This window comes from Cygnus atratus, chromosome 12 (genome assembly GCF_013377495.2).
Source record: "Cygnus atratus isolate AKBS03 ecotype Queensland, Australia chromosome 12, CAtr_DNAZoo_HiC_assembly, whole genome shotgun sequence".
Lineage (NCBI taxonomy): Eukaryota > Metazoa > Chordata > Aves > Anseriformes > Anatidae > Cygnus > Cygnus atratus.
This window is the reverse complement of record NC_066373.1, coordinates 9,490,342-9,777,143: the sequence shown is the minus strand read 5'-3', so window position 1 is coordinate 9,777,143 and position 286,802 is coordinate 9,490,342. Positions and strand designations below refer to the sequence as shown.

General features: G+C 39.1%; 11 protein-coding genes across 15 annotated transcripts; 5 read left to right on the top strand and 6 right to left on the bottom strand.

Annotated features, from left to right (window-relative positions):
- Positions 1-27,477: 27,477 nt before the first annotated feature.
- On the bottom strand, positions 27,478-31,951 carry PDP2 (pyruvate dehydrogenase phosphatase catalytic subunit 2). Of its 2 annotated transcripts, none has more exons than XM_035543637.2 (2): positions 31,768-31,951; positions 27,478-29,598 (listed from the first exon to the last, which is right to left on the bottom strand). In XM_035543637.2, the coding sequence occupies exon 2, from the start codon at positions 29,541-29,543 to the stop codon at positions 27,939-27,941; it is 1,605 nt and encodes a 534-aa protein (XP_035399530.1). In that variant the 5' UTR covers positions 29,544-29,598; positions 31,768-31,951; the 3' UTR covers positions 27,478-27,938. The 2 variants fall into 2 exon arrangements, with proteins under 2 accessions (XP_035399530.1, XP_035399529.1); XM_035543636.2 differs by lacking the exon at positions 31,768-31,951 and adding an exon at positions 31,399-31,415.
- Positions 31,952-41,646: 9,695 nt separating this feature from the next.
- Positions 41,647-49,784, bottom strand: CA7 (carbonic anhydrase 7). Its single transcript, XM_035543479.1, has 7 exons — positions 49,745-49,784; positions 47,650-47,847; positions 45,078-45,196; positions 44,079-44,174; positions 43,765-43,827; positions 42,054-42,209; positions 41,647-41,769 (listed from the first exon to the last, which is right to left on the bottom strand). The coding sequence occupies exons 1-7, from the start codon at positions 49,782-49,784 to the stop codon at positions 41,647-41,649; spliced, it is 795 nt and encodes a 264-aa protein (XP_035399372.1).
- A 3,492-nt stretch (positions 49,785-53,276) lies between these two features.
- On the top strand, positions 53,277-67,402 carry NAE1 (NEDD8 activating enzyme E1 subunit 1). The gene is made up of 20 exons (XM_035543508.2): positions 53,277-53,585; positions 54,616-54,719; positions 54,814-54,874; positions 55,793-55,823; positions 56,411-56,482; positions 56,772-56,851; positions 57,992-58,101; positions 58,442-58,551; positions 59,121-59,183; positions 59,434-59,497; positions 60,515-60,606; positions 61,888-61,947; positions 62,033-62,166; positions 63,158-63,233; positions 63,575-63,614; positions 64,672-64,758; positions 65,803-65,895; positions 66,280-66,394; positions 66,466-66,515; positions 67,165-67,402. The coding sequence occupies exons 1-20, from the start codon at positions 53,530-53,532 to the stop codon at positions 67,272-67,274; spliced, it is 1,608 nt and encodes a 535-aa protein (XP_035399401.1). The 5' UTR covers positions 53,277-53,529; the 3' UTR covers positions 67,275-67,402.
- Positions 67,403-70,434: 3,032 nt separating this feature from the next.
- TERB1 (telomere repeat binding bouquet formation protein 1) lies at positions 70,435-85,877 on the top strand. The gene is made up of 20 exons (XM_035543643.2): positions 70,435-70,512; positions 71,404-71,514; positions 71,711-71,839; positions 72,089-72,220; positions 72,730-72,790; positions 72,866-72,981; positions 73,132-73,254; positions 73,729-73,881; positions 74,791-74,922; positions 75,514-75,639; positions 76,576-76,739; positions 77,481-77,842; positions 79,354-79,415; positions 80,412-80,504; positions 81,759-81,929; positions 82,390-82,470; positions 83,900-84,013; positions 84,415-84,527; positions 85,095-85,301; positions 85,660-85,877. The coding sequence occupies exons 1-20, from the start codon at positions 70,479-70,481 to the stop codon at positions 85,687-85,689; spliced, it is 2,514 nt and encodes an 837-aa protein (XP_035399536.1). The 5' UTR covers positions 70,435-70,478; the 3' UTR covers positions 85,690-85,877.
- A 2,480-nt stretch (positions 85,878-88,357) lies between these two features.
- On the top strand, positions 88,358-115,879 carry DYNC1LI2 (dynein cytoplasmic 1 light intermediate chain 2). Its single transcript, XM_035543491.2, has 13 exons — positions 88,358-88,576; positions 89,285-89,358; positions 89,778-89,894; positions 96,086-96,316; positions 102,000-102,163; positions 102,468-102,561; positions 103,111-103,246; positions 103,964-104,075; positions 105,142-105,201; positions 105,975-106,016; positions 106,440-106,557; positions 107,591-107,707; positions 112,858-115,879. Exons 1-13 carry the CDS (start codon positions 88,482-88,484, stop codon positions 112,962-112,964), a joined length of 1,467 nt encoding a protein of 488 aa, XP_035399384.1. The 5' UTR covers positions 88,358-88,481; the 3' UTR covers positions 112,965-115,879.
- Positions 115,880-126,434: 10,555 nt separating this feature from the next.
- On the top strand, positions 126,435-165,810 carry CMTM4 (CKLF like MARVEL transmembrane domain containing 4). The gene is made up of 4 exons (XM_035543492.2): positions 126,435-127,014; positions 145,772-145,948; positions 155,603-155,701; positions 156,624-165,810. The coding sequence occupies exons 1-4, from the start codon at positions 126,829-126,831 to the stop codon at positions 156,795-156,797; spliced, it is 636 nt and encodes a 211-aa protein (XP_035399385.1). The 5' UTR covers positions 126,435-126,828; the 3' UTR covers positions 156,798-165,810.
- Positions 165,811-167,464: 1,654 nt separating this feature from the next.
- CMTM3 (CKLF like MARVEL transmembrane domain containing 3) lies at positions 167,465-182,439 on the bottom strand. Its single transcript, XM_035543498.1, has 5 exons — positions 182,247-182,439; positions 173,827-173,982; positions 171,985-172,080; positions 170,626-170,743; positions 167,465-169,369 (listed from the first exon to the last, which is right to left on the bottom strand). The coding sequence occupies exons 1-5, from the start codon at positions 182,358-182,360 to the stop codon at positions 169,341-169,343; spliced, it is 513 nt and encodes a 170-aa protein (XP_035399391.1). The 5' UTR covers positions 182,361-182,439; the 3' UTR covers positions 167,465-169,340.
- Positions 182,440-183,229: 790 nt separating this feature from the next.
- On the bottom strand, positions 183,230-186,453 carry LOC118246424 (chemokine-like factor). Its single transcript, XM_035543499.2, has 4 exons — positions 186,289-186,453; positions 185,996-186,154; positions 185,241-185,336; positions 183,230-183,616 (listed from the first exon to the last, which is right to left on the bottom strand). The coding sequence occupies exons 1-4, from the start codon at positions 186,349-186,351 to the stop codon at positions 183,512-183,514; spliced, it is 423 nt and encodes a 140-aa protein (XP_035399392.1). The 5' UTR covers positions 186,352-186,453; the 3' UTR covers positions 183,230-183,511.
- Position 186,454: 1 nt separating this feature from the next.
- Positions 186,455-201,508, top strand: TK2 (thymidine kinase 2). Of its 4 annotated transcripts, XM_035543496.2 has the most exons (12): positions 186,557-186,687; positions 187,400-187,437; positions 188,363-188,437; positions 188,530-188,588; positions 189,353-189,408; positions 189,886-189,939; positions 191,468-191,557; positions 192,832-192,905; positions 198,124-198,212; positions 198,622-198,701; positions 200,063-200,143; positions 200,536-201,508. In XM_035543496.2, the coding sequence occupies exons 2-12, from the start codon at positions 187,421-187,423 to the stop codon at positions 200,632-200,634; spliced, it is 774 nt and encodes a 257-aa protein (XP_035399389.1). In that variant the 5' UTR covers positions 186,557-186,687; positions 187,400-187,420; the 3' UTR covers positions 200,635-201,508. The 4 variants fall into 4 exon arrangements, with proteins under 4 accessions (XP_050569223.1, XP_035399388.1, XP_035399389.1 ...); XM_035543495.2 differs by lacking the exons at positions 188,530-188,588; positions 189,353-189,408 and having other exon boundaries at positions 186,459-186,687; XM_050713266.1 differs by lacking the exons at positions 188,530-188,588; positions 189,353-189,408; positions 200,063-200,143 and having other exon boundaries at positions 186,455-186,687.
- A 5,385-nt stretch (positions 201,509-206,893) lies between these two features.
- LOC118246425 (spermatogenesis-associated protein 2-like) lies at positions 206,894-211,398 on the bottom strand. The gene is made up of 2 exons (XM_035543500.2): positions 211,005-211,398; positions 206,894-209,150 (listed from the first exon to the last, which is right to left on the bottom strand). The coding sequence occupies exons 1-2, from the start codon at positions 211,323-211,325 to the stop codon at positions 207,645-207,647; spliced, it is 1,827 nt and encodes a 608-aa protein (XP_035399393.1). The 5' UTR covers positions 211,326-211,398; the 3' UTR covers positions 206,894-207,644.
- Positions 211,399-214,308: 2,910 nt separating this feature from the next.
- On the bottom strand, positions 214,309-267,856 carry BEAN1 (brain expressed associated with NEDD4 1). The gene is made up of 6 exons (XM_035543705.1): positions 267,741-267,856; positions 266,944-267,018; positions 256,488-256,622; positions 231,878-232,087; positions 229,153-229,294; positions 214,309-217,805 (listed from the first exon to the last, which is right to left on the bottom strand). Exons 1-6 carry the CDS (start codon positions 267,769-267,771, stop codon positions 217,457-217,459), a joined length of 942 nt encoding a protein of 313 aa, XP_035399598.1. The 5' UTR covers positions 267,772-267,856; the 3' UTR covers positions 214,309-217,456.
- Between the last annotated feature and the right edge of the window lie 18,946 nt (positions 267,857-286,802).

Sequence of the window (286,802 nt, the reverse complement as noted above, 5' to 3'; positions counted from 1 at the left end):
CTAAGGGTCAAAGCATAACACTTTGGAAGAATTCCAGCATCTTTGCATATCTCCAAGCTGCTTAAGACTGTTCTGCTGGAAGACAAGTTCTTCTGTGAGCGCTTGAAAAAATGAGAGGCCTGCCTTTGTCAATTTGTATACTTTATCTCAACAAATGCTCACCTACACCATCAAATTAGCACGGTTTTTCTCTGCATGTGTTCTGAAACATCCTCAGACGGCCCTTGTGTATAGATTGGCAAGTTGGCCTCTGCTAAACAGTGTGTGGCAGTCTAATTGTACATCTGCTTCTCTCAGTGATGGCACTAATGCAGATTTTCTCCTCTGAACAGCCTTCAGTTTTATTGAAACTTAATTATGAATGAGACTTCCACATTTCTGTAAAATTTGGCTAAAATTGTCCGTGGGTATAAAACATCTTCAGGGAGATAGGACTCTGTTATTACTAACAATATGATACTGTAAGTTTCATTTTCTTAAGAAACTAAGCTATAAAGAAAATGACTGTCAGCCTTAAAGAAATGCATTTTCAAGAGAGAGAAAGTCCTTTCGCAGAATAAGTCTGGGACTGCATTTTAGAAGCTAGCAATATTTCTACCAGTAGCCTGTAAGCGTAAGTCCCCTGTGGATGTAAGAAAGAAAGAATCTGCTTTAGCGTGGAGCTCTGAGTAAACTGAAAACAAGTAACAAAAAACAAGTAACAAGTAAGGTTTTGGTGAAGGAAAAAGGATGGGTGTGGGCAGAGAGCACAGGAAGCAGGCAAGGTGAGTACTACTCACCATTTATATTTATTTATTTATTGGGTATTTGATTATGGAGAATATATTCTCAATGGACTAGACCTACTGTGATAATAATTCCTCTGAGTTCAGTAGAGTTCTTCTAGGAATACCACTGATTCCTCCTTCTCTCATAAATCAAATCAGGAACAGGATCGATAGGCTCATTTCTTTCCTTGGCTGAGAATATCCAGATTGAAGCCACTGTCCTCAAAGAGAGCATTTTTACCATCTTGTCTAACAAATTCCAGAGACAGTGATCTCCAGAGTGTAAGATGTTTCTGCTGTCTGTAGGTTTTCCAGAGGCACTGACATAAGACAGATGGAAGGGAAAAATTAAGTGTGCACTGTGGAAAGGACTGGTGAATAGCTTCTGGATCCAACTTAGGTTCTGTTTTTCACCTTCTTTCCTTTCCTGGACATTGGTGGGAAATAGATGAAAAAGTCCCTAAAAATGTGTGTTTAGATACAAAAACTGAATTTCTTTGAGGGAGTGCCTGACACTAGTGAGTCTTGTTGAAGGTCTCAAAAAGCAAGTGCCTGTTGATTACCATTTTTACTGAACTCCTCAAAAATTATTCTTACATTTAGCATGTGTCCTACCCAGTAACTTATTTTCATAAACTACAACAGATTTAATTGTTAGTGCTTAACAGCCTTATGGTATGTTTTTACTAATCCCTGGATGACCCAAACCACACATTAATGTCGCATATCTTCCTCTTCAGCCTCACAGGAAATCATTTTTTCCTTATGTGGTTCAATGCATTATGCCAAGGGCTCTCACGAGCCTTCTCAATCATTTCAAGTTTATCTTGTGGGTAGAATGGAAGTCAAAGCAGCTGAGGTTTACTGTTAGATATATTCAGCAAACAACCAGTGAATTTCCTTCCTTAGTTCCTCAGCCTGCTGGTTTCGTACCATGAAGAATATTTTCCTACCTCACAAAAAAGCTGTGGGACACCTCAAGGTGCATGAGCTCATCCAAGAAAATACACTGGAGAGGTCCAGCTGTGTGAAGTGCTGTGCACCATAGATAAGGTTTCACAAAAGGCAAGGGAACTGAAAATGTTAGACCTTCAGCAGTTTGGATACTTCTTCTGTTCTAAGCTCAGCTGGATCCCCAAATTCTGTTTTAATACACCTCACATTTTCTTACTTGTTACTTTGGTTCAGATTCAAAGCATTTTACCAATGTGTAGTAACCAAAGTAATCCTTCTGCTCACCTACTAAAAGCAAAAATAAGAAAAGTTTCTGAGACTAAAGAGTAGCCATCTGATTTTATTTCATGCAAATGCCAGAAATTAACTAGAATTATTAAGAAAGAAATAACAAAAGGTTCCAATAACATATTTTGTGGGACGATATGTTCTGTGGTAACTTCATGTCTACACAAATAGAGATAACACAACATAAGTAGGATTTTCTGATTTGAACAGACTGGGTGTGAAGAAGAAGGCTGCCAGTTCAGTCTGAAGGTCTCAGTACATTTGGTCAGTGCTAATAATGGCTCTACAAATGTTTCCTGGGGCTTCCAAACCTTCACGTTATTGAAGTATTTCTGTGATTTATTTATAAACATCGTAAATTATAATCACTTAGGACACAAATTTTTACATCTCCTTTACTTGAATGATTCTTTCCTAGTTGCTTAGAACTGTGCTTTACGTACAAGCTCTCCTTTCCAGAGGCCAGATTTTTACAGAACTCATTGGTAATTGGCAGCTGATTCTCTTTGCATGTGATCAAAACAACAGCGAGCTGTTAAAAAATAACAAATTTCCTCCCAGTTGCAGCCATGTGTCTGGAAACTGTTTCCGAATAAACCAAGTATATTTTTGGAGTTTACACATATCTTGTGACATTGTTCCAGAATGTCATTGTAGTCTAACTCACACCTGAACAGTTTTGCAGAGGTCTTATATTCCGGTTTGACTTGGACTGGTGCCCAGATGCACCCAAGGGTAGGGTGCAGTAGGATGAGGTCTGCTTTCAGTAATACCAACTGCCAGTAAACTCAAGAGGCCTATTCAAAATAGAAACAGTTAAGCAGTGCAGCCGCACAAAATTTTCCTGGCAGAAAAGAAAAGGGGTACACAGGACTGCTACATAAATTTCAAACTAAAAAAGATTCCCTCTGCTGTGGTAATCACACCATAACTTCTTAAGCCATCAAGGGGGGCTGCTCTGCAGTAATGTTTCAGTTGCAAAGTAACACTGTACCTCATTGAGCGAGGATGACAGAAACTCCAAAAGACCTTCTACTTTTTCCTCAGTTTCAAAGCTGAGTCATTTCAGTGACACCTTCAGAAAGCCAGGATATGCTAATGAGTTTGTGTTTGTCCATCTTACTGTAGTCCTCCAATCTGATTTATGCTATAGCAATGTTTAAGATTAGTTTTTTTTTGATACATTGGACATTTGGGGATGTTAGAAAAGAGAGATTGATTTATTTATTTTTCATTTCAGCTTATTAGGAATGAAGATGTTGCAGTTATTTGATGACCTGGCTAAGGAGCATTCACAGAAGAGGCTGAGTAGAAGGAGCCGGTTTTCACAGACAGTGTGAGTAAAAAGACATAAAACAAACTTGTATTTCAGAGTTTTCCCTACTGACAATAAAAGCAGGTTTTTCATAGGGAATCTAGAAGATTCAGAAGAACAGACCTATGGAAGATGTAAAGATGTGAAGATGAGATCACAGATCTGAGAAAGTAAAAAAGAGCCACCTTTCTCCTCCAAGATGCCCTTCAGACAATAGCATGTAAAAATAAAAGGCTTGTATAAACAGGCAACCAGTCAGACAGAAATCTAGACCCAGATACAGGTTTTGTATTGCTGTTGCTTCCTCTCCCTGCTCTTGCCAGCACATCTGGCAAGACTGGTATGAGGAGACGAGAGAGGAAAGGAGCTCTCTTTGGTGGGAGTTGCACTCACTTCTGTTGAGAACTGGTGGCTAAGAGGTATATAGCGTTCTCCACGTGGCTCCATCCTGTGGTAGACCTCTCCTGTCAAATCAATGACTGAATGGCACACAGAAATAGAACGAAGGTACAGTTGCTCATTGATTTTGTCCTCGTTACCTGATGGCAAAGGTTCAGCTCTTTTCAGTGCTAGAGCTGCTGATACCAGTAGGAATTCAACAGCAACCATAACTCAGAACACTGTCTCACAGGTCTTCTTGAACAATCAGTCTGATCTCACTGTGGGAGAGTACCTCAAACTGAAAATATAAACAACCCAGTAAAAGGACTGAAACCAGTTACTCAGCAGAAGGGAAACCCCATTCCTCCTTCACTTCTTTTAGTGTGAAAAGTCACCTTGCATATTACAAGAGCTTTTTCTGCCTAACTGACTTCTTGGCAACCCTGACAAGAACAATTTGACTTTGGGTGGATGTTGGATCTGTGGCAAGCATATAGTTACAAAATAAGTCACGCTTTCCTTCCATCGAGTGCATGTTCTATTTATGGCACATTCCAGATTATGCAAGGATTCCCAGAACACTGCAGACTCTAGTTCAAAATTACATCTGCATAGCATGGAGCATATCAAACAATATTAAAAAATCCCATTGGTAGCAGAAAAAACATCATGCACTTATATCTACAGAACAGATTAAATTAATACAAAGATATGCCGTAAGGTAATGAAGAGTAGTTACAGTTCATTTTAATTTATTTGCTAAATCATTTTAATAAATTGCATATATATATAAATACTAATTGCATAAAAAAGACAAGATAAATAGTTTACTATATTAAAAGTAGGATTTTTCTGATGTTTGAGAGAGTACATATTTTAGAAGGTACATTTTAGAATGTGAATGATTTAGGACAAGTATATTGCAATCCTAGCATTTTCATTCATGTCAATTTCCTTTCAAAATAAGGTTGTGACAAAGTACAGTATCTTGCTATCCATTCAGCCATGGGATAGGAACTTTCAGTGAAAGTTTACTTGTTTTGTGATACAAACATAAGGAGTTTTTTAAATGTTTGCATTGAGAATACTAAATAATAGAGCTCTTTCAGCTGGGACTTAAACAATTGCAGTGACACATAAGAATTTCCAAACCCTTAAGAAAAGCAATACAACAGAAGAATTGTGCAAATACAAAAACAAAAACAAGCATATCACTGAACATACCTCTTGTTTTTCTGGGCAAATACACTGCAAACACCTACATCTATAAAGTGTTTCCTGCCATTTCTTTTCCCTAACTCTTTTGTCATGTAAACTTGTACTTGTTTACATGTACTCAAGTAGGCCAAATGACAAAGCTTATTCTGAATTTTCAAATGATGTACCTCTCCTAAAATGTGAGGCAGAAATTCCTGAGAATCAGACTCAGTAACAGACATTATGAAAATTTGGCTGAGTTTTGTCGAAAACAAAGAAGATTCCTACTTGTATTACAAAGTTTATTATGTGAGTCATAACAGGTTTTCATTGAAAAATCAGTACAGACACAGCTTTCAGTCAAGACTATTCAAAGATAAACTACAACAACCATTTTCTTGCCATTGCAATCTGTCAGCCTTCACAATCTTGACTAATTTTTAAAAATGGATGTATTGTTTGGATGTCCTAGTCTACCTCAGAGGGCAGATTCATTCTGAACTCTGCTAGCCAGATTAGATTTGTCGGCTATCTAATCAAGCCAAGAACAAATTTTACTCTTTCAATATTTTTATAGTTTACCACACAATTGCCAGGCCTTGTTATGAAGTAAACCCTGTAGTCTAACACTAAAAAACACCTAAAGAGATAGTCTGCAAAGTTATCTTCAATAAGTTAAATTACCAAAATACCTGGGCTTAACTCTAAGCTTTTATGAGGTGTCTTAGATTTGCTACGAAGTAGAGTTTATACAACTAGAATTACAGATTTTACCCTCGGAGCCACCTTTTGTGCTTGAATTAGAAACTGGGGGATTAACAATGTTTCTTAACAAAATAACACTTGCCATTGTTAACAAAGCACTGACACCTCCCCACCTGTCTATAAGATTATGCAGTGTTTCAGGCTATTAAAAATATAAAATAAGCAGAGTGAGTGGAGGGAAGAAAGGGAGGTATTTCCAGGCTCCATTGTAATGTGGCTTTTTTGTAAAGGGCAATTTTTTTGTAAAGGGCATTTTAATGGAATTTTTGCGTAGTAGTATCACCTATACTTTTCTTGTCACTCAAATTTTAATCTCTGAAGCACTATTTCTCCATCAACGAACCATGGAAGGAAGGTGACGTGAGCTTCTTTGTTACCTATCCAATTATTCATCATTAATGGGCTGAGTTGCAATGTAAACCTGAATGCGTAACTTTAGAGTCAGAAAGGAGCCAGATTAGACAGTTTTAATTACCCAAGAGTCATCATTTGAGCTCTCTCTTTTCATACCCTTTCATTTTAGAATCAAACCTCCAGTCTCACATGTTGGTTTTCTCACATCATCCATGAGATACTGGAATAATTTACGCAAGGTGTGAAGTAGTCTGTTTTTAGCTATCTGTTATAAAGTTAGCAATGTTACTATTCTTACTGGGCACAGCGTGTAAGATATATTCCCACACTAGGAGAGTATTTAGTAAGGTCACAAGGATGCCCAGTCCTTATCAAACACATTCCCTGGAAACTTGGCAGGGATTTCATTTTACAAGAATTCAGGGGCAAATCATTGGTATTGTCTCTAGATTTATTTCAGTTTTTCAGTGTTTGTGCAGAAAGAAATTCATAGCATCAACCTGGAAAAGATGATTTGTTGTCAGCTGCATTAAAACTCCGGTTTTGCTTTAAATAATCTGATTTTGAATTTATTTAATTCACTAGCTTCAGTGGAGTTGCTTCACGTTTACACTACTACAAATGAAAAAGAAGCAGGCTGTATTCACACCACTGAGATTTATTTTAGTCTGATTAATCATTCCTTAAAGAAGAAAACTGAAGTTTTTGTGTAATTTTAAAGAAGATAACTTCAAGGCTAGAGACAAACACAGAGTAATATATGCAAGGATTAGATGCAAATATTTTCCATTTTGGAAAAGAATTTTCTGTAACCGAAAGAAGCATAAGCCATAGAATCGCAACTCTAAATGGAAATAGAATCCTACAGAAAGAAAGGAGGACTTAGTCAGAGTGCTGTGCCTACCTCTAATAATCTGTGGGAAAGAGGGAAGCCCCTCCCTACTTTGTTTCTTTTAATTTTTCTGACTTTTTTTTCAAAGTCTCTGTCCTGTAGAAAGTGTTCGTGCACAGTGAGAATGTTGCCAGAAACAGTGAGGTAGAACTCTTGCAACCATTGGCTGTTGTTGCAGATCTCCCAGACAGTCTGTATGGTAGCAGACTCTCCAAATTCTGCTGCCAAGGTGGACTGAACTATATATCCTGAACAGATGTATTAAATAAGACATGCTGCAGTGGAAAAAGACGTGGTCTGCTGTACTCTTGAGGATCATAAAAGAAGGGTGAGCAAGGAAAGTCTTATTTTAGGGAAGAATCTTTTTTAAATAACTTACAAAGTGGAAAAAAAACAGAAGAGCAGGAACAGAGTTAGTTATTACCATCTGCAAAAGCTGAATATAGCCTCAGGGTATGATCTTAAATGAATGAGGGAACTCCAGTCCCTCTGAGAATATGAGAATGTACGTAAAACTAAGTTATGAAACTTAGCAAATATATTGATTTACATATCCTGAAAGCAAAATTTATACAGGTAATACACAATACAGAATACTTGCCATGATATCATCAGTCCTTTCTTTGCCTATTTGCTGCACATGGAGACCTACCCAACTCAGCCTCAGCAAAAAGTTGGAATTTGAAACTGGATAATTCATTAGTTTGAATTAACAGGAAAAAGGAGTAATGCTTAGCTTCCACCTTGTACTACACCTGTCCAAATTAGTGACTAAGAGTTACCAGCAGTCTTTTTCTGCCCAGACACGTACCGTTAGGCAGCATGCACTTTACAGCGTGCAGCAGTGCTCAGGAAGAACAGCTGGATAAGCTGCCAGCTTGTACTCTGCTCTCAGTGTTTTGTCTTCTCCCCAAGCACTCTGGTATGGCATCTTGCCATTTGCAGCGAGTTCTGGCCAGAAGATGGCATTTGGATACAGCCCCACTCCAGAAGTCCAGCGAAATAAATTGACTCAGCCTATTTGTCAGAATAAACATCTTCTACCAGAGGATACCCTTTGTCAGAAGATGACAGTACTGCAGAGGCCAGCTGCACTCAGGAAACCTGCATTCTGTTCCATCAGAGATTTTTTCTGTGACCTTGAACAAGTAATTAGCTTGTTTATGCCTTGCTTTGCTGCCTGAAAATACTTGCAGGGGTTCTTAAAGGTAAGATTGCAAACCCCTCAAATATAGTGGTACTGTATTTGAGGACTAGAGCACTAGAAAAGTGGACAGATACTAACTTTATTTTGAAGCACGGATTTCTACTTCAATTATCAAAACTCCCCAACTGTACCAGAGTTCGAGTATGGGGGTCAGAAAAGGCTGTGATAGCAGAGTGTCTTCAGACTCTGCCTTTGGATAATGAACATGTCTTCTGACACTTAAACAACCACTGCTGGCTGATAAGCAACGCAACGTCTTGCCCTTCTGGCCTACAGAAAGGGTCACCACATGAGTTGCCTTTGAGTTGTTCTGGGAAATGCAGAGCTTGGAAGACTTTAGCAAGAACGATACAGTTCTGTGTTATATAATTATCATTTCTCCTCCAAGACACAAATCTCCCAGATGGTAACGTACCCTGGCTTTCCTCACGTGAGAGTCACAGTGCTCTTTGTGCAACATTGCTCCTGGAGCTCACGGTTCAGTAACTTTCTATCTGCCTTGATTGTAAGTGGCATTGTCAACGCTCATGCCAAAAATAAACCCTCCTGACTAATGACATGGATATTCCACAGGCTTAGAGTTATCTTTTTATAGCAACTCTTTGATTTCAGATACAAACGTCTGCTATTTTTGGCACAGGGGCTCAGAGAAACTTTCATGATCTTTAGCCTACATGACCAGTTTTGCACACAGCTCAGGTTCTGTCAGCGTGCTCATGGCTTTTGTTAAAGATAGGGAAATATGTTTATTCTACTGCATATTTGTACTCACTAGAGAAACGGCTGCCCTAGAAAATGGAGACTGCTATTGCATGAGGTTTTCCACATTGCTGCTGGGATATTAAGGATTTGTCACTTCAAGAGGTTCTAAAAGTCTGATGGTTTGATGTTTAATGTAACTGAAGAGAATAATTTTGAATTGAATTAACTAGAAGTGAAAGATAACCATGGGATGACTTGGATGTATTTCTTCATTTAATGACCTGGAGATGTGTTATTTATTTATTTATTTTAATAAGAGAATGTGGTACTAATGGCAGATGCCAAATTCACCCACTGTCTGATAGAAAATCACTGTTTATTCAGTAGTGCAGATGGAAGATGTCCATATCCAACCCCCCTTTTTTTAAAGCGTATTTTCCTTCTAATACAACTCTACCAGCTATAAACAACAGTAGAAGCTACTGCGTAGGCAGAGCTCTTGTTTTTTTGCCCCATGTCAGTTCAATACAGCTGGATAACACACCAGTAAAATTGTGGCAGCACCACCTGATTCAGTCATTGCTATCAATGTTGTAGTGAATTATGTTTCTGACGTTTACTCTTGTAGTCAAAGCCAAATCTCAAGGAAATATGTATTACTACTAAATATTCTGTAGCTTAAAAAATGTTTACCAGATTGGAGCTAGTTTACCACAGTCAGTACAGAATCTGGAATGTAATTTAATGTTCTAATCCTTATATAGCTTAATATCATTGGTAAGATTTTTTTCAACAAGGTTGGCCATTTTCATGATGATAGTGTCATCTGTAGCCAGCTAAATAGTATCCCCAACTATCAAATCCACTTTTACCTAAGAAAACATACTACCAGGAGGTGGAACAAGTAGGCATTCAGGAAGCACAGCTTTAGAATAGAGAATGGGCCATGTGGGAGACCACATCTGGAATAGTGTGTCCAGTCTGGGGTTCTCCCAGCTCTCTCCAGTCTAAAGAATCCAGTGGAGAACTACAGAGATGGTAGGGAGTGTAAACATACAATATGTGAGAAGAGGCTGAGGGTTTAGGGTTTGCTTTGCCTGGAGAAAGGAAGGCCAACACAGAATGTATGTGTTGTCTTCTGCAACATTTAGGTGCTAATAGAAAGGACAGCAATGGACTGTTCTCAAAGGGACGCCACAAAAGCACAGAGTCATAGTCACGTGTTGCAACAAGGGAGAGGCATAGGAAAATATTCTTCATAATAAGTGGTTAAGCACAGTGACAGATTACCCAGAGAGGCTTGAAAATCTCCAAGGTCAGAGGCCATAAACCCAGCTGGCAAAGACCCACATCAGCAAATAGAGTTACAGTAGCTCCTTTCTGAGCTAAAGCTGATGATTGCCTAACTTGATGATTTCAACAAATACTTATTGAAATTGTGGCAGAAATTGTTGGTTTTATATGGTCTAATTTCAATGCTACTTCGGTTCTATGGGATTGCAGTTTTTTTTTTCAGTTTGCCTTCAAACTTGGTATCTGTAATGCTAGTTACTGGTATGGTTTATTTTTCATTAATGCCTGCAGTTCAGAAAGTCTGTAGTTCTTGAACTTGCCACTATACAGACATAGAACAAAGACACCAGTCCTTACACATTAATCATGACAGGCAGATGGTGGGAAAGTAAGAAAGTACAGGAAAAAGAAATCCATGACTGATCATTAGAAAAACTGGAACAGATCCTCAGCTCTCAGTTTAATATTTTTTTTCATAGAAGTTTCTGGCTCTTGTTCCCTTTCTGATCAATATGACTTAACAATCAATCAATGTAATAAAACTACAAGGGGGAAAAATAGTATTATGGACACTTCTACCAATATATGAAATAATTTTAAAGGGGAATTTCACATGTAGTCTGTGACAGGACCCTATTTATTCTGTAAATAAATATGGCCCTAAATACCAGTGCATTAAGGCTACTTAAGGCTGGAAGTAGGAAGATTCCATGTTGTCCTGCTTTAGTAGGGTACACTTAAGGTATATGTTTTAAGATTGTTGAATGCAATTAATTTCACAATTACTTTGAAAGTAATTGAAAGTAATTTGAAAGAAATTGAATATCTGACCATATTAGATTCAAAGCCTGGGCAACAATCACTACAGCTGAACACAGAGTTTCGTATACCTCTTTATTTTAGCTGTTCATTAATGTTAATATCCACTGGTTAAAGTTAAAATTCAGTCCTTTAGACTTTCCCCTTAAGGCATAATGTCTTATTAATTTATTCATGCATGTTAATCCAACTAGTAATTTGTTCCTCTCCCTCTGTGTATAATCGTCCTCTCCTTTTAGCATTTGACCATTTCAAACACTCAAAGAGAGACAATAAGCTCCTACAGAAAGCTGTTCCTCTCAGCAGTAAAAAAAAAAAAAAATTAAAAATTAAAAAACAGTAAAATAAAAGAAAACAAAAGTATCGAAAACTTACTACCATTATGGGATAACTTAGGTGAAAAAATGTTTTATTTCTAAAGCTGATATACGATATATATGTGTGTGTGTGTATAGCCGTATGCTTTAGGAGATTTCTTCTTTACCTTTTTCAGGCTTCTACAATCACATCTGATGACAGGAAACAACCCATGGAAAAGTATGTATCATCTTTCACTGTGTCTGTTGGGAGGTGCTTTATTTGGGTAAAAAACAGAAAACAGACTCAACTAAAATAAATAGAGAGTCATAACATACATTGTCAACCTGAATATGGGCAACAGAAAAATATGTAGTAAAACAATGAGCTCTTTTGTAGCAAAAGAGGATTTGGGAGAAAGTTCCCTTCTTTTACCTTAGAAACTCAGCAGTGATGTTCAGTGGTGACGCTAGTCAGCAAAAACATTGAAATACTGCTAAGTATTAAAGCTTAAGAGAGATACCACCATGATCAGAGAGGAGCTGCATTGTCATATGCCAGATTCCTCTAATTTTTATTAATTCTATAAAATATGAAAGTTAGAAAATTACAATGGAAGAAACTTCATTTGCTATACTCTTGCGGACAGAACAAATCTTTTCTGAGGAGTGACTAACAGGTTTGTCTCCCTGGGTAAGGAAATATGTATTATCTGTTTTCCACTACCTCCTGTGTGCAAACACTTCAAAAATATTAGTCTACATGCACAAAGACACTCCAAGATGAGGACGTGCCTTCCCCTTAAAGAGAGAGATGGTGCAGGTCTCCTTTGGGGAGCTGTGATCAGAATCAAAATGAAGCAGTCAAACACAGCACAACACTATAAAAAAGGACCCACCACCAGTTTTTCAGCTAAAGAACAGCATTGCACCCCAGTAACTGTCTGCTGTCTTTGGTTCACTCTGATTCTGTGCCATGCTGTAGCTGGCTATATGTATTGTTTAGCAAATGACATTGTGTTCCATAGTGCATCATTTCTCATTAAAGATCTGTTGTAAGAGAACACAGAGCTACTGCAAAATAGCTAGCAGACTTAAATTCATGCCTTTAATGTGCAGCAATTACTTTGTAAACAAACTCTGGTTCAGACTGCTGCTCATCTTACTATTGACTTATCAGTTTACATACTCACTTTAAAGAATGATAGTTATAACCTACTGTGGAGAACTTTCTGATATATTATAAATACCCAAGCTAAGTTTCTGACTACATTACGCTAGTGTGAATTCAGTGACCCCAATGAAATAAGAATTCCTCCAGATTAATCCTCAACAAGAGGTCAAAACCTTGATTCTTTTCTTTTTCTACTGGCTTGGTTGTCTGTTTTTAACTGGGAACGCTATTTATACAGAACGCTATTTAAATACAGAAGGTTTATGATTATGCTATGCAGACTGAGACAAAGAAAATGAGAATGCTTGGAACAACGTACAGCAGGTTGCTGGGTAGAGGTGGGTGATTCTGAATTCTCTTCATTTGGAACAGACCCCAGGAAACTCCAAAAAATGTGAATAGATTTATACAAGCTACAGACAACTCATAATTAATGTCTGAAATCCCCTTATAGTTTAGACTTTAAAGGGAAAGAATGAAAATAACTATCAATTGTAGAGTCCATAGGGCAATGTTAGACTGTTTTTTACAGATTTACCAGTTAGCTGTTGTCAGTTTATTTCCAAGAGTTTTTAAAATACTTGGTGTCAAAGGTGAGCATCATTGTTTGAGTACATCCCATGCAAACCGTCAAGCACATTATCTTTAGGGAGGCTTTTCCTATCCCCAGTTTGATGTGCTAGGTGGAAATGAGAACTCTGCTGACAGCAGGCCAGATGACTGATAAAGTACACATCTAACATTGAGTCAAATGCTCCACAGTCCCAACGTATACACTTGACAGAGAGACAGACATTTGTGTAATTAACATTTGGCAAGCAAGAGGCAGATAAGTATTCAGTAGGAGGTTTACTGAGAACTGAATAGTTCTAGTCATCTCTGTAATACGTGCACCAGGTGCCAGTCAGAGCTGGGGGATTTCTCTAGACTGACAGAGTCATGTGTATTCACCTTTTCTTAGCTCACAGAGGAAGAACTCTCCAGAAACCGACATAAACAGACTTCTCAGCAGATGTGAACACAATACAGATTAGCAAATTTCTAAATGCACAGGCTAAAGGTTAGAATCACAGTAAGCTTACCTGGTTTAAAGTATTTCCATAATCAGAACTATAAAAGTCTTAAGAATCTGTACTGAAAAAATAGATGCACCAGAAACAGTTTTGGTAGAAGTCCTCATTAAGGCTCCTTGCTTGTTTTCACTTGTTAAAAATCAAGAGAGGCCCTGCAGGTGAAGCCCTAACTACTCATGACAAAGGATGCAAAAACAGAACATTTCTACCTTTTCTTAAAAACAGGCATCCCTGAATACAGGGATGCTGCTCCTCTCACCTCCAGCTTTCAACAGTAAATTCATTGCCTCTTTTTGGGAAGAGCTGTGATATTTTTACCATAAAGCAGACAATGCTCAGCATCATATTTCAAACAGGTTCTCTTGCCCAAATGGTCTGAGTTGTGAGGCATCAGCAACGCAACCTGTTAGTTTCCTAAAACAGAAGTCTGGAAAGATGCCTATATTCCTAGACAGTGAAACTGTTTTCACTATTGTCTTTTCAGTCTTTGATTAACCAAAGAGCCTAGAAATTCTATGCACAATTGAAATGGCTCCTTTTTTATATTTATTCTAACTATTCTATTTCCCACCTATATTTGGAGAAAAAAATTAATCCAAACATGTCAGGTAATTGCTGATGATCTGTCTCATACACCGAGGGACCCACATCTCAGAGACCACAGGTACCACAGTCCTTGGCTTTGAGATAAGGCAGGGTACAGCAAGAAGAATAAAGAAGAATAAAGCTTACTGGGATTAAAACTTTAAACACTGGGAAAATAGATTCCTTGCCATTCACAGTCAACAAAGACAAAATGAAGGAGTCTGTAAACACCTGGCTTTAACTTGTAGAGAGGCAGAAAACCATATTCAAATGATAGAAAATTTTCCTATAGTTTTGCTGGTAGAAATGCATGAACGTCATTTAATATATCAAAATATGTAGCCCTTCATTCTTAAATCATACTCTATTTCATTTAAACTGTTCTTGGATAAGCCATTTAACTTTAAAAAGAGCTGATGGAAGTTCAGAATTGCCTTACATAGAAAATTACATAGAAAATTAAGTTTTTTCATCCCATCCCAGAGAAAGAAAATGAATTGCAGGGTTTATTTCCTTGTAGTATTTTGATGATTACCTCCAAATGTTCCAAATTTTACCCTAGAAAATTGAAATGTGACTGTAAGACTATGAAATGCGTGACTATGAAACATTTCTGTTTAGCCAAACCAACATAAAATTCTTTCATTTTTCATTTTTATGAAAATTAGAGTTTTATACTCTACTGAAAAGGTCGTAAATGCTTTGAAACTTTAAAAAAAAAAAAAGAACAACCTTTTCATAAATTAAAAATGACCACTTTAAATTACTTTCGGATAGAGATTGTTCTATGCTGTAGCGTGGCAGGTTATAGGTTTTACAGACAAGCTATAAATCCTCCAAATAGGCATCAATAATAGAAATAATTACCTAGTCTTTAAAAAGCAGTATGAACAATTATACTGCAATATAAAAATCTATTTCCACTATAACCAGCAATGAATCAGATGCCCATTAATGAATAAAGGTTGTGAATCATCCTCTTTGAAAGATTTAAGACTATGAAATGCCACAGCTTTTTAAAATCCGCTCCCTAGCTTGTATATATTAACAATGTCATGACCAGAGATGGTTAATAAAGAAGTGGAGTTTGGATTCACTGACCTGGCTTGGGTATGTCTGCTGTGCACCAAAATTGCTTTGGTATGGATTTGAAATCCAGTACAGCACGGTATCAGCTAACTGCTAAGGACACAGTCCTTTTTATGGTACATTGGGAAAGTACTGTGCTCTGACTTTGAATATACAAAGTCATACATTTTAAAAAGATATTTTCACAAAGCAAAGGAGCCTATTTAACACAATGACACTTGTAAGCATTTTCTTATTTTATCCGAAACAATTCACTCATCCATCAGTATCCAATTAAATGTGGTATGAGTCAGATTGTAATATTGGCTGCTGCTGACTAATACGGCAGGTCAACATCTATACATAGAACTATTCAATGATGATACAGTCATTGGCAACTTCAATTAGAGACAGTGACCGTGAGCAAAGTATATGTGTTTTAAGGATATGTGTTATTATATTTAGTCTGGTAACATAAGAAGCCAGGACACCAATATATACTATTAGAACTTTTCTATTGAATAAACCTGATTTAGTATTGCTTGCTAATATTTTGTAGGTTTTGATTGTTTTGTTCCTACTGTATCAAATACGTTCTTCCCTCACATACAGAGGAGTCTCAGCAAAATGACTATTTGGTGTGTATGCCTAAAAATAATGTAGATAATAAATTATTTTTAACTTCATGCTTTCATAAACATTTTATAAGATGTAAATTACCTCATCCTTTGCAAGAAGGAATATAAGGTTTACAAATCAGCAGAGACCAAAGGAAAAAGACTAGCATGCAAGAAATACTTCAGTAATTTTTAAATTAGTATGGCAAATTTATTTTTCAGGTCAGCACATGATTTTCTGTTGCTTTCTTTTCCTTAGTCCTAGCTTACACTACCCCTAGTGTAGTTAAGATCAATAATTTAATCTAAAATTGAAATGGATTTCAAAAATTCTGTTTGTGTTTTCAGTTTGAATACTCTATAGACAGCAAGTAAGCTGATTGTAAGCATGAGTGCATGCAGGTTTTTACAACAATCTGAGTCCTCTGATCTTCACAAACAATTAAAAAATGCTTACTTGAATGATTGTTAATATATGTGTCAAAAAATCCAGAGAAAAGATGGACATCACTTAGAAGTTACATGTATTACCAATTGAAATGACAAACACAAGAAAAAAAGACGGGATTAATGCAGTCATTCTTTTCATTTGGATTAAGTTAAACAGAGTAAGAACATGACTTCCCAGGTGTTTTTTTCCTTTTTCTTTATATTACCTGTTCTTGCATACTGGAAAATAAAAAGGCTTCTTACAATGATACATCAGTTATGTGGAATGACTCGCAGAGACTTTAGACACCATGAGTTAAGTGTTAGCCTTGCCTTTGTGTCTAAGAACTGGCTTCCATCCAGACCACTACTTCATGTTATAGTCCTATCCATGACAGCAATACTACCCTATAGGTAGTTGCTCCAAAGAAATAACACCTATCTACAACTTGGCAGAGAATGGGATGTACTTACTTACAGATTCTAGACATGGTCCAGCTGGAGTTGACTAGTCAAGCAGATGTTCCTCTCTCAGTAGGGCTAATTAGTACTGCAAAGTGCTGACTTGCTACTGTCTAGCTCTGGACTTAGCTCAGGTATCTCTACATTGTACTGCATGCTCTAAGATGAGATTGGTCATGTATTTAAATTGCTGATGAGAGAGAGCCCCATATGCCATTAAATCCTATCAGACATGCAGGCTGTGAGTACCAAGACTGACAGCACTGCACAATTCTCTAAAAATAAAATTTGCACTGCATAAGAAAAGGCAGTTTTTCTAAGTCACAAACACAAAACCTAACTGTAATTTTGGATACTTCTTATGTCCTTCTCCTTATATTTCTGCAAAGGAGGCTATAAAAACATTTACAGTTCTTTCTGTAAGTCCAGTGATCACCTGAATGACATGAAAAACCTGTTTCTGAAAATTTACCATCTCTTGCCATTATCATTGCTTCTTTTTTAAATGCAGTACTATAAACATAGCAAAGTCTCATTAATCTTTCAAATTCAAATGTTAGATGTCACTTTATTGCAAGAGTAGATTTGTAGTCAATAGAACGTTTCTAAGTTAAAAATATCTCTTTAAATGGTCTTCTCAAAAGATCACATTCTTGGTATAACTAGATTAATTTTGCATTTCTGGTTATGAACAAGAAAATAACTTATACTGAAGGCATTTCATTATTCTGCACTCAGAGGAAAGAGGACTTTAATAAGGCCTGTCTGTTCCATGCAACAGAGTTTAAGTTAATAGCTGTGAACTAGCAGCAATTGATGGCACATGTAACCCAGTGGCTTGCACGCTCCCAGGATTCCTAGGTTTTATCTGCTTTGAAGATTACCTGATCTCAGCAAATTTTCTCACTTCCTCACCAGTTTCCCTTTCTACCCTTTATTCCTTTTCAGGTATTGACAGTATATGTACTTTTTTTTCTGCATTGTGTGTACAGGAGAACAGCCATGACAAGGGACTCCAAGCTGCACACTTCTATGACAGACACAAATGTTTCCTACTAGCTGTTTTTCTCTGACTTTATTTACCAAAGCTATACCAAAGTTCCACTGCCACTCAAAGCCCCCATCCCATACCTGCATGTCTTACTTCTTTCATATTCACAGGCCCCTTATTTAAGCACAATCATTTAAAATGTATGTTGTAAAGAAAATAATGAAATGAGTTTCACATGTAAATTCTTAATTCCAGAGTCAATGGATGGACTCATCTGGTTTCAGTATGCAGTAAAACAGCTGAAGTGAATATGTCCTAAGTGAACAGTAGAAAACAGACAGATAATGTCATTGAGATAATGTCAAATAGCAAATATACATATCCTAGAAAAATAGTCAGAAGTTCCTCTTCAGTTACTTACAGTGTCTCAAGATTATAGGGTCTTCCCCCTGAACAGTATACTTTGTTCATCAGTAAGGAAGGAGGAAGTAAAGACATTAGTTAGTTTTATTATCATGAAATAATATCCTAACTGACTTAGTTTGGTATCCAGCCACGTTTGAAGCCATCCAGTACTGGGAAGTGTTAGGACAAAGTCTTCATGCATGCCCCAGCACCAGAGTTTCACCTTCTGGAAGGCATTGTGTGCCAGACATATTCAAACCAGAACTCGTGCATAGTTTTTCACATAGTTTTCCACATTGTTCCCAGAAGAAATATTTCTGGTCTGATGCAGTAAGCCTTTAGACTTCCATGAGACTAGATAGTTTAGAGGATTCATGTGTTTTCCATTACTGATCATACTTGAGATACTGAAATAGAATCACATCTTCATGAATTTGCTTCACTATTTCAGCACCAAGTGTTGATAGAGGAGACATCTTTGCCTCTTATATATGAGGAAGATAGGGCAGACCTATTTTGTAACAGGATTTTGATTTTATGCAAGCCTCACCTGAAGAAGATAGCTCAGAATACCAGAAGGTACCAGAAATCATTAGTTTATCCCATGATATACATATTTTTTCTATAATGTTAACCTAGTTTTTCCTCCTTTCTCTTCTTCTAACATATGCTGCCTTGAATCTTTTTGCCAGATAGTTTCTATTATCTTTAACAATAATGTAAAAATAGTGCATTCATAATATAACAGTTTAGAACCAATTTTGTCATTAGCTTTCATTTCATCAGCTCGAAACTTCTGTGCATCAGATGAGATTGTTCCAGCTGAGATACAAATGAGCTAGAATTTCTCATTTTGGTGGCCGCTAAATTCTATTTATAGAATCCTTTCCAACAATGAATTCATCTGTTCAGAAAACAAGGTCTGACTGTGCTCAAAAATAAGTTATAATGAGCGATGTCAGCAAATATTAGATAAAGGTGGTGCTGAAAGAGGGAAATGAATACTTCAAGTTCATTTATGATTTATGAGTTCAGAATTGAAATGGAAGTGGTGCATAATAATGAACAATAGAAATAGCTTGTTTGGAGAGTGAGGATGAATAGAAACTTTCGGCTTGAATAGGCTATTAATAGATTATTGATCTAAACCATTACTGCTAAAAAAAAAAGTTCAAAAACTGCCTAGTGATAAACAAAAACATACCCTATCGGCTAATAGCTAAAATACTCCTACATGGCCACAAGAATATAAATTTATAATCCCCAGAGTCATGGGTGTTGCACATCTAAAACTGCATCTCCTTTGCAAATAGGACGTATGCATCCAGGAGTTCACATTCTTGCCCCTTCCAGGTCTGTTTTTCAAGGAGAGGTCAATTGGCTCTGGGCTATATCCCAGAATGTTATGGCAGTGAATTTCCATGTGATCAAGGAAGAGCACAACATTGCATTTTTTACTCCACACCAGGGAATCAAAAAAAAATATATATATATATATATATTTAAGAGGTGGCCATTAGCTCATTCTCTACTCTACCAGTTTAATCCACTGGCACAGGTTAGAGGATAAAGATCCTATCGACCAGTGCCTCAAGATACCCAACTTCAGAGGCAATTCCCACACCACTGCCATGTTTTAATTCAACACCATCTTCAAAATCAGAATCAGACTTGGACATGTGTATAAGAAAATGTGTTAAAAACAGGCAGTGATGCCTCTGAGTTCATGGGAAAGCTCTTGAAGGAGTTAAGATTTTATCTAGTCAAGAAGCAGAGAAAACCTCTTAGGATAAACATAGAAGTTTAAATTAACACACATTCATACCTCACTTCTTTCTCTTCACGGAATATAAAAATCACAATTTCATATTACAAAAATATATTTAAAGAAGCAAGATCCTTGTACCCATTGTCTGTGGTACTGGGTCACAGGCAGTTTTTGCTTTTGATATGTAGACCAAATGATGGTCCACATATATAATAAATGAAATTGCATAAATCAGTTGGTCTAGCAAATAATACAACCTCTTTCTAGCGTATTTAGTCATTCTGTTACATTTTCATCTAAATAGGTAAATTCCTGCAACAGTTTACAGTTTTTCCTAGACTTAGTTACAACATACAACTTCAGGAAAGTATTTAGTTGCAGCTAAGTCATTTGCTAGTTTTTAATAAAGAGGTAGCAGCAATTAAGCTGAGATCATGCTATCAATAGTTTGCATAAAATAGCGATTTCCACTCAACTAGGAAAAAAGAAGTATCGTTTAGCTGGATGTCATTCAATGATATCTCTCCCAGTTCATACATAAGCACACTCTTACCCTCCATGGAAAGAACAGAGTTAGGGTTGTGGATGTTTCCTTTTTCCCCACCAACACACATTGCCAATTAGTTTATTTTCAGCTCCCAGTTTTCAAGATCCCAAATCAAAAAACCCTACAAGCAACCATTCTCCCAGGTGTGTGGTACCACTGCCAGATTGTAAGTGTACCACTGTTTGAGGACTAAGGACTTCAGGTACAGCTGTGTCAATCTACACCACTGAAGTTTTAACAAAATATAAGGGCAGCCATGTGACTTTCAGTACAACATTTGGCATCTTGAAATAAAGCAAATAAAAAGCAGGTTCACTTGCTGATACATGTAGGGGGTTGCTTTCTGTTGTTTTAATTAAAAATCAGAGCTTTACAATTCTTAACTTCTTTAAAAATATGTAACAAAATAATAGAAAATTCTTCCACTAAGCTGAAAAGGATCTACTACATCTGTAATGTGGAAGTTTTGGAACTCTTCAGCAACAGAAGTTTCACAGAAGATTGTTTTCATCAGCAGGATGAATAAAAGATGAGTTGGCAGGTGAATAATGTAGAAATATTTATTACTAGCATTCACTGAAAACAATGCTAGAATGCCTCTAAAAGCCTGAATGAAAAAAAAAGGCAACCACCACCATTTAAAAAATTAACTAGCACTCTAGCACTCCAGTAAAGGAAATGCAGATAATTGAAGACACCTACTTTTGTGTCAGGTGATTGGAAAAAGCACACAGGAGTTGAAGTCAAAATGTAATCGAACCCCCTTTTTCTTTTTGTAACACAGTTGGAAAAGGACAGTGATGTGGCATTGTTTGTGCAGTTTTTACAGAGGGTCTTCTGCTCTCTTTAGTGTAATGTCACCAAAGAAACTTCCAGAGTTGACTAGTACAATCTATTCTACTGTAGCCAAAGATTACAAAGACACAGGGCTTACTTTAAACATTCACAATAAAAATAAATAACTTTTTCAGCAGTACTTTTTTTAAAAAAACGGATCAGGGTCTTTAGGGAACTTACTCTCTACTAGTATCACAGTTATACAAAAATAGCAATTGTCACTTATTCATAAAAACAACTCTGCAAATGAAAGGTCCTATGTACGTGCCTTAGGAACTCACGTGTGATATAACACCAAAAAAAACCCCACTGTTGAACAGCATGTTTCCTTAATGCATGGCAACGTCAGAATTAGGAATGGATTTTATGAGCTTAACATATGCTTGCCAAACAGCAGAGTTAACTCCATTTTATTTTGTTTAAATTAAGAAGGTGCAACATGAGCCCCAACCCTGGCAGGTTTTAATCATGACCTAGTTTCTCTGGATATCTAGTCAAATGACTAATTTCACTTTTAATAGAGCATATCAAAGGTCTGATTAGCAAATATATCAAATGGCTTAGAGATCAGAACCTGACCCAGGTGTAGAGCCAGTCTGTGGAGTATCAACTCTAACCCAAACATAACAGCCTTATTCTGCCCCAATTCCGCCCATCAGTTTAATCTTCCAGTTGAGTTGCCAGTATTGTCTGAATTATTCTGCTTCCATGGTAAGCAGTTAGAGGCTCAAACATATCTCAGGATGACCTTTGGGATTAAACAGAAGGCAAAGCTGGCCTACAAGGACAGTATCTCCTTTTATCTTTGATGACACAGAGGACAAAGCAATTATCTGTATCACTTAGCATTTCAGATCTTTGATATTTGCTGTACTATTCTGTGTTACTGTAACAGCAGCCAAAAGCCATTTTTTGTAACTGCTTGCAGGATCACTTCAGCATGCACCAGGCTGAAAGCATGTCTTAGAATTCCCTCACCTGCTATCTGTTGAACAAAGCCACATCACCCGTATTATATTGGTCTAAGACAAAGCGGTGTTGCCCCTTTTTTCTTGAAGTATTTGCTCTGAACAAGAAACAGAAAACAAGCCACCATGGAGTAATGGGAAAAGAAAACAAGGGTTGGGGAGTGGAAAGAGCAACAGCAAGAATACATAAGAGATGCAAGCTTTGATAGTTACAGCAGCATCCAGCGCAGAAAGAATTCTTTCCAGAGGAAAGACTTGCAGATAATACTAAACAAAACAAACACATTTATTTCTCAAGCCCTCATTTTACTCCAGAATACCAGCTGACACTGAGTTTGAACCAAGAGCTCAAAACATCTCTGTGAACACCACGAGTGAACAGTAGATTTCCATCTCGTCACAGCAGCAAGTTCCTAATTTCACTATAATTTCCAGACTAGACATCCGTCTGAAACCTAACAACTTCACCTAAAGCATAGTGTAGCCATGGGGCAGCTGTGGCCATCTGCAGCTTCTGAGCTGCATGACAGTGGGAGCCAGACAGACGGATAATTGTTGAGCAAAGACTTCCTCATCTCAGGAAGCATCTTTTCTTTCTTGTGCAATTGAAGACTTTAGGAAAGAGACTTTGTTTTCATGTTCTTCTATCTACCAATGCCAGGACAAGGGAATTGTCTTCTACCAAGCTTAATCACCTAGGTTAGGCAGGCCATTAAAATGTAGTTTTGGCAAAGAACTGAAGTTAATCAAACTCTTGCTTAGATTCTCCAGTTTGGGGGGTGTTTGTTTTTTTTTTTTCTTTTTGTTTTTCAACAGCACCTGAAATTCATGCATTACGAATACATATCTAATATTGAACAGAGATTAAAGTGGTTATAACAACATAGCTCTCCTTCTACAAAACTCAGCTGACATCTTCTGGCCAACCTCGGTTCTACAGGTATGAAATCGAAGATTTATTCAGCAAAGCACTGAAATTGAAATCCTTTTAGTGAAGAAAAAACACCTCAGAACTGCAGAGCATGAAGTCGTGATGTGAGAACCACCCCACAGCGATAAAGGCCATTTCAGAGTGCATAAAGCAAAGCACACTGAAAAAAAAAAAATCCTATCAAAGGCTCCATTGTTGGAGCTTACACCTCCTCCTCAGCTGACAGTAAGTCACTGGTTCCTAACGTGCATTCAATAGCCTACAACCAGAAAAAACTATTTCAACAGCTAGCATCTTTTGGCTGGTGTGAGAGAAGTATGAAGTCAGAGTCTGAACTAAACAACTCACTTTAGAGCAAGCCCCTATACAATTGGCTCCACTTTCAGCGGGGGGGGGCATGTGAAATCCTACCTGATCACTGTTCATCTTGTCATACAAAGACTGTGTAATCTTTTTCAGAAGCACTGAATTAACCCAGGCAAGTTGTAAAAGTCTCACACTGAAGCTACATAAACATAAATGGGATTATCAGAGCGTGCTTTATGACCCACTTATCTGCTGCCTGTGGTTCCAGTACCTTTTTAATCATTGCTCATTTACATTTCTCTTCCTGTGTTGTTTCTAATTAAGAAAAGCTCACCAGAAGACAAAAAATGCTGTGTTTTTTTTTTACTCCTAAGAAATTAGAAGTGCCCAGTTAAGTTTGTTTCTTTAATCTGAATAGAAGGCATAATTCTGCATCCTTTCTACAATTGCTTTGGTCCCATACATCTTTTCCCTTCAAGTCATTGAAGAGCCTCAGCCAAAGCATTCTGAGTCTGCACCATCAACAGACCTGAGCAGATGCCCAGACACTTGTTAGCATGAAACTGTAGCATGGGCCAACAGGCCATAACATCGCTGAACAGCAATTAACTAATGCAGTAAGAAATAAAACTCTCTCACCTGACATACCTAGAGAGATCTGACAGTAGCAGTTTGAATTGGTTCTCCAGGATAGAGACAATGATTTAGTAAAATTTCAAGTGTTTTATGTGACACTTCTTTGGAGGTTGACTTCTCAGCAGCAGATAGAGGAAAAACATATTTCCTATTCATGTCAAACCATGATTTGTAACCTTTAGAGAAACACATGCCTTGGAGTCTTACTTTTCTGCTTTCTCTGCTGCAGCATTAGACCACAGTAATGAAGGGAACATAGAAAATGGTTTATGACAGCAGTGTGACCAACTGATAACTGAGAAAACCACAAGATGTGTCCAGTTCTACTTTCAGTTCTTCTCAGTACAATTAAAGCTCTAAACAGAGACTCTGTTTGACTAAAATACTCAAAAAATATTCTGCAAAGTTTACACATTTTTTTGGAGGTGGGGAGGGGACAGAAGGGGGAGGGAGGAAAAAATTGTCCCTATTATTTCTCTTCACCCTCAAGAAAGGCAAACCAATTGGAATTAATGGAAACAAAGTTAAACCTCAAAGACTGAGTACTTGAACACTTGCCATGCTACTGGTCTGTTGTAATTCAAGGATTTTATCAGTGTTTGTACTCCTTTTTGCATATGTTTAAGACAATTTACATCATACGCTGCAAATGTTCAAATGATTTTTAAACTGCAGGCAAATATCTATGCATGTGAGCTCACCAAATTTAACATTTTTATGTCTATTTCCAATTTTACTAAAGCACAAATTGGATATTTTGGCCAGTGAACACATGCTCCCTCTGCTGACCGCAGTTTAGCACGCCTCAGTAGTATCAAGGTGTCCTTATTTTTATATATTAATAATTATTTCCATTGGGGGAAAACTGCTGAGGTACAAGCTTCTAAGCAAACTAGCAAAGCCTACTCAAACTATTTTTATCTGAGCTTGAATATTTACCCTATCTGAACTGGAATCTAGCGTATTTTCTGATATGCTAGATTCTGATAAAGTAACTGAAACATTAAGTCTTCCATCCTTTTAATAAAAATCACTTTCTAAACTTGAAACATGATATATTTTTATTTAAAAAAAAAACAGTGATTTGGGTGAGTGTGTTTTTAACTATTGCTTCTTTAGACTGTTAAGAGAAAAAAAAACTCCAAACAGAACTGATATGACCTAAAGCAAATAAATTGCCTACGAAGATGTTTATCAGAACATACATTTTGGTCTTGTAGGACTTGCATCTAGATGTGCTATCGAGCCTTCACATCAGTGTGCTTGCATAAGCAGATTAACACATTAAGTTCACTCATTTAAACATTGTTGGTTAGGTGCGTGATCTAACTCAAACAGACAGAATCATTATTTTCTTTACAATAAGTGATGATAGGTTTTTGTCTTTGGCCTGCAACAAATTCCGGGGACCATTTTAAACTAACTAGTTTAATGTTATCCTTTTCCACTGCAGGATAATTATAGTGTTGCATGTTAAAGTGAGCAAAACTAGCATGAAATTAGAAGTAGTACCCTTCTTACTGTCAAATGGATTCCCTAAAACAATCATTATCAATTTGCAGTTGCAATTACAACAACCTACACGTAAGCGCATATCTAGGAGTAACACTTAGATAACAGTGGTACAATGACTCTTTCCAAAGACAACAAAGATTTTACCACTGGCTCTACTTGAATTAGAAAAGAAAACTATTTTTTAATGACTGTCTACTAGATGGTTTGCTGTACTTCTGCATTCACAGGTTTGCTCTACAGCACAAGTCATCTTAATTAAAATTGCATCATTTGATATCAGCTCTAGTGTGGTCTAGCCCCCTTGTTCCTCTAGTCACACTGTGAAATAACTTCTCTATTAAGAGGTAGTTTAAAAATGCATTCTTTTACTGCTTTATGTCTAAAATTAAAACAGTGAAGCATGTAAGGTATTTTAAGAGCAACTGGAAATAACCGACTTAAAGACAAAGGGGTTCAGGAATGCTGCATAAGAGCACTTTTCTCTTCAACCAGTTGCCTTCATTGTTTGCCTTTTTCTGGCATATGAAACTTTCTTTTATTCTGGCATGTGAAATTTTTCTCCACAGTACCTGCCTCAGGGAGGTGGGTATACTTTAAATTGCTGGACCAAGTGACAAGAATTTCAGCATCCTCTTTAACACCTCACGCATACCTAAAGCCTTTCTGCACAGAGATTTAAGTCTCAGATTTCTCAAATTAACCCTGGTTTGCTGATATCAAACGATACTCATTTCATCCAAAAAATAGAATTACCTGCCTCCAAGGTGAATTGCTACATATATTCCAATATGTACTCAAAGAAAAAAAAACTAAGTTGTCATTCTGGAGCAAAGGTTTTATATAAGAATGCATTTAGTAAGTGCCATTGTAATACTGAATTACAGATAAATTCTGTATAGTGAAAAGCACGAATATTTAATAGGAAACAAAAAACTATTTAAAGAGTCTTTAAAACAGATTAATTAGATGCCTGGAAAAGCACTGAGAATTTTTATGTGGAGGAAAAGTATATAAAAGGCCCAAATCCACAACTGCTACCAGTCTATGGCCAAGACCTCATTTGCTTAAAAGTTTAAGATGAAAATTGAAGTCCTTTTTCATCTGCTGAAGTGCAGAAGGATAATGCTTTTATTTTAAGTGAAACAGAGGGAAAAAAAAGTGATTTATATCTGCTGTGACACACCCACACAGGTTCTTTCTTAGTAGCAACAGCAGTAAACAGTCCTGTATTCCCAGAAAGCATTTTTGCTGGCAACAATTACTGCTTAGCATAAACAAGGAAAAGAGCCACCAGAGAACACCATATGTGAAATTTAAGAAAATACAGCTAATTTGCAAGCTTTAGATAATCACCCTTGAAAACAGTATAAAAGAAAATTGTTATAAAATACACAAAAGAATACATTCAGAGCTTAGAACATACATTCATTAGAGAAAATAACTGCAGCTGTATTTTAGTGAAACACCAGTACTTTTATTTCCACGTCAAATCTGAAGAGAAAGGTGCTGCGTGTTTTGCTGTATTTACCTTTAGATGTACTTCTGAACTTGTGGATCTGTCAAACTTCATTTAAATTACAGTTGGTGGATTTGATATACAACATTTCATACATCAGTACTTAAGAAAATGGTTTATTCTTTAAGCAAGTAGGTGCATAAATGCTCAAGTCTAGCACTGTTAATTCCCAGGCAGGGGACCATGAAGTCCCTGATGTGCTCTTGAGTTTGAAGTTGTCATACAAATCCACACACAATTAAGAGGATATGCATTCACACTTAAATAATTGCCAAAGAAAAGATGGCTTTGTTTCTTATCTTAAAAAGCTATACAGAAAACAATGTCCAATAGTTCCAGGGCTGTCTAAACCATTTTCTTTAGTGCAGTCTTTAAAATTAAGCTTCATGTACACAAGGCAAATATCGGACACTGCTACATCAAATAAAGATTTGTTTATTTAATTCAATTACAGTGCTTCAATAGGATGCTACTCATTTTCCACAACAGCAGAGCTTTCCTACACTCTATGCAGCTACAGGTATTATCCACCTCCCTATGAAATTTTACCAGTCTCATTGAAACGTGTCTCATTTGTTCATTGGGAAAGTTTTACCAGTGGTTCCCACGGAATCAGAACTTTGTCAGCAATCTTTAGTTCAGTTGCATTGCAGTGAACTTTCATCAAAACATTTTTCTTCAGTGCGTATACACTGGGAAAGCCAGGGAACTTTCACTAAATTCACTTCTAGAGAGGTTATTTTCAAGACTAGTCAGTAACAAAAAAGGTTTAGGAACTTCCAGACCATAACACTGATAACAGCTTGGCTATAAAAGACAGACAGTGATGGTTTCAGTATCAAAGTCAACTAGCAGTATAGAACAGCAGCAGTGCAAGTATCTATTCATTGTTTCTGTAATAATTTTCAATTGTTTCTGAATTAAAATACACCACAGTAACTGTGATATCGTCTCTGTACATTCTTGCAAGGTCTTCAGGCAGTGTCAACATTGCAGCAAGTTTCTCTTGGTCCACCTCGCCATATTCATTATCTCCAATTGCATGCCTTATTAAATGAGTAGCTATGTTCTGGTCAAGTGAGGCAATGCCTCGGTTTTTCCTCTGAAGTAACAAGTTGTGCATATAACCCAAATTAACTGGTTTCTCAAAAGCCAGTTGTGGTTTCTGCTCATTAAGCTCTGTAAGGTGTCCAGCAACTAGTTTTACAACTTGTTCATTACTGAGCATCTCCCATAATCCATCTGAAGCAATAACGAGAAACTTATCCTTGCCTCTTAATTTGTGGTATGTGACTTCAGGCTCCGCAGTTAGGTAAGGGGGTGTATGGTAGTTTGGAGGAACATACTGATAAATATTTAAAGCCTCAGCATCACAGCTATTCTCAAGAACACTGTGTTGCAGTTCTTTACTCCATTTTAATTGCACATCTCCAAAAGCTCTGGAGGGCATGAGAATCCCCAGTAGTCTGTCATTCACAAGTAGAGTTTTTTCCTCAGATCTAGGATGTTCTCTCTTTAGTCTTCTAATTTCAAATTCATCAAAGGCATTGTGGTCTCGCGTTAGAGGAAGAGTAGACCACGTTCCATCTTCTTCACGAACCCCTAAAATTGCTCTGCAATCACCAGCGTTTGCAACATGTAAGTGAACACCATCAACATGAGCTACACATGCTGTTGCACCAGAAAAAGCTACTTGAAGGGCAATATTTCTCATCAACTCATTTTCCTGGGGAGCCTGAACTTCCAGTGATATGTCCGAGTCTAACCTTTTGAATGCACTTATCATGGCTTCTTCTAAACTAAATCCTGGCTCAATGTCTAGGTCCAGTAAGTGTTGCCAGTAAACCCGGAGATTCTCAAAGTACTGTGAAGTTATCTCTCGGTACTCCACATCATTTGGATGCTTGTGCAACTGCAGAATAGGCATAACTGGTTTCATGCACTCCACAGCAAGCTCGATCTCTTCCAGTGCTTGCCGAGACATGAGAGAAACTGCTATATAATGAAGGAGTCTCTCACTTACTGCCTGAGCGCACGCAGAACCTGCATGACCATCAAAGACACCAAACATCATGCCTCTGGTCTGCAAGCAAGTGGCTGCACTTCTGCGGTCTTCAATAGGGGTATTGGATGCCAGCTGGTTACTTTCAAATCTCAACACAGAATTTGTATTTTTACAATTCAAATCCAATATTTTATGGGATAACTCACCTGCTCTGAGAATATCATTGATTTGTGATAGAGACAACTGGAAAGAGAATTGTTCTTCTTCGGTGGAGGTGTGTCTGAATGCTTTTTTTAAGGAGAAGATATTGCCTAAGCTGCAGCTTGCAGCAGGGTAGAGAAGTGTTTTGGAGAAAACAAGCTTCCATTTTATTTTCTGTCTATTTGGGATGCATATGGAGTACAAACGTCCTTTTCGTTGTAAAACAATGCTGTTTCTTGCTGAGCGTAAGATCCAGGATGATACAGTTCTTGACATCATATGTCACTCCACAAATTGAACAACTTCCTTCAGTCAAGCAGAATGTCCTTACAGTCTGGAATATAAAAATTGGAAAGGTGTAAGACAAGTTTCACAAGAACCTTTCCACACGGCAATACAAAGGAAGTCTAGAGGTCACAGAAACATTCAGAACTTTTTTGCAGAAAAGACTGCTATGGACAGAGGCATCTTAGAAGTGATACAATTTCCATTACTTAATGACAACCTTGGTGAATTTAGCTTAGGATATGACTCCTCTTACCAACTAACCCATCAGAAAAGCTCATTTTTATTTACCAAGCATGCTTTTTTGTTATTATGGCATGGTTAAGACGTAATTCCAACGTTACAAGAAACTTACACTGTTCAGTGGAAAGCCTTGTCTAACAAGACACAGAAGACAAGTATCTCAAACTTGTTGGATCTACGTGGCAATTAATGGACAACTTTTAAAGTGTCTGCTAGAGTACAGCTCTACTCCAAATTCATTCTAAATAGCAAAATGTTTCTTCTAAATATCAGAGCCAAGAGTGTAAGTACTCAAATCCCACAGAACTGAAAGATGTGGCAGACAGATTAACATTTATATAAATTGCCACGAGCTTCACGTCTAGAGCAAGCTAGCTTACCCTTCCAATTCTGTTCCAGCTTATAAGCTTGATTCTTTTTTTGTACCTTCCAGGTCTTAACACTGGTAGGATTTCTACACAGCTGAAGTCAGACTGGACTACTGGTCAATTAATGGATTTATCACAGCACTGTGCACTTGGACAAAGGGAAAGTTATGCCACAGCTGCATTGATGACTTTTACAGGTTTACAGTTAGGCATGTTCATTTGGAGTGCAGTTAAAATAAGCAGCTGTGAAGAGCTCTGCTGCCAACAGCACTGAAACCTTGGGCACCTGAACAGATGAGGTTCTTCAGCTGCCATGGGGAAGGTCCATCATATTGCTTCCTCCTTTAAATAAGATATTCAAGCTGTGAGAGGCAGTCTACTAAGTACAACTAGGTGCTTAATTCACAACAGAGCTTTGCCCCAAGGACTTAAAAGCTAACTGTATTGTAGCACCACAAGTACAATTACTCCCAGAAGATTACCCTGGCAGCCTGTTTGAACAATATAGTTTTCTCAGAGCTCTGAACCACTTGCACATCGCCTTCAGCACGAGGTACTCCAGGTCCCAGTCCAACGATGCTATCTATGTACTACTGCAATACTGTTTTTTGTTCGTTTGTTTTAAGCAGTGCACTTTGTGAAACAGCAAGAAGGCCATCCAGCCAGTTGCATAAATAAAAATGTTCCAAGAAATCAGCAGAAGCTAAAAACAAACTTGAGCTACTGTAATCAGAAGGCCTACTGCTCCAGCCCAAGGACTCGACTAAAATTCTATCTGGGAAACAAAAGCAAAGCGTACCACCCCTGCCCCACAAGAGAAGAGAGCAGACAGGCCGTTCCACCAAGGAACCCACCACTTTGACACCGGGAAACCTGCGAGGACAGGCAAGGACACCGCCTAATTTCACTGCTGCCATCGGGAGAGCAGATGGCAAAGCCAGTGCCAGTTCATGGCTCGGCGCTTGCCTGTGGTCTCCTGGGACAAGGACCCCTCCCATTACCACCTATTGTTGTGCTGCACAGAGAACGCAACCAGAAAAAACCCATGAGGAACCGAAGAACAGCAGCACCACCAGACAAACCTTATTTGTCAGCCTTGTCCATGCCGTTCCCCACTCTGCTGCTTCTCCCCCATCCCACCCTTCTGAGCCAGGTGGGACCCAAAACCTGACAACTTTCCTGTTCTTGATCGAAAAACCTTATAGGAATAGCATGTTAAACTGACTGACGCTACTCACAGCGGCTGGCTGCACACTGCTAGATTTTTCCTTCCCTTCCCCAGCAGCAGATCCCGCCCAGTGCCATGCAGACACCTCTCTGCCTGGGGCCGGGTAGCACCAACGGGGTCCTGAGCACACTGCTGGACCCCTGGACCTGCACCCACAGCGCCCGCTCCAGCCACCACCCGCGTCAGAAAGCGGTGGCGGTGCTAATTAGGGCGCCGGGCGGTGCTAATTAAGGCGCCGGGCTGCAGCCCATGAAGTAGGAGCCGCTCCCACCCGCCTCGAGCAGCGCAGTGCCAGAAGCAGCACTTCCTCCAGGCCCACCGGAACCCCCACGGCTCACCCGGAGGCGGCCGAAGCGGCGCCTCCGACCCCGTCCCTTACCGGTGCGGTCCTGTCCGGCCCGGTCCCGGCCACAGCCGCCGCCACGCGCCCCGCAGGTTCCGGGCTCTCCGGCGCCGCTCAAGTGCTCGGCGCTGAGCGACAGCCCCGCCGCCCAACCCGCGCCGCCCCCGCCGGAGCCGCCCCGAGGAACGGCCGCGGCGGGGCGGGGCCGCGGGTTCCTGTCAGGACATGGCGGGGCGGGCCGGGCGGTGGCTGTGTGGGGCTCCCGCCCCCCCGCCATGCTCCATCAGAGCCGCCTCCGCCGAGCGGTGCCAGCTCTGGTGTTGCTGGCGGGGAGGAGAAAGCCCCCCCAGTGCCCTGCGCGGCCTGACCCGACCCGTGGGGGCCGTGCCGTGTCCCGTCACCTCCCGTCACCTCCCGTCCCCTGAGCCGCCCGCGCGGTCGGCAGCGCCATGCCCTCGGCTGCAGTTGCCGCCCTCTTCCTGCTTTAGATTAGTAAACTAAATTCTCCATTTAAAAAGAATCCATTAGTAAACTTCAGCAAAGGTTACTCTTTGCAGGAACTCTCCTTTGTTCTTTTTAAAAATAAATAAAATTACACATGTTTTGGTGCTGGGGCTGCCAGATGATAAGGCTTCAAATCACAAAGCCCCTTTGAAAATGGTAGGCCCTGTAAGCTAAGAGCAACAACTAAGAGGTTCAGACAGCTGGATCCTCCTTTTGGCCGCCTGCTTTCTAGTTTCCAGTGTCTGTCTTAGTTAAAATTTCTGTTGAGTCATTTAGTAATGAGACAAGGAATGGGCCCAAAGTGCATGGTGGTTAATAAGTAGTTATTGGTTATTACATACTGGATAGCGAGTAGACCTTGCCTCAACCTGGAGTAGTGATTCTGCAGAAACAGAGGCTCACATGAGGCTTTGATAGGATGATAGTTCATTTTTGATTTTACTGGCTTCTTGTACTGAGGCATTTTTCGTTTACATAACGTGTTGCAGGTATCCTACATGAGATAAGTGTGTTCCCAGATTATCTGTAGTGGACAGATGTGTGATCATCTTTGTAAGTCTGAATGTTTATTTGTTTCTGTGGTTTTATTGTTGTTGTTCTAAATGTAAAAAGTGAAACATAGTTTCATGTCAACTGGAAGACCAAGCCAAGAAAAAAAAAAGGAAGGTCACCTTAGAGAAAAAAAAAAAGGAGCATTATTCTAGCATATGTGGAAACAATTATCCTAAATGGGTGCACCAGCAGAAGCTCCTTGGCAGTCTTCTGACCTACCAGTTTTTTCAGTTTTTATACCATTTACAACAGTGATAAAACCTCATCTGGCAGCCTGAAAACCAACTTGACTGCTCTTTCTTCTGCTCAAGGCATGTTTAAATGCTTCTCTTCAGCTGAAAGCTATTACTGCTCACATATTCATGCAGTCATTTCATAAACTCATATGCATAAGCTGAAGTGGTTTAGGAAACATGTAAATTAAAGTGAGACTATTAACAATCCTGCAGGTATTGCTTTTGTTCCACATAAGCCAAGTACAAGAAGGAATACTGTATGAAAGCATATAAGAAACTTAAAAGTTTCCAGTGTCATTACTTGACAGGACTAGATATTAAGTTCAGCTGAGATTCAGATTCTGCTTTGGTGTGTTTAGTTATGCTGATGAACAAGAGCGATACATAATTAAAGTTAAAAAGTAGAAATGCTACTCTCAGATATGATTTGGGGAAAGAAATGGTATTGCTCAGGCTTGCAGTATTTTTGCCCTCAGGAATATCTAATTACTATGGTGAATTCCTGTGGCAACAGTGGATGGTTGCCATGGTGCTCTACCTTGCTAATTCACATTGAAAAAAATTATAACTCAAGTTTCTTTAGATAAAATTAAGCTTTCATTTTGACTTCATTGTTTATAGGTGAGCAAAAGTTTAGTATCAAATGTCCTGTGCCAGGACAGAGTTCTTATAAGCGAATGAATGCAATTCCAGAAGCATTGTATTAAGGTGCAATGGTAGGTTAAATTGTAACAAATGCTATATTTAGTTTTTTTCAAGGTATAATTTTATCTTTTTACTTGTGTGGGCAGCAACTCTGTTTTCTCTTTGCAAATACATTTTTGTGATCATTTCCATGCTGCGTGTTTAGGCCTTGATCCAACTCCCATTAAAGTCAATCCCAGTTTCAGCAGGTTTCAGATAATGTGAAATGGTTATTTGAGCCTAAAAGGTCAGTCTCAGAAATCCCATTGCATGAAACAGGTTGCAGTCAGGCTACTCAGGCACGTGACATCTTTACTTCTGACCTAAAGTTACACACAGGAATTTCTAAGCAGATAAATCGTGCCAGGTATTTGAGACAGGAGTACATTGCTTAAGTTAGTTCAGTCAACGTGTATGTTTGTATGAACGAAGTGCAAGACTATGAGAGACACTGAATTTGATATAATTACTGGATGCTGCTTAGAGCTCTACTCCCAGTCTCTCCCAGAACCCACCTGTTGGGTCAGCTTTAGCTACCATGTGAGATTACGGGAAGTGAGGCTGTCATCAGATCTGACAACATCGTAATTTGTTGGGAGGGATGTTGTGATACAGGTTCCTCTGTGGTAATAGGATTATTAAATCAAACGTTGGGAAAGGGGAAAAATGCGGGCTGAAGAGGGGTACTGCTGCTTCTGGCATTGGCCCTCGCTTAATTTGGATGAGTGACACCTGAAAGTGTATTCTTAGGCTGTATGTTTCTGGATATGGGGTACAAAAGATGGGAAAGCCACAGCTTCCCTCTTCTTTCATGGTGCATCTTAGCAATTTTTTGGAGTTATCACTTTCTGGATGCCTACTGGAGAATTAGTGTTCTAAGACTGATGGAAGGGGTGATGTATTTTGGTAAGCTCTTCAGGAGATATCAAAATATTAATAAATTATGTTATCTCTACTTATATTGCATGCCTTCTATTGTATCTAAGGACTTCAAATAGGGTTTGGTTTACTGTTTTGTGATCTTTTATTCCTTAAGATCACCATATACTTAAAATGAAATTAACGTTAAGGCAAAAATTACTATTACTATTCATAATCCTAGCTATATCAAGTTTCTAAGCCAAGCATAATATAATTATAATATACTGGATGAAGATGCTGACACCATCACAGAAGCAGTTATATTTGTTCTACTTCATCGTTTCCCAAAATCTTTTAAAGTGACAAAAGTAAATGGTTTGGTGCAGCCTTTGCAAAGCAGATATATTTCAGCAGTCTTAACTTGTAAATATTTGCACTGAAAATTTGATGAAGTATAATGAAAGATGCACAGTCTTATATACCTGGAGTAACTCAAATAAAGCTACCTGAATTATTCAGCGGTAACAGAGACTATTTGCACAATGAGGATTTTCACGCACAGAACTAGAGGCAGATGTCTGCAAAACTGATACAAAAAACTGACATCTTGGGAGGGGGTGGGAGGTAGTTTTCAACCAATCTTAAACTTTGCTCGGGGGTTTTGGCACTCATTGTTCTGCTTTGAAAAGAGCAGCAACCATCTCAACTCTCAGAACATCTAAGTTGCTGAGAGAACTTCAGTTGGCTAGAGTTCAGGTAATGTTTCCACAACATACTATATCACCCTTTCTCTCTGAAAATCCAACACTGTGTAGAAGAACCAGAAATCTTAGGAGGAAAAAGAGGTTGTTCATATGCATCACTCAGAAATGACATATGAAAGTATACTTGGTATAGCTCTGATAGTTTTGCATAATAAGGTTTTTAGCTGAAGTCAAGAAACAAGCACAGAATGTATTTAGGAGGTGGAAGCACATTTGTTCCTAATTTTTCATGCCCTTTTATCAAAGGAGTCTAATTCTGTAACTGGCTAGTGAAACTTAAAGCTTTCTATCTGGCTTGCCTTACACTGATACTGCACTACTTGGGTTTTCCTTTATTCCCATGGAAAATTCCTTTTTCTTATTCTGCTTGTTTGTTCGGGCAACTAACTGGCTCTGGCTAGTTTGGTACAATATATATATTTTCCAATTCTGGGAGCTACAAACAGATGTCCATTAATTACCACTGCCTTCACAGCAGGTGCTAATATGTATGAATTTCCACTAACCAGTTGAAATTCATGAAAAGTGTGGTGTTTTGTAAACATAGCTTGTTATGGGGACACATGAAGAATGGAATCATATCAATCAATCAATCGTATCAATCAAATAAGTGTGATTTTCCTAGGAAAACAAGTTAAACATCAGATTAATATTTCTAACAAATAACTAATACTTTTCTGGAAAGCAGACTAGTAACAAATACAATTTGAATCCAAAGAGGAAGAAGTCTACTTGAAGTTTTCTTGAATGAGGGGAAAGGCTTAGTCTAGTGCTTGAATTAGAAAATAGCCATAGATAGAAGCCCTTTGGGAACCTGGGAATGCCCATCATGCAAAGGAAGATAGGTCCTGTGAATGGCTTGACTCTCTGGTCCGGCTGGGAGAATACAGATAGTCAGAACTTGCCTTTTCATAAAAAGCACACCAGTATACCTAACTGGCTTTTTGAAAGGAAACAAGTACCAAACAGTTGGATTTGTTACTGCTCACAGCCTTTAAAGATGCCAGCTACTTGCTATATGTGTTTTGCCCTGTGAATAGTGACAAACATTTCATTTGCTGTATATGCTACTTTGAACTTTCACAAGAGGTAAATTAGCACCTTAGATGGAGAGGTCTCTTACAAGCAAAAAATCATGAATGAGACTGGGAAAAATAAGTTTCCTCAAGGTCTGTTAAAGCAATTGCATTTTCCTCCTAGTTTGGTTACAAATAAAATCCGGTCTTTGATCTTCTTATGTAATCTAAAACAAATACTCAAATGCTAGGAAAGCAAACAAGCTGCAAGAAATGTCAATGAACAGAGGTAAACACAATGAACAACTGTAGGAAAAATGTCATTTCAACTCTCCAACTTCACTTAACCCCTGCTGTTACAACAGAGACTAAGCAGTGCACCTATACACGGAGTTGCAGAGTTTAAACTAATGATCCAATTTAAGTTAAAGTGATTGAATCAGTACAAAGGCGTATGTATTTGCCGTGACTGGATCTTAACTCCACATACATCATTTTACCCGATGTTACTTACAAACTGGTTGAAGTTAAACTGAAAATCACTCTTATACTGAAATAAATGTTCAGTTAAGGTTCTGTACCACTCTAAATGTGAGTTTACATTTCCTGAGGATAAGTTACAAGTGCAGGAAAGTCTCCAGGGTTAGTTTGAAGTGCCAACATTTAGAAAACTCACTATATTAATGTGAAGTGAAATGATGGTTTCCATCACTATGACGCTGTTCAAAACCTGCAGTAAGATTTTTTTGCTAAAATTCAAAGGTAATGCAAGTAGTATTATAGAGAGAACATCAGAGACATAAATATTCTCTGCCTTACAGCCATACAAATTAGGAATAGTTCTGGTAAAATCAGTCAGGTTTCATCAATATACCATACTTTCCTTGGGGTAGCAAGAAAAAAACTTGAGACTCTCAGCATTACAGACAGCATAGAGCAATGTGCTGCTGATATTTAGTGTCTGTACTAAATGATCATCTTTGCTTGCAGAAGGAATTTAGAGAAGAAGAAAGCCGATCTGAGATACAAGGTAACGTCTTTTTTTTTTTTTTGGCATATCTGTTTGTTGTTTTTTCCTGAAATGGTCACTTTTCTATTTTTCTGGCCTCTGAACACCATCAAAAACACTGTCTTATGACAATGTACCTTGCAATGCTTTTCCACTGATGCTTATATTTAGGTTCATTTACACTCATCATGAAACATCATAATAAATCACTGCTAGATCACATCAACTATATCACTGAAGCTGCCTAAATATCCTCCTGTTTGCAAAGGGTAGTAAAAAGCTAAGCTGAACCTTAACTGGAACTATTAAAGTCAAAGAGTTAAATGTAATGGAGTGTGTAGTTTACCAAGCAGACGATATCTCTAGTCTACAAGTGAAACAAAAATTGTGACTGACGTAACTGATCTCCTATGATTCTTTTGTAAGATTGATTTTTTTAATCTGATAAAGAGGTTTCAAGGACTGCATATCCTTCAAGCCAGCACAGGGATTTCAGTTATAATCACCTATACCTTTAAAAAATAATTATTTGTTGTCAAAGTTACATTTTCTCTCATGTGTTGTATTTCGACCAAGTAGCCTTAAAAATTGTTTTAAGCATTTTAAGTGTAAGAAATGGTAAGGAATGGAAACAGGCAGCCACTAGATGGCATTTTTAGTCTCTTACAGCTGTTCAATTTCTGTCACTGTCCTAAAAGTAAGGCCTTGTATTCTTTCAGTCATGACAACTATGATCATATTACAAGTTAAGCCAATCAAGTCTTTCTGGAGTAGTTAAATTCAGCTGGTAGTTTTCTTTCAATGAAGCTGGCAATAGACAAAGGTAGCACATGTTCTAGAATTTGAATGTCTGTGATGGAGGAACTTTGCTGAGTAAAGTTTAGAAGAAGGTGTGTCAGAAAGTAAAAAGAAAGCGGAGAAAATGATGTTCCTGATAATCCTCAAAAAGTACTGGTGCATAGCAAAGTGATTCAGCCCTATGAATAGCCTTTAAGGGGTACATGCGTGCTAGAGACACTAACTAGAATACAGTTAGGAGTTCAGTCAGACAAGCAAACTGGTAGTAGTGGCTTGATTCCTATGGTCATACGAAATGCAGCGCATCTGTAAATTAATGGTCACATCTGGAGATACAGGCACCAAAACTTAGCTCAGAACAAAACTGGAATTATTAAATAATAGCAGTTTGTACTGTCATAGTTACTATCCTCTGAGGGTCTCACAGCACATTATAAATATTAGTACACAGTCTCTGGATTTCATCTTCCTCATCTCATAGATAGTAACATAACATCAGTAAAAGGAATAAAAGAGTTCTTGCTGTAAAGCTCTGATTAACTATATTTCAACTAATATATTAACAAGTTAAGAATTTGCATATAAAATACCAATTAATATGGTCCCTTGTACTGCAGAACATAGTTACTAGGAAAACTTTGCTAAATTAAAATGAATTATCAGTCAAACATTTGGTCGTACCTCTTAAAAACATCCTGGACTAGTAAGTTTTAGTCTTTGGTGGGGAATAATTTTATTATTTTTGCTTCCTTTTGCTGTAAGGAAGAAATTATTACAAAAGCTTTTGTATTATCAATGTGTTTTGTCTCACTGTAGTAAAAAAGTATATGGTTTATAATCTAACAACTGAGAAAAGCTATAAATAAAATTTCTAAAGCAAGGTGTAGTAAGCATCTCCCAGAAACTGAACACCTTGTGGGATTCACCATTTAAAGCTCTTTACAATAGCTAAGCTTTCACAATAACCTTGTGAGCTAAATATTACCCTTCTGCTGTTCCCAAGTAAACCACCCTTTAAGAAGCTTAAGTCTACTGTGTTCAAGGTCACAGCACGGACACATTCTGTAGATAAGTAAGCTTCTTTTATTGGACCCAAGTGGTTGTAATTGGGAGATGAAGAATAAAGTTTTGGTATATAAGCCCCGTTAACACTTTTTGAGAAGTCTTATATGCTTGAAATTAAAAAAAAAAGCTGAAAATATTTATCTGCAACCTACTCTGTCAAAGCATGTACAAATGCAGCAGTACTTTGATAGTTTAAGCTGTATGTGATAAGTGATACTGGTTAAATTTCAATTAGAAGGCTTTTAATTTAGCCCTCATAAAACAATGGGGCTATCAAATTTGTAAGGTTCTACTGGAAGACCTTTTATATTTTAAAAGGTGTTTCATATTATTTATAACTGTAAGAGGGAAATAAGATTCATAGTAATAAAAATGCAACTCTGACAGTCGGCAAAAAGTCATTAAAGATGCAGTAAACATCAACAATTCTTAGCGAATAGAATAAACAGCAATAGAAACCATTAGTTCCAGAGGAAGGGAAGAATTGTGGCACAGACCAAAAATAGTTTTTTAAAATGGATAGACTTCTTAGAACTTGCAAAAAAAAAACACCCTGAAACTTGAGGGATGACTTATGTGTGTTCACATTATTCTACTATTGCATGGTCAGGATTCCTATAAAACTTGAAGGTGAACAATCAGATCATTCCTCAGTCTGAAACAGATGCATCAGTTGAAGGTATTAATGTTTCTCTGTTAAACAAGGTCTGAGAAAAAACAACACTGCAATATGTAGGAAAAGAGACCTGTTCAAAATAGAGGAAGAGATGTATATTTAAGTGTCATTTATTTAATTTAACAAATGAATTAAGATACATAAATATATTTATTTTTTTTTGCAATACCAGTTTGCATTACTAGCAAAGCTACATTTATATAGTTAAAAACATTGCATTTTGTTTCTTTTTTATTTTTTATTTTATTATTTCCTCTAGTATAGTCTGTGTAAGAGTCTCAAATTCAAAACAGTGCTGAGTTAGCCCTCACAACATCCCTGTGAGGTAGGTCAGTCATACAGCGTAACTCTCATTTTACATATGAAGAAACGAAGGAACAGAACATTTTAGGTTGGTGTACCAGAAAAGCTGTAGAAGAGTTACATCTAGAATTCTGGCCTTCCATTCCTTGTACTGTGCTTCACACACAGTATCTTTCTCCCTTTTCAGAAAAGGAGAAAATAGCCCATGGTAGGTGGTGTTCTCCTCACCTTTCCCCCCCCCCCCTTACTTTAAGGTATACAGCTTTGAGCAATTTCTTCATTTAAGATGAAAACTGATAATCAACAACTCGTGTCTGAAGTATAAAGATTAAATAAAACATTTGAAGACCATAATTAAATAACTGAAAATAGAGTGAGGATAGTTATAGATAACCTCACTGTATTTACCACTAGACACAGAGGTCTGAAGAATTTTGTCACTATGCTGCAGTAGCAGCAATATTAAAGCACGACTTGTCTAAAGTCACTATTTTGAGGAGGTAAAAGTATTCGTGACTGATGAAACCTCACATTTGCAGGGAATATCCCTGAAGAGGGCCATAACTAGGGGATGATTTGTGCAGCAATGTACATTCAGTGCAGTCAAGGTCTACCCACATTAGTTCTTGAGTAAAATAAACCATCTACATTCTGTAGGGCAGACACCGTAGGAGGTCATATTGCAAAGCAAATCACCTGAGGTAGAATTTGAACAATTGAGATAGCCAGAAGATACATACCTGAATTTTTACAGATGTTTTCAACAGAACTAATGAGGCCACTATAATTATGTGTTCTGTATGGGCTAAAAGAATTAATGTCTAACAATACTGTGCAATAATGTAGCCTGTTTTTAAACAGAGCATTTGCATGACGTATTGTGTTTTAAATAAGATAGCATCTTAGAACAGTAACTTGAAAATGTATATATTTTCAAATAGTAGTGTTCCCATCAGCGCCTACTTGAGGTGAATGAAGACCAACTTCTGTACTACTTGTGCACTTTGTGTCAGGCAGCTAAAATATAGTGACAATCTTTCAAAGGGAGCTCAAATACTAACAAGAAAGGTCTATGAAAAATTTAAGTCCAGTTTATACAGATTTCTTGACTGTTGTTTCATCTTGTATCAAATCAAACAATCAGAAGATGTGTGCATCAGCACTAATAGATCAACACAATTTCTTATATTGATTTTTAGTTTCAAGTCCTGGACAGCATTCCCAATTACTTCACTATCCCTTATACAAGAGTTCTAGTTAAAAAGATGAAAGACTAAGTTAAAAAGAGTGAGATTTAAATAAATTATAAAATCAGAAAATTGTTGTCCCCCTCCAAGTACAGCATGTTCAGGGAAATGGCTATCTTGCACACTTCATGAGTGGTCAAAAACCAGATTGTCTCTCATGTGGAAGCTCTTGGATATTTCAGGGCCATTGTCAGTTTTCTTCAGGCATTGAAGGAAGCTCGAACTACTCTCCCCTTAAGTGGCTGAGGGGGGCGAAAATTATTCACCATTTGAATCCTCTGGTCTTCCTCACTGGTGAAGAGGAGCATGCGGAATTTCTCCAGCTGTAAATTCATGTGAGATAATTTACAGCTTAAAAAGGCAATTGATATTAATGTTCTTGAAAAAGGACCAAAGGAAAGCATTCATTGAGGTCTATTGATAGAATAGGTTCAAGCAAAGATCCTAGGTAGTATTAAAAGAAAAAATAGGAACCCTGATTATTGAACAGGATTATTATTCACAGGCTAATGCTATTTTAAATTGGCCCTACTGCAAAGCAAAACAGCCATTGCCTGTGTATCCAGTGTTGAATCTTAAAAGATTTGGGAGAGTATTAGAAGTTTACCTGTTTCTCAGAAATACTGATGGGTTCTTTCAGCACTATCCACGTTACACTTTCATTAAGGGGTGGTGTTGTCAAAGATCCAAGGTACGTCCAATAATCTAGACTCAAAGGCAGGAGACATTTGGGGTTGAAGCTTCTAAATTGAGCTTTTGTCCCCTGAAAGACAATTGATATTTGATTTTTTTTTTTTTTTTTACTTTTAAGTGCAAATTAAAGAAGTCTTTTTGAAGCAAACAAAACAGTAGAGCAACACTGAAGAATGGAGAACAGGAAAAGAAGAGTCTGTAATGGTTTGGCTGCCTCATAACTACTGTTATCTAAAAGTAGCATGAAGAAAGAATCAGGAAAAATATTACATACCATTGCATATCAAGTGTGACCTCTGGTGTTGGCTGATTGGACTTGGCATTTTTGCCCCATGGCCTTTACCAAAGTTCAGCTCTTTGTGACAAACGTCTAAAAATAGTGCAGGAAGTATATTCTTGCCACATGGCCTCTACCAAAGTTCAGATCTTCTGATAAAAGGTCCAAAAATATACACAAAATATACTTCCTATGTTAATGTTCAGTGAGCTACAGAAAATATCATGAAGAATTTCCTTGTCTTGTTACTGGCTATTTTCTATGCTATCCATCTGTTTCAGTAAAAAATATCAACCTGGGGAAAACTCCTTCTAAAACAATCATTACCTGCTGCGACAAGTATCAGCTTTAAAAAACAAGCGTCCAAGTCTAAAAGTAGAGCAAGCTGGATCAACTGAAAGACCAGTAGAAAGAGGTGCTGTGCCTAAGGTAGCAATTACCTTGACTGCCACAGTCCAGGGAAAGATTTTTTCAGCCTGCAGTTGTATTCAGAAGTATCTGAGAGGTATGGAGTCACTCACAAAGCACTGTCCAACAGTCTGTAAAGCTGCTTATAAGGAACAGACTGAGCAGCTCATCCCTGGTGACAAACCCACAGACCTATCACTGCAACTGAGGGATAACACTTTCCTGTAAGTTGAGGGAATCACTTATTGAATATCTAAATATCACTTAATGTATCTACAACCTACATATTGCTGTGTAACTGCCTTTGTTTCCTATCTTTCACAAGCATATACAAAGGAACAAGAAAAATGCCAACTCAAGTATTAGTGGTTTTTTTTCTTTGTATATTAGAACTTATGCATCTTAGAGTGCATTAAGCCCATATAAATCTAAAAAAAATATTTGTGATGATCTAATTAGTCTTCCTTCAGCAAACTTCAAAGATCTTGGACACATCTGATAAAAAGACCACCTTCACATAACACTGACAATAGACTAGCTTAGGACCCCATGAAAGTTGTCCCCTCAGAGCTTTGCAGCAGAAATAATTTGGACAATCAGCTTCAACTTGTTCAGGCTAGGCTTCATGATTTATTTTGATGAGCCTGAAGGGTCACAGAGCTTTTGATTTTAAGTACCTCAGGAAAAGCAAAACCTCTGAATGACCAGTGAGGTCAGCATAGCCTAGGGAGGCACCTGCTAACAATAGGCAAATATACCGAAGTTTGGAGGGTAAGAGAACAGAGGGATTGGACAGGAAGAATAAAACTGCAGTGATACTCTGATGAGAGGATTTGTGGTGGTTGATTTTGCATTTTTTCTTTGTCTCAAAGATGTATATAACTTTTTTTTCCCTGGGGGATGTCCCAGAAATAAGAAAATTTAAATATCTTCAACTTACTTTAAATTTTACCATGTACAAAGCATCAGTGAGTCTGTTCATATTGGCGTGTTCTTTTCCAATCTAAAATAGTAATGGAATAGACAGGTTAAATAAGAATGACTATAATTATGCTTTGAATAGGTAGCATAGCTTTCTTATCTCAATCTCAACATTCCTACTAAGGAAGGTTTAACAGCAATTTGCTATGAGTTACTGCTTGCAGTAAGTCATCTGTTTTCCCTGAGCACCTCTTAAATACATAGCTTGGTTCTCAAACATTTGACAGCATAATGCTTTTCATCATGTAAACATGCTATTTTTGTGATTCTTACCTCCAAGAAAACACCAACTACTGCCAAGCCATCTGGAGCTGCTGCTGCTTCTCCAAATGTTGCATATTTTCTGGCATTCCAGTGAACTAAGTGGAGCTTTAAAGGCAACAACAAATAAGAATTAAACAAATCAGTTATAGAAGCTGTCAACATAGGTTGAGCCATACTTAATGGACAGTAATGCTTGTTCATAATGGAGTATAGACTCCAAAGGCATCTTTGGGAACATGAGCAAGTCCAATCTTCTGGATCTGGACATAAGCATGGACAGCCACTAAATCAAATCTTTATTATCCTTAATTTGAAGGAACTCAGGCATTAACATGTGATTCTGTGGCTTAACTTCCATGATATGGGCCTTTATCCCATGAAAAGGCTGTGCCCCACTGCTCACTGGGGGACTCCAGGATGTTACCCTGCTGCAGGATTTGCAAGAGATTGTTGTGGGAAAGGCCTGAGCCTTGTCCTTGCTTTGCAGAAAATTCTCAGGAGCCTCCAAATGAATCCATTTTTAAACTTCATAGGTGGCAGCAGCACAGTCATTTCACAGGTTGTGATCCTCAGCTGTAGTCTAGGTTCTCCATGCAGGTTAGTAGAGCTATACACTGCTTCTCAACATCATGTTGGCCAGTACATCCTTCCCATCTGCACGAGTGAAAGGATGGGATCGATTGCATGCAGCACACTAAACCACACAGAGGGCTTTTAGAGGTGCAAGTAGTGCTACGTGAGCAAAACAGCTGAGCTGTGGAGCCAACTGTGTGCTGTTGACCCTGGGCAGACAATCTTGGAGAAAGGGCTGCACCTGGGGGAGGTGTGCTCTCCAAATACAGGGCAATCAACAGATGAACAATAGATCAGATAAACTCATGTAAGAAATAAAATTCTCATTAAAGCCCATCTGACTTAGTCACATGGGACCATCAGAATCCTAAGGAACATCCAGACAGCACTACAAAGTCATTTGCATGAATTAATCTCATCCATAAAAACATTTACCTCACAGGGAAAAGGTTTGCCATCAATCGTATGCTCTGATCCCTGGCTGTGCTTTGCCCCCCAGTGGAAGTGGAACTGCTTTAGCCGAAAGGGATTTTCAAAGGGACCACCGCTGATCACTAGGTAGAAAGAAATAAAAGTAAAGTATTCTTGCTTTTTAGCTCCCTGATAGTAAAACCTAACAACTGTTGCCTGTTATTTTCTAATCCTGTGCATCTCAGTTTCCAGTATAAAAAAGACACCGCATCCAGATAGTTATAAGGGTTAGATTTGTTAATGGAAAACACCCAAACTCATGTAAAAGTAAATTTGAAAAATATCAAGTAGCTACTTATGCAGAATTCTCTAACTTATCTTTTGAAAGAAAATATTTAACATATGAAAGTTTAATAGGTTTGTTATGGTTATGCCTTTCCTGTCCTGTCCTAACACAAAACCTAAGTTGAATACGTAAAATATTTTTGACAACACTACTTGAGATTCTGTGCAAAAGGTAAATACCTTGAACATCAGGTAGACAATTCAGCTAAGTATTTCCTCTATAAGAATTCTTTCCAGTGGAGGATCTCTACGTTCTGCTTCCTTTAAATACCTGATCCCATAAAAGAGGTAATATAATAGCTTGTACTTTACACAACACCATTCAGAATCTCAAGTCACCTCATAAAGATGGGAAAGTGATACAGAGAAACTTCATACATCATTTAGAAATAACACTTAAGAACAGATGAATGTTTAAGACCAACTATAGAAGATACTCTAACAACAGTATCTGTAGTTCTGTTGTACGTTTATATGGCACTAAACCAATTAAGTTGTGCTCAGCAGACATAAAAGCCCGATCAAAGTCTTACAATAAGTGCAATTGAAGTGCATCTAGAATCCGTAAGGCACTTGTTCTCAGTGTAATCTGTAATATTTTTATTCAAAAATTTAAAGTTGTAGCATTGTGCATGCCCTCACATGTACATAGCTCTAGCTGACCTTTATGCAGGACACTTGCCTTGCCAAAGTGTTCTTAGTATTAGTTAATATTAAGTATTTTCTAGTATGCTTTGCTGAACTTAAGAGAATGCATCACCTGTCCCAATATTTTAAGAAATCTAGCTATGGTGGATTAGTCAGAATTCTGTTGTACCATTTATGCAAAGCTGTGAGTCACTAGATCTATTTCAACACAGCTCAAACCCTCGAAACCGTGTTTATGCTCCTAGCAATATTCTTCCTTGTAAGTGTTATTGAAACATCACACGTGAAAAGCATAGAAAGTGCAGGTGCCTTCATTCCTGCATGAGGTCTGAGTTTCTCGGTCTGCAGAGTGATACATAATGGTCCTAAACTTCTAGAGCTGGATAAAGTTCACTGTTGCATTGACAGAGTTGAGCTTAGAATTGCATGAAACTAGTTAGCGAGCTAAGATAATATTTCCAGATATAAGTTATTTTCAGGATTACACGCTTAATGGATTTCTATGCAATAAGTTTCAGAAAATGAACTTTAAAATTTAGAAGTTATACCTGAAAACCTGACCAATAATTTGGGCAGTTCTTTAGTTTCATTCAAGATGAGGAAATTAAGAATCAAGTGGCAATAATTTTAACCCCTAGGCCCTATTTCAAAGGGTTACCAGGACAGACAAACCACTTCAGAGAAAGTAACTGGTTTTGAGTACCTAGGATATCCTCTTTAACTGGGATCAATGAATACAACCAAATGGAAGATGAAATAAACTGTCAGGCTTAAAATCCTTCAGAGTATTTTTAAATGCACTCCTCTCCATTTATCAGCTACTTCATCTCCATTTTGATGCTGTATTTACCACCATCCGTCCTTCCTCACCTCTCCCCCCCGATGTAAAAGCAAGGTCTACCATAGAAGTAGAATTAATAGAAGTAATCATATAGAGCATTTAGTTTTTTTTTTTTTTTAATTTTTCTGCCATGTAATTGCAGATAGTGCAACATCCACAAACCGCTACCAATTCAGAATGAGCTCAAGAGTTGATCATTTCTGAAGAAGCTGTACTGCCATGAGGACAGAATAAAATGCAAGATAAGAGTGACTGGTCAATATAAAAATAGGTCTAGTGTGCTGCAATTATGATGACTATTCTGTAAGACCTGATCTCTGATAATCCTCTTCCCTCCCCTGCCCCTGTGGATGCAAAACTGGGGGGTGAGTCAGCCAAAGCTAGTACTTCTGATTCGGATGATCAGAGAAGCAGGGCATTGAGAAGTGTTTGTGCCTACTCTGCATGTCAGTTTTCTGGAGAGCTAGCAATCTCCATTTAAAAGGAACCACTACAAGCAGGCTTCTGAGTTTCCTGATACAAGTGCTTTTCCTGATGCGGAAACTATTCAGCTGTGTGATATGAAACATTGCCTGAGAGACTCAAGTGAAGACAAGAAATGTAAGGCTCACGTTCATTCATACACAAAAATCAAAGGGCTTTGGTTGCATACCTTGTTCTGAAATTACACATTGTATAAAATATGCTATTCAGGATATATTTAATTGTTTCCCTAAGACACAAAATGTTATTCCAAGGTAGTTGGCCATGTTGTAGCCTCACCTGTCTTGTCATCAGTATCTTCAAACTCAACCATAACTGAGTGGCCATTGTTGGAGATGTTGAGAGACGTGCAGGATTCATAGGAGACAGTAAGCGGCATCAGATTAGGGTCATAGACTGCTTTTGCAGAAACTATATCAATAGGTGACTGACGGTTCCCTCGGGCAATAGGATAAGATCTGTGCCACTCGGAAGGCCCTTCAAAAATCAAAGAAAGGAAAGCACCATTATTTTCTTTCTGCAATGCACAAAATTGTTACAGGATTTCATGAGGCTTGATGTAAGACTCACTTAGCAGGAGTGACTTGAAAGTTTGGCATCTGACAAGTTCATTTTATATTCCAAGCTTTGTGTTTTTATTAGCACAGTGCAACTAGATGGGGGACTGAAGTATCATGTACAAAACATATTGGGGAAGCCACAGCGCATCAACAGACTGCTGTATCTCCATTTACTTGTGCCCCTAGTTTTCTCGGGAGTCGGTAGTTACATCTTAAAAGGTATCTGAAGTCCTTCCAAGGTATGTGCAGGTGTAAGCACACTTGCATGCACACACACACTCCCTCAAAGAAACAGCATTTAATTCTTCCTAAGAAATATAATGTAAAAGCTACGCTGATTCAAATGAGATGCAGATGACTCAATCTCTTAGCTACTGACTATGCAGTTATTTTTAAAACCATTTTAGGACTGCAGTAAACCTTTGAAGCAGCTTCATTCCTCACTCATGCCCATTATGGTATCTTTCTGTCCTGAAAGAAAAGTACAGTGTGATAATTAACATTTGTAGACTTCCTGAAGCCAATAGAGTAGGGTTAAAGATCTATTTAATAACATTGCTTTCTACTGCCAGATCTGGAACACTCATGCCATTTGAGATAACAAAGCCTTTTATGTATCAGAATTTCTTATTCTTACCATTTCTTTTTCTACTTTGGTAGTGCAAGAAGCAATTCAATTCTTCTACTGCTCATGGTCAGAAATCTAAACAGTAACAATTTCACTTTGAGATTGCCAAATAGCACATTTTTAATGGTAGCATTCTCACACAGTTTCACATGTTATTACTATTATTTTTAAAGCACATTATCCTCTTATCTTTGACATTTTCTGAAGATTTAATCTTACAAAATAGTATATTTTCTCGGTCTGGCTGTAAAGCAGATTTGGGGTTTAAATGCTGTTACACAAGATTAGACAGTATCATTTGTTTCTTACACGCTTTGTGTTAACGTACATAGTTTTATTAATATTACCTAGATGTGCAAACAATACCATCTAGGAGCAGTAACCAGCTTCACTTAGCATTCAAGTGAAGCTGCTTTTGTATTGACAGCACCTGTGAAATAACTGCTGTCAAAAGAGAGGAAGAGACAGGCTCCTGAAGGTTATGCAAAAGGCTGTCTTATTGGACAACATCAGTCATTCATCCATCATTCTCTGCAAAGGGTACAGGTGGTATAAAACATTGTTGTGTAGGGATCTTTCAGTAGTTTCACACATCCTCTCACTGACACAGTCTTGGAGGTGGGAAGTGAAGGAAGATGGCTAAATTAAAGACTGTCAAATCAGAAAGCACGATTTGTTCAGTAAGAGGTCTCTGATACTGATCTGTACAATTTATTGATGTTCCAGAAATATATGACATATACCTCCTTTTATTCGTTTATTTGGAAGTCTAGATATCACATTTCAGCAGCTGCACAGGATCAGAAGAACTCTTACTGCTCTAATAAATTTGCTTTACTTAAAAGAATTGCTTTTGGAAAGACAAATAATTCATTTTTATAGCAGCTTTTTGGAAAGGGACCCATCTGTAATATATGCAGCCTGAGCGAACAAACACTCAACACTGCTTCTCTCAATTTAGGAACAATGATTACAACAACAAAAGGCAGCAGGTATAAGTTGATGCATCTTTTGGCACCACTTTCTGTGTGCTCTTTATCAATAAAGTAATTATTTAGCTGCTGTATCTACTTGAATCTTACAGGCATAGAAACGCAGGCAGCTCTGCAGGGCTCAGGCAACAGTTTTAGAAAGAAAATCAATGGGGGAAGACAGAGAGATGCAGCATGGAAACGCTATAACCTACCGTCATCCTGCCCATATCCCCAACTGTGGTGGCCAGTCATTATAGGGCAGCTGTACCCTGCTTTGCTCTCAGCTCTTTGATCGGAGTATTGCTGCTTACCTGCCTTTATAATGGCTCACCGTGGGATAGGGTCAGCCCCTTAAAGATACAGAGCAACCAAAGCAGCTCCTGCAGGACGGGGAAAGCATCCGAGTTCCTGCTGCTCTGAAGTTTGCTGCTGCAGCTGCTGGGCTCTGCCCTGCCCTGCTCACTCTATTTGCTAACACAGCATAGGAAAAGGAAAGCTTAAAATTTAAGTAACTGGAGTCTCAGGACCTAAAGAGGAAACAAGATCGTCCAGGTGACAACTAGCTAAATTTTTGCACATGAAAATCAAATTTAGGGAAAAGTAGTAGTGCTTTCTTATTCTGCACAGGGAAGCGATAGCCACAACCTGCTCTGAGCACCAGGGCACAGTAATGTGCAGACTGTAATGGGAACTGCCCGTCTCTCTTGTGTGTTCTGCAGGGAGAAACACCTGGTTACTGCCTCTCTTTTCTCACTCTCTCTAGCTGCAAGAAAGACTGATATTACCAGCTGATTTGTAACTGAAACTTCAGATGCAGTGCTTAGATGAGATGGAGAGCATTCTCATCTCAGAAAAAGTGATTTGTGCTACCTTTAAACAAGGTAGGATCACACCAATTAATATGATCAATAATCAATATGATTTTTTTTTCTTGTTAACTCTAAAGAAACTTTTTAAAAGGCGAAAATAAAAGCAGACTTACATTAGGGAACAGAACATGGCAGACTCTAGATATAGGAGCCTATCTGTGAAGCCTCAGTGATGTCCTATACACCAGTTGTTGCCTGCATCCAGCTAAACCCATGGAGAAGCTAAAATGAGATATCAAATCTGCATTTTAAAAGCTCTTAGGACATCTTTGTGGCAAGAAACATGTCTCCTTGGTAGTAATTTTATTAGATCTAAGGGAACACCATCTGTAAATGCTACATTTTGTAAAACATATTGATTTTCTTAAAGGCAGTAGCATACGGAGATAAAGAGCCTTCTATTATGCAATCAAGAAAATGGAAGAAAAAAATCAATGAAAGCATTTTAAGTAACTTTTCTATTGTTGTACAGCCTTGTAAGAATTCATTTCCTTTTTCAGGACCTTTCCACGAGAGTCAGTTTTAAAACCTTTAAGATTTATTGATGCAAGCTAAATCACTCAACAAATGATGTAACCTGCTGTAAAGGTGTCCACAGAGCAGTTTTACAATGGCTTACTCAGATCCACTTCTCAATTTACTTCTGTCTAGTGTGATCTGCTGAGGTTGCTGAGCAGACCTGACACTCACACCAGGCCCTGATCCTGCCTGTGTGTTCGTGTGCCTAAATCCACACACGCAGGTCCTGCTGCAGTGGCACTGGGTTAAAACACTGCTGCTCTGCAGGACAGGTCGGCTGTGAGGAGGTGTGGTGCTTCCCCTTCTTATTCTGGTGTGACTCTGTGGTGTGTCTGTAGGCAAACATGGTGACCAGACGTGGGCAGGGTCAGTCAGATGCAAATAGTCCGGAAAGCTGTCCTAGATGATGGGAAAAAGTGAAGAAACAAACAAAAAATCAACTTTCCAATGAAAGGAAAGGGAAGATGAATAAAGAAGTTTGGGGAATAGAAGAAGTTTGGGGAAAACTGCATTCAAGACAGAAAATGCCCAGTGACTGTTTTCAAAAGAAGCTTAAAAACTGTGGCTCAGACCTTGCTCTCAGGGCACAGTGCCAATGAAGTGGCCAAATGGCTACGTGTGTTTGATACCGTTCAACACTTCCCCTTCATCTCCTTACATTCAAAACCACATAGATGGCTAAATATGTGTATTTCAAAGGGGGAATGACAAGAATAGAGGAAACATGCTGGCAGCATGGCAGGAAGTGGACTCCACATAATGGAGGTTTTAATAGTTAGATTTAAGAAGGGTGAAAAAGAGGAGTGACACTGCCTGAAAGATAAAATCAGCCTGAATAAAAATTTACCTATGAATTATAGCTATATCAAATATATAGTTAAGTATATACACAGTATTTGATGTCCTCCCCCATTGTTTTTTTTTTCTTTTTGAGGCAAAAATTAAGTTTTCCTTAAAGCTAGAGCAACACTGCTGGATATACGTATACCAGATCATTCTGTAATCCTGATGACTGTTGATATTGGCTACCTCCAATGACAGCAACACACATTTGGACAACTTGCTGTGTGCCTTCTTTATTTAATACATACGAATGCGTCAGATGTGCCATTGCCTATTAACAAAATAAGACAGAAATACAATCAGTTTGGATACAAGCTGCTCACCCTAGAGCCTTTGGAGTACAGAAGACAGGAGCAGATGAAGTGTTAAAACATTCATCACCCCCAGGCTTGTCTACACCTCAGGTTCTTGAGAGTATCTAGTTTATCCAGACAGCTCATCTCTCTTCTTACATTGCCATTACTAATGCTGCCAGTTTCCAAATCGGAGTTATAATAAGGTGATATCTGCTCTTTATGTACGAATTAAAGTCATTTATAATGAATCCAAAAACTACACAAAAATACTTTAAATGTAAATATAAACACGAGCGGGTACTGCAACATCAAACATCAAAAAACAGACTCATTCCAGATTTTTTTCACTTTTTAGTACTTTATTTAAACAAAAAAGTGACTGCCTACAGTTTTTGATTGACAATATAAATTTCAAATTTTATATTCTCAAATGTTTACTTGCAAACACAAGAGCTTGACTAAAACATGGAAAAGAACAGTTAAAAGAGGGCCAAGAGGAAAGAAGGTTTTCCTTTGGAATGACAGGCAAAGTGGCGCAGAAAAAGAGGAACTGGGTACCTGGTCCCTAGGAGTTTCCCAGCCTTCACCTGTCATTTTTTGCTGGGACTCATCCCTAACTTTTAAAGCTGCTTTATGGCAGAACTCCAGAACAAGGGACTACATTTTTGAACTGAGTCTGAAAGAGTAATTCTTGTAATTTATGGCTTGAACATTTGAAACCATATGATTGTAGCAGTTAGCAAGAACAGAACGAGCCCTACTAAATATTCCAACAGTCACTGAGACCTCAACAGAAGGAAGGATTTACTGTGACAGAACAAACACAAAGCCTGAGAAAAAGTGAACTTCAGAGGAGGTGCTGTACATGGGAAAAAAAAAAAAGAGGAAGCACTGGAGTGCATCACAATGTCATCGGCAAAGTATATAACCCTAGGTTGTAATTGCACTGTTGTATATTTTGTTCCAGTGGATAAATAGTACTAAAGGTACTAAAGAGCAGCAGGATAAGTGTAATGTAACAGCTTCTGTGAGGTAACCGATACTGGAAAAGTGCACACATTCGGGGTCCTCTCTTGTTGGAATTTACTGACAAGTGTTGGTTTGAAACGCTTAAAGATGAAAAATTTTGTCTTTTTGGTATGATCTGTACTGATCCTATATGGAATGACTTCCGTGACAGAAGTACACGGACACAGCTGACTCCGGCTTTTCCTGTCAGAATACATTTTCTTTTCAGTTGAGCAGCGGAGGGCGCCTCTCCTCAGCCTCCGGCCGGACGAGGCAGACCCCCCGTGCCCATCGGAGCGCTTTCGCCGGCGGGCTTCGGCGCCAGCACGCCGGGACGCTCAGTGACGACCCCAGCCCACAACCGGACCCGCCGAGGTCTCCCCTCACCCCCGCCCCGTCACCGCCTCCGCGGGCCGCCTCCCGCCGCCCGGCCGCGCCTGCGCATCGCGGTAGCGGGCCGCCATGGCGCAGCCGGGTCGGGCCAGCCTGAAGGAGCAGCGATACGACCGGCAGCTCAGGTAGCGCCGCGCCCACACGGCCTCCGCGGGGCTCGGCCTCGGCCCTGCCTCGCCCCGCTTCTCGCAGCGGCCTGCAGCCGCTCCGGCGGCCCCGTTAGAGCGGCCGCGGCCCCTCAGCAGGCGAGGGGCGGCCGCCAGGGACGTGCCCGCGGAGGGCAGGGGGCTGAGGCGGGGTTTGGGGTTCGAGACGGGTGGCTGTCCCGCCGCCGTGCTGCCGAGGGAGCCTTCGTCCCGGCCCCGGGGAGCAGGCAGAAAGGAATCGAGTGGGCTGGGGAAAGGGCGGCTGGGGCTGGAACCAGCCCAGTCCGGGGGCGTGGCGAGCCTGGGTGGGTGTAATTCCCTGTGCCTTGCACGCGTCTGGAAATCTCACAGAGGTTTTAATGCCTTCCTCTCTGTCTTCATGAAGTTTTCTGCATGTGAAGAGGGTAAAATCCCGGCCCCTATGAGGTCGGGGGGGTTGTGAGTCAGGACAGCGGAGCCACGGTTTCAGCCTGAGGATTATTGATGTTTTAAGTGCGTTGCCTAACCAAGCAACTCCTCCAGGCTGTTCGCCAAGCTGCCTGTACATTTCTGTGCCTTGCACCCTCTCAGATTATAGAATTACCTCATTTATAGTGAAACTTACAAAAAAAGCATTCATTAAGTACATCATTAATAGTGAAACTTAGGAAAAAGCATTCAGTTTTAGTTTTTTTCTCCCAAGGGCAAACTTTGCTTAAGGAGTGTTTTGACCCATCCTGTTTTTTAAAAAACTAAGTATGTTGCAGTAGGAAAAGGTGTGTATGTTTGTCTGGTGCAGAGTGTAAGGACAGAGAAAATGAATCAGCAATAAATTAGATTTGTTCTTTAGACACTTTGAGGTCTGAAAGAAAGTTTATTTTACTTGATGCTAGTTAGCCCTTCTCAACGGCAAATGGAAAATAGTATGCTAGCCTCCACTTGTGATCGTTCAATTCTTTTTTCTTTTTTTTATAATCACTTTACTATGGAGGATTAAACACAGAGTGCTTCTGTTTTTATCCCAATATAGATTGTGGGGTGATCATGGACAAGAAGCTTTAGAATCTGCCCATGTTTGTGTGATAAATGCAACAGCCACAGGAACTGAAATACTCAAAAACTTGGTGCTACCAGGTAAGTAAATGTTAGTTCTATATTTGTGCTGTAGTATAGCTGATAGTAAGTTCATAATGCGTAGTTATTCAGAGTATTTTTTTTTTCCTCCAAGGTATTGGTTCATTTACAATTGTGGATGGAAATCGGGTCTCTGGAGAAGATGTTGGAAATAAGTAGGTTTGTTACTGGCTTCTTAAACAAATTGAGAACTAGCAGAATTCCCTAAGTAGTTTCATCTCCATGCTTTTAAAGTTACATAAAATTCTTCATAATGCTAAACCTCCATATTTTGCTCCAAGTCTTCTTTTTCTTTGATGTTTGTGATGTATACAGCATATGTGATCAGCAATTTGATGTTAGCTGAGTTTTACTTTTTTTCTTTAGCTGCTGTTATTGTACCTAACAGATCTATTTGCTTCATATGTCCAGTTTATAAAGGCAATGGTCTGCTCAGTATAAAAATATTTTTAATAACTTGTTTGCTGTCCCTGAGACATGAGTAAGATTTGCTTGCATTTCAGCATGGTTAAAGTTATTTTCCTTAGTGGCATAACAGTTGTGGTGACAAAATGTTATTTTTCATTAGTTTACCATTGTGAAACTATGACTGATATTTCCTTAGCTTCCATAGCTTTGAAAGGTGTGCAGCTGGGGATAGGATAAGAAACTTATTACAGATTAACAAATTACTTTTGATCTGTAATAATTTTAGATAACTTTCTCTTACAGTTCGGGTACATACCCCAAAATATCTGTCTACTTGCTGGGTTAAATGTGGGGTAAGGATATTCTGTTACACGAAGAAATGAGTACTAATGGCTCTTTAATGAGCCTAGTGAAAATGAATCTGTAGTATGATCCTGGCTTCTAGAGGAGTTTGGCATGTCTTATTTTTCAGATTGGTGGCTCAGGTAGTGAAAATTTTCCTTAACAAACTGATCATGAGGAGAATATAACAAAGCAGGGAGGAGGAAAGCAGATTTAAAGGGGAAGTTGTTTTTTTTTTTTAATATGAGAGTCATCAACATAGTCTGCACTACAGAAGGTAGCTTCATGTTGTTTTTTTCAAAATGTTTTTTTTTTCTTTTCAGTTTTTTTCTACAAAAAAGCCATATTGGTCAGGTAAGGATGTAATAAATGTCATTTTAGGTATATTGAAAGAATGAATGTATTGAGTATGTACTCAAATGTAGTGTTGTAATTAATGCCCAAAAGATATGTATAGGTTAAAATCCCTATATTCTTTAATTAAGAGATTAATGTTTCATTCATTGTAAGTGAGAAGAAAAGCTCAGTTCTGTCAAGACTGAATGAAAAAAAATAACAGGATCTGGTTAAGAATATCGTCGGAAGTGTAAAGTGGAAGAGAATTGCAGTTGTTGGAGTAAGGCTCAGAACAGAGGGGTGAAGGAGCAGGGGGCAAGGAGGAATCACCCGGACAGAAGAATACAAAAAGCACGAGTAACTCCTAAAAGTTCTCGAACGAACCTGGAAATTAATAAATAGCCATCACATAACTTTTGTTTTAAAAGCATTGCTAAAAATAGTCTTAAACAATTGTCTGCTGTTATGGGATTTATTTTTTCTTTTGCAAACAAGGCATGGAATATCTTAGCTTATGAAGAAGTCTGTTTACCATTTATTATATATAGTACTGATATAAACTGAGTTTCAAGAAGTTAAATAACATCTTTGTTGTTCCAAAACAGAGTCGCGCCCAGAGTGCCACTGAGCTTTTGCAGGAATTGAATAACGATGTTTCTGGAAACTTTGTGGAAGAGGTCTGTCTTAAAGTATTTTATAGATTTTTTTTTTTCCTTTACTTTACATTGTGAAGACTGTGAAATGATAACTACGTGTTGTGTCTGTAGTAATGCAGTTTAAATAGCTTTGTGATAAAATGACATTTGAAGATGATGTTAATTTATTTGATAAAAGTCAATTTTAAGTATTATTTTGTAATTTCATTATAATACGGTAGCTTTCACTGAACATTTTACATTCAGTGTTGAAAAGACTTTATCAGAAATTTTTGTCATGTTTCCTGACGTACTTTTCTCTACTGTTCAGAGTCCAGAAAAACTCCTAGACAATGACCCTTCCTTTTTCAATCGGTTTAACTTAGTGGTTGCAACACAACTACCAGAAAGGTAAAGAATCACTTCAAATTGTTTCTTTTGTCTTCATTCAGTGGTAAAAGCAGGTTTCAACTGCAGCTATGTTCTTGCGGGAAAAAATAGGCAAAACAAAACTCTTCCATTGTGAAGGAAAGTTATAATAAATGACTGTATTTTTCAATGGACCTTTCTATATGTTGATATTTAGTTGCAGATCTTGTTCAGATCCTTGACTGACTTTTAGGTGCTTTCTGCTGTTTGTGTCAACTACTCTTACGTAGTGGAAATTGTTTCTGGTCCAAAGTTGCTATAACAGTTATTCCTATTATGTAAAACCTAACAGATAGCAGGGTCTGTGATACCTTTGGGTTTTTGCAAATGTATTTTGTCATTTACATTTTGTTGTTTATCATATCACTCGCTCTGTTTTACCTACGTAATAATATTGCATAGATAAACTTCAATAAGACCCAATGTTCGTGAATTTTTTTAACCTGTGGTCTCTCATGCTGCCTTCCAATAAAAAATACAACTGAAAAATGACAGTTCTCATAGCATCAAAATGCTTAGGGGAGAAGAGCATGCTTCTGTTACTGTAGACAGGCTTCCTCCACAGGGGAAAGAGGTTGCTGGATAGATGAATTGTTTTATCTTGCTTTTGCAAGGAAGTAGCTGTTCATACTTAACTCATTCCCCTCCCACCCCCTGCCTGCTTACGTAAAAGCAATAGGAATTAAGAACCGACTGGTTTCTTAGTAAAGTGATCCTTGCATGCACGCATTTGGGAATTAAAAGCATTTCTTATGTGCTATTTAAAAACCTCTGATTTAAATTGCCTCTACCAGAAGTTACGTTTGTCTGTGCAATAAACATATCTAACTTGTTTTCTTCTTTCACAACTCACTGAAAAATTTTCTACTTAATTAACATTCAGAGCATTGGGACAATAGAGTTAAATACGAGTAAGACAATGGATAAACATATGACCAGTCTATGTTAAATTCATGTGTAAAATTACTCTCCGTCAGAAGTTTGATCATGTGCTTAAAATCATAATAATGATAGTGGAATACTCTCGTAGAAAACTTCTTATACAAGTAACTTGTACAAGAGTTAACTTTGCGGCTATTCTTCTCTTATATATCTGAAAAAAAAACATATTTTTCCTTACAGTACGTTGCTACGTTTAGCTGAACTTCTCTGGAATTCTAATGTTCCTCTGCTGGTCTGTAGGACTTATGGGCTGGTTGGTTACATGAGAGTCATCATCAAAGAACATCCAGGTTAGATTTATTTATTTTTTTTGAGATCAAGATTTTTCTAAAAAGTGTAAAGCTTCTAAATGTAATGTCACTTATTTCAACTTTATTTTGTGAGGTATTTAGTATCTCCTAAGTCTTCTACGGTTTGCAGTTCCTCACCAGCATTCTTTGAAAAATGCGTAGAAACTATGGACTGCAACAGATACTATTGGAGGTTATCTTCTGACATTAAACTTAGCCTACATGAAACACTTTGAGAATCTAACAGTTAAACAAGCAGGTGATGCACTATGTTTGGTATATAGCTGTGTTTTGAGGGCTGGGCATAAAGCTGAAATGCATCGTATAACTTCTTTTGCAGTTGTTGAATCTCATCCTGACAATGCATTGGAAGATCTGAGACTGGACAAGCCATTTCCAGAACTGAGCGAACACATTCAGTCTTATGACTTGGATCATATGGACAAAAAGGTTGGTATGTGGTTTACACTATGGTCTCTAAGACAGGTGCAGACTCAAAACGGATTCTGTGAAAACGCCTCTTAGCAGATGACTTTTTTGGTGATGCATCTCATCTGAGCAGAGGCAACAGGAGAATCAGTCATGAGGTACTGCTTTTGGCCCAGATATTACAGTCTGTATTTCAATCTTAAGCAAGGGGGAAGGTCTTAAGAATACTGAAGGACAATTTGTCTTTAGATTGATTTCTCCTCTACCCCCCTCCTCCCCTTCTTTATGATCAATTACTGCTTTACTGCTGCAGAGCTTTGCGGTGTGGATATTTGTACATGATGTTAAGTTGTGCTTCAGAAAAATATGGGAGAACTTGGCTCATCTACACTTGTCTTAAAGCAGAGGAATAACAATTTGTTTTTTAGAATTTAGAGGATGTTATTTCAGAATCAAAATCCAGAACATGTCCAGTGTTGTAAAATAGTAGAAAGGATGTTACAAGTTTATAATGAAAATAAGTTCTTAATTCGTTTCCTGTTTTTATCTCTTCTAAACTTGACAACAATTTCTCTGCTTTTCAATTACAGGACCATAGCCACACTCCATGGATTGTGATTGTAGCCAAGTATCTAACAAAATGGTTCAACGAGGTATGTTGCAAAACAGGATAAGGAATCAGTTTGTTGTTGTTACTACTACTACAGAGTTGTCTTTTCTAAACCAGATTATTATTTTGGCAATAAGTGCAAAACAAAACAAGATGGAAGCATAAAAATATTACTAAGTGAAATACAAATGAATGTATGTGAACCTTAACAGACTCCTAAAGTTCAGCAGTATGAACACCACGAGTTTAGTAGATATTTTTAAGACAAACTCTTTTTGTGTTTTTAAATTTAGAAAAGTGATCAGTTGCCTAAGAGTTACAAAGAAAAAGAAGCCTTCAGACAACTGATTCGGCAAGGTAATACCTCCTAAGAGTTTTTTTTTTTTTTTTTTTTTTTTTAATACTGGCAGAAATATATAAGGCAATATTTGAAAAATAATCAGAAGTTCTCTCAGGGTTAAGTTAAAAAAATTTGCTGACATATACGATGTGATTCTTCTGCTACATGATAACTTCATACAGATAGATCTTAAGAACCCTAATTTGCTTATAAATACATCTTGACAGTGTTCCATACTGTTCACTGTTTAAGATACAGTATGTTTTCATTTGAATGGGAGGAGAGGCACTGAGAAAATTTTGTTGAAAATGCTGATTATCAACATTGAAAATGTGATAAAGAGGGCAGTGAGTGGCTTTTGATGCTGACTTACTAACTGGAAGTATTTAGTTGGTCAGTTGGCCCATCAAATTGTTGGTGGTAGTTGCAGTCCTAAATGACTAGTCGAGAGAGATCATGTAGGCTACTGAATATAGTGTAGTCCGTGAACAGACTTCATTTATTCAGATTTTTAAATTTAATACCTCTTGCAGTTGCTAAAATTGAGACTTTTTTGAGATCTAGAAATATATTGTCTTAAATGGTTGTATAATTAAAACTTTACAGTTTTGGAATATCATCATTTAAAGATGACCTGTGTGCAAGCTGCTTCTAGGAGTGGTTCTGTCGTTTTCATCCCTAGTTTATGTTAGGGAACTGATCTGCTTGAAAAGTAGTGATTAGCTTTGGTGAAGTTTTTAGTGGAGTCCTTTTCCTGATTGGAATTGCTGTATGAGTTCAAAAGCATAATGGGGCACCTTAGCATAAGTGGCTCACATGCACGCACACACATAGAAAGATTGGGTGTGGGAAGGAGAGTTAAATTGCTTTTTAGTTTTATCAGTATATCTTGGTGATAATCCATTTTTTGTTGATGTGTCATTATGCCACAGATAGATCCAAAACTAATCTGTTCTGTTGGTAAGACCTAAATGATGAGACGTAATTCAGGGAATTGTGGTGTGTGTGTTTTTTGTTTTTTTTCCTTCAATAAGGTATCTTAAAGAATGAAAACGGGATCCCAGAAGATGAGGAAAACTTTGAAGAAGCTATAAAAAATGTGAACTCAGCATTAAGTACTACAAAGGTAAAATAAACATTTATATGATATGCTTAAAGAAATTTCAAACACCTTATTTTTTCAGAACATACTCACTTTTAGGATGAATTCTGTTGCAACATCGATATTTAATTAAAATGGCATTAGTACAACCTGAAAATTGAAATTAAGTGCAATAAAATAGACCTAGACTAGGTGGCACTGTAGCTTATGAAAACTCCTAATTTTGCTTGTTCATGCGAGGAAGCTCCGTTTCCTTCATGATGACTTTAATTTAAGGATAGAATGAGTCAGCAACCAGAGTTCATTAGTAGTGTATTGCTGTCTTAAACTTTTACACTTTAATTCGTGGAGGAAAATCCAGTAGGTGGCCTGGTATAATTACACAAAATTAGTAGTCATGAGCGTGGATGATGTCCGATTTAAATACATTGCTAGGAGAAAGAGAGTGCTTGAAGTTATGCTATATTGAAGCTGCTCACTGCAGCATTTATTGCGTATAGAAATTGGGCTGCAAAAGACTTCTGACTCAGGAAATTCAGTACTTTCCTCTTGGAGAAGTTATATGATATTCCTTTCATAAACTTATCAAGCCTAAAAATATTAGAAGTGAGGTTTTCATTGTTGCCTGTATCTAATCCTGCAGTAGTAACTCACGGTTTAAAATTTACCTTAATCTGTCATCCATGATAAGCTGCAAAAGCTATGTGGAGTCAAATCACATTCTGTCAAGCTTCATAGGTTACATTCCATTTTTATTTCAACTGTGCTGATACTTGTTTGGACATTCAAGCCTACCAAGAAGGCAGCAGGTAAAATTTTGTGCTGGCATCTGAGCTACTGTAGTAGCTTTCTGTAGTCCGCTTTCCAGGATATTACTGATTTATTTCGATTTGTGCCAGACTCTGAACTGCAGCAGTTAAGGAGTCACTCTCACTTTTGCAGCCTCCTCTTCACTTTCTAATTCTTTTTGGCTGCTCTGCCTCTCCTAGGTAGGATGGGCAGCTGCAACTGTTAATAACTTGCGCTGATGGTGCGACCACTCTTTGTTTTTAAACTCTTCCACGTAGAAGATATAAATATGGAAAAATTGTTTGTAATGATCTTGATCAGAAGTAGGTGTCTTGTTCTCATGCAGTGATTTTTTGAATGTCTGAGAAGCACTGACTGCCAAAGGTTCAAGCAATATGTTAGTACCAAACTCTGAGATCACTTGGGTTGGATCTCCAGTGTAATGAGTACTGATGTAATTCAAGAAGTTAAGTCAAGTAAAGTCAAGTAAATAAACCCAATTTATTTTTTCCATAGATTCCAAGATGTATTGAAGCAATTTTTAATGATGATTGCTGCACAAATCTCACAGAGCAGGTAATGAGTAATTAAAGGTAAGAGTTAATTGTAGAAAAAGCATTACAAATAACATGGTATACATAACTTTATTGTTCATTTGCAGTCACCCTCCTTTTGGGTTTTGGTTCGAGCTCTGAAGGAATTTGTGGCAAATGAGGGGCAAGGAAGCTTACCTGTCCGGGGCACTATTCCTGATATGATAGCAGACTCCAATAAATTTATCAGATTGCAAAATGTGTAAGTATCCATTTTTTCTAGAAAAGCAACTAATGATACTAAAGGGTGATGATTTCAGACCTATGTTCAAAAAAAAAAAAGGGGGGGATGAAGAGCGGCTGGGGAAGCCCTGCAGACTGGGCCTACCTGCTCCTGTCTGCAGCAAATGTTATCTGCTGTATGGAACCAGGGCCCGACTCTTTCATATGTGCCAGTTTCCTGAGGCTAGGTAATAACAGATCACGTTTCTTCATTTCAAATCTAATAAAGATGTTCCTGCAGACAGTAGATCCCATAGTCTAGCTACTGCAGTCCGGAACATTTGCTTAAAGTAGATCACTGATTAAACACAGCCTCTTTTTTTCCCTCAATATGATTGTCAGCCTGGTTACAGAAATTCTAATTTCCTAGATAACTGTTTCCTAGATAATTAATTCTAAATATGTAATTCTAATAAATCTCATTTGAAGGCATCACTCAGTAGGTAAGCAAGGGCAACGACTTGGTGATTGAATATTAACTATAAATACTAAGCAGCATCAGCATGGATCAAGATTTTAGGAAGGCCATCTTTGAAGGCATGTATCCTCACCGTAAACTTACTATTCCTGTGCATCATGGATATTACGTAAATTATTGGGCCAAGAAGACTTTATTACATTGTACTGTTATCTTCAGAAACTCTTAAAATACTTCATGCCCAATAAAGGATGCACAGCTGCTGTTCTCATACTTTACTTAATCTTCTTCCAACTGTTTGTAATAGTGTTTTTTTTATATGAACTGGTTTCTAGAATATTTATGCATGTAGCTTGTAAGCCGTTTATTTAGTGAACAGCTCAGTCCTGCTGAGTAGTCATACAGGAATATAAGTGCGTTCATGATCTTCAGATAGCTTGTTTTCATTCATGGTGCATGTATCTTATAATATAAAACAGGAGGAAATGGTTTTCTCTGTGAAGTCTAAGATGATAATTCTATGCTGTAATTAAGAATATTTTATTATTGACAGGTACCGTGAAAAAGCAAAGAAGGATATTGCTGCTGTGGGTAACCATGCTGCTAAATTGTTACAATCCCTAGGCAAGGTAATTACAAATGTAGGCCGCTTTTGATAGGGCAGAAATACTTTTTCCTGACATTCTGTAAAGAAATATGCCAAGAGATGGATATGAAAAGAGAGCTTAATTATCTCATTCCCTTAAGTTCTAATGAGATACAATATTTGTGGTCTGTTCTATTTATCACTTTTGATTTGGTCATATAAAATAAAGGCAAAATACATAAACAGCTATATTATTTACAATTTTAAGATAGCCCTTTTTACAAGAATAAGTAGTTAATATCACAATGAGTGTATTAGTATACCTGAAAACATGAATTGTCTGCTCTTTGTATTGTACTGGAACCAGTGTATTTTCTGTTCTAGGCACCTGAGTCAATTTCAGAAAGAGAACTGAAATTACTTTGTGAGTATGCTTGGATTCTATTGCAGTGTTTTGCACATGATGAAATAGTAAACAAACAAACAAAAAACTTCCGAATGATAACGTAGCTATTAATTGGTAGCTCAGTAGTTGAACTTTTCAGCCATGTGCTTAGCCGTTGCATTCATCATCTTCAGTGTAGAGAACACGCTCAGCATCTTTCAAAAGTGAGTCTGTAAAGGTTGGCTTTAGAAAAAGATGGAATATTTTTTTCAGGTCCAAACAACAGGTAGTAGATAGCCTCTACTCTCTGTAATTATTGCCTAGCCTCTACTTTCTGTAATTATTACCGAATCACTGTTGTACAATCTGTGATGCAGACTTCCGAGTGTAGGCTCTGTACACTTCTTGTAGTCTGAAAAGGTAAAACAATGATTCAGGGAATAGTACTGCTTATGGCAGTTATGTTATGTGTTATGGATATATTCATGTGTCTATGGAGCAGCCTGAGTAAGTCTCCTCACAACTGGAAAGCTTTCCTGTAAGCACGTAGCCAAGAACATGCTGTATTTACATATCACTTGCTGGAATTTTTAAGCATCTCTTAGAAGTTACTAATTTGTTTTGAGTGCCAGGTTGTAGGTGCACATTGGGTTGGTTCATTGCCGTGATAGTGGAGGAGAACCTTTTATTTGTTCATGGCTGTAGTTAAAATATTAATTGAGAATACGTGAGATAGTGGTAGATATGGTGGAAGATGGAGAATCTGTTCATTTACAGCAGAAGCTGATGGCTGTAACTGATGAATTGCTGTAAAAGAGATGCACACACTGTGAGCTGTTACACGTAGCTGTTAGATAACACAACAGTTATGCTTAGAATGTGGAAGCAAATAAGCACAAAGTATTTCTGCAAATATATAGAGCTAAGTGTAGTCTAATAGATGTTATCACTGAGCTACAAGAAGAAACGGATTCAAGACAAACTCATCATTGTATTGTTTAACAATGTTTTACAGATCAGAGATAAGATTTATAGATTTAGTAATTGATGATGCCTTCAAGTCAGTAATGCTCGTCTTTCTGCATTTTCTGCTTAGGCAGCAACTCAGCTTTTCTTCGAGTAGTGAGGTGTAGATCTCTGTCTGAAGAGTATGGTTTAAACACTTTTAACAAGGATGAAATAAGTAAGTACTCCTTTATGGTGTGTACTTTAACTGTGTTTTCAACTTGAATGGTTTTGTGATCAGAAAGAATTGCATGTTAAATATATTGTTTCATTGTGCAGTTTTATAATTTGGCATCAGTTAGAATTATGTTTTTGTTAACTGTAGGATGTTGATTTCATTTTGATTTTTGAAAGTTCAAAAATGAAGTTACAGAGTAACGCATATTTAATTTTTTCCATTTTTTTTGGTAGCACATACATAAAACATTGTCTTTCTTTAAACTTCTCTTTTTGTACCCCTGTTATTTCTGACAGAACTGGAAAGGTGCTTTCACCTGACCAAAGATTTGATAATAATTATCTTGGCCTCTCTCAGTTTAGGTTTTCAGTATGTGAATAAAGGGAAAACTAGTTACTTAACACTTTTTTTTTGAACCTGCATAAATTAAAAAAAAAAAAAAAAAAAGAAAAAAGCTGGAAATAATTTTTATCATCACAACTTGTTTAAATGAAGCTCATACAAGTTCTCTAAATGTTTTGGACAAAATGTATATGCATTTATAAATGAAATGTATATAGTTTGTATAAGTATACAATTGGGAATATTGATAACTTTGGTAAAAGCTCCTTGAATTAGCTGATAGTATCTTTTGAGACTTAGGTAGTTAATTTTTAGGAAGACTACTAAACTGTTTTAAGGGATTTAAGACCTGTTTTATAATTAGTCATAATTAAATGTATGAAGCATGCATTTCAAAGCCCAAAATTACAGCTAACGAATATCCCATTTAACATAGCAGCTGTCAGTTGAAATGTGAGTATCTTCACTGAACGGAAATTATATCAAACGTACAAAACAGTTTTGTCATGCGCTCTGGAGTCAAAATCAACTATCTGGTAGATCAGTCATTTACATTCTCGGTGGCAAGCTTTCTTAACAACAGAAAAAAATCTAAGGATTTTACAGTTTAAGTACACGGGGAAATACTTGATTTCAAGTAATTCAAACACTTTATTTTTCCCTTTAATCTGTACCTGCTAACCACTTCTTCTCTATTTTCAGTTTCCAATATGGATAACCCAGACAGTGAAGTAGTGCTGTACTTGATGCTACGGGCTGTTGATAGATTTTATAAGCAGCATGGTAGATATCCAGGTATGTTAATATCAGTTGTCATCATAAGAGGTACGAAAATTCAATAGTTATTACAATACTAGTTACAAACTCCATATATAACATTTGTTGTGTTTTTGTTTCCTTATTAACGCAACTTCAACAATGCAAAAATTAAAGAGATTATTTGGGGGGGAATTTAGATAAATTGATACCACTGAAATGCGTTGCATGGATTATGAGTTAATTCAACTATGCTGCAGTTTGTCATTATCATGAGTAGGATCAACAGAATTATTAAATATTATCTATTGCTATTAGTCTAATATATTAATCTGCTTAGAATTTTTTTTTTCAGAAGAAAAATAATTAATTTTGAATGTGGTGTTAAAGCTACATGATGAAACAGTTTGATTTATTTTCCAGGTGTCTACAATTATCAGGTAGAAGATGATATTGGAAAACTGAAATCATGCCTTACAAGTTTCTTACAAGAACATGGATTGTCTGTAGTGGTGAAAGATGACTATGTTCATGAATTGTAAGTAAAATGTCATAAGAGTCACTTTGTAAAACTGACCTGGAAATACTAACTGTTACTTTGCTGTCTAGTTGTCGCTATGGAGCTGCTGAGCCACATGCTATTGCTGCCTTCATGGGAGGTAAGAATGCTATTGTGTTTCCGTATCTAACAAAGCAATCTGCAGTTGTACCTGCTTGAGTCAGAATCTTGCTGTTTTAATGACTTGGTATTGTCAGAGCAAAGACTGTAATTGTAGACTGTTGTCTAATATGTAACAAAATTCTCCAGTTGTGGCTCCTCCTAGCAAGGGTTTAAAGTCAGTAAAAGAAACCAAGTAAACTTAAATAATCCCAGTAGATTGTGTTTAAAAAAAAAAAGTTTGAAAGAGGCTTATATAAAAGAATACCTATAGTAATTTTAAAAGGGAATATTTACAATAATATTGAATATATTACATTATTTTAAAGGAAAATGTGTACCATGATAATTTTAGGTTAACTAATGGTTAAATGTAATTAATCTTGACTGCTTACATTTTAATTGTGTGTAGATATGTGCACAGAGAAATTATATATAGTAAAGCGTATCTAAAGCTAGATTTGAGGCTTTTGAAGTAACAGCTTTCAGAGCCTCTTCTATATTTGGAAGTACTGAAAGACATTTTTTTACTAGGAGTTGCAGCGAGCACTTCCCCAGCAATCCCAGTGTATACAGTTCTAGATAAAGAACATGCTTTTTTTTACTGGATTTAAAGTATCACTTGCTAACTATATTACCTTATTTTATAGGAGCTGCTGCTCAGGAGGTCATTAAAGTCATTACAGGACAATTTGTAATTTTTAATAACACCTATATTTACAGTGGAATGTCACAGACTTCAGCAACTTTCCAGCTGTAGAATAACCATCTCGCATTTGTTGCCACCAGGCTGTGCTGCTGTGTTCTGTAAATACTGTGGTGGTTTGCCACTGACTGGACTGTTCTGTATTACCTGCAAAATTAAAGTTCTTTTGTTTGTAATGATTTTATCTGTTTTTTTTTGTTTGTTTGTTTTCCCCACTAAGGGTGAATAAAATCATTCCCAATTCCCCTTTTTTTTAAATCTAGAACTTTTTGCTACCTTCGTTAGAAAAAAAGCTGTTTGCATATTAAGTTGTATTTACAAATTGGCTTACCTGGTTTGCAGCAGAGATTTTTTTTTTCATTAAAGCTGCTAATCAGGTTGAGGGGGATGAGTTGCAAAAGGTTGAAGGTGGATGTAACTGAGGGGAGACCTAGGCAAAGCTGTAGTGCCCTTTACTGAGCCAGTCTGAGGATGTTATGGGAAAAGATTATGCTCAGAAAAGACTTGGTTTGTTTCAGCAGTATTTATCTAGCACAAGATGGTTTCTCCCCCCCACTTTGTGTCTGGCAAATGTCAGGTAACAATTAACCGCATGCGTTTCATGGTGTAGTTGTAATTTCCCAAATGCTGAGTATGGAAAGGGAGCCGCAGTGCAAACTGCTCGTCCCCTCTCCTTAGACTAGAACCACGCTAAGGTTCGGGTGGTGCTCGGAGAGGGTTAAGAGGGGCTGTCCGGCTCGCTGCGGCTATGAACGCCATCTGCCGGTGCTGCCCCGGCGCCTGTGGCGAGCTGCCCACGCCCTTGGGCGGGAAGGGCCCGCGCTGAGGCTGAGGGCGGCCGGCTCCTCGCTCTCCTCAGGCCGCGGCGTGGCGGCCGGGCCGGGCGGCGGGGCCGCCTTCGTGGCTGACAGGGCTTGGTGCCGCCGGTCAGCAGGTAGCGAATGAACCCCTGCCCTTCGTCCCCACTTCCTGACGGCCCTCCCGCCCTCCAGTCGGCAGAAGAACGCTTCTGCGGTTTCAGCTCTTGTTTGTTTGTTTTAATCCCGCATTCTTTTTGTAGTCTCCACTTTTTATGTTCGGGATCATCTGGAGCACTTGTTATGACTGCTGCTTCAGAGTCGAACTCTGGTAATGAACCTAATGAATCATACGTGACTTATTTGAGAGGGAAGAGGGATGGGGTGAATTCCCAAACAGCTCTGGAAGACATCAGAGGCCTGTTATGGCACGCTGGACAGCATATTTCTCAGAAGTTTGTGGTTGCGTCCTTTGCTGGCCTGAGTTCTGATTGTCACAGGACACTAATGACCCAGACAGGATTTGACCATGGGGTTTTTAAAAGGCAGAGCAGGCCTGAGGCTGGCTGGTGTCACCCCGGTATGCCTGCGGGGCCCACATCCAGCAGCCAAGGCCCAGCACTCCGCTAAACTCCTCTCACAGTCCTGCCATGCGTCAGGTGCTCTGATGCTGCTGAGCAAGCAGATGAGTACATCAGGGCTTTTTTTAGATTATTATTTTTTTGTTGTTTAGGTTTGAAAGGATCGTTACTGGGTTATTCTGTTTTCCTTTATTTGTGATGTTTACCAAAAATCTGCTGCAGCGGACTGTTATTTATCTTTGCAGCTTTGCTCCATGATGCAACAGCGGAATCGAACTATTTGCATGTTAATGTAGGCTGGTTTATAAATGCTGTTTTCTGTACCTTCTTTATGTCTCAAAGATCCAATTAAGGCTAAAAAATCCTTTCTATAGGGTTTTAAAATCTATGCTACTTATGTGAAAGACTAATTGTATAAATGTGTATTTAATCCAACTTTACTGAAATGAAATTTGCTCCAAAGCGAGCTCATGTTTGTAGCTTTTCTTTTGTTAAAGAATTTGCAGGGAGTACGTATGGCTGCTCTGGGCTAGCAGGGTGGTGTCAGTAGGGGAAAAAAGAGGTGAGGAAGACTTGTGAGTTTTCTGCTGTTGTGGCAAGACTAGATTTGCAAGACAGAGAAATGCATATGTATTATCATTTCTGGAAATGGTAAAGGAAGCTGAAGCCTTTTTACCCTATCCCTCTCAAAACCCGCTACTGTAAGGATATATATGGAGCATTTTAAACTGATGGAAGTGGGGCAGGAATGGGGACAATTGGTAACTCTAATTGGAAAGCGGGGCTGGCTGTTTTCACTAAGATGACACTGATACTTCTTAGAGCCTTTGCTCTACTTTGAGAAGGATAACTAATCCATTATTAAGCTGATTTTATTACTGATTTAAAGTTTCTACCTGGAGCTAAGTCATTCTTGAGATATTTAAATAGGTTACTGTGACACTTGCATCGACCTTTCATCACATTTGGGACTTGAAGCATGGATAAGGGAAGTGAAATGGTGTATTTGAGCACTTGGGCAGACAGTGGATTTGAGGGTAGATTTCAGTTCATCCTAATACACCATAGGGTTGTGGCCTGGCATAAACAGCAAAGGACTGCCAACACGCCTTAACCATCTTTTTGCTTCCAAGCCTGAATTTCACTCTGCTGTTCACATAAATTGGAAATGCTGGTATGCTAGGTTTATGTAGAATCAATGCTGTGGCTTTTTCTGATTTACATGTTCTATTTAAAATTTCTTTCGTTAATTAAAGTCTTGGTTTAATAAATAATCAGTGTCTTGGTTCCTGTGCATTCTTGTCTTTGGTTTTGATCATTACTGATAAAGCAATATAATTATGGTTTAGTGGTTGGCTCACGTAGCAGTGGTAGGAAGTGGATTGTTTTATACTGGATGTCAGAAACTTGCTCATTTATCATTATCTGGTAATTGTGCTGCCCCTTCTTGTCTGATGATGAAGTTGGTAGCCTCTTGTAAGGAAAATTTGAGGACATTTATTGTGATCAATGACAGAGCTAGATATATTTTAATGCCAGGTACTTTTTGTGGTGACCCACAATGGCAGCATGGAATCACTTTATTTTTGTAAAATGTTAACTTTCAAAGCTGCTGACATACCGCAACTATAAGTAGCATCACTATAAAACAGGATACTTCCAAAGGAAACCTTCAACATGCAAGGCTATATTAAATTGTTTGTGTGTCAGGTAATAATGTAAAACTTGAAAGCTGTTAAAGGGTGTAATTTAAGAAAAAATATTTAACTTATATTCCATATGTAACTTATATTCCATATGTTATGGAAACTGCTGATCTAAACAAAAAGCAAATGCTTTTTCCTTGCCATTGTAGAACAAGAACAGGGGTACAACCTAAAATGGAAAATCGAAACGTGCAGAAAACACTGTGTGGTAAGATACCTGAAAATATTTGTCATTTATTTGAATCTATTTTACAAAGTTTTAGTAGATTGTGATAAGTCAGTTGTAGGAGGGTGAACTATTGGGGAAATGTTCTTTTTCCTTGTTGACAAATTTTTGGATTCTTGCCTTATTCAAACAGTAAATAATGCCACCACATACTCACCTTTTTCTGCTAATATTTACACATTTTTTCTATTTAATTTCTTTAAGAAACACAAAACCTAAAGTATTTGAAAAATACGATATCTGTTCTTGTCAAGTTAAGAAATAATTATCTAATAAGTCTTTTTATTACATCAAAAATACAAGAAACAGATTTCTATAGTCATTTATCTACTTAAGATTGTATGTAGGTGCACCCCCAAATGCTTTGTATTAACTTCCTGACATAATGACCTGGTTCAAGATGCTGACGGTTGAGGTAAGTGATTCAGTCTTGTTTAAATAAATGCCATATTGCAAGCCTTGGCATTTAGCCTAATCCTCCACTGGATTCTGTTCCTAATTCACTCAGACGTTCATAGTTCTATATTATTTGTTAAATAGACGTAATGTAATTTGCAATTGGAGAACTTGGTAAGTGTGATATAAATTGCTAAATATTATTGACATTTATAACATATACTGACAGTAGTTAAAAGCCAGAAATATTAACATGGGACTGTTACTTTAGTGAAGCAAATCATGCTCAAATAGTTAACTTTGGGTTAAGTACTTTTGTTATTTATAGATGGACAAAAGTGGTGTAGCTCTGCTTGCTTTTTTTTCTTTAAAATACATATCCATGGTACATTTTAGAGCTGGTTTAATGTAACGCTAAATGAATTTGTATAAAGAAAAGATAACACTTCATGTGAAGCTTTTTTTGTTTACTCTTAGATATGAAAACAGATCTGAACTTACTGCTTGAATGCCTTAAATACCAGATGGACTGCCCTTTATCTCAGAAAGAGGCTTTGATCACTATTTATTCAATTTGTCAACAAAACAGTAAGAATCATTTTCCCTTCAAAAAAACATAACCATTTATGTTCACAGTGTATGTTAAGAAACTGTCAATGCGGGGAGAAAATAAGTTAGCTAAAAGATGTAAGATTTGACAGGGTATAAAATCTTAAGATTTTCATTTTACACAGAAACAAAAGCAAAATTTTAATTTTTATTCTTTGCTTTCTGTTTGTTGTAGGTGAAGCAAGTGAATATTTTCGAGAAATTGGTGGTTTGAGGTTTATAAATGATCTTGCAAAGTCAAGTGTCCATTGCATAGTAAAGGAAGCAGCTTTATTTACGTTAGGAATTATAATGGAGAGTAATGGTAATAAATACTATTATGTATATTTCTGAGTTACTCATGGTCATATTATACCTTTGCTTGTTCTTTTTCTCCATTTTTTTCTTCATTATTTTTCCCATCAAAAATCAGCCCTAAGTCCCTTTATAGGCCCTCACAATGTCTTAGATAAAACTAAGTCTTCATTTACTATGTTATCAAACTAATTTAAGATATTTTTTTTAAAAAAAAGGCTTGCTTTAGGACTTAATGGTTTTTATTTTCTGGTTTCAGTTTACTGTCAACAATCTTTATGTACTTCTGCATTGTTTGAGGACCTCATTTTATTTTTAATTAATAAGGATTCTGGTGTGAACTTGAAAAGAATGTCTGTTTATGTCATCTTAGTACTGGTTTCAAATAACAGTAAGTGTTTTCTTCTGTGTTATAACACCAATTTTTTACTTATGGTTTCCTTTTTTCTGTTTGCCAATCTACGTTACGGAAATTTGGAACACTCAATGAGTAATGCTTTTGTGAGGTTAACTTAAAAAGATGAATCATAGCATGTCAATGAAACTGAAGTATAGAATCACTTAGGTTGGAAAAAGACCTCTAAGGTCTTCACTGTCAGTGAAGTAAATATAAGTAAGTAATTGCTTACTGGGATTTTCTAAGTAGCAGAAAGTATTTTCATTCTAACAACATAATATGCAAACCAGGAGTTTCTGACAAAAGTCTTCTGAAAAAGTTAGACACAGAGAAAAATAAAACACTTTTGCCAATGTTCTTCTGTCATTTTCGGGGGGGGGGGGGGGTGGGGCATATCTGCTTAGGAAATGGAAATACAATGGAAATATATAAATTAAACTTGGCATCAGGATTTTGTTTCAAGTTGCATGTGTCTTCTGAGTCTGGTATGTCTTCTTTTTTAGAATATGGGCAAACTTACGTCAGAGAAACAGGCTGCATTGGTCTTCTGCTACAGTTATTCAGGTAACAAACAGTTGCTGTTCAAACAGAAAAATGATAGAATATTTAGGACCTGTTTGCTTTGTTTTTCCTGAACAGAACAACTCTTTCCACATCTGAGATGAATCTGTCAGATGAAAATACTTATCAGTGCTATCAACTGTGGTCTTCAGTCTGCAGTACTCTCTGTGCCTGCGTTAACAATCCTCAGAACGGTAAGTGTTGCTGTTAAAATTGTGAAAAATGTTTAAAGTGTTTCTCCAAAGTGGTAAGTTCTGTTCATGTTTATTGTTCAACTGAAGTTTCACTGTGATACTTTGCCAAATTATGTTTGGACTTGGGGTTATTTGTTTTTATTTTCCCAGAAGATAATCAAAGCATTTGCTGTGCAGTTTTTCCATATGCAAAAGAATGGCTAGAAAGTTGCACAGAGCCTGAGATAGTTCGTCCTATTTGTTCGTTTGTTGGCCTCACAGTTGCAAATAACTGTAAGTACAGCTGAAGCTTTAAACGGTTTTCTTTTGTAAGTTTCATTTTATACTTATATGTTTGATTTCTTCTTTTTGTCAATCACTACATTTACTGTTTTTGCAACTTTTATACTGAAAATTAGATTCGACTATCTCCATTCCCCTGGTTTGTGGTTATGAACACAAACAGCCTCATTGGCTGTAATTACTGAGGTTGGTAAAAACTATTTGGGAGCTTTTTTGATTAGAAGTAGTTTGAAAATATTTCATTACTACATTTCTGAAAACATTTATACGCATGTGTCAGATCCATATTTTTTCTGTAACTATCTTAAAAAAACAATTAGAACAATTTCTCAAGATTGATATATATCCAACTTCAGTTTCTTTGTATGGATGGAAGGGAAGTGATTAATATGTGCACAGATAAATTGTGGTGAGTGTAAAAAATGTTAAAACAATTTAAAAACTTTTTTTTTTTCTCTTACTAAGCCACTGTGCAGAAATACTTTGTTTCTGTTGGAGGACTGGATACCTTAGCTAAAGTTCTCATCAAGTTGATGCATGATTCCTGTATGAGTCACTCCAGCACAAAACTTGCAGTAGTAGTAACAAAGACTCTGGATGCCTGCATTGCTAATGACTGTGAGTGGAAAGACCACTGCCACTTATTTCTGATAATTCTAAAATGCATTTTTTTAAAGTCTGGTTTTGGTGGAAAAGTGTTAGGAATGGATGCTAAAAGGCCATTAGTTTACATATGTGTATATATATATGTATGTATGTATACATATATATACACACACAGATCCAGTTTGTATTGCAAAATCTTTAAGATTCAGACTTGTATTTTGAATGATTCAGTTAACCTGAGGTGGATTACTTTGCTATTGTTGCTAAAATAAACTTACTGAAATTTAAACCGTACTAAAATTTAAAAGGAAGTTACTGGTGCTATTTTTCTGTAAGTAAAGCTGAGAACTAGGCATGGCAGTAAGTTTGGATTCTGGAGTTAGAGTTGTGCTTCTGTAGGCTTGTCCTGTAGGCTAATAAGCTTTGTAAGCTTTAGGAGTATGCGTGCACTAGCAGTGCTGTTCCCAGTTTCAGGAAGAGTTTGCCCTCTTTACCAGGAATGTTCCTAGCTCTTGTTATGGCAGATACCCTGAATCAAACCTTACTCTACTCTTTTAATGTGTTCTGGAACTGATGAAGGATGTGAGAAAACTCAGCAGAGGTCTACACAACTTGCACATTGCAAAGTCCTTGTTTGTCAGGTCTACCACAACTCTAGAGTACAATTTGGGGGAAAAGGCAGTGTTGGATATGGGGAATGGCATGGGTAGTATTACTACACCAGTAGAGGTGTGGCCATTTGAAGTGTAGAAATGAAAAATGAGAAACGAGAGTTTGCGCAGTCCCAAGGCTTTTTTTAGAGTCCCAAGTTTCTATAGAGAGTTCTCTTAAAAAATAAATAAATAATAATTTCAGACTTGAATGGTGTCTATATACTTATTGTCTAGTTCATTTTTCTTCAACTTGTTTTTAACATAATAGCTGCCATGGGTGGTGCTTTGGTGAAGTATCACACTGTGTCAGAGCTACTGAACCTGCTGTCTAATGACACTTTGGATACAGGAGAAAAAATTAGTATTATTCTAACAATTGGACATTGTACTGAGGTTTGTGGTAAGAATTTTTTTTTCTTTCTACCTTGTTTTTTTTAGCTAAATTCTCATACATTACTTCAATATTGACATTTGATCAAGGTTTTGAAATGTGAGGGAATGTTCTTTTAAGTAGTGTAACTTAATATGCAGGAAAAAAACATCTTAAAACATCAACACTGACAAAATAATTTCTTTTTTTGTGGGTTCCTTTGCTTTTATTAAATTTAGATGACAAAACTATTTTTATCAAGTTGTCAATTTTATGAATATAGACTGCAAATGAGATCACAATAAAATTTTAGGCTGCTGTTTTAGTTGATGCTGAGTAGTGCTTACATTTTTGACTCGTGTAGTTTGGCTTGGTCCTTCCTCAGGTTTCTTGCAATAGATTTGAACTACGGTCAAATCATCCTGTGTGATCTAGAGCACTTCTGCTGCAGCCTGGTTAGTAGGGTCATTACAGCATATTTGAATCCATAATAATGGTGTTTTTTTTTCTTTTCCAGAATTTCCCTAGAAGTTACTGGTATTAAAGCTTCTAAAATTACTTCAGATTAAGTGTGTATGAGGTTACCAATAACTTATTTTCTTTTACAACTTTCTATTTTAGAAGAAAATCAATATGAACTGCTTAAGAACAATGGTCTTCCACTTATGATTCAGGTACTAACTGAGTCTCAAGATGAGGAACTAAACAAAGCTGCTACTTTTGTGCTGCAAAACTGCAAACAAATGAGTAAGCTTACTGTTCCTGCTTTTAAAATGAGAGATGAGTTCCATATTTAAGTTTTCTTGACTTTCTAACTGATTTTTAACTGTAGCAGCTTTGTAATTCTGTGTACTCAAAGATGATTATTTTCTGCAGTGAAGACAGAAAAAAGGTAAAAACTTCAATGGTGTTGCAATAAAGCATTTGTGTAACCTATATATCTAGGTCCAATTCATAAAACCCTTTCAGTCTATAAACAATGTACAAAATATTATAATCTCATACCCTGTTAGTACTCTGTTCATGGGTATGTACCACTGTACATTTAGAGACTAAACCAATGGATAATCAGGCCTGTAATCACCATGGCTACTATTATTTTACCATATTAAAAATAGTGAACTTTAATTTTAAAGTAGGGTATATTTTGAAGCATCCTGTTTAATGTTTTTTAATTGTGTAATACTACCCATGAAGCAGAAAGACACCTTGTCCTTCAGGTCCTATAGCACTGAAGGTATTATGCAATGCTAATCAGTAAAAAGCATGTATCTAGATTTTTGCACTAAAAGTGTATCTGAGAGTTTTGTTTAAGTGTACAACTGAGGGAATATGGTACTTTTCAGCCTCCATTGATACGGAGGTGTTTTATTTTTAAAAGCCATACTGGTGAAGGAGCTGTCCTGAATAAAGTGATTTAGAACAAAACATAATTTTATAAACAGGTTGTAACAACTGTAGTTGCAAGCTCAGTGATTACTTAATGGAAACGCTGCACTTGCTTCTTGTAATTGCAGTTTATCTTTGAAGTGTATGAATGTGTATGTATAAATTTAGATTAGCAGGATGTTATATTTTGCGTTATTAATTACGGGGGGTCACTCCCTCAGAATACTAAAATATAATAAATATTAAAGTATTCAGTGATTAAAATTTGGAATATTAACTTTATGTTTTATAAAGCTGAACAATTGTCCCTGAAAATCAATGAGAGTTCATTAAATGAGAAGAATGCAGATGAGTTGGAAGCAGACATGCAAATCAGAGAAAGAAGTCTACAGGACTACTGGAAGAAAGCAAAAGAAATTTTACACAGAATAAAATTGATTGAAAAAGAACATGATGAGGTTGGCATGTTTACCAAAGTAGGGTAAAACTAAGCACATCTTCTCAGAGTCTAGGGAGCAATAGGGTGTAAACCCTTAAGATAATTTCTAGTGTGAGCTAGAAAAGTAGGGAAGATATGGGATGTATGAGAAACTACAACCTGTGTTTTTTGCCATTATTGTCTATCATACAAAGTTAGAAGTATTGAGTGCAGTCAGAAAAAGAGGGCATCTGAACTTCATGAAGCATTTTAGTTTATTAGAAGAATAGATTTTCTACAAAGTTGAGATCATTTAGGTTGGAAAAACAGGAGTTGGATTTTATTTTAATTGCCAATTGCTTAAATTTATAGTTTAATATTCACAAGCACGGAATATCCATGACTGTACAGCTGTGACAGGATAGCTAATGCATACATGTGAATGTAAACTGAAATACAGTTTTGTTATTACATTATTTTGCTTGTGCTGTATAACTGGAGGGTATCTCTGGGTGTGGAATAGCAAATGTTGTGTTATTTGTCTGGATCTTCAGTTAATTAAAATTTACCAAGTGTTCTGTATTAGTAGCACATCCATTGCTTCAGTCTGGAACTATCACTTAATAACCCTTTGACACCTTTGATAGCCTTGCTGTTTTGTCGGTTTTCAATTCATTCAGGGATTAGATTGATCTATCCTAGTTAATCTTCTTATTAGATTTACTTAGTTGTTTTTGTGTTTTTTAAGAGCTCATATAGTTACTAATATTTTTCAATACAGGAAAGAGTGCAAGGAAGAGTATTTGTTGATAGACCTTCAGAAAACAGTGTTGAAGCATCAAAATACCCCAAAGTGAATCCTAGTGGTCCAGAAACATATATAGAAAGAACACATAAAGAAATACGTTATCCACGATTAACGTCTAATTTGGATGGTCCGGTTCTTGCTCTAGCTGTGAATTCTCCCCTGAAAAATGAAACAGTGAATGCTATGAATCCAGTAAACACTTCTACTAGAAAAAGTGAACAGAATGATATTCCACGGCCAGTTTGTGAAGTGCAGACAGACAGTGTACTTCAAAGTCATCGTAAGTCGAGTGAAAAGAAAGGTGGTGAAAAAAGGCAGTCTGTTCTTCAAGTACAGTAAGTATCTTGCATCTAAGCAGAAATAGTAAGTTGTTTTTCATTAGTAACTTCTGAATTGAATGTCAGCCTTTTCAATTATTGGTTACTAGCTATGCATTTGTACTAGATGTTATAGACACTACAGTGTCACTGTTTATATATTTTTCCCTGTTAATGGTAGGCTTCTGATGATTTGTATAGAGAGCCTGTGACAAGCCATGTTCTGTGGTCTTGAACATAGTGATGAGAAAGCATCTTCTGCCTTCAAATTCACACTGATTTAGAAGATTAGGATTTGACCCATTGGCTTGGATGAAACCGAACCCTAAATACTTATGTAATGTGCACTTAAAAGGAAAACAGCAGTTATAGAACTGCTCTGCAAGAATTCAAATTGTAGTTCCTATGAAGAAGGAAAAAAAAAAAGCTTTTGGCCATGTTTCTCTTCTTTTATATTCAGTTCGTTCACTGCATGGGAAGAAAAATACAGTCATTTACTGTTCTCTTGCTTTATGCACCTATCTCACACAAATGCTTATTTTCCTCTTTTGCTTCCTATGGTTATCTTTCTTACTGATAAACAAAAAGTGAATTATAGGCAACCTGCAAGAATAAGTGTAGATTCCATTGTCTTGCATTTACATAGAAATGTCCTCTGAGACAGGCAGTGGGAATATGAACAAAACTATGATTTTTTTTTTGTTCCACATTTTTGTTGTGCTTCCTTTATGTGGCTGGCTGGACCGTGGTCCTATACAGCTTGCTAGCATGTATTATATTGTGACTTTGCAGCTAGCACAGAAATTATCAAGGGCCTAGTATATTTTCCATGGTATTTTCAGTTAAATTCTACTTCTAAATTCTAGCTTTTTTTGGTTTGTTGTTCTGACCTTTGAAGCACAAAATTATCAGTAAATACATCTTGTGGAAAAAGCGCTTTCCTTGCATGTGTGTATGTGTAAAAACAAGAGTTACCTGAGCACGACCATGGATTAGGCTCCTTGCTTCTGCAGCATTCAAAGGTAGTTAATGATGCTGAAAAATGCATGATCATGGTATCATAGGAATGTGTTGGTTGCATAAAAGATACTCAGTGTAAGAAGAGAAGATGACAAATTACCTTTTAGAGCAATTGCCACACCTGGTAAAAGTTACAGTATTCTGAACACTTCTTTGGAAGTTTAATGTGTACTGAGTAGCTCTGATATAAACTGGAATTGGAAATGATTCTGGAAAGCAGCGAATGCCAGGAAAGTACTGTGTTCCGAATGCTGGAACAAACATGCTGCATAGCACTGCAAGGAATGCTAATCACACATATTTGGTAAATAAATTTCTAAGATGATAGTGTCATGCTGGATACTTCTAGCTCAGGAACTTGGGATAAATACCATTTTTTTTAAGAATTTTATCTTTTGTATATGTAATGTGTTTTTTGTTCTGTATTTTGGAATGTGTGTATTAATTTACAATTAAATGTATGTTTTGAAACTTGATATAAAATTTGTTCACGTTGTTAATCTTTCAAGGAAAGGCTCATTTAAACAACCAGCAAAGACTGTTAGAAATATGAAACAGGCGTGCACATCAGGTACAAATAGCTAATCATATTCCTGTTTTAGATAATTTTGTTCTTAATTATTTTAATTAGTTTTGTTCACTTTTATCACTACTTTTTTATCATTTTTAAGTTAGATGACAAAATAAATTATTTGTAATATTCTTTAACTGAATAATTCTGGAATTTTATGTTATATACAACCTTATCTAGAATGTTCTTTTTTCTTGTAAGATTTTTTTAGCTTTTTTTAAACTATTCAACTGAATGTCTTACAGATAAATGTTTTAAATTAAGTCTGAATGCAATCCATACTGAACAATTGAAGCCCTTAAATAGAACACGTGCAAGGCTACTGGTTTTGTACTGTACTTTTAAGTGTGGGGATAGAACCTACCTGTGAGACTGACTTTTGCCTGAAGATGTTCCTACATTTTGAGTGTGTGTGGATGGTGGTAGAATAAGAGTTCTTCAGGTTTGCATTGATTTTCTTTATATGTGTATTTATTTCAGAATTGGAATATGGTCAATCAAATTTTTGCTCATAATTTAGTCTCCAATTAATTTACAAAATCACTCATTAGTTTAGTGTTTGCCAGAATGGTAGCTTTACAAGGGACAAAGCTGTTTTTCACAAATAATTATTTAAATGTAAAACAAGTAGTATTCCAGTACATCACACTTCGAGTATCTGATTCTAAATAAAGATCATGTTCACAGAACTTATTTAAGCAATGTAAGTTTACAGGGTTATTTTGCTGTGTTCAAGTTGAAGTGATACGCTTCATTAGGAAAGTAAATAAAAACTAAGCATTGAATTATACATAATTCTGGATTTATGTAAACATAAATACTCTCCATTCAGAGAACTTCAGGAAATTTCATTTGGATTTTCTGCTGTTACGTGAATTCAACTTTCCTAATCTATAAATTGAAAATAGAATTGAATATAGGTATGCTGATGCATGATTCCCCTAGCAAATGATAGCTTGCATTTTCTTCCTAGCATTTTTTTTCTTCCTTATTTAGACCACCATTCATTCTCATCAGAGATAACCAAGGAAGAAAAAAGTACCTTGACTACAACTGCATCCCTTAAAATGACAGATTTAAGGTGTTTAGGTAAATATCTTAGGTCTTTGTTTCCTAAATTCATAAAAGAAGCATTGAAGAGACACCAAATCAGTAAGTGAACCTGACATTACAGAAATCTTAACACTTATGTTGGATTACCTGTTCTCTAATCCTTAACTGCTTCCTTTCCTTTCTCTGCTCCTAAAATAAAAGAAATGTTGACATAAACCTTACATATTCTGATCTTGATTTGTGGATCTTTACTAAAGGTGGCTTTACTAAGAAACAATGTACAACAGCTTAAAAAAACGCTCAGTAGTTACAGAAATACTTAAGAGCTGGTCTTTGCCTCCTCAGAGGAAAAAAAATGAAGCCCTGCTCAAATCCCTTATGTATTCACCTTGCTAAGCTTCCTAACTCTTATGAAGCCCTTCTGTTTTCTCTGCCTTACTGCTCTTAAATACAGAGAGGCTTTCACAGCAGTCCATGACTGCATCCCACAGTTCCTCTGTATTTTCCTTCCTGAACATAGTTCATCAGTAGGTTATGAAAATGCCTCTGCTACTCAGCATTTATAAGTGGAATCTGTATGGTCTTTTTAAAATGGATCCATAGTCCACCGTCAAATATCATGTGGGCATATGAAATCAAGTTGTTCAAGTAGTTTCAACCTGAGTTTCAGCAGTGCTTTATCTTAGGCTAGAATATTGCAGAGATGTACCTGTGCCCTTCAAATTTTTCACAGAAGTTCGGTTTCAGCTGCCATAACTAACAGTGAGAACACTTAAGAATTACTAAACCATATATTAGCATAGGTTATGACCTCAGAAACAAATCAGAAGGCTTCCTGTGAGGGAATTCATACATAAGTTAGGCTTATCAGTTATTCAGGTTAATGCAGATAGCTGTCACAACACAAAGTTTCAAAGTAAAGCAAAGACATGTTTTATGTTTTAGCTCCTGCAGAAATCGTTCTTTCAGTGCAAAGGGAACAGGGGCCCTTTCTTCCCATCCCATCAATATTTTTACTTCTGTAGAGGATATGTGCCTAATTTAGTAATTCTAGAGTTGAAGTGCATTATAATTTGGTTCCATAGGTCACATCGAAAACAAATTTAGAGAGCAAGCACAAAACAAGAAATAAGTATTTTCAAGAAGATACAGAAATAAATAACCTCTTTTAACATATGTATATGAAAAATTGGAGGTTGAATTGTAGATCATAGCAACATGATGGATTTTATGATGGCTGCTATAGCAGTTATGCTTACTGTTTCTATAATGCCCTATTTTTTTTTCCAGGTTGTACAACAGCAGGTCTGTCATTCAATAGTAAAACTTTTAGCAAGATGCTGCGAAGTTGTCCATACCTATGCTATCATCACAAAGTCATTCTGGAAGCTGAAGAAAGATATAAAAAGGAACTTAAGAAGTTGCCTGTTTCTAATAACAGTAGATATGCAGCTTATGAGAGTAATTTATTTTGTGTTTTTTTTTTAGTAACTGTTTAGTAACTTGTTTTAACAAATTCTTATTCTGATATCCTACTCACTTTATATGATTTGTCAATGATTTGTACTAAGTGAGATTGGAACTAGCCACTTTTTTGGAGGATCTGGTGTACTTCTTGTCAGTGGTGTTGAATCTTTGACAAAAACTCTCCTGTTTGCCACAGTTAGTCAAATATTAATAGAAGGGAATATATAAAGTTGCAATAAGTGTGAATGGATGACCTTTACCACAAGCTTGTTTCATTCCAATATTACATGCTCATGGATGAAAAGAGGCTTACAATTATTGATCAATAAGAAGAGCATTCATCTTATTTAAAAGCATCTTTTATTTTTCTGGTTTAACAGAGGCAATTTTTAAAAGTAATTAAACAGTTACTGTCTGCTGGCATTTTTAATGGTCTCTATCTTATACTTTTTAGAAATACTGCTGACCCCAATAAAGAAAGGAAAATCGCATACAGAGACATCAACTTTTAAGAGCAAAAAGGATAATTTCCAAAGTAAGGCCTTAGTTTGGAAATTAATGCAAAAAGCACTTATTATCTGAGTAATCTTATTGCAGGGTTTCACCATGAGAGCCTGTGGATAAAGAATTATGATATTGTATGTGGATTCTGTCAACAATCTGTCAGAGAATGCATAATTTATAGTCATAAAATTGTTACACATACTACTTTACAATTAAGTTATCTGGCACTTGCATTGAGTCCTGCTAGGGTTACTTCCATGCCATCTGCTATTTTTCAGTTTTGTAGCCTTAATTTTAAAAATGTAGAGGTGTAGTCAGGATCAGATCACAGTGCAGCTGCTTGTTCCTAGATTCAGCATCATTCAGCTGCACCTAGATTCAGCGCTATAGCTGTGTTGTCCTATTTCTGTTTCTGTTCCTTCTTGGAGTTCTGCTAAGGGCTTGGGTTTCTGAGCGCTAAATAGCTAAAAGTAGACTTGAAATACATAACAATACTAGAGCAAGTGTCTGGAAGTAACCTATCAGAAAATTAAGGAGGTTTGTTTACCTGTTCTGTATACTGAGTTGTTGAGTAAGACATTACTGACAAATTGAGATGGGAAAGTGAATATTAGCTCTATCAGCCTCCGCAGTACAATTTCAGAACCCTGTGCTTACAAAAGCATCAGTTGCCCCTAAAAAAAAATGGTAATGTCTATAATGCACAACTGTCCATTTGTAAATAGTGGAATATGTATCTTTTAAAATATTTTATTCTATGGTATATTGAAAAAGTTGGTTATAATTTGAACTCTTTTCTTCACTCCGCAAATATATCTATTTTTTGCATAATTCACAAGGAATTTTCTTCACAATGTGGTGATTTTGGGTACATCCTGCAGAGCTCCGACTGCAGTCAAAATAATACATTCATCAACTAGTGACCCATACCGTTACTTAGGACTGACAAGGAATTTTAAAGCAGGCTGAAGAAGCTCTCAAAATCAGTACTTAAATTCTTGAACATTAATATTACTTTAAAAAAAACATTCTATTCTGAAAAATCAGCCCACCAGTCAGGAATTTATTTTTAGTGTGCTATTTCCAAAAACCTTGTTTACATCATTATATAATTAATTTCTGGTAACAGCTAGTAGATGCATGTGTGTATATATATATATATATATGTATATATATTTAAAATCATATTCAGAAACTAATTTGGCTATGATAGCCATGGAAGTTTAAAAACTTTTATTAAAAAGAAAAGATGATTATTTCATCTCAATAACTCATTACACTAATATATTACCTTTAGCAAGTAAATATTTTCTGAACTTAACTGGATTTTTCAGTCTTTCAGATGGTAGTATGGCTCAAAAGATGGTCTTGTCATAAATTTTAGTTCCTAAAATGTTACCTGTGTTTTGTGTGTTTTTTTTTCGTTCAAGAAAAAGACAAAATCTTTTATTTTTTTTTAGGTATTCTTTTGACTCCGATTAGAAAAAACAAATCTGACACTTCCCATAGAGATGAACATGATAAAAATACTCAGTTACCTGAAGAATATAACTTGCTACCAACATATGAAAAGTGTGAGTATTACCAGAAAATTAATACTGTAACAAGAGTAACTTAAAGATCAATTTTTACCTTTAGCTCAGGGCATTGAAAAAGGCATCCAAGCTTTCTACTAGAGACAAATAGCTGAGAATTTAAATAGTCATTCTTGTACCTTCAGTCATAGTATTATTGGGGTTTATTTTGGGTTAAATCCTATTATTTGCGAGTTGCTTCCAGTACCTAAATAATCCTGACACGTTAATGACAATGACTGGAAAAAGATCTAATGAAAATTAGATATTACTAATAAAGCAACATTTATGTATTCATGTTCATTAGAATAAATGTTCTTTTACAACACTACATTCAGTTTTACAGTAGAGCTCGGTTAGTTCAGAGTAACTAAGAGGTGGCCTTGTTCATAATTTCATAGCTTTCCAAAAAAACCAGGATGCTAACTTGAAGAGACAATGTGTGAAAGAAAAGCACTGCCAGAAATGTCAACAGTTAAAAGAAAATTGTATATATTCACTTGACGAAGATGAGGTTAGTTATGCGAAGCCTACTCATACGCTCACATATTTATAAATGTAACATTAGTGTGTATTGCATATTTTCTTTTGAAGTCACCCTTAACAGGACCCCAGTAACAAAGTGAACCATAATAAAAACATCTCCTCCTCTGCTGATTCTACTTCATAGTGATTTGTCCCTGAAAGAAGTTAAGCATTTTTCTACTGTTTGCCCTTTCAAGTTAGTGGATATGGAGGTATACTTTTTTCTTGTACTTATGAAAATTTCTACAGTATAGAAATAGTAGAAAACTAAAGGCATAGCTGTTCTGACTAGAAAACAGATACTGAGGGTGGAAGTTAGGTAGACACAACAGAAATAAATGTGTCAATGTCATAGAAAAATACTGTATTTCATTAAGTGGGTGACTGAAGAAATGGCTGAACATAATATATTGAAGAACCATCATTATCATGACAAGGCGATTGTTTCTTCAGAACTAGTTAAGGTTGCATCACTAGTAATAATGCATTGCTTCTGAATGTGAAATACTGTGTAAATTTACATATTTTTTAATTACATCAAAATAAATACTCACAGAACAATGAGAGAGGCTCCCTGGATATAAACATGAGAACTTTAAACAAGAAAAGAAGAATCCGAAAAGATTTCACAGATGAAGAAATTAATTATCTTTTAACTGGAGTAAAAGAAATGGGTCATCACTGGAATTTGATTTTGTGGTCCTATCCATTTCAGAAAGGACGGACAAACGTTGATCTTTCCAGCAAATACTACAAGTTGCAGGTGCAAGTAACTAAAGTTTAGTTTTCTACTAATCATATATACTACCAGGTCATTTCTAATCTTTTCACGCTGATTTGACTGTCAAAAAAAAAAAACAACATATAGGATGTTAGAATTTGCAACCTGTGGGGTTGGTCTTTGTGCCATTTCAATGTTTTGCATGCTAAGGATTTGAATGGTCTCCAATGTAATTTAGAGATGCTGTTAATGGATGGATCAGATAGCATTTTTTGCTGTGTTCTGGGTAAATGTGGGACTGTTTAGTGGCAACCATTTTTCTACTGAAATTTTTTCTAAAATTGTGTAGTGTTCTGTGTCAACATTGGTCATGACGTTTTTTGTATATACTATCTTATAGAGGCAGGAAAAAAGCAAAAGTCATCAATAACATCTTTCAAGAATATTTTCGATTTTGATGCGGAAAGTTGAAGAACAGCTTTATTAACAGAGAGGTATTACCACAATGATACAAGCCTTTTGAGAATTTAGATTGGTTTGAACTCATGTTTTTCACTGCTAACATTCATTTACAGAAATTGTTATGCTTTGCAAATTTCACTTAAATGTAATTATTAAAAAAACAAAACTAAAATAGCTACTAAAATAGTCTTTACCAATAAAAGTTACTTTTTTAAAAAAGAATTTAACATTCTTAAACTTTTGATTTTGTAACAATTAATTTGCTTTGAATCTTTTTACAATGTATTTTATCCCATTTGCAAGAAAAGGTTTATTGAATATTTTGAATTATTTGATTTATTGAATATTTTCATGAATATTTTATGCCAGAAACTGCTAAGTGTTAATGTTCTGACTTTTTTTCCCCTTTTAATCGGTGAAATCAGCAGCTAAGATACTTTGTTATGCACTTGGTGTGCAGTATGTGTAGAAAAATAGAATACATTGTCAGACATCCAGAAGAGGTTATGCAGTCAGGTCAACAATTAGGAGAATCTTACAGTTAGCAGAAATGTTTAAGTGATTGCAAAGATCATAAAGACCTTTCTAATGATATCGAAACATTCACAATATAAATGCTAATAACTATTAATTTTGAACATATAAGTCATAGGAAACGTTCAAGAAAATCAACATACTAGAGGTATTTCTGAACAGAAGGTTGTATGCTTTCAGAGAGAGAGGACTGGTAGAACAAGCTTTATAATTTTGTTAAGTTCTTGCTTGCAAATAATTCTGAGTAAAGCAGGATATATCTATGAGAGAAAGCACCAAATATATGTTTGAGCACTGCTGAATACGCTAGGCAAATCTTACATAGGTTCTCATAAATTGAAATATAGAGCTTGTCAGAACTTCTAGACAGAAGATAGTGTGTGGTTCAGCTGCAGTATTTCTTGGATGACATTCATGGACCTATGTAAAATACTTAAGTGGTGAACTAAATAGAGTGTAGCTACTGATTATTTGATTTCTATTTATGGTGGAACATTTTTTTGTGTATTATATAAGTGCATGAGCAGAACCCCTGTTTCTGCTAAATATAAAATGGTTATAAAAAGCTTTAGTGAAAGCCTTAATAACTTGATTTTTCAGTGATAACCTTAGTATTTCTGTTCTAATTAGTTAACCAAACTTTTTCCATAATAAATTATCTTATTGCATCTTATTTGCAGTAGGCTTTTACTATGATGTAGCTTAAATGCTTAAAAGCATGCAAGATAACCTGAAACTGAAGGACTTGCACCAATGATGATGCTGATGATATAATAAATAGTTTTTTAATGTTTTTCAGCTGTTGCACTTTTTAAAATATATATTATTAAAATATTAAAGAACCTATAAAAGATGCCTTAAGGCATATCTTTGTAAAGGCCCAATCCTATAAACGTTTATGAATGGAGCTATTCCAAGTGGTGTAATTAAATATTGGCCTACATATTTGCAGAACCTGAGCCAAAAGTAATACCAAGGAGTGGTGTGTACATCAGGGAGATTTTGGTCTGTTACGCACTCCACAAAGTATCTTTCCAAGGACTCGAAAGCTAGTCCAGGCAAGCTTCTATTTCGTGTAGTATCTGAATGTGTATTAGTAATCCATATTATTCTGGCCTAAATATATTTGAAGTGGAGAAAATATGGAAGACGTACATCTTTAGTAACAGATGTAATCAGAGTATCACAATATTGACAATTTACCTAATTATAGGTAATAATTTAGGTTGTGAATGACCTCTGGAGTCAGTAATCCAACTTCCTTAGAGCAGGCCTAATTTCAAAGTTAGTCTGGGTGCTCTGTGCCTTGTCAAGTGCTGAAAATCTCCAAGGCTGAAATCCCCACAATCTCCTCTGCTGCTTTAATTCTCTCATAATGAAAATTGCTGAAATAGGCATCATTAAATCGTTCTTGTAAGATCCAGAAAGGAAGAGTCATGACTGGAAGCGAGTAGAGACGTGTTGTGTGAATTTGTGCAAGTCGATTCATCTGTCTGACAGTGATTGACCGAACACTCTTGGTAATTGTATTTTCTTGTATAAACTGCTTTGAAATGCACGCGAAATGGTTATTAGTAATATAGTTGCATAAGAAACATTCATGTCACTTGTAGACTTCTTATGCTACCTAGTGCTTTGAAAAGTGCAAGTGCCTGATGGTCACTGCCCAATCGTGAGGGAAAGCATGTTTGAAGAAAAAAAAAAAAGTGGGAATTGTTTTGTAACACGAGTAGAAGAACAAAATTTATCGGAGGGATGCACAAAGGTGGGTGGGAATCTTCGAGCTTTATTCCAGCCCTCTACCTACATCTATCGCTTGAATATTCACACTGCACACACTACCCCCGCACACCGCGAAGTCACCGGGAGCCCGGGCAGGGCTCTGGCTCTGGCCGCGTCCCCTTTCATCTCGGCCCCGTCCCCCTTCACCCTCCGGCACCAGAGGGCGCTGCCGAAGGCCGCCCCCCGTCGCGGGAGGCACCGCCCAGGGCGGAGGCGCTGCCGGGGCTGCCCGGGCGCCGCCTGATCGCGTCGCGGCCGCGGCTGCGGGCGGTTGTGCGGCCGCGTGGGGCAGCGCCGGGCCGGGCAGGGCGCAGCCGGGAGCGGGGAGCGGCGGCGGCGGCACCGGGCGGTGGCGGCAGCAGCAGCGGGCGGGCCGGGGAGAGGGAGGAGCGGGGTCCTCGGCGCGCCCGGCTGAGGTCACTCTTTGTGGCTGCGGCTCGCAAGATGGCGCCCGTGCTGGTGGAGAAGAAGCTGCTGGGGCCGGACGGGCCCGGCGGCGCCGAGCTGCCCAGCGAGGAGGAGGAAGGGCAGAATCTGTGGTGAGCCCCCGGCCGAGGGAGGGGTGCACACGCGCGTCCTTCGTGCCCCGCCAGCCGGGCGTCCCGTGCCTGTCACGGCGGGGTCCCCCTGCCCCGCGGCGCCGCCCCGGCCCTCCTGCGGCGGGCGGGAGCCCCGAGCCTCGGCTGCGGCGGAGCCCCGAGCCCCGGCCGTGGCGGAGTGAAGCCCGCAGCCCGCTGACAGGAGCTTTCCGGCCCGCTGGGGGAACGGGGCCGCCGGGGATGGGGGCAGAGCCGGGGGTTGGGTCGTGGCGCACGGGGGGTTGCGGTATGGGGCCTGGGGGATTCGATGTGTTGCTGTTCAGTCTGTTATCAGTTTAAAAAGAAAAAGAAACGCGTGTGAAATGCAGTAATGGATTGTGGGAAGAGTTAGTCATCAGCTGGGAAGTAATGCTGAGCAGTAACGTGAGCTCTTCTGCGGGAGAGCAGCGTCAGGAGGCTTCAGTGCCCGTGCTCTAGGTGCTATAAAAACTTTCCTCAAAAAGGTGGCACGCTTCTGGGGAGGCTTTTTATTGAAATGAACTCAAATCTTTATCTGCAACCAGCCTAGTTTGTAAATAGAATGAATGTGACTGGATTGGTCCGCGTAGATCTGCTGAGCTCATCAGCGCTGTCAGACGAGCGGTGTGTGCTGGTGCCTGTGTGCAGTGTGTGCCTGTCAGCCTAACGAGGACGATGCTCTTTTTCTAGGTCTTCGATACTGAGTGAAGTTTCTACCCGGTCGAGATCTAAATTGCCCTCAGGCAAAAATATTCTTGTTTTTGGTAAGTAGCACATGCAAGCATGAGGATTTTCTTTTTTTGGTAGAAGCAAAGCATGTCGAAAACAATGATGCAAACAAATTGACGTATCATTTTGTTAAAATTAGCTTATGTAATATGATCTATGGCATTCTTGTCTTCAGGCTGGTGGATTTATTTTCTTTCTGGTTTATCCTGTTAGTTTTATAAGATATATTTAAATAAATGGAATGTAATACTGAACAATGAAGTGCTTCTTTCTTATTGTTGTGGTATAAGCTGTTGGATTCCGCTAGAACGCTTAAAAGAGTATAGTAAGTGTGGTCCAAAAATGTACAAGAACACTTCTGATTTCCTAAGTGTGTTTTGGAAGTCTTTTCTACAAAGTTAATTCTGAAACTCTTTTTTTTTCTTTTTCTTTTCCTGTACAAACTTACTGGCAGGTGATGATGGTTCTGGTAAAACCACGCTTATGGCTAAAATACAGGGAGCGGAGCACGGCAAAAAAGGAAGAGGACTGGAATACTTATATTTAAATATTCACGATGAAGACAGGGATGGTAAGTTTATTTTGTATGTGATCTTTTCTACAATAATAGCTGACTTGCTTTTTTATAGTTCTGGTTTCATCAGTGTATTTTGGGTTACGCCCAAGTACCTAGTTCCAGCATTATTGGCTATGTTTTATAAACTATATCACTTTCTTAAGTGAAATGCATTTTGTGTTTGGACTAGTTTCTCCTTTTTGTCTGTTTCACACTTCCCCTATGCAAGAGGTGAAAGTACACTTGAGCTATTGGTATAGCTCAGGATCCATCTACTTTTGGGGTAGATGCATTTCCTGATGTTGACTTACCAGCAGATACATTGTCATTTCATACAACTGCTTTATAGTTATAGGAAAAAAGTGATACATTGTCAGAATTTTGGTTGTTTTTTTGTTGTTGTTTTCTTGAAGGGACAATGAGTGGCATTTTGGTTAATTGTAACTGCGTCATTTTGTTAGAATTGAATGAAGAATAGAATTTGGATTTTATTTTCTTAGAATGGAGCTTGTTTCTTTGTCCCTTGTATTTCTTTTTGTTGCTGTTAATGATAGGTCTTTTCTAGTAGATGGGAGGCAAGAGATTGATACAAGCAGGTCTAACAATGAGAATACTGTTAGGATATTGTTAGGAAGGTTAGAGACAGGAAGAAATGAAGAGTGAGCTAATTATCCTCACTCCTAAATCTTCCTCTGCCTATCTCATTTTGGGCAAAATTCTGGATCTCTTCATGATAGTTTCCTTCCCCCAAAACTGGGAATGATGGTCTTCCAACTTGTGACCTTCTGATTTTCCAGTGCTGAAGAGGAAAGCAATGATGGTGTTTCATCCATCTTTCCTGAAGAAAGATGAACTGGGTAGATCCTAGAACGGTATTTTGGAAATGGAAATGTACTGCATAAGTGATTAAGTACCATATGTATCTGGTTGTTATGGAGATTGGTCCTGTGCTCCTGTGGTAATAAACTGTCTTCAGATACTAAGTTAGGTACCATTAGTACATGAGTACATTGCCTGTGTCTTCAGTGGCCACCTGATCTTGCAGTTCCTAAAAATCTTTTGTGGTGTAATTTTCAGTGTTGAGGCTGTTCTTCACTTTTTGAGGTTCTTATTTTAAGTGCTTTCTCCCTGTGTATAATTTTCTTTAGTACTGCGTAAGTAGTTCAGGGTGAAAAGCCTACTGTTAGGGGTGTTATGATAGCTTGTGGCATCAAGCTTCTTGCAGCTTCAAAGGAGATGGTATTGTAAGCAGGCGATTGCCAGGTGTGCTATTCTTACTGGTGCTGTTAAACCTCAAGTATGTCTCCACTCTGGAACTATTTTGGGTCTGTTTGTGAGTATCTGTAAGTGATAAGTATTTGATGTGATTACGTGAAGCTTGTCATAAGAACTCTGGCACTAGTAGCAGGAAAAAATGAGACCTTTTAGTTTATCAGACTCAGCTGCAGAATTCAGGTCTTTGCGCATCCCTTTAATGGTTGTGTTAGGATCTAATAATATCTGCCTCTTTCCTTTTTGTCTCATTGGTGTCATCAGCAAGCAAAATAAATAGCAAAGTAGGTCAGGACCTCCTGGCAGGCAGAGTTAACACTGACTTCTCTAGGACACACTTGGTTTTGTTCTTTAAACTTTTTGCATGCTTTAGGTGTGTGTAGTCAGACACAGATGTGGGAACAAAGCCTATATAACTGTCCCACAGTTCTTGGAAGTCATAAAAAATTGAAGATAGGTATTCAGGAGCTTACTATCATACACCCATTTTTGAGGGTATCTGCTTTTTATTATACCCCAGTCTCTTTGAGATCAGCAAACCACGAGGATTTCCATGGGTGCCAAGCCAACCCTGGCAGATGAAACTAGTGGAATAGTGGAGTCAAGATCTTTTCAGCTTCTTTCCCAGATGCTGGAAGACTTCTTTGCTTTTTACCTTTTTTCTCTTCATTTCATAAGAGTTTATCCTTTCCAGGGAAAATAGTTTGGCCATAGTGCCAAGTTATCTACCTCCCTTTGGAAGTCTTAAGGGAAATCTTCTGTGTTGCGTCTTATTTTTACCTCTCCCCCTCCCTTTCCTGTCTCCCTCATTAAGGTATATTTGAATCTGGCTCCTCCTTCGTCCTACACAAAGTAGAGTTGTAGAGTTACTACTTCATGCTGGGTCACACAGGGTGCATAATTGAGTTTCCTTTTTGTCTTTCCACTAAGAAAAGTTAAACAAATTTAATGAAAGTTAAATTTATAAAAAAAAGGTTGGTTTTTTTTTTTTTAAGGACCTCTGTGCCTGATACAGGTGTCCACTGACTTCTTGTTTTCACCGTCACTGCCTGTTTCTTGGCAGTGCCTCACAGCTAGCTTGGATGTCAAGATGCATGTCACCACTACCTTGGTAATTAGCTGGTTCGGTTCTGTTTCTGCCAGATGTTAGTTGTTCAATGTAATGTGCACTACTTTGGTCCCTAGGTCTCAGGATAACTTAGAATAAGTCCACTACTGAATCTCTGCCTGAAAAATCTTCTCCTTAGGGTACTATCCCCAGGTGTGCCTAGGCTAAGGCATTTGTTCAAGATGAGGCTCGGGGACGCCTGACAAGCAATCCTGAGAGAGAGAGGATTCTCCTAGATCATTAGCCTCAGGTACAATATCTTTGGAGCGTATGGCTTCTACATACATGACACCTTAGTTCATCTGGATGAAAGCACTTAGAGTGCTAACTGTAGAATTAACTTAGAACATTTAATAACCTTGGAGCTCAGGCCCTAGATTCCGCTGTTAGTGGAGTTTCCCAGGGATGTGCTAAGTCTGAATTTTTTGCGTTGCTTTATGATGAGCAGATGTCTTGTGTCTGTGCTTGCTTTTGAGAGCTGAGAGTCTTAATTGGTAGGATATAAAGGGGGGCTCTGCATCGTTTTCTTACAGGATATGTTTTTCTAGAGTAGCTTTCAGAGTGTCTTAGGGTCAGAGTTAAAGTGAGGATGTGCAGCAGGAGAGTGCGGCAAACTATATCAACCGTTGAGGTGGCTGGTTTGGTAGCAGTGAGGTATCAGCTAGCAGGCAATTATAAACACCATGGAGGTTTTTGAGTTGGACTGCCTCAGATTGCAAATGCAATACAGTAGGCTCTGGCTGTACCAAACATGCAGGTGAGGTACAGCCATTCTGTTGTGGCGCTCCTCCTTGTAAGAAAATCAAATAGTCTTGTTTCTTTGCCTCAGGTTTGGACTGGCCTCAGTCACACCATGCACACGTTCCAGTTGAACTGGTTGTTCCGGAGTGAGCCAAGTGCTGATGGTACACTGGTTTCTAATGGGAGACTATTTTTTGTCATCATCTTTAAAGTCATTCTCTTGAAACTGTTTTTTTCACCATTTTGCTTCTTTTTACGGCTTGGATAAGGGATATGATATTTAATTACCACCATTACATTTTGAATAAATACAGCAGATGTAGATGCAGTTCACAGAATCAACCATCTACAGCAAAATTCATCAGAGATGAAAAATGCTTCTCGGCTCAAGGGATAAGGTATTGACAGGATTTAAAATGTAATCTTGGCAGCTATTTTAATAGTCTTTAGTTAGCAACACCTGTTATTCCAACAGGATCTGATAATTGTTTACTCAGTTTCGGTATCTCATGTCACAAGCGTTACGAAAGGTCCAGTTAACATTTGCATCGGATGACTAATTGGGAGCTTGACGTGGTGCTGACAAAGTTGAATTTGCCGTCAAGTCCTTGCCAAATTGTGAACAAGCAGTACTGTATTTTTAAGTGTTTAATATTCATAGCAAATGTAAATGCCAATCCATACCTGATGGTTGCCTTTCCTTGTAAGAAAGGAGGAAACCTTTCATTTTCCTATGAAGCTATCTTTAACAGACAATCAAAAAACAACCATTGTGTACTGTGAGTGTTAGGCTTTAGGCTTGCAGTCACCCTGGCAGATGGATTTCATCTGAGCGGTAATTCTGCTGTGTGTTCTAGTTCCACTCTATTCTAGATGTTAAGTAGAAATTAAACCCTTAAATAGGACAGAGGTGTTTAGTAAACAAAACCTTTGTAACCTTTAGAATCTGGCTTAAAAAAGTGACTTAAAATCAGTGAATTAAGGGGTTTGTTAATTTTTGTTGCTTACTAAGATGTGAAAGTCTTTCCTGTGACTCACACAACAGGAGAAGCTATGACAGTGCTATTGAGAGTTGTAAATTTTCATAGGTTGTAGATAGACTTAAGTTAGTTCTTTAAAACTTAGCATATTTGCTTCAAGAAGGCACTGTGCTATCAAATGTCTATTAATAACCTGTAGCTCATGGAAAGTCCAAGGACTTGTTGTCCACTGGTAGATTTTTGCTTCTGGGAATGCACAAAAAGGTGCAGGGATAAGAGTCCTGCAGAGATGGTTAATGTACGGTTGTGTTGGTGCTCACATTGTGTTCTAGCTTCCCCTCTTCTTCTCCAAACTTTTACCAGACTTTCCTTCAGTCTTTAGAAGCCTTCCAACAGCTTTCAGTTCGTGCATCCAGTGCTGTGAGAATCCTTGCTGGTATCAGTGAGGTGGTCTGCTGCAGTGGGGGGGAGGAGGAAGGGGAAAATAATTGCTGCATGGTGTATTTCTTAAGTACAGAGTAATGATTTTAACTGTTTACTGCAAACAATAGCATTGAAGTGCACAATTGGAAGTTAGATATTTAAGTTAAAAACACATTTTTTGGCCTATTTGGTGATGACTGATGTTTGAATAACTTAGGATACTCTAGCAGTACTTAAGTAGGAGCATTACAGAGATGCTAAAGGAAGATTGCCCACGTACAGCATCTCGATGTAATCTGGGCTGCTCAGTAATGTTGTTGAAGACCTTATTAGCAAGGGTTGTATGTGTATTTCTGTGCTCATTTCTCCTTCCAATCTCTTTAGTCAAGTTTTTGCCTTTTTCTAGAGACAGTGTTTTTGATCCTGATGGGTTCTTATGTTGTGACATGATTCTTAAGTTAGGACAGCCACAGAGACTGGATGTATTGTGTGAAGTTGAGAGGTTTGGAGCACATGACAGGGAAATACAGGGGGCAACAAATTGGAGGAAAAAAACAACCCTGCAAGCCCTGCAGCAATTTTGAAAATCTGTACTCTACAGTGATGGGTTTGCTGATCTAGTGCATAATATTTCATAATTCACCTCTCATCTGTAATACTTGTGGAGACCCGTGGTTCTCTCTGGACAACTGTAAGAGAATGGAGAGTATTTTGGAAGAGATAATAGGATGAGCCTAGTGGATAGAAACAAAGGGAGTTGGCTTTTTTTTTTTTTGAGGAGAAGGCTTCTGAGGATAATATAATTATTATTTTTTTAATTTGAGTAGAATTGTTTATCCAGAGTGCCTGAAACATCGTTCCTAGATGATGTTCCATTTTCTTTTTTTTTTTCTTTTATTGCCAAAGTTCATGTTTGGGTCAAAAATTCTCATGCCAGCTGTCCGTTCCAGCTGATTATTTCCCCTTGCATTTCAACAAAAACTCTTCAGTCACTATCAAAATGATGTGGGGAGAAACACAAAAACTAAAAAACAAATCTTTGGTATAGTACTAATTCTACAAAGAGGCTGTAAGTAGAAGGCAATGTTAAGTCATTGTGAATTAGGAGCATATAGCACAGCTTTAAAGTTTGGTAGGCTTTATGTTTATCCTGTGTTCGGCTCCTCCTACGCCTGTGCTAGAAACCAAAGCTGCTTATTGCTTGTATCTTGTTTGCAGCTTATTTCTGTTGTAAGATATCTTCAGTATGTTAAAACAGTGTCTGAGGGACCCTTAGGGCTTTCCAGCTGAGCTCATCTATACTGTAACTCCCTTTGGAACTTGGAGTTACATTTGTGATATGTGTATCCTTGATTTACTTGTAATATCCCTGTTTAAATTGAGGAGTGCTATGCAGTATCTAGAAACTGTTGTGTCAGCTGTCAATAAGAAAAGCCAAAGAACAGAAGTTATAAAAGTTAAAAAGCTTCTGAACCAAGAAAAGTCCTCTTAAATGGAAGCATCTGCCAACTAATTTGGGCATTTATATATGCACCTGTGTTAAAAGGTAAACCATCAAGATCTGCTGCTAGCTGGGCTCTGGTCTTTGATTTAACACTGATGCACACTCCTCTGTTTGCTTACAGACTAGCAAAGCAACGAGTTGGCATCAATTGAGCTTCAACTGTGCCTTTTCTTTTCAGATCATACCCGCTGTAACGTTTGGATTCTGGATGGAGACTTATACCATAAAGGGCTATTGAAGTTTGCTGTTTCTGCAGAATCCCTGCAAGACACCATAGTGGTCTTTGTCGCAGATATGTCTAGACCGTGGACTGTTATGGAGTCTTTACAGAAGTGGGCCAGTGTCTTGCAAGAACATATTGATAAGCTGAAAATTCCTCCTGAGGAGATGAGAGACATGGAACAGAAGTGTAAGTGTTTGTGCATCCCTACATTCTTGCCCCTCTTTCTTTTTTTTTTTTTTAAACTAGCTTCTGCCACTTTCTTTTGTAATGATAAATTTCGTCAAACTATCGTTTTGAGAGTGAGCTGGGTAAGAATTGCTTTGAAGTTATGGTGACAACTCAAATTTGAATGGACTGTTAGGCTTTAAAAGAACTCTAATGATTTTGTTGTGCTAACAAAATTTCAGGTGGATTAATTTTCTATATTCCTTGAAAAATGAGATTTTGATGATTTAATTTTTAAAAGGCCATTTCTTAAGCTAGCTATATAGAATCACAATTTTAAAAGTAGTGACAAAGTTCACTAGCAAAGTGAGTGGTTTGCTTTACTGTGGTATCCCAGCCAGGTCTCGTTCCCTACTGTACTTGTCTTCCGGTAGGTCTTGTCGCCCTTGCTTTTCATGAGCCTCAGACCATGATCCTGGTACATCTCACTCTTGCCTTTCCTACCCTGTGACACTAGGAATGTTGTATAAATTAGGCTTCTTTCCTTGCATATCTGTGGCAGGAAAGAATTTGGCACTAGCAAGCAGTTGCTGCTGCAGTATTATTTTTTGCAGCTTCTTTTCTTTTCGAAAATAGTGTTGAGAGTTTGTAGGGAGTTCTTTTTTCTGTATCCATATTGAATTACTCCAAAGTAAATTCCTTCAGTGGAAGGTCCTTAGCAACATGTTCCTTTTTCAACTCAATTATACATCCAGACTGGTTATGGGTGGTTGTTAGTTTTTTTTCTTTTTTTTTTCCTTCAGGGTTGGTTCCTGGCTGCGCTGGAGTGTTTAAACCTTGCAAATACTGTCTAGTAGCTTCCTTAGATTCACTTCAGGGAGCGGTGTAATCTGTTTGGCATGTGGGCATTCAGATGTATTTGTATAGCTCATCTCCTTTCTGAATGTTAAATGATGCTTTCCCAAAAGGGTTCTGTCTGCAGCATACTAGTTAAAGTATATACTTAACAATTGAAACCATCTGGGGTTTGATCATCAGGCTATATTAAAAACAAAACAAAATTATTTTTTTTTTTAAGGGTAAAAGCATTATTTTGGGGGGAATGGGAGAAAGGCAATTCTGGTCTCAAAATACAGCAGCTAACCTAATTTGCATTTTTAAGAATCACATGAAACTTTATGACAATCAAAATAAATCTGGAAGTCTGGAGTTCTTTGTGCATTTCAAGTTGAATTTTGAAGAGAAAAAATGTTTTCAGCCTTTGCTTCGAATGCCCCACATGGAGGAGCCAGTTAGAGTTGTGGCAAAGCTTTGGTACCGTGTTTGGAGAACTCAGAAGGCATTCCAGTAGTGCTGTCTTGGAGATTTCTAACTGGAAGGACCTTAGAAATTCCTAGTTTCTCATGCTCTTTAATAGAGTTGAGGGAAAAGGAAATTTTGGGATTTGTTTTACACACTTGTAGGACTCTGCTGCCATCGTATGGCTGAGCGGTGAACTTCAGTCCAATATCATGCAGGTAGGAGAGGGGCCGCCTAAATGTCTTCTCTCCCAAAATTCCCTCCTGCTTCTTTTCGTAGTCACTGTGCAGGGCAGTTGTATCATCTCCAGTGCACGTCTTTTAACTTCTTGCAGAACTTAAAGGCCAGATGTGTGCTCAGAACTTTGGCCACCATAACTTGTAATTCTTTTAACAGCAAATTGTGCCCAAGAAATCCCTCTTATAGTTGTGGCCATATTAGCATAGCTGCCTTGAGAATATAATGCACACGTGCCTGAAGAACGCTTTGTGACTATAGTCCTCAAAAAAGTCTATGTCAGCAAAGTTTTCCTTACTAAAATTCTCCTGCCTGTGCTTTCTGAGATATGCTGACACTTAGAAAGTGGAGAATCGGCTGTGTAGCAATAGCCCAATATGGAAAAAAAAGGGATGATGAAGCACAGCTATAAAGCAGGCAGTCAAAACACAGGGACAGGGTGCAGAGTGAAGAGATGTGTTAAATTCGTGCCAGTAAAGCCCCAGTGCAGCATAACACTACATGAAGGCACGTATGTGTTTCTTGATTTCAGCTTGTATGACTGTATGTTCTTATGCTCGATTCTAGACTTAAATTGTGCATGTAGACCAAGCTGCATGTTTTCAGCACTCACACTAGTTACTGCACTCCTCAGTTGAAGTGATCAGTAGTTCTTGTTGACTGCAGGGAAACATTTTCAAGTATCCATGTGAAGTGTTGCTAGATTCTTTCTCCATCACCAGGATGTTATTACCGGCTTCCAGAAAACCTTTTGTTAGCTCACCATTCCTGACGGAGTTGAACTTTGGACTGCTTGTCTTTGCTTTCAAGGTTTTTGTGGCCTTTCTCCACCCAGCCTTTTGTTTTGTGTTTGCACGAGTCAGTATCTTGTGATAAGTGTTCAGTATCTCGTGATACTGACTCCTGGCTTTGCTGGGTGGATGATGCTGGCCTCCGTCTGGTTCATGGGAAGCCTTTCCTTTGTGTTAAAGAGCATCCAGAATGGGAGACAGGACACCTATATGGAAGTAACAGGCTGCCTTGAAAGAAATTGTTTCTTTCTGAATTATTTTAAGTGTACAAAGAACTTGTCTGCATGCGCTCCTATCACTGAGCTGCTCTGCAGAAATGCCTTGCTAAAAGCTTTGCTAGTGTGGATTTAAACTATGTCAATTCCAATGTTCTGACTTAATTCATATTCTAATTCTGATAAATCACTGCTTAAACAAGACATTAAGTTATTTAAGGGAAGGTCTATGTTTTGCTTCCGTACTTACGTCAGCCCAGCAGAAAAACAACTAACAAAAATTAGGAAGTGCAGAAATGAAATATACTTGTAAAATGGCTATTATGTTATTCAAGATACTTGTATTCAAAGCCAAAGGCTTGAAACACAATAATGTTTATCTGAGAGTTAAATAGTGTCCCCTGCTCAGGCTGAATTAGTCTTTTGTGCCTTTTTTGTGTCTTAAATACAACTGAAGGAGTTGTTAAGCTAAAGCTAACGTGGATTATGTTAAGGAGAAAATATTTATAGCTTACTTTAAAGAAGGGAGGAGCAAAGGGTTTATTTGATCTGTTTGGGTACATGATGAACTTCAGGTCCGTTAAAAGTCTCGGAGTGGAGATCAAGTGAGGAAGTAACAGTAATGGGAGGTAAGGAGAAAAAGTATTAAATGTCTGTGAGGCAGAGATATGCTGTAGGAGAAATTATCTTGGATTTCTCCTAGAAATTGTTGCTGAGAGGTAGTCTGATAGCACTTGTGATGCAGGTTTACTTGGCTTTAACCAGGCTAAATGTTGAATGGGACTTGGGATTGAATGAGAGTCTTGAAAAGTTGTTTTAAGAGCCCATCGCTAGCTGGCATGTGAACCACTTGAAGTAGTTGAGTACAGAAGCAAGATCCAGTAGTTCGAGCTTCGCACTACTGCTTTTTCCTGCTCTCAGCTGTACTTCCTTGCTCAGCAGATGCCCTTGCTAAGTAGAGCTGGGCGTGTATTCCGTAGCCGTTCCAGCTGCCGGTGAGGGATGAATGCCAGCCTGCTGCCTTGCTGCCAGCACAGCAGCAGTCACCTCCACGGAGCGGTTTTGTTCCCTCGTGCGTGGTTCTGCAGGGAGAGAGAGGCACAGCCTTGCTGGTGGCAGCTCTGCGATGGTGATGGTGATGTTGGTCTGCGAGGGAAGAGCCTCAGCGTCAGTGGTGCTGCTGATGTCCTGAGTGATTGCCTGTATCACGGGATCAGCCGTAGTTTTCAGGGGAGGCTTTTCCTTCCCAAACTTGAGGGGTTTTATATGACTAAATAGCTTTGTAAACATTTGTTTTTCTCCTTTGCTGTGACCAAAGTCAAGCAAGCTAATATCGTCTGATTATAAAGCAGTAGTAAATTTAGACCAGTATTGCCAAATATTCTCTCACATCTGATGAAGGCAATGAGGTTTGTCTGAATGATTGCAGGGAACATAAATGGTACTCTGTGAACTGCTGAAATTAACTTGTCTTCAATAGTTTTTGTTTGTTTGTTTTCTTACCCTGAGCTAGGAACAATCTGCTTGGTTGAGTAATGAAATGAAAACTTTTTTATCCTTTTCTCCTGAAGTGCTTTGGAATTAACCAGCTTTCCATGATGGTCAATGATCACATTTAATGTGCAGCATATATACGGGAGTTTACATTTCCAGTTGCTGAGTGTGAACCAATACTAGAGGAAAACATCTCTTTAAAAGCATTGTGGTTTCTTCTCCACCAGAAGGCACTGCCTTCCCAGCTTTAAAAGTAATTGGATTCAGTGTTTGGTTTTGTTGTGTTTTTTTTTTTTTTTTTAAATTGGTTCCTGGGAGATACTGAATTGATGGTTGAAGTAAAGGTCCATATTTAAAGTTTTTTTTTTTAAGCTTTGCTCTGGACTTGAGCTCTTTTGTTTCCTACAATGATGACACAATTTGATGCTTCTGATGAAAACTGTAGGTTGTGCAGCTTTGAACAGAATTGTTTTTTCTGCTTTGTGTTTCCTTCCACATCCCGTTCTGTTGCAGAAATGTTCCTTATTTTGAAAAGGTGCGATGACCTCATACTGCAGGCTCTGCATTACAAACTTCTGAGGCTGTACTGGTTCCCAAACCTCAGATGTATCGGATGGCCCTGTCACGTGGCTGCATGTACTGAACAACAGTCTCTTTGTGAATGTGCCGTAGATTCGGAGCTCTTACCAAGAGTTTTCCTCACTGTACATGCAGTCTGCTCTCACCATAGCTCTGGTGACGCTCTGCGCAATAAAGGTGCCTTCACAGGAGCAAGTCATGGAGCTTTGTGTGCCCCTGTGCTGCACGCTCCCCGTGGCTGAGGCAGGAGGCAGCTTCAGGTGGGGCTGGGGTGCGAGGCAGCACTTTCAGGATGCACTGTGCCGGGGCAGGTTTGCTTGGGCTCTGACTTTTATCCTCAAAACGGACATTTGGGGAGTAAGTTGCAGCCCAGCTTTGATAAAGGAATGTGTGGGTCCCAATGTGCCTCCAAAATGGTGATAATACTATTTCTTAGGCACTTCAGTGTTTAATAGTATTTGCTATTACTGGAACATTCATCCACGAAATGGAAACAGAGAACACATCTGATTTTCTCTGGACTCCATGGTAGTTTTGCAGAATGTCTTTTCAGATAGCATTTACAAGTCACTGAGTATGTATTTATGCAGAGTATATTTTATATTTCTAGCATTTGACTCCTGTAACAGAAACGTAAACCGAGTAGTAGTTTCTAAGGTTAGTACAGTACAAGTGGCTGTTTCAGCTTGGTGTTTTCTGTGCCCGTTTACATTTTCATCATGTTTTCTTCTTGCAAGACCAGATGCAAATTGCACTTAGTATAGGTTAGGTTGCTAAGCTAAATTTACATCTTCTTTGGGAACTCAACTATAATGAAATGCATCGAACTGAGGAATGTGCATTTGTGTATACCATAACTCTTGCAGCTAGTTTTGCTGATTTGTAATGGCCCCGAATTGCATTTGATTTACCTTGTTGTAAGTTCTGGGGGAGGAGAGCTGTGTTTGAAGGGGCAACCAGGCTTGAGCTTGCATTTTGTAGAGATGTCTAGTTAGGAATAGATAAAATTATTTTAGGTCATATTAATTATTTTTTTTTTAAAATAACTAGTTCATTTGTTTTGTCTCACAAGTATCTCTATCTTTATAGTTATAAAGGAGTTTCAAGAGTATGTAGAACCTGAAGAAGGCTACCAAGGATCACCGCAGAGAAGAGGCCCTTCTGGCCAAGAGGATGAAAATGTTTCTTTACCTCTTGGAGAAAATGTGCTGACTCACAACCTCGGTATTCCTGTGCTGGTAGTTTGTACAAAAGTAAGTTTCTAGTTCTGTTAGCCACTGTGGAGAAGTTTAATTACTCGACCTTTAGAGCATCTGCTTTATACAGACATGCTGAATTAATTCTAGATTTCTTTTAAAAATAAGTTTCTGACGTCAGTGTCTATTTTTAATTTTGCAGAAGGGTAATAACCTTATTTAGTTGTATGATAATTACTTTATAATTTGTTTTATTGTTGGCATTTTAGAACAAAAGGATTAGTGTAAATGTTTATGAAATATTAAAGAAAATGTAGAGACGTGCTGGAATTAAATGGATTTTTTTATCCCTTTCTTCCAGTGTGATGCAGTGAGTGTACTAGAGAAGGAACACGATTACAGAGAAGAACACTTTGACTTCATTCAGTCACACATTCGTCGATTCTGCTTACAGTGTATCCTTTACTGTAAAGAGATTTACTGAAATCTGGGAGCAAAAAAATAATGTTCTAGTGTTTAATTGCACGTAAAATCAATCTGAGAAATTGCACTTCAGAATTGCTTGGTATTTAGTTATTTATTAAGTAGCATTTGTTGTCTTAGAAATGCTTGAAGGTGTATAAAATTACAGTTTTAAAATCATGCATGGGATTTTGAGCTTTTCTTCTTTTATGAAAGACTTGTCTTATGTTTTGTAAGGTGTTTTTTTTTCTTTTTTGGGTGGGGTTGGGGTTTTCTTTAGTTTTGTGTGTGTGTTTTTTCCTTCTGTTGTTGCTTGTTTGTTTTCCCTCAGAACTTGTAGTTTTTAAGAGCCTGGGGGAGTAGGTAACTTCTGTGTATGTCCCCCCTTCCTTTCCCCAAATGCTAAATGGCTATAGCTTTTGCATTTAATTACTTCTCAAATATAGCTCTAGTAGATACGTGACCATTAGGCCTCTGTTTTAAAATTACTAATATCATTTGAAACCTGTATCTTACATGTTTTTCCTTAAATAAGTAATCAGATGGAGCTGCCTTGATTTATACATCGGTTAAGGAGGAAAAGAACCTTGATCTGTTGTATAAGTACATTGTACATAAAACATACGGTTTTCAGTTTACCACACCTGCCTTAGTGGTAGAAAAGGATGCAGTTTTTATGTAAGTCCATTGTAAAAAAACAATCTGAAAGCATATTGGTCATATTGAACTCTACACGTAGATAAAGGATCTGCATCAATTATTTTGGTGCATTATGTTTTTAGGCTGGAAATTGAATGTGAAATGCTATGCTAAATTTAACTTAGGTACTTTAAACAAGTATCTTTGTTTTCTTATTTCTCTAATGAGCAGCAGGTCCACGTTGCAAAACTAGCCTTTGAAAATAATATTCAAAGAAATAAATGAGTTTTTAGGGGTTGCTGGTTTTAGCCATTTTTCATGTGTGTGATATACTTCTAAATATCTCTTTTCATTATTTATTCTTAGTCTTGTTTTAAACTGAAGTGACTGACTAAATCTTTTGAGGGACTTCAGCACATACCTATTGTACTTCCAGCAAATCAGAAGTATATTTTACATGCACCAGCTTTTGATTTTGTTACTTTGGATAAAAAATATCTGGAGTATACAGGCTGGTTCTGAAAAGAAAAATAAATAAACCTGAATGGTTTGTAATGTTCAAAATCATCTTATGTGAGTCTTCTGAAGCCCTGGATTAAGTAAGTGTAGTGCATATTACTTGAGAATTCAGCTGAGAATTAGGGTTGACTTTGGCTAAGACTGCCTTGTTCAGGTAGCAGGCAGTAAACGATTGGTCTCTGTAGACATACTTTCTGTGGCTCAGAAGGCAAAGCTTTCCTTCAATTCTTTTTATAGACCTGCTGGTTGGGACAATGAAAAGAAAATTGCCATTCTACATGAAAACTTCACAACAGTGAAACCAGAAGATGCATATGAAGACTTCATTGTAAAACCTCCTGTAAGAAAGGTAGGAAAGGTTGAACTTTTCCCTCCACTGTCCCCTGACAAATAAGTTATTAACAGCCATTCAGGCAAACAGTACAATGTTGAAAAACTCTAAATCTAATTTTTTTTTCTGTATCCAAATGTATAAGGCATCAGGCTTTCATTTTCCACTAGCTTAAGATACTGCAAGCAAACACTGAAGTCATTCACTCTAGTGAATCAAAGGCAGTCCAAAAATATCCATTTCACATGAACCTTTCTGGATGTGCTGTGCAAAAATGCTTTTTGAAAACAGAATACTGTTTTAAGGCTTCAGCAGTTTACACATACGGACATGTAATTGAGGCTATCATGTAGAGGCAAACCTTGTAAAAGAAGAAAGCATATCACTAGCATTGCATTATTAATGACAGTTCTTCATGTAGGGCAAGAGCAGAAAGTAATCCATGTAAATTCCCTATATTGTTAATTTTGTTGGAATGGGCACATAGGAGCAGTTTGTGTAAAATGGATAATAAGGAAAATTGTAAATTAAATCGTATTCTGGTCTGCATTGTAAAGTTTATTTTACAGTGTTCCTACCTACTGTTTCTAGCTCAGGTGGCAGTGTTTGGAAAAGGGAGAAGATAATTGAAGCTTTACATGAAAGCTGATTGTAACTCATGACACCTGTAGGAACTTGTGATTGCATCAATAGTTAAAATTGATAAGGCCTGTGTAATGCTTTTGGGAGCTGAGGGATTGAATCTGGGGCCTTATGGATAAGATAATATCAAGTATTGGAAGAAATGTTAATGAGATTAAAAAATAAATTTGTAAAGATAAATATGGGTACTTACCAAGTGCTCGCCTTCTGAGGAGAATTCCCGCAGGCTGGCTTCCATGCTAGTCTACTCCATTCACTTAAAATACTTTTTCAATTTCAGCCTCTTCAGTGCTACTACTCTTATGTGTGAAGGGAGTTACAAATATTTTAAGGAATAGTGTTAAACATTTGCTTATCTTTCTTTGCTATTGATCATCAAGCCAGAAAATGTTACAGTAATTGCAGTTTCTGTTTCTAATAAGAGAAATATTTTTCTCAACAGTTAGTCCATGATAAAGAGCTGGCAGCAGAAGATGAACAAGTATTTCTTATGAAGCAACAGGTAAAAATGGAAGATTTTTTTTAAAAGAAAAAAAATCCTTACTAATAAGATTTTACTTGAAGTTCTCCATTGATGCCTTCAGTTTTCCATTCCTTGTTTACTTTACGAGACAACAGCTTCTCAGTTTCTCACATTTGAATGTGATTGTGAACTAATAATTTCATGCATACAATTAGAAAATGTAACCACTTGTCTTGGCAAATGGTAAGGATGATCAAAACAGAAATCCTTTATATTCCAAAGGAGAAGAGTAAGAAGATCATTTGAAATTTCACAACATACGTAGGTCGATCTGTAAAATACAAGTACTTGAAAAACATCTCAGCATTGCAGTTTTCTTAGAGTTGGAGGCTTAAAAGACTTTAAGGTGTCAAATTTGTCCATGCTGTATCTTGTTATTTTCTTATGTTTATAACAACTGCTCTGTTTTTAAAAAAAAAAAAAAAAAAAAAAAAAACATACCACCGTAATAACAGTTTTCTATATAGTTGATTATAAATATCATAGAGTTTGCAGACTTGAGTGTCTATGGTTCTGGCTTGTAGTTCTGAAATGGCTGTGTGAGAAAAAGGACTGAGGCATGTTTTTTCTTTATAACTGGTGGTATTTCCTCTAGTAGTAAAGTTTGGAAGTATATAAATATCAAAGAGGAAGTCTGTAAATATCAGAAAAGTGAATGATGAAATAAAGTAATAGTTAGTCAGCTTCACTGTATTTCATTCCTCTGTAGTTTCTGGAAAATAATTAAAATTCTTAATATGTTGTTTTTGCAGTCATTCCTTGCCAAACAGCCAGCAACGCCTACAAGAGCATCCGTAAGTAGATCCAAGAGAAGAGTAGGAGGTGTTTTGTTCCTTTCTAGGGAAAAGGGAATGATTCTAACATGCAGAAGCTCATTTTATAAATGTAACACGTGATTACAGATACATAATCTTTCCAAACAGTGGAAAATTCAAAAATATATGGCGATATTTTATGATGTTGCTTAAAAATTACTTCATTCTAACTCACTGTGGAAATGTAAAAAATATCTGATGATTTTTGAACTGAAAATTTCCTACGCTGATTCTTTCTCTTAGTGGAGGCACATGACCAAAATAGCCTGTGATATTTATACATTTTTTTCTCCATTGGCACACTAAGTGTCAATACAAAGGTTAAAAAAGTAATTTGTACACAATGTTGCATTTACTCTATGTAACTAGTCCATTTAATTAAGTGATTTGGAATTTTTTAAGGAATCTCCTGCAAGAGGGCCTGCAGGATCCCCAAGAACTCAAGGCAGAGCTGGACCCGCCAATGTACCCAGTGCCTCACCAATAACATCAGTTAAGAAGCCAGATCCAAATATTAAAAGTATGAATAAGCATTTTACTTTTTTTTCATGTGTTGTTTCCCTTAGAAGAAACACTCCTCTTTTGCAGAAGGACTTTGGAATTTATTTACTAATGGTATAGTGTCAATTTAATAAGAAGAATGAATTTACAGCATAGATTCAGGTTTTTTTGGTTTTATTCTTTGTCATTCACGTAACTTGGAGTTCTGTTATTGCCAAGCAGTGGGACAGAGTTCAAATACATTAATTTGTTTACGTTGCCTAAATACATTTATTATATGAATCAGTTGGAGTATTAGTGGAGACTGCTTTAAACTCCACACAGGTTTATACGTCACATACTTTATTCTGGAATCCACAATGAGACCTGTTCTTCTACTAAATCCTCTCCAGAATGTTATTTTCTCTAGTACCTGAAATAACTTGGAAATTGAACCCCTTCCCCTCCTTCACACTAAGATGGGAATTCCACATTGTTGACTGGTTCCTTTCCTCATAAGATAGAGCTCTGCATTATTGAATGTTTTTTTCTCTGCATTAAGGAAGTAGGTAGGACAAAAATTTGTTTTGAATTATGCACTTTAGTACCACAGTTCACTTACAATGGATAACTTACTCATCCAATTCCAGATCATGGCATTGCTCTGTAACTAAATTCTGGTTTATGAAAATCAGTGCAGCATGAAAGGCTGCTCTAAAATTTCTGTGCAGTTTATTTTTAAATGGACTTACAGATCTTTAAGTTGCACCTAGATGTTTTATACTTTGTGTCTTGGCTTTCTACATTTAGAAAAAGCAAATGCATACAAATGTTTAATTTAACATTTTGTGTCCCTCCATCCCAGAAGAGCAGTAATGTGTTTTCAGTCATCTCTGACTTGGCCAAAGAAAGCAGAAGGACTAGTGTCTTAAAACTGAGCAAGGGAGAGACTTTCCTGTATTTGAGGTTTATTTCCTTGATTGGTAAGGGTGTTACATGTATATGGAAAAGTAAGTTCTATCATTAACCAGCATTAACTATTCTGTCATGTTTATGTTTGTTTTTTTGTTTAGATAATGCTGCAAGTGAAGGTGTTTTGGCAAGTTTCTTTAACAGTCTCTTGAGCAAAAAGACTGGCTCTCCTGGAAGTCCTGGTGCTGGAGGAGTGCAAAGCACAGCAAAGAAATCAGGTATCGGATCTGTTACTGCAGGCTGTTTCTGTATTTTTAGTACTTTATTTGGTCCTCATTAGTCTAAATGTGTCTATCTTTTAAGCCGTTCAGTTAAGTGGCAGAGCTTGACAGATGATACAATGCCAAAATGTGCAGTCTCTTAAAGGATTAGATTACTGCAACTCCATGACTCATGGCTTCTGTTAAACTTGCTATAATTCAGTACTCTGAGTGAAATTGTACTGCTGGGATAGAAATGACATCTGATTCTTGATTGTATTCGAAAGATGCTAATATTTTACATAAGAATTCCTTGCCTTCCTGACACTTAACTGCTACTTGAAAGAAATGTGTTATGTTGGGTTCAGCTTGTAGTTTCCAGTCAAATTACTGAAATCTCTCCAGAATTCAAGTTTAAACAAATTGTTTGTTGTGGCAGCTTGAGGTTATTCTGTTGTTAATTATCTAGTATTTTATTGTGATCCAACACAACTGATAACTGATTTAGTGGATTTGTTGTGTGTGTGTGATTGTATTGTATGACATATTTACTGAAGAGCAATTACACTATTTTAGGTGGAAATAAGAGAAACCATCAGAACACTATGTAGAAAATAAAGTGCTCTAAAGTGTATGGTTGTTCCACCCAATGTTAGAAATTCACTTCTTTGTTGATTACTTAGCTGTTTCTTTTCAGTATTGGCATTCCCATCACCACTTATATTCAGGAGCTTACTTCCAGAATTATTTCAGTACTAAGTTATTGGTAGATATTCTACTTCAGATCCCAGACTTGTGAAATTGTGTGAAATTTAAAAAGAAAATTTATGCCAGACAGTGAGGATGTAACTATTAAGAGGTCCTGAAACTATCCATGGAGAAGAAAAGGATTTTTTTTTTTTTAATTGGGAAGAGTTTTACATGTCATTTCATACTCTGAAAGCTCAAAAAATGGCTAGAATTTGACTTATGGTAAGTTTGTGTTTTTTTTCCCTCCATTTATAATGAATTTTCTAAATCTCCTAAATAAATCTTATTAAATTTATTTACTAAAAAAGTAATGATAAAATATTTTTGTGTTATATACTCACTTTATTTACTTAATATAATTTTATCTATGTTACAAATACATTTATTACATTCTGCCTGAAGCTAGAGAGCCCTCTCATTTAAACACTGAAAGGTACCCCCTGCTTCATCCAGAGCAGCATCGTACGCTTAATTACTGCACTGTCAAATTAGTCCTACTTCTATAAAAACAGTTAGACATAATGGTTAGGGGTTATTTCATCCATGTTCTTTTCTTAAAGCAGAATCAGTTACGAAGTTCCTGACTGGTGATTAAAAAGAAAAGAAACAAACTTAGAAATAATAGATGTAATGTCATCTTTCCAGGAAGTCTATTCCAGTTCTTTTTTCTTTTCTTTCTGTCTTATAATCAGTATCTCTTTATCTCAGCACTGTTTGTCTTGTTCAAGGGAGACAGAGATCAGTGTATCCCATCTTTCTTGCAGCAGTCTTCTGAATATTTAAAAACTGTTAATATTTGTCATGTGACTCTGTCTGGACCACAAAAATAGACTTCTGTCAGCCTTTCCTCACAGGGCATATCTATGGCACTGATAAGTCTTACTGTTCTGTGGACTGCCTACTCAGAAGATCTGTTTCTTTCGGTGCTCAGAGATGAATACAGCGCTTCAGACAAGGCTTTGTCAGCCCTAAGTAGGGGTAACTTAATCTGTGTTATGTGTTGTGCTCCTGTTTAGACATCTCAGCGTGATGCTAGGATTTTTTGTCTGTATGATATTAACCAGGATTTGTTAACAATACAGCAAGTTTAATATGATTTCTGCCTCCTAATCGGATGTTTGATAGTCTGTATCAAATGACCTTAGTATTTCCAAAGGCACTATTTTTTGCTTCATCATTGTTTTGCATTCTGTTACTATACACAGCTTTGACAATTTATATAAATAAGTTTTTACCTCCAGTCCTGTCATTTGGAGTTCTTTGTAGTGTCTTTGAGCACGCTTGCCAGCATATCTGATAAATTCAACAGTTGGACTGGGTAGATTGCTGTTTAAAAATAGTGACTAGTAATATGGGTAATTAGTGAGTTATTTTATGGATTTGTAGTTCATTTTTTATGAAATACCAAGACTTCTTTTTTCTAGTTCATTTACATGAAGATTGTGTGAGATGGTATCAACTATTCTCCCTTTTCCACAGGAGATGTTATCTTATGATAGAAAGAAATCTTGATTGGCTTGACACAGCTTTTTGGTAACAGATCCATGTTATTGTTGTGCTGCTAGGCTGTTCGTAAGCATCTAAAACGTCATTGCAGTTTCTGGAAAAATACTAGAGTAAAAACTAACTAGTCTGTAATGGTCTCTCATCTTGCAGTCTTCTAGAACACCCTGCGTGTTTCAAGAGTTTTCAAAGATGACTAATGGCTATGTGTAGTTTTCTTTTGCCAGCGTTAACTTCTAATTTAAATAGATTATTCCTCTCCTGAGACATCTAGAGAGAGCAGTCATATCAGTTCTTAACTTTTTTGTTTTGTTAGACTAAATTAGACAACTTATCCTCTAGCCGTCTGTTAAAAGTTGATCTCTTTTCCCTGCTGGTTTCTTCTTCTTAATTGCCATCGTTGGCTTATTTTTCTCCAACATGAGTGGTTAGAATTTTATGCAGCACTGCAGATAAATTTCATTGTAGTGCCTGCTGCAGCATCTCTCTTCCTTTGCTGAAAGTACATCTGAATGATCTCAAGATTGCGGTTGGCTTTTCTTGGCTGTATTAAGCTGGCAGCTTGCACTCGTCCCCTGACTTTCTGAACAGAACAATCGACTTTAACTCACAAGAGAATATGCCTGGTCCTTGTCAGCTGATGTTCTCACATCTTATATTCAACTATGATATAATTAAGCAGTACTGAGAAGGTAAGCACTCCTTCGTATCTGAAAAGCTCTCCTTGAGTTTATAAGGCACCCGGTGCTGGTGATAAGATTACTTGATCTTTTGTGGAGGAGTTGAGGAGGATATGACTTGTGGGATTAGGAAGTCTTATTTACGGCAGCCTCTTCTATGTGAATAAATGTACTGAAATGATCTTTGTGGAGATTTTAAGTGCCTAACCTGAACTCTTTAAAGAGCTCTAAATTTTCAGAAGGTTGCTGCTGAAAATATTTTGTTTTAAGGAAACCATTTGTTTCTCCCACAGCTATGAGTATCTTGTGGTTGGAATTTTGAGAGTATTGTAGGTTGAGGGAGACGTTATGGATTTCAACATACTGGTCAGCCTAACTGATTGGTTTATGAAATGTCAACTCTTACATGAGAGAACTCTCAAATGCTATGTTATGTCTGTTTCCATGCTGTGCAACTTCACGTGTCCAGCATGCTTTTATGTTGCTGGAGTGTCTGTTTCCATGTGTAAAACTTGATAACTCAAAAAGCTTCAAATGGTAGGTTCTGTGCTGGATTTTTTTTTCCTCGTGGACTTGTTGGTATAAAAAGTTACTTTATTTGTATATACAAGGAGGTATTTCCACATTCTAAGGTTTCATTTACCCTTTCTGTGCAAAAGATGAAGAACTAGGGTTCTTAGATCTCACTCCACTCTGGAAAAGAAAATGCATACAATTGTATAGCACAGATCTAATTGACTAAGGCCACTACCATCTTGGACAATACTCTTGTAGGGAAAGTGAGAGCAAATATCATGGAGAGTAAATTATCATTTTCTTAATCACAACTGTATATTTCTTCTCCTTTGAAAAGTGACCACTTCTGGTGGCGGTAAAGGGGAGTATGTGAACCTACATGTCACTGAATAGCTTAGCGATGGTTTACATGTCTAATATGAGGTAGTTGCAGGACACAGCTGCTTGGTATTATTTTGGAAAATTAAGAATTGGGTTCATTTGGCATAAAAATGCCACAGTTTGTTTAAACCTACTTTTGTCTGAGAGGGTTTTGGTTTTTTTTCCTGATTCAAGGTGCCCTTAGTCTACAAAGGAAGTTTTTTGTATTATAAATTTATAAATATGTTATAGTTAATTTACTAATTTATTAATTTTGTTTATTTACTAATGCTTTGAATAGATGCTATTAAGAATACCATGGCTTATGATTAGTATTTAAATCTAAAACCTTTACAGTGATTAAAGGTAGCCTTTTAACTTAGTTATGTCTTTGTACTTTGGAAAAAACACTTAAATCTCTAACAGTGAAATCTTGCCTTCCTAATGTTTTCAGCATGTACCCTGGAAAAAATCCACCTAATATTTCACACACATTTGAACTAGAAAACAGATGCTTGTTAAATTCTTTGGCTATGTAAGGAAGCTGTACATAGTTATATAATCTACTTTTTGTCTAAAAATATAGATTTTTAATCTTAAATGCTTGTATGCTTTGAGCATTAGAATATAATGTTCCAATTTTAGTGATTAATTTGTCTGTGGGTTTATAATTTTCAGAATGAGGGAATTAAACTGTAGTTCAGTTGGAGAATTGTTAAAAAGCTTTGAGTCTAATATAAAAATGTAAGAAACGTTGTTCCATGAAATGCTTCAGTGTGTCTGGTTTCAATTGAAGAAGTCCTTTGAAATGATGGCTCTGAGATAATAAATGAATATGCAATTCATGTCCCCCTTTTTAAGGGAAACATTGTCTGCGGACATAAAAGAGTTAGTTGTTTAATACTGAAACACAGCAAGTATGACCAAACAAATGTGATTTTTGTAGCAGGTGTTCTACATACCTCAGAGAGCTTGTGGTTAAAATCTGGGTTGAAATAAACTCCTTTCTGTGTGTACTAATAATAGAATTGTATACAGTTGATTTTTATAGAAAAGTCTATATGTGGTTGTTTTTAAAATGTCAGTTGCTCTAAAGTATGTCACAGCTATTTTGATGCTTCATGTTTTTGTATAATTCAGCATTTTGTCTCCCTAAAGTGAATCAAATCTTAGTATATCAGTTTTTATCTAGCTACTGCATGGCATTTAGTCAGGCTCTGTTCTTGGGTAGGTAGGGAAATAACAAGCAATTAAATGATATATTGACATTGAAAAATGAGTTTATCAATAGTTGTACTCATCAGTAAGAATATTTCATTGAAATGAGATTGCTTTAACCTTGCTTTGTTTTCTTTTTAGGACAAAAAACAGTTTTGACAAATGTTCAAGAGGAATTGGATAGGATGACTCGCAAGCCAGACTCTATGGTAACAACAAACTCTCCTCCAACAGAGAATGAAGCTTGATAGCGCTTAAAGATGCATATGTAAATGACCAAATAACTATGTATATTGATCTGATAAGACCAGGAATTTTCTGCTATGGCAGATGCTATCAGTTTTCTTGGGGCAGGGGAAATGAGCTTACTATGTCATTGCCTTGTCCCAGTAAAAAGTGCACATTCAGGAAGTTTGCATATAAAATCCCTCAGTATAAGATAACCATTTAGAGTTTATATAGGGCAATTCTTTTGGTTTTTGAGGTAAGCAGGTGCAGCTGCATTTCCTGTTGTGAAGAGCACAGAGAAGTAAAATGCAGAATTCTTACTAAAATAATACTACTGACTGCACACAAGGCAAGAAAGAGAAATGACATCTTTCAGAGTTACTGGAATTGGCTACTCATATGTTTGCAAATGCATTAAATACTTGGAAAGGTGGTGGTGGTGGTGTAACAGAAAATTAATTAGGTGAAAGAAGCCTAGGCAGGGAATGGAGCCCTAAAAGGGGAAACAGATTTGGGTCAGTAAGAAACTAGAATGTTGGATTGACTGGAGAGGAGCAATGTTGTTAAATCCTGTGTTTCACATAGGGTAAATAATCACTGTTTTAAAAAGACTACTTTACATTGGAGAATTCCAGGCCAAACACTAAGCATCATGGGAATTTATTCTTGTTATAAGTCTTGTTTTAGTTTAAAAAAAAAAAAAAAAAGTCTAAGTGTGGATGCCCTTGCTGGTGTAGCTGACAAAGGGAGAAACTATAACTTGTTTAGATCCAAGTGCCTGGCACAGCGTGTCTTTAGAAGGTGCTTGAACTTATTGTGCACTGTAGTACAAACAGTCACTGTTTGGTTTTATTTTAAAATCGGTAGTTTGGCAATTTGTATTTAATTTTAAGTCCTGTTTTCTGATAGCTTCTGCCTTTTTTTATGCCAAGAGGCTAGCCTATGAAGAATGGTGGGTGACTTACCATTTTCCCAAAATGAAATGTGCTACAAAACACTCAGTGTTTTTTTTCTTACTTTTTGTAACTAAATATTAGCTACGAAGCTGAAATTGATTCCTGCCTTAGACCTGTGGAAGTTGTTAAAAAAGCTTTCAAGGCCCTTGTTCCAACCACATCTGCTGCAGGTGCAGCCAACTCCAAATCTGAAGGTAACCTAAAAAGCACGAATGTGTAGATGATGAACATAGTTGATAACTTGTTTTGTATATTTTTTTAATGTAGCATTTCATTTGGAAAGATGGGTTGTGGTTGTCCCCGTTGCTGTAACGGAGCTCTGTCCATGGTCACAAAAAACCATCATTCTATAAAAACAAACAAAACTGTTATGGTTACTGAAATGGCACTTTGATTTTATATACGGTATGCTTGTTTTACATGTACACACTACCATAAATTAAAAATACCAAGCATATTCTGTGCTCTTAATGTTGAAGGGAAAAACCACAATTTGAATTATGCAGAGTTTACTTTTTATTGATATGAACTTGTTGTACTAAATCTGATGTCTGGATATAACTTCCCTAATATATACTGTTACTTAAATATACAGAATTAGTTTGACCACTAACACAGTACTGGATGTTAACTTCAAATCCTATGTTATATCAAGAGGCTGTTCTTGTAACTCTGTCTAAGCATTATCTAGAAAGCTAAGAGTATTTACTTGCCTCTTTGACAACCATTAACATAAGCATGTTATTTGTGCCAGTTTTTTGTTGAAAATATTTTTTTACTTTTTTTTTTTTTTTTTTTTTTTTACTTTTTTTAAAAATAAAAGGTATGACCTGAAGTTATACAATTGTCTAGGTAACAGACTAAGAATGTGGATGGCTGGTGGGCTATGTGGATATACTTCCTGGTGTAATGAGTGCCAGTTGCAAGTTACCACACCAGAAGTAATTACACTGTCCTTCTGACACTGAGAACTGAGATTAGAAACTAAAACATCAAAGGCATGGCAGGAAAATTGGAAAAGTATGTGATTGTAATGGGATAGAGTTTGAAAACCTCAGTCTGAAACTGTATTTTTGTCATCTAACCTGGTAAGCACTTTCTCTAGCAATATGGCTAAAACTTACAATTGAAGTACTTTCTGGTTTTATAAAAATGTTAAATATATTTAAATTAATCAAAACTGATAATGTATGTTAACCTATCAGCCTTGCAGAAAGATGCTTCTGACAAAACAGAAACAGATTTCCAGTTTCTGATTGCAAGTGAATGCTCCTAGTTTATTGAAAGAGTTATGTAGCATCCTGTGGTTGCCAAAGTCTGTCAACTTTGGTGAGCTGCACAGTTGTTCTTCTGGTGTCTTCAAGCATTGGAACCAAAGGCCAAATTGCAAACAGCCTTTACATTTTCAAGTGGAACTTCATTTTATTTGCGGATACACTTGTATGGTAGACTGTTTAAACTATTATATGACTATATTTATATGCATTATAGTGACTGCATCTACTGTTCATGTTTAAACTAAGAAAACAAAAGATGAAATCATTCAACTTGAAGCAAATATAAAAGTTTAAAGATTGGCCCTCCATAAAAATGCTGTGGTTATGCTGCTTGATTTTAAGTTTGCACTTTTTTTTATTGGCTTTTAAAAAAAAACCTGTTTAAACTGAACAGAATTTCGTATTTTATTTAATTTAACTATGTTGAAAGTGACTGCTCTGTACATCATGAACTTAACAATATACATGCTGTAAATGAAAGTTCACTGTCCTGTATACTAAGGGTTTTGTGGTTTTTTTTTTTGTTGGATTTTTTTTTTCCACCTTACAATTAGGACTGCAAATGTATGAAACAAACCTTAGTCCAGTTGTATGGCTTTAACCAGGTGCAGTATGCAGTCATGTGGAATCTTGCTTTCTAGTGCTGGCAAAATAAGGACATCTTTAATTACTGGCTTCAATAAACACGAATCCAGACTGCTTTATGCTGTGATTTTTTTTTTGTTTGTTTTTATGATCACCTTTCTAGAGCTGTTTCTGTGAAGAGGAGAAATAAGTTGGCTTGTATGGTTGTGTTCAGGATGGAAAGTAACTAGTTACAGCTTCCTCCTTGGGAGGTCTTGTAGCAGCCTTTGCTAATGCGACTCCTCTTTAGAGTTTAGAGGTTTGCTCACCTTGCGCAAGTAAAGCCAAGTTAGTCTAGCTAGGGTTGTAGAGAGAGGCATACTAGCTAATAGCTTACACATAAACAGATACATCCGCAGAACTGGTTTTGGTACAAGTAATTTATTTTGTGAGACTAGAGAAATAGTTGTATGTTTTCCCAGGTTAAGATGTATACTGTCTAATATATTTGTTGCAATACCATACCCAAGCAGAGCATTGGCCCTAAATTTGAAGGATTAAAATTCAGACTATCAGAAACGTAACGAGTAAGTTGACTGAATAGTGCAAACGTCTTCACTGCTAATAGCAAAACTAAGTTTCCTCTCTTTGGTTGGTGTAATGAGTTTGTCCTACTAATTAAAGAAAGAGAAGACTGATTTAACTGGGATTCTTCTTTTTTACTTCTTTGTTACTTTAACTGGATGCTTGTATATTCCCCGGCATAGACTGAATTTCTAGTTCATTAATGTTTCCTGAGTCATCTTGCGTCTGAAATAGAAATCAACTAAGTTTTTAAAATACATAGTTTCTGTACAAGTGAATCCTTCCTTATAGGGCCATGAAATGATTATAACTGTAGAATTACCATAATGCTTCATGTTTAAATGAGTTCATCCAGGTACAGTAAATAATTAAGTCCTTTTAAAATGTACAGCATTCAGGATAGGATTTAGAAAATATTCTTTGAATGTATGATGAGAAATGTATTTGGGGGGGGGGAACTAAATGAATATTTCCTAGAAATGAAAGAACACCCTTGTAACTGTTGTGTGTAATTTGCTGTTGTTCATCTGTAGCTTTTTTTTTTTTTTAAAAGAAAATCCTTCCAAATTTAAAACAGAAAAATGGGATAACATGGTTTTTATTTTGGTGTGAAAAACGTTTTGCTGGAGGGTATAAGCTGCTTTTACAAGATGAATCTTTCACTGACTCTACTGTTCCAGATGGTGGTGTTAACCCTTTTGGCTTTTCAGCCATGGCAGGATTTTGTCAGGGTATATTGTTCTGAAGTAAGAACCTTTTGTTTGAATAAAATCAACATTCCTTTAGTCATTGTAGTTCAAATACATACAAGGGAAGGACTATAGATGATGAGGATGTTACAACCTAAAAAATTCTAGTTGCCTGGATCAGTGCTGTAGAACTACATGGAACGTCTTAACTTACTATTTAGTACCAAAAGCAGAACTTGCTTGTTACTCAGTATTTTTAATTAAAAAAAATAGTATATTCAGAGGATAGAGGCAGTTTAATTACAAAAACACACTTTGCATGGAATTTGGTTTCCCCTTCAAAGAAGCATTGATGTAAAACTTCCAGCCAGTTGTGGTACAGCCTTGATACTAATGAATTACTTCTTCTCTGATCCAATCAGATTTTATGGAGAAGATAACGTAAGCACAAATAATTAAGAAAGTCAACAGCCTGAACAAATGCTTTGGGATACCACATGGCTCTGATTTCAGAAACATCTGAGATTTCTGCAGTCAAATGTTACTGTGGTTTACAAACAGCCATTCCATGTAATGGGAGTTGCAGTAATGTAGGTCAGGGCAGAATCTGGTCTAGTATGCTTTCTCTTCTCTGGAAAAGTGGACTGAAGCAAGCACTGACTTGCACAGGTACATCAATGCCTTTATAACACTTGGAATTAAAATACTTAACCACTCCTCACCACCCAAAAAAGTTAATTTTCTCAAATTAAATACTTTTCAAGTGGTAATGTGGTGCTACAATGCTTCAGAATCATGTGGGTCCTTAAGTATAGGGCATCTAATTCTGCTTTAATCTGTCTTAAAAGAAGCAGTGGGTAGTTGTATTAGCACATTAGGTGTTTCTTTTGCCAAATACAGCAGTGCACCACTGAGCATAGAACATTGTTTAGAAATGACTGATATAAAAGATTTGAATTGTCAGTATAGGCTGATAAGTAGTACTGTTGCCCTCTGAAATGGTTATGTTGACGCTTTGGTTTGTGTTCTGGTATTCATAGTTACAGACTTGGGGTTAGTGGTGGGGTTATATTTAAACCACACTAACAGTTATGTACCTGAAAGAGGTCTGAAGAGAATGTTCTAAATGAGGGAAGCAATTTTCTGTATTGTCTTTGTTTGCAGACTTTCTATGTAACAGAATCAACATTGTTAGTTGTAACTTTTTTTATTTGAAGAAAAAGATCTTTGACTCCCCTCTCATTGAGAATTGATTATAATTATACTTCACTAAGGTTTTCTGTAGATGAAATGTTCCAAATCCAAACGGTGGCAGACTTGGAATCAGTGCCTGTAGGTAATGCTGCTTCATGTGCCATTGTAAGATGCCCTGTCCTTTGCTTGCCATGTTCCCTTAATTCTTCTGTGGCAAATTGTGTAGGCCAGGTATCTTTCAAAGAACAAATTGGTGAAATTTTCCCTAACAAAAGCAGTTTCATGCAGTTCTAAGAATTTTCTTATGGATTTAACTTTTTTCTTTCTATTTTTGGGTTGTCTTAATTAAGACTCTCTGGTTCCTTTCTTTCAGAACAAAAGCTTTAATAGCAATGTCCAGCCCTAAAAGAAAACAGTTGCATCTGGTCATGCACAAGAGAGCTGAATTAGGTTACACAAGCTGACTGAATAAGCACAAGCTACCTTCGAAAAGAGTTTAATTTTTTTTCACTATGAATTTTCACTTGAACTGTTGGTACTTGTTTGTAGGTAGCACTCAGTGTAGCTTTATGATCATGTAAAAATGTTATCCTTGTCTCAGACTTGCCAAACTCTTAAAAAATAAACAAAAATCCTTCAAACTGTGCCAGAGAGGTGATTGCAACTAAAAGGTGCTGGGAATAGTCTTGCATGAACCTTTGCAGCAATGGTCAGTAAAATGTTGTAGCTCTCAAGACAAGGAGACATGCAATTCTAAATCTCTGACATGGGTTGCCCCAAGGGACTGGCTGCAATTTTTGTCTTGCCTTATGCTACCATTTTCTGCCCAGCCAAGTTTTTGGTCTGACACCAGCCGTTTGACTGTCCTGCAAGGGGGTGAAGTCACAACATTGTCCAACAGCAAATAGGAATGGTGGGTATGTGTTATGGGAAGGTAATGTATGCCTAGGCTGAGTCCCTGTAATTAAAATCTGTATCTAAACACAGGACTGACCACAGATTTTGCTCGTAAAGCAGGCCGGGATGTTGCACTCAAGTTTAAAAGAACCTATTGGTCATGTCTTCAGGGGTAGGATAGAGGTGGAGATAAATATCTCTTGCTGTGGCTGGATAATGAAAACTGTTTTACCTGGATAGTGACTTGATAGTACTCAGTGATTTAAAACCTCTCTTTTCCAGAGGAATCAAGTGATTACCCATGAAGGATTGCTTCATGACTGACTATGCTTTGGAGAGTATTAGAAAGTGAAGGTGTTACAAATCTTCAGTTGCTCTGAAAGACTGAGCTACCATGCCCGTGTGCAGAGAGGGATAAGTAGGAAAAACTTCCATTTTATTAAAGAGCTGTCACTGCACAGAAAATCTCTAAAATCTAAAACAAAGGTAAAAAGCCAGTGTGAGCCCTTGGTACTGCTGGCCAAACCCAGAACTGGATTTACCTAGCTTAGGTGTGGAGGTCAGTGAGGAGTGATACGGGTGTTTCTTATTGGTGCTGTAATCTCACTGTGTGACTCGAATGCCAAATATTTGACAGCTGTCAGCTGACAATACCTTTTGATAATAATTTTAGGTCCTTTTGTAATGGGCTGATTTTGAAAGAAGCAAGTGATAATTAGTCTTTGATACATGTAACAGAATTAGGTTACTGAATTAATACTGGAACTTGTGTATGTTATAAGCCTGAGTTGTTACACACGGGTGTATTTTCCTGGGAGAAGCACACATGACCCAGAAAAATACTGGATTGCCAGAAGGCAGCTATAATTAGCAACTGTTTAACTAGCTGTATTGGGATATTTTGATTTTTAAACCAAGCAATACCTTGCAATACTATTTTGTTGGGCTGGGAAGTTGCCAGTGAAAGTGGCAGGATCTGAAATATTTCAAATTTAGCCTGTCAAAATCTCCCCAAGTTGCCTTTTAGCTGAGCAGAAGTAGAGCACAACTATTAGGAGAATGCTGTCATATTTAAAGTATTTTATTTTTACCGCAGTTTCCTCTGCTTTTGCCTTCATGCTCTGGCCTTTTCTACCCCCTCCTTAAAAACAACTTAAATCCAACTTCAGTAACACTCAAGAAAGAACTCAGAGAAAACTGAGATAATGCCAATTGTGTGAAAATTGTGTGGCTTGGTGGAGACAATAGATCCAAAGATTTCCTCTGCTTAGGATTGTAAGTTTGACTAGTTGATAGGCAGACAGGCCAAATGAAAATCTGTTGCTGCACACATGGAACCTGACACAGCACTTGTTTTTTTTTTTAATATTATTTAAGCAGTAGTTTGGGGACATAAATAGGAGCTAAGCCTCCTGTGTGTGAAAGGGGACCCCCGGGAGGGTGGTGGGTCATTGGGCTCAGTGGGAGGGGTGAGGTGGGGAAGGTAGGAAGAGAAGACTTAAGTCTGCAGGGAATCAGGATTTATTAGTTCCGCTTCATACAGCTTGGGAGATTTGGGGCCATATGCCTGTCTTGAGTTTATAGCCAGTGATGGAAGACTTAAAATTATTTTTCCTGTTTTTTTTTTATTAAACTTTTCCCTCGTATGTAGAAGACCCATATAACTAAAGAAAGAAATAAGCTCTTTTCCCTGCAAGGAAAGAGTCAAAGTTGCTGAATATAAAATTTTGTTGTGAGTAGGAATTGAGTACTGTTTTAAAAAAACAAACAAACAAACAAACACCTACAACAACAAATATGTATATATATACACATACACATACTTTGAACTGTTGTCATGTTAGCTGGTGTAAGCAGTAACTGCAGGTAAAACAATTTGGAAGGAAAACTAAAAATGAACTTTTTAAACATTTGCAATTCTCTACCAGAGGCGGAGGAGGCTGCGTGGTTGGGTTACGTAACAGCAAACAGTATTAAAACAGTTGAGGTCAGTTGTTTTCGCTGGCCCATTTCATCCATGGAAAGAAAGAATGTAGTGAGTGTACTTCATCTTTTTTTTTTTTAAATCTGCTAAGGGACTTTTAAGACTTTGCTTATAAAACATGGTTTATACAATTTTTCTTCCTCCCCTTCAGCTTCCCACCTCCTCAAAAAATAAAAATGAGCTCTTTCCATCCAAAGGCCTGCTGTATCCTACATGCTCCATCTCTTGCTGTAAAAATACTAGATATCACGGGGGCAGCACAACCATGCCCACGCAGTCAGAAGGAACTACTGTTTTCTGACCTTCTGTTCTAGGCTTGTGTGTTTTTATAGTATTATTGGAAGAAGACTACCCTTTTTTTTCTCAGTTCAGGGCTTTTTTTTTTTCCCTTCTCTGTTCCCTGAATAAATGTAGTGCCATGAATAAAATAAATATTGCTGTTAGTCTCTCTGCATATTTTTCAGTGTGCTTCATTATACTGGATTTTTTCAAAAGAAATGTAACCCACAGCCTTGGCTGGTTCCCAGCGCCATTAAAAGTCCACTGGCACTTTTCTTAAGAATATGAGGCTTTACTTCTGTTTTTTTACATAAATTAATTTCACCTCTCTCATGTAGAATGTCTTCTGCCCTTCATCCCAGATGTGGCTGCAAGGTAACCCTTCTCTGGCACTTGCAGGTTGCTCATGTCCACAAAAGCTTTTGGAATTGAAAAGAGTCCGTGACAGCTTCATCAGTGATAAAGGCAGGGGAGAAAAACAGGACCAGTAGACAAGACATTGTTGAAGGACATGACAATCTCTAATCCTGGAGAAAAAGAGGGGTACTCTGTGAATGGCTCATTGTTCATGGCATATGAGATCATATTCATATCAGTCTGCAAAGTAAGTCTAATTTTTATTGCCAGTAGTGCCTTAATTGTGTTATTCGTTTTTTGAAGGAGAAATTCTGTTTACTGATGGTGGTGAAATTCCAGGAGCAACATTTTCACCTTTCCCCTTAAGAGAGGTTAAGCCAACCCCATGCAGCTCCCTGGGACAGGTCCTGTGGTGACTTAGAGCCACGAAACACAAACAAACACGCAGGGGTTGTAAGGCTAGCTAAGGAATTTGGTTCTCGTTATTGCTCCTGGGGTCACTTTCTGCTGAGTGGTCTTAGCCTGGGAGCTTGCGCAGTGCTGCTTGGATGTGCTATAGTAGGAATCCTTGTGCTGTTCAGCAGTAGTCATCCCATACAGTTAGAGATGACTGACTACATGACTCCCCACTGTTGCATCCAGTTGTCCTTCTTTTGAAAGGCCATCTCAGAACTTGCAGCTTATTCTTGTTGTACATTGCATTAATTCCTAACTTTGACTCAGCAAAATTATTTGCCTGCTTCCCATGCTGCCAATGGCTACAGAATCAATGTGTGCATGCCACATTGTCCGTGAAAACAGAGAATGTGCCAAACTAAGGCACTTAAACCTAACAGACATTTTTCTAAAGAAAGTTCTTTATTAGATTTTTTTAAGCTTTTTTTTTTTTTTTTTTTTTAACTGAACAGTTGAGAGAGCTTCAGAATTTTTACATTGAGAAATTCAAGGAAGAATGCTCTTCTCTTGATGCCAGAGTTAAACTCTAATCACCGCTCAGCTCTCTTGGAATTTGGCAGCGTACCAGTGCTCCTTCCCCTTGGTAGGTCATGTGGAAATACTGGAGCATTTTCTTAAAGAACCTCTCTGCTCTTTTCAGGTACTTGCACAGATGTAACTTCTCTGTTAGGATTTGAATTCCTTTCACACTTTTAACTAAATTTTCCTCACAATACACACCATTCAAATCTACAAATTTTATGTATCAGCATTAAAATACCTTGTTTGTTAAAACTACACAAATGCAACTGTTAAAAATCTGGTTTTAAGCTGATGTATTCAGTTGCAATAGAGTTGCACACTTTAATCTTGAAAATGGAATTTAAATGCATTTAATGAAATTAATACACAAGAAGTTTATTAAAGGCTGTTTATTGAAGGCTGAAGTTTATTAAAAGTTGTATGAATAGCTGAGATGGAAGTTGAGATAAGTCACTTTGTTCAGTTTGATCAGTGATAATATTTAAGATGATCTTTTGACAGTTTTTTACATCTAAATTACCAGTTGGATATAGTATATCACCACAGCCCTAGAGATTGTTTCTGATGAGGAATTTCTGATTCTGTTCAAGCTGGCTTAAGTATTCTGTAAAAACACAGATCTTTGTTAATTACAGCAGCTGTGAATAGCATAGTTAGGTTTACTCCTGTCTTGTTTCTCGATTGTTTCCACTCTTTAGTCTGGTTTTAGCAGGATGTGAAGTCTTCTCTGATAAATACAATGATCTGATTATTAGCTTGATATTATGGTAGTGTCTTGAGTGCTGATCACTGATGTGGTTCCCCGTTTTCCTACTCTTGGTATGCATCCATGCAGTGAAATAGCAAGATTTTCTTGAAAAGCTCATGAACTTGGAAAAACTTTCAGAGAGTTATCTGAAAGCAGTGTGATTTGCCTTGGATGAATGCAGTGACCTTTTTACTGGATCAATACTTTTATTTACATATCAAATGTAGACTTTTTTTTCTTTCAAGTGCTACAGAGCAGACTGAAAAGGTGCCGTATCAGGCAAGAATGTGTGTAAAGGATTCCTTTGTTAAATGTTGGCAGAAACCTCACAAGCCCTTGCCAAGTCTGTCCAGCCCACCCACCCGTCCAGGAGGATGCCAGAAAATCCCCCAGTATGGCTTGGTATTGGCTCCATGCCATTAGAGCAAGGGGGAAGCTCGCTGTACGGCTTGTGGTGCCGAAAGGGGCACCATGGCTGTGGCTGGCAGTGCCTGCTTCCTGCTGCCCCGAGATGCAGCCTGGAATGCCTGTGGAACTGCAGTCGGTGACACTGTCAACATGGTTCTGAAAACATGCCTTACAATTGTTCAAATAACACTTGAGATACTTGGAGCAGAGAGAACACTTAATGTGCTTTCGCTGTGTAAGCAATTAACTCCCCAAAGAAAAGAGCGTTTTCAGTGTTCCCATACTCTGCAGCATTCTCATGATCTTAAATGTATCTAGGCGTTGTGTCTTCCATTTTATAGGAAACTCAGTCTGCTGAAGGCTGCACAGGATGCAGTGGCTAAGATAAAATATGGAATTGAGATCTCTTATCACCTAGCGTTTTTCCCTAAATCACTCAAACATCTCTCCCCTTGACCTTCAGTTGCCTTCTGCAATACCACCTCTTGATTCTCCTTCAACATACTGCTCTTTTGGTTGGAACCGAAAAAGATTAATCAAAATAATGTTTGCTGGATGTTTCAAAAATGTTTTAATTCCTTTGCTCACAAATGGCTTTCTAGAACCACCACGGGAGCTCCTCAAAACAAATGCTATGTGTCTCTGTAGGTAAATGTGGAAAGGCAGTGTTTGTGAAACAGCTGTGCTGTCGTAAGGTTAAAAAGAATCTACGAAAACTCTTCTAACTGGCAACCACCTTGTCATGATATTTCCTGCAAGAAATGGAGCCTTGTGAGACCTTTTGTTTCCCCAGAATTATACAAAAACTGAGAAAAGAGACTGTAAAAACCTGTTAGTCCATCGCTGACAGGATTTTCCCTTTATGCTTATAACTTTGTATGGTTAGGCTAGTTTTGGGTGACCCAAGGAATGGAGGTTTTCATCCTTTTCCAGGCCTTGCTCATGTTTTCTTTTCCTGCTATTTGTCCTTCACTAAAGGGCAATGTTTTTTCTTTTCTTAAGCATGTTTGCTAACTCTTCATCTCGTTTGGGAATATCATCCCCTTCCAGCAGCAGGGTGTACCAGAGAAGCTATGGAAATACCTGGCTGCATGCTGGCAATACGTCTCCAGTTAACCAAGCCATGCCTGATAAAGGTAGACCAAAAAAATCAACTCTTTCTCCATCCAGGGTTTCTGGTGTGCTCTCTGGTTCTGTCTTTGGCCCTACTTCTTAGGGTCTGTTAATACATAGGCCAAAGAAGAGAAGAAAAACCTCTTGAAATTAAACAAGTGTGGTACTAGACAGAACCCTCCACAAGAAGGATGATGAAGGAGGCTTCAAGAGAACTGAAAACAAAGCAGAACATAAAGATAACTGGAAGAAAAGAGGTGCAAGGGTGATAATCCACAGTGTTCTTGGAAAACAGAAATACTGTAATAGTTTAAAAAAAAAGGAAGATGCTAGAAAAGATGCTAGAACAATATATGTGAAAATCGTATAAAAGAAAATGAGAAAAGAGAGAAAGGAATGGGGATTGTCACTAAGAGAGCAAAAATCTGGCTGATAAATGTGACATCACAGGATACAATACTGAGCTCCTTGACTTCTCAGCTCCATTGCTGGCGCACTGCGGTCTGTATGTTGAGGGGGAAAAAAAAAACAACGCAAAACCCTTCCTCATTTGCATTTGCTGCACCTGGATTTGTCAGGTTCTGTTGCACATTTCTTCCTATTTATGCTTTCATGAGAAGTGTCCATCCAAAAGTGATTTAGGGCTTCTCAAAACCAACTCTTGATGTGGAAAACTTAAAAACAACATGTTAAAATGTTTCTAACACTCATGGAAGAATACCGTGAGGGTTTTCACTATTTGAACTGATGCAGGTACGGTATCATAACAGCCTGAAAGCGTAGTTCAGAGAAGCGCAAACAGCTTTGAGATATATAAAGGATGAACTCTTGCGTTAAAAATACAATGTAAGCTGCTACTATTATTGACGTTTTTCATTGTTAGCGTCAACATCAGTGCATTTTCAAGAACCCCAAAGCCAAAACTCCTGCAACGCGAGCCTGCTAAAGTGCCAAAAGCACCAGGCAGCAAGAGTTGTAATCTCCACATGCCTTTCACTCGTGCACGTGCCAAGGACAAACAGTGTCATTCTTCTCTGCCAACACAAGAACTGCATTGAATAACACAAAAGCATAGATACACGGTTTTCAATGTTTTCGAATTCAGAGACTGAAACTTTTATTGTGGAGTGGGGGAAAGACAAGATATGAACAGTTGGAACACAGTACGACTCATTTTCACCCGTGTGTGAAGTTGTTTTTACGCTGACCCATCGGTCATTAGGAGCAAAACTTGCCCGGGGGCCGTGCGGGCGGGACGAGGGAAGGAGCAGGCCGCCCTCGTTCCTTGGCTCGGCCCCGGCCCCGGCCCCGGCGGCCGAGAGAAGGCAAGCGGGGCCCCGGGGCAGGTGCCGGGGCCGGGGCCGGGGCCGGGCGGGCCGGCTAGGGGCGGGCAGCGCGGTGCGGGGCGGGCTCTCCCCGCCCTTTCCGCTGAGCGCAGGGGGCGGAGCGGTGGCGGCGGCAGCAGCGTCCCCGGCCGGAGCTGCCCTGCCGGGACCGGCACCGGGACCAGGGGAGCAGAGGAGCCGCGGGGCGGCCGCGCCGCCGAGCGGGCTGAGGGCGGCTCCGGGCCGGGTGGCGCGGCCCCGGGCACGGCGGCTTCTCCCTTCCCTCAGCGGGGTGAGGGCGCCCCCCGGCGGCGGGGCGCTCCCGCTTCTCTTCATCCTCCTCCTCCCCAGGGCTGAGGCCGGGCCGGGGCACGGCAGCATGCGGCCCCCCGCTCTCCCCGCGCCTTTCCGCCTGACGGAGCCCCCCGGCCGGCCCGGCCCTGCCCTGCCCTGCCATGCAGCCGGCGCTCCGCTAGGCGCCGGCTGGAGCTCGCAGCCCGCTCCCTCGGCACCCCGGCGGCACCGGCACGATGAGGAACGGCGAGGACTTGGAGGGCTTCGATGGCGAGGCGTCCAGCACCTCCATGATCTCGGGGGCCAGCAGTCCCTACCAGCCCACCACCGAGCCCGTCAGCCAGCGCCGAGGGCTGGGCGGCCTCCGCTGCGACCTGGACTACCTGCGGGGCACCTTCGGCAGGATCAAGCTGGCTGAGGTGGTAGGTACCGGGTCGCCCCGAGCTCCCTTCCCCGCCCGGCGGCGAGGTGCGTACCTGCGCCTGGCGGCCGCCCAACGGCCTCCATTTCAGGGCCGCCGCGGGCGGGAGCCGCGGCTCGGCGGGGGCAGGGGGGTCCCGTCCCTACGACCACTCAACCCGGTGCTCCCTCAGCCGGCGGGGCGCTGGGTGAGAGAGAGCCTCGCCCCGGGCTGAGGGTGGCGGAGGAGCCTTTGAGGTACTGGCAGCCGCCGGGGTTTCCTCAGCGTGCGGAGCAGAGTCCGAGGCGCCTCAGGGGCTGAGCCCGAGCGGTCACCGCGGCTCCGTGCTTGGCGGCCTGAGGGACGGGGCGGCCTTAGGGTCCGTAGGTACCCCCAGACTGGGCTGGTTGAGTTAAAACCCCACCCAGCACGCCTGCTGGGTCCCGCCGCGTGTCCTCGGATTGCAGGGCTATCGAAGAAACACCTCTCGGGGCCGCACGCTGGTCCAAAACAACACGAAACAACCGAACTCAACCCAACCCAGCCCGCTGTGCCCCACCTGCGAGCTGCTGAGTGGCACCGGTGTGCCCGGGCTGGAGGAGGAGGACAAGAATTGGGGTTGCAGAGCGGTGCCAGGTGCGCAGTGCGGGCCCCGTGTTCCTCAGGTGGGGGCCCCGCGGTTAGCAGAGGGTGCCTGAAGCTCCCAGGAGGTGCGGAGCTGCAGCTGCGCCTTGGCCATGCCAGTTAGCTGGGGTGCCTACGAGAGTTCGCTTGCGCGTTCGTTACATTTGCTTTTAGCAGGCTGAAATTCTGTTGGTTGCACAAAGTGGAAAGAAACCTTAAAACGCAAACAAACAACCCCCAAATGCACACCTGAAGTTCTGTTAGTTGCACAAAGTGGGAAGAAACCTTAAAACACACCCCTTCCCCAAACGTGCACACTCACAAAAAATCCCTGAAAACATTTTTCATTCTCAAAGAAAACATACGATGTATTTGTCCGGATAGTCTGAACAGCTACACTGCTCAGTTTGAAGTCCTTGTGAAGCTTAGAGCACCGTAACAATTTCATGCGTAATAACTCCTGAGGTTTTACTGTTGATGATGCTGGATGCATGTCTTCATCTGATCAGACTTGAAAGTTGCGTTGTTACTAACGTCTTTGAAATTAGCAAATGCACTTTTAAGGGTGTTTTAGAGCAGTTATGAAAATGGCAGTAAGTCTGAAATAGATTTTTAAGTAGTTTCTTACAGAGATGCTACAAATTGTTTTCCCTTAATACGAGTAAGTTCTTTGAGGACAATAACATTAAAAAGGAAAGCTACACCAAAAACCCACCAACTTTTAAATATTTCATGTGTATTACTTCATTGTTTAAAACCACTACTAGGTATTGTAAGACAAAGCTTGCAAGTACAGATTTCATGTAAGATATAGTCAAAGTGTACTAGGTTCAGCAATGAGCACAAGTTTATGGAGGGTTGTGGTGATGAGTCCTTTTCACAAATACCCAATAAAACTCAGGATTTGGAAGTGCAATTTGTTTTCTTCTCATCTCCACAGTGTAGAACAAAATCTGTGGTCTGCAAGCGTTAGCAATGACCATTACATGAGTAGGCTGAACGACGGGGAGCAGCTGCATTTGCATTGTGTATTTTCAGGACTGAAGCCAAAGAAGCTGTCATCACTGTGCAACATCTACCTGTCCTGGAACTATTAAAAACCATCCAGGTGGTAGAAGTTCTGGGGTGGTGCTTCCTAATATGCTAAAATAATCTGCCCTCAGGATTTTTATTTCTGTTCCTACTGCTGATCTTTGTAGTACACTAATAACTTTGGCAAGTCACATGAAAAGCTTTTAATTAAAATGAGTGATTATTGATTGTAAGTAAATCTTTTATTATTAAACTCTGATGCGTTTGGAACAAATATGAAAAGTTTATGGAGTATGCCTCTTAAATTTTTAGGGCTTGTAAATAAAATAAAAAAAAAAAGGTAATGGTAAAAACCATACCATGGTGGACTTAGAGACATGGGAGTTTTCTTGTCTGTTGAACAAGTATGTTGCAACTTCCAGTATGTCGTAGGAAGGCATACGTGCAGATGAGTGTCTTTGGAGGAAATGAGTAATGTTTTGTGCCTTTTTTTAATGAGTGGCCTGAGATAGCACACATGGTGTATATGGAGTGTATGAATCCAATGGGTCAGAAGCTGACAAATTAGCTAGGATAGGATGGAAGCCTATGTACCATCGCAACAAATTTAGTTTCTGTGTGGTTGTACTCCAGAGGAGCTGCGTTTAATTTGTGGTAATGACTGGTAGAGCAAATTACTGGATTTTGCAAACTGATGGTAAAATGAGCAGTTTTGGAAAAGGAGGAGAAAGAACACATTCCACGATTCTCTTAATTGACTTATTTGCCTAAGATAATTGTTTTTGTTGTTGTAATGCTTAGTAATACCTTCAAAACTACTGTGGGAACTGGTGTGTATCGCAGGCTGTCGTACAGCACTCTGACTCATTTTTTAAAATGAGAAGGAACGCCCTTCATTGCACAGAATAAAACCTCAACAAAAATTGGTTAAGATAAAATGTCTCTAAATATATTCTAGTAAAAGAAAGTAATGCTGCAGGAAAGATTACAATGCACAATGACATGTTTAATGTCAGGATTTGTATTAAAATACATACATGATTGGCAGACAAAATTATCAGTTGAAGACAAACATTGCCACTTACTGTAATCTTTGGTTTGAAGGACTTTCCACAGCTTAGCTCGTAGTGCCATATGTGACGTGTAGCTGTAGGGCATTGTGGCTGAAATGGTTCTTTTCCAGGTGCCCGTTTTTGATTGTCAAAAGAAGGAATAGGGAATGGGGAAAAAGCCAAATGCCCAAAAATAAAGGCATGGGGACTGCAGGGCTCTGTTACTGGCTGTAGGTTTGTCTGTATTGACTCAAAATACCAATACAGGAGTTGTTGTGAGCTGAAAAGCAGCATGATGTTTTAGGCCTGTGGGGTAGTTTAAGTGCTGCTGGATGTGAGAAGAGTTCCAACTCATTTATTTGTATCTCAAGAGAATATGCCTTAAACTATCCTTTAAAGGGGCAATGTCACAAAGGGTTATGATAATGTTAATGATTCATGTAGAGTATTGTGTGGCACTTTCCCAAGACTTAATTAGGCTTTCATTTCCTTGACTTCCAGAAAAGGTTGAACAGTATTACAGGGTGTTTCTGTTAATTATAAGTTGGGTATTAAAACTAAGGAAACTCTTTTAATATTTGGAGTTTCTCATGAATATTCAAGGCTAAGCTTATTGTTTAATAGTACGTATGGCTGATTGCTAAAGGTTATTGGTGTTAAGAATAGCAAGGAAGTAACAAAAAGTCCAATGTAGAAGAGTGTGGTATTGAACTGATTTTTGCTTTTTTTGGACACTTTGCTAAGCCTGTAAGGTACTCAGCAGATAGTGCTCTCACCTCTGTCTTCCCATTTTGATGAGCTAGCTCTTTGTGCTTGTTTGGCAGCGAGGGGAAACCTCCGATGCCACTGAGGCTGGGCAGAGCTGTGAGCTCTGTAAAGAAGCAGCTGGCAGGAAGGAGGGTGGTGGGTGTTGGACCCAATCAGGAAGGGAGTTTTCAGGGGGCTGGGGAGGCTGACAGACCTGATCGGATGTCGTCTGATGAGGAGGAGGAAAACAGCACGAAGGGAAACGAACAGGGAGGAAGACTGAAACTAATATGGGGTGTTGATGTTTTTGGGATAACAAGGATACAAACTGGAAGAGGAAGGCAAGAAGAAGCTGGTACACTTGTGCACTACACACAGAAATGCTTTTCCGTTTGGGAAGGTGAAGTCTAGGTGGGAATTGTCTCAGCTGGCTCTCCAGCATTCAGATGGAGCAGTACCTTGCCGTGCAGCAGATGTGGGAGATTATGTAGTTGTCCTTGGAGACCAGAGCAGAAAAGCTCTTTAGAGTTTATTTTCATTGCTCTCTGACATGGTTTTATGTTTCTCATGTTTTTAAGGGCTTTAATACTTCCCATGGAGATTATTGTACAATCAAGCAGATATCCCTGGAAAAGTTTTCTATGAGCATCCTCAAATGATTTGTTACCTTTCAGTACTTCTGCCCTTTTTCCTTGTGTTTTCCCAAAGAGAATCTCCTCTTCTGAGTGTCCTTGCTGAAGAAAGTTGTTTGCTGTATGAGGAATTGGGAAGGGCCCATTGCTGCCATCCGTAACAGATGGACCAGTTAGCAGGTAGCACCTCTGCGCGGGAAGTTGTTTCACTTTAGACGAGTGCTGCTTTTTTTCTTGCTTTGTTTTTGCCTTCAGCTTTTCTAAATGCATTGGTATATTTCCTTCATTGCTCTAATACCGTGTATTTGAGAATCTTACTGTTACAAGAGTTGAGTGTAGAAATATACTTACCACCGACGTTCCCATGGGAAATGATGACTGCCCATTGCCTGCTTCTCAGTTTCTTTGGGAGCCGTGGTTCCCGGAGGGCTTTTCCTTGGGTCACCAGGTGAGGTGTGAGGAAAGCAGGCAGGATCCTGATGGGAGCCTTATTGGTTCTCACCAGGGTCCTGCTAGGTATTCACAGGCACTTGATTTAAGGTAAAATAACTGGGGCTTGATTTGAAAATTTGAAAACATGGTGCTTAGCCAGCTCTTGCGATGTTGGCGGTGGTTAGGAATGGTTTAACTGGAGCAGTAAGATAACAGAGCTACGGGAAACCCTTATCACGTGCTGCCTTGGGAAAGGGTGGCATTTGTGGTAGGCAGTGGTGGCCTCTCTGCCCCGGACAGCACTAGACTTTATATTTGTGATGTGCCTGTTCCAAGTGCTACAGAAATCCATCAAAGACTCATGTTAAAGGAGATAATGCTTCTGCTTGGGAGGTCTCCGAGCTACAAGTTGCTGATGAGCGTACTGGGAAGCATCACTGCGTGTTTGCTCGGGTCTCGCTCTCTGTAGTGTGTGCTATTGCTTGGTGGTGGAGGCAAGATTTTGGGCTAAATGAAATCTGGTGGGAATAGCGGTTCATATGTTCACAATTTTCTGAATAAAAAGTTCCATCTTCATTGGTGGAGAGTAGCTGAATGTTGGAAAAAGTTGTTCTGTGGCTTACTATCATTACACGTTTCCAGATCCAGAAATTGGTTAAGGCCAGGACTACTCTGACATTCCTTGCTGTTAGAGTCTATCGCAATGAATAAATCAGAATTGAAAAAGCCCATAGTATGTACCTACGTGTATGTCAATAAGACTATTGAGAGTTCCCATTGTTAATTACATTAAAAAATAGCTGTAATTTATGTTCCAAGTAGTAAGGTAACTGCTAACTGCTTGAATCAGGTTGAAAACTAGTCCCAGGTGCTCAGCAATCAGTTCCATTATTGCAGTGTTCCTGTGCCTTCAGCTCAGCGTCTTGCTCTGATGGCTGCTGGAGGGGAGGGTCGCTTGGGTGCCCCAACCTCCTGCCTGCCCCAATCCAGAGCTCTGCACCTCGTGGCGTGTCTCACGCTTGTCCTTGTTCCTCGGTGTGGCCGCGGTGCTTTGCTGCAGCTGCACAGCGCCATGATTCCTACCCTGCCCTGTTCAAGGGCTGCTGGGGCAGGGAGCTGTGCACCTTACGGGCGGCTGTCTGTCTGTCTGTACTGGACAGAAGTTGGCAGCTGGCCACTGGGTGCTGTTATGAATACATTGAGACTACTTTCACATTAGTTGTTGGGAAATATTGTTGTATATAAGTATGGTAGTACCACCAGGAACAGGCAATTAGGCTGTACCTGATGGAGGTTAGTAGCTGACGTTGTCTGTCTTGGATTGCGTGGCAGGGTCACTGCTCAGGTCACTGTTCCTGGTGGAAAGGTGTCGGTGGTCTTGGCGAGAACTGGAGCATTGCAGGAGACACCTGAGCCTCCTGAAGCAGTTTCAGTGTCACTGGCAACCTCATGCCTTAGTTTTTCCTATAAGCGATCAAGTTTCACCTTTAAAGTTAGCTTTTGCTCTTTTATTCTGCTCTTCTGAGGTATGCAAGCCTTTTTCGTTTCTGGTGTGTGAACGTAGCTCTAGCAAATTTATAGCCATTTGTTCTTGTGTCAACACTGCCAGTTTGCATAACCACGCTTTGCTCCACGTACTTTGAAACAGCTGTCTGTGCTCGGTCACTTCGCTTGACAAAGCCAGGCGGGGTTGTTGTGGACTCTGCTCATCACTGGGGCTCTCTGCTCCCCTGCAGCCTGCCTGGGCACCGCCTGCCGCCTGGAGATCCATTCGAAGGAGCACAGCCCAGGAGAAGGCAGCCTGCAGGGGTGGCATACCAGTGCACGCGGTGACCTTGGTGCTTGTCACGCCTCTGCTGGGAATACCTCCCCTGCTGTGTGCTAGGGTTACGCTGGCAGTTCAGAGCTGTTCCACTGCATCTTCCGTGTTTTATTCTGTTCTAATTTCCAAACAATAAATTGGCATTTATATAAGAAGTGCTTGTGACTTTGCTATTGTACACTGAGCGTAGATGCTTGGTGGTATTTGTAGCTCATTCAGAAAATGGGAGTATGGCAGTAGATACTGGTGATCTTTGGAATCTCATCTTAGAAAAAGCCTGTCGTGACAATAAAGGATAACATTTGTAATAGGCACATACGCTTAGACATCCTATTTAGGTAGAGCATGTCTGTACAGTGTCTCTGAGACTCCTGATTTCTCTTTAGAAAGTTTTCTCTTGAAAGGTTATAGATCGGCGCTGCTGTGTGGTGATATTTTTATACTGACATTTACCATAGAAGGAAGAATGATGAGATAACACTGTTTAGCTTTGGTTTTTATTGTTTCTGTGTGCATGTGAAGAAAAGGCTGTGGCTGTCATCCAACAGCAAAGCAAATGGTTTTTGGTCTCTTCTGTGATGTCCCTTAGATGCAGTCGGGCCGTGGGCCATTGTCCTACTGTCATTAAACTCCAAATTCCAGATGCAGATTTTTCTCTAAGGTGGTGGATAGTTTCAAATTCTGCTTTCAGAAGAAACTTCTATCGTCTCTGTAATATGTATGCTTTATTTTCCCCCCTACCATTATGAACCACTTTAATAGTAATGGGTACATTATATTAATTGTAGATGTTGCAATGAGAACGGTAATCCTAATGGGATTATGATTTGGAAAGCAACCTTCTTTTCTTGTGATCTTTCTGTTAGTCTCTCTGGTTGTTGAGGCTCCCTAGAGATTTAATTATCATGTAACATAAGAAAAAGGACTAGAAATTTAAGAGGCTGCATTTTTCTTGTAACAAGCAGTAAAAGAGGAATCAGTTCCTTTTGATACTAGTTAATGCATTGTTTGTCAGTTCAACTTGATAGTCATCACCCCATGCACAAAGTTGTATTTCAGAAACACCTACCTTAGTGCAACAAGGTACTGAAATTGTTGTATACATGCAGCGAGTAGCCATCTGAATAGAAGACTTAACAACGGGTCAAATGCTGTTAGTCTGTAGTGGTAGCAGTCACTATTTCTAAATTTGATCTGAATTAAAAAAATACACCCTGACTTAAACAAAAAATGCAAACTCACCTAGTTCTCAGATGGTTTGTGTAGTCAGTTGCTTCCAAAATATGGAAGTGATGTTAAGGTTTCTCTGGAGACGGTGTCATCAACTCTGCAGATTAATAGGAGGAGGAAAGCAAAAGCCTGCTACACAAACCTTATGTAGAGTAGATGTAAGAACACACAATTATGAATAAAGATGGGTCCAAAATGTTACTGACTGTGGGCAGAGAGGTTTCAGAGCTGGCATAGCACTCGCCTGGACCAAGAAGTCTGCACAGTGTGGAACAGCGTGAATCAAGTGCTACAGTCCCTGCGGGGATCAGGTCTGAAGCATCATTTTATTTAGTGGGTGTCCAGGATGAAATCCATACTCACACTGCAGCATGTTGCTAGAATAGCATAATAGCTGAAATGGAGTTTCAGGTTAGCAGAGTAACTTTGCAAGTTTTTATCTAATTGTGTGCAAATTAAACTGGGAACTATAATTTCCAGTGTCACAATTCTGACTCTCTGATCCAAAGGCTCTGATACTCGGTGTCCTGGTTTGTGGAAGAACATAATGATGTATTTTTACTTAAGCAAGTGTCTTTAGATTTGTCTACAATTAAACTTTTTTTATGTATGTGACTTGATATTCAGTTGGTGTTTGACATTTTTTTTGAAGTTTTCTTTAGCTTGCATGTATGTTCACAAAGTGACCAGCTTGCAAGCCAGCTGAAATGGTTCATGATGGTTTCTTCCCTTAGAGCGTGGCTTAAAAGCACAGCAACTGTGTACCTGGTGCGTGGAAATATGTCCTGTACTTGGATCTGGTACCTACAGTGGCACTTTTGGCGTAACTTTCACTTAGACTAAACGTTCTCATTTTCAGATGCAAAAATCTGGCTATGATATAGCACTGCTCATAATAGCTTCTTGGGGTGTTCTGCCAGTTTTTTTCTGAATTATTTTATGAATCAACTACAAGTGTTTCCATTTTAGTATTTTTCTATACTTTTAGGACATTTTAAACTGAAATGTGCATGCAAGAAAGCAACAAGCACATTGTGAATATTATGAAATACTGAAGTGTTATGAGTCTTCAACCTTTGGTCACCTTTGTCCCGTGAAATTCTTTTCACACTAGTAATTGATATTGCCACTTGACTGTTGTGAATAAATTTATTAGGGGGTTCATCATAGGGTTTTTTTCATCATTAGTTTCTTCTCATTGTTGTGTTTAATGCTTGCAAACTTTTTAACTGATGCAGATGAAACCTTTCAGGGAGTGTGGGATCTTTTGATTTTATATGATGGTATCACATCTTCCAAGTATTTAGAAAAAAGCGCTTCTCAGAATTGTAGGAAAGTTTCCAAAGGCCTTGAGATGTTCAGTATGTTTAGTTCACAGTGGTGGGACGATAAGAATCGTGACCAAGAAGGTCAAGACGTTGTTGCTGGAGTCGTAAGGGTTTTGTGTTGTTAACGTCATTTTATAGTCCTCGGTTTGCAGTGCGCAGAGTTTGTTTGCAGTCTTTAGGCAGATCTGTTCTTGAGTTATAAAATCACGAGTAGGTGGATTTGCCATTATGCAATGCAAGTTTGTGGGTTCCTTTCTATTTTGGGTGAGATGCTACTATATAATGGTTGTAAGACAGTCTAAACAGCAAGGCAGGCTTGAAGGTTTCATGCATTCCCCAGTACAGCTGGCAGTGCTCTTTAATGTTCTGGCCTACATCTATTTTTTTTTAATGTTCTGTTTTACCAGTATGTCTAGACTCTTTTTGCCTTTTAAGGCATGGCATCTAAGGGGGCCTTCAGATTGCAATCTTGGGAACGTTGGGATTGCAAGGACATTTTGCACCATTTCCTTTAAACAAAAACAAGCTCAAAAAACTTTAATGGATTCTTTAGGGCTACTTTAAGTTCTTGATTGTGTTCTCATTAAAATTCCTTTCTTGTTTTAGTATTTGTGGGATGTTTGATGTTTACTTACAATTAGGATTAAATGGGGTTTTAAAGGATACAGACTTATTCTGATAGTCTTAAAATAGAACTTTAACTTACTTTAAAATTGCCGAACAGGCTAGTTAAACACGGGGCCATACGGATCAAATACCTTGACAAATTTTACGAGTACACCTTTACTTTTTAAAACCAATTCATTTATCCTCCTGTTTGTTACAGAATTTACAGTACTGTGTTTTAATATTGTTTTGACTAGCCTGGTTTCCAACACTGGTTGGCGTTTGAATGAGAATGGGAACATGAAGCCAGTTCAGAAGTGTTGATTTTTCTCTGCTTTAAGAGCTGAGTGGAGAATTCTCAAAAGTGAAGGAATAGCCAAAATGTTTATACTTTATTTAAAAATCACACAAGCCTGATCTCAGTAACGTGTTGTGTTCCAGCAGAGAGCATGTTTGTACCTAACATACAGAAGGTGTGTGTGCAGCCTGGAGACAAAAATAAGGTAACACTACGTAGCCAGGTTTTTTAATAGCAAAGATATGATAAATTATGAGTTCTTACAGCTTGGTGTGATAAAAAACATTTCATTGTTCTTGAAGTAATAAATGCTGAAACAAAACCAGTGACTTTTGGTGCAACTAACAATTACATTAGTCAAAAAGGCAGACAAGAGCTACCATTTCTTTTAAGGAAGGATGCATCTTCCCCTGTCTTGGTGACTGAAAGTGAGGGCAACTAAACTTTTCTTGAACTCATCTGTTAAGATAGAATTTTTCCCCTGTTCTGTTTCCTTTAGTCAGTTTTTACTCTGTGTTACTATTTTAATAAAGCCCACATGAGTAAGACTAGCAGTAAATGGGACTTCTGGAAAAGTATTTTATTCTTCCTCTTTCTGCCCCCATAAGTGCAGCTGCCAGTGGCTGAGGAGGATGCAAAGGATTCAACGTATTATATTTAGTGCAGCAAAGAAGAAATGTGTGATGTTTTCTAACCTGTTCTTACTTAGCATGTCTAAGAACATACTATGCAGATGCCAGTCAAACTGTGGTAAAATTAGACTTGAAGAAACTTAGCTTTACACGTAAAGAATTTCCACTTTTCTGTTATGTATGTAATTAATTACGCTTTTTACCAGCACTCCAGCGTGCTGTCCTGAAGTCTGACATGGGCATACTGCAGCGGTGGGTCCGTGGGTCCGTAAGAGCTTGCTCATTGTGCTTTCTGCCTGGCATAGGCACAGGTGTGCCAAGGCTCACAGAGGTGTTCGGAGGGATTTTTTGAGGAGCCTGCAGTCTTGCAGCAGGCAGTGCCGTTACGGAGACTAGCTTGTAAAGTTTGGGAATAGGAGAGAGATGACTATAAAAAGCTGGGCTTGCGGATATCCATCAAAATGAGTGTGAGACAATAGGAAAACTAAGCCTCAAATATCAGGAAACTGTGAAAAGCAGAGGGAAAACCCACTTCCTATCATCGAGTATTATATGTGCTTTCACTGAAGCCATTGGCACCATTCAGTGTACTGTAGTACAGAATAAACCCTTAAATTTGAGCTGTTCCTGGTTATATAGGAGTTGTGTGTAATAGACATTTCTACCTTTCCCATTCATATGCTGTAACTTGGTACATTAGGCTTTTGTTCATTACTGTCTTGTAGTACCTGCTGCTTATGAAAATAAGTGGAATTAAAATGCACAGGAATTGTAGTTTGTGGGGACCAAGGGTTTAAGTTCCTATGGAAAGAAGTCAGTGGGAAATCATTTTGTATGTTTTGTTTGCCTTTGTCATGTACGATCTTCAGATGAATGCCTTGTGGGATGGGGTTGTTACAGAACTGTTGACGGGCTTTTGGTTATAGGACAGGTGGTGTACTGCATTTCTTTTGTGTCTAATCTGGAAGGTACGTTTCAATCTCATTTGGATTTCTGCGAGGAAATTTCATGTGCATAAAACAAACATATCTTCATAATGTGCCTTGGCTTCAGGTTCTGCTCGGTGGTTCTTTTGGTCATCTGACTGGATAAAAAGGAAATACAGCTCAGTCAGAGTGATCTATTTATTTTTCTTCGTTACGAAGATGTCTGTGTTTTAGTTGGCTGTAACTGAAGAAGATAAATTCGCTGTCTGTTCTGCAAAATCATTGAGCAGGGCTTTACAGGTGCCGCGAGGTGACTCCTGCTCCCCAGCCCGTCCTGGCTCGGGGCACTTCTGGTGCCGGTGGGCACTCAGCAGCCACCCCTCTCTTGTCAGGGGGAAGGCGATGGAGGTGGCTGTGGCCACGAGGGTCTGGTGCCTCAGCATGAGGCCACTCTGTGTGGAGCAGGACGGGGGTTGGTAGTGCAGGTCTTCAAGACTGCCCGTGCCTGTTTGTTTCAGAGGTGCTGGGCTGTTGCAGATGCTTCAGGGAAGTCATTGCAGATGTGGATTAAGCCAGCTGCCTTTTTTCCCTTTTGAGATCTTGGTGAAGTTTCGTGTCCCTGAGCTGTTCCCAGGGAATGGGGAGTTTTGGTGAATTCGGGCGGTTTGGGTGTAGGTGGCTACGAGCCGTGGTGGCACTGGGGTGGAGGCAGCGTGTGGAGGGACGTGTGGCTGACAGCGCCAGCTCTGTGGGGGTCGGCCAGCCAGGGGGTCGGGGCTCTTGTCACCGCACCTGTCTCCATGTTGTTTTATTGCTTGTAATGCTAAAGTGGATTTGCTTGGAGAATGGTATTAATGTAAGGTGGAAAAAAAGTGACTTGGCTTAGCAGTAACAGGAAGAACAGTTTTTTTCTTTTTTTTTAAAGCCACCAAAAAAAACAACATAGCATAAACTATTTCCTTACTACTAAACCTACTGTATTTTACAGCATTTGAACTGGAATTGGCTTTGCATGTATCTAGCACAATAAGAATGTTTGTTGAATAGGTGTGTCCAAGCAACAAATACAACACCGCACCAATCATATAGAGCAGGAAATATGCCACTACTTTGCCTGTGTGGGTTTCTTCCATTCAACACTCGATGGTTAATTTCACTTTCAAAACTTAAGTATTTCAGATTTAGCCAGTTGATTATCTCTTCTGTTTAGTTTAGTTCAGTCCAGTTAATTTCTTTCTAGTGTTAGTTTTGATGTAGGTAGTGTTTTGAAACAAGTAACTTTCTGTTAACTTTGTTAAAAAGTTACCCTCCTTCTTAAATATGGCTCTTACAATACTCCAGCAGAATGTTTCTGGCCTCAGAAATATGTTCTATATTTAGAACTGGTCTTTTGCCTAAGCTGAGGAAGGGAAGTCAGCAGTAGATGAGTCTTTCAAAGGTTATAGAAAATTGATGGAGGTGGCAAGCTATCAGCTGATTTAATGAAGATCCCACAGTATTAAATGTGCTGAAGTCTTGCCATGTTACACCCACAAAGGAACTAAGAAATAGTAAAAACTTGATTGCCGCTACATGCAAAACCCTGGAGGTGCAACAAAGATCTGAACTTTGAGTATTTTGCTATTATTTCTATCATCACCACCAATACCAAATCCAAGTTGAATTCAGAGATCTCATTGAGTTTCTCTGAATTTTTTCCATGTTATATTTTGTGCCATTAGAGCACAGTTTAATTTATCCACGGTGCTGAATTACTTGTGCTTGCTTAAGCTTCCTTCTCTGGTAAGCATCGTTTTCCTAAATTTTCTTTTAAGAAAAGTTTAATACTCATTTGTGATTTAAAGCTCCTTGCAGTCCAATTACCAGTTAATAACACATTTCTTTTAGTCTTAAGGATACAGGCTAAGAACAGGCGGGAAATCAGTCATTCTTCTGCTTAGGGTAAAAGATGGTTTCCTGCTGGAGAAGCAGTACTGTGTTTAAGCCATATGATCCCAAATATTCGTATCTGTGCCAGCTGTTTTAGATGTGGGAAATGCATGTGCTTTGCAAGGAATGAGACCCACTTGGTTTCATACATTAAGTTAGGACTGCTGGGCCAAGTAAATGAGAACAATAAATCTAGATTTTAATTCAAGAAAGTTTAATGTCTTCAGATACTTTAAGTGGTGTAAAAGCAATTTATTTCTTCTCAATTTTGTGCATATGTATTGTACTGTACCATTAATTTAAACAGTCTGGATGTAAAAATGTCTTGGTAGTGTGACATTCTTACTGAAATTCTGTGGGTATTTTTCAGACAGAAAAAATGCTGACCATTTTGTGGTTTTTTGGAAATCATGCGTAATTATGTCATTTAACCACACAATAAGGCTTTCTGTGGTAACGTTTTAGATAAACAGGAAAACTCTTTTTTAAAACTTTGTTTTCATTGCAGAACTGTCTTTATTTTTAGTGCAAAGTTGTTTGATGATCGTTATTATTTATTCAAAATTAAAATATGATGTACTTTCATCTTTGACAGGAAAGATGTACCATTAGCAACCTCCTAAATGGTCTCTTTCGGTGTTATTGCTTGTCATAGCACATTTTCTCCATTTTGGGGAGATGCAGTGTTTTGTCTGACGTGCCCGTGTTGCCAAGAAAGTGATGTAAATATAAGCCATTTACGTAGGCCTAAGGCAGATGATTTCTTCATTAAAGGCTCTTCTCCAGGGGAATTTACAGGAAAGTTGAGATGAATAAAATAATGGTATGAGGCTGATGCGCCTAAATCAAAGAACATTGAATCCCAGCATAGAGGCTCTCTTTCAAGAATTAAATGGCCCTTAATTTTAGTAGCTTCATCCCTTTCCAGCGAGGGGCTGCTTCTTCTGAATAGAGCCTTTATGCGGGGTTCAGTGCTCTATAACAGAAATGCAGTAGCCTCAGATTGTACATGAATTACCTTAGTGGTCCTCTACATCCCAACCAATAAAACTGGATAACAATTTAATGTTTGTTTTTTAATTTTATTAAAACCAAAAAGGCCCAGAAATCATTATTGGGAAATACATCTCATACCTAATGCCGTAGCTGGAGACTTCTCTGCCTTGTGTTAGGCAGCAGTGGGAGGTGAGGGATGAGGCGCTCTGGGAAGCTTCCTCCATCACAGAGCTGCAGCTGTAAGGCACGCGCTGTGCTGCGAGCCTGGGCAGACCCACCGCTGTTCTCAGCTCACCCAGCAGCTCCTTTTTCTTTGTCCTGTTTTTGTTGACCTGGCTCTTGCATCTCCTGTGCTCAAGAGAAATGTGATGTTGCAGGAGGCCTAGGGTGCCTCAGTGTGGACCTGCGTGTCCAGCAGAATAAGCAGATGTTTCCACCGTGACAGGGTTTCATGTTGATGCAATACCTACTTTGCTCCTTTTGGGAAGGGTGGAAGTAGACGGAAAACTAGAAACAACTATCAAAAAGGAGGGGAGAAAAAAAAAAATAGGGTGGAATAGAAAACTCCCCAGAGTACTCACTGCAGAGAAAAACAGCTGAAAAGATTCATTTCATCCATCAGAGAAAACTTTCTCTTGACTCTATCCAAGAAAGCTGTAGCTGTGTTGTCTGTGGGAGAGAGCAGTAATTCATGTAAGAGGAGATCTATGCCACATTCAACTTCTCATTTTTCTGCAGTAAACCAACCTTGAAACTTCTGCTTGTAGAAAAACTTCGCCAAAACTCATCGCTCTAAAAATATGAAAAGAGGTGTGCGACTCGAAAGTAAGGATTGCCTCCTGCACTGGGTAAATTGCAGTTTGCTTTTCATTGACTGGGGCCCGTGCTGTGATACGGTGCTATTTGTTTTTTTAGCTAGTCCTGTCACTGCAGTCATGGGAGGTGCCCTCAGGCCTAGACAGATCCCATGCCCTGGTTTCCTGAGGGAACACTGGCCACTTGTGTTATAAAGCAAGAGCAAAGCGTTGGCATCTGAGGAGGGGGTATTTTCCTCTGCTGCAGCTTTGTGGCTTGGTTGTGTGGGGCACTGCTGCCCTGGAGCACCTCCAGATGGAGCGTGGAGGCCTCCGGGGCTGGAGAAGCTGTCCTGCGGCCTTCGGCCTCCCTCTCTCCTCAGGAGGCCGTATGTGGGCAGCTCGTTGGGCAAGGCAGCCGTCTTACGTCTGGGATGGTGGGAACAGCGTAGGAAGATGCGAAGAAGTGACTCTTCACGTCTTTGAGCCTTGGTAAGCAGTCACCTTTATGTAGCGTAGCTAGTTCAGTAGGCAGTGATGGGTAGACGGACGGGCTATGGAGACAAACACAGGTGTTAGAAGAGATGTTTTCGTTACGGTTAAGGAGCTCTGTGACAGAACAGGAGAAAATGGCTAGCTCCAAACCTTCAATGAGTTCTGTCAGAAAATAAGCTGGGATAAAGACTTCTGGTCTGTTTCCAGTCTGCAGTGGAGAGCTCCTGGGTTCGTGCGTGTGATCGTATCTGTCTGCTTTATGGCACGTCAGCCAAATGGTGTCCAGGGTGGCAAAATTGTATTAATTCGCTCCCTAACTTATACAGTGCATCTGACATGATTTATTTCGTATGTTTAATAATGCAGTGAAAATGAATTGTTTTTCTTGCAATGTTAATATGCGTGCTTTTTTTTGTTTGTTTGTTGTTTTTTAAATGAATTTGATCACTAGATGAACCATGGCCTGTGACAAGCTGCTTGGGCTCATGTCACAGAATTTACACAACACTTTAGTAATGTAGCTAAGTCATGGGTTTGAGTCTATGATGTATTTCCTGTCTGTTTCATGTGTTCAGAGTGGTTTGCTTTTTCAATAGAAATAAAATTAAGTTTGTTTCAGAGTGAAATGGGCAGTGGAAGCAGCATTAGTGTGTTTTTAAAAAGATTTGCATCACTTGTAATTAATTGAAAGGATGTTTCTGGCAAATTTGTGAATGTGGACGGGGACAAGATTATCCCAGTTTTTCAGAGAAAATATTTCTTAATAAACACTAAAGTTTTTATGGTGCTTGCGAAAAGGGAAGTATCTGTGGGAGGATAGTTTCTTTGTGGTGATTAATTTTTATTTATTTATTTTTGTAATAGCATTCATTGTGAGACAAATAGCGGATGGTTAACAGGAAGTATTATCTGTAGCTTTGGTAGGAAGGATGGTCTTTAGGTATGCTTAAAAATATTTTATTGAAAGAAAAATAGAAATTGTTGCAAGAGAATTGTTTTCATGGGAACATTCTTTCAGGTGTCCTGATCAACTCAGTGATGATAACTCGCATTAGTAGTGAACTATTCTACCCATGTTTTCAAAAGACAGATTCAGCTTTGCTGTCATAATTTCCATCATAAACTGAGGCAGTTGAGGTTTTCTCTAAAGTTTTCTGATAAAAGCTACCAATAGACTCATGCTGTTACAACCTAGGCCGCTGTATGCTAATTCTGGTTGCTGGTACAATTCAGAGCTTTTTATATTTTTAGAAAATGAACCTAATATTGTTTGGGCTTGTACTACTTTCTAGAGAATATTGCAAAATAATTTCTTTTAAAACAGAAATTTTAGAAGTGTTGTAATGTATCACAAGTAGTGGCAAGAGCATTGGAGGCTTCATTATATTGGAACATCTACAAGTAAAATTTTGCCAGTTAACTCTGACTTTTAGCATTAATCCTTGATGTTGATCCCACTTGAGACATCTAAGATTTTCTTTTTTTGGATCTTCACATTTTTTTAAATTGTATTCCATGTCATCTTCAGTAATGAGGCTTGTGTTCACAGAAAACGTGGACTTTATTGCATGCTAATACTGTAAAATGAAGCTGCTTTCTGGACAGAGTTGTTTATTTTTCATGCCATTGCTGAAATCATAATTGGAGTTTGATCCTGACTTTCTTTTCTTGAATGCTCAGTTTCACTGCATGCTGTTTTTTTTTTTGTTTGTTTGTTTTTCCCATTCCATAGCTATTTAATGTCAAGGGTATAATCCAAAGTTAAGCATTTAGTTACTGGGTATCCATTCAGAATTTGTTTGGGAAGTAACCTGCTCTATTAGCTGGCAAAAATTAGTATGGCATGTACCATCTTAAAGATGGCATGCTAAATGAACTTTGAGAGACTTTTATATCCTAGTGTGATTATTTTTTTAAATTTAAAATTGTTTTTGCTTTGTTTTAATCAAATTTTAAACTTAAATTAGCTACTGTGTTCTGAAGTCTACGACAAAGGAAGTGCACAGTGTTGTCCTTTACTTAGAATTACTGCTGATATTAGTGACAAAAATTAACTATTCTTTCAAAATCATTTTTCTTCATTTTGCCAGATGAGTTGATAGGAGGCAGAGACACAAACTAATGTATGAAGCATAGAAAGTGCTAGAAGAAAGTGTATCTGCAAAAATATTATTGAAATTGGCAAAGAACAGTTTGGCAGAAATTGAGTTGTATGGTGACTTCTGTTAATCTTAACTTTTGTGCAAAATGTTCAAATTATGAAGTATTTACTCGGAGGAGGCTATCTCTGTAAGTTCTTCGTCCTTAAATTCAAGTGGATTGACTAAGGTCTCAGCAGAATTTTGTGGTAGAGCAAAAAAGTGAATTCTTTGAGAAGTTTGAGTGGGTTGGTGGGTGGGTGTTGTCTTGAAACACAAAGGAGAGCACTGTTAAGGCCTTCCTTGCTTTCATGGAAAGTGGGGAGAGGGGGAAAAAAAGGCATCAATTCCATTGGTTCTCTTTTACTAGCTCAATTTATAGAGGAATTGGTTTGAAATGTACTTTTAAATATCTAACTTTAATGCTCTCTGTAGATCTAAATGGTAGTTAATATTGGTGTGTGTCTTCTACATGTTTTAGTTTTGTGCATTGAACAGATAGTGATTTTCACTGTTATCCTAAAATGTGAAAACAGGCAGGCATTTTTGGAGGCTGGTAGAGGTCCTGAATTTATGCTATTTTTGATCTAGATTTCAAGCTCATTTTGAATTTTAAATAACTTTATTGAAATGTCTTTTACAATCATACTGTGTTAATACTATATAATTGAGCTTGAGGTTGGCCCAAAAGACAAATGCATTCCATCTTCAAGTTTTGGAATACTTTATCATGAGTACAAAATGAAATAAAATGTTTGAGGTACCGTTCTGCATGTTCAGCCAAAGGCCTGAAGGGATTTCATGAATTTCTGAGTGTCTCAGTCACTTTCATGTTAGACTCCTTGTAATTTTGCTAAAATATACTTCGTTGAACAGGAGATATCTAGAAAGTCTTGCATTAATTTGCCTTTGTTTTTGCTCTCAGACAGTGCCCTGTTATAAACTAAAATCACACATTCCTCAGTGTAAACTGATCATGTTCCCAATGGAAATTTCAGGAATACTTGTGGCTATTTTCAAAATGTGGAAATCTATTTATATTTTTTCCACTTGTTTTTCTTCCTAGGTTTTGGCACTGATTGCATTCATCTGCATAGAGACCATCATGGAATGCTCCCCTTGCGAAGGCCTTTATTTCTTCGAGTTTGTGAGCTGTAGTGCATTGGTGGTTACTGGAGTTCTGTTGTTAATGTTCAGTCTAAATCTTCACACAAGAATACCACAGATCAACTGGAATCTTACTGTAAGTTCATACAAATCTTTACTCTGTTCAAAATGTCTGCAAAGCTGTTCTTAAGTTTGGTCTTTGCACTTTACTTTCTGCTGATGTTTAAGATTCTGTATGAGTACTCTTTATGCTGAGTTAAGTGTACATTTTACTTTGAATACAAACAGCAGAATGAGCTTTGCAACGTAGCAAGATTAAACTACATTAAATAGAGCTAAAATTTTTTTCTGTTAGATTCTTTTCGGAAGGAAGGACTTTATGCTAATGCCAGTAATTACTGTTTGTGGATGAAGTGGATAAAAATGCGGTCTGTAGTTATTTAACTTTGACAGATGCTATGTTTACAGTAGCCTGTTGTTCTCTCCTAAGCTGTTTTCCATTTTAGGATTCTGGTGCTACATATATTTTCTTAAACAGATTAATCATTGGGTAATAGTGTAAAAAATCATGTGCTTTTTGTGAAAATCAGGTGTTGAATTGCTTATGCACCTAACTATTAAACATTGACTGGCAGTGCTTAATGTGCTCTCAACTACGAGGAGCTTTAGGAAATGAACTGCTGGCAATGCACATTCCTTTTGTACAAGTCTCCATTTCTATGCTGTATTATGAGTTAAACTTTCAGACTGGTTTGCATAAACACAGGTCACAAAATCAACATGAGTCACTCTAGCAAAAGATCTGTCAGCCTAAGGACAATATTTATATCAACTTCTCTGGACAGTACAGATATTTTTGTGCCCATGTTCTATTTTATTTTCTAACAGTAATTTTCAAATGATGTTGGAGAACAGACCCAGAGGTTTCTAGGCTTCCGTGTGATTGCTTTTTTTGTTCTGTTTTTAGTGTTATTATTGCAATTTGTACATTTACCATAGTTGTTTGTAAGCCTAAATGACTTCTGTAAAACAAGACTGGAATGTGGAAATAGATGAGTCTTTGTACCTTGGGGGTGCATGATTTATTGAGGGAACTCTTCCTACAAGTGTTTGATAGACAGATTAGATAGAAGGATTGAAGACAGTGATGAGTAACTGTAGGTGGGGTAGAGCCAGGTGGCTTGCGAAACAAAACCAGTGGAGCCACAGGTATTTTATTGGATTGCCTTGCCTTTACTTCTTTTATCTCCATTCTGCCAGTGTTACCACTGTTTGTGTTCACAGCAAGTTGAAAAGTAGCAACTGCAGAGAGAAGGTGGTCTCTTTCTGTTACCAGTCTGGTTGTTTAATGGGCATCACAACAGTCTGACAGGCGATACCAGCAACTGAAGACCATCTCTGTAAACTGCACAGTTCTGTGACATGCTAGTAAGGTGTGTAAGAGCGTAAGCGCCTCAGTGTCACAAGATACGTGGTGGTTTTGCTGGTGTGATGAGAGTGGTTTAACAGTAAATGCTGAGTCAGCTTGTGGTGAAAGTAAGCTTGGCCAAGACTATTTTTATCAAGAGACCACTGAGTATTATACGTGGTGTCCATGGCTGAGCTGAAGCTGGATCTCTGGAAGAGTCAGTTTAATAACTTTGCACGCCCTTCTGTGTGTCAGTAGCTTTTCTTCTGTTGAACCCCATGGCATGCTTTTACAGTCAAAGCGTTCTTGTAGGCGGTATGCTGAATATACGTAAATACAGAAGACTATCTTTTACTGCCTTTTCACCACAAAAAAAAAAAAAAAGCAAAGCAGGATATCACCTGTAGTGTGACCTGATGCATCCTTTCAGCCACTCTGACTTCTTACAGATCTGAGCGGCACCTTTCCAGTAGTGGAGTGACAAGAATTGCTGGTTTGAGTGCAGCATTACTCGTCTTTGCATAGCACTTGGTGTTAGAGATCTTTAGAGAAAAGAGTACTTAAAAATGCAACTGATTTAAAATAAATAAATAAATAAAATGGTTTGAGCTCTTGGTTTAGGGGAGTGGTCACACTCAATACCATACCTCAACATGGCGCAGCATGACATGGTCAGACTTTAACGTGAAAGACAAACGGAATAATCTGCAAATGTTTTTCCTTCAATTTGTATTGCTGATCAACAGAGATAAAAGTAAATACTTGTGATCTTGCAAGTCTCTTCTGATTACGTATACCAAAGGCCTCTAGCAGAAATGAGAACTTCTGATGTCCATTAACTGATGAGACCATCCTTCCTCCTGGGATTACTTATTTTAATAATCAGTAGTCTGATATGGCCTTTACTTTTAGAGGCGTGTGGGTGTATCTTCATTATTCAGGTAGATGGAGTCTGCTGTTCCATGTACAGAGTGTGAGATTAACAGCTTCTAATAAAACCTGTGGGAGATTACTTTGCCAAAGTTAGTAGGAATTTAAGAATGCAGAAATGTGTGCTTTCTGCCTTAAAAAATGCTTATTTTGGCATTTTATTCCTTACAACTTAGCTGTATATTTATGCATTATTTGCCTATTCCAATATTTCATACTTTCCTGTATTTTGACAGTTTTCATAATTTTGCAGCCCCTGTGAGACAATTATCACAGGAATTGCTTTCTGAACAATACATTTTCACACTCCTGAATGCTTTAAGAGAAAATCACTCTTTATGCAGAAATTCATGTACTGCTTTTAAAAATATGTATGACTTTATAATGAGCATTTCCCTTGTGAAAAATCTCAGACTTTGCTTTCAGAAGTTGTTTGAGATGAAGAAGCTGTTGTGTGTGTGTGGGGGAAAAAAATCAGTGTTAAGTTTAGGAAGAGGTCTTTCTTCAAACAGTGTGTGCACAAACTCTCTAGGAAAACCATTTGTTTTCCAAATACTCCTTCGTATTAGAAGACCAGACCATCAACTGCTATTATCCAATATGTGACTATTCCCTTTAGTACTTTATTAAAATTAGGGTTTTCTGATGTGTTATGGATATTATCTGCTGTCTGTGGTTAGAATGAACATGAGAATCTGCATCTGGCAGAATAATGCATATTTATTAAAATAGCCATTTTCTGTTTTTTATATTTTTAGCCATTTGGGAAACGAGCTTTGTTTTGATCCTAACTGGGGACGTGGGGACATGTTCACATTTTTCTGAGATAAACATGGAACAAACTTTGGAGATGGTGAGGTCAGAAAAGAACCGTGCTTGGGTGCATTGGAACAAGATGGATTTGTTACAGTGACATGAAAGAACAGTGGCTTGCCCGTTTTGCACAGCACTATCAGTATTATGCAGAAATGCAAAAGTTGGGGAACCTCTTGGTGGAAATTTCTGTTTCCTTCGTGCTTCACAGCTGAAAGGGAGCCTATCCTGCAAGGAGACTAGCAAGTGGCAGAGGGGAATTTAGTGCACGCTACAGCAGAGATTCCTGCTGAACCGATGAGCTGCTGCTTTGAAATGTTTGTATTCAGTGTTGACTAATAACTGAATCTTTCATTCGTTTTGTGTTTGGCTAAATTATTATTGTTTTTTAAAATCATTATTTGAATCTCATATGATCTACAATGAGAGCCTGAGATCTTGCATCCAAGTGGTGTGGATGACATGACCCTCCGGTAGGGCTAGAGCAGGAAACTGAACAGAAGTGTTTGTGGTAACTTTGTCCTGGTGAATTTGCATCTGATTTGCCAGGCTTTCTGAGAATTCCTGTCTCTGTGGGGTGGAGCCACAGAAATGCTGCAGTACCTAGGATGACTAGGGGAGGGAGGGAGGGAAATGATGGCAAATAGCTGGAATTTGACAGTGTCTCTTAGATGACAGCTTGATGAGATAAATCCAGGTCATTAGACACGTCGTTGCGTAGTCAATCAGCAGAATGGACTATTTATGTATACCAAAAATCTTTCAATAGATTTTGACAATTTATTTTTATTTTTTAATGTTCACTGCAACAGTGGAAGTGTGTTTTGTCTGTGTAGTTCTGAATACAGTTTGTCAATGTAGGGCAGCCTTAAAAATGAGGCACTGAGCGGAGCACAGCACAAACTAATTAGAGTTCTGCTGGGCTTATTAGCTTGGGCTCAGTCCCTGGGCAGCACTGCTACAGGGAGGAAACAAGTCAGGTGTATGCCTTTGAATACACAGATTGGTGTGTGTATTTTTGTGCTGCCTGAAAACTTATTTCATCATCTTTGCAGGTTTATTTTTTTCCCCCAGTTGTTTGGAAGGTAAAGCCTTGGGGGCAAGCAACTGACACTGAGGTAGATGAAAGGAACCTTGAAGAGATGCCAGACTGAGGAAGGTCTTTGCCAACCTTGGCTCTGAAGAGTGGAATTGCAAAGCTGAATTTTGAAGACCTTCATGGAGTAATCTTGATAAATTTTATTCTCCCATGACCTAACTTTTTGTTGCTGTTGTGAAAAAACATCTTGGTTTTCTTTGGCTGGCTTAGCTGTTGAAAATGAAAGTGAGGGATAACTTATTTAATTTCTCAATTGTCAAAATAGCAATGCCTATTAAAGATGAAAAATTGGTATTTTATAAATTTAGAAAGATGCTCAGAATTTACTTCCTTCAGGCTTGTGCTCTTTGTGGGCAATTCTTATTTGGTGCAGCACAGTGTAAACAGTGGTGCATTATTCTGTAAGCAATACAAACACAAACTTGAAATACCCAAAAGTATTACCTGGCCGGGTATTTATTGCTAGTAGGTCTGTTGCATTGTGAAGAAAACTGGTGGTCTGTCTGTGTGCAAATTGTTTGTCAGAAAAATGTGTGGGAAGCAGCGAGGAGCAGCTAAGTAAGAATTTAGAGGGGAAGTAGGGGATCTCCGAGGAACCAAAATGAAGCAGGGATTATGGAAGCTTTCATTCCAGAATATATTTTGTCATTTACAGCAGAATTACTACATTTAACAGAGCTTGTTTTCCAACTCAAAAATAATTAGAAACAAGAAATAAACCATGTGAGTCTTGGTTTTGTAGCCACTTCTTCCATTTCTTCAAAATCCTATCACGTTCTTGGCCTTCCTTTTGGTGAGCTGACTGAGGCTTTTGAAAGTCACTTCTTTTGTTTAATGTTTTTTTATGTACTTTTCTTGAGATGCTGGCAACACAACCTGTTTGCAGCAAGCACCAGACACTTGGGGCTGGAGGGAGACCCCTGAGACTGGTGGGCTGCTGGGGCCGCGGTGCCCTGCGGGGCTGCGCTGGGGACAGGCGGCGTAGTCCTGGGCCGTGAGATGGGCACTGAGGCACCTCTGCACAGCTTGAATCCTGCAGCTCGCTAGCATGTTTCTGGAACTGTTGGCCACAGACTATTTTGTCAGAGGGAAGTAATGTTTACCTGAACCTTGAATAGCAGAATGTGGTGTTTGAGTAAAGTCTCCCTTACCCACGTCCAAACAGATAAGAAAAAAGAGATGGGAATTAATACCCATACAGGTAATTTGGTTCCTTTTACCTAGCACTTACTTTTGCTTGAGGAAACCATTATTTCAATTAGTAATTCTTTTTTTTTTTACGCTCATACAAAGTATAATAATACAAATAGAGAATAACATTATGTGATTTTGACCAGGGATGCTTGGTTGAGAAGGTTGACAGGTGTGTTTGTAAACTTCAGATTGATAGATTCATGTAGGAACCAGGGGAAGAAGTTCCTGAACCATGCAAATGAAGTACTGATGGGAGAAAAACTGGGGGCATTGTTCATACTAACCCCCCCCCCCCAAAAAAAAAAAAAGAAAAAAGAAAAGCAACAGAAAAAAGAGAAAAACAGAGCTAAAAGGAGATGTTACTTTGAGCATTCTTTTGTTGAAACTAACTTGGGTAGCAACTAGTAACTTCTGTGACCTTCCGTGACAAATTCAGGTTGTTGAGATGTGCAGGTTTCTTTTCTAGATTAGTTATGTGGCAGCTTTAAACTCCATCTAAATGTAACCTAGATATCAGAAAGCAAATGACAAAAGCAACAGCTGGTTTAAAAATCATGTTTTTGTTATTAATTGTGATATGGCACATAGTACCTGGTCATTTGTGCAGTCTCTTACCACAAAATACAGGATAAAAAGGCAAAGCACTTAAATATCTCTTAGAAGCTTGCATGCGTGAAGCCATGGAGAGCAGTTGGTAAAGGTGTGTGGGTATTCCTGCCACCTCTGACCATCAGAGTCAGCTTCTGTAAACGTACCGAACTGGAGGACTAGACAGAGACTTCAAAAGCTGATGTCCTTTGCAGCAGCTTTCAGGAGCTTTTAGGTCTGTTAGTAGCCCACCTAATAGCACCAATTCTGACTTTTGATCTTTGTTAATCTAAAAACCATACCTGCTCAGGCCCTTAAAGCAAAATACCATAGGATGCTATCTCTTCCGATCTAGAGATTCCCACCTTTCAGAGCAGAATAAGCAGAACAAAACCTCATTCTACTTCAGTATAAAATGCTGTCTTGGCAGAAACGCACAAATTAAGATGTCTCCTTTGCCTTCTGCTCCTTCTGAGTGGGATAGCTAGCTGGCGATGGCAGTAGCAAATATGTGTCCTTGGATACTCTCCTTTGGATGAATGCCAGTGTTAGGACCACTGGTGACTGAACAGAATGACTCGTGAGTAACTAGCAAGGGCGCGGAAGTCAATCTTTTTCATTTTAAATTGTTTTGCAAAGGAGAAAGGGAACAGCAGCCGTCTAGAGTGGATTTGATTCAGCTCATAGATTTTATTCTCTGTTATGGATGGCAGCTTTGTACTGTGTTTTATGGCACTGCATACTGTCTCATGAGGTTGCTGTAATTTCAGCAGAAATTCTTTTATCCGTGTGATGTGGTTTTTACTTTGTCTATAAATATAATAGTAAGAAATTGAGCTACACCATGGCCAGATTTGAAAGAACTCATCTTTTTTCAATTAGCTTATTCTTTTTATTGTCACGATTATTCATTTTCTTTTACGTGGAAAAAAGCTACGTTATTTTAGGGAGTGTCCTTTGCTTCTTGAATTCCTGCTGTAGTTCATTCTCTTTTTGTTTCTACTCTGATTCCTTCCAAAACCATTATAGATTTTTTTTCTTTTATCTTTCTTGTTTAAGTACCAAATTTCGGATTAAAAACATCCCCCGATGTGTGCGTTGGTGATTTTACCATTATGTACCTATACCACAATGTTATTGATGTGTCATTGCTCCTCAAGCTCCAAACAGTCTGGCTTGTGGATATGAAAGTTGTCTTAGTTTCAGCTTTTTAAGAGACCAGTCCTACTGTGCAAATGTGAACCAATTATTGATTGCATTCAAAGGTTTTGACCTAAACAGGGAAAATGAAATGGCAGAAATGAAAAAAATGGAATCACAAGATGGAATAAAGTATTTAGATTTGAATTGTTGAATTCTTTGCAAAGACAAATCTGATATTCTTTGTTGAGAGTGCAAAAAAATACAAACACAGTCATGATGATGAGCTTTCAAAGGCACCTGTATCTTTGATTTCCTGGAAAAATCATGACAAAGACTCCTGCAGGTACATTTCGCAGTATCTCAAACTTGTTTTAAGAAGCCTTCAAGTCAATTTGTAGCATGAAGACATTTGATGTCTGTTATATTGTGGATAGGTCTAACAATCTTGCTTATTCTAACCTCCTTTGACAACTTGATCAAGCTGGTAGGTTCAAAAAGTCAGAGGTCAGCAGGATTAATTGATAAGTACATCTGACCCTGTAAGTCATTCAGCATTGTGTCATCCATTTAGCCATTTTTAAGTGTGGTAATGAAGTACAAAGTGTGTCTGAAAAAGAAATCTGGATTGTAAGAAGTAAGAAAAGGAATATTAAACGTGTCTTTGGCTGTTTGTTCTAATGGTACCTTACAGTTAAAATTTACTTAATTTTGAATATGACTTTGGTCTTAACCTTTCAGCTATTGATTTTGTTATGCTTTTAGTTTTGATGTGCTTTTCTATGCTTTTTTTTTAATTCAGCCAGTATTTTTTGATTATGTGAACACCGTAGTCTTCATGTACACAGCTCAATCCATTTAATATTCAAAGCAGTTTAGGTTCTTTGATTTATACTGTGAGAAATTTTATCCTCCTTTCAAGTGACGTCTGTGGCTCTATTCTGTACCCTGTCCAATTTTTCAAGATAATTTTAAAAATGTGGATGGCAGAATAGAACGCAGCATTCCAATGTCCCTTACAAGGGTAAGATAACCACCTTATACCTATTGTGTCCGTATATCCAAAGGAATGCGTAAGTGTGGCTGCCCTCTCCTCAGTATTTGTTTTTGGCATTCTTGGTGACATACTTGTTTTTACTCTAGAGACTTGATGAAAATGTTGTATACTGTTGAGTCTGGTATCTATTGACATACATAGTGAGTAAGGGAAAAAGAAAAGGTGTGTGCAGATGAGAACCAAAGCTCTTTTTAGAGACCTCAGAAGCACAGGTAGAGCTGCTAAACTCAAAAGTTGGAGAGGGAGATACTTGGAGACATTGTGAAATGTCACTTCTTTTCTAATATCTTTCTCTTAAATACATCTCTGCAAGCCAAGAAGTTATATTATTCAAGCTGCAGTAACTATTAAATAAAGTTCTGATTTTATGTGATGCCATTAGTAGCAGATAACATCTATCTCAGATTGAACTCTGTTCAAGTTCTAGTTATGCATTACCAGGTGAAAACATAGTAATAGTTTCCAAGAGACCTGCAGTTGTCTCGTGTTTCCTTACTGTTTGCTAAGACAGTCTCACTAGACTCATGAAATCTGAATACACGGGGAGAAAGCAGTGGGCAGTGGAAACCACTTGGATTTCTTGGGAAAGTCCCCATTCTTGATGAGGACCAGGCCACAGTGCTCAAGTATACAGTTTATCCCCAGGTATGCTTAATTTTGATTTGGCTGTCACTGAGTCAGTACCTTTAGATGGATAGTTTCCCTGTGGATTGCACAGCACCAGAAATGTTCAATTTTTGAAATTACTTTCTAAAGCGTTCTCAAATAAATGATGGCTAGAATTTAGTTATGTCCCACTGATGTGTTAATGACCTTGATTTTTGTAAGGTATGGCAGCCTAATGGTCTGAACAAGTGGCATATGTAGCATATGAATAACTGAATTGCATGTTGCTTAATGTTTTTTCAGTGCTCGAAACAAAGCAAGAATTTTCCCTGAACCTAGGTGTCCTGGGGTGTCAGTGTGCTTACGTTTTGAAACGTCTGCTTGAAACATCAATCCTATGTGATAGATATGTATAAACTTCCTGTGTATTTTTACAATACAGGCAGCTGCTATTCATAAAATGACTATCAGACACGTACTAGTGTACAGATAAGGCCTCAAGTTTTACTGTAGTAAAATTCATGAGTGTTATGTGGGCAGTGCTTGGACAGTTGTTGTGATGTGAAAGAGACAAGGGGTTTCAGGGGGTGTTAGAGTTTGAGACTCAGGTTGCTTCAGCGTCAGCTGAGATGGAACAGCTTTACTCATTGCTTATCCTGACAGTCCGTTCTTAGTAATCCCAATGGAAATGGAGATAAAACATCCAGAATCCACATTGGTGCCTTATGCATACGTGCTATTTTAATTCTATTCAGCTACTGTGAATAGAATTGTTTCCTTTGTAATAGACTTTGTCGTCCTTTATATGTGATAACTGCATAGGAAGTGGGACTGTATTACTATAGTTTTTGTTCTAACCTTCTTCCATTTTGTCAATTCTAATAAAAGCAAGTAAACTATTATTTTTAGTAATGCCTTTTTTTTTTTTTTTTTTTTTTTTTTTTTTTTTTTTTAGGATCTGGTCAACACTGGACTCAGCACTTTCTTCTTTTTCATTGCCTCTGTAGTACTTGCTGCTTTAAACCATAAAACTGGAGCAGAAATTGCTGCTGTGGTAAGAATTTGAATTTCTTTATATGCAACTAATACCTTCTATTAAAACTAAGAATAACCTTTCCCTTGTGTTCTTGGAGTATTTCTGCTACCTTTGCCATCCCAATTTACTTCTTATTTTACAGTTGGCTATGCGTTAATTTTGATTTTAAAAGAATTGATTATCTTTGAATTTTGTCTCAAGTCTTGAGGGAAGAAACAGGAAAAGAGATTGTTGAGAATGCTAACAATTTTGTCTTGCATCTTTCTCTATAGATAGCTAAGGTGTTACAGCAGTATATTGCAAGCTTACAGAAAAGGTATAGCCAAAGATTCTTATGAAATCGGAGCTGCTTACACACAATCTTGCTGAATTCTTCTTGCTCACTAATTTTTGTTTTGTAGAGGGAGTATAGTGGTACTTTATTTTTTAGATTTTTCAATCTAGAGCAGTAAGGTCAAGCAAATAAATTTCGTGCTCCCGTTTGCAAAATTTTATTTTTTTCCCAAACTTGGACGTTGAAAATCACGAGTTCTGCACAAACATACAGAAAGCCCTGCAAATCAACTCTTCTTTTAGGTTGATAGTCTGGACTGGTCATCTCTTCTTTTGTCATTTGTTCACTGTTGTATTCATCCAAACAGTTCATTCCACAGGATGAAGAGCTTTATTCTTCTTTACAAGAGGTTCTTCATTGAAGTTGTATTGCAAGACTTAATTGTCGCATTGGTAGACAGAGAACTCAGTTTTCTGGGATCATTGATCTTAGTAGCTTTGACAGATTCTCTAGATCATTGAGGAAGGAACATCATCAATATTAGAGGCCATGATGATTTGTCAGTGCAGTAAGGTAGAAAACTTAACTTCTGAAGAATTTGTTATGAAACTACTGTTGTTCTTGTTTTCAAAAATTGTCTTTGACAATTCTTTCTACTTCTTGTAGATATTTGGTTTCTTGGCAATGGCAGTGTATGCTGTGAACACATATTTAGCTATTAAAAAGTGGCGAATGAACAGCAGACAACAAAACAGTCGTCAGACCAGTGATTACATACGTGCTCGGACAGAATCCAGAGAAGTAGATCATCGCCCTGAGATTCAGCGTCTGGATGCATGAAAGCGATATTCAAATGGGATTGCAAAGGGAAAAGAAGAGCTTAACTCCCTCATGGAATAAAGTGTTTTTTCTTTATTTAAGGAAGGAAAGGAAGATCAGATGGTGGCAAAGAATGTCGAGCCCTGCGTATGTGTGTAGACGTATTGAGTCAGAAGCTGTTGTCATGAAGGCAGTAAATGTTGGTCATTCAAAAGCAAGAGCCATTTAAGACATCCACATATATATACATATATATAAAATATATAATATATATATATATGTTGAGAAGTACATTAATGTGTTGGATTAACTGCACAAAACTCTTCTTCCCTCTCCTAAGTGCAAGCTCTGGATACACATGTTCTGTCACTGTATCTTCGTCTGTCATAAACACTAAGATCAGCACTGTCTTGTTTGTTTAATATAAGAAAGAAATCTACCAGAAGAAAATTTCATACATGTGAAAAGGAAGTGAGGGGCAAATAGCAATAACTTCAGTCATGTATCGTGTCCAGCAACCCTGTGTCCTCCCTTGTGCAGCCTTGGCGGTGCAGTTCAATTCTCATCTGCAAGATCTCACACAGTTTCAATGGTGGTTCACTCGTATAGCTGATATAAGCAGATGGCTCATGTCTTTGGGTTGATGGATTTAATGTTGAGGTAGTTGTCTTTGGATTACTCTGAAATCACCACATTCAGTTAATGCATGACCTTGGTTGGATCTGAACTTGAGCAAGATGAGCATGTTTACTGAATGGTCACCGTACCATAATGCTTCCAGTGCAAGTACGTGGGGTTTCTGTTAACAGTGGGATACATGCTATTTTTGTTTTCAAAACGGGGAAAAAGGCAGGGTGGAGAATGGGGAGGCAGAGGGCACAGTGATGAAGGAGAGAAAGAATGAATTGTCATTCAGTAAACTTGCATTCCAGTCATGGCTTTTTTTTCTCTTTTAAGGTTCAACCTTTCTGAGAAGCGTAGGGTAGGCAAGAACTAGCAAAAAATTCTTGTACTTATAATGTAATCTTAGGAACACTTTATTACTATTCATCTAAAACATATTTTCTTTGTTCGGAGGGTTATTTGCTTCTTCTAAAAACTGTTAGTAGTAAGCAAAACTTTTTTTTTAATTGGGTATGTCTGCAAAAAGTTTTTCTAGCATTTGTTGATTTATTTAAGAATGGTTTTACCTAACTGAAGTTTTCTTAATTGTACTTCCAGTGAAGACAAGGGTATTTTCTCTAATCAAAACTTGAATTCTGCAGTAATCAGTTTCATAATGTAAAACAAAGAAGTTCCTCAATATTTTTCTAGTTTTATGGCTGGTGTTTTTATCTGTGTAATCTATTATTTGGCATATGGATGCATGCATGTTACATGAAGAAATGTTGGGGGGGGAAGATCTCTAGAACTGAATTCCTTCTGGGCGTAAGCTAATGAAGTAGTTGAAATTAGTGGAACTATACATATGCCTGAATTTATCTCACATGTGACTTTAATGCATTTTGTATTGTTTTCATTTAGCTGTACTCTTAAGTGGTTGAATGCAGTTAACTGGAACCTTACGAACAAAAGGCAACGCACTGCAGACAGGTGATTTCTAAATACTAAAACCAGGTTATTGCCAAACAGAAGATCAGTATAAGTGCCTGGGCTTTTTTAATATTTGAGGGAACTGAGGGAGTTCCAGATTTAAACCTTACATTGCAATGTTTGAATCAAACAGCAGGAAATTATTTTTAACGTGTAGAAAACTGGTTAAAAAAAAAAAACACAACAACAACAACAAAAAACTGATCTCTTCTCATTTGTGATTTTTCTGATGTCTACAGTGCATTTCACCTGAGTTGTTAAGACTGAGATTAAAACTAAGAAAGAGTTACTAATGAGGCTAAAGAAAACTTGCCTTTCTAAACTAGTAATGGTTTGCCAGTTACTGTATTAACATCTTACTGTCCTTCATTGCAAGTTAATACCAAAGGCAACACCAGCTTAAAAAAAGGATCAAACCATAGTAGCTAATCTCTTGTTGGGTTTACAGCATAGATGTTTAATTAAGGTGGTGTCTCACCAGGATTAATGAGTGTTTCATGAAAAGAAAATGACAGCTCAGTATTCACTCTGGCATGAAGTAATTAAGTTACTGAAGCCAGCATAGTTGCTTTAGCCCTGTTGTTTTTCAGCACTCTAAAAGTAGCACGAGTGTATCTAGACTGGAATTGTAAACCAGCATTAAAGCAGTTTGCATAAATATCATTTTAAAATAATAATATAAAAAATAAATAAAAGCCTTACATACAGAATATTGTCCTGCAGAAGATCCATGCTTTTGGAGTAGTACCCACATCTGAAGTGAAGAAACAGAAGTTAGGTCTTAGGTAAGGAGTTATGTCTGACGAAAAGTGTAGGCTTTCCATTGAGTATATCCTGATACTGGTTAATGAAAGGATTGAAATGGTGTGTATGAAAGAGAATGCCCTTTTTTCTCTTCCGTAGTCCCCGTGCTGATTCAGTTCATCTGACTTCTCAGAAATATGGGAGGTCTCATGCATCTACAAGCTTATGGCTTTATCTTCCAAATCCTTACACCTTTCCACACCTACACTAAAGGTAACTTCACAGAGCTTTTTCTGGAGTGAGATCATGAAAAGCTTTTGTTATCTTTTAGCTGGAATGACAAATGCTTACTTAGTATGAACAATAGTTATATTTCTAATATCATGTAATACTTCATCCTGTACTATAGTATAGCTGTATGACCTCGAGTACTTTTACACATGAAATAAGTGTTCTTGAGTTGAGAATGAAGAACGATATGCCATTATTTATTACTTACATCAATAATGACTTGAGCTTAGCACAGCTTTCAGGATAGAATTCAAAGAGAATATGAATTAAAAAAAATACTATCTGATACAGTTGGAAAACAGGAAAACAAATGTAAATTTATTTCCTTATTTTGGGGACCAAAGATGATTTTAGTATTGTACAGTATATACTTTCGAAAAGTCTAAGTTAAGCATTTATTACTCTACAGAGACGTTATTTACTATTTGCATTATAGAGTAGGGAGATAAAGTGGCTATGAGATGGACAACTAAAATTGAAGCATTACAATCATATGATGCATAAGTGGTTGACATTTTTTTCTTTTTCCCCCAGACAATTTTATATAATGTTTTGAAGAGGTGGTAATCTTTTATTAAGACTATTACCAGAACTGCAGTCGTCATAAAAGGGAAAAAAAATCTTTTAAGGAATAAAGTTGGGGTAGAAAGGTTTGTTTTTTTTTATTTTAATTTGTTTAGAAAAATTGCTTCTTCCAGCCAGCTAATCTTATTTGATAGCATATAGGGTTAATTTTTCTTGAGCATACAGGGTTAATTTTCCCTTTAGTGTTAGAGTGTTGTTTAGCTCTGCAAAGGGACCCAAAAACCTCCGTAAATAAAACTAAATGAAAGCTAAACAGTTGAAACTTCTAGGAATGAGATGCTTGAAACTGTAATGGCATTCTGATTAATCCTCTTAAGTCAAAACTAAGCCCTCAGATGTGCAATCTCCATGTATTTCTGCATGTGGAAATGAGGGCAAGTTTTGCAAGCTATGCACAGACATTGAAATATCCATTAAACAATAGGAAATGATTGGAGCAACAGCATAGTAATTGTTGTACAGTGTTTTAAGAGTAGGTATCTTCCTTTTAATGCTGTGGTCAGTTTGGTCAGCCTTAGTTCGAGTTTATTATGCATACATGTAATGACGTGCAAACTGCCTACAATAGAAGTAGGTTTCTAAAACCATAATTAAGAACTGATTTGACAGTTTAATTGTTCCTTAGTCAAGTTGGTTCCTTTTTACTCTCTGCTTGTTCCTTTCATTTCATAAATTCATGCCTCATCTGTGTTACGTTTTAATGTTTAGTTTTGTTAACCCTTCTTCATTATCTGTACAGTGTCTGCTTCACTATAAGGAAGACAAGAATAGCATGTCCAATGTCCTTTTGCTTAAGTATGTACTCTTCCCTTTTGTGATAGCTTATGGAATTTGGGCTGGATATGCTGGGAGAATTTTTTTTTTTTTTTCCCATGGACTTTGGAAGCTAGCTGGTATAGTATTTGTTTCTTCTAGGCTTTCTGTTAGGAGCCACATGCTCATGGAGGACCAGAGATTCATCTACCTCTGCCTTTTTTTTTTTTTGAGAGACAAGGTGCTGACCTTTGAGATTTGATGCCTATATTTCAGTCTGTGCTGTTCATCGTTGGCTTTATATTCAGAAGTGTGGCATCGGCAATGAGCCATGCTGTGGAAGCAGCTTGCTGTCTTCAGCTTATAAGATGTCTCTTAAGCGTGAGCTTAAAATTAAATCGGTAACATGGGGTGCTTCTTCATAGCCTTTGTCCTGTGTTTCACTGTGCATCTTATGATCTAGAATTGCTTTATTGTATCTGTTTGTGTTTCATTGTTGAGTCTAGAAAGAAGAGGGGAAAACTGTGGAGAACTTCCAAGTTTTTAATCATTATGATTATTTTTCCACGAATTGCTTTGTATCATATAATGATTGTCCCTTCCTAATGCAGCAGATTTACTGGTTCTTAAAGTGTTGCAGACCACAGCAGGAGAATTGATCTGCTATAAGCTGCGTGTGGACTATGAATTAACCACTAGTTTTCCATAAACGTTAAGGTCCCAATATAAATGTTATATTTGCCACCTTTGTGCTGTTTTGGGAGTTCGCAGGTACAGCAAATGCTTATGTAATATATGGCTTTATTAATGCAGCCTTTTTTTCCCCCTTGGTCCTTGATCTGTATCTGCTATTTTCTTGTCCCATGACACCTTTGTAAGCATTTCTACCTGTTCCTTTTTTTTTTTGTGGTGGTGGTGTTTTTAGGGTATAATTTCACCAAAAAAAGTTAATAGCAATTCAAATAGGGTAGAAAATAATATACTCACTCATACTCAGATGAGATACTGAGCAGCTTTGTGCATGAAAATCAGAGCGTAAATGACAAATCTTATGCTGAAAACTCTGGAGCCAAGCATCTTCAGCAGATACTTAGGAGAGATAAATGTAGGCTCATTTAGATTATGAATATGAAACGTAGTAAAGGATGGGAAGGAGAAAGAAAACCAAACCTGATCCTTAGTAATTCGGTGTTTTCAAAATGTGTGAATGTGAAGAATCCTCAGCTGCAGAAGGAAAGTTATCTTCTGCACTTCTTAGAGAAGGATACAGAGACACTTTGACCTGGTGATAAAAGTAGGTGTAGAAATGTTTCTCTGTTCCTAATCTTGGGGCCAGGCTGCCTGTATATTATGGTTGGAGAGATTCTACACCCATGTTGTTAATGGTGTATTAAAACCTGAGGTACATTGACAAATCAGTGTGATTATCAAATGACTTCCACTCAGCTCAAGTGTCGTGGTTGGTTCACAAAGACCTGCAGGATCTAGAAGCTTGCATCAGGAGGGATGTACGTGTCTGGAAGAAAGGATTCTTTCAGACTGAGATTTCTGCTTAGTCCCACTGCGATGAGTAAAGCCATCAAGTAGCATTTCTGAAACTGGGTGGTTAGTGTGCTGTTTATGGGATAAAATAATAGATTGTTTGTAGGGTCTTTTAGCCAACAAAGATCAAAGACTGTGCAGACAGGTATCATGTATTTGAAATTTAATGGCAACAAAAGTTATCATTTTACAATGAAACTGAAATGGGCAAAAAAATACAAACAGCCGAATGTTGTACTTTTTGCCTAGAAATATTTTTTTGGAAAAAAAGAAGTGTAGGGATTGTCATATTCTTCTCTTTATTTTAACAGAAGGAGTTGATTAAAAGTGAATTCATACAAATATTCAGGAAATCTCTAAATTCTCTCTCCATAGAGTTTTTCCTGATATGTTGTTTTCCGTGTTAGCCACGTAGATCGATCTGTTTGACAGAACCAGAATGGTACTGTCAAGCCTGAAAGGGTTCCTTTGTTGTCTTGGTCTTATTTTTGCATTGTCTTTTTAAAATGTCTATAATTTAACCATTTGTATTCTATAAATAATCTTAAAAAAATATCTGCTTACACTGTGATTTATAGTAGCCTTTAATTTAGAGTATACAACACAATCTAATTTTCTTTTGGGATATGCAGTTTTCAAAAGTGTTCTTATATATGCCCGGAAATAAAAGTTGTCTATTTATCATGAAAATGTGATTAGGTAGTTACCTATCCAGAGTCCCAGTGCAACTCTTTCAAAAGTGTGCTGGATGGATGAGTTAATGAAATTGCCTTTTAATCTCTATGGGTTAATAAATATTTTTTTATAACTAGCCACAGATATTCCTTTTTAAATTATACTTGGCAAACAGAAGATATTTAATTTTATATACAATATACATAGTTACCTTGATTGACGTATTTATAACATAGAGCTTTGAGTTTACTATGAAGGTTTTATCGTATACCATGGACTTCATGGGTAGAAGTTTAAAAAAAAAAAAAAAAAAGGAAAAAAAGAAAAATACAGTTAGCATATATGGAAGGATATGGAAACTATCTTCATAAATTCAGAAAGAGGACATCAGAGCATTTCCAAAAGCAATAGCCAGATCTTATTGACAGAGTATCTGTTTTTTTCTTATTTTTGACTGGGGCTGGTCCCTACAGCTATTTTAGTAACATCTGGATGTGATAACTGAATGAAATATGACCATCTGCCTCTTCTGACTGTCAAGGACTATTGTCTAGAATATGGGAAATTTCAGGGTATTGTGTTTGTTTTGCTTTGGACAAATGTCTCAATAGACATATTTAGTTAAAACCTTCATGCATTTGAAAGAAAATACCCTCTATTAACTAGGCTGATTTATCACTTTTGGTAACCTTTTAATCCCAAAAGTACTATAGTCTAAATATTTTTAGTAATGTTACATTTATCCAGATGTCTACAGGTTAAAATGGTTCTGGCTAGCACCCTTTTATTACAACAATTGCTACCTTCATTTTCTACTGTTTATACTTTAATCGTGAATGTTTAACAGTTTCTACTTGTTGGATATTGTGAAAGGAGAGTGTATCATATAGCATTACAGTTCATCCAGCTTTAACTCATATGTCACAGTTCTAGAATAAGGTGATATTTTGATTTATATATTGTGGCCAATTAATTGCATTTTTAAATGATTTCTGTACTTAAGACACAACATTTTTAATAACATTTTAATAACAAATCATTAGCTCATCATTTTATCTGTCTAGACTTACTCTCTTCTGTGTTAGTGTCATTTTGAATCTATTTGTATATGTTGAAGTTTGTAAGGGTTCAGGAACCCACAATAAAATAGTAAAGTATGTATTTATTTCTCATTATAATGCTCAGTTTTGATTTAAAAGTTGACACTTTGTATGTCTGTTCACAGAATTGTAAACAAATACCGAAAAACTGCTTCACCTAGGGTGCCTTCCATGTGTGGTATAAACAATTGTCATTCACAAAAAATAGAGATGTAAATTTATTAAACCAGTAAACACTATTTTTGTAATGTGAGTCACTAATGCATCTCTGGCTTTATTGTGCTTTGTTTTCACTAAAAACAGTTTTATGGCTACTGTAGTCATTGTTTCCCTTTGTGTACTGCATAGTAAATATGGTCTCATGGTGAATCAAAAGATTGTATGACTTCTGCTCTTCTCTACCTTCAGCTGCTACCTGAAAGATGGAGATGAAGCACATTGCTGAAGTGAGCTAGACAGTATTCCAACCCTTTTCTTGAGACTTGTATAAAGAAATGCTCAGTGTGGGATGTCTGTATCCTTGGTGCTGATTCAGAGTCCTCTAGAAAAACATAGTAGGCATAATCTAAACATTTCTGATACTAGCTCATAATTCACAATTTACGGTGTCTGAGAAAGGAGCATCCCAGCCTGAAAGACTTATCCCTTGGGGATATAGTTCCTGTACTGACAGATTGGTAATTGTGAACAGCTCAGATGTATCAGTCAAAATAATGGGTTAGAATTCTATCTTTGGACTGAGTGAAGGGGATGCAATTTTCCTTTTAACATATGAGCACAATTCTGCTATGTAATACCCTTGGTATTTTGCTTTTGAAGTATGAAAAATTGTAATGTATTGCCAAGGAAAATCTTCTAAGCGTTCTGTATGTGCTGCTGCAAATGCAGAACCTGGCTCTGTTATCCTTACTCAGGCAAAATTCCCCATTGATTTCGGGGACTGCAGGATCAGGTATCTATTTATCACCATAAGCATGTTCTGATCAAGGATTTGAAGAATATCACAAGCTAGCAAATGTGCATATAAAGACAATGTACAGCCTTGAAGCAATCTCATGTTATTTTGGTAAGTATTTTTGGTCTCATTTAAACTGCTCACAAGGCCAGCTGATAAAATTGATGCTTTCTGTAGAGGTACCAACCATCTGTGATCTGATGTTACTTCTCAGTAACAGCGGGAGCATACATGTGTAAGCATAGCATCTTCCAGCTCTGTATGTGTAAATCGTGCTGTTAATGCTTGGAGAATTTCAAGGGCAAGGTAACTCTACAAGAAAACATAACTTCTAACTTGTGTTTTACACAGTAATGATTTTTCAGTATGTTGTGCACTTCTTTTCTGTCGGTTTTAATGATAAACAAAAACACAAGCTGAAGAATTTTCTTGGAATACAGAAAGCAGTCCTTTTTTTTTTTTTTTTTTAAATCCATACCATTCTAGCATAATTTAAATGGTGTATTTATCGGTTTTAAATGTCATGTTGTTTTTCCAGTCTTTTGTATATGGGCACATTACTTTTTGTAATTTTTTATTTAGTTGTCTTTCAGTCTTTTTTCTTTCTGATATCTGAAGATTTGAGCTCTATGGATTTTCATGGTACTCTTCTGATTATGTCTTCATAGTGTTAAAAGTCTGTATTTTTGTATGTAGGGAAAATGGTAGTTTTCTAACACTTACTTTGATCAATATACTATGAAATCATTTGTGAAGGACTTCCTGTTTAATAAATGGACGTATTAAAGCACTAAAACATTGTCTTCATCTGTAAAGGCAACGTATAAACTTAGCACAAAGTGTCGTGGTTGATTATTCAGCAACTGTAGCTGCTAAATGCATTTCCTATGCGAGACAATGTCATAGGGGTTAAAACAACTGAACCAAAAAACTCTGCCTGAGGTTTTTGTGACTGCCTTTGACAAGACAAACTTCATAGATGCCAGAGTTAATGAAAAACCACGTATAAGCAGTCCATGATGAAAGATTATATGTAGCAGAAAGCACATGGAACCGCTTTGTTGCTGAAGTGGTTGTGGCGGGACTGCTCTGGTGAGGGTTTCTCTGTCTGTACTCTGGAATGGAACAAAACACTGTATCTTGTGGTTTGCAGCAGCATGTTCTGGACTGAAAAGGATTTGGGGGCTGAAATGCCAGAGTGAGTAGGTAATGCTCTACCACCTCATAGGGTGAAGGTTGTGTATCTTACCTTGGTGACCTTGGTTTGATCTAGATTTGGGGCATTCAGCTGCTTTAGGTGCAAGGTGAAAGCATGGGAGTTAAGAGGGTAAGAAATGAGGAAATGCACAGATGGTTGAATGAATGTTGTGGGAAGACTTGGGAATATGGATGACATGCTTGACAGTCACATGAGCGTGTGGGGGGTAGACAGTGGCAGGGACATGATTGATGAGCTTTTACAGAGGGATTCACTGTGGAGGGTCATGTGCTTGTACAACTCTTCTACAAGATAGACCAGTTCTTTTTGCCTGTGAGAGGTTGTCAGCAGCGGTAGATTTCAATGAGTTGTGGTGTAGCATGTATTGGATCTGCTTAGAGATCAGACCATAATGTAATTGATAGTGTTTAAGAAAACAAACAATTAGTGCTGGACATAACGGCATATTGCTGCTGATGTGGTGTTCCTTGGTCAAGAGAAGCTTGTCAGCAGTTGAATAGAAAAATGTTTATTCTGTCTAACTTCTAAACAGTGAAGGCTGACCTCGTTCCCCTGGAAAGACTGTAATTGACTGCTTAATAGATCAGGCTCACAAGATGTGATGGACGACATCCAAAATATATAAAATGAAAGCACAAGTATTACCTGGTCAAAATGAACATTGGAATCACTGTTTTCTTTTTTTCTTTTTTTCAGGATAATCGAAGCTAAAATGAAAATTTTTGAATACATCTAAATTTTGTTTTACCCTCTGACCATTCAGAGTAATAAATAATAACAATAAACAGGCTATTCAATACATGCCTGATAAAGTAGTCCCGAAGCAACTAACAGGAAAGTTTGCCTCTTCTGTTGATTTTGTATATTCTGATATGAAAATGTAACTTAAAATCTGTTGGTTTTCTAGTGATAAGGTATCTCTGAAGGGTAAACCCGAAGGGAATGTTATTTACCATGTTATTGGTTGCCAAGTAAGCTCAGTGTATCTCTGATGTCTACTAAATATACTAAAACTAATGCTTGGTTTATTTTTTTTACAGTAGAGAAGTTGTTTCTCCTCGCAAGACGTGTAACCATGTGTAATTGGTCTCCGGGTGCTGGCTCTGTGCTATCAGCTGCTTCCCCAGCACGTGGAGTCCTTTGTGTTGAAGTTTGCCGAAACACCGTTATTCCTGCTGGTCAGAGGCAAGGCAGTAAAATGAGATGTTAAAATAAGTAAAGAAAGCCCAAATTTCTATTAAAAGAGGTTTAATCCAACATGGTTTCTAAATATTAACCATGTACTAGTTTCCAGCTGTGACATGCAGCACATTTAAAAAAATATATATGTACAAAACAATCGAATATAAAAATGAGCCCAGGTCCCCTGACGTCACAGTGAGTGTCAGTAAAACACAACAATAGAGAGGAAAGAAATATGGGATTTCATACAGGAAAAGGTCCAAAGAACTCCTTCTCAGAAAAGCGAAGAGTATTTATCACATTTGGAAGCAAACATTTGTTTTGCTTTTATTCCTTCAGTGGTCTGGAAACAGGAGTTGTAGAAGCTGCCTGTCAGACATCTCTGAATCTGGCCAGCACCTTCCCAAGCACCAGCTCGCTGTTAGGTACCGTGCTTTTGCCTGTTAGCAGCCAGCTGCTAGCAGGGAATTGGAACCCAAGCGGTCATTTTGTTCCAAATGAAATCTGCCTTTATTGTTCTAGCTCTGTTTTTCATTTACTCTGTTAGTACCATCTGCTCTCATTTTAATTATTTTTGTTAAAGCCACCTGTTCTGGTGCTATATTAATCTTTTTAATGTATACAGGTTTCTTTGTAATAGACCTGATGCCATATATGAGAAGCATGCCATGCTTTTTCCAAGTAATACATGTTTACATGTGGACGCACATTTCAAGGTAGGCTGTGCTACCCAAGAAAACATGAACTCATGGAAATTCAGAAGGTTTTTCCCTCAAAATATTAGATCAAGAGAGAAATTGCCCTTTCAGAGGATGGTAGGGGAAGGGGAGAGGGAGGGCTGGGAAAATAAATTTCGTTGCAGATGTTTTTTAGTTTGGAGGTTGACTTTTTTGCCTCTTCACAGTGGGAAGGAAATGTCCTCGGGGGCACAGGTATCCTGAGTTTTTTAGATAGTTTTGTGAGCCAAAAGACCAACTGCAGTGCTACTTCTCATTTGAGAACCAGTATTCGCAACACAGAGCATGAGATCAAATAGGGCTATCTTGCACACCGATATTTGCAGGCTTTGATGAGCAGATAGTGTTGTTGGATGGTATTTGGCAAGCCTTCTTTACCAGTATGTCCAAACATGTATGAGGGCTTGCATGCAAATGGTGGGAAGGGGAGAGTAAGTTGATGCCTCTTCTGTTCTACCTCGTATCTTTGGTGAAATTGCAGAAGACAGGAATGTGACCCCATTACCAGGCAGCTTCAAAAGTGATAGTGAATGCTTGATGTGCCAGCTAACGTGAGGCACAATTACACTTTGAGTTTTGTTCTTGTTGCAGATTTCCAGTTGTCATTTCTTGTCAGAGATAGGCAGTAGATACTCATGTATTGAAACCAATACGTTGACTAAAATCAATGCCTTGATATGGTTGAGATAGTGGAATGCTCAGACTTTAGATAAAGAAATATTATTAGTTAATCAAGAAAAATATAAATGAGAGGCATTCTGGGCCTCTCTTCTTTGGCACAGCAAGAAGTATTAAAGCTATAAGTGTTAAAGACTTGGAATTAAGAAAGCATATTAAAAGCTCTGCTATAAGTTTCAAATACTATGTTCTCATTTACTCAGTACATTGTAGTGCTGAGTAATGAGGGGCAATGGAGAACTGCGGCGTTTTGTTTGGATACAGACCTCTGTAACAGGTTGAAATCTGTAGAATCTGTACTGTAAATCCTTATTTCTCAGAGTGTTTAATGGCATTGAGAATAGCATCCTTTTCCACATCACTGCCCTATGCTTTGGTGATTCCATGAACAGTGAAGTGGAAAGAGGATATCAAGGCTGAATTAAGGGAGACGTTTCAATTGGCAGTGCATTCAGCAGAGAGGAAGGTGCTTGATCATCTTCCCTTCACGCTTCGTTGGTGTTTGGCTTTTCAGTCTGAGTCAGAATCAGAGTCCTCATCTGAAATTAATAATAATAATAAAAAAAACCACAACCAAACAAAAAATCGTCATAATGAAAACATAAACTAGAAGCTGCAGCAGCTTTAGCTCTTACTGAGAGAGACCTACTGCTTCTCTGTGGGTGCCTGCTTTGAAGGATGTGGCATATTTAGGAGGAAGCTTTTAAAATGACAGTGCTTGCTAACCTGATAGAGCCTGAATTAGTATTTCACAGGACCTGTGAAATGCTGCTGAGAGGCACTTAGACAGTGGCAAGAGAGATAACGGTTCCAATGAAAGAAGTCACAAAGATATTGTTAACATGACCACCAAGAGGAAGTCTGCTTAAGATGTGCTTCCTGTACTAGAATATTGCTCTTTGCTGTGGGTCACGGTTATGCACTGCCAGTTAAACAGATCTGAAAGCCAGAACCTTTAGGGCATTAAGAAATCCCTATAGGCCTATAGAGATACATTTGCCCAAGCTTGAGACTGGGCTTGCAAGAAGCAAGAGATTCCCGGCCTCTGCAGTTGAGTCACAGCATGAATGTGGGTTTTTGTGCTAGAGGAGCAGTGCTGCTGGGCAAAGCTCTTTCTTGGTCACATCACTAACACAAAGCTGCATGACTACCTGTTTGTAAGTTGATATGTTTCTCTCTCCATCTCTAGGCAAATGACCCAATATTTAGCCTAATTTTATACCCTAATCACCTGATTTTGTTCTGAGGTAATTTCAGTTTGTGGGAAGAAAGTTCTGGTCTTTCTAACAGTCTGTTTCCTGTGATCTGTTCACTTACGTCTTTCCTTAGTCTCTTTGGCCTAAAGCTTAGAAGCACTTAACAGTCTACTAAAATATCTGGAAATGACTGTTAGCTTTACTGTGTATCTTCTGGGATAAGTTGTGATGATAAAGGGAAAAGAGCTTTTTGGACAATTAAACTAAGACATTTTGATGGGAGGGGAAAAATGTCTGCCGCACAGTAACTTCTACAGTTGGATTTAGGGAACTTTCAAAGGTAGATGGCACAAAACTGTGAGAAACTAAACTTCAAATTCTTGGCTTGCTAGTATCTTTATAAATAATTAAAATTCCAGTTGTTACGTTTTAAGACTGAGGAGCTTCATAATTCAGCCTGCTCAAGGCATAGAAAATTCAAGTAGCCAAGAATGGAAACTCTTTTTACTGTCTGAGTGCTCTTGCTCTCATATGAGGGTGAATAGAGAAGGAAGTCTCATGTTATGTGCTGTATGACCAACACGGGGAATTTTACCTACCTTCTGACTTGCGCTCTTCAGGGGACTCAGAACTGCCTTGCTTGAGGAAAGTAACCAGGTCATTAAACGTTATGTAGAAATCAATAGCATACACTATTGTGGCTATAAATCCAAATACCTGAAAACAGCAAAATAATATTATCCTTAACAACAGTTCATGTCTATCAATGACAAACCAGAATAAGCTTAAGTAACAAAAGAAAATTTCTTGAGAAAAACTTGGGCTTGATTTTGGCTTGCCCCACTCTAAAAAGATGGGGAAGGGAAAAGCCCTGTGACTGGCTGCCATCAACTAACTAGAGAGCTATTTTGGGAGCCTGAGCAGTGATCCCTGCAGTTGCTCTGTCAGGTGGGTCACTTAGCCCTTCCCTGGGCTACATCCCTCTCTGGCTCCGCATGTGTTCTGAGTGTCCTGTGCCAGGTACAACAGGAGAACGTAACCTACACTGCCGCTATCCCAAGGCATCTCTTTACTACTGCCAAATCACCTCAGTTTCCCTAGAAATACTTTTTTTTTTTTTTTTTTTTTTTTAACTTATTTGCAAAGAGACACATGTCTATTGCAGCATGACTTGGGTTGAGATACAATGATTCTGGAGTTACCTATTCAGTATCAAAGCAGCAGCTATGGTAAATACTGTGTTGCACTGTTCCATGTCTAAACAGAGTGACAAAAATTACAACGAGATCTTTGTTGTGAAATTGTGTATGACCTGGGATTGCTTGGTAAAGATTGGTGGCTAACAGTACTGGGTATTGTTCTTCCCTGTCTTCTAATGTCTTCGTGCAAATTTTATTTATGATGTATAAATTATTGATGCCAAGAGTCAAGTTGCAGATGTAGAGGCTGTATCTTATTTCTGAACAGAAAATGCTGACAATGAAGGCTCTTGCCTGGACAGTCCATATCCTGGAGGGTAAAATGACACTGCTCTTGTTTCAACTCATCCAAGTAAAATTAAGCAGTAGAGGCACAAGGTTGGAATTACTTAATTTGGATCATCCTTAGCAGTTACATGTATTATTATTATTTCCCCTTCATTCAAGTATTTTTTTTCAGGAACAGATAAGTTTTATGTTCATATTACAGTTGGTAGAATTAAAAAGCAGAATAGGTGCCTTCCCAAAGTAGTACAATTAACTTTGAGCAGCAGTGTTTGGATGAAAACAGCTATTCATTGATTCAAAACCTGTTTTTCTAAGTAACTGGCCATTTCTTCCTTGCTTTAGGCAAATTCTTTACTTAGTTAATTGAATAAGCTTCTACTAATTGCAGTGGGGTCAAAATTTAGTTGAGTCTGATGCATGTGCATATGCAATTCACCAAAATACTTAAGTGAGAAGCTCACATCTACTTACTCCTGCTGCTTTAGATGCTCCATCGTTGTATTTTGAGACAGCAGCGATTGAAATGGCGAAATAGATGATAGCAGCAGTGACACAGCGCAAGAAATCCTGTAAAATAAGCCATCTTGCATTGTCAGATCAGTCACATAATTTCAAAATACAAACTCTTCTAAGAATCGCTTCAAAAATTATAAATGTTTGGTGTTAAGTCACTGGACTTGCCTGGTGCTGAAGTGTGAATACAGCATGGTATTTGTAGCAGATGAGTTGTTCATCTGGGAAAGATTTTTAAATGAAAGATGACTGAAATCTTAGCATTAGCTTCTGCTCCTACACATGTTGGTATAACGCCTCCCTTTATCGCACTTAGACCTTTCTTCAAGGGCTATCTTTCTGTGACATTTCACACGAGGCATTGCAAGGGCTAATAGAAGAATCATTTGAAATGCCTTAAAAAGTTTCACTTGTAAGCAGAACTGCAGTACCAAGTGCTCTGCAGGTGTACCACTGCGTATGGGAAGAAGGCAAGATGAAAACTGCACAAGTGTGTGCTTGCTTCTGTACAGAATTAGCCCTGTCTGTAGGAACTCCTCATTCAGGAAATAAACACTTGTAGTGTTAAAACTATCATTTATATTAGTATGTATACCTGGGACTCCTGCAGCTAGCCTGAAGTGAACGTACTGATTTTTATCATAGAAATATGTGCTGCCATAGCTCTGCAGGGCAAGGGCCATGCCCTCTAATACAAGCAGCGATGTGCTCGAGCAGCCGTATCTGTGAACTGTGTATTAAATGAAGAACTGTGATTCCTAGGGCATGTGTAAATCATGTGAGTGGAAGAATGGTATCTTGACCTCTGTTCACAATTAGATCTTCTGCCTTTTCAGAACAGATGGATGGATAAGATACCGTCTCAAGAGACAAATTCTACAAGAAACTTGATTCCTCTGGAGTCAGACTGAGGTCAGTTATCTACATTCTGTGGCTGGAGTATATTATAGTAATGGATTTAATAAACATAAATGCTTTTTTGTCGTAGTTCTGGATGGTGAAATTGAGATAACCATCTGAAAAGCATGCAAACTGTCGTAGTCAGTCACTGCTATTGTTTTATCTACTAAAGGCCTTGCTAATGCTCCTTTTATACATTGAGAGCTCCCATTCAAATCTCACCAGGGTGAACTTGTGCTAGACTGTATCAAAAGAGAACCCAAATTGATTGGATTAGTGTGTTTTTTTTTTTAAGTGTGTGTACTGTTAGATAAATGTTCCCTTAATAATGTATGTTTGAAGCAACAGAGACATCCAGCGGTCATTGAACAGTAATTACTTGCAACTGCAAACCGGAAAACTCCCTAATGAGTAGCCAGCGACTGTGTGTGTGAGACTCTGCCAAAAAGAGCTGCAGGACATCCCCACTTAACAAACGTAGTTACCCGTTTGCATGTGAGTATGACTGCATCTGAACAGCATTTACCTGAGAATTTTCAAACATTTTAGTGAAGTAGATGCATTACAACACAGCGTGCCTCAGTTTCTGCATTTTTAAGGGTGGCAACATTGGTCAGGCTGATATTGGCTGCTTTTGAAAATTAAGTGCTAAACCATTTGCCCAGAATCAGGCATAAATTCTGTGCTCTAGTAAAACTGTGTTTTGTGTCAACACCTAGAAAGTATATAGTAGAGCAGAGTTTAAAGAATGCTTTGGGACCTTTTGAATGAGAGGTAATATGGACATATGTCTTGTAAGAAGGTAAAATTGTTAGCAGCCAGCCTAAACTCCAGTACAGTCCCTTTTCTGATGTTCTACTGTACAATTAAATCTGTGCTTATATTTCACATTTCACTTACCGTCAAAGGCCAGTAGAGTCCTTTAAACTTCTCATTAAGTTTAGAGGCATAGGCAAAAAAAAGAAACAACGCCAGCAGAAATTCTAGGAGTGGTGCCATCATGAAAGAGGCAGCTGAAGATGCAATATAGCAGATAAAGATGATAAATGACAGCACCTACAGTAAAAGGAAAACACTAGTTATTTGCATGGAAAAGCCTCAGGCAGCTGAGCAGCTTTGAAGTGTTACTCTGCCGGTGATGGCATATCTTGCTTCCCACTTTTCTTGCACCAAATGAATATTCTTGTTTGTTGAGGAATAAATCTAATGTCATTTATTTCAGTGTATGTAAAATTAACTTTCCAGACAGCTTGATGCATTTGCACCTATCTGAGTCAATAATTTGCTCTGGATTGTAAGCAACTCTGGTAACATAATTCTGAAAATAGAGTGGAACATTGCCAAGCAAACAGAGCTTTAAGCTTTCAACTATGACAGTTCTCATTTAAAACACAAATCTTAGTTCAGATAGCCCAAAGTAGCTTAGCATTTATAATCTTCTTAGAGTTGAAAGAAAGTAAGTCTTCTGTTGATGGATAGAAAAGACCTGAGAATTAGTTACGTGATTTCTGTACATCTCTGGTTCTAGTTTCCCAGTGTAAACAACTGTCTAGCTAGCATATTAAATAAAAACACTTTCTCTAAGTGCATTTATTATGTACTAATTTACACCTGAGTTGCTGTACTCCACCTTTCCTCTTGGCGGCAAATTTCTGCCCTGGGTGCTCAGATATGTTTTTGGTCACCATAGCAGTAGACACCATTTGAGTATTAGATTAGCAGGACTTTCTCAACTTTAATTCTAAATTGGGAATTTAGAATTCTCACTCATCTAATCCTAAAAATAGACATATTTCTCTCCTACATGGTACCTATGAGGGCTTTGGGACCTTGGGACTTTTGGGTTCTCAAAAAGCACAAATGTTTGGACAGAGATGATCAGTGCATTTCCCTCATTAAATTTCATAACTATGGCTTTATTTGATTGTTGCTAGTGTGTGTTCCTGTGAACCACCTGTACTTCAATAAATACCTTCATTACATTTGAAAGGTAAGGCATTAATTGCTCCTATGAGAGATCAGTCAACCCTCACGTACATGCATCAAAAGAGCCCATTTACATATAGTGGGCAAATAAGCAGTTCAATCCTATTGAAATGATTTTTTAATTTGATAAATTAACGAGCCTTTATTCTAAATTCTGTAAAAGCAGTCAGTTCTTGACCAGGACTATAGCAACTGGAGTATATTGTTTTGATCCATTAGGACTGGGTGGTGAATTTGAAAGGATATGACATTTCAGAAAGATACTGTATTTATCTTAAAAATGCCTCTCTGCAGTTCTTGTTTCATTAAGTTGTAGAAAGATGGTTCTATTTATTATATAGAGTTCATTTCCACATTGAGGGCTGTTGTCTGTTAATATTTATCCTATTTGTTGTTATTTATCTTACTATTATTTGCTATTGCTTGAATAACCTCTTTGCAGGCTTTTCCAGAGTTTTCATATAGTGGGAGGGAACTCATTTGATGTATCTTATCCTCTATGTTATTTTATTTCTGTGAATGAAAAGTAATACATATTGTTTGAACAGAAGATGGATGTAACAGAACTTGAGAACTGATAGGAGGAGAGAGGACTTCTTCCTCCTTCTTGTCATACTGCCCATCCCTTCCCACCACCCAAGGAATGAGAACAGAAATAACTTGACTTCAGTTTTGTGAATCTGGTTCACCCACGTTTGTGGAACATAATTTAGACTTGGTTTCAAGTTTTCTAGGTTCAAAAAAATCGCTATGTAGATAGGACATTTCTTTCATGTTTATCCTGGTGTTTAAAAAAAAATCTCTCCCTTTTTTTCTGGCTAAAGGAAAGTGTGTGATGGCTGTGATCCAGAGACAGAGAAATACTCAGGGATGAACAGCAGCAGGTACGTTCAGGGTAGGTCCAACCAAGGAAAACCCTTCCAACATGAGAAAGTTAGACCTGACCTACACTTCGCAGATCCCTTATGAGAGAATTAAATGCATTAAATGTTAAATAATACATCATATGACAGCAGTGAGGGGAGGTAAAGAGGCAAATTTCAGATCTGTAAGTTCATGAAGCACAGCAGAGATGACTTTGACCTCGGTTCCATTTGATACGTTAACTCCTGTGCTGCCTTTAAACCGTGAAAAAGGTTTTCTGTCAGAAGCATTAATTATTAGGTAAAATGAAGGGCCTTTCTGTTCTCTTAAGATCAGCCATATGGTAATCTGTGTAATTTGAGGTTCCCATGTTCTTCCCCTCACCCCGGTGGCCCTGAGCAGGTCTGCAGCAGTTGGAAGCACTCTACAGCAGGGCTTCAGGTGCTGCAACACAGCTCAGGACACAAACCACGTTTCATGTCAAGAGCACGCCAAGGGGACTTTTCCTGTTCCTCTGTGCTGGTGTGATGACAGTATTCCTGTTTGGGTTAAAAATAAGCTGCTGAACAGATGAAAGGATCAGCCTGAGCGTTATGGTTTTCTAATTTGGTCCCATCCAGAGAAGATGGCATCTGGAGAAGTATTACTTGTCCATTATAAAATCTAGTCAATTGGCTAGTTACTTGCTCGCACAAATCCCTTAGTTCTTGATAGAATCGGAGCAATCTCCTCCTGCCTGTTCCTTAACCCTGATGCATGGTTATCATACTCCCAGCTCAAACACCAAAATGACTGCTGGTTGGGGTCCAGCCACTCAGAGCTTTCCATGCCTTACCCTACTTGTCAGCATCCTATCGTGCACAGGAAGGACATGTCAGGGCTGGATTGAAAACCCTTGAATTGCAAGAGTTCCCTTGATTTCAGTAGTTATTGATGATAATAGTAAAAGGGAAAGAATCCAACACAAAGAGTGATAATTGCTCCTCTATTCATTCCTTACTTTAGAGGTGTTCAGAGCCTGAAAAGGTCTGAGGAGCGTTTTATTTACTAGCACATAAGCGAAATACCCACCCACAAAATAGTGGATCAGCTTTTGAAAATGAAGGTTTGATAGACAGTATTTTTAGATGTTAGAGCCTTCAAGGAGGTGAGGCTGGAAGGCACTCGGAGGGAAGCAGCAAGGCTTGGGAAGAAAATTTGAAACAAAAGGAAGGTGGTGCCTGATGGGTCTGTCAGGTGGTGGCTGCTGTGCTGCAACTTGTTCTTTGGCTTTCTTGCTTTGTTTGTCTGGTGGTTATGTCAGAGCCCTGACATGGATATTAATGCCAGATCTGCTCTGTAACTTGGGGACAGTTCTGCATAATACAAGAGCACACAAAGCTGTCAGCTTTTGACTGTGTTTCTCATTTCTCTTCTTGTAGAGCTCATTTCCCCTTCTGATGGGTGGAGTGCATGGACTCCCTGAGCAATATCCTAACAATATTATTATCTAAGACTATTTTTTCTGTTTTCTGAAATATAAAAGTGACTAGGTAACTTGTTATCATCTGACCTTTTAATTGTAGTGCTAGTAAGTGAAGGAGTTGATACAATCTGAAAACTTGATAATTTTAAAATACACTTCTCTTCCCCCAGTAAAAACACTGATGGGCCAGTTTGTACCCAGAAATAACGAACACCTATTTATTTACTTCTCCAGATTTCAAGTCTTTGAGACAAATATCTAGCAAACTGAAAGTTGCTCTAAAATGACTACATCAAAGTAACCTTCAGAATGTAGCCTGACCCCTCTAAAGACTGTCGAATGATCACACTTGCTTCACTTTTTTTTTTAAACTTAAGTTGCACTTTTAAACATTCATTTCAGAGAGGTCATTTCTCTAACAGCTCTATGTCTGCTAAAAAAGAGAGGAAGTTTGTGAGGCTCAATGCAGTTGCAAGTTTATTTCTAGCACTTTCAGACTCTGAAAGCACTGCTGCTTTGGGGGGTGAGAAAGGAGGAGTATTTTATCAGTTGCGTTAATTTGTATTTACACAGGGGTTTTTCTTTTGCTCCTGGAATTGCATCCTTGTGATTGATAGCAGTTCAGGAGTCTGAGTTGTTCCTGCCCTCCTGCTGAAAGGTTAGTGTGATCCTTGCCACTTTTGCTGTGGAGGAATATTTGGAGGCAAAAAGCTCTTGTTCAGCAAAGGACAGAACAAGATCCTTTCATGCTCTGGCAATGGTATGAATATAAAAAGTCTTGTCAAAAGAAGAGGCTCAGTTTTTCACTAAGCACCTTTTTTTGTGGGAATGTACACAGTCAATTAAAAATATAATTAAATATTACTTTTTAGAAAGGAACTCTGGGTATTGTATTTGACACAGTAAACTTCTCCCATGCAACATTTACTTAATAGTGTATTTCTGGGCTTCTTAAACCAGCCAGACACTATGAAGGCTATACTTTATTGCATAACCAGCTTTCAACGTAAGGTATAAAATAAAATTACTTAGTGCGATTAAAGCAACGTGCTCCTTAAGGGAAGACTGCTGAAGTGCTGAGGTCAGAGGCAGGATGTGAAGGCGTTTGTCTCCCCTGTGCATGGAGAACAGACCCACTGCTGCCCATGGGGGATGACACGGATGCCAGGAAACAGCTTACATCATTGTACACAACTACACACGCCCTGCTGTACTTCACTTGCTGCTCTGCGTGGCCAAATGTGTGCTGCTCATTTCCCCCTCCACAGAAAAGAACAGGTTTGCTTAAATAGTTTAAAAAGTGACTAGTAGTGATGTCTTTTGGACAACTGTGTATTTTGTTATTGTTCACTAGCAGAGACAGAGATATCTTAGGGGTCTCTACTGTTGGGTTACTTCATGTTCCTTGTGGAGTCACCTTGGTTCTTGGTCCACCCAGAGTTAGCAGCAGGGGTTGCCTGGCTACACACCCAGAGAAAGTCACAGGGCTTGTCTTCAAGGGAGGCTTTACACAGAGCAGCTGGAAATTTCAGTTATGAAGTACAGTTCAGAGAAGACTGAAAAGAGAAGACAGGAAAATAAGAAAAAACAGATAAAACAATTTCTACATCCTTTGTGTTGTCACAAAGGTGACAAAGGACAACCTTATGTAGTCATATTTTTATTACACAATTTGTAATGCCATTGCATACTGGCTTCTGGGTTATGAGCATGGCTGTTCAATGGTTCCAACACGAGACAGAGGGAACTGGAAAATAGGCCTCTTATGGAGGAGGTCAACATGGATGATGTGTTGGCCTTCAACATGGCAACTTGAATATTTAGGAAAAATGAACAGCTTAAAATGAGTTTTAAAGTATATAGAAGATATGGTATGGGGAGAAATTAGAAAGGAAAATAAAATTAACCTTGTCAGAGAGAGAGAGTGGTGATTAGAAAGCAGTGGAGCCAGACAGCATAAACAGGATCAGGAGAGAGACAGCAAAGCTTATATACGTATTTGATGTTGCTGCACCTTTGTGGCTGTGTAGCTATCCCAGATGGGATAAAAAATTCATAAGGTAGGAAGATCAAAAGGCAAAGGAGCAGGGGGAAAAACAGCTTCCTTCTCTGAATAAAATTTGAGATGATAATTAAGCTTCTAGCTGTAATTAGTTTCATCACCAGCGTAACTTGTTCTAGAGGAAGTGCCAGAATGCCCAGATTTGGTAGCCCACAGAGCAGCTGACATGCTGACATCAAAGACTGGATGCTGACAGTGTTTGGGTGCTCTTTCACTTCATAGAAGAACGTGCGCAAATGTTATTTTAAGAACATTTTAAAAATGTTTTTTAAAAGCCGGCTCTGGCAGTTTTCTTCCCTCTGAGCTCTGCAGTCCTGCCCGGAAGGCTCCGTTTCGGAGCTCTGTGCAGCTCTCCTCCGGGACGTCCCAGAGCTCGTGGTACCAGTGCTGTGCATGTGGCAGGCTGTGAGGCTAATTCTGTTTCCTTGGCTGTGTTCTGTGAAGGCTGGGGGCTTGCTTCCTCCAAGAAAGGCCACATTGTCTTCTATGTCTACCAAGACCTCAAACGGTGCAAATTAAGGAGCGGTTGAATGTGGCAGTTGTCTGAATTCATGAAGTCTGTCAGTCTGCTCTAATTTATGACAGCTGAACTGATCGTATGTCAGCCAGGTCTATTGGACAAAACAAGACAATTTAATGGAGTTACTGCCACCAAGTGCGCTAGCAGCAAGATCATTGGGCTGAAGGAATTTGCTGAAGCCCAATTCTGTTCCTTTGCAGCCACAGACTGAAAAGAAGTATAGCCATCTACCCCAGATATATTTGCAAGTTGCTTCTTTGCTTTGGTGGTATGATACTTTTCAGAATATGATGGTTTGTTTTTTTGATGTTGAAATAAAATTATTTGGCATTCTCAGTAGTTGAACAAAGAACCTCTGAACTACCTGCAGGGGTGCTAATATTTACATGACCTTAATGACTGAAAAATAAAGTGCATTTCTTGTGACTTGCCAAGCTGCTGAATAATGAGAGATTCAGTAGCAATAATGAGAAACCCATTTTTTTTCTGAATAAAAGATGCTGTTCAAAATCTGCATCCCATGAATACAATTTACATGCATTTATGCAGGACCTCGCCCAACCCTAGTACTGTCAAAGAGAAGGAATCAGACATTTAATGCAATAAATGGAAAGCTAAAGCTGAAACGCAAATTTAAACTATGATAGATTTAACTTGGACTCATCTTCAAATATCTGGTGCTGTATTTCTTTAATTGTATACAGACTGGATTTTTTTCAGGGGTCTGCGTTGTTTTCAGGGATTTCTTCTGGCAAAACTGATGCTACTGGAGAGAAACTACTGCTGCCTCCCCTCTGCCAAGAAACGTCATCCTAAACATGTGGGCTGGCCTGCAAGGAGCTTGCAGAAAGCTTACACTGCAGCTTCGACAGATGGATCTTAGAGCTGCTTTCAGCCCGCCAAACCCTCAGGAAGCCCTAAATGGCCTTACAAAGGATAAATCCCTATTGTTTCAGGACACAGCAGTTTTTATTACTTTGAAGAGGCATAATCAGTACTTCTCTCTGTCAACAGAAGGGTAAGTCTGACCCCATGACCAGAACAGTATTCCTCAAATATGTCACCAATCAGAAATGTTAAAAAGCCAGGCACCCTGGAAGTCGTCATTTGCTGGCTGTGAGGTTGTATGAGGAATTCCAGTACATGTCATAGTGCGTAACAAAAATAGGTGCCAAAGGAGCAAAGTTGGTTGGGCTTTTGTATCATCTAAATGTGTTTCTTGTCAGCTACAGATGCTGTATGAATAGGGAGCAGGGGTATGTGGAGTTTTAAGGCTTCCTAGCAGAGCTAACATGCCCCGTGACTTGTGGCTACCCAGCCCCAGGCGTGGATTCCCCACCGCAGAAATCGCCCTCACTTCCTGAACGAGCAGGGTCCTCTCAATGCCAGTCCTCCGGGGCCAGGCTGCTTCCCCTCGCTGCCTGCCCCAGGACTGTGCCCACAGACCAAAGGTTCACAGGAGCCGATGGGGAAGGGCTGCCTGGCCCCTTGCCATCACCCATCACCGTGGGTACTGCGCTGTGTAGGGCAGCCAGGAGCCTGCCTGTGCTGCTGGCCCTTTCCTTTCTCTTGTTTGAATTGCCTTATTTCCTTCTCTGGGCTAGTGCAGTGGACAGCCACAGACATGTTACAGATCTTAAACATACTGATTGCTGGTTTGGGCGGTCTTGGTGTTTGGCTACCTGCTGTCAAAACTGTCAATCTCCTGCTAAAATTACAGAAAACTTCGTGTTTGGAAATTGAGAAGTTTAAATGATGCTAAAAGTTATTTCAATCACTTAACTGTCAGTTTAACTTTTGGTTCCTAAATACCCACTACCCATGTGGGTACATTCCCTCTTTGCCTGCTGGCTGAGAACTGTTCATCTGTTAGGCTTTCTGGTATTTTACTTGCTGGTGTAACACTTGAAGACCTTTACAGGCAAAGGCCTGCAATTACTGCCAGCCCAGACCTCAGAGCTTGACCCTAAGGAAAACCATAGCATAGTTCTAGGGGAGCAGTTTTTCCACAGCAAGTTTGTTCTTTATTATTTGGTATGTTAATAGTAAATGACTTCCTTGGGGTGAGCCACTGTGTCCTCCTGGGTGATCAGGGACAAACAGGGCTTTGAGGGAGCTCAGCACCGAAGGCTAGAGGCTGTGATCCCCCGCAGAAGGGCACCTATTAATTACCGAGTTAGATCCGCACCAGGCAGCGCAGGCTGCCCTGTGCCCCGTGCTAGCACCAGCAGTTAACGCATATACCCGGGCGCTGTGGTGCCTGGGTGCACCGTGCAAATGGGTCAGAATGAGATAAAAACCGCAGAGGGTGCTGCTCCGGCCCCTCTCCCAGTTCCCCACCGGGCTCTGCCTGCACCGGGGCCGCAGCACCCCGCAGGCTGCAGCCCCCTCCCAGCCCTTGCCGCCTCCCCCCCGGCCCTTACCGACTCGGCGAGCAGCAGCTGCCCCTTGCGGGAGCCGAGGAAGTCCCGCGGCGGCAGGAGCGAGCGCAGCCCCGGCGGGGCGGCGGCCCCGGCCCCCGGCTCGGGCTCCTCCATGGCTGCGGCGGCCGCGGGCTGGCGAGGAGGAGCGCGGGCGGCTCGGTCTGGTGCCTTTTTTTTTTTTTTTCTGAAGGAGGGAAGCGGAAATCGTGACAATGCGGAAACGTGAAAAAAAAAAAAAAAGTTTCAGCATCCCCAAAGCTGAGGGGTGGGGGATGCGGTGCGGCGGCTGCGGGAGGGAGCCTGAGGGGGCAGCGTCCCCCTCAGCACCTCGGTCCTCCGTCAGCACCTCGGCTGCCCCTCAGCACCTCCTCCCTCACCACCTTGTCCCCCCCGCCTTCATCTTCCCCCTGCACTCCTGATGTTTTTACTCCTGTGCTGGGTGACCCAGGCGGCCTCTTCCCCCAGCTTGGTACCTCAAGTGTTCAGCTGCAAGTTCCCTTTCCGCAGCACAAGGCCTTTTATTCGTTTGCTTTTGGCTATTGTGTTGCATCTACCTTGAAACTCTCCCTCACACGGGTGCTTGCCCTTTAATTTGAATGCTCAGATGATGCCTAAATTTATGATGGGCTTTCTGAGCGTAAAATCAGTTGTAGCAGCAACCCTCACACACATTGTAATAGTGTGTGACGAAAGACACAAACTTCATTTTATCTGTTATCTTCATTGCATGTTAACACCGCAGCATTGCTGTGATTGCTACGGAAGACTTACTTCCAACGCTATTACAAACATAAAAATGAAAACTCAGGGATCAAAAGGTCTCAGCAATAAAACATTCACACAGCCTGATGCTCACCACCTAGGAGGTGGATCTGTGGAATGGGGAACACAAGTAAGGGTGAAAAAATCTGTTCCTAAGCTGTTTGCTGATAACTTCTACTTTTAAGTACAGTTGACAAATAACGTGAAATAATGCATTCAGGGCCATTTGTAAATCTTTTTATTACAGAAAGACAATTATGAAATTAATTTTCATCCAGATGAAGATGTAGTTAAGTTTAGAAAAACAAGACAATTTTCTGTGACGTATAAACTGGTGAAATTGCAACGCTGAAACTATATATAGATGTAATAACACTTATGAACAATACTTGCAAAAATGTAGAGAAATGCACAGGAAATTCAAAGGTGAACACATGAAAACACATTCTTTAAAAGAGAACAGTAAAACAATCATCAATTAAGAAACTTCTAAAATAGTAATCTTATTTTGCAGGAGCACTCCTTTCTCTTGGTCCACTAATGCTAATCTTCTGGAAAAGAAGAACTGCATCAACAACACAGAGAACAAGCAATATAAAACCAAGCACCTGCAAAAATAACAATGATAACATTAGTTTTCTCTTAGAACCTCTATCTTTTGCTGCAGTGACTCATCTGCTGTTCCTCAAAGAAGCAGTAATTGCATCTCCCCAAGGTGCTTCTGGCCTTCTAAATCTGTGTGATTTCAGACAGCTGATAAATTAGGTATTTAAATCCCATCAACCTTTCATAGAGCAGTCTACACCCTGTTTTTGTCTGATGTTTGTCTCAAGAGCTAGAAATGTTCTCCTTGAAAGTGACGCTAATGATGCTGCATTAAGCAAGACAATGCTTTTATCCAAAAAGAAAGTAATTCTGTGTCTTCAACAACTGTCTAACTTCTGGCCCAGAGCAAAGTCAGCATTTGTAGAAACAAGCCTAGAAGGAAAGTGATAGTGCTTCTCTTGTCAGAAACGCTGAACTGGAAACATTTGAAATCGAAGAAAATGTACATCAATGTTTAAAAATACGACTTTGGGCAGGCATCTGGAAAAGTGTGTTTGCAGAACAACTGCGCAGTTAACCTTCTCAGCCCTTGCCTTTCAGTCTGATTCCACACTTTCTTTTAATTCAAGCATGTTTTAAAATTGAATTGTCTGATCAGCAGGAGTAATGCTAAGGCAAGCTTTTTCTGGAAAGCATAGTTGAAGACAGTTTGTGCCCAAGGAATAGTTTGTGCCCAAGGAATACAAGCCTAAGGGCAATTTTCTTTCTCCCAGTATTGAGGATGTCATGTGTTCTGCCCAAACTTGTTTTTCAAACTAGCCGATTGGAACATCTTCTGCTTTCAACTTAACTTTAATTCATGTTCATCTTGTAGCTGAGAATATATATTATATTCTACCATAGTTTGTCAATTTATCATGAAATCTTTTTGCTTAGGTTGTCAGTTATCAGCACCAATGTGGGCAACAGCTTTGCATCCCTCTGACTCTTAGGCTGATTTTGAAAAACTCAGGTGACAAGTTCTGTTCATTATTATTTTATTTTTGGTTGTTCGTCACATTCTACCTTGACTTGTATTTCAGGAAACTGACTGAAGTATATTCAAAACTGATTTTCCCCCCTTACTGCTTGTTACTGCTCATTTTTTTTTTAGCTTTCCTTCAAATTAATAATACCAGTTTCTTAAGATAGTACACTGGTTTGATCATAAGTACGAAAAAGTCTTCATAGTATGAAAAGACCTTTTCAAGTGCCATAATTTCTCAGGTTGTCAGAAAAAATAATATACACTTCACAAGGGAAGTACCAGCGTATCTGATAAAAAGTTTCAACCCTTTTTAGTAAGATAGCAGGCATTTCTTCTTAAATCCTGTAACCACACTGGATAGTCCAAGAACAACTATAGATTCTCCCACCTAGAATTTCTAACTGTTGAAGTAAATGCACGTTACTCTAATTAGTTAACTGTTTTCAGCATTAGTACTACTTCTACACAGTAGTTCCTAAATCCAGTACAGTCTTTAAATTACTTGATTTGGGGATTAAGTGAGATAAGCTAATGTGAATTCACGTCTGTTTGTGACTGGTTTTCCATAAGAGAGTTATTTTCATGGCCTTATCAAAATGTAAGGATACCAAATCATGTTGATTTTAAGAATCAAAATTCATTAATATTTTCCTACTTACTCCTCCAGCCAGTGTCACTTTGTTGGTCTTGATTATTACTGCAAACAGGCACACAATTAGGAGGAACACAGCTGCTATCACTGAGTTGAAAATATCCTGAAAAAGGCAGTGGAAGCAAAATATTGTGAAATACACACCTGAAGAAGAACGTGAATAGCTCCCAGTATGGTACAAGTAGTAAAAAGTTGCCATTTACTGTGACAATAGTATTAAACCCGTGTAAGATCAATAGTGACACCCAGTGGCGTGATGTTAAAAGAGCACTCATGACAAAACATCCTCATTTTACCTATCTTCACTTCTTGTTTTTTTGGCAGTCGAATTTATGCAAATTCTGTTGCAAGTCTAGTTGACAGACTAAAACAGTAAGCAAATTAAAAAATAATAATAAAAAAAGATGTAAGAGGAGAACTCGTTAACATTTAAGGAAAGCATGTATTTAATTTGTCAAGTGAAGGATGAAAGGTACAGTATTATAAAGTTAAGCAAATGATACTCACTACAGGAGGAACTGTTAAAAAAAACAACAAACCCCTACATTAACTGACATAAACCAGCTCTTTAGAAGTCTGTGCAAAAGAACACAACAGTTGCTGTTGGGCAAAACTGACTCAACAATGAAATACTATTCTCGCTTTAACTTCATAGAAACAAGGACTGAATTAACCCTGCATGTGAACTCTCCGAGCAGTCTTCCATTCAAGATTACAACACGCATAAAATAGGCTTCATCTCGAACGCGAGCCGATACTCACAGCCAAAGGCCAGAATAGCCAGGTCATCCTTTTGTCTAGTTTTAGCAAATACAGTAGAAAGAACAACAACGTGATGATGACTTCCATGATCGCAAGCGCTGTGTATGCTTCATGGGCTCTCGAGGCAACGAAGCACACGAACGCTACGAAGGCCACCAGCTGCGAGAAGAGAAGGGATGAGAGGAGAGGCCGACCCCTGAGCAGCCCCGCAGCGAGCTCTCCCCGCAGGGCTCCTCAGGTACCGGGGCCGCCTGAGGGGACGGAGCTCGCCCGCCCGCCGGCCCTGCCCCTACCATACGGCCGAGCTTCAGGGCGCCCCGCGGGGAGCGGGCGAAGCCGGCATCCACCGCCGCCATGGCGCAGGGGCCGCGCCGGGCGTTGCCGTGCCTCGATCCGGCGGGCGGGGACTCCAACGGCCCCGCTCCGCCCCGAACGGCCCCGAACCGCCCCGCTCCGCCCCGCTGGCCGGCCGGAAGCGGTGGCGGCGGGGGTCGCGGCGCGGCGGCGGGGATGGGCGATGTGGCGGCTGAGTGCGGCCTGGGCGCTGCGCGGGGCCCAGGGGCGGCGCGGCCTCAGGAGCGGCCCGGCGGGCGCAGCCTGTGCCGGCAGGGCGGCGACAGCGACTGCGACGAGCTCCTCGGCGGGAGGCCTGGCGCTGCGCGGCCGGCCCGGCCCCCGCTGCAGTGGCGACTGTAAATCGGGGGGGGGGCGAGAGGGGGAAGTGGGAAGCGGGAAGCGTTTCTCAGTTTTATTTATTTTTTAGTTTTTAATTCCGTGTCACTGGTTATGTTGGTAAAAGCAGCTGCCAGGTCCCTTAACGGGCAGCAGCGAGCTTCTCAGCCCGTCTGTGTGCCCAGAGGGCCCGTTCCTTCCATTTTATGTGCCTTTGTGGCCCCTGCCTGGCCTTCACCCAGCGCCTCGGCGTTCCCTGGTGCTGGCTGTTTTCTGTTGTTGTTGTTTGTTTGTGTGCATTGGTTAAGGGCTAGTAATGTCGGTGCTGCTTTCAGAGATTTTTATCGTGTTGGAAGCATCCTAAAATCTTCAATCTTATCAAGCCCGTGAAGATCTGGTGCCTCGCACTGTGACCCCACAGCAAATATGAACTATCTGAGGAGCCCAGTGTAGGCAGAAGTGTGCTGAAGGGGTGCAGGCGCTCACTGTTTGACTCCAGTGTTAAAGTCAATGGAGAACTTAAGATAAAACTGTGTCAGTGTACTCTACAGCCTGTCTGTTACATGGTTACATGATTACCCAAAGCCTTAAAGATTTGTAGTTTTGCAAGTGTTCACCTGAGCCAGCAGAGAACCCAAAAACTTAGTGGAAGAGCTCACAGTAAGAGGCTGAGTATAAATATAAATTATGAAGATCTTGGTTGTAACTCGTCTTTTTTTTTCCCTATTTTAGATAAACATCTCATAAAAGGAGATGATAAGAAGACTGTTGTAAGTATCTGCATTTTTTTTTTGGAAAAAGAATGTAAAATGTTTAACATTTTCTGTAAGTGTACATGTATTGACAACTATTAAATGTGTCTGTTCGTTGGCCAGTCTCCAGATGGTGGATCCATTACTCTGTCTGTTATCTTTATAGATAAATGTGAAGACCTAATGCAGGTTTACATCTGTGAAGATAACAGAAACAGTAAACCTAAAATGCAGGTTTACATTTATCTCTATCTGTTAGTTGCAGTACAGTTGTGAAGGATTTGTGTAAGTGCAGGGAATTGCTGAAGGGACGAGTTGCAGTTTGAAGTTGGGTGTTCGGTGCTTGGCATAGCAGTTGCTCTGTACAAATCTGTGAGCTTTTTTCTTTTTTTAGTTTTGTAAATTTTAGTGCCCAAATTTTAATTGTGTAGGTTTCTAAAAGTACTAATCAATTTTTAAGAAATCTATTTAATGGATACTGAAATTATTACTTCACTTGGCATTTATTTTAAGTTGAAAGTGAAGTTTAAGCCTTTGAGGTTGAGGTGTGGCAGGTGGTGCAGTGGGAATGTGGAAAGAGCAGCAGCAGGTGACCCCCTGAAGCTCTTAGGGCCGTGGGGAGGAGATGGGAAGTGGCTGCATGCGCAGGGCAGGGGAAAGTGGGAACACAGGCAGGCAGCTGGCTACGTGGGGCGGGGGTCAAAGAGTAAGCTGCCCCCTGCATTGTAAAGGAACTGCTGGCATATGTACTTTGGGGAGAGGAAAAAGTGGTGGTCTCTGGGGAGCCACAAAATCCAAACTGATCCCTAATGTAGTTCTATAAAATAATCTATTGATTTTATAAGGCAATAGCATACTTTGTGTGGAAAAAGTAAGTTTTTACATATGGCATTTACTTCTTTGCAATAACAAAATTTTTAAAGGTGGTGCTATTTTTCATCAGATATGTATCGAGGGGAACATTGCAAGTGGAAAAACAACATGTCTGGATTATTTTGCACAGACTACTAATATTGAGGTACTGGATTTGCATTTCTTTATTTACATCACGAAGCGTTTGCATGTCTTGACAAAATTGACAGTTAACTTAGAACTGTTGTTCCTTCTTAGGCTACTGAGAAAGGAGCAGCATGTTGTGAGCCAGTGTACTTACTACTGCAAGTATTTAGGTATTTATAGTCAAGTTGTGGAAGAGACTTTTAGATCACGTGTAATATAGCACTTGATGCTAAAATATCAATAAAACATGTAGATTAGAGTTTGTACCTCTGTAAATTGACAGCAGCCCACATGGGTTGGGCATGTTTGGGCATGTTTGCTTATATGCTATTTCATGTAATTTAAAAAAAATCTTACATTTGTTTTGTAAAAAGCAAAGACGTATAAGTAACGATGTACAAATATCGATGTCATGTAACAGATTCCAGTAAATAGATAAAATAATACATCTGTTATAATTGTTCCTGGGAATTGCTTAGACCAATATTGAATTTGATTTCATATTGCTTAGAACAGGATTAAGGGAAGGCTGGGCTTACTGTCTTTTAAACAAAATTTGAGATCAAACCTCATTAAACAGTTGCTTTTGTGTATGTCAGATGTTCATACTTTTTCCAGAGGACCTGGGAATACATTTGGTAAAAGGATTCCACATAGCAATGCTTGGTTTCCAGATGTTATTTGGTAATGATCCTATGGAATAAATAACTATTAATCAAAAAGATAGCAAACATTAATTTGCCTGTAGTGCAACATTTTATAATAACCCAGTTAATTTCCCAGGTTATCAGATTTTCTGGTTCTACATTACTCCAGCAGTTTTAGACCTTCTGTGAACCATATGAGTCTCATGTGATTTTACCTGCTCTAGTTAGAAGCTTTTCCTAATTATTTTTAAACATTATAGAAGTTTTGAATGCATTTTGACTTTTAGGTCACAATAATAAACCTGAAACTAATACAATGGCGTTCTCATCTTCTCTTCCTTTGGTAAGAAACGTTATTCTCTGGGAAATCAATTTATGAAGGAATGAACAGGTTGTTGAAATGTGGTTGGTACTCAGCTAGCCATTCTTTCCCCTACATCATATTGATAAATGACTTGAAAAGTGAAATTATATCTGGGCCTGTAATCAATCCGGTGTATTGATAAGTGACTTGAAAAGTGAAATTATATCTGGGCCTGTAATCAATCCAGTGTTAAATTTTGAAAATTTAAAAATAATAAAAAGATCACGATAAGAAATTATATTTGTCTTTTTTTTTTTTTTAAACAGTGTTCATTGTTATATTTTGTGTTTCAGGATTCAGTGCTCTTTATTAAAGAGGGATGAACTTTTCAGTACATGTCCTGAATACTCTGACTTACCAAGCGAGTATTCATTAAAAGTAGTTGTAGACTTGAAGGGTCAAGTAAGTATTTCAAATCTAAAGTATGTTTAACGCATTTTTGTTTTTTTTAATAAGGTCTTGACAGAACCAGTGAATAAATGGAGGAATGTTCATGGTCATAATATCCTGGTAAGTGATAGAAACAGATTGCACAATTACAATAACTATTCTTTTTTAGAAAACAGAAATGAGGACTTCTTACCAGTCAGTAAAACTGTTATGAAGGGTGTGGTTGTAATTTCATACAGCAAAAAATAAAGCTCTATGATGCAAAAATCACTTTTACTGTGATTAAGACATGCATATAGTAGACATGTTGAATATTAAGTGTTGTTTCAGCAGGGATCGTAAATTTTTATCTTTGTGTAGCTGAGTGATGAGGGGCAGTGTACTCACAGAGTGCCTGCTTTCAAAACACTGTTACTCTGCCAAGGAAGTGTGACTTGGCTATATAAAAAGGGGTTGTAGGTAGAGGTCCAGACATAATATTGGATTATACACTTTTTTTTACTGGGTACAAGCTGAAGAATTTCACAGAAAGCCGCTACTGTGACAGTTGTATTTAAACCGACTTACATGTATTTCAAAGAAGGGAAGAATGTCTTTGCTATTAATCTGCATCTGAAAATGAGAGGTGTATTTCATCAGTTAATATTGTTAGACTGGTAAAGATAGAAAATTTAGTCCTGGGAGTCGAGAGTTTCTGCTCTCTTTAGGGTGGTTACCACTTGTAACCATTCCCTGTGGGTAAGTCACTTGGTCACGTCTGTGCCCTGAGACAGGGATCTAAGGGCTCTGACTATATCCACAGATACACTTTTGCTGGAATGGTTGAAGTGGTTTGTGATGTCAGCCTTCCTTGCTTGTATGATCACCTCCGTTGCAAAAATCTCATTCCTGACCGAGATCAGTGCTCAAGCTCATCTGGAATTTGCTGTCAACACAGCATTGTGGATACACCCTAAGCCACATGTGCTTAAACATGTATTTGTTACCGTTACTGCTAGCGTAGGTCCTGTGGAGAAGTTGATTCCCCTCTCAGGATCCGCTGATGCTGTGCTTTATTGTTACTAGTAAAAGGGTGAGGCATGCTTGGTTGTGTCACATCTCATCCCAGCAATCTGTGTACTTCAAATTAGTTTTTCATTCTGATCATGAACAGGGAGAAAAGGAGGTCAGATTTACGGACTGAAGCCATGCTACTTCAGTGAATACACTGAATGATGCTTTATTTCAAGTCAGATCTTTTAACTGCATTGCAGGAGGGACTGATGCTTGTAAATGTCGGGGAGAATTGAAGCAGTGAGAAGGAGAATTTGAGAAATCTCAGAAAGCAATCTGAGAAATGCTTTGAGGGTCCCTTGAGGGAAAAAAAAGTTGTAAGGGTCTGTATTAAAAGACATTTTCTGAGGCCTGAGACGTGCTTATTGGAACCATATATGTGTTTCTGGATGGACTGGGTATTGCGAGAGTCTGTCACTGCACAAAAATACAGTAGCAGATGCGTTTTTATTTAGTAAATGTATTGCTGTAGTGCATAGTTTTGAAATACACAACTTGGATTTTTTGTTGTTCAACCTTAGCAACAATAACAAACAAAAAACACAAAACAAAACAAAAAAAAACACTTCTGTCTTGCTTCTGTCTCTAACCCCAGGGCTTAATGTACCAAGATGCATCCAGATGGGGGATAACATTACAGTCTTACATACAGCTTACAATGTTGGAGCAGCATGTTAGACCAATGGTAAGTATGTTTTTCTTTTAACTTAAAGAACTTAACTTATGAAAGAGTTGGTAAGATGTGGTTATGAGTAATAAATATTTCTTTTAATCTTGTATCTGAAAATTAGGATTCTCTGTGTATTCTTTCTTTGTTCCAGCAGCGCGTATGCATTTTTGATGCAAAGATAATGTTATTATGCTCTACACATGCTCCAGAAGGGTGAAGCACCTGCTTCCTATCTGCTCAGATCCTTTGCTTCCCAAAAGTAATACTGCTTCTTTTGTATCACCCTTTATGAGCTAGACTTGCAACAGCAGCTTCATCACACGCTGATGACTTGTCTGTATTGATCTCTATATAAACACAGCTATTTCAAACCTTTGGCATGTTTTAATTAATAATAAAGATGTTCCATTGCTGTCTAGCACAAATTTAGCTGCTGTTTCTCATGTTTATCCAAAATACTTCCACGCAAATTTTATCTGTTGCTTCACTTCAGATGGTTTATGCCCTTTTTTTCTATCTTCTTTTTCTCTAAGTATTTCATACCAGTGCTTTTCTGTTTTTCCAGAATGATAAAAATCTCATTCTGTTGTAGAAAAAGATCATAAAAAAATTCCTAAGGATTCCCAGCATTTTAGTCTGTACTTTGCTGCCACTTGAACCTCGTTGAAACCACTGATGATTCCATGGTGATTAACATGCAGAATACCTGATTGGAAAGAGCACTTCCAGGATTGCATTGCTCTGCAGGAATCAGAATGTGTCAGAGAATCTGTCTTCTCCAAAATGGAGTACTGTTTGAACACATGCAAGAAGTGGCTAAGGCAACCGTTGTCAGTGATTTTTTTGGCATCTGGAGGGGTAGAAGAACACTTGCTTTCTTGCTACAGTTTTTCTGATGTAAGGTCTGTGCTATTGAGACAGTAACAAACTTCAAGATGGCAGCAATTCAGGTAGCAATAGCGTTTGTTGCTCTGTAAGTCCTAAGTGGATTGCTGCTTGTTTTGTACTTCAGCTGCTGTGTTGAATACTTCTGTAGCTACCTTGAAACTTGCATATGAATAAAATTTAATTACACAGGTGTTTTAACAATGTAGTGACCACAAATATTTTTTACACTTGTTTTTTGTGTTCCCCTTCCCCAGTGATTTTTCTTATTATAGGATCTGGAAGAGCTGAAAATGTTTTGTATTTCAGCATGTACAGGACATTATGTGCAATAAGAACTTGAAAAGATACAAATAGCTGATAAAATGTAAACTAGTTGGTGACTGTCAAGTTTTATTTTGTAGGTTTCCCCGGTAAGAATGATGGAGAGGTCAATTCACAGTGCAAAATACATTTTTGTAGAAAATTTATATCGAAGGTACAGTATATTATTTTCTACTTTTATTTTCTGTGTTTAAGTAAATAAAAGCGTCCAATGATTTCTTTGGTTATTTGCATCTAAGTAGTCTGTGCTTTTGTACCACTCTTTGTTGGAGTGGCTGTGTGCTTTGTACAGGGCCTGCTGTCCACTGGTAGAGTAAAATCTAGAGGATGTGGGACAGGTGTCAGCATTCTTCACAAGTGCTCTTGTCTTTAGAACATCCTAGCATTTACAAAACCGTTAATTGAAGTTATCTGCTCTCCAGCTGAATATACAAGTCTTGCTTAAATGAAAGCAAACAAATACTGAATAGCTCAAAAAACATGGGGCTATAAAGAATAATACTATAGGAGGGAGAGAACTAGACAGTATTATCAGACCTAGCATCCAGGACTGTCACATCCTGCAAGTAGGAACTCAAGCAATAAGCATTCTAGCCCTCACATGGTATGGCTCAGAATCAGGGTTCACAGGATCAATACAGACTCAAAACCCTTTGGTCGGTGAGTGAGTAAAGAAAGAATGAGAACTGTTTGTCTGTAAATGTCATTTTCTGAATTGGGGTCTTCCTCCAAGCCCCCCAAAATGTGCTTAGGGCAGTCATAGAGCAGCTGGGTCTAACCCCTTTTTTTTTGTTGTTGTTCTGGGGCATAATACTGTGGTCCAGGACAGAAAAAACATTTATTACGTGGCCTGTGTATAACTCATCCACTCTGTACTAACTAAATAGTGCAGCAATCAGCACAGGTATTTTTTATAATGCTGATTGTGTACTGAAAATACGTAATGTTGTTTTAATATTTTTTTCAGTAGTCTTATGGGAAAAAATCAGTTTCTCACCCCTGTGTGCAGGGAGAATGGTGGCACGCCACAAGATGGCACCCACGCTACGTAAGCTTCTAGTCATTTACTGAACTAGTTTGAAACTTTACTGGGAGACAGTAAGATGCGAGGCAAACAGAAACAGGAAGAGACATTATTTATCCCAGTCTGTATACAGTGGAAATGTGACTGGAATGCCATTCTTTTTTTTAATTAGCAACATTTTTTTCATGGTAGACAAACTGCTTTTGTCCCAAGAGAAACTTGGCTGCTATGAGGCAAAGTCTGCATATGTCAGCTTTGTGTTAATTTTGTAATAAAATTTTTAATGGTATCTAAGACGTTTTGTTGCTTCAGCACTTTTTAATGTTGGACAGAAGGTACTTGTGTTTTGTTACAGTGAACTAGAAGCCAGTTGATGGTACCAATAGCAAACCAAAATACAATATGAGTGCATGTAAAAGGATTAGAAATAAATCAAGGAAAAACTGGTACTATGTGAAAATAGGCATCGATTCACATTTAAGAAAAAAAAAAAAGTAAATTCATTCCCCCTCATACCCTGTCTCCAGTGGTGGCCGCAAATACTTGGAAAGAGTGTATTTGGTGACCTATGGAGAATTTATTTTTCCATGAACCTGTCCAGCCATAGCCTTACTAGCCATAGTTCTGTAAAGATCATCCAGACTTGTCTGAAAAACTAATACTTCTGTGTACAATAAGTAAAACTGCTTATAAGAGAAGATGCTAACGGGTGTATGGATATAGTAGTAACCATAACTGAAGCAGAAATGAAGTCTGTTTCAGAGTTCTGGAAGTATGTAAAATCTCTCGCTCAGTAGAAAGTTTTTTAACTTAGAGGTGGTATCCCTGTGATATAAAGCAATTGTAGAGCCCGTATTAGGGGCTAGTGAAGGTCTTCTTAGTAACTACAGGTTTGTGCTTGGTATTGAGTGCAGTTTCTGAACAAATTAGGAAAGAGAACAATTAAAGCAGTAGATAAAAATGTAAAGTCAGTGACCAAAGATGCATCATGTTAGTCTAATCTAGTAATTGTGAATTGTGACAATCAGTCTGAAGTTAAGTATTTGTCAGGGAGGTTTTTGCAGACTTTCCTGAACAATTTTTCATGGAAGTGCAGGAGCTGATACTTGTAATGTGGCAGGAAATCCCATTTAAGAGAGACAGTGAGAGGGGAAGTGTCAGGGTGGAAGGAGGTTCTCATGTTGGATCAGTCTTTGGATTGCTGCTTTGGTTCAAAGGGAGAGTATGCTAAATCATTTAGTTGAGCTGACAAAAATTTCAACTGTAAGATGGAAGGTACTAAGTTGAAAAGCAGATACATAAAATATAAATATACCTTTTATCATATATATAATAAATATAACTTCTATAAAGTTATTTTATATATATATGTGTGTGTGTGTGTGTGTATATATATGTGTGTGTATATATATATATATATATATATATATATATAAGTTGATTGATTACAAAGTAATGCTAGCATTGTGTTGTTCAGAGAAAAGTGTATTTAATTCTTGGAAGTATCTGGCAAAAAGTTTCCAGGAGAGAAGGAAATATTAGTGCTTTTGTACAGAGCTTTTAGGAGGAAACATTACTTTTTACACTTCTTACTGCTCACTCATGATCTGTGAACTAACACTGAAAACAGGTGTGAAGCTGGGATACTGGAATGATCAAAAGAACTGAAAGCCTGTTTAAAGAGACAAAACCAGTGCCATATTCGTACAGAACAGTTGGGATAATCACTTGTCATCTATTGGCACACCAGCTGCAAACAATAAAAATGGGAAAGGGTGATATTTGAAGAATATAACAACAAAAGAATAATTAGATAGATAAAAGCTGTGGATACATTAGATGCTGAAAAATAAGAAGATAGTGTAATCTCCATCAGAAGAACAAAGGGAAAATACAAACTTTAGGCTTGGTAAATTTATGTAGAAGGGTAATAGTACCCTGTGGCAGGGAAAAGGCCTTGTAACTTAAAAAGATTACATCCCGTGCTATGTTTCTTGTTCGATTGCTGCATGAGAATTTAAAAAATTATTTTGTAACTCAATAGATTTTGCAAAGGAAAATGTCTTTGTATCCTTCCAGATGCTTTTTCTCTCCCGATTAGTGTTCCGAGAAGGAAACTGCTGTCTGTAGGGTAGTGTTGTTAATTATTACATAAGTTAGTAAACATGCAAAAGAAGCTTGCAGAGAACACAAGAGATTGCCCATTGTAGAAATGGAATTATTCCTGTCAGATTAAAGGTCTGCAAAACAAAACTGACCTCACATCTTTAAATTTTACTGAAAATTTTATCCAGAAAAGCCTTCAGGCTCATGCTGCTCAACAGATATTTTCAGGTGTGTGGAAGGCATTTTCCCATTAAATTCAAAATAAAGTCTCAGACTGTATGGTGTAAACATGCTACAAAGATCAGATTTTTTTTTCTGCTTTCTTTTCTGTAAGAGAATGTATTGCTTAGGGTTCTGGTCTTAAAAATGCAGAATTCCTTTTTATTCCTAGTCTATACAAGTCCTTCTCCTTTAGGTGAATGTTTAGTTTAAGCAAAGGATGACAAGCTGTGGAATATCAGGAGTAGGAGCTCTTTGATCCAGTGTCACTCAGTATTTGTGTTTTGGCTTTGCAGGCTTTTTCCCAGAGAGAGAGAAATAGCATAAGATTTACGACGATGATGGAAGGCTTAAATTTTGAGCCATTGCTGAGAGCTTCTCCGGCATGCACAGATTGCATGAGTGTCCAAGTTCTTGTTGTGATTGCATATCTGAGTTTAGCACTGAAAGACATGCTCATGTTAGGTGTAAAACTGTAGAAGATTTTTAAATGTGTGCACGTGAGTATACATGATATGTTGCAGGGCAAGCACTCGCACTTTGTCCCATTTGAATTCATAGGTATTTATAATTTTGCAGTAAACACTTTATTTGGTAGGAGTCAAATGTCAGCAAACTTTTCAAAGATGCAGCAAAACCTGTATCTTTAGGGCCCTTGAGCCCGATACAGAATCTTCATGTGATTATTCAGGGGACTCTGCTGACACAGGGAAGGCAAAGGCATGTTGTTCGCAGGGGAGGTCAATGCAGAACTGATGTGGATATATCCTTTAGGTTAAGAATGGTGTTCTTTTTTTTTTTTTTCCTTCTTATTTCTAATTCCTTTTGAGCTTCCTGTCTTCCAGAGTAAAGCAGCAGAATCAGTGTTTGGCTTACTTATATCAGAAATGTACACTTACTGATACATTAGAGGAATAGCAGTGAATTGGAAGATATTCAGCTGGATGGCAGATAAAAAAAGGGAGGTGGTAGGAATACTGGTTTTGCTTTCTTGCATACGTAAGTGGAAATATCTTTCTGGATTATCTTTATTCGGTTTTGCAAGTGATCAACATGTTGCCAGGAGAATGGTTGAGAAATCTGTAGAAGATTTTTATTCAGCAGTATTTAAAATGTTGCAATTGTTTTTAATCATTCAGCTCGAAAAGACAGGAGTCTCTCAATACCTTCTTCTACTTTACTTTATTTCTGTTACAGAGGCATGTAGGGAAGAGAGTGGAGTATGTGTTACTGTAATCAATTTTGAATACAAAATAATCTGAAACTAGTAATATTTGACTATTTAGGAATATGGTAATATGAGAAAGCTCTGATACCAGTAAAAGTGTAGTGTGATCCTTAATATATCATCTGTAGACTACCTTTTACATGAGTTTGAGATTTTATATTCTTACTGAGATAACTTTTTGGGGTAGTTGTCTCCAATATTGTCTGTGTGTTCTGAATACAAAGTTCAAATTAAGCATGCTGAATATTTCAGGACACAAATATTTCTTACAGTAGGAGTTAATTTTATTTATATGGTGTCATTATTTTTTCATTGCTCTTTACTTTGGTTTCTGTAGTGAAATGTCATTGCTTCTGAGTAAATCAGGACTTTCTGGTGTCATGCAGTTCAGATATATTTGATATTATCCTGATGTAAGAAATATAAGTAATAACAAATGAGTGTCAATTATATTTATTATTGTATAAATGTCACTTTATACCTCAACATGATAATGTTTTTTCTTCTTAGTCACTAAGTAACTATTTCTTAACTGTGGTAGGAAACATTATTAATGCTTTTAACTGTTAATAATAGAAACTTTATGCTAGTCAGTGTTTTTAGAAAGAGAAAAATTTGGACTATTTGTATAGACAGTGCTTTATAAGGCCTTTAATGTTGGTTTTGTTTTCATTTCACATATGCTGGAATAAATTGGGAGTAGTTCTAGTCAGGTTAAAAAACCACCAGTCCATATGAGTTTAAAATTGATCTTTGTGTATTGTTCAATGAATGATGACTTTCATGTTTTTTCAGTGGGAAAATGCCAGAGGTGGATTACGTTGTCCTAAGTGAATGGTTTGACTGGATCCAGAACAACACTGATGTTACAGTTGATTTGATAGGTAAAATTTTGATGGGATCTGGAGGGGCACATTTGTGGTTGGGTTTCTTTACTGTGAGGAGAAAAAAAATTTTTTTCTTCATAATCACATTATTCATTATGGTAGTGGCTATGATGTGTATCATAAGACAGTACGAATTCATGGATGTTTCAGGGGTTGATTAACAGTAGTGCCAAAGTGGAGGTTCAGTGGTGGTACCCAAATCAGGATCCTTTCCTTCTTTAATTTGTGAATATTCTTCTTTGCTTTTAAAGCTGATCCTTGAACGTAACTATTATTTACCTATGTATATATGTTATATATATATTATTATATATCATATATTATTATATGTTATATAGATATTTTATTGACAGTTTTATATACATTATTACATTTATTGACAGTTTTATATATATTTTATTGACAGTTTACCTGCAGACTTCTCCTGAAGTTTGTTATGAGAGATTAAAGAGAAGATGTAGAGAAGAGGAAAAAATCATTCCTCTGGTAAGGAGTTCCTTCAATATATGTGGTTACAATGAGCTTGAAAAACACATTAATGCCAATATAAGTCCTTAAATCATATCCTGAGTGTATTTCCAAAATTAACTGCAGCTGTCTGGAGGAGTTGGACTTGATGATCCTTGGGGGCCCCTTCCAACTTGGGATATTCTGTTCTGTTCTGTTTCCATTGTGAATTAAAACTTCAGTATTTGATTTTGGTTTACTTTATAAAAATGATCTATCGTGCATGCTGACTTTCCCAAGCGTTACATTTTAGTAATCAGTGTACTATAGCTGAATGTTTTAGTGGAGTATTAATCAACTGTTAATCTTCTCCAAGATGTAAAAAGCTAATTGTTTTTTGTATTATTAAATAGCATAAAGGCACCCTTTTGAAGCACAGATACTCGTGCATGCAGATGCTGAAAATTATGTGGGTACTTATCATCTGCTATTACCAGGAAGTTTATGCTTGAAGAGTGTCTCTGCTTGTGTCTCAAAACAAGCAACTTCTTGAAAGTAGTTAGTATCTGGGAACCTGCTTAAAAATAAATCAATAGAATGGTCACTTTGTATGTCACAGGTTACACAATAGCTTTTCACTAAACAGGCTTTCTCCTAAAGAAATCCTAAATGGAAAGAAATGTAGTTATAGGAGACATGCTGTACACTATAAGGGTATCTACTGCTGTGTAGTTCAGTAGAAGTAATTGTCAGTTGAATGTTTATGTGAAGATACATGCAAAAAGCTAGATTTTGGGCCAGGTACAATTTTGCCTTGGAGAATAAATCCTTGCTTAGGTAGATGTGAACAGACATTGTTATGTTGTAGCTCTACTGAGGGGCAGGAGGGGGAGAAGGCAGTTTGAATGAAAAATGTTAAGTGGTCTCCATGAAAAAAATCTAATAGTTGATGAGAGGCAGAAATGCTTTTAGAGGAAATTAAATCAGGTAGGAGAAATTGAACTGGCAATATTAGGAAAAACATTGACCCAGGAAGTGCCTTCAATATGTTTTCTTTGCAGTCTTACCCTTTTTGTCCTTACCTCCCTTTGTTGTATTTTTCTCTGTAAAATCTTGGGCCAGGTTATACCAGTGGGACAGAAGCACGGTTTTTGATCTTACAAGGTGCTGAGAGCCCTGTGCCCTTGCAAGCTCTGTCTCTTTGAGGTTCTTTATGGAATAAAACCATATACTCGGAGTTAATTTTTCTCACAATTTTTTTCTCAGATTTATGTTTTTGTTAGTGGAACTATCTGATGCTCGTTTTCATATCTAGTTGTTAACTTCTTAACAAACATACAAAAATTGCTATATGTGTTTCATCCCTGGGAACGTTTGTTATTTGAATGCCTCTTTTCTAGGAATATTTAGAAGCTATTCATCAGCGCTATGAGGAGTGGCTCATTAAACATACCTTATGTAAAGTTTCCTGCCCAGTGCTAGTGAGTATAGTTTTAGTTACAACCAATTAAGCACATGGATTATTGTACTCTTTAAATATTAAGAGTGGTAATTAGTGGTAAAAATAAATAAAGATGCTTTTTTAATAACCTTTGGAGAAAGAAAACCTTAGAAAAATGTTTACAGCTATCCACAGAGAATAGCATAAGTCTGGTTGTTATCACATAGGTGGAATGTGGGGGGCTGTTCAGTTCTGATTGTTTGTAGGATCAGACACACAGCTTTTCAATGAATGCCAGATTCTGAACAGAGAAATATTTAAACAGATTTCTAGGAGTATTTCAGTCTGGCTTCAGCGGTAGTCTTATTTTGCTCAAAAGCAAATATATATTACGATGGCATTATTTCTAATGTTCATGTTCTTGTTTTCAAGGTTATTGGAGCTGACCATGACATGCAGAAAATGATAGAAAAGTGCGAAGAACACCGGGACCAAATACTAAATCCATATAATATGCAACACCATTTATAGAAGTCTGTGGTACTTGTATTTTAAAACAAACAAACAATGTATTTATAAAGTCCTGTTTGGGGGCAATTTTGAGTATTTGCAGTACTTCTGAATATAATTGTTTCTACTTTAGCATTACGCTTTGTAGAATGTTGTGGACTTCCCACTATGAAATGTTCAGAAACAGGTCACAAACAGAATATACTCCAATTCCCTTCCATGTTTTTAGGTTCTCCATCTGCTTTTCTGTCGATGCTGTTCTGTTGAAATACGTCTCTCTCTCTCCCATTTTCCACTTACTGCTGTTTCCTATAAATAACCTAAGTTATTTCTTCTTTTTTTCACCGTGACAAAGCTGTTTTTGTAATTTGAAAAAAGTAGTTCCATACAAAAGGTCATGTTTTATTAGAAGAAGGAAATGAGGTGCATCACATTAAAGTAGGTTTGGAAAACAGGTCTGGTCATGTCAAAATAGGGTGTGTGGGTTTCTTACTTTAATCCCACATACACTATTGAATTTCATTGAATTCAGTTTCTTCTGCTTTACATGAAATCACAATATAGCTCTGAGGTAGCTGTGTATTAGCATAGTCGCACTGAATTCAGTGGCAAAAGAATAACAGTTTTTGTGACTATGACTGGAGAATGGCTCTGAGGCCTTCTTTTTTTAGGCCAGGTTTTTAAAAGGGCTTACTTCTCTATTTTTCATGAAATCACCTTATTATGGCTTACGTGAGGACTAGTGAAAATACAGTGTGCACAGAACTCTGTTGTTCCTTTCAAATGGTGATATAAATATTAGAATTAATTAATTTTTAACTGCTTTGGATTCTTAAATGATTGTGGTTTTTTTTCCTTTTTAATAAAGAAAAATGCACATAGTTCTTTCAGATTACACCTTGATGGGTTTATTGTGGCTTACAGGTACTTGGACAGTAGAGAAATGGGGGGGGGGGTTAATTCTTGTGGTTGTTACTGTTAAGCATTAAGTTGCTCTGCATTTGCATGTTACCCTCTTCAGTGTTGTCTTCAAGATAATGCTTTTAATGGAGCAGTTATGGCTGTTTTTACATTGCTTTTTTCTGTTTAATTTGGGGGGGGGAATAATTTCTGAAGTATGGTATATCTTTCATAACAGCTTTGATTGGTTTAATTTGCACAAGCGAGGTTAACAGTACTTTAAAACACACTTGGATTAATGTTGTAGAGCATCTGTCATGGCTTTGTATTGAATGCTTCTAAAAATGGCTAATCTTCAAGACTTTAGTTAGTACTTCCATCACTAATTGCCTAAATGTCTGTAACTTGTTGACAGTAATTTTCAGTTACTTGATGTTTTCATGTTTCACTTGATTGTGAACAATATTTTATTGTATTACTTTTTGAAATCACATCTTTCATTTTGTAGGTTTGTGGCAGCTGTACCTGAAATGACTGCCCCTTTTTCCAAATCAGGAAATGCAGTTCATTTCTTCTTGTTATTTCCATTTGGTGGGATTTTTTCCCCCAAATCAGTACAACTTAATAATGATCAGTGCACTGAGCATTTCTTAGTGAAGTACTAATTAGTATGCTTGTGAACCCAGTTGCTGTTCTGTTGTTCTGTTTTAAAGCTTTAGAATTCTAGCTTAAAAACAAGATTTTGCATGTTAAATAATTATCTTATTGACATTTATTTGTGTAGGGGTAGTGGTCATGCTTGAAACCTTCTGTTAAGGTTTTTTTCCTCTATAAGAGACCAAAAGAAATATTTCTCTAGAAATATTTCTGTAAGTTTCACTCATGTGCAATTTGATTATGGCTTGTAGAAGCCAATGGTAAGTATTTTGTATGCTAGCTTGGCAGTCCAGAAAAGAGCACTTAATTGTTTTGTAAAGAGAATCCTGTGGTACAGAGAATCTTACTGTCATCTTTCTGCATTTCAAAGCAATTCGGTTTTGAACAGATTTTTATTTTTTATTTTTTTCTTCACTATCAGAAGAGGAGTTTGGACAGGAGTTATAATAAAAGATATAGGAAACAACTATATAATTTATTAAAAATTACAGATTCAATGACTACAGAGTATGTTTATTTTATCTTTTGCTATCTGTTGATTTTCGTAAATAGATTTCCACGTGTTTGGGATATGTATTGAGAACTGGGAACAGAAACGAACAGCTTGTTAGTTACATGCCATGAATGTAAAATGTTTGCAGTCAGCTATAGATGTGTAGATTAAAAAATACTGCAGTAATCATAAATAGGTGTTTTTAAACCTGGAATTTGCTTTCTCTGAAATTTCTCAGTTCATAAGGGGGAGAATAAAAAGGACAATCAGAATTATTCTGATATGATTTTATTCCTTTTTGACTGTCAAAGAAGGAACGATTGGGCAGCAAGTTGCCAAATATCATAGAAAGTATTCTGTTTCTGTAGGCATGCTGAACTTCAGTACCAGTGGAATAGTTCCTATAAACAAGCGGCCACTTCTCTTGACTTTTAAGATGTGGTCTGTAGCTTGGATGCGGCCTGTATTTGTAGACTGAACCGTGTGTAACTGGTTTTTGTACGTTTTCACTATCCTGCAGTGTGTTGTGGGAGTGCATGAGATAATTTAAATTTTCCTATTTTATTTTTAATTTAAATCTAATAGAGTGCTAAGGAGGTTTACATTAGAGCATCTTCAATGTGAATGGTGAGAATCATTCTCACTCTGAAAGTTTCGGATTACTTAAATAAAATCTAGGTAATTTAGCATCTTGCAGAAATGACTGGTGAGTCAGCCTTCGTGGTGTTGTTTCCCAGTACCTAGACAGCTAGTAGTGGCTACCTCTTAGAACAGTGTGCAAATAATTTAAGAAAGTGTCTCTTTCCATTCTCTTTCCATTTCCTATTTTTTTGCCTTTTTTTTTTTTTCTGGTTTCCTGAGCCGTAGGTTTCTGGTTTCCTGAGCCATATCTTCATGTTTAATGCCCATGATGGAATTTTCTTCTGGAAACGTATCAGTTTATGAGCATTTGTAAATTTTGACATAATATCCCATCCCAATGAGTTCCACATCTAATCTGCAAGCTTTGTGAAAAGTGATCTTCTCCTTATGTATTATTTTTTCTTTACTGCATACTTAGTCTGGCTGGATATCTTCTCCAGACTTTGGTATTTACCTTGTTCTGGTCAAGGTGTCTTAGCAATCAGTACCATTCAGGAGCAGCGCATCAATTGACTCGAAGACAGAGACTGGCAAAAAATCAAAATGTTGAACAGTTGCATTCTTGTCATCTGGCCTTTTGTGTACTCTCTTCTAGCATGGGAAGCATGTTTAGATCTTACTTGTTTGATTAAACACTTTAGAGCTGAATATCCAAAACTGTAGATCCTAAGAAGCCTTGGAACTTATGTTCACCACTGTAATTAGCATACAGAACTACTGCCAATACCAGGAACTAATCCAGCATCTCTCTTCATTGAACGCCTTCGTGCAGAGATGGGGTATTCTGCCATCAGTTGCAATTAAAACGTTCAGACCTGAAGCTTTTTGTCCCTCTCCTGAATAATGGCTCTCTTAGGAAGTTACTGTCCTGACTTTGAGAATACAATCCTTCCTGTAGAGTATGGAGGTTTAAGTAGACATTATACATTTATACATTTCTAAAGCAGGATAAAGTCAGGTGAGGATTTTTTTTTTACAGCATTTGGTTAACTGCAGCATTTGAGGGGGCTAACAGTTGCAAGTTTCTGAAAATTAAAGAGTTATTTTCAGAACAAAATCTAGTGGTTTGTAGATTAATTCCTATGTAAGAGAAATGTAGTCTTCTGTCTAGTTGAGATGCTATCTTCATTTATCATTTCTTTTTAAGACAGACTGGCCTATGATAGTTATTTGTGCTGTATTAGGATCAGGGCAGCATTTTGCTAAGTGTTGGGTAAACATCCACCTACCAGAGTGATCTGTCTCTGAACACATAACAAAAGGTCAAACAGGAGAGTGGCAGAATAGAGAAACACCTTTTTACTTGTCTTTTGTACATGCTCCTTGATTTTATTTTTATGTCAGGGGGCTTTGAGGTGAATCTTCTGCTCCACCCTAGAGTCTGATAGCAGTGATATATTTCTCCCTTGCATCCCTCCACGGTAAATACTAAGTTATTAGGACTGCGAGTATGCTGCTCTGCAGACGTCACTGTATTCCATTCCTATTCCTAATTACAGGTTGCTTTTTTTTTTCTTTTACTATTTAATGCTGTGAAAATGAGCCATGTAGGTATTTGACCGTCTGTCTCACTTAGAGAACTGTGCCAATTAATTTTCAGTGGGTGGACCCTGTAGCAGTTGTGGTGGGTTACTGGTTACTCTCTGTGTTTAGATATACGGTTAAGTAAGTGTGATATTTCAGACGTTTTTTTCTTTTGCAACAACTCTAACAGAACAGACAGTTATCTTTGCAAGTGCTTCCCAGTCCCTCTCAGGTGTGCTTTTGTTTGTGTCTTGGGGATATATTGTTTTTTGACCTTTGTTTATAATCTGAAGCAAATTGTAATTCTTTGTTCATTCAGTGCCTGCATGCTGTGCATTTTTGTCTTCACAATGAAATTTCGTTCTTGGATTTATAAACAAAACAGTTGATTCTAAAGCCAAACTATGTTTGTTGAGCACCTTAGCTCCAGACAGGGCAAGAATGCATGTGTGATATGAATGTTAAGGGGAGGGAAAATGACTATTCTGAGAGACATGTTGGGGAGAGGTTGTGTGATTGAATTGTATCATTCAGCAACTGGTTCTGCTGCCTAAGCTCTGTGTCTGCACAGATCAAAAGAGAATTTCTCTAATCCAAGGCTTGGGAGAGCTGAGCCATTCAAAGTGGTTGTGTGTAGCATATAAATTTGGGAACAAAGTTGGCCTTGTGTCTCTATAATGGAAAGCCATAAAAAACAGTCAGTAAATCCCCATTCAATTCATTGACAATCAGGACCAGCTGTAGCACAATTAAAGTTGACAGCACACAAGAGGATAGGCACACATTTCACAAACACAAATCACCCTCCTTTAGAAAGAGTCTCAGGCAGCCCTCTTGTTGGCTAGCAGTGCTGCTTAAGTGGTTGCTCTCATTTAAGTCAATTAGCCAAGGAGAGGTGCAGTGGTCATTAGGAACAAGGACAGGAGGGCACTGGCACACAGGGTCAGAAATCACACAGTCCCTTTTGTCTGTTCCTCTTCTCAGGTCTGACTACACGTGCAAGTAGGATTTTAAACCCAGTTCTGCCTTGCCAACGTGAAAGCAGTTGCACAGAAGACTGTTGCGCTAAGGCCGAATATTGACTTTTCTTTCAGCTGGTTTTCAAATCCAGTCTTTTCACAAGTATCTCTAACTGTAAAGCTGTTGTCTCTAGAGACACCAGAACTTAGCAAAGACAGTGGTTTCTAGTACAAGACCTCAAAAAAACTACTGTTTGTACAGGAAGAGATGTTAAAGGTGTCCTTGTGGCAGAAAGAAGCTCAGATGAAAATATTCAGGTCCTTTGAGTGGACAGTAGCTCTCCCTACAAAGGCAGGCAGAAGAACACTTAACAGTCCTGGCCAGTCTGCCGTAAAGAAGAGTGATCCAGGTATGAAAACATTAACAAAAAGTAGATTCTCAGAGCCACTTTATATTCCATAAATGTTGTGCAGTTTAACTGTTTCTTTGGTGGGCTTTGTTCAGAAAAAAAAGATACATTAATATTATTCATAATATAATCTCCACCAGCACTGCTGTGATTTGGTGGAACTATGGACTGTGGTGCTTTATTAGCAAGTTAGGGCTATGCTTCATCTCTTCAGAAAGACCCTACCTGTATTTTGTTTTCCCTGTGTCAGGTTGCCCATAAGCTCCTAGACATGGAAAACACTGGTCCAAAACTCTGCTCAAAATGGGGCAAAGTAAAGATCTATGTTCTGTGCCAGATATCATGAAGACAGAAGCAATTGTGAGCAGGCCTGTCAGGGGAAGTTGGACATTTAAAGAGTGGCAGCTTCTCGCAGTAGATGTTAACAGTTTAAGGAAGGCCAGCAGTAGGGCAGTAATGGAGTTAAGATGCTCAAGATGGTGTATTTTCAAGTGGTAGTCTTCAGTTTCCTCTTGCAGTGTTTTCACATGTGTAAGCTGCTGTTAAATACCCTTATAGCTACAGTTAAGGTTAAAATGGGATGTTAAGTGTATAGATCCTGTAGTACTGGTGGTCACATAAATACTTACGAGACATCTTCATTTGTAAGGGATTTTTGCAGTTTTAAATTAGCGTTCTGAATATTTGACACACCATAAGATTTTAAAACACAGCTTTAATAACCCCCACAGGGAGGAAAATACATCTTAGAAAAAACAAAATGATTAGGAAGAACACACAACTACCTGAAAGAAGAGCGAGCAGGTTGTGGTGGGTTGACTCAGTGAGTAGCTAAGCACCTGCATATCTGCTTGCTCACCTCCCTACATGACAGGAACATAGGAAGAGCAAAAGCGAGAAACTTTCAGGTTGAAATAGAGGTTTAATAAGCGAAGGGAAGAGGGGAAGGAAGAAGTGATGCAAAGGCAGACAAAAAAAAACACACCACCTTCTGCTATCCCAGTTTTATTGCTAAGCATGATGTTACATGTTATATCTCTTTGGCTAATTTCAGTCAGCTGTTCCAGTTGTGTCCTCTCCCCATTTCTTGCCCACCCCCAGCCTACTCACTGGGGGTGGGAGGCAGAGTGAGGAAGAGAGAAGGCATTGGCGCTGTGCAGGCACTCTTCAGCAACAGCCAGAACACTGGGGTGTTACCAACAGTTTTAGCCACTACTCCTAAACATACCACAGTGCAGGCTGCTATCGAGAAAGTTAACTCCATACCAACCAGACCCAGTACAGACGTATTAATCTCTGTGTGCATGTTCACAATATCTGTTTCTCCCACTCAACACCATCCAAAGCTGAAGGCAGTCTTGCCCTGATGACAGGACTCCAGCAATTAGTTGTTCAAAAACTAATTGGGTTACCCTGGGGGTTATTACAAATAAAGCACTGTTAGAATCAAGTGTTCTGGCACAACATTCCTGGGTCACTTTTGTCAATAATGACGTAAGGCTCCTGGATTTCGTTTACTTTTGAATTACAGTTTTCCAGCTTTACTTCACTGGATTTGGGAGAGTCACAATCAGGCTGCAAGAGGTTCCTTCTACCCAGTGCACTGGTGGTTCTTCTGCTTGGAGACTGAACATTAATACTTCGTGGTGGAATGTAGGTGGGATTTGGGGGCTCTCTAATACGTCTGAAGCACTCACAAGCTGCGTGCGCATTAGGAGTATCCATTAATAGTCTCTTGCTATCAGACTCAGTAGTGGGATCCTCCACGCTCCCAGTAGTACAGCACAGATCTGAAGATGGCTCAATACATGCAGCTGCTTGGTTCTGCATTTGAGCATTGGCCAGGTATGTGCATTTTATTTTAGACTGATTAAATTCTCTTACATTCCTGTCACTTGTAGTTGCATATGATACTGACTGAGGTTGCCCAGTTTCCTCTATTGGATACATCAAATCTTCCTGAGTGTCCTTGACTTGTAGTTTTGTGAAGGTTAAAGACAGCTCACAAACTTCCTCTTCCTTAGTGACACCACAGTTTTGGACAGAGGCAATGCCCTTGTATGGCAGAGACTTCAGCTCATTGGGTTCGTCTGCAGGGTCTGGGTCTACACAATTTATGGCATCGTTAATTTTTGCTTCAATTGATTCTTCAGGCACTTCTTGAGCTTCGTACTCCAACGTGTTCTGACTGTCACAAGAGCTGTCAGCAAATATTGCAAAGGCTGGCGGACCGCTTGCTCCTGGTGAGAGTGGCACAGGCCTGATCTCATTTACAGTTGACTGTGCAGTGACTGCCAAAACACATTCTTCACTTAGACTGGCTCTTGGCTTTTTTTCAAAAGCTTTTGGAGAAAGATTCTCACTGAAAATAGGTGTCTGTCTTATGACAATGTCGCTATATTTGATCAAGAAGTCCTCGCTGTCTGAGCATTTGTCCGGAAAGCGTGCTGTGTTAATGATTTGCCTTTGGTGTTCCTGAAGCCTGTTAGTGGATTGAGTAACCGCTAACTGAGGCATGTCATCTTTGATCTTAAGATTCTCAGCAGCTTCAAAGGATTTATCGCTATTAGTTGAAGACTTCGGTTGCGTAGCAAGGCACAAAGATGTTTCTCTGTTTTCTTTATTTTCTATGTTTTCAGAGTCTTCTCTCTGGGGTGTCTGATCTTCTTTGTCCTTATTTCCATGATGCCAGTGCATTTGTGTTCTCTTCTGCAGGGTCTTCTCCAAATTGCCATGTTTTTCTTCATTTGTCATTTCGAGGATGGTTTCACACTCAATTCTTGCCAGGAATATTTCAAATGCAGTCTGCTTCGTTTCCTCATTGTTTCTCTTTCTGACAAGTGAAAACTCTGTTTCTGTTGTTGCAATGTAACCTATTTTCTCCAGTACTGTTTTTACTATGTCATCTGGGAGCACAGATTGAATATAGTAGACAAAATTACCGGTGAATGTCTGAAACAGAATGCAACAGTGAAAAACAGATGAACACTAGGGGGATCGGGAGATGCGTGAAAGACTCCCTAAAAACAAAACTACTTCAAAATCAGTTAAATCTTTTTAAAAACTATTTTCTTGGAAATTTGACTTTTGAATCAGTGAGACTTTTCTAAAAGCATTATTTTGTCAGCCTCTTGAGTGCTGTATCTGTGTTGTAGCATAATAATTTCAAAGTTATGCCAGTTTAAACCTGCCAAGATACTAGCCAAAAGCATCAATATTAAAAAAAAAAAAAGAAAAACCCCAACATTTTATTCAAACTAGAGAAATTCAGAAATGAGTCTTATGCATTCCACTGAAGAACGGAAGATTTTTCAACAGAAGATTCATGGAATCAATCACTGAGGTCTAATTTTTCCTAAGGCGAAAGACACAATGCACTCACTGTTAGTCATATTTCTTCATTGGTGACAAGAACGTACCATTTTCTTTCTCAGTGGTTCAGATTCTTGCTTTGACTTTACTTTCCCAAAATTAGGTTACCACTTCTCTGAAAGTACCCTTCTGAGCTGACACTATTCTAGGGGAGATATTGCTAAAACATGCTCTCTTCCCACAAGCTGCCTGCACAACATGACTTCTGTAAAATGCTGCTGCTGTGTAACAACTTAAAGTTACCATTTGCTCTGCTTTGGAGCCACCCAAGGCATAAGGCCTAGTTTGTAAAATCAAAGTGTTTTTTGGTTTTGTCATAAATCTTGTGATGGGAGAGACTATGTTTACCTAAGCATGACCAACTCCAGGTAAGTCAAGAGAATGGAACTAGGAATGCAGAGCTGACTTTCAGTCACAGTACTGTATTCTCTGGCTGCCCTTTGAGACCCGCTTACCTACTTCCTAATGCTAAGTGTTCTTCTCACAAGTATGACATCTTGGGGGAAACAATACTGCCCCCTAAAAAGGCTATTAAATTAAAATGCCACAGTATAACGTAGGGCTGAGCCTCAGTCTATTTTCAGGTAAGTTAACAGCGGCTTTCACTGCCCAGCCTCTGTTCTTTCTGGATGGAAAGAAATAAGCAGGCACTGGGGCAGGAGGGTGGCATCGGCGTGGGTGAGAGACGGAAGATACGAAGTATATCTATATCACTGTGGGTGAGACACAAAAAATATCAAGTATGTCTCCAACCAATAACTTCTATCAAACCTTTATGTACATAGACGCTGCTAGTTCTCCAGCTCGTGCCTTTCAGTACAATTACTTCAGGCCTTCAGTAGGATATATCTTGTATTTTGCATTACCTACTGTATATATTTTTTTCTAAATTAAACTTAAAATTTGTGTACTATAAAAAGCTGAGCCTGCTCACTGTAGACCTTAATATCTTACACTAATGCTTAGCCCTGTTTTAGGGAGATGAATGTGAAATGGTAATCTAGAGCTGTTTGAGAATCCACAGATGGGACCTAAGGGCAGGAAGAAAGCAAGAAATGGCTCTTCCTTGCCAGCATCTGGTGCTATAGGAAGGGAGATATATTTGCATTTTGGGTGTTTGGGAACTTTAAGTTCAGGTGGCTTGAGGATGTGTGCAAGGGGAGAGGAACAGCCCTGACCACCTAGGTGTGGGAAGCAGCTGTGTGTCTTCTCAGGAGTCCTCGTCCGAGGGCCTTTCCTTCCCTGCACCGGCTGCACTCACCGAGCGAGGAGGGGCAGAAACCCCACCTGTGCGGGGCGAGGCCAGCCCGGCCAGCTCCAGGCCTTCCCCTTCCCCAGCGCCTCCGTAAGCGGGGCTCCCCGGGAGGCCCCAGAGCCCCCCGGCAGGGCAGGGCCGGGTAAGGCCTCGCCTCGCCTCCCTCGGGGGCCTCCTACCTTCAGTGACCTGATCTCCTTCCTCCACGGGGACAGCAGCAGGTTGACGCAGAGCAGCTCCAGGACCTCCAGCGCCTTCAGCAGGTCCCTCAGGACGCCGCAGCCACCCCCCCGCTGCCCGCGGGCCCGCCGGCACCGCTCGGCCACGCCGCGCACGTCCAGGCCGCCCCGTCGCCGCGGCTCCAGCAGCCGGCGAGCCCTCGCCTTCAGGACGGCCTCGTCGCACGCCGCCAGCCGCCCCTCGGCCCCTCGGGCCGCGTAGTAGGCCAGGTAGTCCCGCAGCACCCGCTCCTCCTCCGCCGCCGCCGGCTGCTCCTCCATGGCGCCGCCCGCCCGCCGCCGCTGCCCCGCGGCGCCCCGCCGCCCGCCATTGGCCGCTGGCGCCCCGCCGCGTCACTCCGGGCAGGGCCGGGCGGCACGGCCAAGCCGAAGCGAAAAAGGCCCGGGGACGGCGCCGCCTTGCGGCCGCCGGGTAGCGCTACCCGCAGCCGGGGCGGAGCGGGCGGGCGGTGGCCGGGAGCGGGACGCGAGGAGGCGTCGCGGGGTGGCGGCGGCGTGAGGGAGGAGGCGGCACGTGGTGGCAGCAGCCGTATGAGGGACCGTGTGTCGCGAAATGGCGGCCGTGTGAGGGAGGGGGCGTCGTGAAATGGCGGCCACGTGGAGGACCAGGTGTCACGTGATGAGGGCCGTGTGAGGGACCAGGCGTCGCGAAATGGTGGCCATGTGAGGGACCAGGCGTCGCGAAATGGCGGCTGCATGAGGAACCAGACGTTATGTAATGGCGGCCGTGTGCAGGATGAGGCATCGCGCCATGGCAGATGTGCTATGCTTTCTCCGCGCTGAGGTGAGGCTCCTTCCTTTCCTGCTCCTCACCCTCGGTTCTAGCGGCCTCCCTGCAGCCTTCCCTGCTTCTTCCCCTCACCGTACCCCCAGTGCGATGCGTGGGGTGGGCTGGGAGGTGAGACCTGTGCTTGGATGGCTGCTGTGTGGAAGCTCTCTTCTCCAAAGGTAAGCATGTGGGGAAAGTAGGTGTGTGCCCTGTGCCCTTTGCACGCAGTCTCAGAATTTCTCAGCTAAATGGCTTGTGTCTTCTGCTGCCATGGCTGGAAAGGTTCCTGGGGTGGGCTGGAGATGGAGGTCCAGCAGCTGGGAAACAAGCCTGTCTTTGATCCAAAAAACTTCGCTCATCTTGGTTTTTGGAATCTGGATTTTACAATCACTTGTTATGGCTGCCACAATGCTGCATGCCTGTGTGATTTCATAAATTAGTGCCCGCATGGGCCTCCCATGACCTTAATTTCTGTTGTAGACCAGCTGGGCTGGTGTCTTTAGCTGTGTCTCCGCTGACCTGAGTTGCTGCGAGTGTGAATTTGACTTCATGTTTTTTTAATGACTCATCTTATTACAGATTGTCTTCATTACTCGATAGATTTTAGATAAATATCAGTCATACCGTTAACCACTGGGAATGCCTGGCTTCTCGTGATTAAGGGAAATCTCTGGCTAACTTGACCGTAGTCCCTCTATTTCTTGTCTTGCTGAAAGTGACTGTGCAGTGTTGCAAATAAACTGGTTTTCTCTCAGACTTTTTAGGCAAGAGGGCTTTCACAAAAACATATGCTTTTGATCGTCATTCCAAGTGAAATGTCATTAGGTAATACTTTTGCAGTATTTGTGTACCGATAATTGCTATATAAAAATTGCTGATTTAGCCAAGAGGGAAGAGGGGAAAAATCCCCCTACTACCACCACATGTTAAAATGAGGCCATCTGGCCATCTGCTGCAATGTCTGAGTTTCCTCCCCTGCCATATGTGCATGCATAGACAGACAAGCTTGGCTGTGCTATTAGTAGGGTGCCTGCAGGCAGCTCAGCTCTCTTCTTGCCATATGCAAAACTTTATTGACCCAAATGAGCGGGTCTGATTTTGTGTTTCTGCGCACCCGCTCCCATGGGGGGGCTTGAATTCTTTAATCTTTGCAGTTCTGTTTCACATATGGAGTAGTTGCATTTTGTTAGTCTGGTGCATTTTAAAAGGACTATACAGGGAATCTTGTTTTGTTGCTGTTTTTTTGTTGTTTCGCTTTTCAGTACAGCATTCTTGCATGTTTACTTAATATAGTAAGTACTGAGTTGTCTCATCTATCTAGTTGTCAGTGCATTGTTTTTCTCTGAATTCATTTCCTAGCATAGCCTCCAAAGATGTCTTGAAGGTCCTAATACTTCAAAAGCCTGTTCTCTGAAAGGACAGCTTGATCACTTCCCCGCTATGTGAGTGGTGCCGATGCCGTCACTGCCAGCAGGTTAGGGTACTTGCTCACGACTCAGGTGCCTGAAAGTCAGGCTGCAGTTCCCTGAGCTATGAGGTCTGTCATTTTGCTCCTCCTTCAATGGGAACTTTCAAATGTTTTGTGAATAAGTTTTGTTCTTTTCTGGGTGGCTGTCTTAATTTTGCTTGTTACTGATTTTATTCTCTTGAAAAAATGTAAGATCCGTGATAGGAGTAAAGCTATGATGAAATAATCTTATTTTTTACAGCTCTTTCACTGCTTCATTTGTATTTGTTTTGCTTGTAACTTTTTCTTGCTTTAAGGGAAGTGAGAAAATATATATGCATATGGAGCTGTCTGAAATCCAAGCTGTGAATTTATCGTATGCTTATGAGTTCAGTAGCCAGTGTTCAAACATACACTACTGTGAGCAGAACAAAAGGATAAATACTTGCTTGTATGATAACTTTAATTTAAGAGAGTCTGTGATTATAGTTTTTTGCAGAGCGTATTTCTCTAGACTGAGGGGGAATTTTTTGTCAGACTGTACCATGACCAGTTAGGTAGGTTTGATGTGGTTACTTGTCTTGCTGTGCTTAATAATGATCGGTGTAAAACTTTCCAGAAACATTGGCCTGTTATTTCGTGGCTTTTTCTCTTCTTTTCCCAGTGATATGTTGACATTTTACAGCCTCCTGACCTTAGTAATTTTCTGAGGTACGTATGGATGTTTGTGATGCTTCTTGAAATGCCCGGGAGCATCTCACTCAAAGGCAACAACTTTCTCTGCTGTGCTATTGCAGGCTCTTCCCCCTTTCTGCTTGTGCTTGTGCACACACAGCCTTGTCTCCTGGAGCAGGGGAGCCCTGAGTGCCCCACAGAACTGTGCCGGTGGCCGCTCCTTCCTGCGGCTTCTGACAAACGTGAAATCCCCGTGCAAGTGGCTGAAGCACAGTGGTGCTTAGTTGCCTTATCGACGGGCTGTGGCTAGTCCCAGTGTGATAGTGGTGCAATAAAAATCACAGAAGCTGTATCAAATGTGTGTATATTCTTTACTAAAGGTTGTCTGTAAAGAGCCATATACTAAAAATCGAAGCAAAACAGATGAGTATAGAAATACAGCATTGTTATCAAGTATCAAGAAACAGTACATCCAAACAGTTTTCTTTCTCACATTAACCATGTAATAGATGAAAGGCCTGCATTCAGCTTGTTTTTAGGATTGCCATTAAAATGATGCCAGAGTTGAGGATAAAATCTAAGAAGAGCATGTGAATTTCTTAAGAGTATAACTCACCTTCCATTAAATTTAGAAGATGCTGTTTATGGTATTGTCTGTTTGCAGAGGCGTATGGTTTGGATTTGTAAGCTTTTTCTCTCAACTTGGTTGGATATAACATAGAATTTTCTAGTCTTGATAATCTTTTTAACTAAGTTATTTTTGCAAGTGGTCTTGCTAAGGTATCACATTGTATCTCGAATTCACAATTTTTTTTTAAAGATGTTAGTTGATAATCAATGATGGAATGTGTGCATTTAGTGCTAACTTAGGAAAGTGCGATGTAATGGAAGTGTGTTCTGGTTGGCTTCCGCATCCCTGTGACAAAGAAGCTGGGATTGTCTGGCTGAATGAGTCCCGCTGTGACCTGGGTGTAGTGGTGTGCCGACTAGATGACTTTCTAAAGCAGTGTACCACAAGAGGGAGTAGATGGCTATTTGTCAGTAATGCTGCTACATGCGATCCAGATCGCAATACTGAGGATGTCTTAACTGTGTTCAAATCAAGAAGACTTGGATTAGTTTACTAAATTTTAGTGAAGCATTTCTGTCATGAGGTAAAATGCAACTCTCCCATTTTTATCAGAACCCTGCTTAAAATCAGCTTGTTTTTAAAAATCTTTTTTTTTTCTTTCCACATTTAGATAGCGGAAGGGCCTGAAATCTCTGTCAGGTGTAAAGCCAAACAGCTAGAAGCATTTCCCAGAATACATAGAAAATGTAAGCATTTGTAACAGAGTAGAGGCTTTAGAGGCTTGATTGTCAGACATGAAAAGCCCTCTGCTTGTCTTCGGAAGTACCGTCAGGTTTGCTGTACAGGTGGAAGAGACAGTTTTTGTTTTTGTTTTTTAAAAAAAAGTCACATTTGCTTTCTAATATTAATTAATTCCTTCTCTAGTCCCTGCCAGCAGCCTGAAGTGGGCATGGTCTGGTCCCAGTGTCTTACCCTGTTCTAGGCAGGTCTCCAAGAGCTGCAGGAAGACAACTATGGAAGCATGTGGTATTCTGCATAAATAAACCTCTGCACCTTCCTTCACTTTTTATTTTCCTGCCAATAGAACTGACTGGTAGCCTTCTGTGTTGATTTTCTTTTCTGTCCGTAATGGTGTAGAGTTTTGTCTCTCTGATTGCAGGGTATTTTGCATGCCACACAACTATTTCCGGTAGTACTTTATACAGAAGAATGGTTCTGTCTGGTAAAAATACGAATGCTGAATAATTTAGCCTAGATTCTGGCAATACCTGCCAGTATGTTTTGCAACGCAAAATGGTGAATTTTTGTTGTTTTGGGTATAGTATGTTGAAAATTTTGGAGAACTGCAAATGATTTCTGTTGTTTTAGCAAAATACAGATTTACTCTTATCAGCTTAGCAAAAAATATGTACTTACCTTACCCTATCATTGCATATGACTCAGCAATGATATAATTCATAGAGCAGTAAGAATCATGTAATTACTTCCCATCTAAGTATTAATTATATTTATGTCGATCTTTGGAGTGTTGAGGAATGATTACTGTTGAAAATTATTTTGTATTTACAGAAAATCTAAGTGCAGTTTTCATAATTGGAATGATGCTTCCTTTTAAACACAGTTGTACATGTACCATGCTCCTTTTAACTTTTCCTTCATTGGGGGTAACAAACTGAAGTCCATTTTATCAGTGTAAAAGTTAAACATTTTTTTCAGTGAAAATACCCGTAAAAGATTTAATGGAGATGAGCCCCTGATAGCTCTGCTAACTAGTGCTGGTTGAAGACACAGCTTAGTCCTTAAATGTAGACAGGATGCCTGTGTACCGTGCAAGATTAAACTCATGCCTGCAGTTCTTTCTGTTGTTCCTGCCAGCATGCATCTGCAACTTCTGTGCATTCATCAAATGGATGTGTGAGAAGTCCAGGTCTATGAACAGAGACTAGGTTTATGAGTAGCAAAATCTCAGTGAAGAGGATTGTGTCTAACAGAAAAAGTTTCTGTACAAAGTGAGAATCTCTGTTATTGTGACTGCTGAGTGCAGCATCTATTATGTACATCCCACTTGCTCAATTTCTAGAGGTCAAGGTCCTTTTTTTAGTGCTACAGGCTCCTAACTGAAAAATGAGTTAGTGCCTGAAAATGTAGTCGTGCATGATGGGAATTGGCACGAAGCATCTTCTGGGCTTCCAGATGCTGCCTTTCCTTAGCTACATCAAGTCCCTGTGAAGGGTGCCCAGCTCCCAGGCTGCACACAGCTGGTGCACAACTTGGTGGGTAAAGCCAATTGGTGTGTGAGGATCCATTGCCACCTCTCCATCGCTTGCCCGTTTACAGCAGGCTTTGGTACTGGCCAGGCTTTCTGAAGGAAAAATGTATCAAAATACTCTGCTTCTTTTTGTTTGGCTCCTACGCAGTACTGCTAATCATGTTTTGCAGGCAGTGTTCTGTCTCTGTCTACTGAAATACATATTTAGACAAAGAATTTTTTAAAAAATGCTTTGTTGCCAAGACATTGAATGAAATGTACTAATGACACCTACAAAGACAACAAAATGCTCTTCTTTTTCCTTCTGCTCTACAGCATGCGAAGTATCATAAAATCAACAAGTTAGCTTGACTGGATAACATATATCTACACCGAGAGGCTAATTTCAGTGTCATTGGAAATGCTTCAAAAGGTCGGATGCGCTGCTTGTCACTGCTGCTTTTTTATGCTGTGTGATGCCATGGAACACTTTGAAGCACAAAGAGGGAACTTTAGGTAAACTTTCAAAATTCACTGTAAAAAATAAAAAAGCAATCCCATTACATCCCTTTTTAAAGATATAAAATAGGTAAAACTTTCAGAGGTTTTATTCTTCCATTTAAATGTTTTTTTTTCTCAGCCTGAGTTCTTCAGAAAGATGGAAGGAAAAAGCCACTTTCATTCACATGATTTGGTTCAGAACGGTCTGATAGTCAGTGGGAGAATTTTTCAGTACTTCCACTGGAACCAGTGGGATGGGGATGTTCTGTTCGCACACCACTGTTTCGTACAGAGGAGCAGCCTCCAGAGTGAGAGACGACAAAGAGATGGATGAAATGGGCTGCTGCAAGTCCTGCAGCCTGACTGCGTAATTTGCAGCCTGTCCTGTAGTCCCAGATGCTTCTTCCTCTTCCAGGCTAATGTTTATAGATATTTCATTTCCTTGACAGGGGTCCGTAAGAGAATAGGGGGGGGGATCATCTGTGGGAATATACATTTGTGTTGCTCCTGGCCCCACGCATTCATCGTAGCTGCAAGACAAACAAATTTTTCATTAGATTCCTGTGAAAAATGCCACAGTACATCATTTTCAGCATAACAGAGGCAGGTGAAGTGAGAAGAAAAGGATCATCTGGTGTTTTGTTCCTCAGCCCACAGCCTTGCTTGCCCTTGCCATGTGAGACACTGAGAGCACCAGACTTAAAAGCACATCTCCCAGTACCTGAAGATAATGCCAGAGGTCTCAGTGACGGCTCAGCCCCCTGTCCTTCTGCAGGAACCGCAGCCGCGGTAGCAACACGCTGGGGGATGAGCCTCGCTGCTGCTTATGTGGGAGCCAGGGGAGCACGCTGCTGGCACCAGTCGCTGCCGGTGCGCACAGCGGGATGCAGTCCCCATCTCCGCTCTTTGTGTCTGGCAAGGTCAGAAATGGGGGAGGCAAAAGAAGTGGTGGTGCCGTTTTTACGAAAGATAGGTATGGAGAGCCTTAGATGGAATATCACATCAAATCCTGTCTTCATGACTCGCAGGTCTCTGGGACATCCTTCCTCGCTGTGCTCAGCCAGCCGTTATGTGCGGTGGGCTGTCTGGATGGCAGATCTGTGCTTGCAGGGACAGCAGGATTGCTTGCGGAGGTGCAGAACTGTGATGAATAATCTTGACAGACTCATGCTGGCCATTCTGAGACTCAGCAGACTCCTCATCATGTTCCTCTCAGGAGGAAAGCAAGAAAGATTGATCTGCGGGATTTCCACGAGGAGCCAGCTCATGTCTGCCCAGGCTTTGTGCTTCTGTCAGTGGCATCAAGCGAGAGCCAGGGAGCTACTGCCTCCTTGCTCCACCAGAGTGCTCAGCCCTGGCTGCCCTGGGGCGAATGCAGACAGGCAGATCAGGATTGGAGCATGGGCTGTGCAGCCTAGCGAGGCCTGAGAGGGAAAAATAATGAGCCAAGATGGACCAGTGTGTCTTAGTGCTTGTGTTTTCCCATGTCTTATGGTGCAGGAGGGCGCTGGGAATGGTCCCGGCCAACGTGAGCACCGTACTGCGCTGGCGCTGCTCAGCCCTCCGTGCAAATTGTGCTGTGGCCCCACAGGAGCCAGGCAGGCTTGGTGCTCAGCCAGAACTGGTGATGCTGGTTTGTTATCTGGGTGCTCTGCCACCTGGCTACCCTAGCATCACCTGCTTGTCTGCGAAATAGAGCTGCCTCTGCTACCCAACCAGCCCAGGTCTGGTGGTCTGAAGGGGCGTCCTGTGCTCTGAGCTCACTGGCTATGCAGGCAAAAGTGAGGAAGAAGCATAACATCGTGTTCCTAAATGCTGGACCTGCTTTATTTATGGCTGCCTTGTTTACAATTTTCATGATCACTTTTAATTGGATTCTGAAGAGGACATACGCATGTTCTGAGAGAATACACGCACACAAAACCAAACAAAAAACTACCACTGGAAAAACACAAAACCTTCTCCCAGTCAGCTGACCTGAAAAACAGTTCTGCTGGAGCCAGGCAAATTAAGAATCCATTTCCTCAACCACACTAACTGCAGAACTATTAAGATCTAGGATACTTCCTGCAAGATGGGATATTTAGCATATGTCTTACCAGTAGACTGCAGGCAGTCATTCTGCCCCCTGTAATTGCATTACTGCCAGGCTAAACCCAAGCTAATAAACCCTACTTGCAGATTGTAAGTGACTTGTAACAGGGCAGCTCTCATCAGTTGCAGAGAGCTCAAATCTACTGAAATCAACCATGGAGACCCTGCTTTAGAAAAACACTCGGTCCTGCGGCACTCGTTCATACCTCTCCCTCAGAGTGCTCCTGTTGTTTTTGATGGTATTGTTCCCAGTGTGGTTGATGAAAGTGGTTTTGGGGGCAGGGAGAGAAATCTTTGGGTAAGAAAGGGAAATCTTAGCACTAGGTTACTAAATAGCCTGAATATCCAGAATTGTTTTTAAACTACCTCCTCCCCAATCTTATTTTTATGTTCATGGGGACAATGGTTTTAAATCCAGATTTAAAATTCTCATGGTATTTCAAACTGTAACTCTGCTCTGAAGACCCTAAGGTGGCTAGATACTTCAAAATCAAATCTCAGCAGGTAGAAGGTTAAATTGTTTTTATGTAGCACATGGAAAAGATTTGAGTCCCTCACCAGCTAAGCACACTGAAACTTTCAAGCGTACCTGTTACTCTTTTACTTCAGTCAAAGACTGAGGAGCTGATGCCCCAAACTCAATTCTTCACAAACTCAGAGTAAAGGAAAAGCCACTCTTTGCAGAATTACTTACTCTGAACTGCATCTTTACTTAATTTCTGTTTTACTGACCTAAAGCCCAGTGAATTTATTTGAAATCTTTCCACCAGTTTTGACTGACTTAATCAGGCTAATGAAGAGCACTACTGGGTCCTGTTACCATAGCAAAAGAGGGAAAAGAATTTTGGTTTTGGAAAGCCCACAGGAATGTGAGTTCCAAGGTGGAAACTCTGGCATCCCTTTTCTGAGACACAAGAGGGAAGAAATTTGTCTGTCTCCTGATTCTGGCCCAGGCCCAGCACAAGGGAAATCTGCCACTGGCTTAAAGGAGAAATGGGCACAGTATGAACCTTCTGCTTACTGCTCTTACCTGGTCATCTGCATGGTGCTGCTAAAATGCTTGGTGCAATAAATAGCAAAATGGCCTTTTGTGAAGGAGGCTTTTAAGCATCAAGACATGGCTAGGAAATTACGGAGTTCAAGACCTGGCATTTTGGTGTTTTATTCTAAATATCAATATATTAGTGTTAGGGTATTTTTTCTTAATATAGGTGATGGATAAAAAATAAACCTTTTTCTCCAGACTCCAATGCAAGTAATGCTCTCCCTCATCATTTCTGGCAGTTAAGTTTACATCCTAAAAGTCTTATAAGACAGTAAGGAACACAGATTTTTCAAATAAGTAACTTTTTAACACCTTCATGGCTATATATACAGATCATTCTCTCCTTCAGAGTCCATAATATGTAAGCTGGTCTTTACCCGATCTTTTTTTATTAGAGGATTCTAAGAATGTATTATAAGAAGTAATACACAATTCCATAGGTACTCACTGTCCACGTATGTTAATGGTTGGAAAAATCATTCCTCAAAAGATTTAAAGGATCACTTATAAAAATTCTAATAGCAATCATTTCTTGCAGTTGATTGCCACGTACAGATGTGAGTGATACTAGACTAAATCCTCACGGCTGTCTTAAAAATTAAGTGTCATGTTTGAGAGGAAGAGGTGACTAGACCTCTTGCAAAAATATGATGATTGTTATGTTTTATCTGAGATTCAGTTCTGCAAAGTTATTGTACACGTAGAAACTAGCTAATGCTTGATGTTCACTACAGCAGTCACAAGGAAGCTCCTTTTAAACAACTACAAAAATGTTTTTGGAAAGTATTACGTTACTGTAACTTAGCAATGGACCACAGGAGCTTGTTGCACTGCATCTTGTGAATATCATCCATCTCTTTTTGAATCTTAAAAAACCTCCTTGGTTACAGTACTTGTGGTGAATTCACTTTATTATTTTTTAGTCGTGAGGAGGAAGGGGTTACTGACATGGAGGTGTTTTGTTGTCTATATTTGTTTGCCTTGTTTCCTGTCAAAATAACTTAATTGTCATCGCAGACTATGCTATTGAATTTTTAAGGGATAACTATTCTAGGAAAGGGAAGGAAGACTGATATCTGTTAATGCCATCATGCTGCATGTAAATATGACCCGCAAAGAGAAGAGTGTTACTTAAAAAATCCAGCAGATCTTCAGGCTGACCTTGTTGACTCGGAATGTTTGGAGGGAGTGAAATAACTTCATGAATTTGTCAGGTCTCATTGCAGTAAGAATTAGGATGGGTTTGTTGCTAAGGAAACACAAAAGAGCTTATTTAACTAGCTGTCATTCATAAATTATGACCTACTGTCTGGGGAAAGAAAGAGTTTCTACTTACGGAATTTTTTGAGTTGCAGACAGTAGCTAGTGAATAAAAGACAAATCGGGGGAATGAAAAATTCTTCTGTGTGAAATAGATGTCTTTTTGTTTACTTCATTCATCTGGTATATGTTGTGAGTCCATGAAAATTGCTCCTGCATTGTTTCCATTTTATTGATGACCTACTGTCTTTTAATAATGGTAAACACTAATCTTTTCCTGGAAAATGCATGTGCTGACAGGTTTAAACTATGATAAAACACCACAAAGGATGTTTATGTGATGGTGTTGCCTGAGAAAGAAAAGCTGAAATTAGAACAAATGTTCTGTAACTATTTAAAGGAGAATCAAAGCAATGTGTTGGATGTGTTCGATAACAATGTAAGTAGTTCAATAGATGATGCTATCTCTGATCCCGCAGCCTGCCAACAGCTGGGTTTGTAGGACAGAAGCCTGGAAATGTCAGTGTTTTTTCTTAGATAATACTTATGTTTTGGTTATCTGTAACTACCGAGAGAAAACATTACCATTTTTGCAGAACTACTCTTACAGTGACATATGTCATGAGGCAGCATATTTTCTTAGGTTTATTTTTGATATCAGCAGTTTCCATGAGAGATATTAGGTGCATTTACTAACTGTATTTTAACTTCTGCATGCTTTGTTAGTGATTTATTGAGCGTTAGTTTAATATTTTCATACAGTAGCAATCCATTCATGTTACTGTCTGTCTCAATCATTCACTTTTAATTCTTGAACAGTGACTTAGGATGAAGAGCCAAAATGTATTTCTTTATTACAAAAAGTACCCCAGACTGTTGGAGCTTAGTAATAAGCAGAATGATAGTGCAAGAATAAGCCTGTGTAGTTAAGTAGCACCTCCTGTTTCTGTCCTCCTAGTTACTGTGTTCATATGAAATAAAAACCCATCTGTCTCTGGGCCTGGGTAATATTACATGAGAATTTTTACTATGGCTGATCCCAAATTCTGGTGGTGAGGGGTAACAGGCGTGTAACACTCATGGATGACAGACCGCCATGTCAGGCAGGGCCCTAACGGAATGATCCAATGAAGTCACTGGAGTTTTTTCTGGGAAGGTTTTGTCAAAAAAAGGATGTTTCTCATTGTGTATGAAATATGGTTATTTAAAAAAGGGAACTATTATACAGTTAAGCTATGGGCACTGTAATAATGATCAGTGAAGACAAATTTGTTTTAAAATAATCTCTTATAGCCTCCTGTACCGTGGAGTTAAGCCACAACTACATTTCTAAACAACAGTACTCATTTCTGTGTCAGCAGAAGTGCTTAGAATCTGCTGATATTGGGGGATGTTCGCCACATGATGTGTTTTAGGATCATATTCCTAGAAAGGGCTTTATTTTAATTATTCTAGGAAAGATTTCTGAGCAGGTAAAGGAAATACTATCTGCGATATAGAACAGAAAGCGTAACTAGTGAGAAACGAGAGAAAAATACTCTTTTTTCGGTACTAGCTTAAGAGCTTTAAGTATTGTGATTGATCTGCATGGCACAGTAAGTTTCTGGATAGAAATGCTTGGTGCTTATCTTTTATCAGGTTTTTCTACCTTCAGTGCTGCAGGGTGTTTTTATGCAGCAATAGCTTGCACTTCCAGAATGAAACTGGGACAGGTGTAGAGAAGGGCTGGTCAGATGATACAGTGGCCTAACAGATACGTTTGATGACAGAAAGCTAAAAACGCTTTGTGCCGTAGCCTCACGACGTGCAGGCAGAGGTGCGAGATGATTTTTGACTACAAATACAACAAGCAAGCTAACAGAAAGGCACGGGCATCTTAGAGGAAGGGAAATGACACAAAAGGAAACTCATAACATGTCCGTAAACAAATTTAAGCTGGAAATACGTTTGCCATAATAGTTAAAATTAGGTCTGTCTGTAGGTATTCTGGAATGAGTATAATGGGGAAAAAAGATCCCTGCAGACTGTGTTATGGGATAGCTAACTGTCTGTTAAGAGTGATTACTTGCAGCAGCAGGGATGGGACCGTGTAATTGCAGAAGATCTTTTTGAGCCTACGTTGCTCTGACGGTAATGGTTACCTGGAGGATGATTTGTAGCAGGGAAGTGAGATGAAAGCAGTTGGAGGGAGAAAACTGCCAACACAGCAGGTATGAATTGATAGAGCTGCCCTTGTCTGGTTGCATGCACATGAGCTGAGCACCTAGCCAGGGCAGGGCTCCTTTCACAGAGCTCCCAAAGGCATCTGCAGGATTAGGGCAGGCACACTTGTTGGGATGTGGCTTGCACACTGACCTCTCAGGGTCACCCAGTGGGCCTTGATATGTGTCATTAAAATCTCTTCACAGCAAATAGTGACCAACTAATCAAAAAGCAATTACCTTGTTTCTATATCTAATATTAGCTAGGAAGAGCACTAACTAGAATGTGAAAGGAAGGGCTTTTGAGGGTCTCATTCAGAATTTGGAGGTGAAAGAATCGAGTTTTATCTTATGACGTGATTGCCAGTGGATTTCGTGTCATATTTCCAATGATATTTTTTAGTTTACTGACTGAAAGTTTCAGTGAGGGGAAAGGGGCCTTGGCAAGGGAATACAGCCCAACACAGCAAGTTTTTGTGCTCGTTTCCTGCAAGCCTAATTACTTCTTTCAAGAAAATCTCTGGAAGTTGGTTCAAGCTTTCTTGTCTCAGGTACAGCTAACTTGCTTCCTCAGAAATTGGGGATGGAAAAGGATATCTTAGGAAACAAAGTAGCTGAAGTAGTTTGGTGTTGTTTTTTTCGCTTCATATTTCGAGGAAAACTAAGATCTGTCTTGAAGATGTGAACATTTTCTTTTGCTAGTTGAAAGTAATTTTAAATGGATTTGCCAGTTAAACAATGCTGACTGGACAGAAGTATTAAGAGTACTGGAATTTATTAAGCCTGAATAACACACTTCTCTTTAAAATTGATCCTATCTATAGATTGGGCAAGATGATCAGATGTGGTGTAGTAAGCTTATTTAAAAATGGAACAAAACCCAACCAAAAAACAAAGGGGAGAAAAAAAAGTGTTCTAGTGTGCATACTAGGATAATGAGTGACTAACAAGTTTTATCATAGCATGCCCTGCGGGACGCATTTCAGTGTGAAATATGGAGAGGACTTGTGTGGCTTCCATTAAAGCTATTCCTGAAGCTAAATCCCTCCATCTTGCTCAAGAGTTGCTCCTCAGTGCTATTACTGTATTAGACAGTCATGAGTCACAGATGAAAAAGGTGAGAGCCTTGGTTGCCTAAAGCTTTGTACATACCATTACTAGCTGATCTCTAGGGAGTTAAAAAGCACTTAGTCAACTAGGGTGAAGTGCTTTTCATCTGGCCAAAAGGTGAGGAGTTGATAAAATTCCTTTCCCGAAGGGAACCTCAAATCTCCTCATTGTTAGAATTTCAGAGCGACTCATCAAGAAAATGCAGATATTCTTAATTTGCTTGATCCTTGATTGGTATTGTATTTCCAGCCACTTAAAACATGGAAGCTAAAATTATTTTTAAACAACTTTCTTAATACATGTATATAACTATAATTAGGAAAGCTCATTAGAAATGTGTATGTTGCACTGAACTCTGGGCACAGTGAGCACGAGCTTTATAAAGGTACTATCCCCAGCAACTTCTTAAAAAAGTGTTTAGGATGTGTAAGATAATGATTTGGTAAGATGGTAAAATTTCTGCTGAAGTCAACTCAAAGTATGGTTTTAGTAAAAATGGTACATTCAAGAATGCTTACCTCTGCAACACCTGCTGTGCAGTGATGTAGTGCTGTTGCCTCTTGCAGACCATCTTTAAAACACCTAGTTTTCACTCACTGAAATCTTTCACTCCAAATGCGTGTTGAGAGGTACTTGCCAAGGGAGTTGCCTCCCTTGCTGCTCTTCATCTCTTGCTCTTGTTTATGCTACAGTTGGATTATTAGCTTTTGGGTATGCTATCTTAGCTTTAAATTACATATTGCACTGCATGAATTAGAAGTAGGAATTACATTAACTTAGTCAGTGCTACATTTCATTAATGTAAAATTCAAAACGCTATAATCCGTAATAGGACCGATCCTGGGGACTTAATATTTCAAATGCACAAGGTCAAGCATGTCTTGTTTATGCTTCAAGGCTGCATCTGACAGCCAGTTCCTGCTGTTAGGACCCATCAGTCCAAATACTCTCCACAGCGCTACTAATGCCCTACTAATTAGAAAATACACACTTGAGTTTTATGCCATGGAGGAGTGTGTAGAGACAGCTGTACAGAAATTTACCAGGCTCCTGCATAATACAATGTATTCATGTAGTGCTTTTCTGAGGAGAAAGTTACAATGGGATGTAAAATGTATTAATAGTAAGTTTAAATGTCTTTTTACATAGCTTTGCTTTCAGCCATCTGCTAAGCTCTACTCTTCCTGAAGTTTTCTCTGAATTGTGTTGCTAAGATGTAAAATCTAATAAGATTTTGTTGATTTGCCAAAACTACTTTTTTTTTTTCTAAAACATTTAACTATGGTAGCAGTAAGAAAGTGGAAAGAATCGTTAACAATAAAAAGTCATCTTTACTTGTGACCTGTGATGCACAGTTGTCAAGTGATGGGATGAGCAGTGCTTGCTCTCTGTATCCAGAGTCAGATCTTGGTCCCTCAGCTCAGTGGTGAACCTTGAGGAGGCAGTGGTTTGGGCACCTTTCTGTCTCTCTGATCCTAGTATTGACAGCCCAGAATAGTTTTGTAGAACAAGGTGAGACACAAGACAGTTGGCTTCTGCCAGGCTTATGACAGAAGTAATTGGAGAATTCACAGGAAAGCAGAGATCATCCAGTGCTATCCTGTACCACTCATGTATGTGCTTCCAAACAGAAAACTCCAGAGAGATAGAAAATCCAGCTTTGGGCCTCTTCCAGGGTGGAAATGAAGCAACCTTTGGTGCAATCTTTTGAGACCTGTGTGCTAAAGAAGTATGTTCTCAGAGCTTGTTCACAGAAATCTGGGCTTGTTCTCAGAAATCTGGCCAAATGCCCACTCAAGTTGTTGCTTGGGTGTCAGCTGGTTTACTTTTATTAGTAAAGACTTGTGGGTGTGGGTCCAAAAACTAGTGTAAATTTGTAAGTGGATTTCTGTGAAGTTCTACTAATTTAGATGCCAGCCTCAGAATAATTTTTCACATGTGAGCTTTCTGCTAAAATATTTACACCATCTCTAAAAGCCTATTTATTATCGGTTTTGGCTTTGCAATACGTAAAAGGTTGCTTGTACAGAACAGAGAAAACACAAGGTCCGTGTATCTTATGTTCATACTGCTGAGTTGCTTCTGAAGAGCTGTTATTAAGGCCTGCTTCATATGCTAGTCACCTAATGCTTGTGTCCCTGCTACCTGCTTTCCCTGTTCTGGCGATCCCAGAAGCGCTCAGGAAAGTTCTCATAGCCACTTTTTGTGACCTTGTTAAAGCAAGCACAGAAAAAAAGTTTCTCCTCTTTTCTCCATATTGGTTATGTGTATATGCAGTCAGAAAAGGGCTTGGTCTTATGTGTATAGGTTTAACTCAAAACAGAATCTGCTTAAAAGAAAAAAAAATGCCGACCAGCCATTATTTGCTGTTTGTAAGATACAGCAGTACAGAAAGACTGAAGTAATGTTCTATTTAATGCTATTTCTCCTGGTTCTTTGGAGGGAGTAACTGAATTCCTTCATGTATGGGCTCAGGGTGCATGGGGCACACCGATGGTATATAGATGGCTGGAAGAACAACTTTTGTCACTCATGAGGGCAATTCTTGTATCCTCTAAATGTATGAAATCAGTCATAAATACAGAAGGGGATGCTCTATAATTTCTGGAATAACTCTATTTGGAACAAGCCTCTTCTGGTTGTGTTGCTGCTCCAGGCAATTACAATTGCCTGATATTTAAAGGACACCCTTTTCCTACAAAAATGCTACAAATTCAGGCAACTATGGCTCCACAGTGAAGGTCTGAGTTAAACAGCTCAAAAGGTAGATTTCCTCCTTCACAAAATACTGCTATGAAATGAAGAATGCCAAATTAGGAGGTTAAGTACCATTACTAGGTGTGTCAGAACAGTATGTTTACTTCAGTTCTTCGTCCTGCTAGAATAACAAGAAGACTGAGAAGAGAGACTTGCTGGAAATTAGGGAGAGGTTTAGAGAGGCTTTGTGCACTTTTTTTTTTTTTTTTTTTTTTTTTTTTTTTTTTTGTTTTTTAGTCTTATCTGAGCTGTCTTAAGGCCAGTAGTAAACGTAACTTAAAAGTTTAAGTATCTTTTAAAATGTATTTTATTAAGAGCTATTTTTATTTTTGTGTGGCATGTGGGGCTCGTTAAGTTGTCAAATCATGGCTGTTAGCTTTGCACTCAAATGACAGGTAAGAGATGATGGAGATGGTTTTACATACTAATTTGTGGATGCAATCTGTAGTGTTTCAGCATATGTGAGTATCTGAATTCTAGGCATATTGGATTTACTTTTTTTACTTTTTGCAATTAAATTATGTCCATGATGATTTTTCTGGTTTCTTGATTACTAATTAGATACCTAGACTTTCTGTGCACAAGTATAGCAGTGCACTCTAGGCAGAAACTCTTCTGAGCAGACTGACTCCTGCTCTCACATGGTTATACTTTTAACTGTGTGTGAAGAACAACAGTAAAAAACAAAGTCCATTTCATGTTGGTTGCTTATTTCAGAATCGTTTTCTGCAAGCATTATGGAATTGTGAGTGGGTAGTGGTACATGGAGAAGAGGAAAAATTAAAGGGCTTCTGCATCCATGCAGGCAGTGAAATAAAGCTGGTGAGAGGAATATCGCTTGCATGGAACAGGAGCAAATACTCCTTACTTGGAAACTTGTTTAAGTGGTTAAATGGGTTCAATTCTGTTCTGATTCTGAGGGGGTATAAATCTGAAGTCTCCTTTAACCTGACGATAGTAAAATGTGGGTTGGGCACTACTCTGATGGACACCAACTGAGGCACTCCTTGTTCTTGGAGGCAATAACAGTATAGTACAAAAACAAGGCTGGAGATTTCTTCTTGGAAAAAAAATGTATTTTTTCCTCAAGATGCTAACCTTTGACTTTCAAAAAATTTTCTTCAAAAAAAAAATAAATAGAAAACTTTATGCATGCCTTTCATTAATATGCCATCAGTATGATCAACATTAATATGAATACCAGTAAATGATACATGCCTGTACAGGTGCCTTTACTTAGTAAGGACATACTCTACTATGGAGAACTTGAACTAAACCAAGTCTGTTTGTATCTAGCATCTGTATGACCTGTGTTTTTGTAGTGGATGTAGGTCTAGCAATTTTAGTTTTCTCAACAGGCTTTGCAAGTGCAGGTCTACAAAACACGTAGAGTCTCAGAAGAGTGCTTACCGTGGTGGTGAGTCGGGATACATGATGTTGACCTGAGAAAGCGTATCCAGATAAGAACCAAAATCAAAAGCTGGGGGGAACTCCTCCATGCAGGTGGATCTTAGCTCCCCAAAAGAGCCACCGTAAGAGAAGCCATCTGGAGCTGGAAAACAAGCAGATAATTCTAGCTCTTTTTTTTTTTTCCTCCATGATGGATTCTCTGAGACAGTATCAGTGTTTATAACACGTCCGTAAATCAGAAAATAAAAACTATCTGAGGCAGAATTGCTGTTAACTCTGAGCAATCAGCTTTTACAGGACATTTCTGTTCCTTTTAGAGCAAGCCTCTGTTACCCGTGGGTGAATGGCAGCGTTTTGGGCTGTGGCACAGGGACCATATATTTAGCACTATCCTAAGAGATGCTGGTGTCTAAAGTTCTTGAGTTCTTGTTGTGCCTCGAAGGAGTGTAAGTCGCATGCAACTTCAAGCATTGGCAAGATTGCTGAAGTTCCCAGGAGCCGTGTACATTGCAACCTGGCCAGTGCTGTGATGCTGTTTAAAAGCAGGCTTAGGTGCTTGAGTTGTAAGTATACCTGTCTTAAGGAAGTGCTGTTCTTATTAAAAATGCTCACAGGAAAAGAGGAAAAAATGGCAAATACTACAAAAAACTATCCTGCTATCTGTTGCAGGGATTTCTTAATACTTTCACACAAGAGTGTCATAGCTGTAGAAATACCAAGCAGTTAGTGCTATTGTGTATCTGTGATGATAGTTAATGCGTGACAGTCAACATCGATCTCTGTAAGAATGTCCTGATTTGTGGAAATACGGCACTTCCCAAATCTCCCACTCGTTCACATACAGTGAGCCTTCCTTTTCCCTCAGTGCTTTAAAATGGCACCTGGAGACAGGGCCAACTTTTCAAGTGCCGTCAGAGCAGTGCTTCTTGAGCAGAGGGCAAAGGGCAGGACTCGTTCCTGCCATCCTTGGACTGGCTCTTCCTCCTCCTGGCAATTTTCACCTCTGCCAATTTATGCTCGAGGAATTCTACCAGGGCTAATCGAGTCTATCACGCACTGTGCATTCCTTTTGCTTGACAAATGAAGGGAGCCAGCTTCACAGCGACTCCCGCTGATCCCATTCTGGCCAGGGGACGCGTGCTGAGACACTAGGATGGTGTGTGCTAATGGAAAATTTTCTTTTAGGCAGACTGGCACAGTTTAGTTTAAGATTATTCTTTTGAATATCTCTGAAAATGTCACCATGCCTTTCTTTTTTTCATTTCTGCAGTATTGTTATTTCTAAGAAGCAGTTTGAAAATGGTCCTTTACATTTTGGCCTGACTTCAGGGACTTTAAAGGTGGTGAAATTAACATAGCAGCAAATTAGTGATTGTAGTGATTGGATCCCAGTATTCGGTATGTTGTCATGCCAAAATATTGCTGTTCATGAGTAAAATTAACTCCAGTTTGTGTTTAACTATTTAATCCCAAGTTTAGCTGCTGAAAAATAGGACAAAAGGATGTTACAAAAATAGTAGAGTTGTGGGGATTCTTTTTGTTTGTTTGTTTCCTCCCCCTAGTATGTTACTAGTGGAGTTGGCATCACTTCTTTTGGGGTTTAAACTTTAGTCTCAAAACACAGACATTATTCATGTATCTGGATAAATATTTCTGAAAAAAGTAAAAGAAAAAAAAAAAGAAAAAAATCCCTGGTTTGAGTGGACATATTGATGCTAGAAAATGTTTCTTTTAGAAACGAAAAAGCCTGCTCCAAGTAATTAAATGAAGTCCAATTGACTTCAGTGGATACTTGATTTACCTCAGTGAAATCAAGATCTGATCCAATGCATTTTAAAACAGCATGGTATTATTGTCTTCTCTATATAAATAAGAAAATTAAAAGATACGCAAATAAGTGTGCTCATAACAAACTGCAGATAGAAGAGCAAACCCATAGATAACAAAAACTGCTGATGCTCCACTCATGAATCCATTCACCATTTTTTTACTAGCTGAATGCTTACAAAGTAACTTTTTGTTAACTGTTTTTTCTTTAGTATAGAAAGAATCTGATTCTGTAATTTTCTTGACTCTGTGGCTTCAACTTCAGTCAGCAAACCCCATATTGGCCCAAAATATAAAATCGCACCTTCATATTCCCAAATCCTTCTGAAGTATGAAGGGTTTTTGTCAGGGAGAAAAAAAAAAAAGGGACTTATTTAATAGTAAACCAGTCTCTTTAACGATGATGGCGATTGTCTGTGTAATGACATTTTGATGCCTTGTTCTCTTTATACCCAGATTTAACTTCTGTGGTAAGAAAGGAGGCAATTGCCAAATTGTTGCTGTAGCTTGGTGCACACTGCACAAGTGAGGGAGTCCTGGCTTTCCAACAAAGCAAAATTACTTTATATGCTGTACCATGGCTGTAAACAGATATGAAAATAAGCTATCAGGAGTCCAGTGATGGAGAAAAAATCATGCAGTGTATCAAGGAAAAGTATGCTGTTTAAGAAATGCTGTTGGCATTGGCCTCGTTCATGTTAACCAGCAACTGTGGGGCTTGTGCTGCATCAGTTGAGGGCCAGCACAAGGATGATACTAGACTGCAAAGCTGCCTGGCACCTGTTCCTCATAACTGTTTACTCATTTTTTTTATCCCTTCTGCTGTGGTTGGGTTTTGTGTTGCCTTTACCACCAGATATTAATAAAGGTAAGCATTATCTTGCTATAACTGTCTTACCATAAACAGTGTCTCTCCTCTGGTGGGGGTGCCTTAACCGTCCATCCTTTCGCAGGCTGCCAACAATGATTGTAACGCAGGAGAGAAATAGCACAAGGCCGATCACTACTCCAGCCACCAGAAGGGGTGAAACAAGCAAACTGGTATCATTTCCGTTTTCACCGTAGCTGGGGAATTCACTGGTTGGGCTGCTCTGGTTCAAGTGAACTTCTGCACAGCAGAGAGAGGAAGAATGTGTCAGTTGTAAAAAGAGAAATGCGGGAAGTGTGGCTATACAGACACCCAAAGTAAAGATTTTTTTCAAAGCACTTGGAGACAGCCTCAGCCAGACCCATTGTACAAATTCTTGCTTTTATGGATAACCCATTTATTAGACCGATTTGTGGAGCTGTTAAGTAACTGACTATGGGGGATTCAGTGAGCAATCATTCCCGTGTTATGGGGAATATCCTGCTGGAGTCAATGATGTACGCTGCATAATGGTCAATTTGCTTATTTCTGGAAAGATTCGTTACATCATGAATTGATTGATGCTGAAAGAACCTCAGTGCACAGGGAAGAATGTTAAAATTCAAAAATTTCAATGCCAAGCAGAAGAAAGGAATCAGATGTTGTTACCAGGTATGGAAAAACTGTGGGGTTTTGTAGAGAAAGTTTTGGGCAAGAGTGAAAAAGGAGCATGCCTGTGTAGCATGGGGCCTGTTTTAGTTTGAGGGATGGGTCGGCGTTACAGGAAATTGTTTTGGAGCAGACAGGGGAAGAGAGTCGTGGCTTGGAGAACAGCCTTTAAAAAGGGGGTCCTCTCACTTGCCAGATTTGGCCAACTCAGAGTCTTCTCTTCAGCCATTTCTGTGTGGAATAAGGGTGAAGGTATTGAGGCAGAGAGAGATGTGCATAAGTAGGTTGTTTCTTTAAGTTTTCTATATTACATATGTTTTTGCATAATCCTAGTAAAAACTAGCTGTATTTTGCCTACATATCTGATAAATTTACACTAGCATGTGTTGTTCAAGGAGATAAAAATGAGTTTACACAGCTGGAAATCCGCAAAAGAACATTTTTAACTTACCAGAAAATGCAGGAATTGCCCATTTGCCTATGGCAGCAGAGCTTTGAGAAACAAAGTTTGTACTTGGGAATAGGAGAAGTTGTTCTGGACCTTGCTTATGTAAAGGGTTAATGGAGTCCACTGGAGCTGTCCCACTAGGAGAGTATGTGTGATGACAATATTATTTGTTTCTACTTTTTAATTACAAAAAAAAAAAAAGACTGCAAGAACACTTCTGGCTCCCAACCAGAACCACAATTTCTTAGACCACGGCAAAGCATACTGCGTAAGGATGCAAGTGTTCAGCCCTAGTGTTGGAAACCATCTGTCTCTGTTGATTGTTTCATTATCTTTACAAGACTACATTTACTTTATTTCCATCTAAACTGCTCTTGTATTTACTAGATATAGATTTTAGTGAGTTTCAAAATAAAGATTAAAAAATTTAGTGATCTTTACAATGAATTTGAAGATAATTGTCCACCTGGAACACCTGACTAGGATGTTTTACAGTTCTTTTGGTCATGGACTGTTTCTGATGCTCCTGACATTAGTTAGGTGACTAATATCTAGAAGTGGCTAAGTGGTGGTCATGACACAGTGTTAAATATTCGGGTGATTAGCAGAATCAGTCTGCTAACTGTGACAATTAACAATAGCCTCTAAAAATGTGTAGCCTACCCATTGTGTACTTCTGGTAGACTGCATTGCTAATGGAAAAAAGGAGGTAAATGGTAGAATAAAAGGATAAAGGATTTGGGATTTCAGTGGATAGATGGAATCCCCACTTAAAAAAAAAAAAAGAGGCTTTTTAGTGTTTATTTGTGCAAAAAGCTTGGGCAGGTAGTAAGGGTAACCAAATTTGGACCTAGGTCTTGGAAACAAGTTGCAATAAGCTCACGTTTTCCCATCCTGTAACCCACTACAGCTCTAATTCACAGCATATGCAAAACAACAAAAAGCCAACCCCTTCACCCCTCCAAAACAAATCAACAAACAATCAAACAAAAATCCCTCATGTTTGCTGCTCAGGGTGTTAGCAGCATTTGGAGTAAAACAGCATTTTATTGATGGAAGAAATTATTAATTATTAGAGATGCATATATATATCTATCAAGACTAGTTTTCAAATAGAGCATGGTTATATTTTTATATCTGGCTATATGCCTGTTGAACAGATAAATAATTTGTTTGCTACAGAAACTGAAGCTAACAATTTTTTGCTCTTTTGCATGTTCTGTAAAGTAAATACATGCTTTTGAAAGTGCTTTTTACATGGATAGTTGTTAGCAGATAGTTTGCAGCAGTGTTTTCCCAGCTCTTTCCCTTTGGGACATACAACTTGGCGTCTTGCAGTCACAGTAAGTTAAAAAGAAGATGATGGCTTCAAGCCAATGTGTATCATCATTGGCTAACACTTGACATTGAGAGAACTGACTAGAAATATAAACCAAACTGAGGAATTTGCGTATAGTAGGTTGGTTTTTTAATTTTTTTAGAAGCACTTGACTGTTGGCTAAGAATCTTTATGAGCAATTAAGATACACAGCCAAGAAATGTGCTGAGCTTCTACAAAGCATTGTATCAAGGAACTGACACCTCTGAAGATGAATTGAAAGCACTAGCAGATAACTTACCGGTAATTTTGGCTGACTTGCAACGGTAAAAGGGAAGAATCAACTTTATTCCCATCATGATGAGAACATAAGCCTGAGATATGAGGTTCCACCAGACGCTACTGGGATTGTAGTGTTCAGCTGAAGTCAAATAGCACTGAAATGGGCTGGTGACAAATTTCCCAGCAAGTTCAGTGGGAAAGAAGAGAGGCTGCAAGTGAGTGCTTACGGATCTTATGAAACCTAGACAACTTCTCAACAGTCCTGTTAACAGGAGGCTTCCTAAAGAAAATAATTTTATTTTATTTTTTAGTACATTGTTTAGCTAGAGAAGCCAGCTTGTGTCTGAACATGTTAACTGTTCTGGAGATACTTATGTTACCACTCAGTGTGAGCACTAACACTGGGTCCTGTTTTGCTTTATAGGAATGTAATGGGTTAGTAGTGACTTCACATAGAAAGTACTCACTTGTACTCTCCTTGTGTACTTGAGGATTATTTTTTTCTTACAAGACAGCCTGTTTATCTAGCACATTCTCAGGACTTCCTTAGCTGTTCCAAGTCTTGTCTATTTTATCTCCTGTTTCTCACTTGCACAAATCTTTCTCTTTTTATGTTCTTAATCTAATTGAACCAAGTCTCTGGCAGAGACAGGTTATATTGCAATATTGCTCTTATTAGGAGGAATGAATCACTCCCCTAGCCTAGCTCCTAAAACAATATGTGGTTGATAAACTTCTCTTTTGGTATTATTTTCAATTTGACATTGTAAGCCTTCCAGATTTTGCTGTTCTGAGTAGCTGCACTGGCTTACTACAATGGGAATCGATTAAGTGACTAATGACAACAGACCCTGCATTCACATAAAATCTTTCATTTTGAATTTTTTGGGGGTCAAAAGACGTTTATATTACTTGGGCAAAGAATGTCTCATACACTTTTATTCTCTTATCCAAATACCTCTTCTTTTGATAAACTGTGTATTTCTCTCTATAAAAGATGCTATAGGTTTTTATTCAGAATAGAAGTATCTGTAAATTGATGTAGAGTCCATAAATATAATAGTAGTAGCAGATTGCTAACCTTTTCTTTAAGGCCAGCTTTATTTTTTCAACAAAATTTCAAACTGTAAACAAAGCATGCATAAATGTAAATACTTTATATCTAGTCCTCTAAATATGAATTATATTGTATGCCCAAACCATTGCTTTTATCCGGTGATAGGAGCTGTGTAACCTGACATGGTGCAAATGGTGTGCATAGTTGCAAGTGCAGCTGTGAATACAATGCTAGGGACGCATATGGCTGAGCAAACACTTAATGTAGTATGAACATACTAGTGGAAAATTGCCCACACTCTCCATTTGCTGTTACACAGTAAATTATCCATCTGCAAAATCCCTTAAATATGACATTATCATATTTTACCCAGTGATCCTGCCATCTCAGTCAACCAAGTTTTAGAGTAATTCCACGTAGCTGAAGGAGGTGCAGTACGACTGGACTTCTGGGGTACATGTAGTCTTGTTTTTACTCCTCATTAACCTGGCTTTGAAGGGGAACTTTTTACTCCTTTCTAACTCAGTGGTAAGTAATGTAGTTTCAGTTGGGTCAGATCTCGTCAGAGTGAAATGTCTTGGTATGCAGTCATGGGAGCTTGGGTCATTCCAGATAAAGCCCTTTATTAGTAGTGGTTTTGCTTCCCAGACTGAATTTTGTACGAACAGCTCACAAGGAAGTGCTCATTCATTGTACTGGAAGGATTTTGTGTGCAGAATCATCTACCTCTACATCCCTGGCAGGCTCAATTATGCTTAGTCTGAAGACAGAATAGGTTTGGTAATTACTTGCTGAACTAGAACTGAAATGCTGACAGAACAATGTTGTATTACTTGTACACCACAGGTTAGGATAAGCTGTTTGGGGTTGGTGATCTAGCTCCTATTATCTTCAACAAATCAAATCAACAAAAGCATACGGGGCTGGAAATAAGTAGGAGGAAGCTCAGTAGAAGATAGTGCATAGTATGCTTTGATTTTAAGTGATCGCAATAAGCGATCAAACAGCAAAGCAATTTAAAGCATGTTTCTGATTGCCTCATTTAATTATTTTTTCTCTGGTTGGGACAGTTTTGGAATATGCAGCCTCTTTATCAATGGGAGAAGATTGACAGATGGCAAGAAGGAGCCGAGAGATCCTGGTGAGGCCCACAGATGAACTAAATTAGTGAAAGTGATGAAGATTTTGTTGATTCTGCATTTTTGAACAGTTCCTGTTCAAAGATGATTTAGTCTGGCCAAGAGTGACCTATTGGATTAGGCACTCACTGCTGACTATGAAATAGGCCTCTGGCTGCAGCTGCTATCGGGCTGCCATCATGCTCCTTATTCCTGTAGCTTCCAGACAGGAGCTCACAAAATGAGTAAGGTAGGCACATTGCAAAAAAAAAAATTGAAAAAGGTTTTGAATCATAGACATTGGTTTTGTACAGAGCATCACTGTAGCAAGGGAGAAAGGAATATTATTGAAGTCACTGAATGCAGATGCCCCACAAGAGCTAAATCCTAAAAATAAAAAAGAATCTCTGGATTCAAAGTTATTCCTTTTGGATTATAAGGAAGGTTGGAAACTCTCACATATGCTAGATAAACACCAGGATGCCACCGACTTACGGGATTTACCTTGGTTATCAGTATTACTCAAGAGCAGCTCCAGATCTAAATCTGGTCTGCATTTGATTTACATTTATACTTTGTTCCACTCATACTTTTGTACAAACAACCTGCCATTTTAAAATGGAATGGCAATTTAACAAGCTTTTATTTTTTTTCTTTTGTTTAACCTTTCCAATCCCTGGCTGTAGTGAAAACATTTCAGTTATTCCATAAAAGTAAATGCCTATGAGAACAACTCAGTTCTGTCAGACATGATATTTGGCACATTTTCCATGAATCACTTTTGATGGATCTATGCTTTCTTCTGACTCCCTGGTAAAGAGTTGTGCTTAATGATAAAATTGGAGCCTGATGCCTCTCTTTCCCCTGCCCCCTTGTCCTTTATAGAAGAGGAAAACACCATGCTCTCACTCTTGTCCTGCCTGTCTGATTCTGACCAGTTTGGATAGGGAAGAAACAAGTCATGTTCTCAAATAACTTCTTGCAATCTACTTTAGGTCCTACAAAAGATGTGATGGCAAATGCATTCAGGTAGGAATAACCAGGGGCTCAGAAAGAGTTAAAAACTGAGAAAGTACAGTGAGGTTGGAGCTGTCATTAAGATCTGGAAGATGGAGAGTTGGTGAGTGATTGTAAGGAGAGGTTTTGTAGGTCTGGCTGTGGCAATGGCTTATGCCAACTGTAATGAATTAGGTGGCACTGCCTTCACACCTGGATGCATTTGTTTGGGTTCTTGCCATCTTAAAGCTATCCAGTAGTGCAGACTGTCAGGCTACAGTGCAAATTCACATCTCTGCATTTTTAGCACCAAAAGAATAAAACCTCTCAGCACACTGGTTATGTACTAATTCAGCTATGGGAAGACTGCATCACTTTCTTCCCATGTTACAGAGAACGAGCAGATAAGACCTGCTACCTTAGGATTTTCAATAGTGTTAGCAGGAACTGATGATGACATGAAGAATAGGCAAGGCTGTTGTTGGTCCTTCTGCATTTATCTTGTTATCTTGCAGTTGAGCAAATGAGTGAAGACTAGAATAATCTGGAAACTGCCCACACTATAAATCAGTTTTACAAGAGCCATATAAATAGTATGGGAAAAAAGAATTCTTGGTTCAGGAGGCCCAGGAGCATATTAAATTCTCTCTCATGCTGCTTACTGCTGTGTGCAGCTGGGGGCCCAGTCATGTTGCAGTCCTGTTTGTATGTTTCCCTGATTTGAATGCATAAAACTAATCTGCTTCATAAGCTACAATTGATATTCAGCAATAACTGCATAGGTACTGCTTCAAACTCATACCTTTTCGTGGCTTGTAAAGGGCATTGTATGGTGTATGTATTTGTAAGTTAAAGATTAGTCGATATAATTAGCTCATGTATATTGTAGCTCACACTATTTCATCCACTTAACTGCTTGTGAGAGCCCATTAGCTTGTGCTTGATGGTAGCTTATCTTCTAAAACATAATAGCTATTTGACAAAGTCAAAGAATAAATATATTTTTGCTGTCAGTTGCTGCAACTGTGACATTTAAACAGCTCCCACAACCAGACGATTCTCATTATTATTTTTAAATTTGGGGTAAAGATCTTTGTATACAAATGGTTATGTAGTCTTGCCTGATTATTGCTATTGTGGGAGGTTTCTTAGCATAACCCAAACCCATATTTATGCCATTAAGCAGGCAGAACCTGTAAATTTAGATTAAGTTTCTCTACAGCTAACATTGCCTTTGATCTTTCTCATATATATGTTCTAATCATAATTAAAGCCTTGTACTGATTAATAGTTAAAAAAAAAAAAAACAACAAATCCTTATTCAGAACATAAGACTGTGTGGTAGGAGCATTTCAGTTTTATCTGATGCACTCAGCTTCAAGTGAGTTTGGATCATATTTACAGGTACAAAAGCTGCCCATGACCTTGAGAAGCTCATCCAAGGCAGAAAGGGTGGCCTTTCCTCTGAGATATCTAACTCTGCCTTTTTATCATGTCTGCTGGCTATCAGATAATGGCTTTTCTCTTCTTGCATTGACATCCTTATTATAGAGCCAGAATGAATAAGATTGGATCACCAGCAGCCTGCAAATTGGGAATGTCAGAAGCAAAGAGAATGTGGCTGCATAAGGGCTCAGAAAATAAATCTTTTCAGATGCTGTGGCTTTAGGGTATTATGTTGATGTCACAGCAGCATGTATAGGTGCTGTTTCAAATTAACAGGAAAAATCTTCCAATTTTCAGATCCATGGTCTGTTTTATCAACATGATAAATACCATTGCAGTGAAACAAATCACTTTGGAGGTAAAACAGCCCACTTCGGGATGGACAATATATTTATTCCCCTATTTTCTCATATAGAAACAACTTTGAACTAATACAATTTTATAAGCAGGACCTGAAGCTATTACTTTTTTCAGAAACTCCATATTAGTGCTTGGAAATAAGTATGATGAGAATCCTATTTTACCCATTATGGTAAAGTTACTTCCTGAGCTCAAATCCAACTTTGGCTGGTAGTGACTAGATCTGGGGTAAAAGCAGTAATTTTTATATTATGATAATTTCTGTTATTTTGACATATAAACTTTTTATTTTGAATTTTTTTTTGGGGGGGAAGTAGCAAAATAATAATTTTTCTTCTGAGATGGAAAGTTTTGAAGAACTGTAGTTGGAAAAAAATATATATATATTTTATATTACCTCAGCAGTGTGTCTCCTTGAACTGTGATCTGGGAGTTTCATGTTTTCTCTTGGGGAGGTTGAGCTATGTCTGAACTATGATGTGACCTAAAGAGGACCTTTAGGCAGGAAACCCAATTAATTTGGTGGGGAGGGAGGGGTCCAAAAAGGCAAAACTTTCACAGAGAAAAGTTCAATTCATCACAAACTTTACTTTCCATATTTAAGATTTTTTTTTTGTTAAATTAAACCAGTTAGTAATCTGACCTGCTCATGTGACCTGAAACTCTGGAATACAGCTAATAAAGAGCTGCAATAAAAGAGCTAATAAACAGCTGCAACAGAGCTCTAAGAGTAAACTACTAACTGGGCTTCAGGAGTCCTATCCACATTATACCTTGAGTCTCCTAGGGAGCTTTTGGCTATGTGCTGCTGCTTATTTAGGACTTATCCTATAAAAATGATCATATTTCTTATTCCATCCTCACCTCTAGTCTTCAATAGTAATAATCTACCAGAAAAAAAAAAGTAGAGTAAGGATTGATGTTAAGTGTGTAGAAAATAATTACAACGAAAATACTGAACTAGCTAGTTATGTAAGGCACTGGGTGCCAAGAGAGAAATCAGCTAACAGACGCTGGAATCGAAAGATCTTACTTGAAGATGTATTGCTATATGTAATATATCTCTCTGTCTTCCTTTTAAGGTGACTCTGAAATAATTAAAACGGCTTCGTAGTGTTGTTAGGCAGTTCCATATGAATTATAGTGTTGATGTCCCAGAGCATACAAAGCCTACAGTAGGACTTAGATTATCATATGTATCTGTAAAAGCTACAGCAGTATCTGCCCGCATAAATCAAGGCTTTTTCAGGTACCATTAAGAAGCTATTTCACTCACTCAGATTTTGTCAAGGACTTCTGCTTAGACAGCTGCAGGAATGTCAATAATAGCAAACCAGATATTGATTCATGGGGTGGCTGCAATCACCTAGCCTCTTTGCTGCTAAAGGAGCCACGAAAATTCAAGGACACTAAAAGATGTATAGAAATTACATTACTCAGACATTACTATTGTAAAACCTGGGGGCTAAAATCCCTTTATTTAAAAACACAGTTGTTTACTATAGAAGACTTGTTTAGTTAGAGGATTGGTAAATCAGAGTACAGGACTCATGATATAGCCAATCAGTATCTAGGGGCTGCTTAGTACACGTCCTGCATTAAGCCCTGTCCCGTAGTCATATTTGGCCTGCAGAGCTGAGTCAGGTTCAAGTGGGAGGGAAGACTGGCAGCCCTGAACGGCTGCAAAACGTAACTTCTCCCCAGGTGAAAGGCAGTGGTGTTTCTCTGGAGTAGCACAGCACTCTGCTGCCTTCCATATATAGCTTGTTTAATAGGTTCTGCATGGTTCTTTCTCATAAAAAATACAATGCTGGTTCCTCTTTGAGACTTTTCCTCTTAAAAAAAAAAGGAAAAAAAAGTGTGGCATTTAGGAAAGTCTATTTATTTATTCGCCTTCCTATATAACCTGCAGTGTTTAACGTGCATACTTTAAACATAAAATGGAGTATCCAAGGCTACTTTCAGCATAGGGTAAATGCTGACAGCACCTAGAGTGGGTAGCTACACCGTCCTGTCTGCTGGGAAGACCGAAGTCCTCAGTTTTTCCCCTAATAGAAGGCATATGTTAGGGGCTGATATTTACAAATGCCATCAGAAACATCTGTGTGTGCTGCACCAATTTCTCTCCAGGCAGTAAGAGATGCAGGCTGCGGTTATTTCTCCCTCTCCCATAACTAAGCTATTTATTATTTTCAAAGAGGCTTTAAAAAAAGTATTTGTAAAGAAAGTAGAAATAGCTGTGAGTATTGTTCTGCATTGCTACCGAACAAGATTGAGTGAGAAAGTAATACAAAGAGTAAGGCTAGGACACGAACTTGGCCTTTTGCTGTGAGCACACTTTCTTAGGTTAGACTCTATTTAAATAATTGTATGCTATGGGAAAGTTGATTAAATTTCGATGTACAAAAGTTTTATAGATCTTTGCAATGAACAGTGTTGTAGGTTAGAATCTGTGTGACGCCCACTGAGCACGGTTGACAAAGCCTTAACTGAAATTCAGGCTGATTTTAAGCCCAGGCAGTTTTTGTAGCATTTTGAACAAATGGGACCAGAAAATGTCTCAGTCTCAGACAATGTGTGTGTCCTGCAGGGGTGGTTCTAAATAAATTTAGATGGACTACCTAAATAAAAGCTTTTTTAAGGATACTGCTTGGAACAACACAGAGGAATAACAACCAATTTCCACCTTTTTCACGGCTGCTGTGGTGTGCACATCAAAGAGATGTGTGTGGTACATTTAGTTTATCAAGTAACTGTGATTTCATCTCTGGATACAATTTGCTATTTCAGATGAGACAAAATGATCTTCCTTTGGCTGTTAGTCCATCACTGCAGGAAATCCCTCTGTTCCCATTAGAAAAAAATAAAAAATAATTATGAATTTGTGATAAGATACAGGATTCTTGGTGGAAAAGCTAGTATCTAGGCTGATGGGAAATCCTATAAGTGCGTGAGTAAATATACAGAGGAAGATATAAACGACTTTGTAATAGAAGATGAAGTTATTTCTGTTCCTGGATATCCTGATTACATGTGACTGCAAGGGGATTTTCATCTGTGTACTTGCTAACAGCAAGGACTTTCACAATTGCCTAATAATAAATTAAAACAGAATCACAGGAAAACAAAACAACAAAAAACAACCCAGCACCACCACCAAAGCAAAACAAAAAAAACAGCTGACCCTCTACTTCAGTTTCCTCTTATCTGCCTTAATTATTTTTATCTACAGATAAAAGCTACATTGGTAGACTCATAATAAGACCAAGAGGCTTCACGCAGTGAGGCCAGTAAGGTGCTTCTATTCAAATTAACTGAACGCACTTTTTTTTTCCTTAACAAAAAGCTATATATTACATTATAGTCCTGCAGTACAAGAGAATTCAGAATGTTCTTCACTATGAGGGCAATGTGAAAAGCTCACATCAGAATTTATAACCCTTTCAAAGAAGTCACTAAACTTAGATATGTAAATTGTATGCACCTGGTCTGATATGGGTAGGATTTGCATGAGATAGCTGGATATGCTGCTACTTCGGTTCTGGTGTGGAGGTATGAGCAAATTCAGTTTTTTAGGCATGAACAATGGGATGTAAAAGACATTCAAAGATTAAAAGCAAATTGAAATTTTCTATTCTTTGCATTAGTAGGTAATGATTTTTTTTTTGTGAAGAAGCTGACAGCATGAAAATAACTCCTATTTTATATGACACAGTAGAAATAGGGTTTGAGCTGTAGGAAAGTGAATGCTATTCTGAAAAAGGCTTTTTTTATGAAAGTGATGTAGCACTGAAAGGAATAAAAGGGAGAAAACCTAGTGTGCCAGGCTTATGAGAGAAATAACAACAACTAGCAAAATACAGTGGGATTTATCTCTGCTGTGCTGGACACTATCTTATAATGATCTTGCAATTAAACACGTGGGGAAAATCCCTTCCAGCAGAAGTAGAACCACAGGCCTTGGATGGCCGGGAGAGGTGTCTCTGTTTCCATGGGTGGGTGCTGTGGCTCTGAGGGCTGTGATGTACCCTTCTGCTCACTGACCTCTGAGGGCCTCCTGCTCCCAGAGGGGGCACAGCCGGGGGCTCTGGGACAGCACAGAGGCCTCGAACTTGCTTAAAGAAGGAGAAATACAACTAGCCAGGTTGCTCAAATGTAACAGAAATAAAGTTAAAGAAGGGGCTATTTTCTACTGAAAGCTCTTGGGTTTTAATGCATGAAATCATGATGGTTAGCATGGAGGTACAGGGACAGATTGCAATTATTTATCAAGGAAGCTATGAACACTGTACAAAATTAAAGCGTATTTGAACCCCAGCCTTCTTAGATAGCTTCTGCATTGGTATTAATTGGAGAAAAGTGCTAGAAAAGTTAACAAGGAAAACCACCGTTTAATGGAGCTACACCTACAGCTTTATAATGTTCATTCAGCCTGGGCTTACTGTCATACTACAACTTGTTCTAAAGGCTGTGCTGAATATCATATAGTGCAGGGACTTTCACTTTAGATCCCATCTCTGATCTCCCTTGTGCTGACAGCATATGATACAAGAAATATCACGCTGTTTGGATTATGAAAATAATTGATGTATTCATATTTACTGTCTCACTTCTTAATACTAGCCTGTTAAGTCCTTCTGGGGACGAGGTCACAGATTTTTCTAAACAGCAGCTGCTCCATAGTTTCTTAAAATATCAGATTTAAGAGATGGGCCAAGGAAGACAGGGTTGATGATAAAAACAGATGGCTTCATTGCTAACAATATACCTGAGCTTGCAGGCACTGAATGCTTGTGAAGGTGTGGGCAACTTTGTTGATTCAAGAAATGCTGAGGCTGTTCAGTAGGGTTCTTGGTTCTAAAAGGAAAGTCACTGCTCCAGTTCCTCGCTTGTGTTACTTGGAGATAAACACTGTCTATGAAGAGGAAAGATTCGAGAAGTCCTAATAATTTGAATGTTTATTCCTTCTGCTCCCCTTTATCAGTGTTTGATTAATCTCAGCCAGACTGGTCCACAATTTTATCCACCTCCTACAGGTGCCAACCTGGCAGAAAAAAATGCATTATATATAGGGCTAAGGAGAGGGAAATCCTTTCTTGCCCAAACAAAAGAGGTTGCGTGGAGCTGCTGTGGAAGTCGGTGAGACCAGCTGCTGTCTTGTCCTCTCTTTTGGGAAGTTTGGCTGGCCACGGGCTGTTGGGAACTAGATGTTACCGTGCCTGTAACACTCTGGCTACAGTGGTGATGTATACTGTGGTGCTGGATATTGTTAAATACAAGCATTTTGTGTGCGCGTGGAACCTGTGCAACAACTGCAGCTCCACTACTTCAGTGTGTGGGTAATGTGGCGGCTCTCCATAACGAACCACTCATACCACTTGCTCTGTATTAGCTTCTCCTTTGTGTCTACCCACAGTACAAACATCTGTGCACGTGCTGCGCCAAGAACAGACATTGTATGTTTGATTACTAGTGGTCAAGCATACCCATAGACACAGAAAACTGCTTAGGAGAAAGTGAATTAAGAAATACTGAATAATAAATGTCTATTCATTGTCATTTCACAAAGGTCTGAAGAGGTCTGTGCGTTGAATTCTTTGCAGTTGTGGTGCTAATAAATTGTTCAAGATCTGGTTTGCTTTCTTAGTCCAGGGTTGTCAACATTATTGCCTGAGAAGAATGACCTTTACTTCTTGTTGGAAATCTGGATAAAAGCTAAAACCTATACTGTTCCCTGAATGTAAGGGAACACGGAGGCTGTACAGCACTGGGTTGTCACCAGCAGACCGAGGCTTTTCCTGGGGAAAGAAACATATGGCTGTGTCACTGGGTGTGCCGCAGGGGTCAGAGGCTGGCTTGGAAGCATTAGCTGCCTTATCACAGAAAGCAGTCCCAGAGGCAGTGTGCAGTTTTGGCTAAGAGGCCTGGGGAGAAAGGAGTGGGTTGCAGCCCTGGGCCCCATCAGAACACACGTAACGTTTGTACAGAACTTCTTCCAGTGGTAGGGACGTGGCGACGGTTGTGATGGATGTCTTTGAATTAATGGAATACTTCAGTAGTCTTATGTACTCTGCAAACATTGTCCTTTGGATTCTTACTTAAGATAATTTAATATGACTACATCAAACCCATGCCTGCCTCCTACAAAAGTGTATATGCATATATTTTCACAAATAGTTGCTGTGTTACAATCCAAAATCAAGATTAATATGAAATCAGTTTGTCTGATGTCAGTCTTAAGATTAACTTTCACTTATCATCCTTTAATAAAGAGCTCTTCTCAGTTTCATTGGCAATATCTGCAGATAAAATTAGGCTTTATTCACTGCAGTTCAGCAGAGTGAAACAAGATTTTCATGCCTCTAACTCGGTAGGAGAGATGCTGACTTTAAGACATATTCTATTTCCGTTTGGTGAATGCTGCTTCATTTATCATTCATAAGTGCAGAGGAGAATTAAGGAGGCTTCCTACCCAACCCCTTCCCTTCCAACTTGGATGAAATAACTGCTCAAGGGAGCAGATTCAGAGCAGAATTATCCCTGTATAACTGATGCTGCAGGTTCACCACTTCTGTAAGGACCACGTGGTGGGGCATTTTGTGGTTCCCTCTGTAACAGGGCTCATGGCTTTTGGTGGGTTACAGAAGGAAGTTCTGTGGACCTACTTTGTGTAGTATTAGCTACCTATTAGGTTAAAATAGCACCCTACACATTGGGAGGACACCATACTTGCTGGACTTTGCAGTGCAATGGACAGCTATAGGCCTGGAAATCTATTGCCTGTGTATCCAACGTGTTTTTTCTGCACTGGTAGAAAAGACAATGTATCAGGAACTTGGGATCCAATGTCTAAATGGTGTTCCCTTTTCAAAGGAAAGTCGTGGTATTAGTGTTAGAAGGTAGCACGTTGCCCAACTCCAAGTCATTACAATGCCAGTATCTCTGGAGGCAGTGAAGTCAATTTCTCAAGCACCAAACAATAAGCTAAATGTGCAGTTTCAGCATATCCAGTCTGTGACCCTTTTTTTTTGTCTTGTTCAGTCATGAAATCCCATGCTGACCTCTATTAGTACAAGTATAATCCAGTTCTGTCACAAGGACACTTCATTGTGTGCCTCCTGAAAGGGGCAGAAACGATCAAATTGCATTGCAGTCTTCTGAGGACAGATGGTTGTACTGAGGCCGGGGATGCACGCACCAATAAATTGGAGTGGCGTGGAGCTTCAGCTGGAGGTTTTGTAAGTCAACAACCACAAGGGCAGCCCCTTAACTCTGCTCTTCCTTGAATTGACTTCTGATTTAAATTAAACCCGATCAACGCTTGCTGTGGCGTACGATCTATGTTCTGTGCTCTGTGTTGTCATGTTCTAATCCTGCATATTTTTCCTGCACTTTCTGTGATCTTTGGAAGAAGGATGAGTTATCAGCACAATGTTTAGTTGAGCTAAGGATTTACTTATGATGAATATTACATGGATTGTAAGATGGAAAATAGAAGAAAGATGGAAAATAGAAGAAAAAAAGAGACTTACACTGGAAACTTTTTTTTTCCTCGATGCTTTCATTTCTTCTGCAGTGGGGATTACTGTGCTATTTATTCTTTATGTTGAAAGTATAGTACTTTATGTTGAAAGTATAGGAAAGTATGTCTGTTAGATTTTTCATATTTAGCTTTATATTATTTAAAAACTGGGAAACATAAGTAACATTCCTCTACTGTTTTTCTGTATTTTGTTTTTTACCCTGATGATATTTCCTTCTCCCGGTCAACAAAAGTTTGACGTGTGAGACATAGGTCTGTCTCATTCATTCATTTTCATCACCATCAGGTAAACTTTCTGTCCTTGTTAGCTCATGTCCTATGGAATATGTCCAGAACAGGGATTTTATAGCTCTTTGTAAAGCCAGTGCTGAGTACTATCCCCAGTGTAATACTCAGGGCAAGAATATGTTTGGAGCCCAACCAAAGCTTGTGGAGTAACCTCACTGTATCTTAATGAAGCGATGAATGTCTTGTATTTTCATGGACTGACCTCTTGTTTCTGTATCAGTTATGGACTTGCACATATCCCTGCTGTGCTCTCTCCTTATGTAGTGTACACACGCTATATTCCTAGTCTTGAGAATCAGGATTCCTGAAGGAGAGTATGTGTGAAAAACAGCTAGCTAACAAGCACAGGGATACAAATTTTATTCTCATGGCATTAAAGTTTCAAGGAAAAGAAATGCATCTCTGCATTGCTGACACTGAGCCAACAGTTTCAGTCTGAGAACAATTTTATTTGTAATCCCCTGCTAAATGCAAATAAGTTCTGTGTCTCTTTCTTCTGGAGATTGCTTCCCTGAGTCAGTGGAGTTCATTTACATTTTGGTGACATCCACAAGAATTTTGCCAACACAGCTTATTACTGCAAACATTGCGTCAGTTCTGACATTTTTCTTTCCCGGGAGAATCCCCAGAGTGGCTGTTACTGTTCTTAGCAGCAGACTTGGGGCTTCATGAGCAGAGGCACACAGAAGCCACGCCAGCCTTAACCATTCTGTCCTCCACCTGGCAGAGCACATCCCCGAGGTCCCCACCACAACATTTTATGGCCACGATGTGAAGCACACTGGAGAAGGGAACTGAGTGGATAAAAACCTTCCCCATGCCAGTTTGCTCCTGGAAGCAGAATCAGCACCCTGACCTTGCTCCTAGAGACCCAGGCTCAGTCCCTGCGCCTGCTGCACAAACACCTGTGTTGGCACACCCAGGATTGCCTCGCTGCGCCAGTGGGGGCACACTGAACCCCAAGCACCCAGGGTAGAGGTGTCTTCCCTCTGCTCTCACAACCAAAAGTTTTGATCTCAAACTGCAGCCCTGGTCATTCAGGCTTTCAGGATCTTCACAATTTGAACGTAACCTGAATCTTCAGGTTAGATTTTTTTTTTAATTTAATTATTTTATTTGCATCTTCATAGTACAAATCCTATATATTCAAATTCAAATTAATCCTGCAGTCTTGGGGCCAGACACCTGAATCCATGGAAGACAAAAATTATCCCTGTAATTGCCCTGAAGTTTTTTATACAAGCATACTCAATTCCCAGCAAAGAATCCTCTTGCCCATGTAGCCGTTATAGCAGATGCAGTGTTACAAAGATGAAGAACTTCCCTTTAGGACAGAAGCATGATCCAAGTCAGACCCTGAACTCTTCAGCCTTCCTTTCACATGAGCAGTACATGCCTTCCTCTGGCTCTGCCATGCAGCAGGAACTATGGGCAGTGCTTCTCACAGAAAGGATGTCAGCAGTGGTTCATTCATTTACAAGCAGCATTTACTAGTTCTGTGAATTCCTGTTGTTGATGGGAGTCTAACAGTACTGAGTAAGATAGATAGGAAAATACTTTTTTGGTTTACCATTATGTATTTTTTCTGCCCTGCTTATATATTTGTACGTAATAAGTATTTATTTGCCACTGTGCTCTCTGAAACAAAGCCCGGCAGCTAAAAGCAATACTGCAGTGTAATGGTTTGAACAGACCTGTAAGGCACTCAGATGGAACCAAGCAAATTATTTCAGTCACGACTTAGGGCATATTTGAATTTAGGATTTTAAGTAGATTTTATTTCCCCTGGCCCTGCTGACTTTTTTTTCCCTATTTGCTCTCTATTCTTCATCATATTCTCAATTTCATTGCATATGTTATTGCACTAACTCATGTTTTGTAAAGCTAATGTGCCAAAAAGCTGGATTCTGCCACTTACTTAGAAGGAGGCTGGACAAAGTATTGGGCCTCAATTCAGGAAAGCGCTTATGTGCGTACTTCAGGCACTTCAAATACACCCTTGATTTGATTCATAATAAATTCTCCAATTTGAGCACTGCTGAGATGCATGTTTAACACATTTCTGTCACGGGAGCTATTTGCCTACCTGATGGGTTCTTTTACTTGTCTTGCATTTTTGAAAGCCTGCATTTATACAGGAGTTACAATAGAAATTAGTTACGTTTTAAAGTAGCCTATTTTGAAATTCATATACTTCATATTTACTTTTCAAAGGAAAGTGTGTATCGAGACAATTCCATAACTAGATCAGTTCCTTGTCTGCGCAGGTTTACAGAGCAGCCTTTGGGCCTGCTGCCTTGATAGCCGCTCTCCTTTTAAACTTCTGCTTCTGGTCCGGTAAAAATAAAACCAGACAAAGAAATGTTTCTATATATTTCAAAATACAGCAATAATACAGATAATTTTTCACTCTGAAACTGAACTAGCAAGTCAGTTCAGAACTCGTATGCCCCAGATATGCCTCAGAACCCCAGATTAAATGCAGACATTTTTTTTTTCCCTTCCTGCTACACATTTCCTCCCTCCATCTTTTTTTGGTATTTTTAAGTCCTTGTCCTAATAGAGAAGCTTGTATGTACTACAGTAGTGTTCCTGAATATAAGGAATAATATTATGTTGCTTCCTAAGTCTGTTAGGGTGCCCATAATACAGCAGTTTTTCAAAGCTGACAAGTACAGTTATAAATGTTTACTAGGCAAAGAAGCAAGTTAAAGGAAGATGAAATGATTTCTCAGGAAGAAATTGGCACAGTCAGGACAGACAGTTCTCTGGAGTTCTTTCCTGCAAGACAGTGCCTTGCCTCTCATTTGTGGTTCTTTCGGTGGTCACTACAACTAGGTTTCACTCTCATTCATTGGTGCGTGACAGTACCGTGCAGATTAAGTGCAATACTCACCCACTTCTGGAACTTTACCTAGCAGCTTATTTTAAGAATCAAAGCCCTCTAGGTCTCCCATTTGGGCACTACCAACAGAGTGGATGCATCTAGAGGGCAAGTTGGGACCCTTTGAAATCACCTTCATGATCTCCTGTCCCTGTCCACAGCCGATACAGAGTACATAAGCCCCTCGTCAGATGGTGTGAATACTCTCCCTGAAATTGTCTGCAAGGACTAGGTAAAGCCTGGATACAAATTTGCAAGGAGGTTGTGAAATGACAAATTCCTTTTCCTTGGCTGGAATGACTCCGAAAGGATACCTAATGGAATTAACCTGGAATGAACAGAAACAACATGATGCATTCATTGGGTTTAAATTTAATATTTTAAGTGATTGTTGTCACTGTTATTTCAAGAGCTGTTATGTTCATGTAACAGTTAAGTAACACTGCCATGCGTCTCTCAGAATTTGCTTTTCCGACAAGAACTGTACAAAAGCAAAGACTGGATAGTACTTAAACATTCTTTCCTCGATAGACTCAGGAATAGATTAACCTTCCTAGTTGACTCCAAGCAGGGTTATCTGTAGAGACCTTTCCATTGGCAGGATTACCTACATAACACTATATAAAGCTGCAACTACAGCGATGGAGATTATTATTCCAAATGACCTGGGATGCTTAATGGAAAGACAGTGTATGGGATTATCTGTATAGATGCAGCTTTTAGAACAAACATTAAGTCTGGCTCCTGTTAGTGTGAGCCTTAAGTAAAGTCAGTGGGAGAAATTTACTGTAAGTTTTGCAGTATTTAATTATTTTGTTGATAATAAAAAAGTATCAAGTACATGAGACACAATTCCTTTGTCACAAAAGGCTCCAGCCATGTAACCCATGGAAGTAGGAGCAGTGATTTTACAGGTTATGATGATCTTTTGCTTCAGTGGGAAAAATTCCTTGGTTCCAATGAAAATGTATGTTTAAATCTGAAGCAGAATTTTAGCCTTTAATACTACTTTCTCATGAATTCAGAATCTGTCTAGATAAATAATGCATCCTTAAAAAAGCAGATAGGTTGTATGAGACACTAAAAGGCAGATAAAAATTTGGTATGCAAGTGAGCTTCTATCCTATGAAGCTGGCTGAAGGAGGGGAGCTGAAAAATAGGCAAAGACAAGTACGTCTTAAGTGTTAGAGATCAACACCATTTTGCTGAGTGTATTTTCTGAAGAAATACATGGTTAACCCTTGAGCAAAGATTATACATTTGATTTCTTCATACGGCAAGGGAAATATTAGCTTGTTTTCTCAACTGGAACGAATCTATGCATTGCATCTCAGGGCAGTTTCTGTTGAGTACACGCAGTACACTGCTTTTGTTATGACTTAGTGGTTCTGCTTCTGAGTCAAGGGGATTTAATGGGAAAAAATCACTGTCAGTCAATTTAAGGAAAGGGAGCACAAGAAAGAGAAAGGAGGAGAAAGAGAGAGGAAGAAAGACACGAGAATCCAGCTTCTCGTGGCGATTCTGGTTGACTGATACAGGAAGCATAGGCAAATACATTCAGACTTGAAATAAACTTTAAATGGTTCAAGTTCTTTCCCATTAGGCTGAAATTTCATGGTAGCTGCACATTAAATCAAATACTTCTGTGTCAATGTTTTGTCTCTTAAATGCTAAAATTAAGCTCCCAGAGTATGCTAAGAGTGTAATTATTTGTCTCTGAACAGTGAAATAACTATAGAGGGTAAAATCTACCTACACTGGGAGGGTAAAAATCAACAGAACTGTGGGAATTTATAATCCTGCAGTGTGAAATGAGTAATTGTTTTTTTTTTCTTTTAAGTTAAGGCACCTCTTTTACAAAGATATGTTTATATATACGAATGCACACATCACCTGTTGGTAAGCATACACTGTTGGCTGTTTAAGAATCATCTCTGAATGCACACACACAGCTCTTCAAGCTGCTATTGCTTACTGTAGTGCCATAAACAGCCTTTTAGGAATATCAGGCCTGTGGTTTAACACACAGACTGGTACTGTTGTTCTTTAGTTAAGGCTTCTAGACATTATGGTAACATGGTGAGGAAGCTGGATGTGTGAGGTGCTACAAAAAGAACGAGGAGTCCCTCCTCTGAAGTGAACTTACCCTATGAACTTGTTGTGAACTAGACTATGGTTTGTGATGACAGTAGTACAAACGTTTTCCATCTTGTAGCAGCGTGCTAAATGTAGGATGGAAATCTCCCCTGGAATGTAGCCTCACTCAGAAGTCCGCTTTTCCTCTACGTAGATGATGATCTGGATTTTTGAGGACCCAATATTTTCCTGATTTCCTTCCTCTCCCCGAAAATTCACTTTACCGTGGCTAGCTGCAGAGCTTTTCCCATATGTGCCTGGCTCTGAAAGGATGTGTAAAATACTACAGCCCGTCTTTCCCTTATAAATAGCACACTGTGTAAGCCCTCTGGAATCTTTCTCACTGTCTCAGGATGCACTGCACGTCTCTGCCATTTGCTTAGAACTGGGCAAGTCATAATGTGGAGAGGTCCGCAATGGGAGTGGATAGCTACAAAACACATTTGGGCATTACAGCAGCCGACCACAAGAGGTTTCAGCAGCTACATGATAGTAAAACTGGCGTAATGGGTGTAATGCAGTTGAGAAAGAGCTGTCAGCTTTGTTTTTCTTTCTCCCTAGGTATTTATTTCTGAACTCATTTCTTTGTGTCTCTTTTTTCTTTGCCCTTCCCATTTCTGAGGTGCTGCTTACCTGCATAGCTTATACAAAGCAACCTCTGATGCTAAATGAGTACTGAGACCACACGGTGGTGGTTACTGGTTACAGGGAGCCCCCTCTACAGACACTATTCTCTCCGATTTCATGAATGCTAGGACAAAAAGTTCTTATTTTACTCACTCCCAATGCCTATGTAAGTGAGTCCAGAATATTGTTAGGCATTAATGACATAGTGAGCAGGAGGTGATTTGAAAGTAATTTCCCTTTGACTCTATCATCAGTTTGCCTCTGTGGTTGATGTACTGCCAATGTTTTAAGAGCTAGATCTCACACATTCCCCTTAGATTCTGACAAATCTGAAATCCCCTGCAGTGAATGTACATGCACAGTGTGCACCTATAACAAACTGAGGAACTTGGCCATTTGTTTTTCCATTTAAGGAAAAATGCTGGGCAACGAAACTTCTAACAAGTAGACTCTGGAAAACCTTTTTGTTCTGAAAAGCTGCACTAAGCACAACATGACATGCTTTTGGATGTTATGATCTGAAGTTAGGCGTTTGTTTAGAAGCCTGGAAGCTCCTGGGGAGTGAACTGTACTGCTTTTCAGAAACAGGTCAAAATTCTCACTGGGAGTGCGTTTGTTGAGACCATCCTTAAAAATGTCTAATACCAGTACTTTAACAGAAAAACATGCAATAAGGGAACTACAGTTCTTTCTTGTTACCTGCTTATTAATTATGTAGGGTTTCATCTGAAGTAGATGAAGTTATTCTTTGCCAAAATTAAAAAAATTAACTTTGAAATGTGAATACCTCTAACTGTAAAGTAAACAACAAATTTGGGATGAGAAAGAACAATGGTAACTAATATGTAAAATATTTTCCTGATATTCTCACACATGCTTTGCAGCTCAAGGGTAAAATGCTTTAAATGACTGCTGGTTTCGGTGAGCTTCACAGGTGCATGGCTCCTGCCAGGAAATTCTAAAATGTGCTAGGATGAGCTAGCCTGAATGTAGGTCTTTGTTGTGGGTTAAATGTTTAGATTAATTACAAAAAAAAGAGTTAGAAATAGCAATTCCAGTGGAATGACTCTATCTTACACATGTATACAAACAAAGAAAATATGGATGATATATTTAAATGTACACACAGTCATCTTACAAATTATATAATGTTATCTGTAGTTTAGTCACAAGGGGATTTTTTTGTACACAAGCACTTCATTTTCATGTGCTCACGCAGCCATGTGCTCAGGTTTCTTAATCAAGCGCTGCTGTGTATGGAAACCTGTCAGCTTTTCAATTTCATCTAGCTCTGTCACTGCCTTGTCCTTCTTTACTAGGTAGCGCTGCTGTTTTGGACAGTATGAGGCTGAAGGGAATGGCACACTGGATCTAACTGCACAGCCTTTCTGTGTAGATTTTCTGTTGGTGCTGATTTTCTAACAGGTCTTGCTGCTATTCAGCAAAATCAACACATGACAGAGGTGCTTTGGCACCCGTCTTGTCTGAAACATTTCTGTGTCTGTGAAGTGTAGGTGAAGTGACAGATGTTAGTGCCTTGCTGGATAACACTCTGCTCTCAAGTTCAGCTGTGAACAGCAAATCAGTCTTTCCATTCCAAATAATGAATTTCTCTAGGCAGTTTCTGATTTGTGTGCGCTTCTGTAACCATTGCAAATGATCTGTTGGTTTTGTCTTTTTGAGCTCTTCGAACTGTAATGTGTTCAGAGCAAACGTGTGACTATTTGACTGTTTTGTCAGCTGTCACTGTTGTAGCTTATTACTACTGAATTGACAGCTTTGCATTTCAAAAAATACATATTTATTGTATGTTAAAAAGAGCTGGTTGCCACTCAGTACTTACTTTATGCACACCTTTATGGAAGGGCAGAAAATAATACTACTGTGAGATGTAAGTTGTTAAAAGGTTTTCATGTGATCTAGGCAAGATATATAAGATCATCAAAACTGAGGTGTTCCTACTAATCTTCCACCACCACTCCCCAACACATTCTTGCAGAAAAAACAAACAAACACAAAAAAACAACCAACCAAACAACAACAACAAAAAACAACAAAAAACCATATCTAGCTCTAATCTCTGCTGATTGGATTAATGACTAAAGCATGGAGAGCTGAGGTCTTGCCTAAATTCAGCTCGTGTCCTCCTGTGCATGTTAGTCCTTCTGTATTCTCAGCTATAAACTCCAAATCTTTCCATGCTCCATGGATCCGGAGCCTGCTCTATTTAATGGACTGTGAGCGATTCTACAGAGTGCTTGTGCTGTATTAATGTTTGAACTGCAGTGTAAAGCCAGGTAGTGGGTTGTGACAGGCGCGGCTCTGTGGACTAAACACTTGGAGTCGAGGACCTGCTTTTTATGGTGTGCATGTTTCAAAGGCTTTGACTTGGCTTTAGCTCTGCCTTGCGTCTGTGGACCTGAATACCCCTTAGAGGATGGGTGTACTGGGCTCACTCCTGAAACTCAGTTTTGGGTTTACTTTCATCTGCCAGTAGCTGTTAGTTTTCTTTCCCTATTGTAACTTCTGGTCTTTTTGCAGAACTGTGGCTGTGTTCTTCTGTGTACAATGTTGTGTTAACTCGAAAACCAAAGTCGTCAAATATTTCTGGCAAGCAGTGACAGCAGCATGGGATCAGTCCAGTTTTTGCCATGTGAAATAGGGGTCTAAAAGTATTTTTGCTCTTAGATGTTGCTAGTTACAAAATGGGTATGTTAAAAGGAAGATTTTAGAGTTAAAGCTGTAGCTTGAAATTAACAAGTAAGCACGATGAGAATAAGTAGGAACAGAAAAAGTTGAGATGGTTAACCCACCAAGTTTGCTAGTAAATGGCTATGCTGAGATTATGACATGCTCGTTCAGCAGAAATCCTCTAACTCATCTTTCAACCTGTTTGACAAAACGGTCTTGTGAAACAAACGGCTAAAGCTATCTGCACTGTTTACAGCGATTACCCTGTTACTCCTTTAAATACAGTGTATATCACTGACTTGACAGTAATTCTTACCTCTCCTCTGCTCCCCCAAAGTGTAATTTTAATCCGCTGGCAGTTTGTTTATTCGCATCAACATTTGCAAAGGCAGAGTGCCCAGCCAGCAGCTACTGCTCTGTAGAGCCGCCAGTGTTTAATTGTTTCCGGCAGTGATGACTGCCTTTTTAAGGCCTTATTCTATTTTATTTTATTATATTTTATTTTCCCAACTGGCAATTCAGAGCAGTATCCTTCACAATACATTAGCTTAATGCATTTTGATCTGGACCAAATCTTCCATTTCCCGCTACCGCTGATACTTGTTTACTATTCCACTTGAAATGCATGTAGCATAAATGATTTAGACATAAGTAAAGCTCTAAATATCCATATATTTGCAACAGCAAAACCAGATCAAATCTCGTACGTAGAACAGTATATTGCTACAAAGACAGATTCAGTGAGAAAACGGATTCGTAGGACATTGTCACGATTTAGGAAGGTGCAGGGTAACTCACTTGAGCAGGTTAGCTTGATGGACATGTAGTCTCTGCCACAGTCCTTCTTGTAGTGACAGCGCAGCCAGTTTGAGAGGCAGAGGCCGTTACCACACTGTAGTTCTTCTTTTTTACAAGGCAGAATGCTCTGTTCGTCTGAAAGGAGGAGAAACGATTGACTTGGTGTAACAAGCAACTCCCTCCTGGGTAACAAAGCCCGGTGTCTACTGCAAGTCAGCCTTCCTGCTTCTGAAAGCCCTGGGCAGATGAAAATACTCTCTTTTTTGTTAGACCTGAAAAGGATCTGAGACTTAAACAAATGCTTCCTAGGCTATTGTTGCTGCTCATTTAAATAGTGTTAGAGATGGGTGAGGTCTGTGTGAAGTACACCAAAAAAACCACCAGGGCACCGTGTCTGAGAGGCACCTAGCCTCCTTACCTGTAGGCATCAACTCCAAACCAAAACAATCCATCTTCGCCCCAGTTTAATACACAAAATGGATGGAGGAAAATAAATAAATTATTATTTACTGCCTTGTATAGGTCTGAAGGACTGGTTTAAGGGCTTCTCCCAACCCTTTACCATTTTGACAGTGAAAGATAGGAACTCAATCTGATAGGGTGGGAACGCATTTTTTGGAATAAACTTAAACCGTTGGGTAAATTTATGGAGACAAATGCTTAGGTTTGGTTTGTGGAGATACTAGATACTTTGTGGTAGGTTCTGCAGCTCTGTGCACACACCATGCCTCTGGCTGCTTAAGTGCAGGGCTGAGGCTCCTTCCCAGGAGAACTGTTGATTCCTGTGGGCTGAGCAAAAAACTGAATCCCCCATCTCTGCCTGGAGAGGGGGAAAAAAGAGTAATTTTAACTTATCCTGCAATACCGTACCATGGCTTCTGTTCTCTTTATGGATACACACATGCATGAAAACAAATTTTCTTAAGTGAAAGATAATACCTGCCTTAGCCCTGTAACTTAAGAAAAACGGGGTTTTGGGTCATCCTAATATTCACCTATTTGCACAAGAAATGGAGGCGCTGGGTGAGGGGATGTCACTTCTCATGTCTGAACAGCACCTCTTTTTCCTCATCCAAATGTCCTGGGGGCATGCATGAGGAGAGAGTGGTCACTGGCTACTCAAAATAGCTGTTTTATTTGGTGTTCATAAACAATCAAATAGCGTCGCAATACAAACCTTAAAGGAGCTGGGGGTACCTCTGTGCAAGGAAGAGGATCTGTCGTTTTGTGTTTTTTTTTTTTGACGTACTAACTGCACATTGCAAAATACCCCATGGAATGCCAGTGGCTAGCCATACCATAGAAAACAGGCTGAGAAAATGACTGAAAGAAGAGCTGGTTATGTTAAATGTATTCCATCTCATTAGGTTAAAATCTACTTGTATACTGTATGGGGCAAACAAACTCATGGGAGATCAGGAAGTCGGAAAGTTATCTGGGAAAAGAGGGGGAAAAAGTGTATTTTTCAAAGAAAGCATATATATATATATATATATATGACATTTTGCCAGTAGTGCTACTGAAATTGGGCTTATTTTGATAAAACGAAACCATTTTCTGACAGGTGCATCTGAGCACGCAAACAGATGTACTGAGATCACTGAGTTGCATACTTTTGTTGTGCCTTCAAATAATGAGAAGCAGAACAGGAAGAAAACAGTTCATTAATGACAGATGAAAAAGTATTTGAATTTTGGAATGGAAAAGCTTTGTGCAGAAAACTCTTCAGAAATCACCTTTAAATCTCCCTAAGCACTAGAGTTTATTTAGGTTACTTTATATAACCAATCTAAAATATTCCAAATGTAGGCAAATAGAAGTTCAGGCCCAACTTGGAAAACACCAGCTCCTGAAAGCAAATGCACAGAGGACTACCGTGCACATTGGTACCCAATAGAACACCAACAATTCCGCTACGTCAGGTTTTTGTTTGCTCTCCAATGTTTTTAATTTGATGCTTTTTTGTCAGCCTTCATATCTGCAAAATCATGCAGCTAGGAGTAATTGTTCATGATTTCCAATTCTCCACACAGCTGCTCCAGTGGAAAATGTCAGTACCCCAAATGCATTTATAAATACTGCCAGCACTGAGGACATACTGTTACAGTAAATCTTAGGCTGTGTGCTTGTACCTGGCAGCTCAGCAATCCAGAGGCCAATAATCAGATCACAGTGTTTTGTATTTTCAGAACATCTTGCAGTCTATTTCCCAAATGGCTTCTGTATTTGTGGTAGGTATCTCAGACAATCTTTGGGTAAAATGGAATAGAGCTCCCAGCAGTTAAGGTTGTCGAGATTCCTGTCTGTTTTTTAGAGAGTTAAAATATTACAGAAGAAGCAACTAAGCAATAACTATTTTGTGGTATCAAAGATAGTCATTGTGGAAATGCAACAACTTCGTTAGCTTTAGACTGCATCGTCACTACAAATATCAAGAAGGAATTCACCTGCAAGAAAATGATGCCAATGAAAAAATACTATTTGCAGATTTGTTAAAGTCATTGGTCCCAGTATGCATCTCACATACACATTTATATTTTCCATAAAGTCCATTTAATTCATAACCTAATCTGAAGATGCACTAATTATTTTAATCCTCTTAGAGCCTGTTTCAGTTTATACCCTTTCGTATCTGTCTTGTTCACTGTTCCTGTTTTAGTTCAACACAATTCCCCTCTATCAGTAGCTACAGTTTCACCAATTTTTGGCATAAGAAACTTTTTTACAGTTCCTGCAACATCAAATTTCTGTTTTACTTTTTACCACCTTACTGGCTCTTCTTTAAAGGGCACTTAATAAATGCCCCTCCTGCCTCATCCAGAAAGTAATTGTACACACTCTGTTTCTGCTAGTTGTTGTTGGACTGTCTAGGCCACTGTGGGGTACAATCCTTATGAAAATGTTAGAAAACCACAGCAGTGTTATATTATCTTCAGGGAAAACCATTAAGAATGAAAGCTATAAAAAATGATAGGGGCAGATGCAGTTCTTTGGACTAAAGAGCAGTGGGGGACAATGACAGTCAAAGAATGGCGTGCAAACCTATCCCATAAAGCTGCATGTCCAGAATATAGCAAGAGTAAAATATGTCTTTTGTAAATCCAGATGATGTGAATGTTCCAGATATTGCAAAGGAAAGCTGCAAAATACCTGGTAAAACATGAAGACTAAAAATATATAAATAGTATTTTTAGGAAGAAACTGAGGCACAGCCCTCATGGAGCAGTCAGGGACATAGGCATAAAATTCAGTCTTAGTTCTGACAGAACAAACGATAATGTCTAAGTTCCAGGTAATCAGATTTCTCTTGTGGAACACAGATAGCTTCATTTGTGAAAAATGAATTACTTTCCAAATGATGTTTCTATCTCAGTAGAGGCCAGAACACAGTGTTTTGTCTTCACAGGACATTTTACCCTGAGGTAAATTGATTTGAAAACATTTTTTACTACAGATGACAGGGAGCTAACAAAGTCTCCACCGGAGAAGCATTTCCCAGTTCTAAGCCCACCTGTTCCAATCCGAGTGTGCCAGGCACAGGCATGATGATGGTTTTCAGGGTTTGTACTCCAAATCTATATACGATTGAATTAATTTATGATTTTAAAATTAGTAATTTAAGAACATAAAATGATCCTATCAAATTTAGGTTAAGGTGCAGTCTTATCTAACTGTGATGCATGAAATTAATCCACAAGTTGAAAATGAACCCGTGCCATTAAAACACACATAACAAATTACAGCTGTTGTACATTAGCCAAATTTCTATTTCTCTGTTAATACCATTTTTTAAAAAATTCAAAGTAACAATTTATCTGCTAAAATGGGAGTACACTTCTCACATCAACCACTGAATCTGATAATGCCCAGATCATCCGCCAGCAGGAACTTCTCTCAGCAACATAACATCTGGGCTTTGTGAAAGCATGGTCCTTATTCTTGTCTGCAGCCTGGCTTTGAAACCTTTGCAGCTGCGGGAAAATAGTCCTGGTGAAGAAGGATCCTTTGGCTACATAGAGATGATTTAACAGCTCTTGAGTTTGGTGAGAGGATGAGAGAGAAAACTTGTGGTATGTGTTAACTTGATGCTTACTGCTCTACTGTGCTTATATGATTTAGATGAGCATGCACAGGATATAAAGAAGAGAGATTCTTATCTGTGGTGACTTCTTGTGCCCCTCAGTTCCTAAGAGTTTTTGCATTGATGGCAACTAAGGAAATTTACATTAATCCTAAATTGGTGAGCTTACACAAGATGTCATTTTTGCACTATTAAAGTATCTTAATACCACCTTTACTCCAGCATTTCACAATGCTGTACTTGGGAATCAGTTTCACATTTGAAGATCTGGAAAAAAAAAATACCTTGTTTCTTTTTCTAACGATGTTCCAGCACTTCTGTATTACTACGTTATGTCTCCAAGCTTTGGGAAGGTTTCCAATTTACAGCTTGCTTCATTCAGCAAAAACATTTTTTAATCAGAAACATAGAAATGTAGCGCTGAACAAAGTATTTTTTTAGGCTTTCATATGCACTCAGATCAGGTTATCTAATAGGATCAAGTTGCAAAAGGATGGTTTCCACTCATGTTCCCATTCAGAGTTGTGGTGTTCTAAAATCAAAGCCCTTTTTTAAAAGTGTCTGTGTGTTTTTTCAGTTGCTTGTTCTGCTTCAAACTGTCTTGCAAGACTGAAAACAAAAACATGATGTTTACTGTAAGGTGCAGCACAATATGAAAAAACAAAATTTTTGTTCTTGATGTACTAGTTTCTTGCTCTTCCTATACGTTTTGACAGCTCCTGATTGGGACTGATGCTAAGTAATGTACCATACAGCATGTACCCCAGCACACAATAGTATCAATACGTCAGAACTGCTTTGTCAATCTACTGTTGAATGCCCCATACTCTCTACAAAGGAACATCTGATTTCACAAACGTGTTTAGTGTGAGGAGCTGGATTATTAGAATAGTTTACCATACACTTCAAGTGATGCATAGAAGTCATCCCAAATAGTTACTCTTTGTTGCTCTTCTTTGCAGGGTGTGTGTGCCAAGTAAAGGACAGACAGATACCAGTCCAGCAGCCCGGAGAGCCTGGCTTTCTCCTTAAATTGCTGTGTAATCCAAAGCAATTAATTTCTCTGCCACCCTCTTTTTCTTCCAACCTTTTGTCTTATCTGTACAATCTGGAAGGACAGGGCCAGTTCCTCTGTCCAGGACCTAGCACAATAAAGCTTTGGTCTCAGTTGAGACTTCTAAGTGTCCATCATACTGGTAGAAGTAATCCTGTCACAATTGTGTAGCTAAATCAAAATAAAGTGAGGATGCTTAAAACCTGTAAAGACCGTATGCTTGGAGAGCTGTTTCTCTTAAACCTTGAAACTAAAAAAAGATTAATCACCAACAGGAGAGATTCAAAAGCAAAAAGTGTCAAAACGACATGTATTTCACTATTTATTTATGTAGTCTTTTAATGCAGTAAAACAATTGCTGAAAGGAAAATCTCCATTTTAATGATAGAAGGGATTAACATGCTTGCAGCTAAAAATAGCAATTAAAGATAAGAAACTTAGGCCCAGGAAAGAAAGTGTTGTAGAAGCAAGATCTACATTGAGACTAGATTGTGATCAAGTGGCTTTGTCTGAAAGGTTTCAACAAATTATCTTCACACAGACTCTTGAAGACTGTAGGTGTATCAATGTCATTATAAAAAAAAAAAAAAGCATTTCAGGAAGTTGTAGCAAGTTTTATGTATTCAGTTTTGCAACCAAACTCACTATTTGCCTAAATGCTGCCAAAGCTAACTGAATTGCTTGCTTCTGCCAGCTCTAAATTTGCAGCCAAAGTTTCAAAGCATCTGAAGACAGACACTCTGAGTAGACTTTACAAGAGCTGCTAATCAATTAGGTGTCTACCCCTCAATGTTGAATGAGAGGTGGCTGGGCAGCTTTAGGTGCCTTAATATCTAGCTCAGTCATTACACAGTAATGAAACGACAGAAGGACAGAGTTAATAGTGATCAACACTTCTAAAACTTATCTTCCCTCCTGCTCTTATCCCAGTCTTGTTCTTTGTACCAATCTGATCAATTCCTTTCAAAAACTAATGCATAATTTCTATTTAAAAGGGAGCAGGGTTGGTCTCTAATCTGTGCATTTTTGCTTAGTAGTTGCTTAGGAATGAATTTCAGTCTATTGTTCTCTACACTAAAAATAAACAAAAAACAGGCATGGGAGGTAGGAGTGGGGAGAAGCTGCTGAAACTGAGGAATTAAGTCAGTAGCTATAGTGGAAATGAACGATTTGGAATTGTCAGCCTATATCCTCATAAAGGAGGATGAGAAATTGTCAGGCTTGGTGAGAAACAGATACCTTCCTAGTGCAGGATCCAATCTAATAAATTAAAATGTGAAAAAACATTCTTGATGTGAATAACTGAAATGATACCAAGTCATCACAAAATAAATTGATGGCAGAAGGATACTGAGCAGGATATGACTTATTAGGGGAGAAGAACGAAGAATGCTAAGTTACAGTTCTAGAAGCATTTGAACGTCCTTGATTCTGCACATTCTGAAATGCCGCATGGGAAACTGTGGGGAGATACGGGCTACACCTTGAAGGAAGGGCATTAGGGAGACTCTTTGGTGCCTTCAGAAAACATCCACGCTTTGAGAAAAAAACAGTGGAAGAAAAGAAAGAGCCAATTTTTCTAGATTAAACTTTGCTGTGCATTTAGAGAAGAGAGGGCTACTAGAGTGTGTGCTTGCCCCATTGCCTGGCATCACAGACCTACGTGGTTTCTGGCGTTCTGTGGCTAGACAGGCTGGAGTGAGTGGCAGATGGTGGTGCTTCAGTTGCTGACACTTCTCAAGGCATCCTGCGGGTACAAGTCTTAGTGCACACCCATCACTCGCTCCACAGCACATCCTGGCATCATCCTGGCTCCACAGCTTGCAGCAAAGCTGTCACACACAGGCTTGAAGCAATCTCTTGTCCCTCTGTATGTCTCACAGCTGGTGCAGCTAACAGACCACTCTAAGGTACCTACACAGCCAGTTCCTTCGCTTGTTTGAACTGAGGCACTGGGCTCCACGTGCACATGAATGTGCAGTTACGTTCCTTGAATACTGCTATCTAGCCGACTGTATTAACCTGGCTGAGTTTGGAGACCATTCTGGGAAAAAATGCAGGATTTTCTCTCAAGAACAAGAGCTAAAGACTCCCTAGTCTGTAGCAGGGGAGAGAGTAATTTATTTTTGCTGTGTACAGAGAGATTTCATTGGTTCTGAGTTTGCTCAACCTTCCACTGCCTTCCTGGGGTGTCCGAGCACAGCCAGCCATGCTGGAGTCAGCGATATGCAGCTGGGAGCCAGCTGTGGGAGCTGAATGTGAGGTACAGCAACCAGAGGGTCTGGTCAGGGGCCTACTGGTTGTAGAATAAGGATTTGCTGCACCATTTTCTTAACGCGAGTTTGTCCCTGTGCCTGGCTGGGTGTGCTTTCATACAGAAAGCTGCAGTGTGAACTCTTTTGTTCCTTCTTGATTTTGTGAGATAACACTGTTTAATATGAGCAAAGGTTATAACACAGGAGTCTTAAGGCTGAATTTTAAACAGTCTGCATATTTTGTACTTCTGTTTTTCCTGATTTCTGTGCTGAAATGAACATTTTACAAATTTCTGGACATTGCTTGTGCTCTTAGATGTAACAGCTGAGACATTATAGTTAAATATGGTTATCATCAAGACATACTAATATTTAAATACAAAACTATACGGTCACTTGACAGTTGTAAAATAGCTATGTTCTTAAAATAGCTGGTAAGTATTGGCTATCTGCATAATTGACTGAAAAATAGTTGATTTTTTTTTTCCTATGCTTGAAACACATTTCTTCAGAGGTGAATCTTGGACCTCCTGAGGAGAAGGCATGCAGGAAGGGAAGGCAATTTAGTTACAAATATTTCTCTGCTGTTCTACTACTCTGACAGTTCTGGGCCCCTTCATTCATGTATTACACGGTGGCTGTGGTTCATGACTGCTGATTGATAATGATTAGTACTCATAACATCAACATTTTTGAGAGAGAATTTTGACTTACTACTTATTAAAACAATCTTCTGAACAAAAGCTAAAAAATACAGTTGTTTTTTCTTTCTCTGAAATATGCAAAGCAACAAAACTAATTGCAAATTTTACTTCTAATCAGAAAGTTCCAATAAACATTGACATTCTCCACCTGCCTTGGTACTGTGTCGTTGAAGTCACACAGCTCCATTCCTGAGTATTAGCTTGCCCGGACTTGGCTTGTGTGACTTCACCTCTTTGTCCTGTATGGGATGCAGTGTTCTCAAGGCACAGTGGACACCTGGCATGAGAAGAGTTGCAGTCCTGCTCCTGGGCCTTTCCATTTATGTAGGAAATTCAGTGTTTGGAGAGTAGATGGGTCTAGTACTGGGCATACATGAATTCATACGTAACAGGAGACACTTTCTGGGTTTGCAGTAAATGCACAAGCCACATTTTGTGGGGTTTTCTTTTTGGCTAACATCTACCTGTTATTGTGTTAACTCATTAGCTATAATGGATAATTTAACATTTCACAGTCCGAGCATTACAGTAATTAAACACATAGAAGGCCAGAACATTGGGCCTACCTGAACTGAACTCAGTTAAGATGGGAGTAGAAAGAAAATGCTGCCTTACGAACAGCTAATTTTGAAGAGAATTAGGCACCCATTTGGAAATTAGGGCAATACTTGGACTACTCTGAACTATGTTTGCTGCAACACCTGCTTTACATAGCTCCGCTAACATAATGTTAATGCAATCCTAACTTGTCTTGCTGTGAAGAACTGGTCTCTCCGGGAGGGGCAGGTGGTAGGGAAGGGTCAAGGAACACAAAAGCAAAGAATGGATAGAAAACTGTATTACTCTGCTCTGAGTTCCCAAACTAAGCACATAGTGACTTCATATGCAATGAAGTGCTATGGAATGTCATTGTGTGCATAATATTAAAATAACGGTTCTCTTGAGAAATAATTGAAATGGTATTTTGTAATATTAACCTGTAACAACATGAGCAAGCACATTTTAATTTTTTTTGCCATATCTACAGGAAGGTCTTTAATAAATGTATGGACTGGTACATGTGGCTACAGTAATGTTAGCTTTTACAATTCCGTCATTTTTGTTTTATTTTGTATTTTCTATGACTTAGGTGATGCTAGTTGGTCATACATTAGGTAGACAGAGGATGAACAGTTTTAATCAGCAGCTACTAGTTTTGCACTTACTCAAGCCCAACTTTAGCATGGTTTTATTTAGGAGTGTAAGGGATTACCAGACTGTCTCAAAAAAAGCAGTTTGCATTTACTTGGTTTTGCACTGTAACCAGCTTTACTGATCAAACTCCACTCTTAGTTGCCATAGAGCCTCTTAGGGTTAGAGCCTCCAAATACCTAGTGCTGACAGATGCTGGTGGTGACAATATGAATAGTTCCTCCAAGTTGGTAGGGCTTGCAGCAAACACTCATCTTGGTAGTTTTTCCAGTCTATGAAGATAACAGCTGCCTGACTCTGTCATGCTTTATGTACATTCCAAAGTAAATGTGAGAACTTTTTGCCTGTTGTTTCTGTAAACTTCAGGTTTTATTCTTATTATTTCTCACCCATGAAGGACATCTTAGCTTGAAAGTTTTGTTATAGAAGACATAATCTAGTTACAACATTTCAGTATCACTTTTCTTGAGATGCAGCACTTGCTCTGAGATACCCTGGTATTTTAATTTTTGTTAGGTATTTTATCATTATGCATTCTTTTATCAAAGAGGTTGGATGTGCTAATGTGATTCCTTGCATACATGTGGTTTTCTACTGAAATACAGCCAGTGACATAGGCAGAGTTGGCTCTTAAAATGTCATATTTCCCTTTCAAAAAACTTTCATGTAATAACTACAAAAGTCAGTCATAAAAAGGAGAATGGAAGGAAGTCAAATGTCAGGAGTTATATTTCGGTGAGTGGAAGTAATTTTTAGCCACATTTGTTTCAGTAGTGAGTGCCAAAATGACATAAATTTTGATGTCAGTGTGCTCAATTTGTCGATCAGTTTCAGCAGCTATGTGCTAATTTCTTGTGGGAGAAAATGCTGAGAAGGAGGAAGCATTTTTTTTTGGAAAAAGAAATAGTGAAGTACTTGTGCCTGGGACCAAGTTGTACAGTCCTCTATTTCAGGCAATTCTTTCACTCATTTCTGTGAGTTTTGCTTGTACAAAGATCACAAGCTCGAGTCAGTTTCAGTTAACTCAGTTGTTTTCTTAGTTAGGAAGCTATTTGCTTTTTAATGGATTGATGTTTATCTGCTAGAGGACTTTAAATACAATATTCCTACAGCTGTACATGACTGTAAGGCATGCCATTAATGCAGTTAAAAAAAAAAAGAGACTACTTACAGAGATTGGAATAATTGCTGCCTATTCCAATACGGATGGAGCTTCCAGAGATGAGAGGAAGATGGAAGAAAAGAACTAAGGAGGGAACAAAAAAAAGGTCCTTAATAGCAGTTTGGTTTTGTTTCGGGACCAGATGTCAGATGAAGACACACTGTGTGGTTAACAGGCTCCTGTTCTCTAGGGCAGCGTTACACATTTCAGACCGAATATGCGCACAGATGTAGCTTGAATGGGGTAAAAATAAATAAACAAGTCGTTGCTTCATACTTCCAGGAATCCCTCCCGTTCAGGAAATGATATTCTACATGACTTTAATGCCTCTGGGTTCAGAAGCCCACGTATAAACAACAACGTGTTATGTAAATATGGTAATTATCGCTGGGAGGTCGTCCCCAGTCAGCGGGCAGGCGCCCAGTAACACGGAGGGACTGGTTCCCAATTCTAGCGCCCCTGGGCTGCGTGGGGCAGGAGCCCACCTCTTCGGTACACACACTGCCCTGCGTACCGAGCCTCAATATTTACCACTTGCACCTCAGGGCTTTCTTCTGAGACCCAAAAAATCACGAAGGGTTCGGCTTTACCTGTCAGCCCCCCGCTGAGCTGCAGGGCTCCCCTCAGCCCGCCCTGCCCGACCCGCTGCCCCTCGGCACGGAGAGCACCGGGGGGCCCCGAGCCGCAGCGGGATCGCGCCCCACGCCCCGGGACACATCCCTGTCGGGACAGAGCCCTGTCGGGACAGAGCCCCGTGGGGACACAGCCCTCTGCGGACGCAGCCCCGCCGCCTCAGCGTGCCTTACCCCAGCCCGCGGCGCCGGCCGCTGTCTCCATGCGCCTCAGCCGTGGCTCCCCGGCGGGCGGGAGGCGAGGCGGGCGCGGCCGCCGCCTCCTCCTCCTCCCTCAGCCGCCGCCGGCTGCTGGACGGGGGGCGTGTGGAGGCGGCCGACCTCCGCCCCGCTGGGGCCGGCCGCCGCGGCCCCCCCTGGCCGGCCCTGCCCGCCGCCGGGGGGAGAGGAGGGGCGCCCCCGGGGCAGGCCGCGGGGAGGGGGGCTCCGGGCTGCGCATCCCCGAGGGCCGGCCGCGGCCTAGGGGGGCTCCAGGTCCGTTCCCCGCCCTGGTGCCGGCTCTGGGGAAGGGGAGCGCTGCAGGGGCTCGGCCTCCGAGCTGGAGGCGGGTGCCGGCTCCTTGGGAGCTGCGGCTGCGAGGGAGGGGAGGGAGGGAAAGGAGGGCACGGCCGGGTTAGCCGGCGCTGCGGGGGAAGCAGTTCGGGCGGCTCGGTGGGATCCAGCAGGATTTAGTACAAGGCACAGCCGGCTGCACTAGGGCGGCACGTTTTTACCGGGGATCTTGGAAATGTTTCCCGTCACAAGTGATAAACGCCCCGGTACTAGAGCCAGAGGAAAGAGGGACCGCTGTGTATGAACTTTCATCATGGGCCATTTAGGTACGAAAAATAAAAGAAAAACCATGTTACCAACTGCTTAGGCAAAGCGTGTGAGAAATGCAGCCTTTTTGGCATGTCCTTTTAGTAGCAGCTTGGATTTTTTTTAGGAACCAACTTGTAGTGGCAATTCCTTTCTCTTTTGCACGCCTGTTGGCCCCACTGGCAGAAGCCAGCCTGTGGGGTGCTTCCTCTCACACTGCTCGTCCAGGCGACTCCTTCACTTTTTGTTTGCAGGCCTGTGAGCAACTTCCCTTGCATAGGAATGCCTTTGCCATCAATACCCAGGCTGTTTAATTTCTCCTTGGTTCAGTAGTGATGGTTGCAGAGTTGTAATGAAGTTTGGGGTTGATAAAATGCTTGTGAACTCTCTGGTCTTCCTGTCAGAAGTGTGCTGCTGTCATCGATCACTTATTTTTTTCTTTTCCTTTTTAATCCAGGCAAGCATGAAGTGTGTCTGAAGCAGTTGAAAAGTTTCCTGGAAATTTGCAAGTAGATTTCATTATGGCTCAGCAGTACTTGTGCTTTTTGCCAAAATTATAGGAACTCGGTTCTTAATTAACCAATTTCTATGCTAAAATCCCCTCAGAATTCTCCTGCAAAAATTACCTCTTGATTAATTTCTTCAACCCATCAAAATATTTGACTCCATGAAAGACTTTTCTACCACTTCAATAAATGGAAACCATATGACTTCATTTTAGGGCCCTTCGTCATCTAGTTAAGCATATAGAAATTCTCACCTTCACACTATCAGAAAAGCTGGGTTTCTGTGTGCAGGCTTTTTGAATTCACACGTGAAGAGTCAAGTATATGTGTAAGACTGTATTTAACGATATTAAAATACTTTCTCCAATTTAAATCTCAAAATTTCTAATATTTAGTGCTTCTGCAAATTTTGGTGATGGCATCTTTCCCAAATGGTGCCTTACATTTAGCCATAGTATCCATATAAACTTTAATTCAAACAGACTAATAGTCTTATGTTTGACTGCAAAACCTACACTTAATTAAAAAAGCTGAGAAACTGTTGAAAATAGAGGCCTTGTTACCTGACTTTGAATTCAGGGTAAGCAGGTTCGCATTTGGCAATTCTGGAAAAAAAATCCTATCTAAGCCCTTTTTAGGCTCTTTTCTGTGAAAGTCTTGTCCAGAGGAATCTTTATCCCCAGAGGAGATAAAGAAGGGATGGCTTCTGAGGATGGCTTCTGAGACACAGAACGTTTGTTTCTGGGTCAGACGGCACAATGTGCCAGGTACGATCCAGCACAGCCTTACTAAAGTATCATCACAGTTAACACTGACTTTCTCGGTACTTGTCAGTGCTCAGCACACTCATCTTGAATCTACACGAAATGTTTCCAGGTTTTGCTCACCCCACTCATTTCCAGATCTGCATTAAACGTGTATGGAGATGGGACAGGTTTTTTACCCTTTTATTCCATATGTTTTTCAGATTGTGGGGGTTCTTTTTCTTCTGGTTCCAGTTGTGCACCGGAACAAAACCTGCTTCTTGTGGTGAATTCAGGCTGGAGTCTCATTAGCACACTTTGTGCAGTCCCTCAACAGTAATGCGTCAGGGAGATAGTACAGCATTATTTACATCATTATTTAAGGTTTTTTTTTAATATTTATTTATTTATTTATTGCATCTGTTTTTCTGTTTTGGTAAAATAAATTTGCATTAGATTTTTTCCTGCAAATCAATGATTTATTACACAGACATTTGTTTATATGCTGTATTTGGGAGGGCTGGGCCAAAGACAAAAAATACTCAGAATTTCTGCTGCTCATACCTGTTTATATTTTACTTGGCTTGTCTTTCTCATAACATCACAAAACAATGAGCACCAAGGCAGCATCTGTTGCTGGTAATTTATAGCCTGTGTGTCCAGTTTGATTTCTGTTACTTTGTAGAGAAAGTTTTTCCCCAACCTTTCAAAATAAGGAGCGTGCTGGACGAGGAGCTCGGGTACACTTCCATAAGGTTTGGGATGGCATTTGTTATAGTCGGCAGCATAATAAGCTGCCATCCTCACACAGTGGGTGTTTCCCCCTTTACTAATAACAGGCAATCAGTGTGAGAAGCCCTTGCTGAAGACAGATAATTTTATTCTTGGATGATTTTACATTTTCTTTGATCCAGGGACTTCATTATAAAACTGTACAGTTTAGTAGAGTCTGCTGAAGTGGCAGACCTCCTCAGCTCTACTTACCATCTCCTGTGGTTTCATTTTAGGTTCGTGGAGGTCAGTGCTAAACTGATGCTTAAGTGTGATGGCTGCTGCGCTGCCCGTGTGGACATTTTGTGACAGCCGATTTCTGTAAGGCAAAATAAGTCTTGCTGTTAAATGAGATCTCTTTTTGACTGAAAATTTTAATGTGTTAGTAACAAGACTTTGGGGGATACTGTTCATCACATCATTTTTTTTAATGGAAAAGGTGGTAATGAAATAAATGTCAGTTGGGTTGTATAATTACTCTTGGATAAAATGCCTCAGGACGAGCAAAACAGATGAATCTCAGTTTGCGGGAGCGGGACAGTCTTCTCGGCGTGCAAAGTTTTGTGCCTTGTCGGTGGTGATAGCACCGATGTAGTGGCAGTGAGAGGTCATCAGTGGTAGCTGCTGGAGAGGTCTTGTTGCCAAATGGCTGCGGAAATAGCTGCATGCCTGCTACTTGGCCAGGTCCGAGGCCAGCTCCGCCAGCCCTGCACCTGTGCAAGGCAGCAGCGCCGGGCATTCCCTGCGTCTGGCCTTTCTGGCCAGGCTGACTGTAACGGGCCCTGGGCCAAGGTAGTGCCCTGCTGGGAGTTTCCACTGCCGGGTGCACGAGATGGTACAAATCTGTGCTTGCTGCTGAAAACAAGAGGGCAGGAAAGAGGGATTAAGGTTTGATAGAAAGCATCTCATGCTTTCACCACTTGCACTGTTCTGAAATGTAATGAGAAGAAAAAGAATTTTTTGATGGAAATTTTTTTCAAATTACTCTTTTGAAAAAATAAATGTTCATTCTGCCTCTAAAAATGTTCTTACGCCACGAAGGAAGGCAATTGTTTTGGCATGGCGAGTTGATACCTAATTTTTATTTTCAAATTATTTTTTTTGAAAAACAGCAAAAAAAATTGAAATTGCTTTTCAGAGACTCTTAACGTAATTTTCCATTAAAGAAAAGGGCAATAGTACAAATATGATTATGTGTAGGCATAAATTTGTGCACGACATATTTTTTGCTGTCCCTGCCCACATCATACAAGGGGAGCTCCGTCCTGCTGATCCCATGGAACAGTGAAGGTTGGAAGGGGCGTCTGGGGGTGGCTTGGTTTGTCCTCTGACTAATGGCAGAGCTGTGTAGAGGAGGCTGTCCAGAGCCTTGTCCAGCTGAACTGGAGATATCGCTGGGGTGGAAGACTCTGATCTCTCTGGGCCAGTGATAACTATGCTCGTAATGAATTTGTTTTCCTGATACCTAATCAGAATTGTCTGTTTTGTAGTGTTCCATGCTGAGCTCTCTCCTGGAAGTAAAGACTCTCTTGAATTTCAGTGTAGTGCCTATAAGCGGTATGTGTTATACATGATGTTGTTGCAATGTATATGGTTGGTTGTAAGCTTGAGATAGGACACTTGCCACTGACCTTCGATGGAAGAGGAGCAGTTCTGGCTGATTTCAGGTTCAAGGCAACTCCTGTTTGCCATATGCAAGAAATTGTTTCACTGCCTATGGATCTACTTGCATTAGTACAGTGAGTAGGATTAACCTCATGGGGGCAAGGGTTTTATTTTTAATGGAAGAGTCTGAGATATTACGTGCATATCATAGCCTGGATTAGCACAACTGCTGTGCCCTTCCCTTTGTTCAGGCCAGGGCATGTGATACTTACGGATTTCTTGTGTCAGTACCCCCATTTTACTTTATTCATTTTGATTTTTTTTCCCCATCTTAATGCTGCATTTCAAGGAAGGGTAATGGGAAGCAATGAAATCAGAGATGTTTTGAGATCTGTTGTGAACAGAATTCCTGCAGGGTTAGGGTGGGTGGTTAGATTTTCAAGTTATTTAATATTCACTAAATCACATTTCTAAGAAATCTTAGGGTGAAATAGTTTCTAATTTTCAGATTGGCAATTTTAAGGCAATGGATTTGAATGTGATTAAGCTGAAATGAATTACCAGCAAGATATTAAAGGTTTTCTGAGTTTGGGCATAACTGTAGAATTACTAACAAAAGAGCTGCTTCTGTGCCAAAAGCTATTTTAGTGAAAAGGATGGAATTTTGAATATATTGTGTAAAGTTCTGTATAACATTTTTCAGCTAGCATTTGTAGGACAGGTAAATTTATATTTAAAATATTTTCTAGAGGTTTGAATCAAGTGATTTAGTTCTTTAGGCATAAAATCTGTCAAGAGGAAAAATCATTTTAAATTGCTAATACAGATGAAACATATAAATAAAAAATATTTTAGAGTAGCACCGAGACCCGAAGGCAGAAGTCATCTTCTTTTACGTGCCATCTAACGAAATGAGAGCTAGAATGGAGAGACTCTTCATTCTGTTTCTGTAGTTGCTATGTCAAGAAAGTGTTCTCTGGGAATTTTATGACATGTCCAAATTCTCAGAGGCTATTTTTCTGATTTTTAGAGCTACCAACTGTCTTTTTCTGTGGAACAAAAGGTGGTCTCAGGCATTGGAATGGGGCCAGGTTCAGTCTCTTATTTATTCACCTGCTTGCAGACTTTTGAGGAGGATGGTAAATTCTGCTGTCTGCCATGTGTGCACAGATATTTTTAAAGTGTGTGTGTGTGCACTAGGAAATAATTGGGTCCAAGATTGTTATTGAAAAGTCGATAACATTTCCCTTATGTGTCTGCCTGTGTTTTCAGTCTTCTTGATGCCAGCTGAGTTAATGTTTAAGGATGTAAAATGGAAAATTTGATCTCTGTGTTCTTTTCCCTCTCATTCTGTGACTCCTTAATTAAATTTACAGTTAATTATGCAATTTATTTTGTGTTGACCTTTCAAGGACCTTAAAGCATCTGACAGTGAAGGCAGATTCTCTGTTTATTTCCATTAGTCCTTGCATGAATTTATCATAAATTCTAATTGTATTTTTGGAATTAAAGATAGCCAGCAGATTGCTAACAAGTAATAACATGTATCCCTGGAGATACATAAATATAAGTACACACAAATATATATAAAGAAATACTGAACTATGCCATACACACCATGTAGGGTTAGGCACCCCCCTGCCACCAGTGGTGACAGCAAGCCTCGTGTCAGAACATCACCAGACCTTTCGGGCGCTGTAGGTTTGCTCTAACAGATGCACCCCACACCGTGCTGCAGGTCCAGCGTTGGGGTCAGCAGTTCCACCTGGGGTCCTGTGAAGAAGCGGTGGTCTTCGGAGGCCAGGTTTCTGTGATATCTGGGGAAACACAGAAAGAAATGACACAGAGAAGTGTAAGGCAAGCATGGGGACTCTAGTCCAGCACAGGGCCCCACTTGTGTGTGCCAAATGTCACAGGGAAAGAGAATAGTGAAGTGAAAGGAAGCTTCATCTATCAAACCGGTTTCTTTACTACTTCAGAGATTGTTGGTCAGTGTAACCCTTGTGGAGGTCAGGGGTTTTGTGATTTATTTCCTGTTTTTTACAGGTCGACCCTAAAGTAAAGTATTTGTCCTTTGCGGTCAGCAATCTTTTTTGTAAAGGCCTTTGATAGAGAGCTATTGGGAAGAAGGCCTGCCCTATAGGACTTCTGGTGTAGGCAGGAATTGGAATCTAGCAATGCATTTGTTAACCTAAAACGAAAGAAGTACAAATGAGAAAAAGTCAGTATGGCTGCAAACAAAATAGGTGTTCAAAATTGATTTTATCTTTCTGAAACTGTTGTGTACTAGCAAGAAATATTTAATGCACCTTGGTGAAGTACAAACCTCATAATTCATTGTCTTCTGTGTCTTACCAATGAAAACACAAACCAATATCTCTAGATTTTATTACTATTCTGTTGATGAAGTCTTTCTGAATCTATAGGCTCTCTGAAAGACAGTAAAACATTTATAAATATGTAACAGTGCAAAGTTCCTCACTGGGACTGTGAACGTTTTTTATAATAGTGAGGGAAGAGATGGAGACTGGCGATCAAATGCTTGGGGACATAACCCTCCAGCTCATGAAGCCCTCGTGCAACTCAGCCTGGGTTTCACTGACATGCGCATGCAAGATGAGGGTAAAATAAGGCCCTGAAAGTAGTGCTCGGTGCTCAGTCTTACGCAGTGGTGAGGCTCATGCCAGAGAGGAATTGCTGTGAGAAGCAGAAACGAGTGAGAGAAAAGAACTCGCATGGGGGGTGATTACAATGCAGCCAGATCTTCCATGAAAGTGGTTTAAAAAAAATCTGTCAGCAACCTCCAGGTGAGCTTCCCCCCGTATCCTGAGAGATTGGCACCACTTTGAGTGAGACACATTTTTTTATAAACTATTCGCGGTTAAAATAGGAATGTAACATACTCGCTGGTTTAATAGGTCTCGCCTGTGGAAATAAATATGCAGTAGGACAAGCAAACTGGCAATTAATTTAAAACCTCAAGAGCAGAGAAGTTCACTTGCTGGCATAGAGAAGCTCAGTGATAAATGGGTGGGAGAGGTGGGAAGCCAGGGCAGCTAAGTGGCTTGTGCAATTTATTTGTAGGAAATGTAAGGCAGGCTTGGGGACAAAACAGAGCAAAGCCAAGGAAAAGAAATGGACCCTGAGGGTTATACAGCACAAAAAGATTGTAGTGGGGTTTAAGAGCAGATAAAACTTTGTCTCTGACAGCTTTGGCTTGGTGTTTAATGCAGTGGAAAGAGCAAACAACAGTGTGACACAAACTAGTAAAAGGTATCAAAAAAAACTCAGATGAAGTGGGTTGCTGCAGCACTTGAAAGGCTGGTGAGTGAGACCACATTTAAGAGATCAGCTGCATCAATTTCTACTCAACCTTTGTGTATCCTTTTGATAAAACAAGATATTCTCAAAATTGAGGATAAAATTATACAGAAGCAGTGGTGAGTGACTGCTCTAGGGTATAGGCGAGCAAAAGCCACTATAACTGGCTTCTATTTGAGGAAGGAAATTATGATTAAATTTCAGTGCAGAAACAGAAAGGAATTGAAGGGGAAGGAAGCCACAGGCTGCTTGAGTTAGTGACTTGTAATCGTGAAGGACAGTGACTTGTAATCACAAGTCAGTGGACAGTTCCGTGCTCCTTAGCACTTAAAAGAACAATTGACTTCTATCAAAAGTGCAGTAGAAAAAATGAAGTGGTACAGACACACACCTGAGTTGTGTCTCTGCCACAAGGGGACTGTCTGTCCCACAAGGGGACATTCTGAATAATTTATTCTGATCATTGAAAGTTTTGGTCAGTATTAGGCGTTTCTGTTCAGTACCATGACTTTGGTGCCAGTGCCTTACCTGGATCTCTTCTGAACAGGTGAAGAAATTCAGCCCCATCTGTTTTCTCTCCCCCTGGCCTCCTCTGGCATTGTGTCTGGATGCTCTGCCAGGCACAGGACCCAGCAGAGGCTCGCAGCAGAGCCGGTCCTGGCTAGCGGTGTTGCAGCGGCACCTTCGCTGGCCCCACCGAGTGCCTTTACAGCGCCCGGCTTTTGCCCTTCCTTCTGCTGCCTCTTCCCTCGCTCCCCGCCTGCCCTGCTCTGCAGGGAAATGTGGGCACTCTCCCCAGCCAGCATCATCGTCTTTTCTACTGCTGGTTATCTGGGCTGCAGAATGTGGGAACAAAACTGAAAACAGCCATAGTGTGAACCGCTAATTTCAAAGTTCAATCTAGAACTCACCCGTGCAAAAAACACTCGAGACCCATTTTGTTATTTCTGAGAGTAAGTCACTTTCTCTCAACTCATCATTGAAAGGGACTCAACTGGAGCTGCCTTCAGCTTCCAGGTACTGCAGGATACACAGTAAATGAGTCTTAAAGCCACTATAAAAAATAAACACATTTTTTCAGGCTTTGGAATTAGTCAAGAACGTCAAGTCTTGCTTATTCAGGGGAACTTGGATGATTGATACCACCCAAGGAATTGCTTTTACAGTGATGCACCAAGAATTGCCGTGTTCTGCCAACTTAGGTCCCAAAAGTTAAGCGTTTTCATCTATGTATTGTCCGTTGATTATTTTTCTGTATACGTGCTCACTATGGATAATGCAAAACTCTGGGTTAAACTCCTGTTTAAGGTTTAGCTTATAACATTTTTGTGTCTGTATTCAGGGAAAACCTACAACAGTAATCTGTCAGCTAGTAGTGTTTTCTGTGCCATCTGCTGAATTTTAGCTGCAACTGCCACTATGTGGTGAAAACAGCTCAGAAGATAAAGTTTAGTTGGTTCACAAGTGTATACCCTATTATGTTCAGCATAAGTTATTTATACAGTGCTAGACTTTGCTGTTCTCTAAATAATAAATTCATCTGTGTATCTGTCTTCTAGGTGAGGCCTGTGGGCAAAATGAAGGTAACACATTTTGTTTACTACAAAAGGTAAGACTCAAGACCAAAAATAGATAGCTGTTAAACCTTACAATTGAAAAAAAATATATGTAATAATGATTCTATATACTTGTTCTACTGCATTTTGAGATAACGACCATAGAGATTATTGTAGCACATTGTACAGCCAGCAAAATTGGTTATAAACTCCCCAGGGTTAAGAAGGAAAGAGAACATGCAGAATTTGAACTTTTAGTTATATTTGCTGTCCTGGCAAGGAAAATGCATTTCTTGTCTTGTAAATACAGCAAAGATTAATAACAGAGAAAGAATAAATACGGAGATTGTAATGTCATTTTGTCTAGCAAGTTTCCTATGACCACACTTCAGAATAGAGGAACGTATCTCCACCCTGCTATGAAATGTTTTATTAAATTGACAATGATATCCCCATGATAACTGCCCAGAAAATAACTGGTATCACCAATTTAACTGCTGTCTGTCTTTTCTTGATTTACTGTTATTTTGGCAGTATGAAAGCCAATGCCAGCTGACACACATGTGCCTCTGGCATGGAAAACACTGATAAAAAATTTAGTAATGAAGCTTGACATTTAAGTCAAAATGAAAAAATGTCTGTGAGTGTGTATATAGGGAGTGTCTCTGACAAGCAAGGAATGAAGGGAGTTGGTGCATGCTATAAAAAGATAGGAAGCTCTTGTTTATGTTTTAAATATGGTAAGCTAACATTCCTCACAGTGACAATGATAGTGGAGTGACTGTAGTTGTTGCTTACTCGCTCTTGGGCGTCCACCTGAGAAATAAGCATGCTGTGGACCACAAAATGGGTCTTGCCAGAGTCCAACAGGGAAACCTTCCAAGGTTGTAGAGTTGTTGGGACTGCATTGTTTCTGAAGCGTTAAGGCCCTTGTTTTCCTGAATGCTTCTAGTTTAGTAATTTAAGTCCCAGGTGAAGTAGGGAGTTACAGCAGAAACACGGTGAAATTTTTGCATATAAGTGATTGCCTCTCGTGGGTGCAGACACTTTCTGCTTCACTGAAATCTTTGAAAAGTGTATGCATATTAGTTGTGAAGCTACTAGAATTTATTATCAAAACAGTAACTTTAATGTATGAAACGATCACATATTCAGTAAAAAGCACTAGGGAAATGCATTATTTAACACACTGCCTCATGATGGTGTTTAGTGTGAAGCTAAACACAGCTTCAGCTGTAATTATATATGTACTTTACCGGTAGGGCTCCCATAAATGGATTCCAAAGCCGTGCTGAGGACAGTGTTATTACACTGATTTTCTATTACTTTCAAAATCATTTTGTTTCTGACAATGTGAACTGACAACAAAATGAAAATGTGTCCCACCCACTTAGGGTATTTTGTACATGCTCGCTTGCTCTTTTCCCTTTAGTTGCCCCTTGAATGCTGACGTGCCTCCTGTGAGGGACTTGATGAAGATGTTACACTTACTAGAAACCAATATCCAGCTGCATTTAAATCACTGCAGATGTAAGCCTGTGGGGCAGGAGCTCCAAGATGTGGGCGAGTAAAGAAGAGCTCTCCTTTTATTGATAGAAAGGGATTAGTGCTGCTGTAAAGAGATTTATTTACAAAGTCTGTCTACCCTGAAGCAGCTCTTAGGCAGTCTGTACATGAACTTGCATTTGGTAACTGCATGGTGCTTCCCTTGTAATCTGTGTGGATGAAAATGGCACAAGAAATAGGGAAAGCCAGGGAAACCGGACATGTCACTGCTGTTATTTATGTGGGTTTGCATGCAAGTTTAGAAGCTTACACAAACTGCAGTAAAATTATATCCGTGTGTCTGGCATTTAATGTTTCAAGTTTTATCATGTAAAGACAGCAAAGCCAGGTTAATTCACTGAGAAATTTCCATCAAAGTAACCAGTTTATCAAAATTGTCTTCCTGCCATTTAATGGAATTAATTACTAGTGCAAAGAAAATAATGTTTTTAATGCAAGACACAGGACAATAGAAAGTTGTTATGTGAATAATGTATTTTTACTGTATTTTGCTAGGTTAAGTATAGTTCGGGTGACCTGACCTTATTTATTCCTTTGAGAAATACAGGCTTACAGTCATTGTCTGTGCTTTAGAATGCCTTATAAAAATAAGCAATTAGATGAGCAAATAATTTACTGTTATTTGACAGATCATTAGGCAGCTACATGAAAAGCAGGATTACTCACAAGAAAAATCAGAATCCTAGGGAGGCTAGAATTGGGATTAAGCAAAATGTCTTAATATTTAAACATGGTATTAGAGGCTGAGGATAAATGACAGACAATTGATAATGTTTGTACACAGATTGGCCTAGATCATGTCTTGCTATTGAAGATGAGTCAATCCAAGCTGATTGACACTGAATAGATCTGCTCTTTGCAGAATAGATTTGTGCCACAGTGCCCTGTTCTTTCCCAGTAGGTACTACTGTGACTGACATTTATAAATTTCATATAGACAGAGTAGGCTTGATTTCCCAGTAGGCTCGATTGCTTTATCTTCTGTTGGAGAAAGGGTCTCTTTCCTGAGTTAGGTGATGTGAAGTAGAATTGTAGAAAAGCAAGGCAGATGGGATTTATTGAATTTAAATAGGAACCTCATGGTATTATTTGTAAAGAGGTGGGAAGTGTGTGAGAGTTATTTGGATGAGTAAAGGCATGACAAGAACATGGGTTAGGAATCTTGTTTGGAAAAGGGGTATTCAAAGGAGGAGAGAAGATGTGTGGGAGGGAGAATAGAGGGAACTGTTCCTGGTTTGGGAAGGTGTGATGATGAGAAAACAAAGAAAAATGAAGCTGAGCAGGTCCAAACTCTGTTCTAAGAGGCAATATCTCTCGCTCTTTTCTGGCCTCCCACTGCCTCATGTCAGGGCTTGGAAAACTGCTTGGCTAGGTGGCCCAAACTTCAGTCTTCGTCAATCCCTCATCTACTTCTGTAGAAATATCTAGTGGGTATTTAGTTTTCCCAGGCTTCTGGGTAGAGTAGGCACCACAGCTCTTCATTACCTAGCAGAAAAGATTTAGCTGGGTGCAGTGTGATCTCATGCTCAACATTCAATGAGAACCCTCAAATAAATGAAATATGTGAAAAACTCTCATTTTGTGTTGAGTGAAGCTTCTCTAAGCTGAATCTGAAAATCATAACTACCTGCAAGTGGCAGAAAAAAGGCAATTGTGCTCTCTGGAGATAAGGCCATCTGATAGGCGGTGCAGCAGGGAAAAACTGTTAAAATAAGTGTATTGGAAAGAATAAGATCAACTGCTGTAATGTTTTCTGTGTTGCAAACTGCTATTGCAGCTTGAGCTGTTCCCATTACAGCAAAACATTATTGAAAGGGCTTAAATAGCTTGCTTAGCAGAGCAGCCTATAGTAGTGTCACTGTAATTAAGCTTCCACCAGCATTTCAATGCTAAACGTATCTTCAGGGTCCTATAACCCAGCTTTCAAATCTTTACTTGGTGCTCACAATACCCCATGCTGTGATTTAACTTTTGTCCAAAGATTACAATGTGAAGCTGGGCTCTCACAGAGGTGGAGCCTCAATCAGGTCAGAGGTGCTTAGAGCGGTATAAACGGGCCAGAGCCCTTCGGGCAGCATTGACTCTGTGCACACAGTCCTGCCTGTGGGGAAATGGGCAGCTGAACATGTGTGCCTAGTGAAATCACAGCATATGTGTTCAGTAAGAGCCTTATCCCTGCATGATTAACTAGTTGTGCAGCACTCAGACGAGTACAGGAAAATCACAGGGGGCTGACAGTCAGAGTCAGATTCCTGTTTCATCTCCCCTGCTGGAGAAGGGCAGTGATTGTGCCAGTCCTGTTCTCTCCCTATGCAGTGTTGGAAAGTCTCCTAGGGTTAGGAGAATCCAAACCTGGGTCTCTCCTGTCTGCTTTGGGATTAACATAGGTATTTCAGAGCCCCAACAATAAATAAATAAGGTGCAATGTTATTTCATGGATTTAGCTAGCCGCGAGTCCAAAGACTTAAACTAAAGATGGTAGCAATTCTGAACTAGCATTTGCTCATAGCTTGGCTTTATATGAATGCTGGTGTGTGAAGGCCTCTCCTTTCCGAGCATAGTAATTGAAGGCCAGAAAGTAAGGTATTGAGTCATTATCCCTTTAATATTGCCTGCTGCAAGCAGTTCTGTTTGAGATGAGTACCCTGTAAGCAGTGCCTGGGTTGCTGTGCATTAGGGGCAATTCAGTGATTCTTCTGCCTGGCTTGTACAGCTACAGCTGTCACTTCAGAGATGACTAGAAGTGGGTCCTTTTTATAGTGATGCAATTCTAGGCACCTTTGAGAAGCATCAAAAAAAAGGCACTCCATAAACACAGATAGTGTAAAACCTTGGTTGTGCAAGTTATTTTTTGTTCTCTACCTAAATGGAGTACAGTTTAGCCCCATCTGAAGTGTTACAGCTCTTAAGTTTAAATTCTGTGTGCTAATGCTTCCAAGACTCATCCCTTGGACATTAGCCCAAACAGCTGCTGTCATGGAAATGAAAGCTTGTTCAACTGTTAGGCTGTTCTGTGTGGTTTTCAGAACTGTCCTGGGATGAGCTTTCTGTCATCAAAGGAATATTAACTAGAGGTGAGTGTGTTTCATGGGTCCTTTCCTGTACTGTAAAGGATTTGAACCAGAGGGCCTCTGAACCTGGTGACTGACCATCAGAGATGGGTAGACATTTAAAAAAGCTAATCTCATAGCTATGCAAGAAAAAGCTGAGTTTTCATTATTGGTTGTGGGCTAAAATAGGATAATTTGGGCAGCTGCAATAAAAGTCTGGTGTAAGTAGTATGAATGGCTTAAATAAACGTGTTTCTTAGAGGCAGAATTAAAGGAATGAAAAGGCACTGAAACTTGAGTCCCCTGGCCAAGTGTAACTCCTTTATTTAAGTCCCATAAAGTGTAAACCCCATACAGAGCCATGTGAAGTATGTTGGTCACACATTTAGCATCTCATACAAATAAAGTCTGTGCTGTAATTCTCAATAGTGTTTTCTGCATGTAATAAATACTCTGTGGCTATGGCACTTATTTTAAGTACCTAACATTGTAATTTTAATTTCAAAGTCTGTACATGACTATCTTGTTCTAACTCTCCCTCATATTCTCTGTGTTACCTATCATTCTTGCTCACAGTGACCTATGAAATACATGTTCTATTCATGCAGTAGGCTACAAGTTCCCTCTTAACTGCAGTAGGAATAAACCCATACATCATGCAGAACCAGGAATATGTACAGGGGTGTGTGTTTTAATTATAGATTTTTTGCAAAAATTTCTTGTGCCTAGAAGTTGCTAGAAAATAAAAGTATTAAAGCTTCTGTCCTTGAAATGTGTAAGCATTAGAGAATGTTACTTCTTCAGAATGCTTTCAGGCACATTAACGGGCCCTTACGATGGTAGATGGTATAGGGAAGCATCTGTATGTCTTCTTTGTGCTAGACAGATCTGAGTCTGTACAAGGTGTGGTTATGCAGTGAGGTGACAAGTGGTCACTGCCAAATAAGCATAATGAGACAATGATTTTGTGTCAGCATGAGACATAGCCTTGCTGCCCAGTATTTTTGACTGCCCTGCATCCAGCCTTGTGCCAGCTTTCTAGGGGTGTTCCTCGGTGCCAGCTCCTTTGAATAGTCGGCTTTCGACTGGATCCCTGCTAGCTTCACCTTCTGCTTCTGCCGCCCGTTGCTGTTGAGTACAAGAGGGCAATGCGACTGGGCATGGCCATATCATGTTTCTGACCCCTGTGGGTGTTACACTAGACCCAAAGGCGATACTTTTGCTGCTCTGGATCCTTATCTGGCTGCAATTGCAGAACTCAAGTCATTCTCAAGCATGGAGGAGTGCCTAGTGTCACTTCTTGCCTACCATGTTTGCGGTGGCAAAATACTTCAGATTTGGAAGGCCATCATCCACCCCAAAGTGGAGTGGTTAGCAGTGACATTGAGGAAGTTTCAGTATCTGTGTGGATGACTCGTGCCCACTGAGTGACACAGAGAAGAGCATCATAGTCTCCCCAGCTGTGTTACATACTCGTATCATCTCTGTCCATCCTCCCTCCAGTTCAAACAGGAATTCCTTGACCAGGAAGCCACTGACTGCTGTACACCAAGGCATGGTAAACCACAGTGGCAGCTTCACTGACGTTCATGCTAACGATGCTGGGAAGGTGCACAAAGGTTCCTCATGTTGCAGCTTGAGCGGGCGTAGGTGGTGCAAGCAGTGCTGCCTGCAGGTGCTGCTGGGGTGGCCTGGGTGGGGATGTGGTGTTGCCCTCCCTGCCCGGCCATCTGCCAGGACTACTGTGTTTTTAGGAAGAAGTCCCCAGCTACGAGCAGCTGGGCACATGGGCAAAGTGTGCTCCGGTTCTCTAAAGGAGAAGGAGGCCTGGCAGGGTGAGACCTGGGGTTTGCTCGCAGAGCCCTGGCTGCGGACTGCATCATGTGTGACTTCTGTGGGAGCACGGAGGAGCAGGTGGCGGCGGGTCGCTGAAAGGCTCCCAGTGTTTTTTTTTTTGTTTGTTTGTTTTTTTGCTGGTTTCTTTGTGTGGCTACTTGGGGAAGTTTTGTTGTGTGTTTATAATACACAGATAACGACTGGTGGATAATGCACGTGATCATACATAAATGCACTTGTCCACAGCAAATCTCAACTTTAAGAGTCACTGACTATAAAAATGATTTGGAAATACTTGAGAAAATTCCGATCAGGTTTGGAAGGAAAGATATTTTGAAGAAGTAGGATTAGACAACATCTCTAGCACCAAAAACAAGCACGGATTTCAATGTCGTATGACAAATTAGTATGATTTAGTACTTGACTCCTGGCAAACAGGCAAACGTGCCCCAAGTTGTGTGGCTGCCAGGGAAGGATGTCGTTTGGCTGAAGGAGACACCTGGAGCACGCATCCTTTCCCAGAGCTATTTCCCTTCCCCAAGCCCTGCGTGAGATCCCCGCTTTTCCGGCATGAATCCGGGCTCGGAGGCCCTTGTGGCTTTACAGCTCCGAGGGTTTGTGTGAGGGCAGCGCTGAAGCGACTTGCTGCTCACCGGGCCGGGCCACACCGGGGCACAGCGGTGGGGCCGAGCGCCCCCCGGCGGCCACGGGTGGGCACGGCACCCCGCGGGGCTGCACGCTTCGGGGACCCCGGTGGCTCCGCAGCGACAGCGGCCGCTGAGGAAGAGCTCGGTGAGGAGAGCCCTGGCGCCTCCCCACCAGGTGGCCGTGGGGAGGAACGAGCCGACCGCAGCATGTGCGGCAGAGAAAGGTGCCGCTTCGCCTTCCCCTCAGATTCGCAGCACCGTCAGGTTCTGCAGGTTTGCAATTAGAAGGGGGAGGAGAGAGAACGTCAAGCTGTTCCGAAAGGACACTTGTACCGCTCCCCTCCCGCTCCTGCCCTGGCCTCCGCCCCGCCGGCGAGCAAATGGCCGCCGGGTGCCGCCTCACGGGGGCGCACAGCGCTCCTCGCCCCTTGCGGGCTGTGAGGGGCTGTCTGGAAAAACGAGGAATGAAAGGGTTGCCGAGGGTTGTGTGGCATCAGTAAGTTAAGTTTTGTGGGAACGCAGGTGGGACAGCCCTTGGCTGGGGACGAGTGGAAGGAAGCGCTCCTTCTCCGTTTTTTTCAGGTCAAGCAGGAACAAAGTCAGGAAGCTGAGAGAGGTCAGGAAAAATCCATGGCTTTTATTGCTCATGAAAGAGTTTTGCTGTTTTTGTTTTCTCTTCCTGTTTCTGATGCAGACCAAAAGGGTGTTTTCTGCCATGCGTTTTCTATGGACTAGGTTTAGGATAAACCATATGCTTTGATCTGTTCATACTCTTAGTCATTTCCTGGTGGGACTTGATGACTTACACTGCACTGAAACTGGGAGCTCCTTAAACGGGAGAGATAGGGCCTTGGTGGTTTCTTTCACTGCAGGAAATATGTGAAGGTAAATCCACAAGAGTTTTATTTTTTAATCCCTCAAATTTGAAGTATAATAAAAACAATAAGAAAATAAATAATAAGAAAGCTAAGAAGGCAAAACAGATCAAGGAAAATTACAGTTGCTCATCTTTTCTGTCCTAGCCCCACCTGAAATATAATGGAAATAAGTATATTGCTCCTAGCCAAAGGCGGCTAAATCCTACCATACGATGGTTTACCTGCAAGTTTACTACTACTGAGAGCCATTCCTATGCACACAACATATGCACAGGAGTGTCAGGAGTGAAAACATTTAAAATAAATGTATTTGGGTGGATCTACTAGCAGTAAAAAAAGAGCATTGCTTTATGTGACTTGTTCACTCCGTTAGGCCTGGCTGGATGACAGTGCTTGTGCCGAGCTGGTCTGATTAGCAGCTTGGGTGGAGCCCTTCTGGTGCTATTCTAAGCCCGTGTTGCTGAAAGAAGAAAAGGGAAGAATCCACTAATTGAAGAAAGAAAACAAAGATTCAGAAGCAATCCCTTCCCCTTTTTTCCTTTTATAACAAATCTTTGTTTTCACTTTTCGTTGTTACATTTTTACTGACAGCTTCAGTAATACTGGACTGTAATCAGATAATACCCGATATGGCTGTTTTTTCTCTGAACCGTGGAAATGGGTTTTGGTAAAGGGAACTTAGCTCACTTGACTTGGTTGGGCAGTGTGGCAGTATGCCAGGTGGCAGCAATGAGACAGCTTTTCATTGCTGCTTTGGTACATATCAAGGATTCCCGTCACAGGGCATTGTTTCATAAAATTTTCTGATGGGGTGGGATAAAAAACCTTTATTAAATGGCATGAACTTCTCAGTATGAATGTGATAAAATAATTTATGATATATTTTTAGGGATAAGAGTTTAAAATGCATATTAATTAAATGAATAATGAAAACCTTTATGAGACTCTCTGCTACAAGTTGCAAGTAGCTGTTTAATCAAATTCCTTCTTTGGAAAAGTGCATTTCATTATAACATAATTAGCACATCTATTGTGTTTTTAATACAACTTGAGCTAAAGTGTGTTTGATCTGGAGTTTGCTCATGGCAATTAGTAGTGAAGGAATTGAACTTCTTTACTTTATTCCAAGCTTTGTAATTTGTAAGTGCTATATCTGGGGAAAATCGATGGGATTTTCTAAAGCACTTGAATAATCTTGGGAATATATTGGGGCAGTGATCATTAGCAGATAAAGGAAAAGCTGCAAATTTAGGGCTAGCCATTTTTCATTTTTCTGTTACATGTGAGGGCTGTCATGTTGTGTCAGATGTTGGCAGCGCCGACAGTAGCCCACCGAGGCAGAGGGCCCAGGTGCAGCCCCCCTGCAGGCAGGGGCTCTGCCCTGAGTCCCCCACTGTCCAGGAGGAGTGCATTTCCAGTGGGAAGGAAGGGCAGGATCTTGGTAAACGTGGTGCCTCACAGTCACTGCAATGCCTGGCTCCTAAAATACCAAACATCTGCTTGGAAACGGAAAGCATCCTGTCCTGCTGGCAGGCACGGGTCTTCCAACGTCAGCGGGTTCAGCCTCCCCAGCTGCTGAAAGTAGATTGTACCTCTGGGGCTTTTCTCTTCCTTCCCCAGGAGCTTCATTGACAGCTCTCTGAAGAGTGGGAGAAAACTCTTACAGGAAGTCTTTTTGTGGGTTTGTATCTAATCTGAGTTTGCTTACGGTGAAGATACCAGTGGTTTTATGGTTGAGGTCACTGTAGTACATGGCATGTTATTGTCTTCTGTGTGAAACTCAATGCACAGAAAATCCACACTTGAGATTGGCTTTTATGTAGTCAAAAAATAAAATACAGTACAGCAATACAAAAAGAAAATATCCAGTGCAAACGTCTCTATACAATGGAAATCGATACAGTGTTCCTTAAAATAGCTTTATAAAACAGGCTTAAAAACAGCGATTACAGGTAATAC

What these genes read in the sequence shown, in the direction of transcription:
- PDP2 (XM_035543637.2), bottom strand. Translation starts at nt 29,543, where the DNA reads ATGATGTCAAGAACTGTATCATCCTGGATCTTACGCTCAGCAAGAAAC.
- CA7 (XM_035543479.1), bottom strand. Translation starts at nt 49,784, where the DNA reads ATGACTGGCCACCACAGTTGGGGATATGGGCAGGATGACG. An exon ending in AGATACTGATGACAAGACAG is followed by an intron (nt 45,197 to 47,649) that starts GTGAGGCTACAA and finishes CTTTCTACCTAG; the next exon opens with TGATCAGCGGTGGTCCCTTT. An exon ending in GCAAACCTTTTCCCTGTGAG is followed by an intron (nt 44,175 to 45,077) that starts GTAAATGTTTTT and finishes TTGCCTTTAAAG; the next exon opens with CTCCACTTAGTTCACTGGAA.
- NAE1 (XM_035543508.2), top strand. Translation starts at nt 53,530, where the DNA reads ATGGCGCAGCCGGGTCGGGCCAGCCTGAAGGAGCAGCGATACGACCGG. An exon ending in CATCATCAAAGAACATCCAG is followed by an intron (nt 58,102 to 58,441) that starts GTTAGATTTATT and finishes CTTCTTTTGCAG; the next exon opens with TTGTTGAATCTCATCCTGAC. An exon ending in TGGATCATATGGACAAAAAG is followed by an intron (nt 58,552 to 59,120) that starts GTTGGTATGTGG and finishes TTTCAATTACAG; the next exon opens with GACCATAGCCACACTCCATG.
- TERB1 (XM_035543643.2), top strand. Translation starts at nt 70,479, where the DNA reads ATGGAAAATCGAAACGTGCAGAAAACACTGTGTG. An exon ending in CGTTAACAATCCTCAGAACG is followed by an intron (nt 72,982 to 73,131) that starts GTAAGTGTTGCT and finishes TTATTTTCCCAG; the next exon opens with AAGATAATCAAAGCATTTGC. An exon ending in CCTCACAGTTGCAAATAACT is followed by an intron (nt 73,255 to 73,728) that starts GTAAGTACAGCT and finishes TCTCTTACTAAG; the next exon opens with CCACTGTGCAGAAATACTTT.
- DYNC1LI2 (XM_035543491.2), top strand. Translation starts at nt 88,482, where the DNA reads ATGGCGCCCGTGCTGGTGGAGAAGAAGCTGCTGGGGCCGGACGGGCCC. An exon ending in TCGTCGATTCTGCTTACAGT is followed by an intron (nt 102,562 to 103,110) that starts GTATCCTTTACT and finishes ATAAGTAATCAG; the next exon opens with ATGGAGCTGCCTTGATTTAT. An exon ending in CAACGCCTACAAGAGCATCC is followed by an intron (nt 106,017 to 106,439) that starts GTAAGTAGATCC and finishes GAATTTTTTAAG; the next exon opens with GAATCTCCTGCAAGAGGGCC.
- CMTM4 (XM_035543492.2), top strand. Translation starts at nt 126,829, where the DNA reads ATGAGGAACGGCGAGGACTTGGAGGGCTTCGATGGCGAGGCGTCCAGC. An exon ending in AGATCAACTGGAATCTTACT is followed by an intron (nt 145,949 to 155,602) that starts GTAAGTTCATAC and finishes TTTTTTTTTTAG; the next exon opens with GATCTGGTCAACACTGGACT. An exon ending in GAGCAGAAATTGCTGCTGTG is followed by an intron (nt 155,702 to 156,623) that starts GTAAGAATTTGA and finishes TACTTCTTGTAG; the next exon opens with ATATTTGGTTTCTTGGCAAT.
- CMTM3 (XM_035543498.1), bottom strand. Translation starts at nt 182,360, where the DNA reads ATGGAGGAGCCCGAGCCGGGGGCCGGGGCCGCCGCCCCGCCGGGGCTG. An exon ending in GACTCTACTGGCCTTTGACG is followed by an intron (nt 172,081 to 173,826) that starts GTAAGTGAAATG and finishes CTTATTTTACAG; the next exon opens with GATTTCTTGCGCTGTGTCAC. An exon ending in GAGCATCTAAAGCAGCAGGA is followed by an intron (nt 170,744 to 171,984) that starts GTAAGTAGATGT and finishes TGCTGTTTTCAG; the next exon opens with GTATTTGGATTTATAGCCAC.
- LOC118246424 (XM_035543499.2), bottom strand. Translation starts at nt 186,351, where the DNA reads ATGGCGGCGGTGGATGCCGGCTTCGCCCGCTCCCCGCGGGGCGCCCTG. An exon ending in CCCTGAAGCTCGGCCGTATG is followed by an intron (nt 186,155 to 186,288) that starts GTAGGGGCAGGG and finishes CTCTTCTCGCAG; the next exon opens with CTGGTGGCCTTCGTAGCGTT. An exon ending in AAGTGACACTGGCTGGAGGA is followed by an intron (nt 183,617 to 185,240) that starts GTAAGTAGGAAA and finishes TTATTTTTGCAG; the next exon opens with GTGCTTGGTTTTATATTGCT.
- TK2 (XM_035543495.2), top strand. Translation starts at nt 186,513, where the DNA reads ATGTGGCGGCTGAGTGCGGCCTGGGCGCTGCGCGGGGCCCAGGGGCGG. An exon ending in AGCAGCATGTTAGACCAATG is followed by an intron (nt 191,558 to 192,831) that starts GTAAGTATGTTT and finishes TTTATTTTGTAG; the next exon opens with GTTTCCCCGGTAAGAATGAT. An exon ending in GTAGAAAATTTATATCGAAG is followed by an intron (nt 192,906 to 198,123) that starts GTACAGTATATT and finishes ATGTTTTTTCAG; the next exon opens with TGGGAAAATGCCAGAGGTGG.
- LOC118246425 (XM_035543500.2), bottom strand. Translation starts at nt 211,325, where the DNA reads ATGGAGGAGCAGCCGGCGGCGGCGGAGGAGGAGCGGGTGCTGCGGGAC. An exon ending in AGGAGATCAGGTCACTGAAG is followed by an intron (nt 209,151 to 211,004) that starts GTAGGAGGCCCC and finishes ATTCTGTTTCAG; the next exon opens with ACATTCACCGGTAATTTTGT.
- BEAN1 (XM_035543705.1), bottom strand. Translation starts at nt 267,771, where the DNA reads ATGGAGACAGCGGCCGGCGCCGCGGGCTGGG. An exon ending in CAGCAATTATTCCAATCTCT is followed by an intron (nt 256,623 to 266,943) that starts GTAAGTAGTCTC and finishes TCCTCCTTTCAG; the next exon opens with ACGAACAGAGCATTCTGCCT. An exon ending in GAGGAGAGACACTGTTTATG is followed by an intron (nt 229,295 to 231,877) that starts GTAAGACAGTTA and finishes CTTGTTTTCCAG; the next exon opens with CTCCAGATGGCTTCTCTTAC.